This window comes from Grus americana, chromosome 4, assembly GCF_028858705.1.
Source record: "Grus americana isolate bGruAme1 chromosome 4, bGruAme1.mat, whole genome shotgun sequence".
Classification (NCBI taxonomy): domain Eukaryota; kingdom Metazoa; phylum Chordata; class Aves; order Gruiformes; family Gruidae; genus Grus; species Grus americana.
The window spans coordinates 12978650-13196256 of record NC_072855.1 but is presented as its reverse complement, the minus strand read 5'-3'; the positions used below and the strand labels follow the sequence as shown (position 1 = coordinate 13196256).

Genomic DNA, 217607 nt, shown 5'->3' with positions numbered 1-217607 from the left:
TGTGGCAGAGAGGGCAGGCGGTGTCTGCTCTTGGATCAGCACAGGCAGCTCCTTGCAGAGCTCCTAACTATGGCAGCGAAGGAGATGCGAGATGCTCCTCTTCCTCCTGAGCAGGCTGAAGCTGGGCTATCAACCCTCTGCTCAGATAGGCATATCTGAAGGAACAAATCTGATTCTTGAGCAAATAGCCAGTATCAAAATCTGATTTTCATTTATTAGTCACACTGTGTATCTTGAAGGAGAGGCTGGTTTCTACTGGTGAGCAACTGGCTATACCAGCCACACCAGGGTGATAAAGCTAGAGTTTGAATAGCTGTCCTCACAGAGGCATGTACTCCAGGCAGTGCTCAGATACGGATGTTTGCTAAGGGATAACTGCCCCTCTGGCGTGCCACCATTGATTGGATGGGACAGTTGCATAAAGAACCCCAGAGTAAGACCAGTCTCCATCCTCCGAGAGAGCCCTGAGGCTGCTCCTGTTCAGAAGAAAGCCAGACGCCAGCAGCAACATGTCTCAGCTGGAAACTGCGATGGGAATGATCATTGCTGTCTTTGACAAGTACGCAAAGGCTGACGGCAACAGCCAAACCCTCAGCAAAGCAGAACTAAAGACCCTCCTGGAAAACGAGCTCCCAAACTTCCTCTCGGTAAGAAGAGCGCGGCATCATTTCTCTTTAGCAGTTGCAAGGGCTGCCTGCAGACACAGAGTTTAGTACATTATAGGGGGAATTACATCCGGAAATATGCAATGATTTGTAGAAAAATTTAAAATAAAAAAGTCTCTGCACATACTGTATAAAACTGATTCTAATATTCAGGGGTGTTCCCTGTTTATTAAATTCATCACTTGAGTTATCAGGATGATGGCTTTGAAATAAATTGGGTTTCATCTTCAGAATTCACCTACTTATTCTGTTTATCCCTGGATTTATAAGCTCATGTAATGTCACAACTGCTGTGAGCGTGCTTATGTTGTCAGCAACTGAAGATCTTGATTGCAGATGGGGAATCTCTCTAAATATTTATACACTTACTTTCTCTAGGTATTTATACTACATACTCAGTATGCACATCAAAATGATGCATAAACCACAGGTGAACTCAGAGCGAACTGTTTCGCATTTGTCTTTAATAGTAAAAGAAAGACCTGAAAAGTATTTTACAACATAGATTTGTATTTAATCATCATGTGCATTTAAGTAGGTTTATCTATAATTCTCTTAGTAGGTATTCAAGATGTTTAATATATTATAGTAAAAGCTTTAGCTGCCTGGGAGTCAAAATGCTTTTCATTTTCAATTGTTTTTTAACTGCTTCCCTTCACTAAAAAGCCAGAAAACACTTTTAAATGTCTCTCTCTTTCCACACAGAAGTACTGTTTATCTACCTGTACAGCTATTATTCTTAATTGCAAAAGCCTACAACCAAGTGTTCCAAATGTGGCTACCACTTTTTGTATTCAGCATAATTCAATTTTTTAACAAGTATTTTAGGGCACTGCAGCCAGGGTACTTGATACAATTTAGTATCTTGCCATGCAAGCTATATGGAATCACCATATGAAATCCATGCCTGCTGGATTTATGACTCACAAATGAAACACAGATGCAACAGCCAGACTAAGAACCTGGATGGCTCTGGGGGAGATAGATGAAAATGTCCCTGAAAATACTCTATAAAACAGATCAGCAGTTGTGATCCAGCAGCACCATGGGAAGTATCTTGTTCCTGGTCATGGAGCTGTATGTTACCTATAGAACTTCCACAGAAAGAAAAACAAAACCAGCATCAAAACTGCAATTCTAAGGGTGCATGGAAATCCCCCAGAATCTTGACATTGGGTGCTCAAAGGCCATTCCTGACTACGGTTACTGGCCAGGCACCACCTTTTCCAGTTCCCCACACCTGCTCTTACTGGTTCTACTTATTTCCTGAAACTGATGTAAAAACTGGGATTTTCCAGGGAGATAGTTAGCTGAATGTCCTCTTATGTTCTCTTCCCATTTTACCTATTCTAGAAAACAAACAAACAAACAAAAAACCCAACACACACACAAACAAAAAACCCCCTACCAAAATAACATTTTATGCCAGTACTTAGATTTAAATCAACAATGTCTTGTCTTGCAGACTAATAACTGCAAGAAAAAAAAGAAGAAAAAAAAACCCACAAGAAAATAAGTCTGACTTCAGAAAAAAAAAGTTTTACCTGCATTTTACTGACATTTATACCAATTTTTTTTTTTATTTGCAATAATGTTCTGGGAAACAGAGTCTTTTAAATATTCACATATGTTGTGGTTTAACCCAGCAGGCAGCTAAAACAACCACACAACTGTTCGCCCACTCCCTCCTCCAATGGGATGGGGGAGAGAATTGAAAAGAAAAAGGGAAAACTCGTGGGTTCAGGTAATGACAGTTTAATAGGACAGAAAAGGAAGATCATCATCATCAAATCATAGAATGGTTTGGGTTGGAAGGGACCTCAAAGATCATCGAGTTCCAACCCCTCTGCCCTGGGCAGGGACACCCTCCACTAGACCGGGTTGCCCAAAGCCCCATCCAACCTGGCCTTGAGAATAAAAGAATATATATAAAAAAGAATATACAAAACAAGTGACGCCCAGCACAATTGCTCACCACCCACTGACTGATGCCCAGCTAGTTCCTGAGTTGCAGCACCACCACCCCCAGCCAACTGCCCCCAGTTTATATACTGAGCATGACATCATATGGTATGGCATATCCCTTTGGCCAGTTTGGGTCAGCTGTCCTGGCTGTGCCCCCTCCCAGCTTCTTGTGCGCCCCCCCCCTCGTTGGCAGGGCAGTATGAGAAGCTGGAAAGTCCCTGACTGCTTGGCAACAACTAAAACATCAATGTGTTATCAGCGTTAGTCTCATCCTAAATCCAAAACACAGCACAGTACCAGCTGCTAGGTAAAAAATTAACTCTATCCTGGCCAAAACCAGGACACCATATCTTTCTGGTCTTAGAATTGGTTAGACCTGCAACAGCTCATAACTACCTGGAAAGGTCTTGAATCAATCAGAAGCAGAAATAAATCGATACCACAGGACTGAAGGATTGGACTCAGTTATAAAGAATTCACAAAAAAATAATTCCTATATGTGCATTTCAGAAGTAATTCAGAGGCTAAGACTAGTTGATATATTTCATTAAATAATTTAAAATGTTAGCTTATAAAATTAAAACTGAGTGTAATTTGCAAAGTGAAAAGGAAGCAAAACCTTCCAGACACATTCATCAGTCAAATCTAGGGAACCGGTTCAATTTTTAGTGATCTTAGAAAGTCCATCTATTTCAAGTGAAACATGAAATCACAGAATGAGAAATTTAGTTAATTAGACCATGATCAAGAAGTGCCATGAGATTTCAGTTAAGGTAGTCGTTATTTTAAATTACTGGAAATTTTCCAAAAGTTTATTTAATTCCTTTGTAGTATAATATCAGATTTGCTTTTTGTCTAGCTTCAACAAAGTCCACACGGTTATTTCCTGCATTAGATAGGTCTCTACTGCCATCCCTTGCTTATTTTTAAAACTGCGCTTTTTGAAATCACGATTTAGTGCTGGGACTCAAGCCAAAAAATCCTCCTGTAAGCTACTTTAGGAATTTTATTATTTTTTTTTCATTTTGGCAAAATTTAAAACAAAAAGACCTCTTTTTACTTGGATGGTGCCTTGCGTAACATCATCCTCAAGATGGACTGGTTCAGTCAGTCCATCAGAAGTATGGCAACTTAGAAAGAAAAAGATTTTTCTGATATTTTTCCCTACCATAACTCAAGCTCAGCGTCACGCTTGCTGCAGGAGGTGCCTTTCCAGACAACAGCTCCTGTGACCAGGTTGCACTGGGCACCAAGGCCAGAGGGAGCACTCGAAGAACTTTGGAGGCTGATTGCGTCTTTGCTGCGGTAGCCGTGCTTACTGAAGCCTAGCTCTGACATTTGCCCCGGGAACGCACCATTTTGCAGAACTGCAAGCTGCCCGAGCTCCGGCCGCGCCTGTCCACGGGAGCGGATGGGGAACACATGGCATTTAGTTCAGCTGGGGAACGTCCTCGGGGCTTTGCATTACACGGCTCAGCCACGCTAAATGTTGTTTTAAACGTAGAAAACATGTCTCTCCGTGCTGGTGCATGACCACAGCTCTCAGGTGTAACAGACCTGGGAGCGTACACTTTCGGGGGGGGAGAGTGATGTGCTCGCTGCTGCTGTGCAGAGGGAGGGAAGACGCAGGCCTGTGCCCGTGCCATGAGGATGCTGGGACTCATGCTTGTCCCCACCATCACCCCGAGCCCCCTGACCTCTGCCTGTTCCCCACATGCCTGGGCCTGACCCCAGTGAGTTCCCACGGGAAGGATGTGCCTTTCAGGCAGCTGGAGGAGGAGACACGTGGCTCCTGTCGAGCCGGGTCCATGTGGACCATGTCCCGTGTTGGGCGTTGAGCAATTTCCTCAGCCAAACACGGTGCAAAGGAACTCATGGTTTTATACCCAGAGATATAATGCACAAAGCAAGCAAAAAGGTCTCACTAGCAGAAAATGCGCTAACCTGACACTCCAGGCAGGCGTATGGCAAGGCTGCGTGCAGGAGCTGTTACACCTCCATCACCCCCCACCCCCCCTCCCGAAAGGTACAATGTGCCCCAGCTGGCATCAGCCTCACGCTCCCTGGGTGCCCCCCCACACCTCAGCCCCACCAGGGCCCTTGTTTGGGGTACAGGGAGTTACAATGCTGCATTAGGGTTTGTGCTGCCTCGCACCTCAACCTGCTCCTTTTCTTTTGCAGTCGGGGAAAGACAAGCACGCCATTGATAACGTCTTCAAGAACCTGGATGAAAACAGCGATTCCGAAGTGGACTTCAAAGAATTTGTCATCTTTGTGGCAGCTCTGACTTCCTGCTGTCACAATTATTTTGAGCGGAAAGCAGCCAAATAATTGTCAAACTGCTTGCAAGAAGCCATCTTTGCCTGTGCTCCATATGCTAGTGGTATGGATGCCTTCACTTCTTCCATGTACCACTACGCAGTTTATAAACATGCTGGGCTGTAAAAATAAATCCTACTGTGCTTACTTCCCTGTCTTGAATGTTAATTTCTGCTCCTTTGTGGAAGAGCCTGTGTTTCACAGCTCCCACTAATTCATATTGAGTAGTTTCTCTCTTTCTCTGGTTTTTAAAATTCTGTTCTTAGCCAAAGGCTCAATCTTCATCCCAGCGCAGAGGCTGCACAAGAGTAAATGCTGCTGGAGCCAGGAATCAGCTGGAGGTTGCTTTTATACAGCTGCATCTCCAGGGCGCAGCCTGGCGAGCTTCAGCTGATGGAGGCTGCAGCCGAAATCCATGCGTGTGCCACCACGGCTGTACAGGACGGGTCTCACCAGGGCTGCCTTTGAGCCTCCCTGGTACCCTCAGCTGTGCCGTTGTTGCAGGGACGTCATGTAGGCTCCTTCCTGATTAAAAAAAACCAAAACCAAACGAATAAACAAAACCTAACCCCTGCCCCCCCAAAACCCAATCACCTCTTTTTTGCAGCATGGAGGATTCTGTGCAATTTTATGTGCTGGTGAACCAAGTCACCCAGCTCAGATGGATTTACTCCCTATAACGTAATGAGGCTTTTGTACCAATATAATGTTACTATACCATTGGCAATGTAGGGAGGGTTGCACACTATAACCATTTTATTTTAAATAAATTTAAATACCCCCCAGATAGCATGCCATAATATTTTTGCATGAAGCAAGACTAATGACAGCAGTTCTTGCTTTTTTACCTGAAAACCATCTGTGCAGGGAAGTGGAAGAATTTGTTTTCAGCAGAGCAGACAAATACAGTTTGTTTTGTTCATCAGCTGTGACTCTGCAGCTGGAACAAGACTGAACCAATTGGTATTCTGGAGCACCGTGCAGGTGAGCATCCCCGTGCAAACTGCAAAAAATCAGTTTTAGTTCCTTTATCTTCAGAATGGTCCTGGTGGGTGCTATTTCCATCTTCTGACAAGAGTCAAGTCCTACTGCATGTGCAAACGTGCTGTGCAGGTAGAGGTGCTGCAACTCCCTGCGCAGTCACACAACGTTTTTGCGCAGGGCTTCAGCTCCAGCTGGAGGCCATGGGAGATCACCCTGCACAGCAAATGTAGGAACAAGGGCTCTGTAGCTGCAGAGCATTGCTTTAACGGCAGGAACATGTCTCTCTTCCTGCTGAAGCCTGGTACAATGAGCTAACTGGCCACAGTCACGTACCCAGAGAGGACAAAGAACTTACTTGGTTTTGCTGTGTTTAGTGAGTCTGAAGTTAAGCCACAGGTTCAACCCATTCATAATCATGTATAAGTACACAAATGTTTAACTGTATTCATCTTTTCCAAGCAGAATTTTCATCTTTTGGGGCCTATTAGGATATTTCAGCTTGTTTTAAGTATTACAGCTGTCCTTTCATCTAGCCTCCTTTTGTTCCTCAGTTTGGCTGTACCAACTAAATGGACTAAACACCACTTAAAACTTTAATCCTAATACCAAGGGTGCAGTATCCCCAGTGCACTTGAATGCACGTGACTGCCGGCTGCTTCAGGAAAGGCTCTGCTCTTCTCTGCCCCAGCAGAGAGGTTGAGTTGGATCCAGGGGCCGGGCTTCCCTTGGTGATGGTCACTTTGTCCCCACCGGAGGTGCCCGACCCCAGGTTAAACCTCTGAGTCCCACACCCGTCTCATGCTGTGCGTGGCTAGTGTACACACCGGCACCATGTCTGGCATCATGGCCAGCATGGTCCCTCATCCAAAAAGCATTAGAGCCACCACTGCTTTGAGGGGAAGCTGCCACTGGTGCATCTGCAATATCAGCACTGCGAGGGATGCTGTTAGCCTGTGGGCACAGTTAAATCAGAGAGAGACCATACTTAAAATGCAGCCAAAAACTAGTGAGCATTGCCCACATCCGTGCCTTCTCCCTGGCTTCTTGCTGAGAACAGATTCCCAGCTTAGCATGGACATACAACAAAAAACTGATGATCAGTTATTCCTCATTCTCTAACAGCCTTCATAAACTAGTATCTGTGCGTGCAAGAGATCACTCGAGAAAGAGGAAGTATGCATACATGTGTCTGCCTGCGTGTGTGAGCACGTCTGTCCCCTGCCGAAAGGGACAGCGGGGGTTTGTCCCCATTCCAGCGCTGCTACAGACTGAGCTCTTGCAACCGACCATTTTGAGCAGGGCTCTGCCTTCTGTCCTCAAATCCTTGTGGCATGACAGCGTGGCACAAAATCATGCTGAACAACACGCAGAGGGTTGCTGAGTTCCTGGATGCCCAGAGATAAATTGCATCACATCTTACACTTGCAGAAGTAACATTACTTGCTTTATTGGCAACAGCAATATATCTCAGCACTACCTGAGCAAGAAAACTACTAATTATGAAAATATGCAATCCCAATCCAGGGATCCCAAATTAGCCTTTTTCTCCTAGACAACTCCATAATATTTCAGTTGTTTGAGACACCTTTACAGCTCTAATCCCATATGTCCTTGCCCAATGACTGCTGTGCAGCTCTTCACCTGCAAGGGCTGGCAGAATCCAGTATCACACACCTCATTATTTTGTCAAGGCTATGAGCTAAGCACTCTCCTTATTGCAAAGGAAGTTGATTATAAATTACTGAGGTAAATTTCATATATTGCATATCTAGCTAACTAGAGGTACAATCCATCCTCAGGTGAGGAAATTTAGGTGATACCTGTCACTAATTGATTGGTGTATCCTAATTTTTTTGGAATGTATTTTTCCTTTTCCAAGTTTATCATTAGCATCTAAAAGATCTCTGCGTTGCTTCATAATGTCCATCCTCACTGAAATTATTTTTTTTACCACTGTGTGGCACTAAAGGCAGCCTTTTTATTACCCACTGAGCCCAAAATTCCATCTATCATTATTGAGACAGAATGTAAAGAATTTATGCTAAGATTAAAAAATATTCAGAATTGTTCTTAACATCATGGCAGCTTTATTTCTAAACAAACACTGTATGTCCCATCAAGAGCATTTCACTGACGGTGGTGGAAGCAGCGGGAGCCGAGAGCCACCCAGAGGCTCCATCTCTTGGGCTTTCAGTAGGGTTTAGCTGCACCATCCCAGTCTCACCCTTGTGAAAGTTTCCCCTTGTTTGTAAATTGCAAATCCCCTGTGCAATTTGTTGTAGTATCCTTCTACATCCCATTGAGATGGCTTTTAAAACACATCTCTTAAAAAGAATGTTGGTGAAAAGCTCCTGTCTTGTCAGCCAAGAGATTCACTTTATTACTCCATTTTATCTATCGGATTTTTAGAACCACGCTGTTCAGCAGTGAGCACTGCAATGTACCCCACATTTCACTCTTATTTCCTAACCTTCCTGCCCCTGGTGTCCGATATCCACATAATTTCATTCACTCTCTAGTGCCATTTTGCCCATTTTCCTGATTTTGTGCAGGTTTTACCTGTGCTTGTAGGGCATTTGAAGACTTGATTTACTTATTTGCAGCATGGAGCTACTTTTTAACCAATCCACCTCCTAAAATGTGAAGAAAAAAAAAAAAGCGATGAGTTACCCCGGAGCTACCCCTCTCACTACCAGCTCAAGCATGCTACGAAATGAGTGGGATATTATTTTTCTCCTTGTTCCTGCAGGCCCTGATCCTGCAAACTCTTGCACTTGTGTTTAACCCTCGTCAGGCCCCCTGGTCCCACCGGTACCTGCGGTACCTCTGAGCTGGAGCGCTCAGAGACCACACTCACGCTGCTTCGCTAATGAGGGAGCTGTGCATGTGCAGAGCTGCAGAAAGAGGGGGAAGAAAAGGGGTTTGGGTTTTTTTTTTTTCTTTTTCCCTGCAGAGCTTTCAAAAGCTGTAAGTCAGTGATGAATATTCATTTCAGTGTAGTACTGAAAACTCAACCGATGACACCTCAGAGAGAAAATGATCCAGGAATAAAAGAAATTAACATATAGCTCCCACCTTACCACAGAACAAAAGTGACTTTTCAGAATATATTCTTTAACCTAAAAGCATTTGAGCAGAATCACTTTAATATATTTCAATCCATTAATTTTCTTCCCCAGTATTATTAATGTGGGACAACACTATGAACCTGTAGTTTACCCAGAATATACTGTGTATTTCCTTCCCCGGGTAAACTTTTGTCATTCAAGGTTCAAGCTACAGAGATGCTAGACCTGGTTTTGTACCTATCATTTAATCTCAGCTTTTAGGCCTAGGTGTATTACGTACTATGAGATAGTATAGGCAGCTGTAAGAGAAAGGAAAAGACAACATAAAGAGCAGCTCAGCAAATAAGAGCTAACAGTTGTAGACAGCACGTGTTTGACTTAGTTCAGTTAACAGAAAATAAAAGACATGGGAAAAGATATTACCAGCAAATGATCATATGGGAAATCACCATCTGTGTTGAGTTTCAAAATAGGCAAGGCTTAAAAACAGAGGTCAGAAAGTCAGCTAAGCAGCAAACCAGACAATAGATATTTTTGTTATCTCATACAGAAGAAATAAAAATTTATATTAAGAGTAGATACCTTCCATAGATTAAGATACTCCAGTATCTATAGTTGCCATTTCAAAATTTGGTGGGGTACTGTCAAGCTCTTCAGTTTTTAAAATGACATATTGAAATCTTATTTCTGAATGTATATACAGGAGAAAATAGGCATAATATTACCTAACCGTGAAGTCACTTGTTATCACTTACATTGTGGTTTTACCTGGGAAGGTTCCTCATTATTTTATTTTCAAGTTCACTGGGGCTCACAGAAGAAAATAATTCACCCAGTCAAGGATAGTGTTTATCTCCTCAGTAAACCCATTTTAGGGCTGGAAACCGGACATTTCTCTCCCCAAGCACCCCATGCTAGCAACGTGCACCTTCAACGCTTGACCCGCAGTGCCAAGATCAAGTTCTTTACAAAACACATTTTAGCCGCTGGTTTTCCTTATAAAAGGTGGGTAGAGGAGGAGGAGGAGGAAATGCTACCTATCTTTTATGCAACAGTCTCACTGTGGAACGCTCCTGTAGGAGCTTGGAAACTGTGTTCAAACCTGCCCTTGGCTGAAACCCACACGCGCCAGCTGAGTGCACTAAACGGCAGGAGCCAGGGTAGCAGGAGGCCCAGGGAACCTGCCGCCTGCGGCCTCCATCACGTCAGAGACCCGTGAGGCTGAGGAGGCCTGAAAAAGGGTGCGTCAGAAGTAGCACATCTCTGTAGCCTGGTAGATGGTGTATACAGCCGGCAGCGCAGGTGTCTGTGTCCCAGATATGCCCACGTAAGGGCAGATTTTGTATTTTAGTCAATAACTATTTAATACAAAATACACACCTGGCATAACTGAAAAGATACTCTTTGCCAGGCGAGTTCCCAAGCCATCGAATGGTAGAGCTATGGGCACTGCTCCGGTCCTCTCTCTTGGACCATGTTCTCTGCAACAGGCTGAAAAGGTCTCAGCAGAGGAGGAGGAGAGGGAGCATCTCCTCCTCCTCCTCACCCTCATCCTCTTCCCTGAGGGAGCATCTCCTCCTCCTGCCCTGTAAAACGGTGTAAAACAGCGGGTGATGCTCAGCCCACCACCCGAGTGAAAGCCCTGCTGGCATGTCTCCCCCAGCCTAACCACTCAGCAGTGCTCAGCGAAGCTCTTAAATGAAAAAAAAAAAAAAAAAGCTGACTCCTGCTCAGATATGTAGAAGGAAGGATCAAGATCTGTATTTTGCTAAAGAGAGCTCACGGCTGCAGCACAGGTGAGGTTCGGAGCTGGCCCGGTGTCCTCTGGACACCACCTGCACCCTGTGTGTGTGCAGCTCCCCAACAGATGGGCTTGTGCTTTTGGGTCCCTGTCTGAGATACCTTTCCCACGAGCCGGGAGCAGAGCTTTGGGGCTGAACACAGGTTTCTGCAGTCTGCTCAGATCCACCCACCTGGAAATTAGTCATTCCAGCAGCTAATTGACTACGCTTTTGTACAGCTTTTTCAGGCCATTTTCTTCCCCAGACTCATTCCTTTCTTTTTCCTTCCTAGTCAATAATTTTTTTTACTCCCATACCAACCTGCAAACCTCTGGGTCACAGCTCCATTTTGGAAGCTGCTCATTGTCTGAAGGGAGAGAAAACTTCATTTTTTAAGGGCACAGCTCTGCTACTCTCCAGCAGGTGATCAATAGGTGCATACACCATATTTTGCCGCAGGACTAGGCACCAGAATATTCTATAAATAGGTTTGATTTTGCCTAGTAAACCTTTCCATTATATCCAAATAAATGTACTGATTTTTTTTTTCCTTGTGACTTTATAGCTTTCTATTTAGATGCATTTGCCAATAACATTTTCTTTTGTTTTATGACAGGCAGAAGTAGGTCTCTAAAGTATTAGGTAGCTATTGACTGTTGCATTCAGAAAGGACAAAAGGGTTTCTGAAAAAGAATGGATGAGAAAGCTGAGCAGAGACGTGCCACGAAAGCCAGGATCTTCCTCTCCAGGATGTAAGTACAAGTACAGAGAGACTGAAGCAACCTGCAGGTCACTGCCACAGTTTTAGCCTTGCTACATAAAAGGGTTTAAATCTGATGAATGCTTGAAATCCCAAGATTGTGGGTTTGCTTTGGAAGCAATTTGATGTTCAAATATTTATTTTCCCTTAGCGCCATAAAATTCTTGTTATAGTGATTATAGCTCCCTTCTTTCTCCCCATTTCCAAGCCCTACTCTGTAATTTAAGTCTGTGACACTTTGACCAAGTAGTTTCAGATGAAGATGTTCCAGAAGCCACCAATACATCACAAAAGTCAATTTTGTGTTTCTGAATTAATTTCCTCACCTGTGCTGACCTCAGCTAGTTCAGTCTCCCCAAACTCTCTGTGAGATTTCCTATCTCTCAGTGTCAAGTTAATAGGTTTAAAAGGCTGAGCAGTAAAACCTGCAGAACAGGTAAAAGGTCAAAGACCCCATACCCTCTGCTGCTCTTTTTGCAGGTACTAAGAGGGCTGTCTGAAATTAATATTTCATCTCCAATGACAAAAACAACTTCTTCCTCCCCACCACTGACTTCCCAAATTAAACAGGTGAGAGAAAGAGAAAGCCCAGAGCTGCAGCTGTAGGGGAGCTAGAAAGGCTCTAAAGTAAATAAATCCCCAGTAATTCAGGAATAATGCTAGGTTTGTCTCTGAGGGCTCTGTAGTTGGAGTCAAAGACGTGTGCCTTGCCCGGGGCTCAGCCTGGGGCTGGGAGAAAGGGAAAGCCCAGAGCTGCAGTTTTAGGGTGCTGGAAAGCATCTTCCAGAGCTAACTCGGGGCTGCTGCTTGATTTTGCTACTGCAGAATACGTGGTCTGAACATGGAGCTGGGTGCCCGGCCACGTGCCACCTTACACTCCAAAAAGCCACGCACTCCTTAGGCTGGTATTGTTGCCAGCCATCATCTCGGAGGCAGGAGGATTTTTGTCTGGTTTTGGCAGGGATAAGTGCAATTCCTGCAAACCCAGCCACTGCCCTACCGGTCTTTCGATAGGAAGACTCCGTCTGCTTTCTCGTATCACGAGGCAGCAGCAGATCCTCGCTGACATCTCGCCCTTGCTAACAGGCTCTGCAGGCACATCGCCTCATCTCCGCGAGCTGGACAGGCAGGGAAGATTACAAAGGGCAGGCTAAAGCCACAGCAGCGCAGCGGGGTGAGGCGGACCTGCAGGAAAGGACGCTTTCCCCCCCAGCTGAATTTGAACCGTATCCTTGCTTTTCCCTGCTTTCCACGTTTTCCCCATTCTTTTCCTTCCCGTTTTCTTCCTGCCCAAATATGAAGGAGCCTTTCAGCGGAAAGCCGCTCTGTGGTTTATTTTGTAAATAACAAACCGAAGCATTTCTCTCCTGCTAAGTCCCCCAAAAATCAAGCAAAAGAACTGTCCTCTTCTTGACAGAGCAGGCTGCTATTTTGGCTCGCAGCTCAGCCAGCACAACACACTCCTTTCTAGCGAGTCTCACGCTGCTGCATGGCAGCTCAGTCTTTCAGCCCGCAGAGAATGAGCACATTAGGAGCTGAATATAAGCAATGTTTGCTTCCAATTTGCTCAGGCTATGCCCAATTACTTTATTAATGGGCTGGTTTGCAGCAGGGTTCAGATAAAACAAAGCTGTGCTTTAGGTTTGGTTTTGCAGTCCTCCCAGTTTTACAGCAATAAAAACGAAGCAATGTTAACTTTCTTTCTGTGGGATATTGTCTACAGAAGCACGAGCTAAAGACCTCTCTATGGGCAGCCTGTCCTCTGCAGAGCTCAGTGCTAATGAAAGCAGAAGCACGAATAATTTTATTTTCCTGATACCTTTGATTAGGAAAGGATGGTTCTTCAAGAGACAGTTCAAGAGCTTTAAATATCAGTTTAATAATTCTTTTGGGATAACGAATGTAGTGCTTCCCTCCACCAAGAAAGTCCAGGGTCCATTTGGGTCTCCTCTTGCAATCCTGCTTTTGGATTAAGTTCTCCTCCAGGGGAGTGTTTTTAGGAAGGCTTTTTAGAGAGATCCAGGGGACCTCTGGGCCAGTTGCCTGGGGTATGAAGAACGCGGTTGCCGACAGCAGCGTACTGATAACTGTGCAAGGCTGCTATCCCCTGAACGGGAAGGGGAGACAAGTATCACACCCACCACCCACCTCACAGACGAGGCCTTGAGAGTCTGGACAAGATGATAGGAAGAAGAGGTAGCTTTACATAGGTTCCTACTATTGTAAAGCGTAATTTTGGCCACTTTAATGCTTTGCCTCTCAGAGATGAAAACATCCACACGTGTGCTTGGAAACGCTTTCTGTAGAAGGAGTCAGTGCAGGCAGAGCCATCTCATACAGAGCAGTACAAGGCATGCTGGAAGGCTGCTGTCTTGCAAGATGATGTCCGGACCCTGCTATGAACTGGCCCCATGCCTGGACTGAGACTCAGCAGTGCTGCACGCTGTCCCATCCACAGACTTCTCTGTAACTCGAGGAGGTCATCTTTAAACCAAAGGTTTTAGCGGTGGCTACCAGCTGCTGGGCTCTGTAACTGGTGGTGTGACCTCTGCCTTTTTTTAAATCTATCTGTTCTTTGAAAGAATCATCTTCAAATAAATATAAATTGATTATTAGTATATTTACTGTTCTGTGGAGCCTATTACTTTATTTCTTTTACCTTTTTTTTAAAAGACTTGGGCTTCATATAGCATTGTAAAAATAAACCAGAAAATTGTTTTTTGTACTCTCTAGGGAGAGCTAGTAAGTCTAGGTGCTTTGCAATAAATACCTACCTCCCCTTGAATTTTTTTTTTAATCTTTGAAAATGTACATAATACTGGAACACAGCTAGAAAAGAATATAAGAAGAACGTACAGACCTGGTAAGTGTCACACTTTATAACCACAGAATCTCTTCAAATGGCATGAAATGTTAGCTATACTTGGGGGCCAGAAGCGGTGGCCCTCCTCCTGCCCCGCTACAGGAATGTTGATAGATGTTCTTCAAACAAGACATGGACCTTGGCAGAAAGATGGGGGGATTAAGATTCTTGCTTGGAAAAGCCCTCAAAGGGATTTGAAAAAAGTACTGGGTCCCCAATTCCAGTTGATAGCAAAGAGTACTAAGTTTCACAATTGGTCAACAATATGGGGTGATAGAAGACAATTCATGATAATACACAATAGAGCAGCCTTAGGTGCTTTGTTATAGGATATCACTTGTTCTCTATTTACATCGTGCCTTTGTTTCAAAGTACAAGTGAAGGATAACAGCAGTGAAACGGAAAGCAATACTTGATAATGAAAGCAAACAAGCCATCAGCTCTGGATCTCAAGTGAGAACAATAGATTGGGCTTACAGAGGAAATAAAAGATCAAGAGAGTGGGAGAAGCAGCTTAAAAGAAAGAAAATAGATTCCTATGGATATATTTAGAGCAGAAATTTCGAATGATAAGGAAGTACTTTTTTGCTGCATCAGCTTGGGGTAAGATGCAGAGACAATGTCTACTTCTCTTTTAGACCCTTTCTCATGTCCTCCTTTGCTGGTGATGGCGCCTCAGTCTGCAACAGCCCATTGCAACGGATGCTGCAAGTTTTAAATCATCTGCAGGGTATGTCTACTTTGCACTGATGTGCCTGACCTTCTGAGAAGCATTGCAGTACCTAGCAAAATCATTTTAGCTTTGGTTTTGTCCCTCAAATATCTGAATCGCCCATGCCCTTTGCCTCCCTCCTTCCCCAAAGAGATTCTGCCTCCCTCGATCTGTTCTTTTCCTCTGTAAGCCTTGTCATCATCTACCCTCTGCCAGGAGAACTGGTGCCTCTTTTCTCGCCTCCATGCTCTCCAATGTGCCATCTAGGGCTTATCTGGCTCTGCCCCAGGAATAACCTGCAGGGCTAAGAATCACTGCAGCACCCAGGAAGACAGCAGAAGATTATGGGGAAAAAAAAAAAAAAAAAAAAAAAAAAAAGGACTCTTCCAGAGAGCACGGGGAATGAGATGGGGGTGGGGAGGATCGCCTTTCAGGGCATTAAACCGAGCAGTTACACTTTCTGCGCAGGAAGGGTCAAACCCCTTCATTGTTATCCAAATAAAACCAAATGTATTGATTTCCATAGGCCATAGGTGAAGAATTGCTACGCACAACCAGCAGCTGAAGGACTGAAGGTGGTGGCCTCGCTGTCCTGCACAGTTCTAGCCTGACGCGCTGCACAGGAGCAGACTCTGTCTTCCCAGTCCACCCTGGAAAATCCTGAAAGCAAACTCTTTGGGACATACGGAGTAAGATGGAGCCTTGAAATAAGTGAGAGATTCTGCAAAAGACAGGCAATGCTAGCGGCACATCTCTGGCTTTGGCCTTCTAAAAGCCCAGGAATTAAAATTATATAATAGCTGTGCCAACAGGTTTTGACTCCACTTAAAAACCAAAACCCTCCAACAAAGTCTTGAGCCTTCGTTTTCTCTCCGGACTGGCTTCTGCAAGATCAAGGACTATCTACTCCAACAGGCTGGCCACTGACCTACATAGAGCAGCAAAGCTCAGTGCAGTAAAGGGCAAAGCTGAACTTCCTTTTCAGAAATAATCTAAGTTTAGAAACAATTCAAATGCTGGTGTAGGCGTGTGACTCCAGAAGCTGCAGAGCCTAAAGCCAGTGGTTTAATCTGTACCTGGCTCTTGGCAGACCATGTGCTGCTGCTGATTTTGCATCTAAAAAATCTCTGTTTAAGATGTTACTAGTTCTGAATGGCAGAGGCATAGATGGAGGCACAAAGAAACCACATTTCTTAATATATAACAGTTTCTAAACACAGTATTTTGTATTAATTTAAAGAGGTCTGCTCTAATTTATGCATACTGCCCACTCCAAAGGAGGTTCAAATTCCTGACCTAGGCCTCCAGGCAGTATGGCAAGATAAGTAAAAAACATTAATAATACCTCTCATTATATGTCGCTACTTGCTTACACGTCTTTTAACAGTTTTCAGGGCTGAGATTTTCCAAACTGCTCAGTGTTGGTCTAACTCCGACCTTGTTGCTTCCAGTGATTGAGGCATTCATTCAAAATAGATTCCAATATGAATATATAATTTGTGACATAGAAGTAACTTTTTTTCTACTCTTACGGAGTAAATCGCATTAACTCAGTCTTCTGCCAGCCCTGAAATAATTTATCCTGGTAGATCCTATATTTATATTGCTGTTGTTCAAAGTGGTTGATGTTTGATGACCCAAGCACATAGTCAATCTTATAATTTTTAATTTGTATCAGGAGATTTTACAAGTGCAACTTATGTCATATCTAAGCAAAAAAACCCTCACATGTGAGAAATTACTGGCCATCCATTTTGTGATCGAACGCATACAGCAAGATTAGTGATCATCTGTAGCTCAGCTGTTATTTTTACTGGGTTATCAAAGCCCGGGGGAGGATTTTGTAAAGCTATTTAGCCTGAAGGAAGGGATTAAAGAGGTTTCTCCCCATGAAACATCTGTTGCAAATGTACTTTCTAATATTTGGAGCAGAATGTTAAAATTAATCAGAAAGGGGAAGCAGCCGTACGCTCTGCTCAGCCATCCCACAGGCCAACCCACTGTTTCTTTCCCAGCCCAAACCAGAAGGTCCCCCACCACTATAGAACAGAGGAGCTCTTTGGGTGCTGTGCCCTCAACACCTTGATGGGATACTTCAACTTCTTCCTCAAGCTCTCTTCCCTTTTGTCAATTAATGAGAAACTAGGAGCTGAAGTGACTGTTAGAGCCAGCAAGGCCGAGCATCCATGATCTCCTTCTCTTCTTGCCCTAATTCCCAGACTCTACGCTCATGCTTTTGTGGGACAGGCACTTGTGCAGGCTTTTTTTTTTTTTTTTCCCCAAACAGGTACCTGCTGGAATAGCGCATAATCATGCCTACTTTGAGCAATAGCTGATTATTTTCCCAGTTGGAGCCCATTATCTACAATCTTCCTAGTTGTGTGATTAAAAAAAATCTTTGCTCGCTAAAAAAAAAATTAAAAAAAATTAAACAAACTTGGGTACTAGCAGTTCTGATACTGATATGGCCCAAGAGCTGGTTTCTGTACCTTTCTTCTCCTCACAGGGCTCTCTCAAGCCTGTTTATCCCAGCCCCAGGATAAAGCTTGTCCTCTAGGAGCAAGGATAACTTTTCTTCTCCAGTAGCAGACAGGACTAGGTTGTTCTATGCTTTTACTGCTTATAGTATTGCTTTCTATAATATGTGGGGGGAAGGGAGATACCCAGTAATAAGCAAGCACATTCACTGCAGAGCAATATATACTGTGAAAACTTAAATGCTAAAAGAAGTTGGATAAAACTAAATTTTCAGTTTATTCTCCTGGTTCATGCATAGGAGATTTTCAGAGAAATTGAAGAGACCAGACTTGAAGTTCCTCATTCTTAGTGGGGTTTTTTTATTATTGAGTTTAAGAAAACAGTCTGATTTTTTTTTTTCAAAGCAAAAGGAGAAGTAATTTAATTCTTCCCCTCTATATAAGAGGGGGAAGAATTATATACTCATACTTATAGATGCTGGTCTTAATAAACTGAACCTTCAGGATGGTGGGGGAACGGCTTACCGGTAGCATCACAGCAGTATCCTAATCAGAGCCAAAAGTGACACTGATCACACTGCATTTCTGTCCTCAGTTCATCCAGACAAGTGACAGACCCCTTAAAAACACATCATCGTTGTTGCTGCTGATGATATTCTGTCAAACACAAGACGAGCAGTAGCACGACTGTGGTGGCTGCTGCATCTTAGCAGGACATACCTGTCCTTGTCACTCCACACTCCCAGCTCAGAGGAAAGGGACTGAAGTGTCTCATTCCCCTGGGCCAAGTTCACCTGCTCCAGGTGAGCTGCTGCCAGCAGACATGAGTGCAGAAGCAGTGGTGAGGCGATGATGCACCTACTATGCATGCGCTAAGAAACAACGAAGCAAGGATACTAAGGTGAAGAACTCCTGAAGCTGGATCCTCGCGCAGCTCCCAGGAGGGCCCAGGACCTACACCCTGTAGTCATCCAGGAATGGAAGAGGTTTCTTCTTGCAGAGCCAGGTTGTGGTAACAGAAAGTAGAACAGAAATTTTTAAAAGATTGTTTCAGGCTGATATATAGAAGAGTTAGAGATAGAATTTCTAGTTCTGAGTACGAGGACAAGGTCATAAATAAGAAGGCAGACAGTAAAACTACAGCAAATGCCTGCGCATACCGCAATAAATCACAACTCAAAGATTAACTGGTACGGGTGTACCAGCCAAGCTTTTCTACTATGGCACGGGCTTTAAAAAGTCCTTAAGCATTTCACCTGGTTGAGGTTGTACCAGAAATCCTGGTGAATACATCCTGAGACCTGAGAGCAGATACGGTGACCAAATGGCCAGGATTTCTTTCCAAGGCAATGAGGAAGGGGCGACCAGACTTTCCCCAGCACTGCTATGCACAGGCTGTGCCGTGGCAATTTGGGAGTCCACCTTCAGTGTCTTTTCAGACTTTTTGGTTAACAAAATAGTGAAACGTGAGCTCTTGTCTACTAAAAATTGGAGTAAATCCAGAGTAATGTCATGGGGGTCATAAAACAGTCTGTAAATAACCACTGAAAACCCAGGCTATATTAAAACTGGTGATCTGTGATTAAAAAAAGCTATCACTCCCCTCAGTGTCTGTGCCCACATCCAGGTGACATGCTGTCCCCTCCACGGGGATGGCTGGGATGCAGCAGTTGCCAAGTCAACTGCTGCTGTAATAAAATATTTTCCCTCGGAATCAGAAAGTATTAAAAACATACTGACAAAATGCACCCTGCATTTTTCTCATGTAATAAATCTGCGTTTATATTTAAAGACCATACTTCTTCCCCTGGCAGGACATAACTGTGGGATATTTCTTCCCTCAGAAGACACTGTACCAGCCCGATTTCTGGAGGGCCTGTGAAGGGGCAACGCAGAAGTGCAAAAGAGGAGCTTTGTGCAGGTTGCTGCTGGTGGAGGCACAGGAGATGTTCAAGGGACACCCACGGGCTTTGCTGAAGACACTACAAGAAGCCAGCCATTACACAGCTGGCAGACTCAGCTGGCTAATGCAGGACAGAGGTCTGCCAAAGCCCTCCCTGCCCTGGGAAAGGACTGTCCCTCGGTCACATTAAACATTTCCTGCATTCCCCATAGTGCACGGGCTCCCGCTCCAACACGTTTCTGAGCACGGCCCAAGGCAGGTGAAAGCATTTACTCACGCTCTAAGATCCCTACCGAATCTGTACAGGCTGTTGTGACCTGTCCTTAAAACCCTTTTGACTCAAGCTATTCAGATAATATCTTCTGTTGAGGGGTGGGAGTATGAGAAGGAAGCGAAGGCAATTTCCAGGTGCACTCTGCCTTTGGGGCTGCTGCCTGGCTTTAGAGGACATGGAGCTGTTCCCTGAAAGGGGTAACCAGAAATAACTGCAGCCTTACATGACATCTGCAGCCAAGTCTCAAACACCGATGACAAATATCTTGCCTTGAATATAATCTCGGCTATTCTATTTAATAAAGGCATCTATTAACTAATGCTCTGCCGGCGGTTATACAGCACTCCCAAACACAGCAGAATCAGAACTCGTGGTGCAAATGGTAGCTGCCTCTTTTTCCTGTATTTTTTGCAAAATAACTCTGGGTAGGCATACAGAGAAGCAAAGCCTCTGAAACACATTTAATTAGATAAGCTGAATCTGCAACGTAGAATTTGGAAACTGTTCAGGTTCGGGATGGATAATTCAGTAATCTGGCTGGGTGATAGTGGACTCTGCTGATTTACGTGTGAATCAACTGCTGCTCTTCTGGGTTTCCCTTTCCCTCCAGCCCAATAATTCATTTGAGCACCCATTCTCCCATCTAAAGTTCCTGGGGTTTTCCACATTGCCATCCCTCTCCCCCAAAACACACACGCACGCTTGCTTTTTCAGGACCGGTTTTGCAAGGGTTGAGAAACGGAGGTGCGCGGATTAGCGAGACCATCGCTCTCGATGGGTAATGGGGCCACGGAGGAGATGACTTCCCAGGTCCCCAGTCCTGTGTGATTTCTGCTGTATCTTCCTAACCAAGAAGCTCCCTCTTCAAGGGAGGGAAGAGGGCTCTGTATATCTCCTGCTGTGGCCCTTGCTGATATTTATTTCCCTGGAAGCAGGCTGTAGAAATAAAAAAAAAAATCAAAGGGACAAGACTACGACTTACACAAGAGCTGAGAAGCTTCTTAAAGCAGCCCCAGGGTCATCGCAGTCATTGAGATATTCTGAATTAGAAGCACTGTATGTGTGTCAAAGGGTACTCTGATGAAGAAACACACATTATCCTTCATACTGGCAAAGTAGTATCTCGGACAAGCTTGCACAATATTATAATTTAGAACTGAAGGTGTCTGTGGCCCTTGCCCAGGTAACTGCACCCACACTGTAGACTGCTCACAGGTTGAGGCTAATTCACTAGAATCCCGGTCACCATCTTTTAATATTGTCTGAAAAGTGCAGGAAGCGTGTCGCATCCCCTGCACGCTCCTATCTGGGGGCCAGAGACAAAACCCAAGCCGGTCCATTGGGCTGAGGGCAGCAGGGACGGGGCAGGGCTCCCAGCCAGCACAGTGCTGGCTTCTGCTGCTGGAGGGACGGGGAGATCGGGAGCTGGGGGGCAATGTCTTCGGTGGAGGACAGAAAGCAAAGAGTCTTCAGTTCTTGAAGGCGCACAGCAGATTGAAAAGAGGAGTCACTGCCTGGCATTTTCTCTTGCAACAGCAAACAGCTGGCCAGCTGCTGTGGAAGGAAACTCATCAGTTTGCTTACAGTGTCACCTGGAGCTCTAAAATAATTTTTATGTAGCTAGAAAATATTTGGGCTTAACTGACACTGGTAGTGCTGCAACGCCAGGGAAAAAGATGATGAGGGAGGGGGAGACAGGGCTGAAAATGCTGGAGACGTGCTGTGTTTGCACAGCAGGCTGCCGGTCCCCGAGCTGCTGTCATCACTCCCGCCTGCCTCGCGGAGCAGGTACTCGATGTATGCGTGCAGAATACGGCTGAGTAACACATCTGTGCTCCAGAGGACGCTTCAGCTTCATCAGCCTGTGAGCAAGAATCAAGGCATGTCTTACAAATAAATAATTTTTGAATGACAGAACATGTGAAGGGTGATTTCAGAGGGCTTTGTGTGCTGGGTTGGGCTATTACGCGTGTAATAAGGTGCAGGCAGTGACTGAAGCTTTTCCTGCAGCTCTCTCCTCCCTCGTGTGAGTTCCCTGATACTCACTCACACGTCTGCTTTCACAGTGTAATCTGGCTTTCTGCAAGGAGTGCTCATTTCTCTCTGTCCTCCCATCTAAGTTTTGCAAAGCTGCGAAAGCAGACTGTCTCTGAGACATCTAACACTCAATTCCTTTTGGTTGAAAAGTTTGAGTTTCCATTTTGGGAAAGCAGTTGTGGTGTAGCTCCATTGCAGAAGGACTATTTAAAAGCCTGATGTCTGATGTCTCTTGAATTAATCATACTTAAAAAAAGTTTACTTAGTATGTCAGAGAAAAACAAAGTGCAAGTAAGTCATGCATATGCAATATAAATTACCCATTCAATTCTAAAACCATTCAACTCTCATGAAATTCCTTTGGTGGTACCTGCACCTATTAGCTGAGAAAGTTCTGCCTAAATCTAGTCTCTTCAAATCAGAACTGAGCCCATTTTTTTGGGACAGAGCAGGGAAGAGAACCTGTGCTTTATTGTTTTTAATAACAGAACGAGAGTTTTCTTTTTCCAGGATTCTCCAGTGAGTATTTTTCACAACCAATATCTTTTCTTCTTTCAAGGTAAATATATTGCTCTCTTGCTGCTTGAAATATGAAGCCAAGGAATCTATATTAATCTCATCATTTTAAGCTGAAAAAACCACCTGTACTCCAAGAAGCTAACAAGAATAGATAGCTGACCAGCATCAAGGTTTCCACTGTGGTTTAACTCTTGCTGTGTGCCTGCTGTCCAGACAATTCTTTTAATACAAAGGCCAGAGTGAAAGTGTTGGGTTTATACTGTTTACGTGCACTTCAGCTGAAGCGAATTGAGCCGTGGACACATACTGCCTCCATTCCTTCTAGCAAACCTCTCACTATTGTCTTACCAACACTCACCAGCATCTTTTCTGCAGAATAGTCACTACCATTGCTCCTTCTGCACGCAATGTGCACGTGCATGCAACCCAAAAGAAGAAACACCCCAAAGCAAGAACCTGATGAAGCAGTAAGCAAACCCAAATGGCATAAAACCAGGTACTGTAGGAATATGGTGAGATTGGAATACTTAATTTACAGTTAACAACCCAATTTTCCATGAGAGCAAGAGGTCATGCTAGAGCCACACTAACAACTTTTATTGTTTCTAACAAGTCTATTGTCACCTGAATTGTACGTCAGAGGATCATCTGGGTCATGGATGCAACCTAGATTTAAAGGTCAGCCTACAAGCAACCCAACAACCATCCCAGTGAAATTCGAGATACACGGACTTCAGAGGAGTGAACAACTTAATATCCCAAAATAACACAAATTCTATCCTGTGCCATGAATAAAAGGATATTAAGAAGTTCAAAAGTTCTCTATTAAGAAGTACAAAGTTGCCTTAGTCCAAGGATCCCCAAATTAATATGTGTTAATAATCGCTGGATGGTTACTGTGTGCTTCCACAACAGGATAAAACGATGTTGCAAAGTTTCCAACACTGTTTACTGATGCATTAGGATGTGGTTTAGAAGGAATAATTTATTTTTAAAAGTATGCAATGGAGAGGCAGAGCTGCAGGGCAAGGTCACAGTCAGCCCCCCGCTGTGTGACACTTTCTTTGGGTACCCTACCAGGATAGCCTTAAGATTACCACCTTTTCTCCCAGCTTAAAGATGGACTGACGGACTGTCAGATTAGTCCTACCCCGAGCAGATTTGCCTTTCCCTTTTATCATCTCCCAGCTTTCGCTGCCTTCTGCCCTTCTCCATCTGATTAGATGAATTATCAAAGCATATTTTTGTGTTGAGCAGAATACCCCATCCCAGTGCAGCATGGATGGATGTTCAAAAGAACCTAATCTTGGTTTTGATTAGGCTTTTGATGAACAGAGAAGACGAAGCCTCCTACTCCCTGCAATGAATCCACCAGACATTCCTGGTGGTTTACTGACGAGCATTCACTGCTCTGAAAGGCCTCCAAAATTTTGCTTTTTAAACCCAGGCTCCATCGCTATCACCTCTCTGTCTTCAGTCCCTCCCCTGCACCTCCCTGCTGCCTCCTCGCCCTGAGCCTCTCCCTGACGTCTGCCACCGCTGCCTTGCCCCACATCTCTCATGCTCCTGCCTGGATCTCCTGCAGTCAGGGCTGGAGCCAAGCCAAGCAGCCTTGGTGGAGTTTATCAGCTCAGGATCTGCCAGCAATAGATCTTGGCCCTCGCCGGGACCGGCGTACCTTGCCACCGAGGCGTGCCTCTGCTGTTAGAGGCAACGTGGGCATCGAGGAGCCCCAACGTCACCCAAAGCCCACAGGAACCTGCGGTGCCATTCCTTCCAGCCATGCCATGCCGCCTCAGGAGCCTCTGCGCAAATTACTACGTCTACATATCACAGTGATCTGCCCGTCAAAAATAGTAGCTTCGGTCTTGAAGTCGGTATGAGGATGATGCTGCACCCAGACTAATGAGCACACTCACTCTCAGCAGGACCAATTAGCCAGGGTAGGCTGGTGGGTTAATTCAGTTCCAGAGTCGGCTTGTTTTCTAGTTGTGACCTTGTTTGCCTCTACTTTAGGTATCTTTGCGTGCTGTCACACTGCACCTCAAGACCTGGCAGCATCCACGCCACTTCTGAAACGCCGCTTAGTCTTTTAGTTCATACAAGCCTTGTCACACTGAGCGGAGCTGTACATAAATATGTTTGAAATATCTACGCACCAGCACACTTCTATACATAAATATGTTTGAAATATCTAGGCACCAGCACACTTCTATACATAAATATGTTTGAAATATCTAGGCACCAGCACACTTCTCAGGTGGTTTCAGGAATCCAGCCCACACAGCCATTTAATGCCAACCTGAGAGTGGCTGATTGCTGCTTCATGCAAAACCTGGACTGACGCATTGATTGATGTATCATCTATCACAAAAGTAAATCAAATTGAAGCATAAAATACAAGAATCAAATCAAAATATTAGTGATCACCATACCACTAGTTCACATGATGAGGGCACAGCTAGAATGGGCACCTAGAAGACTGCAAATCCACCAGAAAATACAAGTTCAGTGACAAGCCCTAAGAACTGCTTACATTTATTTGAAGAATAAAATCCTGTCAGTCTCCCTCGTTTGCTCTTGAGGGAGGAAACAAAAGATGTACATAAAGTCTTCAAGAAAACAGTTTAAATGAGGTGACCATCTTCAGATTTACTTTCAAAATAAATTCCCTTACACTGGGTTCACAGTCACAAGGCACAAGGCAGTGGTAGCAAAAAATTTAGTAGGCTTTTACCATAAAGACACAATCTTAGCCAAAAAAGAGTTAAAATTTTAAAAAGTCAGGAGAAAATTGCTCATTATACCTGCAATAATCTGAATTACTGTACCATATCTGTATTTTAGTATTGCCTAGTCATCAAGGTTGAAGTATCTTATTATTGCCATACTTCTCCAAGAAGCAACTGTATTACTAAAGACATTATGAAAAAAATGGAATTTTCCTTATTAGTAGGAGCAATGTAGCAAGACCAAAAAAAAAAAAAAAAAAAAAAAGGGGGTTTATTCAGTGTCTTTGAGGGACAGATAGAACCAGATTTCTGAAAAATTGTCTCTTTCATCTCTCAGAAAATTGAGCCTGTAATTATATTCTAGATCTTGGTAGAGACTTAGTATTCATCTCATTGTTATGCACTTCTTCTTTATATGTATGTTAATGTGCAATTTTTTTGTTTTCATAATTTTTATTAATAGATTATTCATTTTGAGCAGCAGTAAAGGAATCTTGAAAATTTTTCATCTTTTTTCCCACACAGTTTTGCAAATCCGGTCACAGCTTCGCATAGATGTGAGTTTGTAACCCAGTATTTTCAGTCCCCCTATTTACAGAAACAATTCTGGGTTAGTGCGAAGTAACCACAGAAAGCTGCGACAGCCTTCGTACTCGAGCAAAACTGTAAGGAGAGATTGAAAACGAGCCGCTGTTAAGAATAACTCCGTCAAATAGCAAATACAGATGTCATGGTTGCGTGGGGCGGGTTTTGTGGGAGGCTTTGGGAAGGCGGGGGGAAGGCAGGGTGGGGAGGTGCGATTAGCCGGGGCCCCCGGCACGGACGGGGTTATCGCCGGCGGGGACTCCTGCCAGGTCACGGGGTAATATTTCTCTGAAGCGGACAATCTGCAGGAGTTTAGTCATAATAAAACGGGATAAAGCGTGTTTTTGTAAACACGGAAAGGAGGCAGGCTCACGCTGCGAAAACAGCTGCGAAAACTGTCGGCGTTTCGGAGTCTTTCTCAGCTTCAACTTTTAAGATATTTAATTCTTCATAGAATATTTAAACCATTTAAACCATGACCATGAGTAGAAATTTAAGGTCGGGGCAGGGGGGGGAAGTATTTTCAAGGGAATGTAGTGTTTGGGATTTTGCTTTTGCAAAATCCGGTAAAAATTGAGAGAATTGAGGGAAAAAAAGGAAGTAAACTTTTTTATCAGACATATTTTCCCACAGAACAATCAGTGAAGCAGAGACGCTTGTTTCAATTTGTGCAAATCTCCAGTTTAGGGAAGTACGTGAATATCACAGGGGGAGTTTCAAAATTAAATGTCCTGACCTCTCAGACCCAGATTCCGCACAGAGAAACCAAAAGGAAAACCTCGGGCACGGCTGGCACTTCCAAGATTACATCAACAACTGCGTTGCTTCACTCACCGTATACTCACTGTAGGGTGGCTATTTTTACCTGCAGCTGTAACGCCGCAGCATCATGATAACTCCCTACGAAAGTGCGCGGGGCTTCGCCGCATAGTTTCACCTGTGCTTGGGCTGATGGTTCAGCCTGCGCCCCACCAGCTGCCTCGGCCGGGCTCTGGGTAGCAATGTGGCACAGTCACTTGCAAAGCTCTGTTTCATACTATGTCAATGCCTTCTTTTTTTTACTTCTAAAAGGGTTTCCATTTTTAATGCCTTAATTCCTGCTCAAATTTTAGAGATTTGTCAAAATTAAAAAAATGCACAAGGGCACCTAAATGTTTAATCCAGCTCCGTGTCTACTACTAGATGACTTAGACGTCACTCATAGACTCTTGCACAGACCAGAAAGCTCGTGCTCGCAGATCCCTTGCAGGACTAGGACCATCCTTCATGAGTTAAGAACAGCTCTCCGTGCTCAGCCGTGTTTGGCTTTGGCATGTTGCATATGATGGGGCCGGCTGTACTAGTAGGGGTCTGGACGCCTAATCAGCTATCTCTGGTGTCCTCCCCCGTCCCCCAGCAGAACACATTTTTCCAGAGCCACTGATATTCCTGCAGCACAGACCTGATATATGGCTAGCGCCTTCAGGAGCTACTGCAATGCACCTACTGAATTTCATAGTAATAGTTACAGTAGCTCAAACTGGTAACATTTACAGAGGCTCTTTCTGTAAATGACTTGTATTTACAGAAATAAATTCCATTAATACTTCCTATTTTCAAACATTCAAATCTGTGAATATGAATGCTCCTGCATTTGTATAAAAATATCCTCAAGATGCTCATACTAAAACATTATTGAAACATCCACAAATATATATATATAGACATGAGGCAAACACAGTATGAGAATTAAAGAAATGAAATACACTAAATATACTCTATCAGAGAAATATACGAAATAAATAGCTGCTTTTAAATTGCCTATTCAGCCCATATAACAGCCCAACAACTATATTGCTCAGGCGGATGGTCCCCTCAGCTACTTTCAGTTGAAGTACACAAAGTTGAACTCAGCAATTAGATAAAAAAGTTGAGCTACTTTCTAATTTCCACATGTTCCAGAACATTAAGCAATTAGCAGGAGCACTTTGTGGATTAGCTTTTGCAAGCCCTGCTGGAAGGGCCTCGTGTCCCGAGCCTTGCTGGAACTGCACGCCGATGAGCTAATACACAGGTTAAACCTGCACAGCCCCGCGCCACGCGCTGCAAAACGCTTTGCGTGTGGTAGTAGGGTCTCTTCTATTAACTCCAAACGGTTTTAACATCTATAAGTTATTTGTCTGATAGAGGGCAATAAAGAAAGGCGAAAAGGGCTTTCCCTCTGAGCCGCAGCGTGGAGCTCTGCAGCAGCGCGCAGTAGCCCCGGGTGGTTTTTATGCCCAGGATTAACAGGGATTGGGAGCGATGCAGAAGCAGCATGCTGAATCAAGGGTCGGAAATCGCTTTGCGGGGCAATTTCTCTGGTAAGATTCAAAAACAATGATGATTTCCAAGTACGAACAAACACCCTAATGCCCTATATTCAGAATTTGTTTATTTAATCTCAATTTTTGTACAGTAAACGGTGCAGCTCAGAGCTTGTTTGGATGAGCTGACAACGTTGCGTTTCATGGCACAGAGGTTTGGCTGCAAGTGACAAAACTATCACAACATTCAGGAGAAGTGAATGCAAATAAGTTTGCTAAACTTTGACAGCAAATGAGAGAAAAAAGAGAACTTGTTTTCAATCACAGACATTGTGTCATGCTCTTTTTCCCTTATTAGGGAAGGCGATGAAGCATTTCTGTTTATGCTGAACTTATTCCTGGTAGTTGTGGATACAATTAGTTTCAAATATGTATTCTTTTTAAAAACCTTTATCTCCCAACTACGTCTTGAACTTTGATGAAAAAAAAGATTTTCTGGGATCCGTTCTCGGTCAGATGGATTTCTACCTCTGGGTTTATTTTTTCCCTCATGTTCATTTTGGCCTTATGAAGGATTCAGTATTAAGGAAAGCAAAACATTTGTTTTGTTGCAAAGTCCTCTCCTTGTAAAAGCAGCATGCCTCTTTTTTTCCTCATCCTTGATTCTCTGTCCCTTTGGTCCATTTCCTCTCTGCAGTCTTCAAACATCATAAAAGCGGCAATTCTGTTTTCCCTAGGTTTCTGATAATTATCTCTTATTTGTTTCTACAGTCTTTCTCCTATTCCCTTTAATAAACTTGCCAACAGTCCACAAGCTGCATAATGAATAATAATGAAATATTTTATTGCACACTTAGCTGTAAGCACACTTGTGAATTATCTACATTTGATTGTGAATGAAGATTTACACTTAACCTTGCCTCAGATATATACATGCACTAAGAATATCAGTAATACCTGACAGACAGAAATGTCTCCAAGTTTTCTGTAACGAGGAAGAAAATCCTGTCTTGATTTGCTCTTTTCCCTTAGCTGAAGGACAGAGCTGCATAGTTCATCACGCCAAGCTAATGTATTTATGGTCCAAAGAGTTCTTCTCACCCCCAGACTTCAGGCTTACAGTGGAATCCAAGGTATGTAATGATGATAGGAACATGATATACTTTACTGTAACCTGTGCTTCAGGCAGCTGTTAATGCCAGTCTAGCTTTCTGTAGTCTGCAGCCAAAGGAAAGTTGTCTGCAACATATGTATAGCTTCAGTCCGCAGCATACTTACTGTGAAGTCAATGGCATGCTGAAGTAGATGCCACAGAACCAAAGAGCCATTTGTTAAATTCGAGTCTCAGATGTTAATGTATATTTGGGATCGTTACTCTGCCTAAGAAAGAAATTAATTTCCTCCCTGCTCAATTACTATTGCTGTAGCGTCTAAAGTCTCGCACAAAGATCCAGAGACACATCGTACTAAACTTTATGGAAACACTGGGAAAGATGGTCCGGCTCCAATGAGATAAAAGTCAAAGGTAACAAAAAGGTCAAAACACATAAAGGAGAAACCAAGAACTACAGTGGGAAGGGAAACGGAGAGATACGCCAGCCTCCCCACAACTGCTGAGCAGATCAAGAACAGAAGGATTTGAACTCTGTCTGTTGGCTTCTAGTCTAATATTCTATTGCATGCCGCTGCTTCTGACAGTCTTGGTTAGGAGAGAGATACCTTACTGTTTCAATATTGCCCTAAATAATCTCTTTTTAAGTTGCTTTTGTTATGCAGACCCTTAAATTTTCAGCCTCAGTTTATGCAAGTCATAAGCTGCTTCGTTAACCGGGAGATGATTATATTCTTCACCAGGTGTAAATGCTTTCAGTGGCATGCAGGTCAATAATGTCCTACTCCCTGCTTAGTTTATGAACATGCAACACTTATGCACATGATGTAGATCTCTGCAGCACCTCGGTGGTTCTGGTCCTGAACTGTCACGGAAGGGAATCAATCAATCTTATTGCTTTTCCTTGGACTCTTGTATCATTGATCTGCAAAAAAACCCAAGTAATTTTTAAGTTCAGACCTTCAAAAAGCTAAGTAGTGTGGAAGGATTGTTTGGTTTTATTCACATGCAACACTCCTCCTAAGAAATCCTCATAGGATGTTTACTTTTGTGCAGCAGTATGACATTGTTGACTCATAGGTGGTTTTTTTTTCTTCTGTAATCTTCAAATATTTTGCTACTGAACTGCTGCTCGTAATCAGTTCCCATTTTTTAACTATTAATTTTAATTTATTAACATTAAATGATGTTTATCAGTACCTAAACGTACCTCAACTATGAAAATACCAAGTGAAGTGTTATCAAAGGCTTCATTAACCTCATCACATATACTTACAGCTTCTCCCTATACACTTATTTATGTGCATACATTAGTGAAAGCAATGGCCACATGTATTGATTGTACCGTGGATTAGATTTTAATTATTACAGTTCGTAGAACAAAGACATAATTAAGTTCATGCGATATACAACTGCTGTAGGATAACTTTACCCTCTTTGCAACATTTTCTAGAAAACCGGTTCTCTATGAAGTGACTCTTTTTAATCACACTGCCAAAATATAAAACTTCATAATTCAGGTGTTGTACACCAAGTACATCTTCAGGGTGGAGGTCTCAAGACCTTTCTGGAGCGCAGGGGCTTGCAAAGAGGTGGAGCTCAGGTATGGACGCAGTTATCACCTCCATCTGAATTTCTTATCTACAGAGCCAGCTATCAGGTGCCAGGCTGAATTTGCAAGTGCACAGTGACAGGCAGGCTTTGTGGATGAGCAAAGATAAGACTTAGGTGCAAAATTTGCAGCAGATCAACGTGGACAGCACAGACATGCTATTTATCTTCCTGGAGCTCCTCGGAAAGGGCTCAAGACAACTTCAAGGGCACTTCCTCTTACAAGAGAGAAAGTGAGAACCTCCATGGCTAAATGCCTTAGTGATCTATAAAGGATGAAGCGTTAGAGGGAAACAAGAAGAGCCAAAGTTCTGTAATTGATTTTTGGCAGAGAGGAGCACTCAAAAAACCACACAGCTTTGGTAGTAGCAGGCAAAACCGATTTCTTCTATCTAGTGCTGCACAGAAGTATGAAAAGGGTGTAGACAGGAAAAGATGACAGCAAGACCGCAGGGTAAACACAGAAAGTAGGAGCTGCCTGCATGTTAAGAGAAGGAAAGGGAAAAGAAGGCAATGTCAATTTTCTTTCCATAGAAGCCCTATTTTCTACTTGATTTTTTTTCCATTTTACCTTAGCCTTTGATGTCTGTGAACGGCGTCTGTTCATTCTAGCAATAAATCTAACCTACAGTTTCTAGATCCCACTATTTAACAAGATTTTGGATCTTTGTCATTTGATTATTTGCACATTTCTATCTGATTATTTGCACATTTCTACTAAAGTATTTGTCTGTGTGACATTCTGACCACTACATCCATCACAAAACACACCTTGGAGTAAGCGTAACAGTAGGGTTTGCTTGCCTGAGCTTTTGTAAAATTGAAATACAGTTCCAAAAGAGGAGCTAACTTGCACATATAGACTCATGAGGCTACTTTAGCATCCTGCAAACAAATTTGAAGAGAGCAAAATCAAACATTTAATCATGCTGATTAAGGCATTGATTCTGCAAATACATACTACCAGGCATAATCCCTTTGAAATCAGGGGGACTATTCACGGTCAGGAAAGCTGTGGCTATGAGTAAACATTTGCCTCCCTCAGCCCTTGACAGTGATTGCAGGCAATATTTTTCTTCTAGATGGACAGTGCTCACTCGTCGGCAGTCCACAGCTATGAAATTACATATATTGTAATCGTGAAAATTACATAGGACTGCCCCTAATAACAGCCTGTAGTCAGTAATTGGCTCGGTGGTGAGACGAGAAGCACTTAGTCATTCCGTGAGAGGCACGTAGGAAATGCCAAGATGAACTGTTGTAATTAGACATATATTATTAGTATTTATTAAAACACAACTAGTTACACTGGTTGTGCATATTCTGTAGGCAGACCTTTTGAAAAACTGAGTAATCTAGCCTTAGCCCTGCAATATAGGCCTTGTTTACAATAGAAAGTTGTGCTGACCTAAGTGTATCACATCAGTTAAAGCTGTACATCTCCCATTTAGGAGGAGTTGTATCAGAATAGCTTGGTTTTTCTTAGCAGAAAGAAAACCAGTGGCAGCATAAAACACCTTTGTGCCAGAAAAAGCATGCAACATTTTAAATAGTACAATTGAACAGGTTGTAAAAAATTCACACAGCTCAGAGAACATAGTTAAATTGGTACATGATGTATGAAGAGACCACACTATTTCACAAATAAATGTGAATCAGTGAACCTTACCCTTCTTGCATGGAAGAAGGAGGAGAAGAGAGAAGTGAAAATGCCCAGTGTTTGGGATGATAGAGCCTTTTGCGCCGGAGCATCTTGTGACCTAACCAGCATTTGCAGCTCAGTGAAAGGCAATGTATTCATTTGGCGGCTGCCTGTAACAGTACTTGAATCAGTCTGAACTGATTCTTTGAATAGGAATGAAGAGGGAATCACTATGGCTGGAAGGAGAGATGCTGCTCATTTAAGAAAACAGTAAAAGGTCACAGAGGGATAAATGTTTCCGCCAGCATTAATTTTACCGTAATGTTCCAGTTTCTCATCTTGAAAATTGAAGGGATTTTTAACTTGTTCTTCCAGTCAAAGAAGTAAGGGAATATGCACGTATATGAATAAGAAATGCACAGCGTTATGGTGGAAGCTAGTTAATACTCTCTGAAGAAGATTTTTATTTTCCAGTGATCACCGGTAGCACCATGGAGCTGGTGGACAGACCGCAGGACCAGGTGGCAGAGACTGGGCTTCTGCATGGGACCCTGCCTGGCCTGCTGTAAAACCTCTGGTAAATCACCTTCTCTCTCTGTGTCTCAGTGTCTTCCTTTACAAAATGAGAGAAGGTCAATTTGCAAAGCACTCAGAGAAATAACAACGACAAACAAGCTATACATTAGTTGGGTGCAATTGTTATTAGCTTCTATACCTTCTTTTCTTGTGCAATAGCCACCATTAAAGACAGAAATTTCAGCTTTGATTGCTTATTAGATAATTTATTAATTTGCATCCAAATCTGAGTTCAGATTTCAAATGAAGTTCAAACCTTCAAATTATTGAATGTGATTTTTCAGTTTGAGGTATTAATTTCTTAAAAATCCATGTTGTAGAAAATGCAAATTTTCATATGGAATACTTCAATAAAACACATTTTGCTCGTATTTATTATCTTGAATATCCAAATGGACACAATTGATCTGCTCAGCAACGTTACCTCTTTGTGAAGATTCCCCTTATTATGTATTTATAGGGAAATTGCTACAAGTAATTCCATTACCAATTGCTACCAGTAATTCCATTAGGCTGAATCACCGAGTAACCTTGTTTCTGACACTATAAGCAGATATATCACATGAAGTAGTGAACTGAATGCATCATGCACTGGGTGGCTGCTGAGGAGGATATACTGAAAGTTAGTAGAAGAGAAAATAGTACGCAGACATGGGATCTAACAAACCGAGCCAGGATTTGGAGCACATTGTTCCTTGCTGTACCTTGCTAGTAAACTTACTTCAATGAAGAAACAAACAAACAGTTTTGATTTGCATAATTATCTGGTATATGGCACATCTTTTATGTAAAGTCTCGACTATGAAAATAAAACTATTCACATGTGAAAATATTTTCAGTATCAGAACCGATATTGTAGAATCATAGAATGGTTTGGGTTGGAAGGGATCTTTAAAGGTCATCTAGTTCAACCCCCCTGCAATGAGCAGGGACATCTTCAACTAGATCAGGTTGCTCAGAGCCCTGTCCAGCCTGACCTTGAATGTTTCCAGCGATGGGGCTCCTACCACCTCCCTGGGCAACCTGTTCCAGTGCCTCACCACCCTCACAGTAAAAAATTTCTTCCTTATACCTAGTCTGAACCCACGCTCCTTTAGTTTAAAACCATTACGCCTTGTCCTATTGCTACAGGCCCTACTAAAAAGTTTGTCCCCATCTTTCTTATAAGCCCCTTTTAAGTATTGAAAGGCCACAATAAGGTCTCCTCAGAGCCTTCTCTTCTCCAGGCTAAACAAGCCCAACTCTCTCAGCCTTTCCTAATAGTAGAGATGCTGCAGCCCTCTGAGCATTTTTGTGGCCCTCCTCTGGACTCACTCCAACAGGTCCATGCCTGTCTTGTGCTGAGGGCCCCAGAGCTGGATGCAGTACTCCAGGTGGGGTCTCACCAGAACGGAGTAGAGAGGCAGAATCACCTCCCTTGACCTGCTGGTCATGCTTCTTTTGATGCAGCCCAGCTTGTACCCCTGAGGGACACCACTTGTCACTGATCTCCATCCAAACATTACGCCGTTGACCACTACTCTCTGGATGTGACCATCCAACCAATTCCTCATCCACCAAACAGTCCATCCATCAAACCCATCTGTCTCCAATTTAGAGAGAAGAATGTTGTGGGGGACCGTATCAAAGGTCTTACAGAAATCCAGACAGATGACATCTGTAGGTCTTCCCTTGTCAACTGATGTAGTCACCCCATCATAGACGGCCACTAGGTTGATCAGGCAAGACGTGCCCTTCAATATTGTCAGGTGTTTCGATATGAAAATTCCAGGCAGCGTGTTCTGTCACCGCAAGATCGTGTCTCAGTTTTACTGCTTTAGTTCTGTAAAGGATCAAATACAAATAAAGTTAAACTGGAATAAAGGAAACAGAAGCTACTTCCAGCTGCTTGTACACTAGGTGTGGGAGAACAGCTACTCTTGCTTAACTCAAATTGTCTCTATTACTGTGTTACAGTTGTCTCTATTTTGCATATACTAGCTAAATTTATGCATATTAATTAAGTGGTTTATATTTGAAATGTTTATACAATGCTACTTTTGTTGATATAGCACAGAAAATAATCTAAAAGATATATTTCAATAATATTATTTGTCAAATTATTTAATCTATTGCATAACGGACTACTCTTTTCCTTTTTTTTGTATTGTCTGTATTCTTGGCATATGTGAGAGATACTCTTTACACGGCACTGAATCTTTGAATTGCAATAATACATTATTTTCTGTGAGGCAGAACCTTCCTAGGTATGGAAATGGTTTGTTCCTCAAGTCCTGGTAAATCTTTCCAATATTTAAAGGTATAGTCTTGAATACTGGTGACTCAGGCCCCAGGGACTTTATCAGTATCAATTTTACTGAGCTGTTTGCCAGGATGCATGTCATGAAATACATGAATAGCTTTTGTTTTATTAATTGTCTTTTGGATATCATCCCAGTATCTTCTGGCCATTCCAAATTATGTTTGCTGTAGAGACGGGTTTGAATTAATTCTCCAAATTCAATGACTTCTGAGTTCATGGCAGTTCAGATGCAGGCTCCCATGTACTCCCTTCTCTTACAAATTTCCTGCCTGTGGCCCTTAGTCTTCTCCCATGCTGTTATCTGAAAACCCTATGGAAATTATGAATGCTTTTTAAAAAGCTCTAATTTTGCCCAGATTTGTATGAAAATGATATTGCAAACATGTATCTATGGATGAGGAGAACAGTCTAGAATCTTAACAGACTGTGTTCTGCCTTTTCAATTAGTTGTAAATGGTGTATCTTTCTGGCCCTAACTTAGGAAACCACTTTAACCTGTGATTAAATCCCAGTGAAATCAAGATCTCAGCACACATTTAAGGCTTAGCCTACACTTCAGTGTTTAAAAGAGCAGCTTAACAACATGCATTCCTGAAGGAATATTTATATTTCCCTGTGACTGGGACACAGTCTCCAGGCAATCCACCAAAAGAGATCTAAGAGATCATGAGACACTGACAAATTTATTAAATAACACTGAGACAACTTAAATGTTCAACTTTTGTGAGGTCTGACATAGTAAGTTTGGTAGCTCCACCCTTTCCATACCCTGCAGGTGACACTTGGCATTATCTCAATGCTCCACAACCCACACTCTCTTATCATTCACCTTCAAGAAGTCAGTCAATCTCTTGAAACACGCATGGAAATGATGTACGCTTATACTGAGAAATGCAGAGACATTCCATTCAGCACTCCTATCTGAAAAAACAGTATAATTTATAGACATGAATATATATTAGCATATACATGCACATTTATGGATTTCTGCTTTTACTTTTACGAACCTGTGCAACAAACTTTGCAACACCAGTATTTTCTTCTTCCCAGGGGAGTAAGGGATTTGTATACATTAACCAGGTAAACATAGATTCATCTCCATATAGTGTCTTCTCTGACATTTTGCTAAATTGAAAAATTGGCTGCATCATTGTTATTCTGTGCTTTCTAGAAGTCCACAACTAAAATGTCATCATGCTGGAGGTGGAAAACTATTAGAAACTTACATACATATATATATATATATATATATGCGCTATACCCTGTCAAAGTGTGGCAGAGCTCATATGGTCCTTCCCCAGAGCCCTTCCGGGCATTGGGGCTTACAGGGTATGTTCCCTTCTGGAAAACTATTTTTTAACTAATGCTTTATCTTCAGAAGCAGGTTTTCCAATAGAATATAAATATAAATATAAATATAAATATAAATATAAATATATTCTGCTCTGACTTCTTGTCGACTCCCTTATATCGTAGTGTACAAATGGCTTTTTTGATTATCTGATGTCACATAGAAAAGGGACCAAAAGTGAAAGAAACAACCCTTATGCAAGATGAAAGGAGTATTCATAGTTGTATGTGGTAAAGTTTTACTTAAGACATATCTTAAGAGATAACTTAAATTATGAAGCTTATTTTTTTCATTGGTGTTACGTTAATCTCTTACCGAGACATTTAGCCACTGCAAATAGTAACTGATATTGTCTGCAAATATGATACACTACCGTGGGTGTTGTGCAAGTCAAATACAGCCCACAAGACAATTCCTCTCGTAGCATCATTACCATCTTGTACAATCCTGGAGTGGAGATGAAAGGAAATGACTAATTCAGGAGGTGCGTGAATCTCAGTAGAAGCTGTTGCTTCCACATGAAGGAGTGGTTTGCCATTGCTTCGCAAGCAGACACTGGCATATTTGTCCAGCAGCAGCTCCAGGGTTAAAAAAGTGGCGAATGCAGGTGCATGAACCTCTGATAAACCTTCTCAGCTCCTTGTGGGAACGGCTTGCTGCTGCAATAATATTATCACAAGAGCCCGTCTGTAGAGAGTTCTGCCGCTGTTATATGTGAGTGCAGAAACACGTTGGTGCAACCTGTGGGAAGGCTGAGAGTCTTGTGAGACCAGTGGAAAGACTGAGCTTTTACTCAACGGAGCAGCGCCATACTGTCCACTATGCCCATGATGATGTACTCTTGACAGGTGATAAATCATGTCAACCTCTGTAGCTGCCATAATGTTTCCATTGCAATTATATCTATGTACCTATTTATTGTGATGTTTTATCTTGCAGGTTTTAAATAGGATGTATTAAAATGTGGTGCAGTGTAATCCAAATGCAATGAGGCAAGTAACTGTAAAAGCCAAAATTAGGATACAGAGAACAATGTATTTCAAATTAAGTGGGAACAAGATTAGTTGTTAGCTGAAAATAATGAGCACCTTCAGTGCCTTATGTGCATGCAAATGATAGGTGTGCCAAAGGAATATAATATCAGCTGACATTACAAAACCTACCACCACGGAAAATAAGAGAAGTGCACTGGAGAACCTAATCATTACAGAATTAAAAGAAAATCCCCCCCAAATCAACATCACAAGCAAAGAAGTATGTTGATTGAACCTGCCACTGCATAAACTCACAACCTGGCTGCCTCTGATGAGATGTGCCTCAGGTGAACCCCTGAAATGGGATGGTGAGCCAGAAAAAGGTGTTCAGTTAATATGTTCTCTGCATCTATGGGTAAAAAAAAAAAAAACCAACAAATCATGGAAGCTTGTTATCTCATGTAACTATAGAAAGCAGAATAGTTGACACAAACAATCACACCTCAAAATTTGAGACCAGTCACAGAAAAATGTAAGTGCTTGTCATTGACTTTGGATGAGACCACTACTAGCAGTGAAATCAGGCAGTGAAATCAGGCAGTTACTACATTTCAGCTGAGCTATTGCTAAGGTTTTCTTTGTAAAACAAATAGGGCAGTACTTTTAACATATATTGGAAGTACTTCTTTTTACCACTAGCTCATGTAGCAGTTTTCAAAAGTCCCTTGTCACAAATAATGACAAGCAGTGACTGTCTAGAAAAGTCAGTTAATGAGTTTGCTGAAAAGAAACTGCAGCTGAATGCCTAACTTTCACTGCACAACGCATTACCAGATAGTTGGTGGTAAATCTATAGAATAAGGAACGTGAAGACTAGTATCATATATATGGTGACCTGGTTTTGGCAGGGATAGAGTTAATTTTCTTCCTAGCAGCTGGTACTGTGCTGTGTTTTGGATTTAGGATGAGACTAACGCTGATAACACACTGATATTTCAGTTGTTGCCAAGCAGTCAGGGTCTTTTCAGCTTCTCATACTGCCCTGCCAACGAGGAGGAGGGGGGGCGCACAAGAAGCTGGGAGGGGGCACAGCCAGGACAGCTGACCCAAACTGGCCAAAGGGATATGCCATACCATATGATGTCATGCTCAGTACATAGCTAGGAGTTGACTGGGAGGTGGGGCAGCTCGGGAACTAGCTGAGCATCAGCTTCAGGTGGTGAGAAATTGTGCTGTGCATCACTTGTTTTATATATTCCACTATTATTATTATTACTAATTTTCAGTCCTATTAAACTGTCTTTATCTCAACCCACGAGTCTTACTTTGGGGTTGTTTTTACATTTTTGATTCTCTCCCCCATCCCACTGTGGGAGGAGGGAGCGAGCAAGCTGTGTGGTTGTTTTAGCTGCCGGTTGGGTTAAACCACGACATACAGTTAACCTCATTCACAGAAGAAATACTGCACAGATGCACAGAAAATGTCTTAAGGAGTCGAATACAAACTATGGGAATTTACCCCCTCATTCAAAAGTTAGGCGACTGTAAGCAGGGAAGCTGCCTTCTTTACTTTTCCAAATGTGCATGTCTTGAAGATGAGAGAGTAACTAAAACATTTCAGTTATAAGAGCCTATCTCTGCTCATTGGCCTTCCTACCAGCTTTGTAATAACTCCAGTCTGCATGGTGCCTAAAATCTGAGAGAACTATTTGGGTCGCCTATTATCCATGGAAGAGCTTAAAATTTACTCGAGTTTCCACATTGGACTGCAAAATTTTCTACAAAGACCCCCACACTTACTTAAAAGTATCCCAAACTGAACTCTTAAAGCTGTAATTGAGAAAGAAGTGCCTAAACTCATCCCCAAAGAGCTCATTCCCACACCTAGCACCCATGAATAGCACTGAATTTAGCTCAAAATCCATTTACTACTCCAAGCTGACATTAGCACTCTTATCCCGCCTGTGGAGCAAGCTCTTCCAGAAGACTGCTGTAACCAGCAGTCTAGAGAATAGCTTAGGATAAGGTCCATATCCTCCCTCCTTTTAACCCTCAGTAACTCATTCATGAGATAGAGACAGGATTTACATTTTGCATTACAGAGTTGGGTAAACTGCATACATATAAATGGAAACAGAGTTTCAGTTCCAAGACTTTTAGACTTTTCATTTCAAAGGAGCATCTTCGGCAACAAGATATAGGGAGTTTGGATCTGTTTTTATATTCTTCTTTGTTCTGCCTTTCCTTTCCAAACAATAACCTAGTTGCAACAAGAGGGATGGAGAGTGGCCTGTATCCTAGGGCATTCTGCCATTTGCTCATTCCTTTGGAAAATCAGAATCAGTGGGTTCAGCTTACTCTAGACTGAAAAGGTCCTAGACAAAACATCTCCATCTTCCAAGACAAATGGATGAATCAGTAGATTACGGTGCACAGGGCTGCCACTGCTATGTCCTCCATGGGAAGCTGCCTTGCTCTGAAGACACAAAACATAATTTTGAACTCTGAAGTCATGTCTACAGTGTCATATAACACAAGACCAAAGTATGGACTTGACCACAGAACTACATAGTATTTGACTATTAGCACAGACTTGGCCAATAACAACTGCCTAGCATCACGTGGAGATAGCATGTGCCAAGAACCATCCCTAATAGGAAACCAAGGTGCAGCCAGACTGGTTTTGGGAAGAGAGAAGAAAATGTAGTCATGCAGATGTGAAGCGGGGGACTCTTATGGCCCCTACTTACTCTTAGAAATGTCTTGGTAGCCAGAGATATTAGTGGCAAAGGCAAATCTGCTAAATTTTCAGATGGTTTTCAATGGTGTTTTCTCCTGAGGAGCTCTAGGTATTCTCCATTTCAGCATACACGAGCCCTGGACCAGTTGGCAGCCCATGGCAGTTGGGGCAGAGAAGCCAGTGCCTCATACAGGTGCCCTGAATCCCTTTTTATAATGGCTTATAGTTTTTCACTGACTGCAGAAGAAACGTTGCTATAATATTTTTTGGCACAGCAATGCTTCAGTTCCAGACATGGAAATTACTTTTATGCACAACAGTGAAGCATGGAGTTTTCAAGCTTGTTTCTTAAGCATATAATTTCCTACCTGAAAAACTTTGCAGTGAAGTACTGTTCAATGTACAGAAGCACATGCGTCTGCAAAAGTATGCTCCCAGGAATAAAAATCTGTAAAATCAAAATATTGCAACAAGTCAGAAAGCAATGCCCTTGGCTGCCAATTCTTATTTATCGCTGTCAATATTAACATTAACATTTAGGAAGAAAATATTTGTTCTGAGAAATAAACTATTCTCTTATTTAATGATAAGACAAATAAAGTCCAAGCGATCCATCTCGTAGGATTATACTCCCATCTGTGATCTGCAGTTGTGGCCCAAACCTGGCATATAAGATTCTTGTCTGATACACCGCCACTGCATTAGCTTGGTCTTTAGTGCCTCCTCCTCGCGTTATCTGACCACAGTAGGTTCCTGATTTAGCTCTATCTGCGCCTACAATCAGCCTCAGAGAAAAAAAAAATGTTGCTTTCTTAGGAGAAATGACCTCTGTCTTCCCTATAGCTGGAAAAGCTGGCTGGGTCTAGCATTTAACCATTCCTTTATTTCATGACCTCTTCAACTGCCGAAATGTGTGGGGTTTTTAACATGAAGACAGCAATTTTCATTCAGCCAGTTAAAGCTATGCCTTCTTTTCTTTGTCTCTTGGGAGTTGATATTGAAATAGCATCCAACTCAAAAGACACACCAATTTGAACACAAAATCCTAATGAAACCAGAAAACAAGCAGTTTTCATCTCAAAAGAAATAGCTTTCTGGAGAGAAAATACAATATATATACAAGATCTAAACTGCCGTTGCAAAATCAGATAGTTTTAGTCCTTTCAACCAGTTCCAATGAGTAACTCTTCAAATGATTGTCTAAATATCATTCAGTTAGAATTACAAGCCAAAATATCATGAAATATACTTCAGAGAGCGTATCAGTGTAGTTGCAAAGTATTGAAATACTAGCTGCTACTTGACAGAAAAATATCCTTTCCTTCTCCTGTGCTGCTCAGTTTTTTCTCTTTCAGGCTGACAGCCCTGTAGTCAATCACACCAGCTAGAAATCTCCCCTCAATGCAGTTACAGGTTTGGAAATGCAGGTACTAGATCTCAGCATGCATTTTGAAACATTTTTTTTCTAAGATGAAAATGGTAATATTTTTGTTGGGATTCAATACTCTTTTTTCAAATGCTGCTTTTGTCCAACTTGACTTTTTTTCCTATTCTATATGAACTCTTTATAATGGCTGCTGGTATTAATCAGCCACTCTTAATGGTTCTTCTGTTTCTATGGAATTACTTATTTTTAACGGCAGCACTTCCTAGGTTATCAGTTCTATCAGAAAACAGCAATGGTCATTCCCCCTTATGCTCCCACACAGATAAAACGGTTCACACACTAAAATATATACAGAATAAACAGAAGTTTATTACTGCCTGTAAGTCATGCATACAGATTCCCTTACCTGCCACAGTTTTCAAAACATGTATTTCTTTTTTCTTTTTTTTAAGCATCTGAAAACATGCACTATTTTTGCTTTGTAGTTTTTTACCATGGGATCAGATAAGAAAGCTTTTTTTGATCAGTCAAAACATAAAGTCAAAGTACCAGGACAATAAGCCATTAATACACAAAGGATCTTTTCTTTTACTAGGGTCTGCAACAGAATAGCATGTTAAGAAAATGCTGATGCATTGGATGAAGAGAGTAATAGCTTTGATGCAATTACTTTAAGAACTTAATACATTTTCATGTGTTTCTTTCACTTTTCATTTCATATAGATCATTAATAAAGATGGAAAGACTCTTTTAGTATATTAATTTCAAAATCTGTGGCTGGATTGTCAGCTAGTATAATGTGATCCACTCTGTTTTCAGCATTTTCACTGACTGAGAATATGGCCAATATCTGCAAAAAAATGTTTGGTGGAACTAGTGTGGAACAATTGTATTTCTGACGAGCAAGGAAAGGATTGGATGCTGATGCTGCAGGCTACTCAAGGATGGTTAATTGTATTCATGAACTATTTGTAAGACAGCAAGCTGCCAAAACCTCAGACATTTCCAACATGGTAATTCTGGAATGCTGTAGTAAATCGGAAAAAAACAGATGTCATAATGTGTTTCATCTAGTTTAAAACTTAACATGTAATTAACTTAATGGCTTGACAATAGCTGATGTAGCAACAAATATAATGCAATTAAATTAGTACCTCATTATAGCATCAAATTCTTCTACATACACATTACCAAAAAAAAGATCAGATTTTGAGACATTGGTATATTTTACGGTGCCTAACTGTCCTTAAAATGCAATCACATGTAACACTTGCTTTCAATTTGATCACTTGTGGAAATTATTTACCTCTTATAACACTGTACTTTCTGTAGTCTTTTCCTTATACCACTAGTGAAAGCTGTTCGTTGGTTTATTGTTTCAAATGCTGTATGTAGGTACTTGGACTTTCACATTCATTGTATAGTACAAAGCTTTCATTTTCTTTATCTTTTGTATGGCTTGGCTGTTTGTCCAAAGCGGTGTAGGCAATTATCACGGGTTTTTCATATCTTCTCTGAGTCTTTCTTGCGATAGACTTCAGGTGGTCTGTTTTATGCATGCAGCAGCATGGTGAGACAGAGTCCTGTTCATTTATTATTTTGGACTTCCCAAAGGTTTCTCAAGGTATTATTAGGGTTTCCCAATTGTTAGCGCTGCAGGATGAGAAAGGACAAGAGTACACTGAAGCACAATAATTTTTTTTTTTTAAAAAAGTAGAGTCCCAAAGAAATATCAACACCAAACCCAGACATTCTTATCACAGAACAGCACTGCCTGACCTGCAAATTCTGTGACAGTTTCCTACGTGCAGTTTGCGTTCAAAGAAAGCAAAAACACATTTTGAGGTTATAGTGATAAAGTTGTATTAAATAGAAAATTATTTTTTATTAGGTAATTGATTTTTCAAGTGACTCAGATCTCCCAAACTCACCATGCTAGCGCATTCCTAGTAAGGACATTGAAACCTGTTAGAGAAGTCCGAAAGGAAAAAGGTTGAACTGTGGCCTAAAGCAGATCCTACCAAAATTTAACACTACTTTCCACTCACTGCGGTGGATGAGGTCCTTGATGCTGACAACAAAGTGGCCCTCTGATGCTGTGGGTATCTACAGCTTGCTTTTTCACTGGGCAGGGATATTATTAGGAAAGAGGGATCAGTAAAAAGGAATCTGAAACCTGATCTAGTGCTGAGGAATGCCTTTTGAATGTGTCATTTGAACCTAGTTATTACTTCTGGGAGGTGTGAACATTTTGCATGACTCTTTGCTCAAAACCTGAAATGGACCGTGAAAAGTAGTAAAAAAGTTATGCAAGCCTTTGTGCAATTAAGCAAAGTAGTTTCAAAGAGATAATTATATACTTCTGAAGCTGTAAATCACGATATCCAATAAAAGGCATCCTGTACCTGTTGGATGTTCCTTGTTTCACCTTATATTAAGGTCCATCCATTTTCTGGATTTTAAAAATATCTATGAATTTATGTATATATTTAGATTCTGCACATTTAGATGATCTTTTTTGTTCTTAAACTACATTTATTCTCTCATGAATGTTGCTCTATCTCAATTTCTAAAATGTTGAATGGGCAGATTGTTTCTATCGAGCATTTCATATGAACAGTTTATGAAGTGTGAACAATAGAGGACTGTCTAATGATTGGTTATCATGACTTTCAAAGTTAAGTGATATGGAACCCCTGCTCAGGGAAAATCAGGGGGTTTTTTATTGCACAGGAAATTTTAGGGAATATTATAAACTGACCAATTTTAAGGAAGTAAGATGGATGGCTGACAGTAAAACAAGCCATGGCTATGTAATACTGAACTGCTGTGCAATTCCTTCTTCAGTATGTTCCTTAATAGGAAAAAATATTATATGGTGAAATTGATACATTTTTTAGAAATTTATTGGGGACCCTTTCCAGCAGGGGTCAGAATGAAAAAGGGAAACAGTGGTACTTGCTGAGGCTCACAGCTAAAAGCACAAATCCATCCGTCACTCCAATGTGGTTTAGCATTCTTTTCAACACAGATCGTTTAGCCTTGATTTTCCAAACAAGTGCTGTTGCCTACAATGCACACCCACCTAGTTGTTCTTGCTGTGTGTAGGCTGTCACACAGGGGCAACAAACAGGGTTCCCATAGAGAACTTCCATCTTTGATAGCGGTTCAGAAAGGAAAAGCCTCTGACTGGAGTTAGCTATGGCTTTTTGGAGGAAAAGTTCATTAGCTGCTTTGCATGCCAAGGGACCAGCTGTCCTTCAGCACATGGAGCAGCTCTGATTGACCAGGAGGACAAGTGGGAAATAAGCTCACAGCAGTGCCAGCACAGCATATGGTCATGTACCAGCTGTTTCTGAAATGCTTGCCAAACGGAGACCAGATTCAAGTTGGCTGTTAGGAAAATAAAACCCAACAAAAACCAACAAGCAAATAAAAAATTCCACTGTCAGGATTCCTGAGATCTGACCACAAAACCAGAACTGTCAATTTGAAATGTCACACAGCAGCTAGGTGAATATTCAGAATAATCTGTCATTGTCTTGCTCTGACTTGCTCCATTTGGAGAACACTGATGTTCTGAGCATCTGTCCCTTCTACAGAGCTTTCAGAGAAAAAAAAATATAGAAAGAGTGAAATAAGGTAAGTAGATTCATATTAGTGATATACATTGCTAATACATTGAGAATACATTCAAAGATTGACTGGAGATTGATTTAAATTGGTGCCAATTGTTATTACAGACAAATCCCAGGTATCCCACATTTTACTATATTTTATTCCTACCTTGAAAAGGGGAATTCAGATTCTGAGCTCATGAACAAAAGGAGATTGATTGCGATTGGCGCAAGTCGTATTACAATGTTGGTGAAATGCTTCTGATAAACCAGTGGAATGACTCAGCAGAAAACAGCCAGCAGGATTTTTCCCCCAAAGCTTTTCAGTTTCAGCTTTTCATATCAAGAAAATAATTTAAACAGTAATTAAATAGTTCAGAGAACGACACGGTCCTTCTATCACGGGGTTTAAAGCACTACTTTCTCTTTAGAGCTTTCCCATCGTAACACTCCAACAAGGTTTGGAGGAAGCTGAACTGATTAACTCCACGTTCATATGACATCAATTACTGCCTCGGCAGCGTTTATGAGAACGTCGATAGCTCGTGTAGCTACACAATCCTGCATATTCGACTTTCAAAACTGTAGTCTAAAGCAAATTGATGACTAAATTAGGTGCTAAGGATGTTCAAAAAAGGTGAAGCCTAGCTAAAACAAAAATAAGAGTAATGCTGCTCCTGTATCAGGAAATGAGTATATAGGCTGGGAGGCACTGGTTACTCTCTTGGCTTGCATTCATGTTTCTTATGAGATGTATTTTTATGCACAGGCTTAACTCGTTGAAAGGTCTAAACTGGACTACATCCGGGGTGGGGGATCACCTTGTCAAAGAGGAGCTTGGTTCCAGTGACTGAAAATGTTGTTAGCACAAAAGCAAGCGTGTTAGCCAGCATAGGTGACACACCACGTTTTGGAACTCTAGGAGCCACACACATTTAGCAGGGAATAAAAGGAAGAAACCCCTTAGGATTATGCACAGACAGAAGGCTTACTTTGACATCTTACATAATATTGACTTTCCTTAGACCCGTCTGTGTTCATGAATTTGAGAAATGTGAGGTGCTACTGTACACCTGAAAAGGGCATTATTATTTTCCCAATTAAGAAGCTTAATTAGTACTTTGGTGTGTCTGCTTTGTCATATTTTCAGTCTTACAGTGGCCCATTTTCACCCATCTACTATGCTAAAAATGTTGCTCTTTCATTACTCTACGGTTGTGTAAACAGTTCTGATTAAGCTGGCATTTAATCAATTGGAATAAAATTCTTCCGGCTCCTGAGGAGCTCACCTACTAAAACCGACTTTAAACAGCATCAATCTTCTAAAAGACGACTTTCTTTCCAGACGGCCCTTCATTTAGCAGCAAAATAAACTTTATTTGCTAACCTTGCCCTCAGAGTCGTTAAGGATTTCAAAAGGACCTCACATTACAAACACCGCCACACTCCATCATTATCCCCCATTTCCTCCTTCGCATTCCTGCCCCGGCCCTGGGTGTCTCCCTCTCCGTCGTTACCACGCAGCCAGCGCTCCCGAGGGGGCGAGGGTGGCTCCCGCCGGCAGCCGGCTGAGGGAGGCGAGGCGATGCCAGAGGCCGCCGCCCGCCTGCCTCCCCGCCCGGGTGACGGCTGGCACAGACAACAGCGCCGCCCCCCTCGCCCGCCGCCGAGGCGGCCCCGGGAAGCGCTCTGCCTGCTGGCCGGCCGGTGACTTTCAAATGCCTCGCCCGCCCCTTTTCTCCTCAGGCGCCCGGCGGACAGCGCGGCGCTACCACGACAGGCGGGGCCGGGCCGAGGCTGTACAACCAGGGCAAAGCGATACTTCCCCTCCTCCCCCCACCCCGCCCTTCCTGCTCGGCGCCCCGCCATGGAGCCGGCTCGCTGGCGCCCAGGCACTCCCGGACGGGGACGGAGGGGCCCGGAGAGCCCGGCACGACCCTCGCTACCCCGCTGCGCGCGCGCGCGCAGGCACCCCGGCGTGGCTCCGCAGCCCGGCCCGCGCTGCTGGGCGGCAGGATCCAAGCCGCCCTCTGGGCGGAAGGATACGGGGAGGAGCCTGCGGCGCGGTCCGCCGGGGCGCTGAGTCCTGTTGCCGGGTGACGGAGCGGCCGGCCCCCCTCCCTCCCCGTGGCGCTGGGAGCCGCCGCTGCCGCCGCCGGTTTACGTAACGCCTCCCAGGGCAGGTCCCGGCTCCGTCCCGCCCGCCTCACTCGGGGACGGCAGCAGCGGGACGGAGTCCGCCGCCTCCTCTGGCTGCCAGAGGCCCCAGGGCCCCGCTCTGCGCCGCCACGGCAGGTAAATACCGGCCGCGGGCCCGGGGAGCAGAGGGAGGGCGGCTGTCGCCCTCCCCGTGGCAACGGGAGGACGGAGCCGGGAGGCGGCGGGCGCCCTCCCCCCGCCCTTCCTTCCCGCCGCTGCGCTGAGGGACGGGTGGGCTCGGCCCCCGGGGAGCGCCGGGCCGGCGGCTTGAGGCCCGGCCGAGGAGGCCCGCGCCGCCCCGCTCTCCCCTCCCCTCCCCTGCCCTCTCCGCTAACAGCCCGGGAAGAGGAGGAGTTGCGGGGCCGGGCCTGGCAGGCGCTGGGAGGACGGTTTCCCGGGATGGCGCGTCCCGCTTCTCGGCTGCGCCTGCCGCAGCGCGGCGGGAGCGTGCCGGGGAGGCCGGGGGGTAGGGCTGGGGGGAGAGGGGAGGAAGCGCGGCGACGGGAGGAGAGGGGCCGGGGAGGGGGTGACAGGGAGCGCGAGGGGCCGGGCGGGGGGGCTGGCTGCGGGCCGGCGGCGAGGCAGGGCTCGGGGGCGGGGCCGGGGGCCCGGCCGGGGTGCCCCGGTCCGAGCGCCTTGCCTGGGAGCTGAGCCCTCCCCGGCCCCCACCCCCCCGCGCTTCTCCATCCCGGCCCGGCCCCTGGGGTCCCAGCGCCAGGTGAGCGGCTTGCGCTGGAGGGAGGGAGGGAGGCGCCGGCCTGGAGCGGGAGCTGGGGCTCCTGTGCCTTCGGGCCGGGTCACGCCCGGGAGGAGAGGAGGAGGGAGAGTAAGGCGGCACCCAGCACCCACCCGTCGTCGGTGCCGGTCTGCGCCGATGTCACCCGGCGCGGTGGACGGGGCAACCGGAGGATGCGGTGCTTCGGGCCAGTGTAGCGAGAGCCTGAGTCGGGCAGCACCTTCCCGGCCCGGCCTGACCGTGAGGTTGAAGTGACAGGGCTTCCAGCACCCCCCGCCCCGGGCTACTGCCAGGCCTGGCCGGTGTGCGGGTACGGCTCACGCCGTGACCTTTCATCCTGGGCGTAATTGTACAAAGCGCAGGCAGCGGCTGCTGACCGGTGAAGGAGGAGCCGGGTCTGAATGCCTCGGGTTGGGGCAGATGGAAACCAGCATTGGCTTCGCTCCGGCGTTATGGGGTTACCCTGGAGCCGATCTGGTGGGACTCGCTCCCCTCTTCCCCCCCCCCCCCCCTTTCCAGCAGCATTGTCCTTTAGGGGCCTATTGAAGGCAAAAGGCGGATAGAAAGGCTAGGGCTGCTGCTGTTTCAGGAGGAGGAGCTGGGCTGATAGGAGACTGATGGGAGCCGCATCCTATGGCCGCTCGGAGTTGCGCGCCGCCTGGGCGGGCCCGGCAGGGCCGCAGCCTCTCGTAGGCAGTGGGCGGGGGGGGGGGGGGGGCGACGACACGACAAGGTTTGGCGAAGGTTACAGCTGAATGCAGAAGTGACACAAACTGACACTTCATTCCAGCAAACTCATTTCCATCTTCTCTTCGTGTCTTCTCTATTAAAAGTATACATTTATTAAGTCGTGTTATGAAACTTTGAGAAAAGCGAAAGTGCGGTGCTTTTTTTCTGTTTTGTCTTTGTTTTAATTACTCATTGCAGTACCTGATACTGATCTGAAGGGTGAAAATAGTATGATTTGCTTGTCCTTTCAAAGAAAAGACATTCCTATATTCCAGTGGTTTCTGTATATACATAATTTGGGTTGTAGTTTATAGGCCTGGGATCAGAGGACACTGTGGTATGGCTGGTTGATTTTCCTCATGCAAACCCTTTTAAATGTTTAGGTTTTTACCCTTCTGTTGCAACCCATATATTACTTATGTGCTCCTGGGATGAGGTGGGAATTGCAGATCAAATTTGGTTTCTTACCTGTGAAAAGTGAGCTTGTGATGTCAGATAATTGTGTAAAACAAACTACTTCACTGCAGTGCTGAAACCCCAAGTATTGCAGGCTTCTCACAATCCATGGGAGGCTGAAATTGACATTTTTCTTTATTGTTTAAGACAAAAATATGCCTTATAAAAGTAAATGACATGGAACTTGATTGTTACTTGACATGTAACTGTACAGATTTTATTTTGTACTAATCCTCCATCTGCTGTTTCTTGTCAGTATGGGTATGCTAAAATGGTAGGGTACCTCCCTTCCAATCAATAAAGCATGTTGTATAGGTATCAAAATCTTCTATTTTGATCATTGAGGTATTAAAGGGGATGTAGGTAACTTGAACAAAAGGAGTAGTACACTATATATTTATAGTGTTCTTCATTTTCAAACACTAAGAATTATAGGGGAAATCCTGATTTGTAGACTCCGTTGAAAGCATCAGCAGTTTAGATCCCCACCATATTCTGCTTAGCAGATATTCCCACACATACGGTCACAGAACTTCATCAGTTCATTTGTTTTGTGCACCGTGGGGGTGATGATTTTTGAGACCACAGAGTCTGCAAATTTGGTTTGGATATGTGACTGTCTAGCTTTTCTGCTCATCAGCAGGGGAATCAGAAGGAAAGGAAGGGCCAAACAGATTTATATGTGACGCAAGAGGAAACATTGGAGGCCTTGAACTTCTCTTGTTACCTTAATATGCTGATTTCACAGCCTGCATTCCCCACTGCTTTTGTTGGTGTTGCTATTCGTTATTCTTCCAAATAAGAGAAATTCCATATGGGGTAAAATGATGTCAGCATTTTCCTTTGCTCATTTGCTGTGCATTCTAGCAGGGATAGGGATAGATGAAGATCTAGATACTGCTCATAACTTCATTATTTGTCCTTCTTGAGAATCTTGTTTCTGAGTGAATAGGGGGACTAAAGGAAGCCGAGACATTGGTTTTATACTCAGCACAGGTGGATTTTCTGAGGAATTTCATTGGTTTTTAGTTGTAGTGCTATAGAGTCGTAATAGACTAGCTACTTAGCTAGAATCCTAGCAAAATCATCTATCAGTTTGCTGCTTCTTTAAGCTTTGTATAAAGAAGCATACAGAATTTTAATGATGGATGTTGAAAGTAGTATGTGTTAAATATTTTCTTTAAAGCCATCTAAATGTTAATGTGTTCAAAATAAGAAATTTGAGCTTCTGTGAGTGTAAGAGACCCTTATTTCTTGTTATTCCATTGCAGCTTGTTTTTCTTCTTTCTTTTCTTAAGACATGCATTTATAGCATAGGATTCATACCTGTCTGATGGACTGATAATGTGAAGCACCTAAAATTGTATAATGGTAATAACAACCAATAGCTAATAAGTAAAAATAGTAACTTATTACTATAAAAAGATGAGTAACAATGTCTGGTAAAGCAGAATGTCATGAAGACAGCAAGACTTAGAATCCCTGCAGGCTAAGCGAGGTAGCAGGAACTATTGTAGTTATCTGCACTGCTAGTGGAGCTTGGAATACAAATGATCTTCTAGAAGCTATTTAGTACGTTCTGTTTATTGGGATAGTTTCTTCTGTACTGTGGAACAGAGATTGGAATCCTTCATTTTAGTCCAAGAACAGTGACAGACTGGTTAGGTAATTTGTAAATGTAATTATAGAAACGAGTTGTTGTATTGTGTCCGTTCTCCCCAACCCCGCCCCAATAATTTTTTCCGAATAAAGTTAATCTCATGATACAAAATAAAAATGTTCAAATGAATATTTGAGTGCTAAGTTGCATTTTAATATACAGAAAAAAAAGAAAATGGGCTGATAGGAGGGAAAAGTATGTTTTTTTCATAATTTGGGAATAATTTACTGGATTTTTCTAGGCAGAAATACCAGGTAACTGCAGGACTGTCAGAGTGTTTTAGTAGAAAAAGATCTAGATGATCTAGTTATAATATTTTTACTAAAAAGCATCTTGTTCTACTTTCCTGAAAGTTAGTTGGGTGCATTTATAATGGATGCTGAGGGATTGAATGTGTATTTTATTGGGCCGCGGTGGTGGTTGAGGGGGTGGGGGGAAGGGTTGAGTAGTTTGAACATTCAGTACAAAGATTATTCTTTCACAGTCTTCTTACTAGAAGTTATTTCTCTAGCTTTCTTGGAAGCTACTGAGTAATTTTAATTTTTAATCTGCTATTTCCTTTATAATTTCACATGTAAGTGTTTGGATTTACCTGCATAAAACTACTCATTGATTATTTCTGCATCACCTACATTCTTTTCATAACTTAATTTCTATATGTTCACTTTGGTATCTGTCTTTCCAAGAGATTTATTTCTAAGGCAGTAGTGTGGAAACTTCAATTATAAAGGCTTTAAATTAATTTTTCACTGTTGTGATATTATATGTAATAAATTAATTATATCCTGCTAAGTTTGTGCATAGTCTGTGCTCAGACTTGCTATAACAATCTTCATTTTTAATATAATTTGAGGAGTGTTTAAATTTCTCTTTTTTACTCTGTTGAGGAGGAAGTTTCAAATATGTGGTCCATGCTGAATTCACTTACGTCTATAACTTTCTAGGCCTTATTCTACAAAGGATTGCATGTGAAAATTTATACTCTGTGCAAAAAACTTGTTACTAAATAAATATGAATTGTAGCAGGTATGAAATATGGCTAGTTTTGTGTTCTTTTTGTAACTTTAAAAAATCTTCCCCTAGTTACTATTAAACGTATATACGGAACAAGGTCTGCTGCATAGAACGCTCGACTGTGATTGAAGAGGCCTGCCGTTTTCTATCAGCTCTGTCACTGATTGAATTCAAGCAAATTGTTTCATCTTAATGTGCCTGTGTTTAAGATACTGTATGGAAAGGAGGAGCTGTTATGCCTTTTGTATGTTATTAAATTGTGTGAGTGTGGGGGTTTTGTTGGTTTTATGGATTGGTTAGATGGAAGAATTGGTTATGGAAGAATTCTGAAGGAAGTCATAGTTGCATTGCAGAAGAGGTTTGGCATATATGAACTACGGAAGAAAGTACAGAGGAAGATAAGAGAGTAAGAGACTAGGGGTAGCTGAACGCCAGAAAAAATAAAGCAAATTTTCATAAGATGGCATAGTTTTAACATCAGAACAGCAGAGTTGAATTGCAAGATATACTCTGCAAGGTTATTCCAGGTACTGTTAGCTTAGTCAGGACTTAGATTGAGAGAATCTTCAACAGTAAAGTGGGAAAATGTGCTAAAACATACACAGAGTGATTAAGGAAATTATTTTGGTCATTTAGCATGTGTTGTATGTGCTTTTTAAGAAAATAAAGCCTAAAGAAAAAAAGACTGCTTGAAGCCTCGCTAATGAAGAAATCAGTAATGTGTATTGCTGCCATTGGATGAGTAATTAATTCTCACTAAATCCTTGTGACACTGTAATCTGTTATTACAAACTTGAAACAAATTTGAAGACTCTGTGGTGGAGTGGGAGTGCAACACTAAAACACTGCATTGAATTTAAGATGCTGGAGTATCTTGAAAGAAACGGAGCCAGCTTCCAGTGATTTGTCTGATTGATAACTTCACTTATGAACTTAAGGAAAAACTTTTACTATTTCATGATACTTTAATTCTGCTGGCTGAAGATTTTGAGCTAATGACTGTTACTAATTAGCTAAAGGTTGCTGTTGAGTGACTTCCTATTCTTCTGGTTCGGTCTTCTGGGGTAGAAGTTCACTGCTGCTTAACTGACGATTGCACTTAACAGTGAAACTGAATTACCTATAGTAATTTTTGTTTTATTGAAGTTTTTATAGCTGCTTTGCTGGAAGTAACGTTGAATTGTGTGGCGTGACACAAGAATTTTAAAATATTTCTGGAAGTCTAGATATTAGTGTAATTTTCATATTTATATAGATCATTTTTTCACCAGCTTCTCTGAACAGGATATCTTATCAGCTTGAGAAGAAACCTCAGAGTTCCAGTTTTTAGTAACTTTGTTCTTGAGTTGTGAAAGAAATGCCTTGGTTAACAGTAGAGTAACTTCCTTGAAGAGAAGTAATATAATGCTGACCTATTGTTTTTGTAAGAGGTTTTCTGGTGGTGGTAGTTAAATATTTTACATTTTAGTAAAATAAGATTTCTGACTGTTATTTGAAGTAGCAAACAGCAAATTTATTATTTGAAGAGCAATATTAACCTGTCCTACCTGTTTCAGTTTGTAAACTGTTTTTTTTAAATAAGCAATAGCATTTTTAAACCATGTACTTAATCATAAAAGTGGAGATATGATATGGCAACAAAGAAAAAGAAGAAAAAGTAGTTTTCCTGACGGTCTTACAACAAGCTGAACAAACAACGCCTGTGCAAATACACTCAAATGCTAAAATACATGTTATTTCATGTGAACTGTTACCTGCTCAAAATTGCAGTCTGCTACTTCTGATCTCAATTTCATAAATATATAGAATAGCATTTACTAACATTTTGGATGAAAAATTAGAGGTGGTAGAAGTGCAGGAGGAAAACATTTGAAGCAATTTCCTTTGTAGATCTGCCATATTTTCTTTCCTGCAAAGTTGCTATCTTCTCTGCTGGTTAAGTCGTAGGGCTTGCAAATTCAACTTGTCAGAACTCTTTGCAATTACCGAGCCTCTTGTGGCCGACACATATTGTACATTTTTACATAGTTGTTAATGAAAATGTTGTCTGTACGTGACTTCAGCTGAATTTATGATAACATCCTTTTTTATGAAAAGAGCTGTTGAAAAGACTGTATAGTTAGGCAATAGTTACATTTTTAAACCTTTCATGAGGCTGTTTTAAGCTCTTTCAAAAGTAGTAATTAACTCCTTGAATTGCAGACCAAGTATAGAAAACTTCAGTAGTAAGCATTCAGAGAAGACATTAATACAAATTAAAGAAGTTAATAAAGTAAAATGTATCATGTGATCATTAACTAGTTAGAAGTTTATATACATCTGGAATATTAATTTTGGAAGTATAAATAGCTGGAGAAATACCATAGCCTTTAAATGAGCGGTGGTTATTGGAACTTTGGAATTCATAATTCATTTTCCTTTCCCTCCCCAACTGAAAGATGCAATGTAAGCCTAAGAATAAATTGTATGTTAATTGAAATAAATCCTATATGGTTGCACTAAAAGAGTGGCCACTGGGTTACTTGGTGCTATGGTAGCGTTCCAGTGATCCAACTGAATATTTTATCAGGTGGCCCCACTGGTGGCCTGGGGGATGATTCCTTCTGGTGGCTGCCTGTGCCTCGGAGGAGGCTGGTAATGCCTGCTGGGGCACACTGGTCTCTGCGTCTACACACTGCGTCTACACACTGCGACCTTACAAAACTGGAAGAAAGTCTGTTTTAATGGACACACACATAACTTGGTGCTCAGGCCTCCAAGCTATTACCGTCCTGCTTGAGAAAGGAGTTCAAACACAGGCAATAGCTGTTATAACAGGTAGTTTGAACTGCTCTAAAAGTTGAGTAAATCAAAGCCATCAGGAGGGCAGGAAGAAGAGTGATCAAAATAGTCAAGTGCATGTATCTTATCTTTCTGTTACTTGACTTCATCCTCTGTTGGGTTGTTAAGCCCCGCGTATATTGTAGGTGGTAGAAAGGCTAGTAAATATAGTGAGATACAAGTACTAGAAGGCTTACAGAGTTTACATGCCGAAAGTCCTGAAGATAAACATCTCGGTGAGCTTAAAATCTGCGCATCCTTTGTGATCTTAGTTATATTTGGTTTTGGTTTTTATTAGCTCCATTTATGTTTCCTTAAACCTGAGAAAGAGTTACTGAAGTATGATGATGGTAATCAACGATGTGTGGTCCGTTGCTTGTGTACGTAGTAAAAGATACAGCTTTTGATAAATAGTGTCTCTGTGAAGATTCTCATGAGACTGAACAAAAAAGGAGTGTCTCCTCCTTGAAGTTACAGCTAGACGGGTATTTCTCTCCAGGATCTCCCAGGCCCTGTAGCAGTTCATTCAGGCAGTCCCTGTGTGTAATAGACTTGAGGTAAACAGGCGAGAGCAAGATGTTTGTCACTGGCTTTGCTCTGGTATGCTGATAAGATCTACAATTTTAGTAGATCTTTAGTAGATTGAAAAGATGAAATCATACCAATGTCTTCAATGGTAAAAAGAAACGTTACAGAACAGTCTGAAACCTGATGTTGGTAATAGTGAAATTACACTGATGGTGGGGAAGTACTGTAAAGTATGAGCTGAGGCAGCGTCAACTTTTTTGAGGTGTACATACGCTGCCTTCTGCATTAGCACTCACTGTTTCTCTTGGGTTCTCTACGCTTCAATGATCCATAATGTTCTAGGCTAGTTACAGTGCCTCACAACGCTTGCCTCTCTCTTACCCAACTGGAAGCAACCTGTAATTTCTTTGTCATCTTCAGGCTGCTGTTGTGCTAGCATTCTGTTTGTTTTGAGGCTGAATCTGCTGAATGATGTAAGTACGGGGTACAGTTTCATGGGTCAGTAGGGAATTTCTGTAAAAATGTTGGAAGTACGTATCATATCTGTTGAAGTACCTAGACTGGCTTCCACGTTTCATGTTCCAAAGAGTAATGACGGTCTGAAAGACCTGCATCTGAATTAGCTAAAATGAACTCTGAACTCTGCCTTCCTGAGTTCTTGTTAAACTTAAGTGGATCTAACAGTAGGCCGCTGCTGAAAGGGGCAACGCCACCTCCTTTCTTATGCCAGATGCAGACGTTTTGTGACAATGGAGTGAGTTGGTTGCTTATTTGTATTTTTTAAAGACTGGCCCATCAAAAATGATTTTTTTTCCATTTAAAACAAACTGATCCAGTTCGTCCTTGCAACCACCCAGCAGATGGGTTAAGTACGAGGACGAAAGGATGAGAATGCCAGGAAGGGACGGTGGGAGAAACAGTAGAGCATTCTCTCTTGGTGGCAGTGTGCAGTTGCAGTGCAGTTTGTGTTATGCTGGCTAGCCCTTGAGTTGTCAGCCACACAGGTTTCTCTTGTCAAGATGCTGCTGCTGGTGTCATTCTCTTGAAAGTTAATTACTGCTGGTATTAAAAAGCGTCACTTTGTGTTTTCACAAACTGGTACTTGTGCTGGCAATGGAAGAAATTGCTTCAAATTTTGTCAGTTAAATGCAGCATTGTTTTAGGTTCATTTTTAATGTGAAAAATATTTACTTAAATTCCTTGTCATTAGATGCCAATTTCTATTTTTAAACTTATAAAAAATGACTGTATTTCTAAGTTATATGTGTACATTTTTCTTTTTTTTTGGATAGATTTAAAAAAATGTAGTCTCATTTAAACAGAGGAGTAAAATATAGTTCAAGCACCAGTTTTGAGCAAGCTCGAAATTTAGTTCAAAATCCAGTTTAGACAGTAACAAACTAAACTGGAAAAATTTTTCTCATGGCAGTTTATGTTCATTGTTTTTTAAGAATAGAATAGAGTTATTAGGACTGGTATTAGTAGCTAGATAACCTTGTTTGGACAAATTTTTACAAATATAATGTAAATGTCATTGTTAATGACAGCTGAGCATTTGAAATTAGTGAAGCAGTATTTCACTCCTCTAGATTCAGACAGTCTATAAACATCTTTCAATTTATTAAATCTGATCAATGTTCAAAGTTAAAATTAACACTGAAATTTTTGGAGACATAATAGTTTGGGTTGGGGAAGCGCAGGTTACAGATATGCTGTACCACTTATCTGGTACAACTGCACAAGAAACTGTGGTACCAGAAACTGTTTTATTTGTCAGGTTTTATTTTGTCAGAAATGTTCTGAGCCCCCTTATGTTTATTGAAATGGAAGTGGTGGCTATGTGCTGCATAATGAAGTGCTTGCTCTTAATATTGAGCCTTGACCTCCTGAAACAGTTTCCTGAGTGATGCTATGAAATAATACTTCCACCCTGAAGGTAAAATTTGCTTAATAAATTATCAAGTCACCTATTAAACCATGATCTGCAAAACTTACCAACTATTAGGACTTACTAAATTTTTAAGTCATATTACATGTAGTGAAGAACTACTTCCTAGATGTCCACTATGTAGATATGCTTCTTACAAGTCTGCTATGTGTGATAGGAACCCTTTCAAAAGGGTCAGTTTTTAAAAACGCTTTTAGACCTTCTTACAGGTCTATAAAGTGATGAAGTTTTGGTACGTGGTGGGCATAGCATGCTGTGACTATTCGCAGTGTTTAGAGGTTTTGCTGCTAGGTTGTGTTTTTTCCTCTTCCCATCTTGCCTTTTTTTTCGAACTTACAAATTGTATGTTTTCCAGCTTATATGACATATGTTTTGACGAAATAGAGAATATTCAGATTACTGAGGTTGTGGGGTCTTGGATATGCAGCTAAACCCTGAGTGTAGGTACCTCACCTGCTAATTCTGCAGTCCATTAACAGTTGTTTCCTATAGCTGTTTTTGCTCAAACGCAGGATTGACATTCTGACATCTTGTAACAAAATTCATGTATTTTAATAATGTGCAGCTCTGTGAGTGGATCAGCTAATTGAACTCCTCCAGCTACTTTTTTTTGAAGTGTTGTTCTTGTATTATGGCGAACATGAATGTTTTATAAGAACAGCTGTACTGGTTCAGAAAAAGGCTTTGTCAAATCCCGTACTTGTCTGCAACAGCATCTGTATGTGAGCTGTTAGGGACAAAAAAGAACAGGAAGAGTATATGTGATACCTCTCCTGAATGCTCCCTCAGCCTCACACTATTTTCAGTCCAGGGGATTTCCTAAGCCTGATGTGGTTTGTCTAGATGGAAACTCTCAAGGGATCTCTCTTGTTCAATTTCCTTTGAAGCCCATGTAGTTTTTTGTTTGGTGGGTTGGTGGTTGTTTTTTTTTTTAGGAGTCCTCAGCATCTTTTGGCAGGTAATTCCTAGTACTTGTGTGAAGTTTTGCATATAGCTCTTGCTAATTCATTGGTACTTTCTATTAAAGAAATACATTGAACAGTCAATCTTTACCTATGGAGGGGCATGTTGTCTTTGATATTATAGGACCAGGGTTGTGTCTTATGTACAATATGCATGCAAAACCTTCATTCACTGACACAAAGATGACTTTAGTTTTGTTCTGTGATTTGCTCTTCCGACTACTGCTGGGTTTGAGCTTACAGTTTCATGAAATATCTAACATACTACTTAGGAAATAGATGCTGGGATTAATAGCTCACAACTCATTGCTCTATGTATTAATAACATGAGGTTATTATTCCTCCTCTGTCTCATTTCAAGTTTAGCATAGAATCATAGAATGGTTTGGGTTGGAAGGGACCTTAAGGATCATCTAGTTCCAACCCCCCTGCCATGGGCAGGGATACCTTCCACTAGACCACATTGCCCAAAGCCCCATCCAACCTGGCCTTAAACACTTCCAGGGCCTCCACGACCTCTCTGGGCAACCTGTTCCAGTGCCTCACCACTCTAACAGTAAAGAATTTCTTTCTAACATCTAATCTAAATCAACCCTCCTTCAGCTTAAACCCATTACCCCTTGTCCTGTCACTACACTCCCTGACAAACAGTCCCTCACCATCTTTCCTGTGGGCCCCTTTAGGTACTGGAAGGCCGCAATAAGATCTCCCCGGAGCCTTCTTTTCTCCAGGCTGAACAACCCCAACTCTCTCAGCCTGTCCTCATAGGAGAGGTGCTCCAGCCCTCTGATCAGCTTCGCGGCCCTCCTCTGGACTCGCTGCAACAGCTCCATGTCTCTCCTGTACTGGGGCCCCCAGAGCTGGACGCGGTACTCCAGGTGGGGTCTCACAAGAGCGGAGCAGAGGAGCAGGATCACCTCCCTTGACCTGCTGGTCACGCCTCTTTTGATGCAGCCCAGGACACGGTTGGCTTTCTGGGCTGCAAGCGCACACTGCCGGCACATGTTGAGCTTCTCATCAATCAACACCCCCAAGTCCTTCTCCTCGGGGACGCTTTCAATCCATTCCTCGCCCAGCCTATAGTTGTGCTTGGGATTGCGCCGACCCACGTGCAGGACCTTGCACTTGGCCTTGTTGAACTTCGTGCGGTTCGCACGAATCATGCTGAATTTTGTTGGCCCTTTTATTGCCCAGTCCAGTTTCATAAAGTCCTTCTGCATTTTTTTCAGTTATTTTGTATTCACTATCCCTGATAGCTTGCTGCTGTTTGGTAGCTTCTTAACTGTGTTGCCCATCCTATCTTCCAGGTCACGTACAAATTTGTTAAGCAATGCAGGTGCCAGTGCAGAATCCTACAGAATTGTGCTCATGACTCCCCTGGTGTCATCTTGGTTATATCACTGTTTTTCTTGTTTGCTAACCTAAGTAAATGAGGCTTATATGGTAGCTCTTGAATTCTCTGAGTAATTCGATTAAGCTTTTATCCAGGATTAGCAGCTTCAGATTTTCATTTGGATAAGTGTTATGAAAATAAGCTTGCAGATTTACAAGAAAAAAAAAATTGTGCAGTAACGCACACAGACTGGTTTCTGTCCCCTCTGTAGGTTCTCTGACTTGGCTGAGTTACACTAGAACCATAGCATTAGCCCAGCTTTGTTAGACATCAATGGTAAAACATATATCCGTTACAAATGAGATTGTATCACTTTTGCACTTCCCGATAATACTTCTTAAAAAAGGATGTATACGTATATCTAAAAGTTAATTCACAGAGCTGCTTTTATGCTTCCAACCACTTTTAGTGTTCCTTCCTTTGATTCCAGCCAAGTGTTTTAATCTGTATTTCTCATGGCACAGCAATGCTTCTGAAGCTTTGTGGCAGAAATTGTCTGAACTGAGACAGAGGGAGAGGTTTGTTTATAGCATAGGCATTATCAAGTTTTTTGTTTTATGATAGTGTTTCAGTGCCTTGGTCATGAATCAGGTCCCTGCTCTGCTGGTTGTTGTACAATAATGTCAAACATCACCAACACATAAAAAAACTGTCCTTGCTCTGAAGACTATACAGCCAAATTTCTTGATTATTGAGGAATGCAATTAAAAAAATAAATTCTGAATTCACATGTCTTTTAAATGCCATGTGAAATTTATTAAGGACACAGATTCCATTGTTCACTAGATTCTAAATAGGCTTTGTTTCTGGGCTTTGACAGTGCCCTTCTCAGTGTGTGGCCGTTTGGTTTGTATGTTAAGGATATGCTGAGATTTTTCACTGAAAGAAACAAAAGAAATAATGGTAAAATTGCTGATTCCTCCATAATATATAAGAACGGTTTTGGACTTCTATTACCATCATATGATGTGACCATGCTCTTGATTATCATTCTTCTAGAGGGGACTGAAATTTATTGAAATGGATATGTGATTTCAGTGTGTTATTGACCAAACTTGATAAAATTTTCACTTTGATTTATAGTAATTAGGATTTGCGTATTTTTGCTATATGTAGTTGTCAGGGAGAGGAAGGATTGTTTGCTTCCAATACAACCATTCTGGGAGAAAATACTACTTCTGAAAAACTTTGTCCTGGTTAAAAAATGTGGATGCTTGTATCTGCATTAAAAAAAAAAAAAAGAAAGTGAGAATTCTATAATCTTTTGGTTTTCTCCATGCATCGAAAAATTGTCATGCATTGTCAAAGACCATAGTGGGGAAAAAAAACTTTTGAAAATAAGTTGTTAATTGTAAGCTATGTAGTGTACTGGCATATTTCACAGAGTAATAGAGGAAACTTTGCATAAAACAGCAGTTATGACTTAACTATTGTGTGAGAATATGTTTGGTCTAATTGTTAACATCTAGCAGTAGGCAGAATGAAGCACTGGAAACACAAATGGGAATGGGAGGAAGGAAAAAGGTAGCATTTGTAGCTGTAAGTAAGAGATCAACTTCTCTGTAGTAGATGTATCAACGTGTGTAAAGAGTAACTTCGAGGCTTGAGAGACTTTATTTGCAGATTATATAAAAAAATAATATATTAGTTTTCAACTTCCTTTAATATGTAGATCCTGTAATTTTTTTTCCATTAACAGTATAGAGCCTAGTGTAGCAAATTTAAGCCTGCAGACAATTTGTGTCCTTTTTAAGTTACCTTTTTATGATCTCCAAGAAATAGTCTGTGAACCTTTAGTTTACCTGAAAGGACAGTAGTAAGTGGTATGGTTTTTACTCTCCTATTCCAATGCTTTCTGTTATTTTAAGACTTGATACTAGGTATATCTTTAAGAAAGCTTGAAAGCTTGTTAAAGCATTAAGTCTACTTATTTTATTTCATTTACAAAAAATGTTTGTTCAGAACCTTGCTGTATGGATACATAATTTTCAGAGACCTCTTGGTGCTGATAAAATATAGATAAGGTTACCTTAGATTAATTCATTGAGTTTTGTGATTTGGCTTTGGTCACTGTTTTTCAAGATTAGAAACAATTGGGGAAAAAGGCCTTACTTTTAAGGTCCTTAGAAGAACTTTTTTGTATGAAAGGGAATTAAGGAGAAAGAAAAAAAAACTGTTAAAGACATGGAAGTGTCTTGCCTGGCATGAGCTTTTAACCAGTCTACACTTTCTGTTTGTAATCTGATAAGAACAGTTACATATGCTAGCACATTCTTGATGGGCTTGTATCAAGTTTCACTGAAGAGTGATTTTGTTACACCTTTCTTTGACTGCACTCTTTGGTAATCTTAGTGTAATTTTACAGTATAATGCTGTACTGCTGTAGACACAACTATCACAAGAAGGTGTTTATGTGGCTATCATTACTGTATTACCAAGATACTCTTTATACATTTTTCCTATTTTTTAAAAAAATATTTTATGTATTTCTTACGACAATACTTATATTCAATTTCACTAGTATTAGTGAAGACTAATATTATTTGTCTTCAAGAAAGATTATTTACCATGCAAGAACAACCCTGTTGTAGGGAACGGACCTGAAGTATTCCAGCTTCAGTTTCTGCACCGTTGATCCTCCTCCCTGTTTCTTGCTGTAGGTTATTTAAAGTTGTTGCTTTTCCATAACTAGATTTCAGGAGACTAAAACTCAGTTATTGTCTTCTGCTGTCTGTTTTAGTTCAAAAGAATGTTTAGTGACCACCACGCTGAGTAGAATTTTGAGAGAGAGGTATCTATTCTAAGGTAGTCTAAGTTGTAAAAGCCAAGTGTTTACACAATATTGTACTCTCATTCCTTTACGAGACACTTCATAAATTCACTTTTGTGCCTATAGTTGTTAAGCTGTTGACAGCTTATCTAATGGTGACCTTGTTAAGGTCATTGATTAGTATTAGAAAAAATGAAGGTTACTTAAAAGGAAAAATTCAACTGGAAAATAGATTAAGTAGAAATTCTTTTAAAAGAATTGCATTATATATTTTTTGCTTTAGTATTTGTAAGTAATCAGTAGTTTTTCACAAACTGTCAATAGAGGTGTATAAATTTTTATTTGGTAATTCTCATTATAAGGCATGTCCCTCCATATTTTGTAGCTGGAAATTGAGAATTCTTTCCAACTTGGTAGTTAAAATAACTAGCCTTGCACTAATTACTTAGGCTGTATTGTAGTCTCCTTGTTCAGATTAGTTGTGGTCATTGTGAGGATGGAGAAAGTTATTTTGAACCAGACAGTGTGAAAAAAAAAAGGCATAACTTATTTGTCAGAAAATGTTAGCTCTAAAATCGAGCTTCACATCCATTAGCAGAAATGTTCATTATTTGAGTGATTTGTATTAATTTGATATGGAAAGCCTCTCTGTAGTATTGGGATGGGAAAATACTCGGTTTGCATGAGATTTTGTTAATTCTAAAACATAATGGAAATACGTTTAAGACTTTCTGTAAAACAAACTTGAGACAGTTATAAAATGAAAACTCTCAAATATTATTTCAGAATTTTATTCAAATTTCCAGTTTTTATATCATGTATATATTTTGAAATGTAAAATAATGTTAACATCTAATCTAAATCTACCGTCTTTCAGTTTTAAAAGCATTCCCCTTTGTCCTGTCACTACAGGCCCTCGTAAAGTCTGTCCCCATCTTTCTTATAAGCCCCCTTTAAGTATTGAAAGGCTGCAACAAACTCTTCCTGGAGCATTCTCTTGTCCAGGCTGAACAACCCCTTTCTTCATCGGAGAGGTATTCCATCCCTCTGACTTTCGTGGCCCTCCTCTGGATCTGCTCTAACAGGTCCATGTCTGTCTTGTACTGGGGACCCCAGAGCTGGATGCAGTACTCCAGGTGGGATCTCACAAGAGCAGAGTAGAGGAGGGAAAATCTCTTCCCTCAACGTGCTGGCCATGTTTGTTTTTATGCAGCACAGGATACAATTGGCTTTCTGGGCTGCAAGCTCTGCTCATGTTCAATTTTTCATCTACCGGTTTACCCAAGTACTGCTCTGCTGGGCTGCTCTCAATCCATTCATCCCCCAATCTGAATTGATACTGGGGATTGCCCCGACCCATGTGCAGGACCTTTCACTTGGCCTTGTTGAACTTCAGTTCACACGGGCCCATTCCTCAAGCCTGTCAAGGTCCCTCTGGACAGCATCCCTTCCCTCAAGTAAATCAATTGCACCACTCAACTCGGTGTCACCTGCAAACTTTCTGAGGGTGCACTCAATCCCACTGTCTTATGTCACTGATGAAAATATCAAATAGTATTGGTCTCAGTGTGGACTTTAGAGGGACCCCAGTCATGACGGGTTTCCACTTGGACGTTGAGCCATTGACTGTAACTCTTTGGACATGAGTATCCAGCCAATTCCTTATCCATCTAATAGTCCACCCATCAAATGGATGGATATCTCTCTAGTTTAGCAACAAGGATGTTGTGTGGGACTGTGTCAAAGGCCTTACAGAATTCTAGGTAGGTGATAACTGTCCTTGTCCACTGATGCAGTTGCTTTTGATTGAAATAACTCAGTTTCCAGAAGCCCATTGCTTTGCTATACTGGATACTCGAAACCTTCAATGAAAAATGTGATCACCTTAACCAAGCTCTCTCCATCCTGCCTCTTTTGACTGTTTTTGATGGTATCTTTGCAAACCAAAGACTACTCGGAATGTGTGTTTATTATCCCTCTCCATTCTCTGCACACTTTGTAAAAGTAAAGATTATGGGTAGATGGGAAACCTGCTGAATTAGAATGAACAAATTTCTCATTGAGAGAATTTTTTCCCTGATTTTCCTCCCCATCCACCCTTTCATAATTCCCCTTTCCAGTGGAACTTTCTGTCAAATCTGTCAAAAAGTAGTTGATTTCCTGAACATTCAGGTAGATCTGCTCCGTGGCTCAAAAAAGACAAATCAAGGCTTTCAGTTTTCCCAGATCTTTGAAACATGGGGTTTGGGAGTCTGACTGGGATTGTGGCATTGACTTAGGGAGGGTGTTCATTACATGCTGTGATGTTGAGCACCAAGAGGAGAAGGACAAAATACATGTTTGAGTGAAATGTTGTTCTTCAACAATTAAGAGAATATGGACTGCTTAACAGTTTGGACTTGTGGATTTGATTTGGAGTATCTTGGTCACAATATTAGACTTTTCTCATACTTTCTGTTCTCTAATTATGTGATGAAAGCAGTAACCTCCAGGCCCTTTGCAGGATGTTTCTACCTACTGTTATTTGTGCTTACTTATGAGATTCTGACTAATACAAACATGTTACTGACAAAGATTGAATACTTTTGCATTACCTACTTTCTCAAAATGAACATTGCCATCAGAGAAGTAAGGTGACTTTAGCTTAGGTGTAGAGTTTTGTCAACTCTGTAGCAACTGATTATAATGGGTTTCTTTTTGATGATGTCGCAATTGACTCACTAAAGATCTGGAATATACAGTTATACCTGGGTGGTGATGTAAAGAAAGCTCCTAAAGAAACTAGGAGCTTTGTGGATATAGGTGTCAGCTGTAAGGTCATCTTTCAATTTTATTTGGCCACAAAACATGCTGCCCACATGAAATGCTGCACACAGTATATAGTTTAGATAGTTATATTAGGTGATGTCTTTTGAGTGTGTTGATCATTTTGCGGTGGGGTTGAAACAAACCAGTAGATTTTGCTTAGATCCTTTAGTCTTTGTTTCCTTTCAGTGAAGGGATATTTTCTGCTAGGATTTGAGCATTGTTTTCTCCTCCTGAGAAGCTAGAGAGGAGAGAGAAGGCCTACACAAATGCCTGATTGGCATGTAGCTGATTTGCAGACCGGTCCAAAAATGCCTTTTTTTGGACTGACTTCTTCTAGGTTAGAGGGCAGAATGCCTACGTGTGTGGCGCTTGCACCTTACTTACTGAGATTGATTTGGGACTGTGGGTCACATAAATCTTAAAATGCTTTGTCTATTTTAGGATATGGTTTAGAGTTTAAGCTCTCAGGTAAGACTGGTATATGCTTTCTGTAAAGAGGGTTAAATGTTAATTCTGACACTGATAAATTATGTTCTGCTCAAATTTTTTAACTTATTCCAGAGATTTATATTTTTATGATGACAGATTTTTGGATGATAAAATGATTTGCTGTCCTGAGGCAAGCAAATATTGAAACTAAAAAAAAACCAAACCCAAAACCCAGGCCTGAAGATAGCAACTATTTAGTGGTAGGATTTATGAAACTCCTGGCGAGATGAATTTCATAAATTCAGTGTTTTATAAACATGATACTTTTTTTCTATTCCAGAAATAGAAATCGATGCAAAACAGTAAGATTATATTGTCTTCTAGTGATGCAAAATATACAGTCAGTCTTTATGCAAACTAACATAGATTGTGTTGGGTTTTTTAATGAGTGGGGTTTTTTCAGCTGATAGTGAAAGTAATAAAATCTCAACTTTCCCATAAAGCTAGGTCAAACATACATTTCAATCAATGGATTAGTTGTGAAGTCTTTGATGAAAGAGTCTCTCTTCCTGCATTAAAAAGTACCTTTTCTAAAAGTCACCTTTAAACTTGGAATAATTCCTGTTCAAAATGTCTTCAAAATGACTCTGAATAGGCGTACTGTATATGTGGATTAAGCAGTGTGTAAATGACTGCTTTCTACATTGGGTGTTTTTTTTCACTGTTTAATTTTATTCATGTATGGATACATATTATCACAACTTATCATTTTTTCCTCTTTATAGGTCCTGCTGGGGACTTGCATCTGGCCTCAATGTGAAATTAAGGTAGAAAAACACATCTACATATGTGTTTGCTATTAGGATTTAGTTTATTCACTGGTCATGCCTGAAGAGTGATGTTCGTCTCTAGACGGCTAACTGCCAGGAAATATAAATGATTGTCCTAGAAGTCAAGCCTCTCTCCTATTTACTGGAGTGAAAATCACCTCCAGATATCGACGGAATATCAACTACAGAAAATGCTTCACGTTATAAGGATGCCAACCACCTAGATTCATGCGCCCTATCTGTACAGTTGTTGTGGATGGTTTGCCATCTGAAAGCTCCTCAAGCTCTTATCCAGGCCCTGTATCTGTTTCTGAAATGTCTCTGCTACATGCTTTGGGTCCAGTGCAGACCTGGCTGGGACAAGAGCTAGAGAAGTGTGGCATTGATGCCATGATTTATACTCGGTATGTCCTCAGTCTTCTGCTGCATGATAGCTATGACTACGACCTGCAGGAACAGGTATTTACATATTTTAGATGTTGTCCAGTGAAAGTGAGTTTTTGTATCAGTTATGTTTTGTGTATTACACATGGGTATGGCTCAGATGGGAGGGCAGTTGTCTTTCAGTGTGTGGGTGGAAGGGGGTATAAACCACACGGGGATCAAATTTGGTGGGTGAACTGAGATTAATGTAGTTAGTTTGCTGTATGAGCAATTATATTAAACACAGTTTTCACATTGCTACAATTGGTATCAGAATTACTAACACTGGAATGTTCTGTATCATAAATGCAGACCTTCAGTATTCATGATTGTAAGGTTAATTTAATACTGGAACATTAGTAAACTAATATAATTATTGTAAACTGTGTGTCAAATTGGCTTGCTTCACAATAGTTTGTAGACTCCCCATCGCTTCTCCTCATGGATTTAATCTTGTGCTATTTTCAGTAAAGAATAAGAAAAGATGACTTTTTTTTTTTAGTATTCAAATATTTAAAATACATTATTGCACATACATTATTCATGTCTTCTAAAAGAATGTTAATGCTGAATCCTGGTAAAAGACATGCAAAAGAGTTGTGGAACAGTGAGTTGCTATGCATGGCTGTAGTTCAAAAAGGACAGGGGAAGAAAAGTGAAGCTGTGTATCAGATAGGCACAACTCAGTGTTTCCATGTGCATTTGTCGCTATGGATTTTATATGTCCCTAGAACATACTTTTCAGTCCTGATTTCACCTCTTTTTTCTTTTTCTTTTTTAATTTCTGTGCATCATCAACCTATATCAAAATACTTTTATTAGTGGAGTTTTCTGGATATAGGACTCAGGGAAGTTCTGGTGTTTTCAGGAAGGGATGAGGATGCTGTTAGTCATAGGCTTTGTCTTATAAGGTGGCTGTGATTACAGTGGGAAGGAAAGCAGATACTTCGTATTTGTTCCCTCTACTTCAAATAACTGTTTCCTAAGTTTTGAGACCTAATACCAGTTTAGTTTTGGGATGATATTCTGTGATAATGATTGGATGCATGTGTTGTGAAACCTACCTAATTCCTTTCTCGAATAGCTTAGTCTTTAAAGCCTGCAAATCCAAATTTCTTAGATGGAGAATTGAGGAAATCTTAACACACATGTGCTTCTTCTTTTCTTTATTTTATTACTTTTTATTAATTTATTTTTATTTTACTTATTGCCTACTGGTTATTTGTATGACCTGGCATTTTAAAATTAATTTTGATTTAGTTAAGTCATTCAGAAACAGGAAAGTCTGTCTTCTAAATCATACGTTTGTATATAAGCAGTTTCAGTCCAGTTTTGGTGATGGGTACAACAAAGGGGAAAACCAAATACTAGTGTTGTTTACAAATAGAAATTAGGGAAGGGTGCAGCAATTAAACATACAAATGAGAAATAATTTAGGAGTAAAATACTGAGAATTGCTGAGATTGATGACATCATGAGCACTGTTTCAGTTGCTTCAGGGAGCCTCCCTCCATGCTTTCTTTATAGTGTTCTGGTGTCATTGACTGTAGCAGGGAAATGGAACTCTGAAATTCTGCACTGAGGTTCTGTCAGGTCAGTACAGAAAGATTTAAAATAAAAAATTAATGAAAAACCATGCCCAACCTTACTAGGCCTACCCACCTATTTAAGATATCAGTGTTGTTGTGTTATCAGTCACCTCTGTTTATGTTTAAAATAAGTATTTCAATATAATGTGGCACTCTTGATTGACCAGGTCTTCAGGGTTATTTTTGAGAATAAGCAGGATGTTCCCTTCTGGTTTGTCAGTAATACATAGCATGTGGTTTCTGGTCTTGATTCTGCTGCAGACTACTGTGGCTTTGGTCACTTGACCTCTCTTCCTCCAGTATTATCTGTCTCTGTATGGTGAGGTAGTTTGATATGTGGATAGAAGATAAAATTTGTTTCAGGGTTTGGTGTGTGGTGTTGTTTTTTTCTTCTTTGATTTGTTTTTGTTTGTTTAGGTTTTTGTGTGTGTGAGTCTGGGTTTTGGGAGTCTGTTGGGTTTTTTGTTTGTTTTTATTATTACTGTTAATTCCATGCCGTGCCAAATTTTACTGGAATGTTTGCAGTTTTTATTCTGACTCATTGGCTTGAACTGAAATATCTATTCAAATATTGGGAAAATTGATAAGCAGGTATGTTTTGCCCAGCTGTATTTCAAAGTACTAAGAGCTTTCAAGAAAGGAATCTTGTTTATGGTAAATTGTACTGTGGTACCAAGATCTTCCAGAGCTGCAGTAGTTATACATATGTTATACATAGCTATCAAGAATTACTGTAACACCTCCTAAATATATATACTTCAAATATTTTTTTTAAAAAAATACTGAAGTACTGAAGTTAACTTAATTATCATTGGCATTTATAGCACAATTCTTATTCAAGCCATACTTGCTACTTTTGGAAATGAGTCTAAAAGCTTAACATGTAAAAATTCTTAAGCAGTCATGCATTCTTAGTGTGCACACTTTTTTATTTTTTTATTTCCCTCTCTGGCCCTTTTTTTTTTTTTTTGGCAATGATATTGCTGGTGGGAGAGTTTAAGAGGGCAGAAGGGAGGAGGTTCTTCGGGATTTTTTCCCAGTGTTGACTGATGAAGGAGAGAATGCAAAGACAATATGAATTGAGTTTGCATATCTTCCTGGATTACTGTGACATAGCAGGATGTTCATAGAAATAGTTTAGTTTTTTTGTGGCTAGTTAGTTTAGGTCTGTCCTATCAGAAGACAAGTAAAGACTTCGGTGGTAGATTTGCCTTTTTTTTCTTTTTTTTTTTTTCTCCCCCAGAAAAAAAGATGTTTCTTGCTTACAAACTTTCTAGAGAACATGATTCTCAAATTGATTTACAGATAAATTAGGTGTCTACATGGTCGAAAGTACTAAAGGAATCTGTTAAACCATGTTATATTATATTAATTATTTTGATCTGTTAGGAGGTTTTTTGATTCTTTTGTTTGGTGGTGGGTTTTGGGTTTTTGGGGGGTTTTTTGTTGGTTTTTTTTTTTTTTTTTAATTTGAGGCCTATCAATAGTCTCTGTCACAAATTTTTGGAAACCATTGGGTTTTTTTTCTGAGGTAGATGACCTTTTAGATGCTTCTGGTCTGTTAAGGAAACCCTACTAAAGTTGGTATGGATTTAGAGACTGTGTGATGGTAATGAAAGTGCAGAATGTTTCTCTTAAGTATATATGCTTTCATCATTTGCATTTTATTACTGTTTTTTCTTATCTTTGGAATAAAGGAGAAATTAAGGAGAAAACCCCATGAAATTACTGACAAATGGTTAACTTTTGGGGACCCACAGAATTGCCGTTGGGGGAGATCTGAACATTATGAGACAGCCTTTTGACTTCAGACTGGATTGATTTTTAATCAGAATGCCTTGCTCCTCATTTCCTAATGTTAAACCAACTAGGTGCTTTAAGATTTCTGGTTGTTATTTAAATGCTAATTAAAAGTATATTTGTAGATGCACATATTCTTAAACCAGTTTGCAATAGGAAGGTATTGCCTTAAAATATATTTTGTGTGAAACATTATTTCATTGATCTTTATTTGTACAGTATTAAAATCAGTGTTCTGTGTTGTATCTTTTATATACTATTTGTAAGCATAGCTATTTCCGAATATAACAAGTTCATATTTTTTTGTTTGCAGACTATTCTCCCTTTTGAAGGGATGGAGCCTTTAATAAAAAAAAAAAACCAAAACAGAAAAAACAACCCACAACAAAAAAAACACCCAACAGCTAGACAATCTGTGAGACAGAGGCTTTGTTTGTAAACCTTTGGTCATGCAACATGAAAGTCTAAATGCATTTGGTATGCATACTTTCCATATCAAGTGTGTTCTGTTGCTTTTGTTCTACTTATTTTAACTTGTTTTTGGAAATTGACCTTTTTTTTCCTCACCCTCAAAAGTAAAAATCCTAAAATAAATTTTGAAAAAATATTTTCCTAACTCTCAGAATTACGTAGATGTTGTACTGCAATCTGTCCTCTTCTGTGACTAGCATGAAATTTTTCCTTTTGATTTTTTTTCAATTTATAAGAGAAAGGGTTTTATTCGGGAAGCCTAATTATGTGTAGATTTATTTGAAATAGTTCCATTCAGGTAATCTTTTACATGGAGGAACAGAAAAAGTCTTCAGAATGATAGCTACACTTCTGCTGACACTCTGATGATAGTTTTTATTCTTGCTTTTTCATCATTACCACATACATATTTAAAGTCCAAAATGTAGTTTTCTTTTTTATATTAGGAGAAGAACAGAGTGGTGGAAAAGAGACCTCAGCCTACATATGGTAAATTTCAGGTCTTTACTCTGAGGCTTTGTCTCTGTAAATGCAGTTGGCCTGTCCCTCTGAACTGGGATGGGGTTATCATTGCCAACTTTTCTGCATTTGGGTAGTGTGTGCTGGTGACACGGGCTGCTTTTTGCTGGCAGCACTCATGATGCACCTGCTAGGTTCCAAGATCCACTGGAAGGTTTGTTCTCCCTGCCATCCCATGTGAACCCAGTAGAGGGACCTGATGTCTAGATTTATATTCTAATAATGGATATTTAGTTTTTCACGTGTATGTTTTAGGGGGGAGAGGATGTGTTCTGTTGTGTTTTTGTTTTGAAGTGAAAATCTCATCCATAACCTAAAGATAGGAGAAATGAGGATTTGGTCCTCTGTACTACACTAAACCTGTATTAAATGTTAATCTGGCTGGTATGCTTATTCAACAAAAGATGACAATGCAGGTTCTAGTATAATTGCAACTGCTCTTTTATCATACCTAAGAAGTAACTGTGGATCATTCAAACCCAATTTTATTTAATTAAAATATGCAGAGTGTAATTCAGTTATAGTAGGGTAATACTGTGTGACTGCTGCACGCAAGTGTCATTAAGTTTCAAAGTTCACCAGCAACATGTAGAAGTAAATTTCTTGAATGCCAGACACTTTAGTGTCTTTTAGTTTAGTGTGTATTTCTGTTACTGCAACATTCCTGTAGGAACAATTTTTAAAATTTTCCAACCTTATTTTTTTAATCATTACCCAAACTAAGTATGTAAAATTCAAGTTGTGGAAATTTGTGTATGAAGAAAATAATAGGAAAGGGAACCATCAGACCAATACTTCTGCCTATAATTTTTTACGTGATTAATTTGAAGTCCTTCGAGTATTCAAATGTGTACATGTTTGCAGGGTTGGGAATAAAACCCCTCTTTTTCTCATTATAAACATGTAAACTGAAGAAAGAGTAGATTTATCCTATTTAGGAAACAGCGCTATATCCTCAAGTTAATCTACCCATAAAACTTATTTACTAATAGAACAATGGTTTAACTTTTGTAAAAGCTGAGACAACTAAGTTAAAAAATTCTTGGAGGAAAACTTAGCTCTGCACCCTCCCCACCCCTTCAGGAGCGACTAGCTGAGGACTATATAACTCACACTGTCATATTTAAACTTTGGAAAAGAAATCTTTTGTATACAATGTTAACTTGGTCGGAAAAATTGGGAGAATGTGGATTCCTCTTCAGTTGGGCAGTGGAAGAAGACTGCAGTGGCTTTACTGTAAGGCACATGCCTTGGAAAACTCCTAGATAGCCTCTCTGAATGGCTGTGTGTGCAGCAGCGTTGGGCCTCTTCAGTCTCGGAGCAGACTTGTGATTCCCCCAGCACAATGGGCTTGGTCCTGTGGAAGTACGTGTGTGTAGTTCAGGTTGTGAAGAGCAGCTGCACCTATAGTCGTTTTGCAGGTGCTGAAGTTGTTTCAGTTGGGTTCCTTTGCGAGTGCTGTCAGTACAAGAGCTTCCAGCCAAAGCTCACGTAACAGTTCTGACCAATGCAGCTCAGGTTCATACTGCTGCAGTGTCTCTGTGGGACTTACTCTTTTTTTTCTTTTCTTTTTAAAAAAAATATTAATTTTTAGTTGGCATTTGATTTGTTAATTATGAGATAACTGTTCCGTTCTGTATTTCAGTCTTGGTGACTGTTAGGTGTGAAGTATCTAATACTCCAAATGTGTAATATAGTTAAAATGTTATCATTAGCTTCTGCTCTGTGTAATCAAAGCTATCTTTTAAAACAGTACTATATTACCTTTTTGTGACTTTCTAAATAGCATCTAATGCTTCGTTATGGTGTATCTCTCAGTCATGCAAAAAAGAGTAACAATCACTTTTTTATTGTGAAGTTAGGACTATTAATGTACTCTCACAAAGACGCAGATAATGCAAAGCAGAGATACGAGCTCAAGTGCTAGGCTGGTTAGTCCTCCTAAGAGTCAGAATCTATTTGCAGCCATCTCTGTGCTGGATAATTGTACTGTTTTGGATTTTGGGGCTAGCTGAGATACCTCCTTAGCGTGCTTTGTGCAGTAGACCATTGTGTGACGATAGCTTTCTTTTTTATATTAAAATTATATCACCACATGTCTCCAAGCATAGGTGTTCACTGCCTATATTCTCTGAAATCAGATGATTACAGTGGTCTGTGATGCTTGCCACACATCTTTATTCCTAAGTCCAAGAGGGCAACCATAAATGCTGTGAAATAACTTCTTGTCATAACGTGTCCCTTTCAGATATCTGGACTGTGTAGTGGCAGTTTCTGTTGAGTACTTGGCTTTCTGCCATGTAGGTAAGGCGTACAAGTAAAATCATGTCTTTATAGCTGTAGCTATATCCTTGCTACATTTTCTTCTTTTCTGCTTTTACTTTAATGGGAAAACTCTAAAAGCAGCCTGCTCAACAAACATAGGATTTCAACAGATGCGGCATTTGCATGTTCTCTCGCTCTTGGGAGTGGGTGTGATCAAATTTCTTCTGCTTGGTTTCAGCCTAGAGTAACTTCTAATTAGTGAACAACACATAGACTGCCCTTTCAAGTTGGTAGGATTTAAAAGCAAGAGTTTGTAGTTGACAGAAATTCAGATTGCAGGATTTTATACTCAGGTTGGTTGGTTTTGATAGGTAAAGTTCTTCCCTGCCTGTAAATGAATCATAGTCCTGAACACCTTGAGGACCTTGAAGTCATAGCAATGCGTGATGTGGTCTGATATATTATCAGCTGTTCTGTTAAAGTCCAACTGCATAGGATTGTAATGTTCCCGTTACAGCAACTGGGAAAGAGGTGCCTCCAGTGGCTAGATGGTTCTCCGGCTTTTCACAGAAAGTCTAAGATTAATTCCTTCTCTGGTACTACCTGGATTTGGAGTGATTATCTAACATTTAAAGAATGTTTTCCAGTCTTCTCCATTCTGTGGTAGCATGGCTCTTGACTTGGAGAAGACTTGTGCTGCTCTCTTACCTGCTGTTTGTCTGCTGAACCTCTTGTTCCATTTTTTTTGGAGAATATAAGCTGAGCTTGTACCATTGTTCCCGTGATTTCTTCTCAATTGTCTTGCATATGTATTATCTCATTATCTTTGTCTCGGTCTGAGGCAGCCCGTGAGGAATGTCTGAGCTGATCCTGGTCCATTAGACCTTTCTCATTAATTATAATGAGATGCAATGTCTCTTAAAATTTTCGCAAAAGCAATTATGAAAAGGTATATATCCCTGTGGCTCTAAGCAATCTATGAGAGTTTTTCCTGAATCTCAGTTTAAGGGAAATATTTTTTCAAGGAAGATCACTGAAGGTATTTATACAGTCTGCTGCTTAAAGGTGGAATGCACATGTAATCTGTTGCAGTTTTCCCCAAATTCTCCATTATGAGATCCTGCTAGAGGTAGTGAGGATGTGTTCCATTTTGGATATAATTTATGGCTATTTTCTTCCATTATCTGCCTATCCAAAGTATCAAGAGGTGATTTTTGGAGTTCTTTGAGTAAGTTTTTGGAAAAGCTTTCTTGCAGTGCTCGATGGTTAGTACCTGTCTGCGTGAACATTGGATCTAATTAAACATCAATGGTGTAAAAACTGTTGTTGGTAGAAGAGACCAGGACTGCTGGACTACCTGGGTTTTCATTATGTCAGATTATATAGTCTTTGTTTTCAGTTTTCATTATGTCAGATTATATAGTCTTTGTTTTCAGTTCATTCACTACAAACCTTGATAGCTGTCACTGACATAAGATGTACTGATGATAAACTGTAGCAAGGAAATTTTCTGGACTGTGTGTTAATATTTGGGAATTATTTTGGGTGTGTTTGTGGAGAGAGAGAATGTGCATGTCTTTGGAGAATGCTGCTGGCTTGAGTTGAGACTATCTCATAAGCAAAGATCTGCAAATTCTGTAGTTTAACAAAATATTTTGGAGTTTGTGGTGTCTTGTACTATGCATGACCTCAGTATAGCAGTTGCTTTGAGTGATCTGTCTTTTCCTGGTTTTGAGTTTCTTTCTAAGGAATGACAGCATATGCATTCACCATTCACTCTGTCGATATGAGCATTCATTCTGTTTTTTGTTTTGGCCTGTCCAGTAATTTGGTGATCTATTTTAATTGCATTCGAACATCTTTAAAAAAAGTTCTGTAAGAAAGGTTTCTCCTACAGCTTGGTAGAGGAGTTCGCAGAGTACTGCCCCAGTTTGGAACAAGCAGACAAAACTCAATCTTTATGTCCTACACTGGACGGGAACTGGCCAGCCATTCAGTAGACATACAACAAACTATATACTAAAATATACTAATCAACTGTTCTATTGAGTCTTTGGCAAATGTTTGCACCTCTTAAAAAAAACTGTGGGTAATTTTTTTTTCCCCGTTCTTGGAGATATCTCTTAATCTGTTAACTGAGAATTATAAGCAGGAAAAATTGTTCACGTACATTCGTCAATCTTGCAGGACTCTGCTTGCATACCTTAACAATTTTGGGAATTCTTTTTCACATTAGATGATCTTGTTTGGGTTACTTATTTTGATGGTATTCTTTGAGTTGGATTCTTAAAGGGAGAAATTATGACGTTGAGTGCTTCTTATTTTTTGTATAAACTTGTTACTGGAACTTGCTTGTTGAAGCAGCGTGTTTTTGGCTGGCCAGCAGTAACTTTTATGAGAGCAAGAAATGCCAGGCTGGTAATGTGCTTGAATAGCAACTGGTCTGTGCCAAAATGGAAATGTTCAAAAAAGGGGAATTCTTCAAAATTCTCTGATTCAGATTTTTTTAAGTCAATATTCTCTCCTCTAAGAGAATGGAAATTCTTGCTGTAAAGTCTCATAATATATAATTTGAAATAGAAATGTCAACCACATAGATAATTATGGCTGTTCAATACATTATCTGGAAACTTGTTATACTTTATGTTTGTTCATCATCTTGGTGTGTATTTAATTCAACCTGTAGTGCATTTATGTAGGGAGAGTCTTAGGGAATCAGTTTCCCTGAACTTACTTTCAGAAAAAAAAATCTTTTTTTTTTTTTTAAACAAAAACAAAAAAAAACCCAACATGTTTTTCTGCTGATTTCGTTTCCCCATTTGGGGAGTTTGTTGATCAGGTTATTAAATCTGATTACTTTTCCTGTATATTCTGCTGATAAGGCAGAATTTAAGCCTGTTTACTTACCTGAATAGCAGCTGGGACCTTGAGTCATCTAGTGTTTCTGCATCAGGGAACTTGACTCCAGCTTTTATGAAATATGGGTACTTCCTGCAAGATTGTTTAAGTATGTTTTAACATTGGTTTTCTGTTTATGTAGACTATGAGCTTCAAAACAATTTTCTTTCAGTCTTGTCACAAGGTGTCAACGTTTGTTCTGTTACTGATAGTAGATATTTCTCTATTATCTTTATAACAAATGAAAGTAAGAAGAATCAGTACTAAACTTGCTTTTCTTTTGCTTCTCCAATTTCTTGGTAGTGTGCAGAGAAGCAGTGGAATTGCTGCTTTTGTGTAGTTGAGCAGGAGAAACAATTCAGAAATCTCTTTCCAAAATTTGCACCTGTATATTAATTCAGGATTGAATTAAGCACTCCAAATACTGGACTTCTTGAGGCAACATTAGCATAAAGAATACAGGTACTTCACCAACATTTCTTTAGCCACATTTATGGTTCTTAAATTATTCTTGTCATGAAACTGCACTTTCAGTGTCTTTACAATTAAAAATCTCTAATATGAAAGTATCTAGTAACGTACTAGGTAGGTACAGGAGGACTCTGAAGAATAGATGTTTAAATAGCAGTTTAAATATTCAAACTTGAATTTTTCCAATATCCTGATGGCCTTGGCTTCCTGTCAATATTTATTTAATATTGGGTGGTCATCCCTTAAATTTTAAGTAATGGTAGTGTTTTAAAAACTAGAACTTTGTAAGCCAAATTTCCGTTTTTCTTCTGTGTGTATGCACGCTTTTTAAATCTGTAAGTTTGGGGTGATGTTGCTTTTAGGAAACGTTAAGTGACCACTGAACAGAATTGTGAAAATTCAAAGTTATGGTAGAGCTCTTGCATTAAAACAAGTATTATTATATGATCTCTAGTGCTGTTAGGAAGCAAAGGTAAATGAAGGCATCCAGCAGCTGAAGAGAACAGAAGTCCTTATTGCTTCTTTCCATGTGAAGTAACTCGTTTACTTGCCTTCATGCATACAGAATGTTTTGTTGAACTGCTTTTTTTCCTTTTTGTCATGGACTGAATATTTTCCAGTCCAAGGAGTAAACCTGCTAATGGGCTGCTGACCACTGGAGAAAAAAAAAAAAGCAGGGGAAAACAAGAGATGAATTTAAATAATTTGAAACTACTGGATCATCTTTTTTTTAATTCAATTTAGTCATCATAAAAGCAGAATTCTACTCAGTTTGTGTGTCACACCTCAAGTTCTACAAACTTACTCTCTAGGTTATATGACATTTTCTGGTTTCTTAGCTGTTTTACTGTAATGCCTTTTTCTTTTTTCTTTTTTTTTTTTTGTAATTGATTCAGAGTGGTTCTGATAGATTATAACACAAGAATTACATGTAAGGATTTTTTTTCTGCACTATTCTGTAGTGCTTTATGGGTGTGGAGTTTGATTTTCTGTGCAGAAAGTGCAAGATCCTCAATAAATTTAGACTATCAAATACATATATAGTGCTGATAAATATTGTAGTTTACACGAGGATTTTAAATGTCAAAATTTTATGTGGAATAGCTGTAATCCATGGTGTTTGCTAATCTTGTAAAATCTGAGATGAAAAAATTAGCAAGTTTGTTAATGAAAAAAAAATTCAAGTTTTCAGTGGGGTTTTTTCCCTATAAAATTTAAAATGGCAGTGTGAAGCACTGGCAGCCAGATGTGACTGAAAACCATACGTTCAGGAAGAAATTTTCTGTGTGTTTTATAAAGAGGTAGAAAGGAGGAAAGGATTGTACTGGAGCTCTGTCCTCAATTGCTGCATCCTACAAGATGAGCTGTGCTGTTCCCAGGGTGCACGAACAATGTGCTTACTCTGGAAGGAGGGATGAGACTGCGGTACACACAGCTCTGTGGTGGGTGCCTGAGAGAGAGAATTCCATATAGACCAGAATAGAATAGACTATTTCAGTTGGAAGGGACCGACGGTGATCACCTAGTCCAACTGCCTGACCAATGCAGGGCTGACCGAAAGTTAAAGCATGTTGTTAAGGGCATCGTCCAAATGCCTCTTAAACATGGACAGGCTTGGGGCATTGACCACCTCTCTAGGAAGCCTGTTCCAGTGCTTGACCACCCTCTCAGTAAAGAAATGCTTCCTGATGCCCAGTCTGAACCTCCCCGGTGCAGCTTTGAACCATTCCCACGTGTCCTGTCACCAGACACCAGGGAGAAGAGCTCAGCACCTCCCTCTCCACTTCTCTCCTCAGGAAGCTGCAGAGAGCCATGAGGTCACCCCTCAGCCTCCTCTTCTCCAAACTAGACAAACCCAAAGTCCTTAGCTGCTCCTCATTTAGCTTCCCTTCCCCCATTTTAAAAATCGGGCATTTGTTGCAAGGATTAAATTCTTCAAAATTGAAAAGTGTCAAAGTTTGTAGATAAGCGTCAGATAGCTTTCAAATTATGTGTGTAGAGTCCTGAATGCAATGCTTTATAAATTTCTGTAAGCATGAAGGTTCTTGTTAGCTCTGCTAGCAGACCGCTAGTGTATATGGTTAGTAAAGCTACTCTTGCAGAGGTTAGCTTTCATGTACCAGTACAGAGCAAAGCTTTGTTGGCATAGGTAAAACAGAGTACTTTACCAAAATGCTATATATTGTTTTCCTAGTGTAGATGTTGCTTTAATCAACTTTCCACCTAAAAGCTGAATAAATGAAGTTAAACCAGTGCACATTTGCTGGTGTGCCTGGATTTTAATTTTGAGTAATATATTGCAAGTGGGTGTGTATTTTTTCATTTGTAATTGTGCCCGTGTGTGGATGAGCAGGACAGGCTTTGGAGGCTGGTGGGGATAGGTGGGTGTCATCAGTTTGTATGCTTTCACGTGAATATTGGGAAGAGCGAGTGCTCTACAGCCTCCTCATTGTGTATGATGAAATATGTAAATTACAACTTTGGAAAAGAATTACCAATTTGTTTTAAAAAAATAATGGAGCGTTGATGTGCGTAATCTATTGAAACTATTTTCTGAAAAATTATACTATTTTGTAAGAATCTGTTAGTCTGTCTAATAACAAAACAGTAGCCTGTTCAAATTTCTTATTTTAAATGAATCGCTGGCATCTTGCACAAGTATAAAGGAAAACAGGGTGACTGGTAGCTTTTTGTTCTTTCAGAACTAAATCCATTTCTCCAGTTTTGGTGATCTAATAAGACTTTAAGAAATAAATTCAACAAATTGCTCTACTCTTTCCTGAAGGACTCGGCCATGTAAAATCATGAACGATAGCCATTTCAGTGGCTGCTTTTGAAGGTGATTGGTCCCTCTCCACCTTCTTTTTTTCCCCATCTTATTCTTTGATCGCACAGACAAAGCTAGTTTCACTGACAACTTGTTTTTACTTCATTTTGAAGCCACGGGGAATTGGGAGGGTAGGCCTTAGCCTGGATTTCATTAGGACCAGTAACAGATCTGTTGAAAAGGTTGAAACAGGTACGTTGAAAAGCATCAAGTGTTTGTGGATCTTTCTGAAGATGATGATTTAGACCAGCTTACATTAAAAGATGTTGAAGATGATTTTCCTGGTAGCCAAAATATTTCTTTGATGAGATTATCATGGGAAGTCATGTGTGTATATATGTGAAAGCACAGCGAAGAATAAGCAAGTCTGAAAAAATTTTGTAAATTTTGAAAAGTGATATAAAACTGATGCTACGTATCTTCAGATGATTACATATACAATAGCATTTTTATTTGATTTTGTTGTTCTTAATTAAATGTTCTTACATGTATGGGAATCCCCCTACCCAGTGTCTAATTTTCTTCTAAAATTAGTTGAGGTTCATTTTAAGATAAGCACTGCTATCTCTAAGTCATAACGATGTTCACTGTGAGACTGGGTTGAAGGCTTTGGGATCTACCATTGCATTTCTTCTTTTGGTTTGTTTAACTTTCTCTTAAGTTTGATCCTAACTCTGAACTGCGTGCTTTTTCATCCTTATTATTTCAGAGATCAGTGAAACTCTCTAACATATTTTGTGTAAATTACAGTAAGACATTCAACCATAAGTTGGCCATAAAATGATCTTTGTGGATATGCCTTGCAATGGGAAAATATTGCAGTGAAGTGTGAGTAGCCTCCATATCCTGTGAAAAATAGATGAGCTTTTCTGAATAGTAAGTGCAAGTTTTCTGGAATCAAACTAATCTTTAATTTGGCAAAAAGTAGTTTTTAGTAGATAGGATGAGGTGGGTTTTGTTTTGGACGGTATGTTATTTGTAGTCCTGTTCTGCTATAGTACTGAGATATTAATGTATTTTAAATAATGTAATTTCTTTATTTTGATTTTAGGAGAATGACATCTTCCTGGGCTGGGAAAAGGGAGCTTACAAGAAATGGGGAAAGAGTAAGAAAAAGTGTTCTGATCTAACACTAGAGGAAATGAAAAAACAGGCTGCTGTCCAGTGTCTTCGCTCTGCTTCTGATGAAGTAAGTTTGGACTATTTAATAGATTCTTAAGACTTTATGCCTTTCTTTGTGTTAGATATATTTAGCTTGTGATGCTTATCTTCTAATTTGTGGCTTCTTAAAATGCAAGTTCCCCAAGAGCTCCCTGAGAGGTCTTTATTTTTCTTTAGGAAATTATGAAATCTGCGTATGGCAGCAGGATTTCACAAAAAATTCTGTACTATATAGTGTCATGCTTTCCTTTCTGTAAGCCCTTGCCTATTCTTGTCAGGGACAGTTGCAATGCACCAGTTTGTGTTGAAATTACCACAAAGCTTTGCATAAAGATATTTCTTAAAATTCTAAATTTACTTTGTATTGTGTGTGAGCAGCAAGTAATGGAATATTTGGGCAGAAAGCCATCTTGCTTTGTGCATGCTGTATGTGTAATCCAGAATTGCTAAATAAAATGCAATGTATAGTAGCAAATATTCGCTTTCCAGATTACATCAAGTGGAAGTGGAGTTGAAGTGCACTGCCTGGAGAAGGTGAGGAGAGGTGAAGGCAACAGGTTGAAGGAAGATACCAGAGGTAGCAGATACCATGTAGCTCAATGGAAAAGTGGAGAAAGGGAGAGACCATTGAAGGAAACCTTTAAATTAAAGAAAAAATAATCTGTAGTACAGGTCAATGAAAGCTCTTCAATGAGATTTTTCAGACAGCAGAAATGAGAAAGTCTATATTTTAGTTTACAGAACTACAAATACTTTGATCTGTCACTACTGTAGGAAGAAACTCTACCCCGCCTATGCAGCCTGGTCGTGTTATTGCCCCATACAGCTTCCTAGTCACAGGTTGTGCTTATGCAAGCATTTGTGTGGTTGTGTGGAGAACTGGATTGGGAAAGTGAATCAGTTTCCTGAGACTTAACCTGGTTGGGGTGGAGGAAGAGTTAACCCAGAGAGATTTCCTGGTCAGATTTGTAGCACAGAGACTTGTGCCAGCAAGAGTGGGGAAGTTATGTGGCCAAGAATAATGCAGGAAGTCGAGTTGATTTGTGTGGTTATTCTCACCACCACCTTCAGCAGTGTCGCCATCATGTACTGGCTTACTGTGAAGCTACTTGAGCATTTGTTTAGTTACTAAAGTGCTAATTGACTAATTGAGAGTTTTCTGAACTCCCATTTTCCCATTACTTATTATCCTAATAAAGTGATGCAAAATATAATTTTGTTGGTAATTTGCTCTGCTCTCCTAGTTACAGAATATTGAGGTCAGCACTCCGATTACCATAAAAGTTAATTTAAATATGAAACAAATATGAAGAAATAATTGCAGGAAGTAATGTCTTTCTTGAGGATATGACTATCTTTGTGTACTAATTTTATGAACAACAAAAAGTAGTAGTCTCATACATAGACCACAGGAATACTGGTGATCGATTTTTAGCTTTAGAAATGACTCTCTTGATGCACCTTCACATAACTGAAAATCAAGGAGCATCACTTAGAGCTAAATTTGTATCATATAGAGAAATCCAGCTGAGAAGAAAAAGGAAGGAGGTAAATTTATTAATAATTCCTGGTCTGCTTCCATTTGAAAGTTCATATAATCGAAAACAGAAGAAGGGAAGCAACCCTTCAACTAGAGTTTTGAAAGAATAAAAAGATGTGTGATCTGAAAGGTTGAACAAGTAACTGCATCCAACAAGTAAGAAGTAGCTTCCTCCTTTTACTCCTGCCACCTTGTCAGATTTTTATTGCTCAACATTAATCTATAATCTACTATAATCTAATCTGTTATTTTAGGGCTATTTTGACTTCTTTTGCATGCTTAGATGATTACATTTGCGCATTTGTTGTCTTTAACAAAGTTGTAGGTCATAATTTTTTAATATATTTTCACAGAGTGGAACCTTTAAACTTTAAAAAAAAAAGTTCTTAAAGCTGTTCTGTAGGTAGTTTAACTCGTGTATTGCATAAGAGAAATACAGATTTTTTTTTTTTAAATTTTATTTTTTTTATCCTGGAGTTGGGGGAAAGGTCATCCTGCTTTGACGCTAGGGATATTTTAAAGTAACTTGTGAGGTATCTTTTCTTTCTGCTTTTCAAACACATTTCCTACGTTGGCTGGTTTCTGTACTTTACGTTTCTGTGCTAATCTGATGGGAATAATCAGTAGGTTTTGGACTGCCAAACATAATGTTACAATACTACTTCTGCTGAGGCATTCAAGCTGCTCCATGCAATTTTCATGATTTCATCTCTACAAAAAGATAAAAATACTTAGTTAAATGTAGCCAAAATTGATGATTAGTGATGCGGTTAGAATGCTTACCCTGTGTGTGTCTGTAGAGAGAGTATACGTACACACGCGTGTGTGTATGTACACACACAAACAATAAGAAACCCCCAAAATATAGAAATAATTAAATGAAGATTTTAAGATTCTGCAGCCAGATCTACTTTGGGGGGGAAAATGTGCAGAGGAGAAAAGTGCATTGAGAGTTAATAACTTTTCTAACTCTCATAGGAAATGACAGAGATCCAGGTACCATAATTTTGATGCATATATTTAATTACTTAAACCAGTAATGTGTTGAGAAATTGCAGTCAGTGTGCCTCCTTCCCCCTACCAGTAATCAAAGGCCCTAAAATTGGGTGATCACTTCAAAAAGATGCTTGATGGGGAGAGGAAGTCATCAAATAGATTAGATGAAAATTGACTTGATAACAGTAAACACTGTTTTGTCAGTCTTTCATTTAATGGTTGAAATAAATATTTTGAAATCTTGTCTCTTGTGGATTTTCATTTACATGGTATTCATTCTCAGGGAGTACTTTGGAGCTACTTTGGTAGCTTAGTTTTGTTTGAATTCTGGGTTTCGTCTCATTAAAAAGAGTAATGCTGTAAAACACTAGTCTGAGACAGAAATCCAATACTCGAGTTACAATTTTATGGTGCAGAAAACAAACATTTGACTTCAAAAAGCCTACAGTTCGGTGTTTACTTCTAAAACATTTCCTAAGTTAGGGAGCATGGCAAGTCAGGGAAGCTGCAATCTTTTGACTGCTCTGCATCACTGTGTCTTGTAGTGGCAAAGCATGTTATGGGCTAAGCACTTTTGTGATAGGAGCCCTGATTTTGACAGATACTATCTGGTATATGTATGAATGCAAATTATTAATGTGTGTATGTTCTGAGGACAGTGGGTTTTGTGTGCCAAGCATTTTGGTGTCTCAAGTTGTTTATATTCGTATTAATCTTTGGTTGCGGATGCTCTTGATGCAGTCAGAAGCAGAGAAAATCTTAAGTACGTTGCAACTTGCCAGAAAATGAAGACAGAATGGTGGCGAGAACTTTTAAGACAAGTACTTTAATGCAGTAATCAATTGCTATTCTTACTGCAGTTCTAAAGTTTATTTTTTCCAAAACACTCAAATGGACTATAAATAGCAGTTCAAAGACGTGCTGAAGAATTGTTCAAATTTTAAAAAGCTTGTTAATATTGACCTTGAATAGAGACTTTATCTTAATTCTTATCCTGCTGAATTGTAGAAGAAATTTTAAAATGTTGGTTTGCGATTAACTAGCAAAGTAAGGGTACCCATTCTAATGAAATGTTGGGTAAAAAACCCCAACTGTTTAGGACTGGGGAGTATTTATGTAAAAGTCCTTTGAGGAAAATAAGAAATTTTGTCCTGAAATTACTGCCTCAAATTTTAAGTAAAACCAGCTGTTTCTGTCAGCATTAAATGACTTTTTTTTGTTAGTGGTTTTATTGTTGTTTTTTTAATTCTGGTCTGGTACACCTAAAACTAAGATGGTCAGTTTGTTCATGTGTAGTTTCTGAGATGCCTTTTTTTTTCCCCTAATTCTGAAAGTTTGTAAATTATTTCGGATTTAAATAATGAAACTTGTCAGTAACAAGACAGAAAGCAGTATTTTTGAGACTCAAGTTTAGTAAAAAAAAAAATTAAGAGTTTAGAAATTTCACCTGTGTTGTATTTTTGCAAGGTGGATACTGTCTGAGCAAGACTGGAATTAGAGGTTACTTGTTGAGACTGATACATGTAAGACTCTTCAGTAGGTATGTTTTCTACTAATAATATTGCAGTTACTCATGTTGCCTGTCCATTGGTCATAAATCCAAGCTTAATTACCTTTCAATGACTAGTTTTCTGTTAAAGGTTGCATTGCTCAATAGAGCAAGCAGGTTTTCAGCTGTGTTACTGCAGTTCCTGTATAATATAGTTCATTCACTGAACACTTGTAGTATTACATGGAAATTCCACCCCAAGATGGTGCTAGAGTTTCAGTTAAAGCTACTGCTGTGTCTGTCTTCTGCTGAACTGTATGAGGACGTGTTAAGAATGAGTAAAGGAGACTATTTCATACGTATCTTACTTTCTGCACTGACGAAACCAAATCTCCCAATTTCCCTCTCTGCCTGTGGTGACCACTTCATGTAAGCTGTTCCACAGCATGTACACAGACATTGCTGGTGTCTAATGCTGCTGATCTCTCAAGGCATGTCCTAATGGGCTGCAGGCAGTGCGGTCCACTTCTGAACTAACCAGGCTCTCAAAATCTGCTAACTGCCACACGAAACGGTGTACGTCATGTTCAAGTAAGAACGTTCTTGGTTGATAGATTCCATAATGAATTTTGAAAGAGCACTTCTCTAATACGTTTGACAAAAGCAAACAGTGCCTTCCATCCTGCTGTTCTGAGGTTACTGCTTGGAGGTAAAACTGAAACGTAACTGGTGAAACATCCTAACAGTAATTTCTTTGAGATGTAGTCAGGTGTGGGCATGCCATTATTTGGAGTATTGGCTTCACTTGCTTTGAATTGTGAGAGGGAAATATGACCTTTCTGATATCTGTATTATCATATAGGGGCCCTTACAGGAACAAGTGTGGCTCTAGTGAACAGTGGTATTAAAAATTTGAAATGGTAATCTTTTATTCTTGAATGTACCTTGCTTTCAGCACAAATTTAAGACGTGTCTAAAATAAGATTCTATTGACAGTTTCTTTGCATTTGCCATCTTTCTCGCTTTAAGTGCAGAACTGTCAAACTTTCCATGCAGATACTACAGTTCTGCGCATACACTTTATTTGAAGAAATAAGCTCCTAATCAGGCCAAATTAATCAATTGGCTATGATTCCATGTCTGAGCATATCTATATTGATGGGTTACTCTGGCCAGCTACTGTAGTCTCCAAAGGTGACGATACCTGTGTGCCAGTTAGACCGAGGCACTGTTGTGTAATCTGTCTTGCACTTGGCAATAGTGACGTGTGAGAACTGTGACAAAAGGACTCGTGGAGCCTGTAGCACAGAGACGAAGTTTCTTTTCTTCTTAAGTAGGGTGTAAGATTACCTAAATTATTTAGAATTCATTTTAATCATTGATTTATTTCTGCTGTTCTCTGCTGCTTTGATGTGTGCCAGTATTAGGTAATACACTCTGGCCACTATGCTGGCGTACCAGTGAATCAGCTGGTAAGCATTAGATGGCTTGTTAAGTGATTTAACTTATGCGTCTTCATATAACTAGTAGTGACATGAACAAGAGATGTGTAAAGAAAGTGCCCAATATTATTCTGACTTTTTTTAAAAAGAAGTGAAAAACATTTGTCAAAAAGCCCTGTAAGGAGAGTAACAAAGTGCTAGGATGAACACTGTTAATGTAAAGATAAAGGACAGCACAAGAATGAAGCAAGTTGTGTAAAAGCCATCTTAACAAATCAGAAAGATGAAACGCTGAAGTTGCTGTTGAAAAGTCTAAATCTATTAAACAAAAAAAAGAAATTAAGGTTCCAAAACAACCGTAATGCTTCTTGAAGCATATATCCTGACTAGCTCAGCAGTAAGCATTTCTGTGTGCCTGAGGATGATAGTTCAGAATTTTTTTCCAGGAAATGCCAAAACACTTCACAAAAACAGTGAATATTCTCTTTCTTCTGGGTTGTATCCAGTTGGCCTTCTGGAAAGGATTTACTAGCTGTTTCTAGAACACACAGCATTATTTAGGAAAGGATTTTTAACATTATCGGGAGCTAAGAATTTTAGGCAAGATGTATGTTTTGGAAAATAAAATCAAGCTAGGACTGATGTCACTCAGATGCTTCTGCGAGAAGGCACCAAAGGCGTTTATTATTTCCAACCAATCGTTGTTTTTCTATGATAATTTAATTTGTATTAGCTCTGTATTATCAAATCCATTGGCTTCAAAAGTTTTCCTTCTTTCTCCATTCATATATTAAGCAAGCTATGTGGTATTGAATTTGGCAAACTATATTAGCCTGTGTTTTATAACTTCAGATACCATATAGAAAATTGAACTGAATTTGTCTTGCCAAGGTAGCCATCACAGAATAAAATAATTACAATAAATTGATTCCTTTTTCTTTATAACTTTGGCATTTAAAAAGATATTCATAGTACCCATATCTGATTTTTCAGGTTACTGAAGCAGCTATCCGGAATATAATACTAACTTTAATGGAAGTTGACAAAAATTTTAATTATTATTTATTTTGTATTAGTTTTCTTGATATAGAAAAAACATGTCTTGAACTGGAGAAGTTCTTTGTGGGAGCTTATACACAGAAGTTGCTTCATAACTTTTTTGGGGGCATTTGTTTCTCAGTTTACATTAAGCCAGCGAAAGTAAAGTAAATGCTTATCTTGTATTTCTTGTATTTAAGCATCTCCCATAGTATAGATCATTTTGTCTTGGAGGCTGAAAGTAGGTGTTTGGTATGACTGAGAGTTATTTTGTCTTATGTGTGCTTCCAATGATAATGGGAGCAAAATGAGGCAAGGCAAGTCTCTTGCCAGCAGCTTTTCTGGTAAGGCTGGGACAGAAAGTAAGTTTGTGCGTGCATGTCTTGGAGGGAGAGGGTGGCACAATCTTTCAGATACACAACCATGGCCATGAAAATGCCAGAGAGGTCAGTTACAGAGCTCTCCTGAATAATGCCTTGTGGTTCGCATGTTTGTTTATAAGTGATGAATAATAATCAAGAAGAATAGTTTCCAGAGAGGAATTACCCTTTCTTGGGGGGATAACTTTTATCTCAATGTAGCCTGCTATGGGAGGGAGCTACAAGAATTAAGTTTTAAATAACAGAAGTCTGATTAACTGCTCTAGTAGCCTACATTTAGAGATAGCGTGTTCATTTTAAGTTAGTGTGAGCTGGTAGTATTTATCTAGAATTAGTAAATAACATGTGCTATTATCTTCTCTCTTAGAATGTGTGATGTGAAGTAGTGAATTACAGGTCTGGAATCTGAGCCTGATCCTAGATATGTTATTTACATTTCCTAATGCTGTTTTAGTACAGCAGTCATGACTAAGAGAGTTGCAAGACAGTATTTTTATCTCCTTGTTGGAGAGCTATTGCTCTTGTATTGCTTGAGATTGGATTTTTGTGATACTGTCAGTTTGTCTGCTTGGAAATTGTTATTCTAAGGTCACACATCTATTGAAGATTACCTGAATCAAGTACTGATGAGCACCAAAAGAGAAGTTAATAAATAGAATTTGTTTTTCTGACTGGTCCAATGTCTTTGTTGTAAATCATTATGTATTCAAGTGAAAAGATGAAGATTTAATTGTGTTCTCACTACTGAAGGGTCAAAAGGTGTTGTACAAATGCATACCCTAAATGTTTCTGAGTGTGATCCACCTGGATCACAGTGATACTGGAGGAAAATCCCATAATGCAAACTGGAACCTTGTTTTAGTCCTTTGAACTCTACTTGGATTAAACACCCCAGGGAGGCTGCTGTTTTGGTGGATGGATTTGTTTATTTATTTACTTATTGATTGAATGATTGATTGACGATCTTGAGGTTAGGGATTTTTTTTTTTTGTCCTTCTTTTTGTCTCTCTCTCGAGCACCTCTTTTGAGAGTGCTTGTAACCAGATGAATTATACTGTATGACAATGTTAGGAAATGACAACCTAGACTTTTTCTATATTTTGTAGGTTGATGAGAGCTAGATAATGGATGTGTGGTCACAATGAATCACATTTTGTGCCTTATTCAGTTCATGTGGCTTAACAGCTGATTCATATAGAACAGCTCCCTAGTCCTGCTCCTGGTGACAGTCTATGTGTCAAGAAAACAGAGTACCATCTGTGTCTGGAGAGTCCTACAACCTGTTAAAAGAATGATTTGAAACTATTCATATATTGATTTACTTTAATTTCTAGATTGTTTGAACTTGTATTTGGTGAAAGGAGCATCTGTATTCTGTTTGGACTAGATTTAGACTATCTCCAGAGGTCCCTTCCAACCTAAACAATTCTGTCATTCTGAGACAGTGAAATGAAGATTTGTTTTAAAAGTATAGGCTAGAAAGCTCTCAAAAACCTAAAAGCAAATGAGTGATTATTTGAATTGTTATGCTTTTGTCTTTTCAAAAAGCTTGAAGAGGAACAAGGAACTTTCCTCATACTTTACAGGCCTGAAGTAACAAGCCATATTTAGTCACTATTTACAGCACACAGTTCAAAGCTTCTGGAGGAAGCTATTAACTTATGTTAGGCTAGAAGCAGAAAAAAGAAACCCCCAAACCACTCTTCCCTTCGAGTTTTGTAATTTCACGGAATTTTTCCATTTCTATGTATATATTTATGGCACATCAGCTGTGGAAAGCTCATTCTAAATAGTGGCTGTCAGAACTTTCCTTTCCTTTTTTTGTCCAGAAATTTTGGCTATTGGATACGTGCTGATCTGCAGAACAAAGTATACATTTGCATGGCATTTTTTGGATGGAAGTATGGGAGCCGTAACTAGCGTTCATTACAGGGTGACGGCAAGGGGTGCAAGCTCAGCAAAACTGAAACCTATGCTATCCTCAGTTCCATAGAATAACAACGTGAAAAAATAGTGGTGCGTGAACACTCATGATCAAATTCAGGAAAAACTTGTTACGTCTCCTGGATAGTGGTTGCACAGTGCTTGTTTGCAACATTCAGAAGTGACCTACTAGCAGAGACGAATGTCAACAAGAATTCAAGTGATTCGTCAAGAGTCTGAGAGGAGCTAATGGTTCACAGCTTCTTCCTCAAAACTCTGAGGGCGTAGGAGCCAGTGCCCACTGTTAACATAGCAACAGGTTTTAGTGGGTTTGAATTTGCTGTATGTAATATTGTTTTGTTTCCATGGTTCACAATTAATTAAAGTGGTTATTTTAAATTTATAAAAATATTTCAGAAGTAACTAAATTTATAGATTTAAATCTTCTGGTGACATTTTCTGCAGCTGTACAGGGCTGTGAATGTTACATACAAAAGCAATTGGGTTGCTTTAAGCTAATGAGTTACCACTTGTCATCTCTGACTGCTCTACTTCCACAGTAGAGCATGTTAAAAAGATCTTTGATTTAAGATTTGACATTACATATTTATAACCACCAACAGAAATTTTTACATAGATACAAAAACATGTGTGTGAGTGTGGTGGGTTGACCCTGGCTGGGGGCCAGGTGCTCACCAGAGCCGCTCTATCACTCCCCTCATTCACTAGACAGGGGGAGAAAAGGTATAACAAAAAGCTTATTGGTCGAGATAAGGATAGGGAGAGATCACTCACTAATTATCGTCACGAGCAAACCAGACTGAACTGAGAGAGGAAATTCATCTAATTTATTACCAAGCAAAACAGAGTAGAGGAATGAGAAATAAAACCAAATCTTAAAACACCTCCCCCCACCCCTCCCATCTTCCCGCGCTCAACTTCACTCCCGGCTTCAACATCCTCCCCCCTCAGCGGCACAGGGGGACGGGGAATGGGGGTTACGGTCAGTTCAGCACACAGTGTTTCTGCTGCTCCTTCATCCTCAGGGGGAGGACTCCTCTCATCATTCCCCTGCTCCAGCATGGAGTCCCTCTCACAGGGTGCAGTCCTTCACGAACTGCTCCAGCGTGAGTGTCTCCCATGGGCTACAGTCCTTCACAAACTGCTCCAATGTGGTCTCTTCCATGGGGTGCAGACCTTCAGGAGCAGACTGCTCCAGCGTGGGTCCCCCACGGGGTCACAAGTCCTGCCAGCAAACCTGCCCTGGTGTGGGCTCCTCTCTCCATGGGGCCACAGGTCCTGCCAGGAGCTTGCTCCAGCGTGGGCTTCCCATGGGCCACAGCCTCCTTCAGGTGCCTCCACCTGCTCCAGCATGGGGTCCTCCACGGGCTGCAGGTGGAATCTCTACACCCCCTCATCCTTCCTCCATGGGCTGCAGGGGGACAGCCTGCTTCACCATGGCCTTCACCAGGGGCTGCAGGGGGATCTCTGCTCCGGCGCCTGGAGCTCCTCCTCCCCCTCCTTCTGCACTGACCTTGGTGTCTGCAGAGTTTCTTACATCTTCTCACTCCTCTCTCTGGCTGCAAAAGCTCTCTATAACTTTTTTTTTTCCTTCTTAAATATGTTATCGCAGAGGCGCTGATTGGCTTGGCCTTGGCCAGCGGCGGGTCCATCTTGGAGCCGGCTGGCATTGGCTCTGTCAGACACAGGGGAAGCTTCTGGCAGCTTCTCACAGAAGCCACCCCTGTAGACGCCCCCGCTACCAAAACCTTCCCATGCAAACCAAATACAGTGAGCTTTGCTGTTTTTTTTCTAATTGCTCTCATTCCTTGTTACATAGAACTCCATTAGTTTGGCTCTGAATAGTCATGTTGGTCAGTAAGGAAGACACTGGCTATTAGAGTCCTGTAACTCCAGCAGTCCTTGTTCATGCTGGGTGAGTTCAGAAGCTTAATTTATCTGTTAGCACGCTCACTCCTATGCCAGTAACATAACACCTGTCCTTTATGTCATCCTGCCCTTGCTTCAGCCAGCTGATGAAAAGCCAAAAAGAACAACTTTTGATGAATTGTATGTAAGTTAAAGCAGGGGAAGGAAATAGAAATAGATTGGAAACGGTAGAAGAGAATAAAATGTGTTTGGTGTGGAGGAAGTTTTGTTGTGCAAAATGAAAAATAGGAATTAAAAACATGATGTGCTGCCCTTTGTAGTTTGAATGAGAGAAAAGGGTTAGTAGAAATCTGGGTCAGTAGTTTAAATAATCTTACAGATAAATCATGAGATTTACGCCTTTCATGTTGGAATTACAACAGTAATCATAATTAGGCACTTCCAGGTTGCAAAATGTTTTTAAGGTACTCCAGTATTTGTACTGTTTGGGGACTGTCTTTAGCAAAGCAGTTCATGCAGATCACCACATATTGTTAACTGATTGGGTCCTGTTGAACCAAGTCGGTGCTGGGGAATATCTTCCTTTCTGGCAGTGGGGTTACTGCAACTACAATGCATTAACTTAAAGAATGAAAAAATACAGTAACTAAATCTCATCTTCGGAGAACAACTCTGCCATATATGAATTAATTGCTGAGGTATTGGTTACATTACATTAAGTCTGCAGCTTGTTTTTATATACTGCAGTAAGAGGCTGAGCAAGTGGTCTCTAGAGACTTGGCATTCTGCACAGTGGTTTCCCCCCCCTTTTTTTTCTCTCTCTTTTTTTTTTTTTTTTTTTTTTTAAGCTTGCGCTAGCTACATCAGTGAGCTATGCAGGACAGCGTGCAGCCTGTCAGCTGACTCAAGTATTAGTTTCATGGTACAGGAGGAAATGAAGCATTTGATTCCAAAAGTTTTCACTTCTTCGGTGTAATGGTGAGCATATTGTTGCTGGTTTGGGGGATTTTTTTTGACATGATGTTCTAATTATGTTAAAGAAGCGAATCTATATTCCTTAGATTTTTGAGTATTTGCTACAGGTGTCTGTTGGATTAGACAGTTCAGAGAGCTGAGCAAAAACAAGGCCAGCTCCTCCTCTGTTGCCCTTTTGGGGGGAGGAAGGGGGAGTCAGGAGGGGTATAAGCATAAAGTGACGATTATTACAACTACATAGGCTTGTCCATATTACTGTGCTGCTTGGTTCTTTCTGAACAATTTATGTCGGTAAATTTACTGATACAGAAGATGCCTTCTAAAGTTTAATATTGCTAAGTCATCCTCAGTTAAGTATGTGGCATAAAGGTTTATATTTAGCACTTCAGTGCAGCAATGCAGTTAGGAATAGAAAATTGCTTTCTCACTTGACTGCAAATAATTAAAATTTAGAAGTCAGCTTATAAGTCATTGCTTCACTATATGGTTTTTCCAGTGTGTGTTTCTAACAGAGAATTAAACAAGCTAGTTTCACTGTATAAATTAGTATTCCCTTTTCCATGATATTTTCTTGTGCTTTAGCAACATATATTCACATTTCTCAGCAATTTCTAGCCAGTAATCAGGAGAGAGGAGAAACTCTTAGATCTTGGAAAGTGAAATCTTTATACCACCACAGTGACACAGCAAATCCAACTCTTTTTTATGCATTTCCGTAACTCGATATTTCATCTGCATTACCTTTGGAGAGAATGTGTGTTCCATGACTATATGCACACCAGAGCATGTCAAATTCAGAAGGTGACATCATTTTGTAGGAGGTTTGTGGAAGTCCCAAAATCTCTAAGTATGATGGGGACAAGATGCTGGAGTTGTTATTGAGGAAATATATATATCTAATATATAGGATACAAGAAGCTGCACAGTTCTTCCTCGTCACCATTCCCAGCTGTATGGAAATGTGCAGCGGACTTTCTGCATCCTCCTCACTTGTTTTGAGTTGCTGTATTTAGCGGTGATTCCAGCCTTCTGCTTGTGGTTATGGAAAGGGCAAAGTATAATCTCCAAACATGAGCCCTGAGCATCAAAATACTAAGAACAGGAATACCTACGCAGTACCCACCTCACCTCGTTTTCCTTCCAACATGAATGGTCATATCAGGCTGTAAGTTGGTATTTAGTATTTTGGTGACTAGAATTCAACTTTTATTCTGTTAGAATAGCACAGGGGTTTCTCCTGTGGGACAGTTGGTAGTAGTTTGTACCGGCTTGTGTGTGTGTTTATTTTTCAGTATTTTGCAGTTCTGGTGCTGTTGCTTTATCTAGAATTGCTTGCAATTCTAGGCAGACTGTAAAAGCAGAAGCATGTGAGAATAATACTGAAATGGGATTTAAAAGGAAGCTTGAGTGTATGGAAGGTTTATGTGGAGGAATAAAGGAGGAAAATAGAAGCTTATAGGGAAGATGAATAAGGTGTTTATTTTTCCCTCTGCTTTCCTGAGCAAGTAACACAATGTCTAAAAAGAAGAAAACTGGGCATTTTACACTGGCAAAACTATGGGATAAGTTGTGCATGAAGATACTGTGGAAGCCTTTCCTCTCCCTCTCTGCCACCTATACATATACGTCTTCATACTCTTCTCCTTTTCCCCTTCATTTCTGATCTTCTGTATCTTTTTACCAGTCCCTTTCTCACAGGTATAAACTGTGCAACCAACAGGGTCGGGCTTAGCTTTTTAAAATGCATCTTGGAGATCCGTTGATTCTTGAACTTTTATCCTGAGACTCTTGGCTAAATCCAAAGTGATACCATGCAGTAAATGTAACAGTGTGCAGTTTGCAAAACCTTGGATGTACAATAATGCTTGTGACTTGGAGTTTGAAACCTCGGTGTGAATGTATCTATGTTTGTGGAATCATTTTGATCTCTAATTAATGTATTTATAGGAATGGATTTATACCTAGTAATCATTTTTGTTGTTTTTTAATGTGTAGTTATCACGCAAAAAGAATAATACATGTCTGCTAAGATATGTTTACTGCATTGATGTCTGTCTATAAAATGAATATTATTTTTAGTAAGTTTATTTTCTTTTTTTCTTCTTTTCTTCCCCCCCCTACTCCTCCCATGGTTTCGTTGTTATGCAGAGCTCTGGGATTGAAACGTTAGTGGAGGAGCTTTGCTCCAGACTGAAAGACCTGCAGAGTAAGCAAGGTGAGGAATAATTCTTCAAACTTTTGAGGCCATATATTGTATTTTATCAAGTGTGTGACATTCTGAGACGTGGGGGTGGGGGAGCAGGCTGTTAATTCAGTACTATTTAATACAGGCCATGCAATTTTAAAATATATTTGAATAATTTCATTCAAATAGTGTGAGCAATTGTGTACTGATATGCTTTGTTTACCTAGGAAATAGCCATTCACAAATGGAAGTTTTCCTCAAGAAAATATGTAACTGGTTATATCCAGCTATGCATGCTTTTTTAGTAAATATTTCATATTCAGCATCCCCCCCTCCAAAGGAAGTCACAATAAAGTAGGCTGGTTTCTATTCCTTTTGTATATTGATATTTGCAAAGAATAGATAGGCCTTCAAAATTGTTGTACACAGGCTATTCCTGTGAGAAGCATCCAAGTAGCCATGGCAGAGAGGTGTGCCTAAAATTTCTAGGCTTTAGGGGAATGATAATGGGGACTTCATGTTGTCAAGCTTAGGGCCTGGAGCATAATGTAAAATTGTGGTGTCTCCACTGAAAGTTCATTGCATGTAAATGTTTGTCCAGGCACATAGCAACGGCCTTTGGCACTTATAGTAAAATTAATATGTTTATGGTGTGGTATAAAGAGCAATAAATAAAGGATAAATATTTACCTGCTGAAAACATGATATTAGCTGTTTCGATTCCCATTTTCTGTTTTTTGAGCAGCAATTACTAGTCAGCTCTTAGTATTTCATAGTGCTATGCTGTGACCCTTTCTTACTGAGCCAAGATGATGCTGACCATTTATTTTAAAAAAAAAAAGTAAAATTAGTGTGTATTTCAACTTTTTTTTGTATTTTATGGATTTTAATACAAAGGATTAGAAATATTTAGAACTACCTTTCACACAGGAAATCTGCCTTTACATCCACCTAAAGCACAGCAGCTACTGCAGGGGTACTTCCTTTCAGTGAAACACATGAGAAATTTGATGCAATCATTTGTAAAAATATTTAGTTAAATAGTTGATTCTTTTAAAAATCTTTTTTTATATCTAGCAATGTAAGAAGGAGATAAAGATTTGAATATGAAAAACCTAAAAATTCAATAGGAAGTCTCCTAGTAGGGGCATTGCTAACCATGAAGGTGCATGCAGCTGCTAGCCAGTCATCTTTGGAGAAATTTGTAGGGCTTAACAAAACAGCTGTGCAAAACTTGAATCTTAGGTGATAATTTGTAATTTCTTTGTGTGATAACCGGACTATAAATTGTTCTGTTATTTACAGTGTTTTATGGAAATGTACTACTATTACAGGTATACATCCTGGTGCTTTTTGTTAAGTACTGTTATGAAATACACTGGCTCTTTGAATTTTTCTGTTAAGCATTTGGAATTTTCTTCCAAAACAGAGGAGAAGATTCACAAAAAGTTAGAAGGCTCTTTGTCTCCCGAGACTGATTTATCTCCCACAGCAAAGGATCAAGTAGAAATGTATGCATTTTTTATTATTATTATCATTATCTGAGATGCTTTTCTCTTTTCTCCTTTTGCTCCCATATTTTAAAACAGTGATGTTAACTTAGTGGGGATTGTGGATATTAAGAAATAATATTTTTTTCCTGCCATCTTCTTATGTTCATCTTACATATTTAAATATGAGCGTTTGATACCATGGGCTAGTTTAATTTCTGTCAAAGTCCTGACTACTTTCTTCTGACTATATGCGGAACTCAGGTTTCCTTAAGACCAAGTCAGCTAGACAAATTAAAAGTCTTTTAAAACAGCATTCCTTGACACATTAGACTTGAAGGGAAAGAACCAGTTTCCTGTCTCCAGAACTCTTTGTCTTCTCTTGCAGAAGTGGGAAAGTGAAACTATTTATAACCTTTAAACTCTTTATAACCAGAGTATTCTACTAGTTATCAAGTACCTGAGTCCGGTGTTACTGATGTACCCAGGAGTTTTATCATTGGCTTCTCTTGGAGATGTGACTGCTTCTGCATCTCTTAGCAATAACCATTGCTAGCAACAGTCTAGTGTAAGTGTTGCTAAATGGATGATACTTCTTCAAGGATCCGATTGTGCTAATGTGCACTTAAGTGGCTTCTTGAGATTTTTTAATAGGTTTTCATTGCAATTTCATGTGCAGTTCTGTATAAATCTTTACTGTCAAACATTGCAGAAAACCATATTTTCATCTTATCCCTGTTGGACAAAATTGTTAAGCATTTTAAACTACTGTAGAACTACACTTTTTTGCAATAACTAAGATGTTTTGTTAGAAGTCAGGGTTTGTTGACTGTCTTTGCAAAACCGTGTTAGTGATGTTTGATTTCTGCAATTGCTATAGCTTTTCCTTAATAGATGAACGGTCAAACTATGTAGAACTTAAAAGATAGAAAAGATAGTATCTCATTTCACAAAGGAGAATAAAAAACCCATGAAATTCAGGACCGAACTGATTGAAATTCAGGACTTGCTGATTTATGGTCAAAATCAAACATGTTTAAAAAGACTGTAGTGAATTGCTACGTTATCCAGTAAATCTGGAGTCAGGCCTTCACTGTTTTAAGCATCCACAATTTCTGTCTACAGTGAAGTTTAGTACTTGCTAAAAATGGGATTGTTTTACTTGGTGGTATATTTTTAAATATATATTAATATGAGCACTTTAAAAACTTATCTTAATCTCCCCTTTGTTATCATTCAAATAAACAATGAGTGGCAACGAGTGGCGTGTGCAGATGTAGAACAAACCAGATTTTGTGGCAATTAGATTGGTAGCATTTTGCTGTGTTTTTAGTAATACTTTCTAATCTTAATGCCTGCCTGAAGTTCTGCGATCTGAATGTCAGCTTTTTGCTTTGCTTTCAGGTACTATGAAGCATTTCCTCCTCTTTCTGAAAAGCCAGTCTGCCTGCAGGAAATCATGACTGTATGGAATAAATCTAAAGTATGCTCTTACTCTAGCTCCTCATCTTCATCCACTGCTCCACCAACTAGCACGGATACATCTTCTCCAAAGGACTGCAATAGTGAAAGTGAAGTAACTAAAGACAGAAGTAGTAAAGTATCTGCCACTGTACAGGAAAGAACCCAGCAGAAGAAAAGTAAAAATGAGAAAGAAAACAAGTTTAGTAACAACACAGTTGAAGAGAAGCCTGTTTTGTACAAAAAGCAAGTCCGACATAAGTCTGAGGGAAAGATGCGTCCTCGCTCCTGGTCATCTGGATCCAGCGAGGCTGGCTCAAGTTCTAGTGGTAATCAAGGTGAATACAAGGCATCAATGAAATGTATTAAAGTAAGACACAAAACAAGAGAGGTTCGAAATAAAAAAGGGCGTAATGGGCAAAGCAGGCTTTCAGTGAAATCTGGTGAAAAGGCTGATAGAAAAGTCCACAGCGGAAGCAGTAGCAGCAGTAGCAGCGGGTCTGTCAAACAGCTGTGCAAAAGAGGTAAAAGGCCATTAAAAGAAATTGGAAGAAAAGAAGCTGGCGGTAGCGATGGAAAAGATTTGTATTTAGACAGCAGGAATGAAAAGGAATATAAAGAAGAACCCTTGTGGTATACTGAGCCGATTACAGAGTACTTCGTTCCTCTTAGCAGAAAAAGCAAGCTGGAGACTACATACCGCAACAGAGAAGATATATGTGGCGTAACATCAGAGGCTGTAGAAGAGTTGTCTGAATCAGTGCATGGTCTTTGTATTAGCAACAATAATATTCATAAAACATACCTCGCAGCAGGTACTTTCATTGATGGTCACTTTGTAGAAATGCCTGCAGTTCTAAATGAGGATATTGACCTCGCTGGGACCTCAATATGTTCTCAACCAGAGGACGACAAATACTTAGATGATGTTCATCTGTCAGAACTAACACACTTCTATGAAGTGGATATTGATCAATCCATGTTGGATCCTGGTGCCTCAGATGCGATGCAAGGGGAGAGTCGGATTTTAAATATGATTCGACAAAAGAGTAAAGAAAAAACTGATTTTGAGGCAGAATGTTGCATAGTGTTAGATGGAATGGAGTTGCAAGGGGAAAGTGCAATATGGACAGATTCGACCAGCTCTGTTGGTGCTGAAGGGTGGTTCTTGCAAGACCTTAGTAATTTAGCTCAATTTTGGGAGTGCTGTTCATCTTCTAGTTCTGGTGATGCGGATGGGGAAAGTTTTGGAGGAGATTCTCCGATCAGATTCTCCCCCATCTTAGACAGCACAATGCTTAATTCACACATGCTTGCTGGCAATCAAGAGCTCTTTTCAGATATTAATGAAGGGTCTGGTATAAACTCTTGTTTTTCAGTGTTTGAAGTGCAATGCAGTAACTCTGTTTTACCATTTTCTTTTGAAACACTCAACTTGGGAAATGAAAATGCAGATTCTAGTAGCACTGCTAATATTCTTGGGAAAACACAGTCTAGATTGCTAATATGGACCAAAAATAGTGCCTTTGATGAAAATGAACACTGTTCCAATCTTTCAACAAGAACCTGTAGTCCATGGTCACACTCGGAAGAAACACGTTCAGACAATGAGACTTTAAATATTCCATATGAAGAATCCACGCAATTTAATGCAGAGGATATTAATTATGTAGTTCCTAGGGTGTCTTCAAGTTATGTAGATGAAGAAATTCTAGATTTTTTGCCAGAAGAAACCTGCCAGCAACAAGCTAGAACTTTAGGAGAAATGCCCACTTTGATTTTCAAAAAAAAATCTAAGCTAGAATCTGTCTGTGGTATTCAGCTAGAACAAAAAGCAGAAAGTAAAGACTATGAAACTACACAAGGATGTAGTGAAAGCAGTCCGCATGGAGATGGCTACAGCTCAGGGGTTATTAAAGATATTTGGACAAATATGACAGACAGAAATTCTGCAGCGATGGTAGAAATAGAAGGAATAGAAGATGAATTGTTTTCAACTGATGTAAATAATTATTGCTGCTGTTTGGATACAGAAGCAAAAGTTGAAACCCTCCAGGAGCCCAATAAAGCAGTGCAGAGATCAGAGTACCATCTTTGGGAAGGTCAAAAGGAGAATTTAGAGAAGAGAGCCTTTGTCTCAAATGATTTATCAAAAGTAGATGGTGGTGACTATACTACACCATCAAAACCTTGGGATGTTAACCAGGATAAAGAAAACTCATTCATACTTGGTGGTGTGTATGGGGAGCTCAAAACATTTAACAGTGATGGAGAATGGGCAGTGGTGCCACCTAGTCACTCAAAGGGGAGCTTATTGCAATGTGCAGCTTCCGATGTGGTGACCATAGCTGGTACAGATGTTTTTATGACTCCAGGTAATAGCTTTGCCCCTGGTCATAGGCAATTATGGAGGCCATTTGTATCATTTGAACAGAATGAGCAATCAAAGAGTGGAGATAATGGATTAAATAAGGGTTTTTCTTTTATCTTCCATGAAGACTTACTGGGAGCTTGTGGTAACTTTCAAGTTGAAGAACCGGGGCTTGAATACTCATTCTCTTCCTTTGACCTGAACAATCCATTTTCACAAGTTCTTCATGTAGAGTGTTCGTTTGAGCCAGAAGGAATTGCATCTTTCAGCCCTAGTTTTAAACCTAAGTCAATTCTTTGCTCTGATTCAGACAGTGAGGTTTTACACCCCAGGATATGTGGTGTTGATCGAACGCAGTACAGGGCTATACGGATTTCTCCAAGGACTCACTTTCGCCCAATTTCTGCATCTGAACTTTCTCCAGGTGGTGGAAGTGAGTCAGAATTTGAGTCAGAAAAAGATGAGGGAGGTATTGCTGTCCCTTCTCAAGTAGATGTATTTGAGGATCCACAAGCAGATCTCAAACCTCTGGAAGAAGATGCAGAAAAAGAAGGGCATTATTATGGAAAATCAGAGCTTGAATCTGGAAAATTCCTTCCCAGATTAAAAAAGTCTGGAATGGAGAAGAGTGCACAAACATCATTGGATTCCCAAGAAGAGTCGGCTGGGATGTTGCCAGTAGGAAACCAAGATCCCTGTTTAGAATGCAGTATGAAAGAATCTCTAGATGGGAGGGTGATGGAGAGCTCTAAAGTAAACTGCAGAATAGTGGAGCCACGTGAGGAGACTAGCAGGTTTTGCAGTTGTAAAGCAGGGTGCCATTTCCCCATGTATGAGGATAATCCTGTTTCTTCAGGAGAGCTTGAAGAGGTATGTGGATATATAAAATTATGGAATTTGTAGCTGGCAGCTGATAACCAGCAATTTGTCATGTGACAGTTCAATTTAAATGTTTTGTGTAGTTCTCTAGAAAAAACACAGTTTTGTAGAAACACTGGAGGTTCCATCTGAACATAAAGAAAAACTTTGTAAGGGTGCACAGGTTGCCCAGGAAGGTTGTAGAGTCTCCATCCTTGGAGATCTTCAAAAGACATCTGGACACGGTCCTGGGCAACCTGCTGTAGGCGGCCCAGCTTGAGCGGGGTGAGTTGGACGTAATGACCTCCAGAGTTCCCTTTGAACCTCAATTGTTCTGTGATTCTGTGAAAAATTAACCATCTTCAGGCATTACGGTGTCATCTTGCATACCTTTAGAAATATATGCATGTGTACAGTCATGTGACTTCAAAATCTGTTTACTTAGGTTTTTAGCTTATCTGATTTACATAAAATATGTTAAAATGTGCATAAAGCTTGAGTAATGAGATATTACTGATTTTGATTCAAACCTATTTTAAAATTTTGAAGAGGAAGATCTGAAATCAGTCTTTGCAATATGAATTATTGTTACTTCCAAGTGGAAGAATTTGGAGTTGAATTATCGGATATAAACTTCCGGAAAGAAGGGTTTGTAGAAAGGCTTAATTGTCTGGAAATTAAAATGTTCCGTTGTCAATGTAGACACAAAACGAAATAAAACATGGATGCAAAATATCCATCACTACCACAGTACTGTAAGGAGGCCTGACTATAACTACAGGTTAAGCTCAGAGTTTTCTTTCACGTCATAGTAGCCATAGGTTAAGTAATGATCAAGAGCAAAAATCCCTTCCAGCCAAAAATATCCACGTTCTTGCTGTGAGCTCCCTCTGCTTTAGAGAAGAAACATGTGACCAGCAAAATTAGGCCCTTGAATGCATCCAGGGGAGAGCAACAAAGCTGGTGAAAGAGCTGGAAGGAACGTCCTGTGAGGAGTGGCTAAGGACTTTGGGTTTGTCTAGTTTGGAGAAGAGGAGGCTGAGGGGTGACCTCATGGCTCTCTGCAGCTTCCTGAGGAGGGAAGTGGAGAGGGAGGTGCTGAGCTCTTCTCCCTGGTGTCTGGTGACAGGACACGTGGGAATGGTTCAAAGCTGCACCGGGGAGGTTCAGACTGGACATCAGGAAGCATTTCTTTACTGAGAGGGTGGTCAAGCACTGGAACAGGCTTCCTAGAGAGGTGGTCGATGCCCCAAGCCTGTCCATGTTTAAGAGGCATTTGGACGATGCCCTTAACAACATGCTTTAACTTTCGGTCAGCCCTGCATTGGTCAGGCAGTTGGACTAGGTGATCTTTGGAGGTGCCTTCCAACTGAAAATAGTCCATCCTATTCTAGTCTAAAATAATTTAGTTGTGCAGCCAGCCCAGAGGTGTTGTCTGGATAGTTGTAAGTTGCATCTTAAATTTTCTTTTCCTCTTCCACATACTCAGCTGTTGTAGTAACTACATTAGGAGGGAATTTTTTTCGTTTTCAGCTAAAGAGTTGCACCCAGCTTGTGCTGTGCGATTGTATACTCCTCAATTACAAGTTTGAAACACTAATTCATGTATGGGAAAGTTAACCTTTTTCTTGCTAAAACTAAAGCTAACCATTTTGTTGAACAAAATCAGAGTTCCTTACTTTACTTCTTCCCCACTTGTTTCTCTTCTCATCCTCCTTTAAATTAATTGCTATTGCAGCTTCTTTTCCCGGTGTCAATAAGTCGATGTCTGCTGCTTGCACAAGAGAATCAAATTTGTGATTTTTCCAGGTGCTTTCTAGACATCTTGGTTCCTGCTCTTTCTGTTAACAGCACTGAAGTGGCTCAAAATCTTTTCTGGAGTCTGGGAAGTTTCTGAGTTTGTGCCAGCCCTTGCAAAGAGAGTCATCAAAAAGATTAATAAACTTAGACTATAAGTCAGGACAGATTCTGGCATTACGTTATACTAGGAGTAAGCAGAATCTAACTTCATCATGCAGTAGGACATAGTGAATGAACAAACAGTATAATGCAGTTATTTGTGGCAGCAAGAGTCTAAAGGTCCTTCCAGCCTTTTTCAGATCTCCTTTCTGCATGCTTAGTGCTCCATGAGGATGTTTATTCTCATCTTTGCTTCAACCACTTATCCATTTAAGAAAGTCGTGTCTGGTATAAGACAAGTTTACAGTGGTTCCATAGTTTATGGCAGCTGTGAGGCTTGGAAAAAACCTTTGGTACTGAGTAGTGCTCAAATAGCACTGGTATTTTATTTTCTTTAAGTTCCTTAGCACAAGAGGAAAACTAACTGCTTCCCTTGCTCAGGTCACATGATTTTGGTGGCATTTTCATAGCTTCAAAATTATAAGCTGCTAAGAAGTACAGAGGGCCAACAACTGTCTCGGTGGTCTAGACTCCAATTAGGTTTGCAATTAAGCTCTTCCTAGGGGGCTTGAGGAGCCTAATTACAACCTAAACTCAGAAAGGCTGAGTTAACTAGCCCTCCTGTATCTAGGGTGTCTGAAGAGGATGTGTGCACACTCTGGGCTTTTCTAAGACCTGTTAGTGTGCATCTGAAGGTAATTGGCTTTTTGTCTTGAGAACTTTTATCTAAATTTATTATTGTAATTAAGTCTATCCGTAAATGAGGTTTTTTAAAGCATTAAAATGATTTTAATATGTTGATTATGAAGTAAACCTTCATCAGTAAAGATGACTATATCATGTGCAGGAAGGGTGCAAATGTCACACAAGTACATCTTCTGTGTGCAAACTTTTTTAAGAGTGGATATTATTTATTTTCATGAGCATTAAACAAAATCAATATAAAATACCTAGAATTAGAATGGTTTAGGAGAAACATTCTTCCTGGACACCCCACACATACATGCATGGAAGAGTTTTAACTTGAACAGAGGCTATGGAATTGACTGATTAGTACTGATCAATATTTGTAAGGGATTTTTTTTTAAATGAAACTTCTGTGCTTCCTTTTATTGAGTTATGATAAAAATTAAAGTTACTGTTTAACTCACTGTTATCTAATATAAAGTTTGAGTTGTGTTCTGAGGTACCTCCAATATTTTTGCCTAAATAAAGGATGTGAAAATACAAATGTCAACCACAGGTAATAGTAAAACATTCTGGTTTACATCACACAATCTTGAATAATATATGTGCTGTGCAGACACACATCTTTGAATACCTCGTATTTATAAGACTGTAGGAGAATCTGGTTCAGTTTCCTCCCTATTACCTTCTATATTACAGTACTTTTTAGCCTTGTAGCATATTTTGCAGAAGGAATATCCTGATAGCTCCTGCAGAGCTTCTTCAAGAGTGAGTGATAATTATACACCTAGCCCTAAGATTAAAAAAAAAATCCCCCCAAAACCCCAAACAACAACAAACCCCCAAAATACACACTGAACAGTCCTTTTTTTTTTCCAATAAATGCTCCTACCATTTAGCTGTGGAGTCATGGGTAAGACATAATCGGGCCCAGTTAATGGTCTCTGAATATAACAACGCTGAATCTCTCATCAACAAATTTTATACGGGCTCTAAGCTAGTCAGTGTGTCCTAAGAATGCTTATACTATTGAGTCCTTGTCATAGATAAAGGGACTTGTGGGTTTTGTTGGGATCAGTACCAAACTTTTGAGTTCTGAACAGGTCTAGGACCATGCAATTTGGGATGAGGAAATTTTACTGGCCAAAACTGTGTTTATGGAACTCATGACTTAGTTGGCCTATTAGATTTGGTGAGGTACTTTGCTTGACTGGAGTAACACAATGTGTGTAACTATCCTTTAGGAAGGGCTGTCAAGAGAGGAAGGGAACAGGGAGGGGTGCCTTACATACATTGGTTCTGAGGTCAATAACCTGCCATAAACCTAGGTAGTGATAAGAGGGAGACAAAATTCAGAGGGGTCTGCTTTATGCCTTAAAATCAGGAGAATCAAGTGCGAAAAACATTCACGAGCATGTAGAGTCATCCACCTACAAAGCAAAGGACTTCATTGTAAAAGAGGAGAGTAACTTTGGGGCTATCAGCGAAAGAATTGGTCCAGATGGTTCTTGATATGTGCTGACTGTGGCAGGTGAAGAAAACGCCTACAACAACTCTGAGCTCTAACTTTCTAATTAATAAGACATTAATTTGCTGAGATTTTAAAGGATGAAAGTATCTTGTATGAGAGGGACCTTAAAAAGATGGAGTTCACAATGACACTATAAAAATCATGAGGAAAAAGACCCAAGGTATAAAGTAAGCCAATAAAATAAAGATTTGGTACAGCTAGCTTCGGAAGCTGGAGAGGGGCTGTTTACAAGGGCGTGTAGTGACAGGACAAGGGTAATGGCCTTAAGCTGAAGGAGGGTCGATTTAGATTAGATGTTAGGAAGAAATTCATTACTGTGAGGATGGTGAGGCACTGGAACAGGTTGCCCAGAGAGGTTGTGGATGCCCCATCCCTGGAAGTGTTCAAGGCCAGGTTGGATGGGGCTTTGGGTAATGTGGTCTAGTGGAGGGTGTCCCTGCCCATGGCAGGGGGGTTAGAACCAGATGATCTTGAAGATCCTTTCCAACCCAAACCATTCTATGATAAATCAGAAACAGAAGAAATGACTGAGGGTATTTCTGGGAGACAGAACTAACAAGCTTGGAAAACTCTGAAAACAATGTTAAAAAGGTGCTGTTTAGTGCAGGGGGGCTTTTTGTCATCTGAATTGTTGGTGAAAAGACAATGAAGCAAAGGAGTATTGCAGATAAGTTACACTGTTTCAGCTAGTTGTAGGAATATTCAGCTAAATATCATGAGAAGCAGCAACTAATTTGAAAAAAGCCTAGCAGAATACTCGATTGAGAACACCCAGAAGATTAAAAGGCAAACACATTTCCATCTTTTTAAAGAGGAAGATGGACACTGGGATATTACCAATGACTCTCATAAATTTCCTAAATGAATGTTTTAACCAGTAAACGGCATGGATGCACAAGAAGGTTTCTAAGTATTGGTTTGGCAAAAACATTGCAAATTCTAAGTAACAGGCTTACTAGAGGACAAGGGAGATGATTAGTTTTTCTGGTCTGGGGAGTGAAATACATGTTTATGAAAATCCCTGATGTTTCGAACTGGGAAGGTCTGCAGTTACACTGGAAGACAGGATTAGAATCAAGAGGTTGTTAAATTGGAGAAATAGTCTGAAAAATAGAATACAATCCAGCAGGGACAAACACAAACTTCTGAAGAAAATAATAATCCTCTTCACAAACACAGTGTGAGGAGCAACAGGCAAGGAAATGATGTGAAACAGAAAAGTATCTTCAAGTAGATCATAAGCTGAGCATAAATCAGCAACGATGCAGTGCAAAAGACAGCATTGTGATATATAAATAGGAAGGCCCTTCTGTAAGAGGGGAAGTAATTGCTCCTCTGGAGCTGGAAAGCCTTCTGGAGTACCGGGCTGAGCTCCCATAACCTTGTATCAAGAAAGGTGTCCTGAGGAGAGCAGCACAAAGATCACTACTTTAGGAAACAGAGTGAAGGAACTGGGGTTCTTTTATCTCCAAAAAAGAGCCCAGCAGTTTTGCAGAAGCCATGCTCATAGTTACAGGGATAAGGGAAAAGCTGTGCTTGTCCTGTAGGCTCTGGTAAACACAAAGGAAGCGGATGTGATGACCTTAAATCCCAGCAAGAGAAATTGAAGAAAAAGAATTCTAACCAGAATTACAGCTTGCTGTAAGGCTTAATTATTTTTAGGAAAGCAGTGGAAATTGTGTCTTGAAGAGATTAAGAGTGTAGGAATAAAGCATTGTAGTTGATTCCGGCTTTGTGCAAGAGTAGAGATCAGATGATCTCACAGGGTCCCTTACACACATTTTCAGTGAAATTCGAGAATTAGGTGACTGCCAAATAGGGTGTAAGAATATAAAGTCTAGACTTGGCTCCCGTTGTTCGTTTGTGACTAGCTTGAGCCAGGATCTGATCTTTTGGAATGGGACTCAGTGGGTTCATTGCTGATTTCACTTCTAAATTACTCATGTGTTTCTTGTATTGTTTCTGACAGTAAGGGGTTGCAGAGCAGGCTCAAGGAAATTTGTACTTGGAGATTAATATGACTTTTACTTTTTCTGTTGTTGGTTATGAAACTGTCAGTCGTAATGCTTCAGGTAATATTCAGATCATAATGAGGCTTTAGTGCTTATTCTGTTCAGATTCTGCAAAACTCTTGTCACTGCCTCAATCCTTGTCAGGATGCATTCTGAGAGAGTAGAAATACTCCATGCTGGTGTTTTCAAATTAGTATCTAAAGCCCAAAGAGTCTCTCCTGAAAGGCATATCAATTTATATGAAAAATAATAGCTATTTAGATGGGTAGATGGAAAATTTAATAAAACTTTTCATAAAATACTGGCAGTCCCCTTTTTTCAATATCTTCAGGCAGATGGTCCTTAAAACTGTAGATCCCAGCTCTGAGAAGAAGCTTTGCATAAATTTTGCTTGAAGAGTAAAGTTCTGACCAATGGAACTTCTCTAACTAGCAAATGACTCATCTGTCATATGAACTTGCTGTGGACTTTTGTCTGTAACTAGGAAAAAACTTGTAATGGAAGCAAGGAAATCAACAAAATGATTGCTACCTCATACAAAATTGTTAGTTAAGGAACAGCAGAAAAAAATTGTATTAATATTTCCCCCTATGCAGATTGTTGATAAAATAAGATTTAAGTTGTTAAGCACATCCTATATGTGTTCTTGGTGGAGAAAAAAATGCGTTGCATGTTCATGAATGCTAAGAAATTTATTTAAAGTTGCAAAATAAAACTGCTATTTTCTACCAAGAAGAAAGAATAAAATAATTTCTTAATGAACTACTTCTATGAGCAATCAAGCTTTTACCTGAGGAGAAATATTTATATATATATATTTAAAAAACCATTTTTTTTAATCAACATGAATTTCCCTCTTAATACATCTATATACATCAGGAGAGGGGGAATGAACCCCACCTCCTATCCCCTCCAGATTTCTCCTACCTTTTGTTCCTTGGCTTTTCCATCTGTGCATTTATCATTTGGGTAATAAAACCTCATATTGCAGATGTGACAGTACCAGGTTTATCATTTTATCATATGAATAGGTCTTTTTTTCTTGAATTCTGCTTTTATACTTCTAGACCTGGTCTATTCCCAGCTTAGGTAGTTGTGTCCTTGTGTAGGACAGTAATTTTCTTTGGCTGCTTTATTTCAAATATATCTGTGAGTGGAAGAGGTGAGGAAAAAAATCTCATCAGCTATAGGAAATGGCATTCATGGTGCAGGAAACAATCTTTCATTTCTCTGCTTGTTTTCCCTTTTATTCAGTTGTATCCTTATAACACTGAATTGCTTTTACATTGTGATGCTGAAGATCAAATATACTGTTTAAAAAGGTCATTAACCACCTAAGCTCACAAAATCTCTCTTTCCTGTTAACTACTTTACTCCAGGTAGATTACAGAGTCATTTTCACTGTAATTTGATCTTTGAAGCAGCACTAGATCTTTCTAGTTTAAAAAACCCCTAATACTTGCTTTTATTCCTTTAGAACATTTTTGTACTGATGTTTGCAAAGAATGGTTGTTCTTTTGTATAGCAGAGGTTTCATTTGAAATTTTGGATGAAAGACCTAAGTGGACAGCCCTGCTGTTGTATCAAAGTTCTTAGGAAGGTTCATTTGAGAAAACAGATATAAAATGATGTTGGAAGGAACAAATGTAAGCTAGATGCCAATGACAGACATACAAATGCTATTCAAAGTTTTGAAACTGTTTTACTCTTTCAAACTCATATATAAACAATAGCAAACATTAAAATTATTTTTTTCTGCTGTTAGCTTAACTCTCAGTATGGGAGAGGTAACGGGGCCAGAAGCAGAATTGGGAGTTTTAGTTTCTGCACGTAACTGCACAATTCTGACCCAGATCTACTGAAAATTCACACAGTTGTGGTTGAAATCAGCCAGAACTTGGGGCAGGAGCATCTTTCATAACTCTAACATTACAGTAGCATTTGCGCTTGTGAATGCTGAAGTCCTCAAGTGATTTTCCATATTGTCAGCCAGAAGCTCTAAGAGAAGTCTCAGTTACCATATGTCTAGCTGTAGAACAAGGATGGAAACGCGTCAGTCTTCTCCCAGACCTGCAGCAAGACTGGGAGCAAACCAGCATTGCAGTTGGGTTTGCCTTGTTGTCTTTGAGCTCTATTTAAGGATAAAATAAATATGAATAATTTCAGAGAGGAAAGACTTCCACATGGCAATTTTTAATACCAGTACCATTGAGAGTAATAGCTATTTAGATGAGTAACTGGAAAATCTAATAAAACTTTTCATAGAATGCTGGAAGTGTATGTGAGTATGTGTGAGAGAGGAGGCGGCATAAATTGAAAATGATGTTTCAAAAGGGAAAGAATGCCAACATTCCATGTCACGCTATGACAAGGTAGAGTCGTGGTACTGTTCCGGAGTTGGTATTTTGTATTTACTAATTGGGAGTATTTCTTTAATCCACAGAAATTTTCATGATGGCAGATTGTGCAATTATAGTAAACATGTAAGCAACTGTAGGAAAAAATTGTTTTCTTCAGTGAATGTATACAATGGCCATTGGCTTATGCCCCCCATGTCCTCCCAAACAAAACCCCAAATGGCATTAGTGTGGATAGCAGGTCTATCTGCATCTGTCCTTTTGCTTTATGCATCTGACCCAAAGGCTGGTTTAGAAATGAACACAAGTCATTCCACGAGGGTCAGCATGGGGCAAGAGGGCCAGGGCTGAGCTGAGACTGAAGTCTTGCTGGGCTGCCTCTGCATTCAGCCAGGAGATGTGTCTCTGGCTTGCTTTAACTCTTCTGCTCTCCGGGCAGTGATGGAAGGACATGGGAGCTGAACCAGACTCCAGCTGGCTTTGCTTGTGACCTGCTGTGCTTCATCCAGCTTATCACGTGTGCAGATAGGAGTGCAGGTGTGACACCAGCAGCGTGGGAAACTTTGAAGTTAAGAAAACATTGTGTCTGTGGAGTTTAGATGCCTTTATCTGTAGTCAGCAGCAGAATGAGGCTTCCATGATGAAATTTATTTCACGTATTTGTTATGAAGTCCTGCTTCAAACACCCTTGAGCTTTCTTTCTGTTTTTGTTTCTTCTTTCTTTTTTTTAAACTATGTTTTTAACTTTCCAAGAACTCCCTTTTCTGGAGTTGGGGTCTGAGCTTTTGGAGGGTGGTTCCAAAAAAAAAACAAACCTGTTCCTAGGTGTTACAAGAGGAAATCAGCATGGATAATTTCAATATTCATTACAGCAGAATTTGGTGGGAAAAAAAATTTAATCTGGCAGATGCTTCTGAATACAGCACTCTTGAGCTGCTTACTTGGTTTGAGAGGGACTTCTCTTTATTAAGTAATAAGCATTTGCAAGTTTAGGTTCTATATATAGGTTTGTATTTCTACAAAAGGGGAACAAAAGGAGGCTTATTAATTTTCCATGCTTAAATGTTCTCAGGTTTACAGTGGAGGAAGCTGGATAGAAGAAACTCAGTGTTCACACTCATTTGTTAATGAGTTTTAGTAGCTAGTTGCACTATAGTTTGTTTTTGAATCGTTCTATCTAATATCTATAGGGGATATGTAGCAGGGGGGTTGGAACTAGATGGTCTTTTTAAGGTCCCTTCCAACCCAAACCATTCTATGGTTCTGTGATACTGTATTACAAGCTGGCATCAGCTGAGGTTACCACAGATGCAGTCATAAAACTAGGGACATGTCTGTTGTGACAAGCCTTTGGTATTGGAAAGGGCTCTGGTAAATTTAGTGTTAAAATGTGTGTGTGTGTATTTAGGCATTTTTAGTGAGCAGATTGAGATTATTTTTAGCATAAAGACAAATAATTATCCTTATAACCAATTTTTACTCATGTTGACACATTAATTCTATGTTATCCCATTGATGGTAATTCACCCTTCAAGACTTTAAATTTTGATACTTTTTGTTTGCTTTCTTTTCTGCTTTGTTTTACACCAAACTGTTTGTCATGTTGACTAATGCTGTTTCGTTTTATTTTCATCTCTTGGGTAGCTATCTGTTCTCTCTTGTTTTGTACTTAGATTATACAGTGTAGGGCTGGAATTAATCTTTTTGTTCTGGATTTGTAACTCTATGTCAGCAAAGTATGAGCCCCTGCGTGGAGTTTGTACTGAGTATAAGAGTTCACACAATAGATGTCCTCTTGTAGTTTGACAGTCCTTGCCCTTTACTGATAGAAATTGAACAGTGTGACCTATAAGACCTAGCAAATTGGTTGTAATACCAGAGTTTCCTCCTTTACATGTAAGTATATTATTTATGGCATAATGAAGTGTGATTATTGTCTAAACGCTTTCCCATATTGAATACTAATCTGCAGAGAATGAGTGGCAGCCAGGAAAAGCAGTGCTGGTGGGAAAAGGCGCTCTATTCTCCCCTTTTTCCTGCATCACAGTGTGAAGGTAAGAAGCTACGTCTGTTTGAACTAACTTGCTCTTGCACCTGTGTTAGAATGAAATGCTCTTTCTTATGGATTGGAATTGTTGCAGGTTAATTGGAACTACCATCTGTATTTAAAAAAACCCAAACAGTAAACTTGCATAATAAATTCTCGTATCTGAGAGAGAACTGGGATGCGTCAGTTGCATTTGTAATAAATCTCTAGCATGCTTCAAAATAGTTTTAAAATTAAAGTACTTTTAAAATAGTCTTAATATTTATACAAATTCACTTAATTCCAGAACATGGAATTAAGTAAATAGAATGGTAATCTCTGAAAATACTTTCTTACATTTTTGAATATGTTTCAACCTGAATCATACTTATTAGGTAGCTAATTTTATAAGAATGTGAAAACATGAGAATTACCTTTTATGGGTTTGCATAAATAACATGCCAGTTATTTGGTGAATGTGTGGAATTCCTCTCAAGCCGAGAAGGAGAGGGATTTGCCTCTTGGCCACTCCTTTCACAGTGACAATCTGGGAATTTTTCTGTCCCACACAGAGTAAGTCCAGTGTTGGTAGGCAGGCTGCTCGCAGGTGGGAGCAGGTGTGCTTCCAGCGCTCTCTGATGCCTCCCAAGAATTCGTAGCATCTGACAGCTGCCCCAAGCTCAGGTTTTCAGTGGACAGGCAAGAACCCAGACACCTTTTTTTTTTTACCTGTATATTGATTTAACTTTTCTAGGGAGAAGGCAAGAAGCTAAATAAGAACATTCTGTATAGAGAATTGACAGGCTGTATGATGTTTTCTGTTGGGAGAGGTTCAGTGCAAGAAGCTTTTGATCAGAGACCTGGTTCCTTAATAATCTGGAAGTAGATTAGTCGGTAATTATTACTGAACTATTTTTGGAGTGCACCTTAAAGTGCAACCAATTAAACAGTGTTCTCGGTGCCTAAATGCCCTTCCTTTGGTGTTCAGGACAATTTGGGTTACTTTGAAGAACGTCTTAACTGCCTTCACGCCCAACTATAGGAATGTGTTTGCACAGTGAGAGAGAATAGATTGATGCCTACAGGACTTTGATTTGCCTCCTGGACTGGTCACAGAACCTCCTATATTAGAAAAAACCTCAGTATTTACAACATAGAGACAAATTTAGTGTCCTTTTTGCGATGATTGCGGAGGTATTATTGGTGCACTAGTAAATGTAGTGTACTTGCCCTCTTGAGTACACGTTTTACAGAGTAATCCTTGAATTCCTGTGAGGGAGTTCTGCCATCTTTTTGCTGACACCCGCTGGTGAACCTGCATAACTGTCTCGGTGTTTCACCACCTCATTTCATCAGAGGAAGACAGAATATACAGTATCAAATACTACGGAGTCCAGAACCTGCTTGATACAGTGGCAGAATTTTTGTGAAGTGGAACAGTTCCAGGATTTCCTCTTTTAGACTAAGTTTAACAAAACCAGAGCTTTATCCTCAGAGCTAATGTTATTCTTTCACAAATCTTTAGCTGTATCCAGTTTTCTGTATGGGTATCTTTTATATATGGATATTGATGCATGTTATCCACATGTATTGATATGATGTATGTTGATAGTATATATATAAGTTTACGCTGGTAAGTAGAAACCACAGCCATTCAGGTCAACTTTCTTTTTTTGAGCTTCAGTCAGGATCAGGCTGCTGTTGCAGTATATTTTGTATGAGTATAGAAATAGGAAAGATCTAAACCACCATGAAGTATCAGAATTTAAATGTTGTGAGCCGTTTGTAATAAAAAAGTAATTCTTGCTCTTTGTATGTTACTATTTTAGATGTTTTCATTAACTAAGTAGCTTCTTTTTTTATTATTTGGTTATCCAGGTAAGATTTGATAAAGCTTCCATAAGGTATTATGCTTCTCTCTTTTTAAGGATGTCAAACTATAAAATCCCCCACAAGCACAGAGTTTACATGGCTTAGAGTGTGAATTTCAAGAATACTTCTCTAGATTCTTTCATTTTGGCTAAATGTAAATAACAGTGTTCCTCAATTCTGTTTTTTTCTTCCTTTTTCCTCTGAAATACCCCCACAAACACAATGTAAGAGTGTTATACAAATGCCAAGGGAGAGAATGGTGTAGGAGAATTTGCAGATGTAAAGGAAATATCCAATGATGATGAACATCTTTTAGATTTTAATATGGTAAGTGTGTAATTGGTTTGGGGGAGGAGGTTTTTTGTTTATTTTATAAGGGTGTGCTGCCACGTCTTTCCTTTCATCACAGTTTTCAGTGTGGCTTCAGATGAAATTCCTACGAAAACCTTCAAAAGCTTTTCTTTTCCTTACTTTGTTTTTAAATCTCCTCTGTGTCTTGAACGTTCTTCTGAAAACTGCTCAATGTTGTACTCAGGGGAGTACGCCCTTGTACTTTCAGTAGTTAAGCAAACTCAGTTTCCTTTGGGAACACTTGGCTTTTTGCTTGTTGTGTGTTTTAAATGTGAGTCTTCTTTTCCTCAGCTTCTAATTTCAGCAAGCGTAGAGTGGGCTGATGTGCACTATGAAGGCAGGAAGGACCAGTAACTAAAGGCGTAAACATAACATATGCTGAATTCTGTCCTGCTTACGAACAAAAATCTGATTTTTTTTGCTGGAGTGAAAATACTTGTGTACACGTGCACTTACTGATATATTTTTAGACTTTATAGTGATGACAGCACTTAAGTTTATGCTGTGACATGCTTGCTATAGCTTTACTGATTCAACTGAAAATATAGTGGTTTTGCTTGATGCTTACTCAGATCTGTGCTGTGTTTTCTTGATATTTCTTACTACCAAATTTTGGAAATAACTTTCACAGTAATTTTCTAATATGACCTGTGATAAGGATGCATTCTAACTGAGTTCATTTTTGATTCTCTTGCCATTTTGTGCAAATCCTAAAATGAAGGAATAGGAAAAAAATAGTAAAGGCCCCACCTTTTTTTCCTGCTGTTCTGCAGTCCTTTCTACATGGTGGACTAAGGAAAGTGGAGGACTTGCCCTGTAATCATGACATCTCTCTTGAGACCACAAAAGTATATAACCTCCCAGGTCAGACAAAAGCAAGCGTGTTCTTTATTGTTCCCCATCAACACTGTCAGTTTAAATCCTTAGGTTTCTTCTGTTTATGAAGCAAGATGTGCAGATGATATAAATGCTGAGGCAAAACCAAATGGCTTCAGGAAGAAGATCTACTCCAGTGATAGCTCCAGCTCTGAAGAGACAGCTTCAGAAGGTGGAAGTGAATGGGCTGATCCGTGTGAGGAGGAGCTTTTTTCTCGAACTCAACTATAAAAATTGCAGAGTAGAACAGATGCTTTAAAAGTAACATGAGATGGAAAACTATCCTTCTTGAGGGTCTGTAGCTCTAAAACAACAACTTGAGTTTCCTCTTCAGTTAATGGATTCAGATGTGTATTTATCTTTCTCTTCTTGCTTATTTTATAGATGAGGACACAGCTGTCCTGTTGAAGATTTTTTTTTTTCCCCCAAAAAACCCCTATTAAATTCTTGGCTATTTGAACTAGACTAGATTGTGTTGTCAAATCAAGAATGGATGTGCATGTGCTTGTCTTAGTAGTACCACTGCTTTTTTGCATCTTAATTGCAGTTATTTTCATTTGTAACTGTAGCCCTACCACTATTACTATCTTCTTAGCATCGCAGTGTCTACAACTACTTCTGCTATTCAGAGACTTCAGCTTTCTGCACATTAGGCTTTGTTCTTTAAGAACTGGGAGATAAATACTTAACACTGTAATCTATCAGTGCCTTTCTGAATGCAGGAGAAAAGCATGAATGACTTGTCCAGTCTTCATTCAGTAAATCTCATAACTTTGAAGTAGGAACAACAGGGTTGTGCTTTAGAGACTTACAGAAACTGTGTTTTCTATCCTATGATTCCCCCTCCCACAAACCAACACCGAGGATACCATGGTTTGTATTTTTGCTAACTGGAGAAGCCAAGGATTTTTTGTAGGTATGGAGGCAATGTGGGGTTTTTTTCTTTTTTTTTCTTTTTTTTTTTTTTTTGTCCTTTTTAGCAACTTGCCAATGTGGGGCAGAAGTTTAAAAAGTTACACCAAAAATCATAAACCACTGGGGTGATGTGTGGATTGTTGTGAATTTTGTAACGAGTAATGAGAATGTTGTCTTGTTGCAGATGATGGCATTCATGTAACCTGCAAAAGCATCCTGTACTGAACTTGAGCCTGAATGACTGAAACTATCTAAAATGCTCAGAGTGTTCAATGTTTTAAATGCAAAGGGTCAGTGCTTCACTTGAAAGAAATCCTGTGGCTGCTGCAGTTAGCTGCTGTTGTGGCTGTAATTTAGTAAATCTCGTAGTTCATTTTGTGTTTCCGAGAGAATGTGTGGGGCAAGTTATGTGTGTGGTGGGTGGGGGTAGGGAAAGCGATGACTTACAACATACATGTGTGATTGCAGTAGTGATTGTTGCTTTATGTGACTTGCTTTTAAATTTTCTTTTGTTAACTTAGAAAGTCAACACATTGTCAAGTTGCATCTGTACAAGACTATCAACTCCTTGTGCTTTTAACACATTATGCAAAATGTATAAGCCAGGAGGAGCAATATTTGCAAAACTAAACATTCTAAGTTTTTACCAACTCATAGTTTAAAAAACAACAACAACTAACTAGTCTATACAATAGCAGCATGTCTATAACATCAGGAAGTGCAGAAAGTCCAATACTGACTTGAAAAGCTTAACCATTAATTTTGACAGGCAGTAAACCTCATGAGAACTATAGCTGTTTGAAATGTGAGCTGAACTGCCTTTGAAATATGTTCTGTGCTAGAAAGGTTTTCTGAATAACTGGGTTTTGTTGCCTTTATTCAATTGATAATGTAAGAATTGGAATACGTGGTTGGAAAACCATGCTGTTCTTTGTGCAATGCTTTTGTGGAGATCCTTACTTAAAATTGGCTTGATTTGTCCTTACCCAGGGACTTTCTTTCAGTCCTCCTCTTAGACTATGATTTAGGGTTTGTATTCATACAACAAATCTTTTGACACTTTACAGTTTCTTTTCTTAATTTATTTGCAGACTTTGGATAGATTTTTATATATTTTACTTTCTTCTGGAGCTTCCTTGAGAGGTTGTTTAGCACCTGCACTGAGAACTAGTTAACTGTAACATGAAAATAAAAAAAAAAGAACTTTAAACACAAATTCTTCAAATCACTACAGTGAAGAATGGAATAGAACTTCATTCGAGAACAAGAAATGACCAAATGGACATATTTCAAACACAAACTTCAGCTCAGTTAATTTTGGCTAGAGCTGCTTCTTCGGTAAGAAAGGGCTCAAAAATAACAAAGGTGTTGCTTATAGTTACATTGTGGCATGTAATAATTCCAGCACCTTTGGGGAAAATAAAATCGTATATTGAGCTTGGGCAATAACAAATTGTCTTTACTTGTTTTCATAGTTTAATGGCTAAAGCTCTAAAGCTTTCAGTGAGAGTTGAAGTGTGGTTTTTAGTTTTTCTGTATGGATAGAAACACACACAACAACAACAAATCAACAACAACAAAAGCATTAAAGGTTGGCATACGCTGAACCGCACTGTGGTATGAAGCGCATTGCATATCCATAGCACTGAAGTATCAGTTTTCCATTCCTGGGCTGAAATTTGTTTCTACTTTTTGCTTCAAGTGGTTGTATTGTTCTGATTTCACGTACACCAGAGTAACTGATTTTGTTTTCTTGTGGAGTTACTTAACACCGAATAAAAATATAAAAGGACAATTGGATGGCGTGTGTGTGTGTTCATTTTCTTTGGCTAGCATATGTAACTTATATACAACACAGCAGCTAAGCATTAAACATTCTGGACAGAGAGCATAAGGTATCTAATTTGGGAGTCCTTTTCATTGCTGGAATTTTCATTGCATAATTTGGTTTTTTATTCTTTTTCAATACAATGCAGGAAAATTAAATACACTGCATATGTTCTTTAAAAAAAAAGACAAGCAAACTTAATAAGCTTAGTCCTCACTTCAGTTATTGCTGTGGAAAATGTCGTAATCTCATAAATATCATAAACTTCACATTTAGAGAACACAAGACCTCTTTCAAAAAAACAACAAAAAAATTAAACCCCAAAAAAACCCAGACCCTCCCTCACAGATCAGTCAAAGAACTTTTATATAGTATGGGATCTAAACTAGCAGACTTTATTTCTGCTTTCAACTTGTGCTCAGCCATCAAATAATGACTATCTCACTTCCGCTGTTAGAAAAACTGCATCTGTGACAAGAAAATGCATACTCCTCACTCCATGGCCAGCCCTCTTTGTGTAAAAAGAAAAGCCCCAGTTTTGAACAGCTGACAGTCAGCTTGTGGAGACACGTGCATCATGTTGCTGGAACCTCACAGCCACACTGACGTGGGATTCCACGTAGAATGATTGCCGCTTCCCTGAATTAGAAGTGCAATGAAAACAACACATAAACACGCACTTGGGAAATAATGGAAAATGGTTGGTCTCTAAGGTCTTGGGTCAATGCTTTTGTTCATTAGTATTTAGCATGCTTTAAACTTCATAGTTAAAACTTTAATTATTTCTTAAATACAGCAGGAGTGTATTTTCATTGTCCAGGCCTTTCAGTTGCTGTATCTGAATTATGAACTCCACATATCCAATGCAAACAATGCTTCTATCACGCAAACCCCACTGCATAGTCCTTGGCAGCAATTGCATCTGTTAGTGGTAGGGCAGGCTTTAAATGCACGTCAAATAATGAATGACTTCATGGGAGTGCTGTCCGCAGTGAAAATACGTGGAAAGGTACTGCAGCTCCTGGAGAGCCGATCTTCTCAGGATTCCGTGACAGTAACTCATTCTTTTCTGCCAGGACAGCGTGTTTAAGTATTATCCCCGATGAATTTGTCATCTACCTTTCACGTACAGCATCTTGCATAATTTTCTTTTATGACTTGTGAAACTAGTAGCAACAAGGCTCCAGAGGTCTGGGACAAAAGAAACTTGACTGATACATTTTTAGCTTTCTACAGTAAGATCCCTTTTCCAGTGTTCAAGTTGCTCTTAAAATGCATTATAATATGCAAGTGCTTATAAATTTTATGAGCTACTGCTGTGCTCCAATATGCTGATAATGGGATTAAAAGAAAAAACTGACAAGAGCTGGCAGTGGGTCAGCATGTTGCTGAGAAAAAGTGACTGTGGCAAAACGTTGGTTTCCCTGCCCTACTTCATTGTTGGGTATAGCTTCACCTATAGAGAATGCACCGAGGTCAGAGACTGAGATGAGAGACGTCCCTGTACACTCCCTTCTACCTGACAGCCTTCCTGTAGGGCAAAGTGCTTCTGGAAGAACTGTATGTGTTACTGTAGAACCCAGTTAATCCAAGAACAAGAGGAGGTGCAAAAGCAGTAGGCTCTCCCTGTCACTACAAGGCAGGGTCACTTTTATTAACAACAGTAACAGCTATATGATGTTGCTACAGTTGCTTTACACATTAAGATTTTAGAAATTGTTAATGAAGAAGGCTTAACTGACCATCATTTCTGTATAGACCATATTTTACTCACTGCAAGAAACAGAGATGTAGCAACTCTCCTTGTATCACAGAACTGAACAGTCTCAAAATCTTGAATTTCTTCTAAAATCAGTCTAAACAATCAAGCCTGTTAAAAACTGTGAGTACATTTTCATATTCATTTCAATGTTTTTCTTGTTCGTAGCAGGGAAACTCCCAAGCAAATGGCACTACATTACAGTAGCGGTACTGAACGCAAATAGACGAGCACTGGAATCCCTACAAAAGGGATGCCACTGCCACCGTTACAGATTTGTAGGATCAGATTAGACAAATGCCTGAGAAATGATGTAGATATGTATACATACATCCTGCCTCAGAGAACTAACTGATCTCCAGATTTCTCTGAATCCTGTTTTCCATACAGTGAGAACTTACATCCAGAAGGGCTATTAAACTGATTCATAGTTTACAGAGAAAAAAACCCCAAACAGTAGATTGTCTATGGAACATTAAACGTGCACTTTCGCCTTTATTGATCCCAAACTTGTGTTTGAAAAAAGTACAACTTGTGTGTGCTTTAAGCCTATCATCCAGAGAGTAATTTGCCTCATTAATCCCTACCTGCTATGGTGGGCCACCCTCATCCCTTCCAGATACAGGACAGAAATCGGTATTAAGTTTTTCTTTTTTGCACAGTTACTTTATTCATTATGCAATAATGAATCTTAAGGAGAGTTAGCATGCTTTTTGTTCCTAATACCTTTTTGGTAGGATTTTCCTTTTTTTTTTTTTTAACATTTCATAACTTCTAGTTTTTGTATTTATGTTTGGCTTTTAATTGTCTTCACTTTGAGATGGGGTTTTAGCCCATAGTCTTTTGACTCTGGAACCCTTATCTATTTGACAACAAAGTCTTCATGAAGTCTCAACTGTCATGCATGCTTTTTAAATATTTTTCCTCCATCTTCCCTGTAATTTTACTCAACACAAAAATACTAAATTCCTTGAAGCACTGCAGATCCATAGAGCCATTAATTTGATCTGTTATCTGCCCAAATTGGATGCTACTTGGTTTCATTCATCATTACTAGTTCAAGACAACAAGCTATTTTAGTACAGTACTACTTTTTTTTTTTCCTAGCAAGTTCCAATAGAACATTGCACGTGTTGGGTGCAATGCCTTTCATGTAGTGTTGCAGAATTAATCTATTTGCTTTTGGAAATGTAATTTAAATTGTGCTTGCTTAAGAGAATAAATCTGGTATAGCATCCCAACTTTTCGTTACGCAGCTGTGCATAATAAAAACCTTGTTCCCTTCTCTGGTATGATTTAGTGATGAGTGAGGGTCTGTATTGGAAGTACTACGGAGGCTTTGTTAACAGTTATTTATGGGCATTTAAGATTCTGCAATTCTGAGATACTAATACAAGCAGCAGTATTTTTAGTTTGTACAGTCTTACTCCTTCACACCTTATTACTCATCTTGTCTTTCCTAAACAGCTTGTAGACAGTGATAGAAACACTCCAGTCACGCATCATGTTTCAGTAATGTCAATTCAAATGTGCTGGAAAGTCTCGCACTACCTTCCCGTCTTTCCAGCTCTTCATTTTCTTGCTGTCTTCGTGGAGGGAAACTTTAAACCATGTAAGTCTATTCTTACCCAGTGGTAACAGAAAGGTTAACAGTAATGGTAGTTCTAGACCTGGCTTTATTTTCCTCGTCCTTTATCACCTCATTCTTTATCAGGTTTAAGTTCCTACAGGAGGAGGTGGCCTTTTGGGAGAACGAAATGGCACGTTCTCCAGCTGTTCCTGATTCATCCCAAACCTATGAAAAAGGTTTGGTGCACAGACATTCCACTGCTAGTAAGAACGCCTGTGCAGACGGTGGCTGTGCTGGAAATGGGCTATCAAACACAGATGTGCAAAAGGCAAATAGTAGTTTTGTGAGAATAAAATTAATTTGTGATGAATTTGAAATAGAAGAGCATAGTATTCTCCATTTGCCAAAAACATTACCATTTTCTTGTGAGGTACTGATATTTTTTTATCAAATCATCCTGCTCATTGCTGCAAGTCAGTAGAAACCTGAATTAATTCATTGTTCCCTTTTTCTGTGCCATAAAACACGCATTAGTTACTTTACCATACACACAAATAATTCTTTAAAGCATGGAGAAAAAGTATCAATGCCTCATCTCTGTTCTAACACTTGCCTTCAAGAGAGAACTTTTCTGCCTCTTAGCATGATGGATGGTAACAGATTATCCATCACTTGCTACACTTAGCATGCTTGCACGCTCACACACTTCTGTAAGCTAACACTACCTTAAATGACAGCGATGGGAAATAGAGGCAGGAACTGTTTGGCAGCTGGTATTCAATGATGTGCAACTGTTGTATTTTCACAATATGCAAATATTTGGTTAACTAGGGGAAAAAAATATATTTAAATGTCTTCTGGTTTATGACAGAGAATTACTGACCTCAAGACGGAGGTGCCCAGCTGATTCAAATGAAGCTCAGTTTGACTGTCTCTGAGAGCTGCTTGCATCATACTTGGTTTCTGATGAATGAAAATTCAATCTAGATGTTCCCATCTAGTTCTTAAAAAAAACCCAAACCCTTAAAATTGTATCAATTGCAAAATTGCTGAAGCTTAAAAACAGAAGTGAAAGCCCAAGCAGAGAATGATTTCTCACATCTACAGGCATAAGAAGCATGAGGGAAGCTTGTGTTTCTGTTCTTTAATGCTACCATGTTCTAAAGGAACAAAGGAAGGACAATTACTTTCCATACTTTTTTTCATATGTAGTATATTTTTGGGAGACCAGTGAGACAGCACAGAGCACAAACCCTTCAAGCTTTTTTGCAGAGTAACTATAAAACTGGTGTATTGAATTCTGGTGGCAGAATCTGAGTTTGATTGAAGGCTTTTGAACTGAATGTTTTCAAATAATTAAATTCTCTAACACTGACCAATGATTAGACTACTTAGATGGTTTTTTGGCCACTAGGTGAACATCAGTTGCCAGTTTGAGGCTGCTCTATGTAGTGCTTCATCTCTACATAACAGCCACAAGCCAGGCACTCTTGAACGAAAGATCAGAATTTTGTCCCAAGAATTTTTACAAAATTAAGTAGTTTACAGGCTTACCCAACTCTGAATCAATGGCAGAGCACTGATGATAACCACGCTGAGTAAGCGCCGCAACTAACTTATTGTGCTTTTGAGGATTTACTTACATCCCATCTATTAAAACAGGAAGACTTGATTTCTTGGCGTGCCCTTATGGATGAACTTTAAATTTTGCACAGCTGAAAAACAAAGGCGCTAAAGGTCCCCTTTGCACTTAGTTATACATTTATACTTCCTGTACCTGGTAGTACCTGTTCTATTTCCTTTTAATAATTAGGACATGCCATGCTTCCATGAGAGCTAATGCTGTGATGATGTATTTAGTCCCATAATGTCAGCCCTGACAGCTGACCCTGCCTAGCACATTGGGACCCTGGTTGTTCTGTGTTTCTTCAGTGCAAAGAACAGTAAGAATTTTGTTGTGAGTGGGTATCAAAAAAACCTACTAACTGAATAGGAGTCGTCATCATCTGTGGGTTGAAAATGGAAAATATCCACTAAATCACTTAGAATGGGATCTCAAAGGTATTAGGATTGTTAGGCAAAATTCTATCCTTAAGTAAGTGCTGACTCAGTAAGCGCCTAACTCCTTGTGTGATTTGAAACTTTTAGCTATACTCTATGCTCTACTACTGCTGAGATATCCTGCGGCAGGTTTTTCTAATAGTTTCTTCAGCCTAAATAATAGTACGAAGATGAGAGTACGACTATTTTCTTTGGAGACAGTCTGCAGACTTAGAGAATTCATGACTGCATACTTCCATCCTAGGAACATAAGAACTCTGACCCAAGTTTGATGATGCCACAATGACAATACACTCTTCTGATTGCTCCAACATAATTGATTCCTACTCTCAAAAGCAGAAGGAAGATGTTAATACTGAAAAAGGAGTTAGTGGCAGCATATGACATATAAACATATGACTATAAACAAGTCATACAAACAAGTTTATAGTGCTTCAAAACTGTTTTGCTTTTATTTACCTTCTTTTAATAGTAATATGCAAGCCGTCTTGCAGAGGTAGCAGTGATTTTCAAAGAAAGATACAGAGAAATTAGTGCCAATCTTAATTATGTTGATATGGGTATCTTAATTATTTTGATACCCATCTTAGAAATCCAGCAGAATAAGCACTGCCATTAATCGTTCTCTGACCCAGTCAGAGTATCTGCAGAGGTATAATTTTTGGTTGATGGTAGGTTTTCAGTGCCTACTTCTCATTTTGATAATGACCTAATTCTGATCTTGATAGTACGGAACTGGTGTCAACGGGGTCACAGTGGCAAGTACTTCCGTACAAGTTTACCTCAGCCTCTCGCAATTTATTCAGGTGAAACTTGCCCACACCAAAGCTTGAACAATCATGGCTTTGCTCTTCTTGATATTGAAGCAATTACATTAACACAAGTTCAGATACTTCTACATTTGCTGCGCTCACACTTCCAGCTTCAGGGTAGATGTAAGAGGTGTGAGGTGATGAGAGGCCGGTACTTACATCCTCAGTTAAGATGGGGGACAACTTCATCTTACTACCATTCTAGAGACACGATCACTGAGCCTAGGTGCAAAAGAGAGAAGAAGGGGTGTGCAGGATAGATTAAGTATGCAAACGCAAAAGGGATCACTTTTGAGATGGATGGTAAAGAGAACTGAAAATCAAACATGCTAGAATAGCAACTACCATCCTAGACCCTCCACTTTTGGCATTACAGGCCAGTTCCACAGACCTATGGATACACCTTCACTTGATGCCCCAGGCCTTCCACAGTCCAAACTTGTAAAACCCACCAAATTTTGTTTTCCTCTTAAACGCAGCCAGGAACATGAGAGCAGTCTTGCCGCAGACCTCGTTCCCCCAGAGGCCGCCAGCGCGGAGGCCCGACCGCCCCGCCACAGCCCGGCCCCCCGCGCTGGCGGTAACACAGGACGGGCTGCAACCGCCCGGTGACGAGCCAGCGGCTCCCCTCCAGCGCGGGGCTTCTCTGAACGAACGCCCTCAGTTAAAGCCCGCCGTTCTTCAACCCCCTCCGTTCTCCACGGCTACCCACCGACTCCGCCGCGGCTGAGCGGGGCGCTCACAACCCGCCCACGCCACTGTCCCCGGCCTCGGGCGCGCTGAGGCGATTCAAAATGGCGACCAGTGCGCAGACCCGGCGCCCAGCGGCCGCCTCCCCGCTGCGCAGGCGTTTCCTTCCCCGGCGGGCGGTGCTTCTCAACGCCACGCTGGGGAGGGGGAGCAGCGGCGGGGCGGGAGAAGGCCGAGCGGCGGGGACCAGCGCGTCCCGGGAGGAGCCCGGCACCTGTCCCGCCGACAGAGCTCCTCCGCTGCGCCCGCAGCCAGGTGTGCGCCGCGCCGTGACCGCCGTGGGGGCGGGCGCCATGGGAGGCCCTGCGCTGTGCGAAGAGGGTTCCCGGCGGGCGGGGGCTGCGCCGCCTCATCTCCGCTGAACCCGCTGCTCCTCCGCGGGGACCGGAGAGGGATATGGACTGCCCGCCGCAGCCGCCAGCCGCCTGCTAGTCCCGCCGCAGCCGCGGCTGTGGGGCGGGTTGGGCATGGCCCAGTATGAAGAGAGCGACGGAGGGCAGCGCTACCCCGGTGAGGCGTCAAAGTTTCTGCGTGGCTCTTCCTCCTCGGGCGGCAGACCCAGCCGGGTGGCGGCTTGCGGTCCTGCCGGGGCTCGGCCCGCGCTTGGGGCCGAGGGGCGTTTGGTGGCACCTGTTGGGGTGAGGGGCAGAGCCCGGGATAGGGCGAACGGGGCGGGCCGGGCCGCTGCCGCCGCCACCTGCGCGCCGGGCAGGCGGGAGCAGCCTCGCGGGGGTGAGGGGCTCGGCCGGGCTGCGGGTCGGTGAGCGGCTGCTTGCTTTGCCCCTCCGTGGCCACCTTAAAAAAAGTTAGAGGAGCGGCTCGGCGCTGCTGGAGTCTTCACCGAGTAGTTTAAAGACCACAGAGGACGGTGAGCGTTGCTTCCTCAAGGTTTTGAGGAAAGGCATTGGCTGTGGTTTTCCGTTTTTTGGTTTTGCTTTTGCTTGGGTGGGGGTTTTCTTGTTGTTTTGTTTTTTTTTAATGAAGGCCACCAGCTAGGAAACCTTCGCAGTGTAGCGTCAGCCTCAAAGCCTGTGAAAAAGAAGCGACTTTCATCTCTCTCGGTGCCTCTCTAGTCGAAGTCTCCTAGGCAATTCCCAAAGACCAAACAAAACTACAGCTAACATTAGCTGAAGTTCTCGTGACGCTGCTGCTAATTTAATGTGGCCTCAGATTTTTCAGTAATATTGGTGTAGGGAGGAAAAAAGCCCTGTAAACTGCTTCTGGAGCAGAGGCTTTAAAAGAACACTGTGACTTATTTATATTGCCTGCCTGACGTAGCAAAAAAACGGAAAAGCAGTGAATGGTTTACTTACGATCGCTCTCGAAGTGCTCTGCTCAGATTTGTAAAGCACGCGCTTCGTGAAGGGTGCCAGCTGGGAGTTAGATAAAAGAATTCTTAATTAAAAACAAAACCCCAACTTGTTTCTTTTCTTTTTGCCATTAAAGTTTTGGCAGTGCTTACGTACGTATCCTTAATTGCTATATCTCACACTTTGTTGAAAGTTAGACTTTTGTAGCCTCAGGAATTCTTCACTGTCAGCAATGCAGTGGCTGCTAGAACGTGAACATAAACAATCTGAACCAAGAAATGTTTCATAAACAAAGCTAGGTTTGATGCTTATGTGCACTGAGGTCACCCGCAGTTGCACTTGATAGCAGCAATGTGTTTCCTTGGTACATGCCACAAAAATATTGTCAAAATTATGGAGAGTATAAACCCTTAATTTTTTAAAAAATATTTTTCCTTGAAGAGGAAAAAAAAACAGTTGCAACTTTGCAGTTGGGAAAATTCCTTGCTTTTCAAAACTTAAAAAGAATTGCTGACAGAGATAAGTGAAGAGAGATGTGTGATAAAAATTGAGGTGTTTACTGCTCATTTCTCAAGGAGTTTATGTAAACCATTCCTCTTCTCATTCCTGTGAGGCAAGAAGATATGATTCCTGTTTTGTAGATAGTTGCCTTACCCTTTCTTCTAAATAAGTTTGTTCTCTAAATTGCATTGCAAATCACAGCAAACTTGGAAGAATGTGGCTTCAGTTGGCATCTTTCTGATCTTTGTTTTTCTCTAATGGTCTGGCATGGCTGTTAACTGTCTTAAATTTATACATTAAAATGGGTTAAAAAGCCATTTTACTCTAGATCTTGGAAATTATAATCAATTATGACTTGTTCCCTCTGTGTGGTTGAGTGATATGTAAAGTCAAAATCTGTTTTAAAGCCTCTGGTTATTGTCAGAACATGCAGCCTTGCATGCCATGATCAGAATCTGGGGAATGTAAGGCCATATGGACAGCCAGACCGGGACAGACCAAAACTCCACCTGTCAGAAGAATTTACCTGGAAAAGGGCCTAAAAGCAGGACTCATGTACATTGATATTTCCACGAAGTTCTGACACTTGTAGTTCAGGGACTTCCTGAGTTTCTTTTTGTTTAGAAATCCTTAGTGACTTTTTTTTTTGTTTTCTTCCCTGAGCTTACATGTAAACTTCTAGCATCCACAGTGTACTGTGGCAAGGAGTTATGCACTTAAACTACCCTTTGCATGTGTAGTTATGTCCTCATGTTAATTTTGAACCTGGCCACAAAACTATCTGGTGTCCCTTAGTGCTTATGTTGGAAGAGTTAATGAGTAAATAATACGTACCTACCCTCTCATTGCCACTTGTGACCTCTGCTGTATTTTCCTAGTTCCCTTTCCTTTGTTCTCTCTCTTCTGGGATATTCAGAGATCGTAGTTCCTGTAAGACATAGGATATTAAGACTTTACAAATATCAATTTTATTTAGATTATAATATATTTAAGTAAACCATGAGGATTATGAATGTTGTGCAGACAAAATTGCTTATTCTTTCTCAATAGTTTATACTACTAATACTTTAATAATACTATGTTTATTATGATGATAAAGTTATAATAACATTATGTTAATAAATGATTTATGGAAAGAAGTTAGTATTGGAGCACATGACACTTAGAATGTTTGACATCGGTTGTCAGATTTTGCACTTACCAATGAGGCAGCTAAAATGAGGAGTATAAATATCACTTCACTACATCCTTAACAACAATCCTACAGCCACCTAATGCAAACTGAATCAAGGAGTTCTCATGTATGTTTTGGACAGCTGATTACATCTCAAGTTTCCATTTAAAGCCCTTGATGGGTATACTTCAAAGCTTCCCACAGTTTCACTGAACTGTCTAAAACGTTTGTAGCTTGTTATTGCATAATTTGCTCCAGCAAGCTATAGCTGTTATATACTTCTGCATTTGCTGGTTGCCAATTTAAAGGGTCTCTTCCCGTTAAATTTCTTGCTTAAAAAAATACCAAGCCAAGTTAAAATAGCGTCACTACCCTTCTGAAATGCAAAAATAAGGTATTTTAATTTTCACTTCTTTTTGAACTCTCTCGTTTACAGAATTGTTTGGCCTCTTGAGCTGCTGTTTTTACTGGCTCTTCCAAGGTGACTTGAACACTTACGGTTTGTAAGCTTAGTGAAGAAGAGCCGTCCAATTAAACTAAGCACTGGCTGTTACTTGGGAAAATCATTGAGCAGAAGTGAAGGCAGTCATTGGAGGAATTCATTATGGGAACGTGCTAGTGGTTTTTTTACCCACACATTGTCAAAGTTGTTCCTGGCTGATTACATTTCTGTACTTTGTTTTCTGGAATGCATTTTCTGGGTGCATTAATAACTATGACTTGTGATAAAGCAAACACCTGCACCCTTGCTTAAACAGTTCCATAGTGTGTGTTCCATAGTTCCATTGCTGTAAAGTAACGTTGGGGCTGGGTGGGCTGTTGATTTAAAGAGCAATATAACGTGTATGAAGAGGTGGGTGAGCATGGGGAAGAGAAAACAGTCAGTCTTAAGTTAGAAAAATACATGAATCCAAGCAAGAAGGTCTGAGAGCAGGAGATCCAAGTATATGCAACAGTAATTATATCTAATGCTCCATGTTATGTCATATTTTTACACTTTGACTATCGCAGTTGACTTCATGAAGTAGAATAGTTTGTTGCCTGTATTCAAGGATTGTTGTTTAGGGTTTTTTGTTTGTTTTTTGCTGGCCTTTGCAAATTTAATTTAGTGAACAGAGAGCGTTCATAATGTACGCAGTTGGTATGCTAGCTATCTCAAGACATCACTTCTTTAAATTGCAAGGGATGTAAACTTTTCAAACCATGGTAATGTGAAAAAAGTTGCTATAGCAACTCTATAAGAAAAGTGTATATCTTCACAAGCTTTTTAGTCGAAACAATACATTTGAAACCTTGCCTAGCCAAAGGATTAGGCAATTGATGCATTGATTGATTTGGATGCATAGTACAAAGTTGGCTGTTAGTTCTGAAAAGGTCTAAAAGATGAACTATCTAGGGTCGTTTCTACTTGACTTTTTCTCACACTTAAGAGTGAACTGGAGTGTCAGATCAGCTAGTGAATAGCATTTGTATAGTAAGCTAAAGAATTGGTATAGCACACAAAGTATGTTTGAATTCGTGAACTTTTCATGTGACTGAAAGCTTGTGGCAAAAAAATGTTATGATTTGGACCAGTGGAATGTGTTTGAAATGTGTTTTCTGTCTCACGATGCCAAAGTGTATTGATGGGCTCAGATCTAAGAACAGACGGTGTGTCAAACTCTGGTGTTTGGCAGGGCTTAAGTGCCATTAACCAGTGGTTTGGAACTACTAAGAGGAACCAGTTTTTTCTCAAATGAGATATTTGGGGTTTGTCTTTTTTTGGGGGTGTTTGTTTTTTCAAAGTAGAATATGGGGAGGACCTTCTAGGGGACAAGTGGCGCCTTTAATTAAATGCTACACTTGAGAGAGAATAGGAGACCAGAAGCAGGAGATCAGGCTTCAGGAACTGGAGAAAAATCTGTCTAGAATGCAAGCTGCTTGCAAGATGGGAGGAGTATTCTTCACTCCTTCACACTTAGCCCAGAGCGTTTCAGAGTGAAGAAACCAAAGCAATATGTGCATATTTGTTCTGCCAACTTCTGCAGAGTAATTACATAGCAAACTTCAGCAGAGCTGTAGATAGTTTAACTATTCATATAGAAAGAGAAGATGTATGTATGTAATGTCACAATAATAATCATGTAGTGTTTTAAAGGGTCGGTAGCAGTTCTGGGAGCCAGGGCAGTAGTCCTGATGGTGTTCCAAGCTTATGAAAAGCTGCAGTTGCCCACAAGGACAGTGCCTCTAACCTGCAGCTCATACTTGACTGCCCTCTCTTTGAGGGTCACTCAGATTTAGACCTGGAAGTAGGGTACTGACTGGATTAACTAATCTGCTGGCAGCCCATGGGGAGACAGTGTGAATGTATATTGCAAATATGAAGGACAGTGATCCCTGAGTGCAGTAAATACAATATATTTGGAAGTGTCAGTTTTACTGTACGTGCACTGATGAAGTGCATCATGCATGTTGTCAAAATGTTGCCTACATCGATAGCTTTATAGCTATACAAATTTTGCATCTCTTGCTTAATGCAAAACTGATGTATTATGTATTCTATTTCAGTGACAAATTCATTATCAGTTTTATGGTTTCCAGAAGAATGCTAAGAAATTCTGTTTAAATGAACACTTCAGAATTTTGGTCTAAGTGTATGGAAACAAGTTTTGTAGCCCCCCAATATCAGTAAATATGCATTTTATTTATAGAAATAAATTTCAAATATTTTTCTTAATATTGACATAGAACATGACTGCAGTTTTTATAGTATATAATTTTACTCTTGGGAGATGTATACGAAGTAAACACTGCCACACAAACTGCTTGTGAACAGCTTTTCATGCTTGACATTTTCTGGAAGCCTAATTTAAGTTGCCATTGTCCTGCTTGTGCAAGGGAAGATGCATGACTTTTAATTAAAAGCTGAAATTATGACAGGACTGAGTGTATTTAAAAAAAAAAAAACAACCCAACTTTCCTGCAAATTCATAATCTTGTCTTTTCTTTCTTTCAAACCAGTTACCAGTTGGGCCAAGACCACGGATGTAAATTTATCCAACTCCTTAAATGGTTTGAGCTTCATGGGAATTTTGGACGCAAGAGTGGGCAGCAGTATCCAGGGCCTTCAAAACTTGAACTCCGGGACCCCGAGATCTCTCTCATTGCCTGAGTATGGGCCTGGCCAGCTGTCCAGTGCTTTAGAAGATTGTCATAGCCTTAAATCAGTGGATTCTGGTATTCCAACTCTAGAAATAGGAAATCCAGAGCCTGTTCACTGTAGTGTGTTAAATGTGAAGAGAAAGCAGTCAGAACCTGAAATTGTGCCTGACAGGGCTTTTCAGAGCGCGTGCACACTGCCGTCTTATGTGCCTCCACATTCTCTGACTTCTGAACATGACCATGCTGTGCGAAAATCCTCTACTTTCCCAAGAACTGGGTATGACACTGTCAAACTTTATAGTCCAACTTCAAAAACTCTGAATCGAAGTGATGATATCTCTGTCTGTAGTGTTTCTAGTCTTAGCACAGAACTGTCAACAACTTTATCAGTTAGCAATGAAGACATTTTGGACTTTGTGGTCACAAGCAGTTCAAGTGCAATTGTGAATCTTGAGACTGATGAGGCGCACTTCTCAGATGTTACCCTGAATTCCACTAAAGAGACCGATGATCACAGCCAGCAGGAGTGTTGTCTAGAGACAGATGTGGACAGTAAACGAAAAATATTGGGACCTTTTACAAACTTCTTTGCCAGGTAATGTTTCTGTAAAATATATTTGTATTTTAACAGTGAGATTAAGTAGGATCATAGGAGAAAGGTATTGTGTTATGCTTTACTTTGAAAGAAGTAATAGCTCGCTATTTTAATTTGAATTGGTGTTAACATTTTTTTTTTTCTGTACTAAGTTGGCAAATATTGCTAGGGACTAAGGCTTGGAATCCTCTCCTCTGTTATGTTTATGATGTATGGAAGCATCTTAAATCTTCTTAAAAGATTCCCCTATGTTACAATAAAAGGAGTTCCGAACAAGGTTTTTTTCCTCTGAACAAGGGTTTTCTTCTTGGCTTCTCCAGTGATGCCTTTTGTGATTTTGGACAAGGTCCTTAATCTCATGTCCCATGAAGAGGTAAGTATAGTTAGGATCCATACCTGTATTGAAGAGCTTTGACATCTAAAGATTCATAAGTGATGGAGTATTTTATTGATCAATGTAAGTATATGAAGCTTAAAATACAAGTACTTGCCAAACACTTGCATGACTACTATGTTTTTTCCAAATCTCAGTTGTAGTTTTGTTAATACCTTTTTTCCTCCATTTTTGTATGGAATGAGAGCATCTGATGTTTTGTTACTCAGTTGTTGAAATGAAAGCATTGGCCACTCAAAGCAGTTACATAACCTCTTCTAAATGCGGTCCTTGTATGAATGATAAGGTGTTCTAAATGCAGCTATCCAGTGAAAGTGGTGAATGAGGAAAAGGACTAGACTACTTTTTGGGGTTTGGGTTGTTGGTGTTTTATTTAAGGCCTTCATAATGTCTCTTATTTTTAGGATATGTCATCTGAAATATGATATATTTTTAAGAAACGGTTCTAGAAATAAACTTTAGACATCAAGCAAAGTTGGCTATCTAGCCAGTTTTGGACATGTGAGTGCTTCAGCTAATCTCTTTTTCCTCATGTAAACTTTTTTTTTTTTGCATGAGACGAATAGGCTGATATGAATAGGGTGATAAAATACTTAGAGAATTGGCAAACATCATTCTTTGAAAGACTGCCTTCTTTGCAAAGCTTAAGAGAAGTGGTTTCATTAGATCTACTAAACTTGCTGAAGCCTTCATTGATTTTTATTCTTAGATTAGAGCGCTGTGCAGCAGAACTCCAGTCATCAGTCATGTTTGAGGTGCTGAAGCTTTTGTGGACCTCTCTCTATTTGTTGCCATGGAACCAGGCTCAATTCTGAAGCAGGAGGCTTCTCAGCACTTCAAAGCATGAACTTTTGTTACCCGTTCTGGTAGCGCAACTGCTACCTCAAACAAATGTTGTCCTTCAGCCTGGAGGGAGCACAGTGGAACATTTAGACCCTGCTCAAAGTAGGATGTTTAACCGCTTCTCAACTTTTCTCATCCAACAAAATAAAGCCATCTGTCCAAATTCTGTTCTAGTGTAGTCTCTAGTGGTTTCCCAGAGTTTACGGAAAAAGTGGTACTCATTAGACTGAGCTTTTGTAACCTGATTTTTTTCAGGTACATTGAATTCCAGAGAATAAAGCCTGTCGTTACTACCTTTTAGATGGGGAACAGATAATCTTGGTCGCCATGTGATGTCATCATGAGAATGTGAGAATTAAGTTCAAACTAGGTGATGGGCTTTGAAATTCCAGGTGCTCTGTCTGTAACCTGGTCTTTAATATCATTCTCTTTAACATCCATTTTCTGCTCTGTTTTGAAAACAAGAGTTGCTCGCTTTTTGTCTGTACTTGCATACCACACATGTGTATATTATGCATCTGTTCTCTTATGTCATGTGACCTGGTGGTGAGGTTCACAGGTATTGAACAAGCAGGGAGCTTCTGTGCCACAGGGAATATTATCTATATTTATGCTGTCAACATTGTTAAGGGTCAAAACAAGCTGTTGCTAGTTTTTGTTGATATTTACAGTCTACTGTACATGGGGTTATAATTGCTTCCTGTAATGATCCCATACACTCTCTGTTCCCTGAAGTTCCTGTGGCCTTTATTATGCTCCTTGGATTCACAGACCCTAACCGAGTACTTCAGTAAATGAACCTGAAGACATGGCCCTGCCATGTCTTGTTTGAAAGTAACTGACTTGTAGGGGCCTTCCTGCCCAGCTCACCCTGTGCCGTGTGCCAGGATTTGTGTATAGTTTTAGATGAGGAGGAGGATTTTGGAACAGTACCTTTGAAGACCAGCTTGCTGAGAAGGGAGCTTCTTAAAGTAGTTTGTAAAAAGTGCTGCCGTGGTAGGTATAAACAAAGTCGCAGGGAGGAGCATGTTCTTAGCACTTCATTCTGTGCCGAAAGGAGTTTCACTTGACATTCACAGTCTTGCAGCTTAAGTGTGTAAACCTTCCCTTCTGAAAATCAAGGATGAATTGTGGCAGGAGAAAGTCAAATTGCTTTGGCTTTGGTCAGTGGCTGGCATGCTTGCGTACAATGTGGAAGAACAAGCACCTGAGTGGTTTGTACACAGCCTTTCTACCTTCCAGCAGCCTGATGGTTGTGTGGTAAGGCTGCATTGCAGGGGCTCTCAGCCTTCATCTGCAGGTTTAGCTCTTCCAGGGCTCCTCTGGGTGATGGGATGCAAGTTTGAACCACTGAGAGTGAAGATGATTCAGCTGAGTTTTTGCTCAAGTTGTTGACATTTTGTAAAAGGAGAAACCTTGCTTCTTGAAATGGCAGCTGTGCTTCTATTGAACCCTGTCTGCCATCTGAGAATGTGCTAGTTTCTCTAAACTTGTCAAGACTGAGGTTTGCTCTGGATATGCCAGTTATGTGTCCAGGCAGCCACAAATCTTAATACTGACAAAAATTAGATGCCTACGGTGCTTGGTCACATGCACCTAAGCTGCTTACGTATCAATTAAGGGTAAATCTTCTATTGTATCAAGAAAATGCTTAGAGAAGCACCTACTTTGGAATGCAGAATTATTTCTTCGCACTCTGTAGATTTATTTTGCCTTGCGAGACTGTGGCGTGTGTGCACGTGCACCATGCATGAGGTTGTGTGTTCCATACCACTTGTGGCAATATTTGTGATGTGTCATGAAGTGTTGGTGTTGGCTTGGGGCTGCAGTTGAAAATTGAGTTATAGAGGAGATGGAAGAAAGGAGAACCCCGTTGGCTCCTCACCTGTCAATCCCAGCACCTTCAAGGACACTTGGGAATGGATTACTCCTGCCCTGCCTTCTTGAGCACTGTGGCGAACACAGTTTCCTGGACTGCTCCTCTGGCTCAGTTGCTGTCTCTTCAGCAGTTTGAAACTCTGAAAGGTCTGGTTGTTTCCTCAGGTTGTTACATGCCTCTTTGGGTGTGGCAGGAAGATCCAAAGTCAGAAAAAGAGACTGCTTTCCTGCTTATTTAGACATAGCTTTCCTCTTGAAAGAGCTTCAGGCATCACAAGTTCAGTGCTAGGTGGAGTACTAGCGCTCTTATTAGGCTCCAGGTTAGCACATGAAAATGGATTATTGCTTCTGAAAGCAGCTGTAATGCTGATGACTTACAAAGAAACCTGACATGTTTTCAAGTGTCATGTGTTTTTGTATCAGCTCTAAAAGGCTGGAGGTCTTTCGCATAAAGCGTGAGTTTGAATTCATTTCCTTAATTTGAATATATGCAGGAACTTGGTTTGAGATATAGTGTGAGCAAATAATTGGCTGGGAGACTAAAGAGCCGGTGGCTCGTCTTTCCCTTTGTCCTGGTGACCCAGAGTAGCATAGGTTAATGAGTTTTACCTTTGGACTTTACTTCTGTGTGGTACTGCTGAAACACAGACTCTAAGTGCTCAGGTTTTTAAACAGCTTTGCTGCAGAAGTTATACTTTTCATTTATTATTTTCATTTATTGTTTTGGAGAGTGAGGATGAGGTTTTTCATGGTTATACCCAGCGACTATAAGAAGGACTAGGAGTATGTTCAGTGAAATGATATAAGCCATGCAGTTCCCTTCCTTTTGAGTGGACTACAAGAATCCTAAGTCTTTACTTAGTCCACAGCAGTGGATATTGTCTATTTTTCTGGGAATCTGGATCCTCTCTTTTCAGGCTGCCTTTAGAAGTTTTTAATCTGAATGTTCTAAGTAGCAGGATCTCAGGAAACCTGTACAGACAATAGGGGCTACACATCAAATAAAGGGCTTTAAGATACTGTTTTCAAAGAATATCTATTTTTGAGAGAAAGCTTCTGAAGCAGGATTGGCATCCAATAGTATACATGGGAGCACAAACCTAATCCAGACTGTGGCCTTACTTGTAGTCTGAGAAGAAAAAGGGCTTAAGTTTCACAATAATATCTACCATTTTCAGCATTCAGTCTGAAATGATGTACTCATTTATATCACTTACACACACATATACATGTTTTGAGGTGACTGGTCACACTTAATTGGGAGTTCTGAACCTAAGGAATTGGGTCTGTTGATACCATAGATAATTCACTTGTGTTAATGAATAGGACCCTTTCATGATGCCATTTGTCGCTTTTAATGCGAGAACAGCTTATTGTACTTCTCTAATTTTGGTGTTAAGAGGAAGATGGAATAACAAGGAGCATTATGCTGTTGATTTCCCACTTTCATCTCTCCAAAAAGGGAGTTCACTGACCACAGAAGGGAAGGGAAAGGATTAAAATGATAGCTCAGATTACTCAATCATTATTAAACTTTATATATGATGTCTCTTCTTCTGTGCATGTTTTATGTTAAATGAAGCCTAATAGAGTATAGGCTGTTCAGGAGGAAACAGGCTGAGAACAGGACTAGAGTGTGTAGGAGGAGGGACAGAAAGAGCTGTATGTGCTGTGGGGGAGGATAGAAGTACACTGCTTTTAACCACAAATGAACAAAACCTAGCTGAGCTGCAGGTGGAGTTGTCCAGAAGCTGGGAGGAAGGACTCCAGAAACCCAGCCTCTGGCAGACGGAACCCACATGGACACCCAGCCCAGGCTGCTTCACTGCCCAGCGGGCGGCCTGGGCTCCCCAGGGCTGCACTTGCCTCACCCCTGGGATTCACTCCCTTGTGGGAGGGAAAAGAGGAATTTGGTGGCAGTTTTGTCCCGCCCCGCTACTGTATCTGGGTGCATTTTGAGATAATTGTTGTCAGTAACAGGCATTTAAAAGGGTTGGGGAGCGAGGAAGGCAAACAAGCTTATGTTCCAGTGGTGTGGGAAGCAGCATAAGCACTGAGGATCTGTATTGACAGGTGATGCTGGAAGCAGCCCATGAGGCATTCAGGTATACTCATCTGATGGATGTTTTAGTCTTCACAATATGGTTTTGAATGCTAATTTGAAAGCCACTTTCTGTCTACTTAAAACAAAAGACTAGTGGTCCTCCCTTCATCTGTACTTACTATCATGTGTCTGTTTAGAACAGAAGAAAAGTTGCAGAATTTTTCAGAAATAAACATTCTCTCTCAAAGCACCATAGGTGCAAAGTTGGAGTTCTACAAAGCAACAGCCTTTTCTTCTGATAAAGGTGGAAAACGGAATGATGCAGTTTTCAGAATTCCTATCCTCTAATTCACTGCATTGTTTTGAACTTTGTTGTGTGACCTGTTCTGCACTAGGTGTTGAACTGAAACTGTCCACGTTAATTTTAATCCCTATTTTCACTTTATGCGTGAAATAATCTTTTGTTTACAATTTCTGTTCTGTTAGTTCTTCCTTAAATTTTACACTAAATCTTATTTGAGATGCAGCTCTTTAGAATAAAGAGAAGTTGCTTTTCCAGATAAAACCTGCTTTATTTAAACTCCTGCATGTGCAAAACTGTTTTCAGTTTCTCAACAGCAAAACTAAGAGTCTTAATGAAGTTATTTGTTCATTATGGAAGCTAAATGAAAATCTGCTCAGCAGTACTTTGAGTTTTGGGATTTTTTTTCAGTAATGGTACAAAACTATGCAGTAAGTGAGGAGCCTTGCTCTGGATATTCAAAGTGCTGTTAAATAAATGTTGAGTTTGCTGGCAGGAAAAAAATATAATCTGTGAATTCTTCTTTATGAACTGTTAATCTCAATTTGGGCATTAGTTACATTGCTGTTTTAAGGAGCTATCAATATTAAGCCTCTCTTCCCTGTCATTAAGTGCCTCAAAAGATTTTGAGCCATACATAAGAATAATAAGGGAAAAAACCCTACAGTAAATAGAGTCATTCACTACTTACATTGACAACTGACAGAATAAACGCAGGAACTTGGTAGCAATCATGAGGTAAGACAAGGTATTTACTTAGTGCTTGGATTCCCCTTTGTGAGCTGCACCCTTTCGCAAGTGCAGAATCACTGAAGAGTTTAGGTTGAATGGGATTTCTGGAGCCATCTGATGTAACCTGCTCAATGCACTCGACTTCAGCATTGGATCATGTACCTCAGGACCTTGTCCAGTCAGTTTTAAGTATATCCAAGGATAGAGTTACCACAACTTCTCTAGGTTACGTGGTCCAGGATTTAGCCACTACTGCTGTGATTTTTTTCTCCCCTTTTATCCAGTTGGAATTTACCTTGCAGCAGCTTTCTGCTTTGCCTCTTGTTTTTTCTGTTTGCATCTCTGAGAATGGTCCCCTAGGCTAAATGAAACCACCTCTCTCAGCATCCCTGCTTGTATATTGTGGGCATCACCGTGCAGCCATCGTAGTGGTCATCCATTGGACTTCCTCCTGGTTTTGATCTCTCTCTATTTCAGTCCAAGGGCCCCAAATTGGATATAGATACAGTCTCATGGATACCACGTAGAGCTTTTAATCATTTTTTCCTCTTGATCTTGTTAATACAACCCCGTCCATGTTTAATCTTTATTACTACAAGGTCCTACTGCTAACTGGGGTCCAGCTTTTTGCTTAGTATGATATTTCATGTATTGATTCCGTGTCTGTTTTGTGTGGTAATAGTACTTCAGATTAATGAAGAAATCTGCTTTAAGACTCTGAGAATAGAATTTTAGGTTATTCTGATAACATTGGAATAACTGGGAATTTTGCCAGCTAGAAAAGAACCATTATGTATAGCTGGTTGACTCTAATAGTTTGAACGTGGACCTAAATGTTGCTTTTGTATGAGAGTCCTAACTTGCTGAAACTCCTGTTTCTGAGAATTCTGCAGCGTTAGCGTGGTAGGCTAGTACTGCGCATCATCCACATGCAAAATAGTTCTTGGTTTGCTGCAAGCACTCCTAACTGCTAAACGTGCTGGATTACTGTCTGATTTATCTTGTCATGTCTTTGATACTTCAGTGCAAGCAGCTCTGCTTTGTTCTTTCCTGAAATGCGGGCTACCCTCTAAGAAAAAAAAAGGTAAATACAGAACATTGTAGTCTTGAGAAGTAGTTTATCAAACCCTACTTTTTTCCCCCAGAAATCTAGAGAGGGATTTCAAAGTTACCCTGTTGAAAGCTTTCAGGTATCTTGTACTGCTAACTTGTATTGTAATACTGTCTCCCTCAACTGTGGAAATCTCTTTTCAGACCTGCAGGTCTCTGTTACATTGTAAAGTGTCATTATTCGTTGCTCTTACTGAACATACTGGAATGTCAGTGATTGGAAAACTTTGTTTATAAAATGTGATAGGGATTTATAAAACATGATTTGTCATTAGTTACCTCTTTCATAAGTAGGTCAACTTTTAGGCTCTACTTCTGTTGGATTTGTTTATCCATAAACCAAGTGTTGTTCTTCCTTTACCTTGACCTTTGGCAATCTCTGAGATAAAGTTCTGCAAACCCTGCTTTTGTATGTGGTTTTTGGAATCTTATTCAAAGCATAACTTTTGACTTTTTGATAAAGGTTCTTCACCATAGCTAAAATACTTGGGCTTTTTTGATGATACTTCGTACTGTGTCTTTTTTTTGTGGTGGTGGTGTTTTGTTTTGGTTGGTTTTTTGTTTGGTTTGTGTGTGGTTTTTTGGGGGTTTTTTTGTAAAATTGTAGGTTGACTGAGAGGTGATCTGGAGTTGGGAAGGGAAGAATGCAAGAACTGGCAATCACGGCATCTAGTGAATTATTTCTAGAAAGTAATGTTATCTGGTCATGGGTACCAACTGTCGTCTTTCACCTGTGGAGAATGTAGATTTAGAGCTCTTCAGGAGATTTTGAGAGGTCTTCTGACAAGAATTTCTTAAGTCCATCACTTTCCTAGTCAGCGTTATTCATATCTTGTTCCTCCGCTAATCAAGTAACCAAAATTGCTGTGACAGAATACATTGCTGATTTTTCAGGGTTTATTTTCAGTGCCTTTGGAAATTAAGTGGCCAGAGTGCAAATTTGGAACATCTAGACGTGAGAATCTTTTTTTCTGTTTGTGGAGATTAAGTTGTGATGGTTATCATTAGTACAGAATACAAAAGGTCATCAAAGGATGAGAAGAAAACAATGTTGTTCTACCACTGTGAGAATGTTTCCTAGATAGTGTTAATTGAATTTGTACCATGCCTGGTAAGGTCACTGGACACTTTTGCTCATAATGCAGCAAATATTTAATAACATTTCTCTTAATATATTTTTTCATAATAGGTGCCACATGTTACTTGAAGTGTCCTGTTTCAATGTAAGTTTCTGGATGCCTTGAGGAATAATGTCTGTGGAAACATCTCTTATACTGTATTGATGTAGTTGACATGGGTTTACCTAGTTCTTAAGATTAATATTTGCATATTGTCAAACTCTTTAGGTAAGGTCTGTTATACACTCCACTATGACTGCCTTTGCATAGGCTGAGGGGCTCAAGATGGTGCACTCTCCTCATGTAGCTTAGAGTTATCAGGAAATTTCAGGATCTTCCTCCAGAAGCAGCTGAAACGAGCTTTGACTTGCCTCTGTTTCTTTCCTGCCTCTTAAGAATGTATATGAGTCTGATACTCATTTGAAATTGTTTTTCAAGATAACTTTTTTTTTTACCAAATCTGAACCTCTTGAACATTGGCCTTGTTTTTCTTTTGCTCTGTTCATGAGACTGGTAAATCCTTCCAGTTGTTAATTCACGTGACTATTCTAATTGTTTTGTCTTCTGAAAATAACCTTAATTGAAAGATGAATTAACATTTGACTGTGAGCATGCATCTTGAGAGCAGGAAATGTGGCATGTGTTTTTACTTGGAATTGCAAATTAGTTTGGGGTAAATGCAGGTAAAGAACTGTGTCAGTCTGTGCATGAGTTGGATCCTTTTCTAGTTAATTCTCATGCATGTTTCTTCACAGCAACTGTCTTTTTAAGGATAAGGAATCCATTTATTTGCAAATACAATCTTTATGCTAAGTCAGTGTTAAAGCAGCCTACCACAGAGCAGCATATGCCATCGCACTTTTGTTTTGCTCACAAATATCGTTCCATGCTGCACGCCAGTAGTTCACATGCTGTGGCCTTTGGAACTTCGTCTAAGGAGCCACGTCAAATCAAAATAATTAAGAATCATCAATTCCAGGTTTTCCGGAGAACCCAAATACTCTAATCATGACAACTCCAAAGTCCTAAGCTACTGTACCTGTTTATTTCAGGCAACTGGTATATCTTGGAAGTTCTGGGGGAGACAAAAAAAAAAATAGTGCATTGCCTGGAAGTCCAGGTGTAGAGTGTGTGTGCACCAACAGGCATCAGAGGGTGTATGTGTGTCCGCATCGCTCGATTCCACCCTCTGCCAGCTCCTTTGTTGGAGCGAGCCCATCCTTTTTTCCTGTTGTTTGAGTGACAGGTGCCAGAGAAACAGTTCCTTGACTCTGGTGGTACTGAACTTCAGAGGTATCTCAAAGGGCACAGTATTGAGCCTGCCTGGCTAGAGAAGGCTTTGAGACTTTTCCGGGAGGAGGTTTACAGCTGACTTGAAGATCTGGAGTAAATTGGCAACAGAAACCATGACAGCACTGTCTCTGCTCCTTATAGTGGATGGGTTTGTATACTGAACTGGAGGGGGAGGTGGGGAGGGATGACCTTTTGACAGATGACTTCACATAAGCAACTAACCTTGCTTGGGACAAACCACTGCTGAAATGTGGAAGAATTGAATAGTTGAATGCTTGTGGAGCAGCACTATGAACTTGTCGTGCAGCAATAGTTGCTGGCAATTGTTTTAAAGACTTGTCTTTTTAGAAAGAGAATCGGACTGAACTAGATAAACTTTCTGCATTGATGGTAATGCAGGACTTTGTTTAAAAGCATAAGCTGGAAAAAGCTGTAATAGATGCTCTGTGTATAGGTTTGGCTTGACTGCTTGTTGTTGATGTCGTTCTATTTTTTTGATTGAGACTTCAGCCTGACTGTGGGAAGCACGCTGGGCTACGTAAATACTGGCAATATGTGAATGTGTAGTATGTATACATGGCAACTATTCAGTAAGTTTATATTAGCAGTGCTTATAGAACTGAAATAAAGTGGTTCTTAAGTTTTATTAAAAAATAAGGTTTTCCTGACGCTGCTGAACTTACCTATTGATATTAACTTCCTCCCTTCCTGCAAAAAAAGACAGTGGGCAGATCAGTAAACAGTAATAGAATAAAATCATTTTGGTTGGAAAAGACCTTTGAGATCCTTAAATCAAGTCCAACCACTAAAATAGTGCAGTATGTGCATGTTCAAGCAAAAGATTGTTTGGTCTCTCTCCTATATCACAGGATGCTATTTGTATGTATGTATTAACTGTGGAGTTAGAATTAAGTTCTCTTCAGGTAGGTAATTCCTGTCTGCAGCTCAATTAAAATAACAAGGTTAAACAGCTGTTTGGTGCAAAATACTGTTTTTAGAGGGCTGTGCAAAAGTGATTTTCTATTTGAAATGTGATTTCAATTTAACTTCTGTGCTTGGTTTCCTAAAATAAGCAGCTGCAGACACTTAGTGTAAAATAGTTAACATGTTTAATAGGAATGTAAATGTAACCCATGAGACTTGAATGGTACCACACTAATGATAATGCAGACATGATGTATCATGTCAGATATTCCTGTTAATATCCCTGTTGTAAATCAGCATGATGTGCTGTAATGGTTGAGAAGAGGACAATGAGACAGAGGTAATGATCAGCATGTGATCTTTTCTTTCCAGGCATGTCAACCCTTTTTACATTCAAGATCTCTAATTTTTATATCTTAAAACACTTGTAATTAAACTTTGAGATCTTTTACCCTAGGATTTATGAGCTTGTCTTAGTAGTGAAAATCTGTTTGTTTTTTTCAAATAGAGAATTTTTGCTCCTTGTTAACTTGTATTTTCCATTAGGTAGAATCTGCTTAACTTACCTTTAGAGTGCAGGTTTTTTGGTGATTTTTATTTGCTCAAAAATGAGACTGCTTAGTACTTTTTTGAAAATCCTAGGGAGCTGTGTAATCATGGGAGGAAAGGAATTCCTTTTTGTGCTGTGGCAGCAGAAAAATGAAAGCTTTTGCTAGGAATTACTTGCTCTGATATATATATCATTTCATATATATATATATATATGGTAGAAATCATTACTGCTTTCTAAGGGAGCTGCATATTTTAAGGGTCTGCTTTCAGTCCAGAAGTCTCAAGTAGTGGCTTTATCAGGACCCTGTGGTCCTGATTTATTACAAAGTTCTGCAGAAATCGGACTGGAGTACCTTGCATAGTGTTTTTTTTTCCTTAAGTTTTCTAACATCAGGTGCAAAGGGAGCAGCACCTCTTCTGCCTCTCTCATGTCAGCCCACTGGTCGTGCTATTTGCCTTTAGCTTGTTCCAGTCTGGGGCAGATCAGGGTTTAACAATGTTGTGTGTCCTCAGTCAAAGCAGGAACACGTTGTAGTTTGCAGTTCTACATCTGATTGTGCCAGTTTGTAGCTTCTGATAACATTATACCTCTTGGGAGTTTTGAGACTTTTTGGAGTGCACGAAGAGTGTGGACACCAGCAAAAACCCAGGACTTTGGGCATAGACAGAGAGCAGGGAAAAGGAGAGTAAGTTGCTCTGTACAGAATGGGAATTGTATGTTGACCATGCCTGGTGCTTTCAGTTCAATGTATATTTTAAATTTAAAAAAAAAAAAACAACACAACAAAAAATAAAAACACACAAGTGAACTGGAAATCCCTGCCATACTACAAAGAGAGGAAGAGATGTTTGGTGCCCGGGAACGTACAGTGGAAATCATGCAGACAGAGTAGAGTGAGCTGAGAAAGTGCTGTGCCATCTGCTAGATAAGCTGTAGAACAGATGACTTACTACGATGCTCCCTTTAAAGGCAAAACAGATAGATAGAATTGTGGAATTGAATTGAAAGCAAGTATGTGGGATTGACTTCTGGCATTTAGTTCATCTAGTACAGGCACTTGCAGCAGAGAGCAATTATACTTTATCATTCCAATTCATCTTTATTTTTCTCTGAGGATGAAGAGCTACTGCCGCTTTTAAAATCCCTCAGAGGAGATTGGGGAAGATTGTTGCGTGTATATACCTGTGCTAGCAACTTCTGATGTGGGTAGATTGGGAGAGAATATTGCCTGTTTGTCCTTCAGTTTTCATGTTATCACAGTGTTAATAACCTGTGGTGAAATCCTTTCACTTGCAAGAGAGAATTTCAACGTGCACAGAACTGTCACACAGGTGTGCCTCCTTGTGGGGCTCTTTCAGGTGTCCCTGAAGGTAGATGTTCTTGTTTTCTCTGAAGACAATATGTAGTCTGGAATTCAGTTTGCTGGCTTCTGAAGTAGTAACAACCTGAAAGAAAACCTTTTGCAAGAGCAGCCAGCCTGTCTTGCATTGTGTATCCTATTTACCTGTGATGGTTTTGATGTTATTCCTGTCATGCTTTTTTACTCTTAGATATATTCTAGAACTTGCTTGATATTTCTGCATTTTAAATTAACTAAGCATATATATATATAAAAAATAATCTCATGTCTGTCATTTTATTTCCCTGGTAGCTGTCTCAAATGATCCTATCCATCCATCATCTCAGGCTGTCTTACATACATGTTATGAACTTGGGCAGGGGTAAGAAGATAATTACATGCAGAAGCCCTTCAGGGTATTAAACACCCCGAATGGATTCTTTATATTGCCAAGGTGAAGAAATTGCTGGTGAAAAGAAGGCAAATTCAACTGAGATACCTTTATTGGAAGTTGTTTTTGTGATGGTCCCTTCTCCAGCACTAGCAGTTGTAGTGGTAGCAGTGTTGTCAAACTTGTTGATTAATGTTCTAGTTAGCTTATAAATCCGTAAGTAGCATTACAGCTGTAATGATGAACTATAGGAGAGCTTCATAAACACTGGAGTATGCTAGATAAGACAAAGCAAATCTTTGGTTTTGATCCAGTAGCTTACCTGTAGAATTACAATTTCATGCTTTAAAAAAGTGGTAAGAGGGAAAACATGACAGTGTGTTTCTATGTTTTCCATGCTGTTCTTTAGTGTTTTCCTTACAGTTGTTTCCCCTAAATCTTTATGCTGTTTTTTGTGTAAGGTAGGGTACGGGAAAGCTGAAAAGGGTTTGTAGAAGTATGGTTACTGCTTAGCTTTGACATCAGTTGTTATTCACTTGTGTGATTTCTGTACCTAAACGCTTCGTTCTTATCTTTTAATATGATAATCTGTTCCTAGTTTGGGTTTCAAGGTAACTGTACCCTTGTGATATAGAAGCATGTGATCATTCGTGTAAATATATGCATATTTAAGGATGGCAGTGCACCCTATTGACCTTATAATACACTCCGACACACTCTGACGTTTGTGCCTCAATTGTTTTCCTTGTATTAAACATTTCTCCTGTATTCCAAGCAGTATTACCTCTGTTGGTGTATTTATGATATTGTTCATGCTAGCTGATCCAAAGTGGCCAGGAAAATCAACCTTTTTAGTGTCCAGGTCATTCCTATTGCAGATGTATATTCAGCCCTTTTAGAATATGACGCTCAATATCATTTTATTTCCCAAACTACCATGCTTTATGAATAAGAAAAAATCTGTACTTTCTGGGTCAACCCACTGGGCATTATGGTAGTAACTGTAAGTAAGGAAAAGCAGCAATGCCAGACTGGAAGCATCCGTGGTATGAAGGTGCTATAGCTGCCTGCTGATTGAAGTAGCAAAAATGCTTTTGTCTCAGTGGAATTGTTTTGTTGTTTTTTGGTTTTTTTTTTTTTTTTTTTTTCTTTTAACTAAGGTAGCAAAAGCCTATAGTCAAGTTCTCAGAAAGACCTACCGGAAGATGTGTAAATAATCAAGCTAACCTGGACATGTTTGAATGTTTGCTGAACTAGGCAGCAGGACAAAAAAGAAAGGTTTTTTGATAATCCAAACATGCCATGGTTGTAGAATATCTGATGTGCTCTTGGAGGAGCTGAGTGCTACCAAAAGCATGAAGACTGGTCTGTACTGTATGTCCAGGTTTGGAAAAACATAGTTGTGATGAGAAGATGCCAAGTCTGGCATATCGCTTTATGATTAAAAACTAGCAATAAAAATAATTTAATTTTCAGTGGCTTTATGTCTAGCTTTATGACTGTCACTACAGTGTTTAAGCTGGTTAATTTGAGATGTTTCAGAGAGACTTCAGAATTAATGTGTTTTAATAGCTGCTTTTAAGGTTATTCAGGAAAAATAATCTTTTATGAAAGCAGATCAAATACAGTAAAAGGCTACTATGCAACTTTTTTGTGATTTTTGGTAGCAGTATGTTGTAATAGGCAGGTGGAGAATGTTTGTGCAGCAAGAGATTTAGTATCTTAGTCTTACTTTAAAAGAGTGAGGCTGAATGATCTAGAGGGAGGCTAAAAACAAAGGCTACTTCTAGAAAGTTACAAATGAACTTTATCTACTAAAAGTTCTTATTTAACCAAGTCCACTGCCTAGTATGGTGGTAATACTGCATAACCTATCTCTTGTGGATGGGAAACTGCCTGCCAGCACAACCACAAGAGCAGTTGGAATGTGTGATTGGGATACGTAAACTTAGCAAATTGTCTATCGTTGTTTATTACAATTAATCAACCTTTTTTCTTAAACTTTTTTTTTCTAGGAATTTGTTTACCAGAAAGCAAGGTTTTTCAAGATTCGAAAAACAAAATGATGTGGGATGGAAGTTGTTTGGAAAAGTACCTCTCAGAGAAAACTTACAGAAAGATCCAAAGAAAATACAAAAGGTATTTGTTTAATTCTGTGTTAAGATTAGCGGTGAATGTAGAAGCCAGTTAAGTTTATGATTTGTGTATATGACATTGAAGCCTGTTTGTTTGTCGAGTTGTGTACAATGTCTTGGACAGTATCAAAGAAGGTTCTTCACTGAAATTTGTCTTTTTGCTTCTAACAGTGCCATTCACAAGAATGTGTTCTACATGGTTATTACATTGAGTACTCCATGAAAACACATACCACTGTGGTATAAGGCATTTCATGTGAAGATTCAAAGTATATGAATGTGTGTGTGTTTTTTATAATCAAGCTTAGGTATTTTGAAAATCTTTCAATTTTCTTTATCTTGTTCTAGCTTTCACTGGTTTGTAGCCTTTGTGTCATAGACCCTTCTATAACATGCTGTTTGAAGGGAAATTGTGTTCTGTTGGGCCTTGGCTTATTTGTGCTTAAATAGTAATTAAAAATACATATATCAAGATAGAGTGAATGTGGTAGAGTGCCAGAAATTTATGTTGGAATGCTGATTTGAGCCATTCCTTGTTTGCTGTATTTGCTGATTGGAGTTGAAATTTTCCATGTGTGGGCCTTGATGAAATTTTGGTTACTGACTTAAAATGTTGGAACAATATAATACAGTTCAGAATAAGTGAATGGAATAAAATTAATTTATTTTTTCCTTGTACAGTATAGTTCAAAAGGGAGTGTGTATTGAAATTGTTTATCGAAGTGTTTCCTTGAATAGAGGAAAAACTTTAAAAGCGCCAGAAGCACTGTCCTGGTTTCAGCTGAGATAGTTAATTTTCTTCGTAGTAGCTAGTATGGGGCTGTGTTTTGGATTTGTGCTGAAAACAGTGTTGATGAGAGATGTTTTTGTAAGCAGTGCTTACACAGAGCCAAGGCCTTTTCTGCTTCTCACCCCACCCCACCAGTGGGATGGCTGGGGGTGCACAAGGAGTTGGGAGGGGACACAGCCAGGACAGCTGACCCCAACTGACCACAGGGATGTTCCATACCGTGTGACGTCATGATCAGCATATAAGGGGCTGGGGGAAAAGGAAGGATGAGGGCAGTGGGATTTGGAGTGACGGTGTTTGTCTTCCCGAGTAACCATTACGCATCATGGAGCCCTGCTTTCCTGGAGCTGGCAGAACACCTGCCTGCCCGTGGGAAGTGGGGAATGAATTCCTTGTCTTGCTTTGCTTGTGTGTGTGGCTTTTGCTTTACCTATGAAACTGTCTTTATCTCAGCCCATGAGTATTCTCACTTCCACTCTTCCAATTCTCTCCCCCCATCCCACTGGAGTGGAGTGAGTGAGCAGCTGCGTGGGGGTGAGCTGCTGGCTGGGGCTAAACCACAACAGACACTGAAGAATTTAGATTTCTCCCTGTCTTCATTGCTGCTTAACTAGTTTTGACGTTGGTTTTTATGTGAGTGTCTGTTGCTTGTATTTGCCTGTAGTTAGATCACGATTTGTCAGATTCTAGCAGCTGGTTTTGGAGCAGGGGAGGGTGGTGAAGAAGTTACACAAAAATCTTTTCATGCCTTCCTTAGTGTGTTGTAAGAGAATAAAAAACACAGTGAAAACCCCTTTTCTCTTTCTTTGCCTATCACTTCTCAAGCTATAGCATTATAACATTGTTGAAAACATAACATTTCAGAGGACTGGTTCTACTACAGATAAACCCAAGCACATTGCTAGTGAATCAAATAACCTGCCTTCCCAAGGGGCGATAATCTTGTGAAATCCAACTATGTGGTCAGTAGTTTATGATCTGTTCTTTCAGTGAGAAGAAAACATCCTCTTTCAATCTGTCTCACTTGATCTGGGATTTTTGGATTGCATATAGGCATTTCATGTGTTTGGGGCTGTTGTGTTTCATTTGGTTCTTACTTCCTTGTTCAAACCACTGTGGGACTGGAAGGTTTGTGGGGGGGAGACCATGTAGTTAGAACTTGAAAACCAGCTGCTGTGTGTGAAATGAGAATGCTGATTTGGAGGACTGTGCTGCTTAATTTAGGGTAAAGTGCTCTGGAAATCCAGGTGTGTCATGTGACTGTTCTTAGCTGTAGCTGGGCTGTTAATTAAGAGAAGTTCAAGCAGCTTTTTGAAATTGTTGCTTATGATCAACCATTCAGACTTTATGTACAGCTTGTCTTGATACAATTAACAGTTCCAAAGTGTTCACCAAAGATTTTTGATGACAATTGAAGAGGCTATTGTAGTAATTGCAGTATTCTGACACTTAGCAGTACATTTTATTGTAATCATCTGTTCTTTGGTAAGTGGGTAAGTAATTTATTAACATTTTGTGGTTGTTGCTGGTACTGTGAATATTTTTCCTTTAGATCCAAACTGTCTTACATCGTGAGCATTCAGTGTTCCTAGAACATTACAACTTTGAATGGTGGTATTAAATTTGTTAGAAAAAAGTAGCTATTAAAGAATTATGTGGTATAGCATGCAACCACTAGTGAGTTTCTGGCAAGATGCAAGTCTGAAACAATTGTCTCCAATGTCTCTTGGATAACAATAACCAATCATTCCTAATTTATTTGGTGCTTTCCTGAAGTTATTTTTGATATGTAGAATTTCTGAGATATGGGTAATACTAGAAATAATTAATCCAGCCTCACCAGCACCCAAAAGCACATAGCAATTTAGATTACTCCTCACAGGTTGCTTTCACAATGACAAAGTAGCGCTTGTGTTGCAGGGTTCTTTTGTCCATTTAGAGGCATGCCTTTAGCTTTTTGACTGGTGCCTGAAGAACTTCCAGATGTGTAAGTGGAGAAGCCTGTTGCCCAACACCAGTTGCTTCTCCTTTCTGGGAGAAAAGAGTACTAGGCCAGAAGAACAAGTACTCTGGCTCTATTTCTACCTTGAGGTGTGTATTTTATTTCTAAGGCTAGAAGAGAAGACTTTGATCAAGGTAAATGGTTAGTGTCCTAGTAGATTATTTCAGTGTCTGCACTTTTTCCTGTAGGGCATGAAACAAGGTACCTAAACTATTTTTTTTTATAGATGGCTGTTAATTATCTGTTCTTTATGTATGCTTTACATACTATTGGGCTTCAGTTGGTTTGGGTTTTTTATATTTATTTTTCTTTCCAGAAGTGCTGAGGCCTTCCTTAAAGCTCAGTGCAATGGGAGTTACACTTGCATTATATGAAATCCACTATTAAATGCAAGGTGTCCTGAGAAGCTGATCATTTGGGGATGCAAAGTTGATAACTGTTTTGAAGCTTGAGATTCCATATCTCAATCACCAGTGTTTTGTGACTTGACTACCACACTGTCTTATACAAAGAGATGTGGAAAACATTGTGGCCTCTCTTACATGAACTTGCCAGTATGGGAGCTGGATCTTGAGGACTGTGCGGGGACCTACGAGGCCCTGAACAATGATGGCAACATCATAATTGTTAATTGAATGCTGTCAGCTTTACATATTGAGTGAAGCATGTAGAGCACACAGTCTGAGTGGAAAATACCACCTAGACAGAAGGGACTAATTAAAAGTCTGAGTATTCTTTTAACATACTGTGGTGGGTTTGCGTGGCAAGGTTTTGGTAGCGGGGGAGGGGCTACAGGGGTGACTTCTGTGAGAAGCTGCTAGAAGCTCCCCCTGTGTCTGATAGAGCCAATGCCAGCCAGCTTCCAAGACGGACCCGCCGCTGGCCAAGGCCAAGCCAATCAGTGTCTCTGTGATAACATATTTAGGAAGGAAGAAAAACAGTTAGAGCTTTTTGCAGCCGGTGAGAGGAGTGAGAAGATGTAAGAAACTCTGCAGACACCAAGGTCAGTGCAGAAGGAGGGGGAGGAGGAGCTCCAGGCGCTGGAGCGGAGATCCCCCTGCAGCCCCTGGTGAAGGCCATGGTGAAGCAGGCTGTCCCCCTGCAGCCCATGGAGGAAGGATGAGGGGGTGTAGGGATTCCACCTGCAGCCCATGGAGGACCCCATGCTGGAGCAGGTGGAGGCACCTGAAGGAGGCTGTGGCCCATGGGAAGCCCACGCTGGAGCAAGCTCCTGGCAGGACCTGTGGCCCCGTGGAGAGAGGAGCCCACACCAGGGCAGGTTTGCTGGCAGGACTTGTGACCCCGTGGGGGACCCACGCTGGAGCAGTCTGCTCCTGAAGGTCTGCACCCCATGGGAGAGACCACATTGGAGCAGTTTGTGAAGGACTGTAGCCCGTGGGAGACACTCACGTTGGAGCAGTTCGTGAAGGACTGCACCCTGTGAGAGGGACTCCATGCTGGAGCAGGGGAATGATGAGAGTCCTCCTCCCCCTGAGGACGAAGGAGCAGCAGAAACACTGTGTGATGAACTGACCGTAACCCCCATTCCCCGTCCCCTTGTGCCGCTGAGGGGGGAGGATGTTGAAGCCGGGAGTGAAGTTGAGCCCGGGAAGATGGGAGGGGTGGGGGGAGGTGTTTTAAGATTTGGTTTTATTTCTCATTCCTCTACTCTGTTTTGCTTGGTAATAAATTAGATGAATTCCCTCTCTCAGTTCAGTCTGGTTTGCTCGTGACGATAATTAGGGAGTGATCTCTCCCTGTCCTTATCTCGACCCACAAGCTTTTTGTTATACCTTTTCTCCCCCTGTCTAGTGAATGAGGGGAGTGATAGAGCGGCTCTGGTGGGCACCTGGCCCCCAGCCAGGGTCAACCCACCACACATACCATTGTGTGTAACTTCCTGTATGCTTCAAGAAAACCAAACTGGAGGGAGAGAAGGGAGAGTCAGTTGTTCTGACATCATGGGAGATACGGTTTTGAACCCTGCTGTCTGTTGATCTCTTGAGCTACCATAGTGATTTGTAGCAGCAGTCACCTGTCACTCCACGCTACACATTTCTGATTATATTACACAACTGGGCTTGTGCAAACTTGATGAGAAATAGTTAGACATTGCTCATGTGTTGTTGGTCACAGTTGTCATGGGTATTGCTTCCTTCCCATAGTACACTTTATTCCTTCTGTCTTCTGTATGTGCAGGATTATCTGACTTCATTCATAGGATTCAGCGCTCTGACAGACTTCTTTCTCGTGTTTTGTGCTGATGACATGATGAGCAAAAGAATTGTGTGTTGGCATGCCCTTGTAACTAACTTTTAATCGCTCTGCCTCTTGGGTATTTGGATTTGTACTGAAGAGATACTCACTGCCCTGTTACAGGGTTTCATGCCTATTTGCTGGTGGCAGAAAACTGACAGGCTTCTGAGAGTCTGTTACTTGAGGTGCCTCAAGTTTGGGAAAGGGTGGAGGTGTAGGCTGTGCCTTCCTCTTGAGCTTGACCCTGTCCCTCCTGTTCCACTTCCTGCCTCTGTTGGTGCTGGACATTTCTGGAGTACTTGAAACAGGGGTTGTTCATTGAGCAAGAGCCTTTCTGTTCTCTGGCTGCTCAGGCTCTACTTGCTGATCCTTTTCAAGAAAAAAAGAAAATAACCACCAAATATATTCATACCATGAAGTCCAGATCTTCCTGCAAATTGTCTGTTCACAGTGATGTTAGTGTCTCTGGTAAAATACTTATTAGCCCATAGATTGTAGGAGGCTCAGTCTGCCTGACTACAGAAGCTTTTGAGTAGTGTTTCTATTAGAAAAATCTTGGTCTGTTAATTCTGAAAGGCACCTTAGAGGAAAGGTGATAAATTCTTCATCATGTTTTTTACTTGATTATGATTTCCCATATTGAAAAAAAAATAAAATTCAAGTTGCATGTAACTTGTTTAGACTATCAAAAGTCTTTTGGATTATCTAAGATGCCACAAAATAGCCTGATCATAGTAGTAGCTATGGTTATCAATTTCTGTTTGCATCTGTCGTCAAGTTTCGCATACTTAGGGAAATCTACCTGATTGTACCTGCTGGGTATGAAGCTCTTTGTGCACAGGAAGTAAGGTGACTGAGCCACCCAAGTAATCCTTTCTGAAGTCAGCTTCTTTCACTTCTGGACAGACATCAAAGAAATCCTTTGTGCCACGTCACTAATTAGAGCCCTGTGACTATCCCATTAATTTGGCTGTAGACTCCTGTAGTGAGTTCATTGGTATGTTCATGGTCCCAACTTTATTTTTTTTTCCGGAATGAGATGAACGAAGTTAACTGCAAACTTAGTTTTCTGAAAGATAAGGATGTTTGTGTACACATTTTTTAAAAACTTATATAAATGGAACAATTTTTAAATACATTCATATTGTACATTGTTCTGATACTTTCCTGGTAATAATCTTGCCTGGGATTGAAAGAAATTTGCAAGAAAGAATGCAATTAAGGTATGTGTTTACATAAAGCATGAAGGGGGGGGGAGTAATTTAATTGTGAAGTAGCTAAAGATTGTTCTTAGAAATAGCAGTTCTTATTTCCTTCTGGCCTGCTACTTAATAAATAAACAATGAAAACTCCAGACCCTCAAACTTCAGTTGCCATTCACAAGTTGAATGTTATTATACCACAGCTGTACATACGCAGCTGAGGCCAGACACAATTTGTAAGGAGCAGTAGCATTTTTTCTGACTGACCTCTGACCAAAAGAATGGTCAGACAGGTTTTTTGAGCACATAAGCCTTTTCTCAAGTCCTATAAAAACTCTGAACAGCACTCACTTGTTCAACTAGTACATGTAAGACATAGCATCATAGTCTATTTTAACAACGTGGGGATTAAAGTCACTCCAGCTAAGTTGGTATTTGGCCTACTTTTACTGCTGACAGTATACATGAATGTTTCTCTTTCGATAAAGAATCAGTTTTGGCATAGGCTAAGGTTGGATTGCTTTGCATTGTCACCAAGAGGTTTTATACAGTTTTTATCCAGTTAAATGTTTTAAAGCTTAAAAGCTGTCAGAACAAGTAATCTTGTCTGAGAAGCTGGAAGTGCATTTACAATGGAAGTTTGCATGATTAATTTTTTGTATCAATTATCTTCAGGAATCCTGCTTGAGCAGAACTGGTTACGCCAGTTGCTTTTGTAATTGATGTGTGAAAATGCACTAAAAGTCAGATGACAGTACTTCACTGAGAGTAATAACTGAAGTTAAATTCTCTTCCCTTCCAATAGATGGTAGAGCTGAGGTAGGCTTTGAGGGCGCTGTTTCTTCTAGGAGCTCCTTTCAGGATTGGGAAGAACAGCGGATGAAATACCATATGTTCGCAGCTTCTCTTTTTTTTTTTTTTAGTGGTTTTGTTTGTGAATGCTCTTGAAAAAGAAATGCCTTTAAAAATTCAAGAAGAGGTAACATTGTTCTCAGCATATCATTTGGTTGTTAGCCTTCACAGAACTTGTTTGCAACTGGCCAGTCAAGATCTTGTGTATTAAGAGACTAATGTGTACAGAGGAAAGTCAGATTTTAGCTATATCCTAGAGACACATTACAGCTATTTTCCACAAAGTACCAGATTAAATGAAATTACTTTTTTCTGTAGTGTATGTATCTTCCTTTTTTCTCCAATATGAAAATCTTTTTTTTAATCAGTACATAATTTTTTCACTTCCAAATGTGCTGTGACCCTATGAAGACTGTTCTTTTTAACTTCAACTATATGAATTCCAGTAAGAGCTCAATGGAATGTCTTCATTCTTTTGAGTTTCAATACCACTAAAATTCAGCACATACAACACTTGAGGTCTTTCAAACCATCTTTACTCATAAATTCAGGTTTAAATATTTTATGATCTCATTTGCTGACATTCCATATCAGAATATTTAGAATTTCCAATGGCAGTTCCTTAATAATAAAAAGTAGTTATGATTTTTAACCTAAGGATTGTCATCTTTCCAGACTTACAAGGATTTCTGTTCTGGAAGCCGTAGTGCACTCCTGAAGGGGTGTGGGGGAGACTTTTTTCCTTTTTTTTTTTTTTTTTTTTTTTTTTCATAATGATTCAAATAAATAATGTGCTGGGAGTTGGATGACTGCCATGAAGCCACCAATGATGAGAACACCTCAGACGCAGTGGAAAACACCAGGGGTTTATGTGCAGCTGTGAGTAACAGTTTGTCTGTGCAAGGCCCCAGGAGCAGATTTCAGGCACGCAGTAAGTGGAGTGGCAGTGTAAGAGCTTATAGCCAGGCTTTCAGTGCACCTTGCGTGTTCTGCCCTTACCACTACAACAAAGTCAGTTGAGTCAGATTGTTCAGCCTTGATGATCACAATACAATATTGCTTCTACCATACAAGCTGCCAGCAGCATGTTCCCAACCCCTCCTACCAAACTGTTTTGATTTGTCTTTTTTTTTTTTTTCCCCCAATTATTCCTGTATTTGTTTCTTTTGAGGAGAGGGGGAGATAGGAAAATCTGATTCTCTTTTAGTACCAATGATAAAATGTCCCAACTGGGCTGTCTTCAGTGGGAGACACAACAGGCTTTCTTTTAGGAGTGATGCACTAACAGGAAATAAATCAACATGATTTTCCAATTATGTTTTTCTGTAATAATTAGGTCATGACTATATGTGGGATCAATATTCCAGTCAATTAAAATCAGTTGTACTTAAGAGGCTTACTCTGTAGCGTATGCTGAAGTGAACATGAGCTCTTGAAACAGCTAAATATACTCCTTGGCTCATAGGTGATGCTTTTTTATGGGACGAATAGTTAAGCTTATAACAGTACTGTAGGAAAAACCTTTGTAAGTTGATTTGGGGCAGTTATTCAAGTCAATCTGCACTGGATTTTCCTTTTTTTTTTTTTAAAGCTATAATTCTAGTTGATTAATAAAATCACTTTACTCAAAGTCTGTGTTTTGTCTTGAACCTATTAGGTGGAAAAGAGTTGCAGAGCAGCAGCCCCCAGAAAAAAATACTGAAAGAAATTACTACAACCCATGCTTTACGCAGACAATAATAAAAGCCCCTGTTGAGAAGAGTGTGTTTTATCGGGGGGGCGGGGGGGGGGAACAAAAACCAACCAAACAAAAAACAGAGAAAAGTGCATTGACTGCTGATGTGTGGAGGTTCTTGTGTAGTTGCATGTGCAAGAGCACTCCAGATGGAAGCTCTGCAGTGTGGCTAGCTGCCGCCACATGTTTTGCTTCCTCTTGCCCTCTGCTGATGAGTGGCAGTTGTCTAAAAATACTGAGTTTTTCTAAGCGTTTGTCTTAACCATGCTTTATAGTGCATTCAGATGGTCCATTCAGGGCCTTTTGAAGAGGAAGTGGTTGGTTCAAGCTGGCTGCTGATTGTGGCAGGTGCTAGATTTTGGATAAAACACTGTCTTCTGCTGATATTAGGTTTGTCTTTGGATAGATCACTGGATAAATTATTGTGACTAATGGCTATGGCTGTTAATGGTGGAGTGAGTGTTCACATGTAGCCTTCATTGACACTTTAAAGCATTCTAGGCTATAAACTGTCTAGTGCATTTTTTTTTCCACAGCGGAAGTCCAAGGGTGTAAATGAGTCAGTTCCTGTGTTCTCCTCCTCTGGGTTCATTTCTACTTGTCAGCCTTCAAAAAGGCAGGATTTAGATCTGTTGTGGTGTGCCTGAGTTCCTTTTTTTAAGAACAAAGAAACAAAAGCGCTGTTGCAGTGCAAGAAGGCATAGTTATTACGGTTAGTCTGAAACTAACCTATGCTTATTCTTGTTGCAATCTCTAGAAATAAAGGTGTAACTCTAATTTTCTCAATTCAGAATTATAACCCAAAACTTGCAAGTTGCCTTAATGCACTTCTATTTCATGTCTCTCCTTCTGATCCAATTAAAAGTATTTTTATTTTATTGTAATCATATGTAAAGGGCATTAATTTTTGTGAGAGTAAATAAAATATAAGTAAAGAAAGGAAACCTGTTTTGTCACTGATGAAGTCCTAAATATTTTTTTCCCAACAAGAATGGTACTAAATAGATTATGCACCAATTCCAGTAGGCTGTATTACTCTAAAAAGTGTGTTGCCCTTGTCCTAACTTGAAATTTACCTGCCTCAAACAAATCTACTATCATATTTCAGCAGATAAAGCAAGAGTAATAGCTGCCATCCACAGTAAATGAAAGAGTAATTTAATACCACGGCAGAAGGATTGTTCCTGAGTATTTTAATAATAAAAGGATGAAATATGACCCACCCAGGTACCATAATCTAGCAAACAGTCTAGCTGCCAAAGTGCTGCTTTTGATGCTATTGGAACTTATTCCCTTGTATTATGAACATGTGAAAAGACAGAATATGTTACAAATGCTAGGCTAGTAGAAATAACAGGCTTTGAGTATCAGTTTAACAGTACGACAAGCTATAAAATATTTTTTAAAGAAAATGAGAGGGGTTTTTTCCTCTTTTCCAGTTTTAAAGCTTTTATTTTAGTTTATTGCTCTCTAAAACTCCTCATAAATTGTCTTGGTCAAAAGCCCTGGAAGCTGGAAGGATTTTAAATAGGTGTAACAGGTGTTGTTAAGGTGTCTGGAATAAAGATACTAAATATATAGAACTATAAGCTTTGTTAGGTGTTACTGCAGTTAAAATGTCAGCTGCTAGTCTCTACTAAAAAGGTCTGTTTCAATGCTAGTGGTAAGTTTTAGGGGAAATGCAATAGATTTAGAGTTGTCCAGTGAGGTCATAAAGTTTGTTTGTCTTAACTGAAAGTTACTTTTTAGCCCAAGTTGATGCTTAGCATTAGATAGAATGTAAATTAACGTGGCACAAGATTATTTTTAAATGCAGGAAGCCACAAATTCATGGAAAAATGCTTGACTTTTGAGGATGAAGTACACAACTCTTCCTACCCCCAAAATTTGAAGGCCAGGGAAGACAACTTTTCAGAAGACCTGGTACATCTGTGAAGCTTGTTCTCTGTTGTTGTTAAATGACAGTCCAACATGCAGCTGGCCTTCATGTGTCTGATAGTGCTTATAGATGTAGAAACACCTACATCTTTGTGTAGCCAGTAAGTTTTTTTTCAGTGTGGTAACCTTCCACCATGCATGCTGATAAGCAACATACAGGAGGCTTTTGGGTTCTGCCCCCCCCCCGCCATGAGTTTTGGAATGAAAACAGAAGTCTGTAGAGAGCAAGCCTGGAAATACCGGCACATACTTTTGAATGTGGCATCGCACAAACGCTTGGCAAAACATTACTGTGAAGCAAAGCTGGAGATAAATCCTTAAAGGCAGATGTGGTGTTGTGGAACTGCCTGTCCTAACAGGAGACTAGAACTTGCATTGCTAAAATGTAAAATTGAGACAGCTTTGCTAGACTTCAATGTTAATTTTCTTTTAAACAGAAGCAAGCTCCCAAGAAACCCAACCCAAAGGTTTTCTTTGTCTGTCTTCCAGTTTATACATCTCAAACTTCATCTAAAATTAAAGAATGGGGGGGGAGGTGAAGGTTTTGAAAGGCTCTTACCATGCTCACTAGCAACAACAAAGCAAGCTGATGTTCTTAGGCTCTGCAAAATGAATGGAGTTACTGTATGTGTGTTAGTGGAAACCCTGAGGATCTGGATGCAAGGAATTTAAAAAGCTAGACTGGTACTTTTTCCTTAAGTGTCTTTCTGAAGAAAAACTAGGGAAGTATTTCTTCAAATTTTATGTTCTCATTCTCCCTCTCTCAGAGGACACTTGATCTAATTTTTCAACATGATTTTATTACATATTTTTTGGGCCTGTTAGTAATTTCCACATAAAAAATTTCTTTTGCTCTATTGAGAAGTTGTGTCTTTAGCATAACAAAGTTCAGTGGAAACAGTTTCATGAATATCAAAACCTGGAAGTATTCATCGCTTTAAGCTAGACTGTGAAGGTATGTTGCCTTCCTTCATACATTTTATCTGTATTTGTGTGTAGCTTAATAAAGCTACAATCTCTTCTCCTCAAGACTGGACCTTCAGTTGTAAAGACTATATTCAGGAAAATTTACATGTTGATACAGTTGTTTGTAAAATTAAACACAGAATGCAGAAGAGTCTGCCAGTCCGAATGATGGTGAGAGATAATATGAAAGACACTATCAGTATGAGTACAAAAGAAGCTTTTATTAGACATGTAAGAAATTGGCACCAATAACTGCTTCAAGGGTAACTTCAGGGATCACAGAAACAAACATGGAGGTAGAAAACCACTCACAGAGGCTTTAAGGCAAGGCAATAAACTTACTGCCTTGCTTTTCTATCATTTCTAAGGGCAGACAACTATCAAACTTGAAAAGGTCAGAGATCCTTAGAGATGCATGAATTTTGATGAAGAATAGAAATTAGAGGGATTTGAAGGGAGGGGGGAAGTGGAACATGGTTAAAAGTGTCAATTAAGTGAAGTACCTTTTCTCACACTAGTTTGGTGTGTGTACTGAAGTCACGTAGCTAATTACAAGCCTGCACGTAATTACCTACATGGACAGCTGTTTGCAAACAAAAATAGTAACTGTGTGTTGTGGTGGGTATTTGAACAGCATAATAATAATGTGAGTTGTTGTGCATTGCAAGGTAGATGGCATTCTTGGGTGACTTTTATGCTGTCTTGAAGATTGCAAGTATTTGAGGTCATATTTGCAGCTGATTTGAAAGCTTGCAAGATAAAATGCCATATTCCTGTGACTCCTTTCCTATATTCCAGAGTTAACTTGGAGCTTTGGCCCTTTCAGAATGGTGTCAGCGTGAAGTTGATGCGGCACAGAGTCCTTTTATTTCTGTGTCTCGCTCAGAATGAGGAGGACAGTTCATAAGTAGCCAGACTAAAGAGCATGTTATTTGAGACTAGATAGGAAAGATAAGTTTTCTTCTGCAGCATCAGCACTATTGTGAAATGTCAGAAGAAAAAGTTGCTGAGAGAGTATTTGGAAGGGTACGGTCCTGAGGCTATACAGAAAATTGAGGTGGAGAGATCAGTGAGTGGACATACATGTAAAAAGTTCATGTAAAATTATGTTTTTACATAAAGTCCATTTCTAATGTAATCCTAGTCCCTGGAAGTGGCATTTAAGGGATACACTGCAGGTGTTGGTAATATTTTATTCTGGCAGATGTTAATAAAAAAAAAAGTAAAATAATTCTTTAGCAGATCATTTACCAGATGCTTGGCCTGCCAGAAGCCTTTCTCGTAGATGTTTCCACTTGTTTGATACTGCAGTGTGTCAGTATCAGTATACAGGGAAACTGTGCACATGTTTGCATACGCAGATTAAATTACATCCTTTTCAGTGTTCTAAGTAGTAGGGTTGTGGTTTTTTGTTACTGTGACTCTCACTGGGGTCACTTGTAAGAGTTTGCTGCACAATATGATTGCAGTTCCCACACTTGACAATAAAGAGCTGTTGTTAAGCCACATGGTTCATAGGTATGCTTTGTCCCTCAGAGTACTCCAAATATAGGGAACTATTCTAGATTCCTTCCTTTTTTTTTTAATAAATTGTGTTACTCTATATGAACCAAAAAGCACTTAAGTTATTTACATATAGCACAAATGAAAGATGAACCCTGAGGGTGAGAACCATCTGATAGGTAGCATGTTGCATGATTAGAGGTAACAGACTCCAAAACAGCAAACTGTTATTCTTTCCTGGAAGACCTAACTTCGCCTTATCTAGGCGTAGGTTTTAAATGTTCCTTAATTTGATGGCTCCATTGCTCAAAATATGATGCTATACAAATACATATATGTAAAAATTGTTAAAATAGACTTTTAACAATAGTCTGTTAACAGTGGCTGGAGCACAGGAGTGCAAAGCAAAGGATGTGGCTTCTAGTTCTCTCTTTACTGTTAACTTTTTGGAAGATGTGTGTATTATTTTATTCATTTAACTTCTGTGTGGTTGTATGGGACCACAGTTGCAAGCCCAATTTCTGTTTCACCTGTAATCAGAAGAGAGAAGCAGATGATTCCCAGGGGAAAAGGGAGACATTTCAGAATACTTGAAATGATACCTAAAAATAGGTGGTGTGAGGTTTTACTCATGTGAACTGGCCGTAATCTCTTACCCTTACATTGCTTAAGCATTCCTAATTTAATTATGGAACAAGATAATACTGTGATACTAAAGAGAAGAAGGATATCCTGCTGGAAGATAAAACTTCACGCACGTAATGTTATTTCTAACAAGTTCTGTCATCACATAGCTATCTTACGCTGTGGCATGCTTTCTATAGCATAAGAGGATTAAATATACATATAGATGGGTAAAGCAAGTAGGGCTGACAGGTTTTGAATCATTAATTAACTGTAGAACTTGCCAGATCACTTTGGTGAAGTGTGCGGGTTGAGTGTGCAACTCAGATTACTTAGGTTGTTAGATCAGTAACTAATAAACTAATTGCATTGCAGAATAGTTCTGTACTGGTTTTGGAGTTATATGAAAAGCCCTAAGACTCCCTTAAGGAGTTGTTTGAAAGTTTAATATCTGAGCTCAGCAGTTTGTATTCTCTTTCTGTTAAGTTTTGAAGGATATTCTCATAATCTGATTTTTGCCTGAGGTGTCAGTCTCCTTAAGGTCTCTTTGATTACTGTATATGTAAGAGCCTCCATGAAAATTACTTTTTTTATGGCCTGGTGCCATGTCAAGAAATAGATCCTAGTTTCCCAACCCAAAGATCATCACAAGTTTCATGATCTGCTGGTTTCAATTAAGCTTCTGAAAGAAACAGTCCTGCTGCTTGCTCCTTTTCCTTCCACATTTACATTGCCCCACAGCAGACATTACCAGGGTAACCAAACCACACCAACAAAAGAGAAGGTTAGTTTTTAGCGGTATCATTTCCCCAATCTAGTGTATTGTGGCACAAAAAAAATGGTGTGAGGGGCCAGAAGGGCAAGGGAGGGCAGTGAAGTGCTGGGTGTGTAACCAGTTTAAATTTATCTGGTAAACCACTTCATAAATAAAAGGCAAGAGGTTGCAGATGGACAGATGGACATGCGGTAGAAAGCTATGAAGCAACGGAAGGGAATGTTGAAGCAATATTTAGGTAGCAGTCAGACTCAAAAACCAGTGAAAAAAACAATTTTCTGTTTGGTTGTGCAATTCTGGTCCAGTTCCTATCTTGTATGCTGAATGAGGTGGGGATTCCAGTGGAAAAAATATCATGTAATTAAAACTTGTATGTAACTTGTCTGAGTAGCCCCAGGTACTCTTGTAATTGTGGCAGCCTAAAAATACTGACTGCTACCAAATGTCTGTGTAATGCGTGGCTAGCTATGGTTTGAGTTAGAGTGTACTTAGCTTTTCACCCACAGAAGTGTCTTCCCATGTCACCAGGCATCACTCTCTCCCAGTGTTTTGCAGAATGCATAGTTGATTGAGCTCCTTTTTGCTGACTGACAAATGGCTGTTTCTTACGTCCAGCAGAGCTGCAGTATGATTCTATTTTCAGCCTCCAAAACCACCGAGATTAACCACAGGAATACTATTGTCCGCCTACGGTTGCTCTTCCTCATGATCTAAGGGGGTTTTTTTGTGTTAATAGCTGTAATTTTACATAAATGTCTTTTGATATGTGCAATAATTCACTCCTTCAGATAGCTTATGAGACAAAGCATTAGCTGCGGAGGCTGTAGTGCTCTTCATGAGCTATGTTGACATGCTGTTGTGGTAATTATTAGTGCTCTGACACTAGATGCTTGGATGGCAGATGTCTGTCACTAATTGGTGGTGGTGGGAATGAAGCTGAGATACTTTTAAACAGTGACCTGTTCGTCATTTGGTATAATATTGCTGCATCTGTGAATTAGATGAGAAGTCACAGGTTGAAAACAATAGCTGATACTTAACAGCTAGCAATTTTGGGAAAATAAGTTATCTCAGTTTATGCAAAGCCACCTCTTGAAAGCAGAATATTTCAGTGAATTCAGTTATATTTGAGTTGGTCCTTGCTGCTCATTTTATTCAGAATCAGGCTATAAGCAATGCATCGTGGCAGCTGCAAACCGTAGTCGATGAGATTAAGGAATATGAAATCCTTAGTACAGTGCTGAGAAAAGCATGAGTAATGGTTGCAGATGAGTAGATAATAGGATAAAACGTGGGTCTACCACAGATGGTGCCACAGCAACATGGCTATCTCCCCTGGGTTAGCTAACAGAGCTTTTGGACAAAGAAAAAATGGCAAACAATTCGGATTGAGGTAAAACGTTGAACAAGATGCGATGTGGAAGTTGTCTGAGCTGTGGAACAGATACATACATCTATTTTTTTAGAACCGTCTGAAGAGAACAGACCAGGAGTGGTACTGGAAAGATGCTTATGCCGTAGGAAGTATTTCAGCATAAAACTGCTGGTGGTTGGAGCACCGGCGCGTTTGGCCGCTCCGGCCCCGGGCAGTCGGAGAGCCCGCCTCAGCCAGGCGAAGGACCGGCACCGCTACCAACAACCGCCCGACTTGGGGCCTGGGGGGCGCGAGTGTGGGAAACCGAGAGCGAGAGAGGCCAGAAACGCGGCTGCGTCCTAAACCAACAGACCCAGTTCTGGGCTGGTTTAGGCAAAGATCAAGGTGGTCGCAGCTAACGCACACGAGCTTGTGCGAGGTTTCGGTTACCCATCTTGGACGTAGATCTGAAACGGGAGAGGAGGAGCTGGTCGGGCGGCACAAGAGGTGGAGCACGGCGCCTGGCAGGGCAGGCCCTTGCCTCCCCGGGCCGTCCGGGCGCGGCAGAGCCGTGCGTCCCGCCGGCCGGGGCCGCTTCCCCTGCGCAGCGAGGGCGCGGGGCCGCCGCTCCCCGCGGGGCCGCTGTGGGGCGCGCCGTGCGTGCTCAGGCAGCGCTGGACGAGACGGAGAGAACCGATCGGGTGCGCCGGCTCCGCGGGTGATTAGCGGGTCTGGCGGGGCGGGTCTGGCGGAGGCGCTGCGCCCGCGGAGGGCGGCCCGGGCAGGGCAGGGTCGGGGCGGGCGGGCGGCCCGCGAGGCCGTGCGGGCCCGGGCGGCGCCGCGGCGGGGAGCCAGGCCCGCGGTGCGGGGCGGGCATGGGGTTCCGGCGCCGCTGCCTGTGAAGGACCGCAGCTTTCATGGTGAGCGAGGCCGCCGTGCCGCCGGCGGGCAGGGCAGGGCGGCTGGTGGGCGCTTGGGTCGGGGGGGGAGGCGGGATGGACGGGCGCGGACTTTAACACGTGTCGGTTAAACCAGCCTTTGTCCGCTTTTAAATCGCCTTGATGGGTCTGGTAGAGAACCAACTTCCTGGGAAGGGGATCCCCTTTGTGTGAGGCGAGGCAGGGCGGTGAGACCCCGCCGGGGGTGGAGGGCGGCGGCACAGACCGGCCGGCGGCACAGGCCCACCTGGGGCTTGGGCTCGCTGAACGTGGAGGCTGCTAGCCGAGAACCGGCGGGTGTGCTTGCGGCCGGCCACCTCCCATCCCGCGCAAAGCTGCTAGCCTTGGAGCAAGAGTCTAGCGGTGTGGTGTTTGCCACTGTCACCTGGCAAGAATATTTCATACTCGGCTTCCTCGGATGAGCGGTTGTCTTTAAACAAACAGGGCCAAAAGAAGATGACCTTGATAAAGCAGTTATTGTATTGTAGGTTCACTGATGCCATGCTGCTGGTCCCCGGGGAGGCTCGGTGCAAATGAGAAGCCACACAGCCCTCTCCCGGTTAGCGCAGTTGATCTTTTAGCACTTGCTCTGTATTCTGGTGGGTTATTTGTGTTTCTCTGTAGAGATGGTTTAGGATCCCTTTGCAGGTTAGCTTCGCTAATTGTGTAGGATCACCACAACTTGACCTTCTTGTATCTTAAATGTAAAGCTGTCTGGTTCCACCCAGAATTGGTTTCGGGGAGTGCGTTTCTGTAGGGTTTTTTGTTCGTTTGGTTTGGGGTTTTTTTTAAATCAGTGCTTTAATCTACAGCACAGTGTCTTAGAACATCTTCAAACCCTAGTTCAGCTTTTGTGGCTGAATGCTGAATAGGTTAAGACAAAACCTGGAAGAAAGCCTAAGCGATCTCAGTGTTAAGGATGTATTCTAAATAGTAAATGAGGGGCTTATCCTAAATTGATCCTAAAATTAACTTGCAACCATATCAGGTTAATAACCCCTAATTACAGTACAGGAGTTAAATAGATGCTGAATTATTTGTACCTGTGAGAGATTTGAGTCTGATTTTTTTTAAAAAAGAAAGGCTTAAAATGAGCTATTGTGTGGTTCAGCCTATTGCAGTATGCCTGTATGTGCAAATACTTCTACTTGCTCAGTCAGCAGATACTCTTAACATGACTTTGTGGAGGCTTCAGTCAGCTTCACTGCTGTATCATACATTGTGCTCTGTTCAGAATTGTATTCTCTTACTGGAGTAAAAGATCATTTTCATAAGCTTTTGTTTTCTGTGAATTTTGGGCTCTTTTTTTGTTCGGTTTGTTTTGCTGTTGGTTTTTTTCTTTCGTTCGTTCTTTCTTTCTTTCTTTCTTTCTTTCTTTAATTTCCTCTAATTAAAAACCAGTCTTGTAGATAATGACTGTCACTAACATTTTTATTCTTTTTTGGCTACTACTGAAAAGGATGAAATTACTACAAAGGACTCATACTTGCAGTCTGATAAAATGTGCCACTCCCATTTTTTGCTGGTCTGGCTTCTTTACTGTAGGGTAGTGCCGAGTGGAAGATGTCAGTGAATACTTGCTGAAATGCATGGTGGGCTTTTGGTCTTTAATGGGTTTGAATAACTGTACTAACATGCCAATACTGTAACTAGCCACCCGTATTCCAAAATAAACCCTTAACCAAGAAATTCTTGGAAGAATGATACGCGTAGTGCTGGTCTGGAAAACTTTGTGCTTAGCTGAATGAGTTTTCCAAATTAATTCTAGTGTATGGAATAAAATCCCCATTACAGCCCAGTGCGTACAGTTTGTCTCACCTTCCAAAAGCAATTTTGCTCTGCAGTTGGCTTTCAATGAAAGAAGACCCTGAAAATAATTTTTGTAAGCCAAAATTAAGCAGCTTTTCTGAAACTTCTACTGTAATAAGAATTGGGTGCATGCATTTTAATGTCAAGTTCTGTGATGCTTTAGGGAGATCAATATATGACGATTTCTGCATATTAGCAGTTTCTTGTGGATGCCGAATGTTTTTTTTTTCACTAGTAGTGTCTCAAAGGAGGAAAAACATTAGATTTAGGGACAAGGTTCACCTTGTCTCTAGAAGCAGTAATAGAGGTTAATATTTGACTATGTTAATTTGTGAAAAATAGCTAATAAAAAAAAATCAGTCTTCTAATAGAAATTGGGAGAAAGAATAGCCATTTGCTTCATTCCTGTCAGTACAGTGGCTATGCTCCGCAGTTGATGGTGCAGCTGGAGCATGTTATGATGGTACACTCATACACTGGTCACTATCAGCTGCTTATGCTCTCAACCACAATACCTTTTTTGCTATATTTCTTTGCTTGTTTTCTCACTGGAAATTTTTTTTTTTTAGTTAACAGCTTTGTCAGCATGAGTACTATCCCTTTACTAAACAAAGCTATGTACTATTCAGTATTTAAAATATGTTTTTCTTGGTTCTTTTCCTCGTTTCCAAACTGATGTCATGTGTAGCAGTAGTAACGGGTATTAATGAGCCAGACATTCCAAATTCATGACAATGTTTCCCGTCACAGCAATGCAGGCATCATAGGATTGATTGTTGGGACAGTACCCAGTTAACAAACATGGAAAAAGAGGGGTTTTCTGTGTCCTGAGAGCTTCACAGACCTGCACCCGTGAGTCCTGCAGAACTAGCTTGAACTAGGATTGAGTTGTACAACACAGAGTAGAAAACCACAGCCATGTTGCTCTGCATTCATGTCTGGTTTTCATCCATCCTTTTTTTTTAAGGCGAGGGTAAAGGAGAAGGCTTTCCTGGAAGTGGTGGGGATCCTGGTTTAGTTTCTGAATGATCCAGGCTGTTCTGATTGTGTTGGAAAGGTTGGATCTGTTGGCCAAGGAAGTTTTAACATAATTGACAGGTTAGGTTAAGAGAAAGAAATCAGTACCATTTGAGGAGCTGTTTGTGCTAATAGGAAAACGTCCATGGCTGGAACAATGTTTGTAGTGCTCATTTAAAATTAATTTCCACAGTGTAGTTTTTTTTTTATTTTAATAGAAATGGTATAAACGAGCTACACATGAAAGCAGGTGGTTTTTGAAAGTGGCAAAATTAATTATAAAGTTGAATTTAAAAGTATGTATAATATGGATTTGTTTTTTTCCATCGGACTGTTTGACCATATTTGTTGTTTGTATATCACTGATACTTTGAATACTTAATGTTTGCTATAGTACTTCAAGCTTTGGAGTAGATGAGAGTTGTGTAAAGGTTGTTATATCCCATTAGGTCATGTTTTTGGTACATTTTCTTCCAAATCAGTGTTTGTAGGAAAAATAAAAACAGCATGGTACATGTAATGCCCAGTCCTCTACTGTAGATCATAGTGAGAGTAATTAAGGGTGGAAGGACCTCTGAGGGGCTAACTCCCCTCTCAGAGCAGAGTCTGTGTAGACCAGGTTTCCAGTGCTCATCGACCTGAGCTTTGAATGCCTTCAAGGTCGGGGGTTCTATCGCATTTCAGGAAACTTGTCCTAGTGTTTGACTGCCCTTCTAGTGACTTTTTTTTTTCCCCAAGACCAGAATTCCCCTTGTAGCAGTTTGTGCCTGTTGTCTTCACATTCTTTATACAAGCACCCCAGACACTTGTACTCACCCTTCGCCATCCTGTTACTGCTGTCTCCTGAAGATCGCTATGAAGCCTTCTCCTCTGAAGGGTGAAGAAGCCCAGTTTTCTCAGCTTCTCTTCCTATGTCACTTGCTCCAGACCCCCATCATCTTGATGCCTCTTTGCTAGTCTTGCTCCAGTGTGTCCGTGTCTATATTACAAACATAAGTTAATACCTTATGCTCTGTCATGGTTTAGGATTGTTGTACTTCAAGGCATCATAACAAGTGTGGGGTTTCTGTCTAACTGTGTTTTTAAGCTTTTTTTTTTTTTGCCATCCTTGAACTGTTGCATCTGAAAATAACTTCTTGGGTAGGAAAAATCTTACGATGAGATTTTAAGACAAGGAGCTTGTGGTTGTTTTTGGCTTCAAATTCAAAACCATGTAAATCAAAACAAAAATACTTTAAATAGGTCTCATTTTATACCTCAGATAGTATCTGTTGTTTGTAAGCTTGTACTTAGCAGTACTTTGTAAAAGCAGACTACCACTCAGAGGAACTTAAGATCTTTCTGCAGATAGGAGTGGAAAAAAACGTCAAAACTCACTCCTGAACATAAATTTTAACATTGTTTTCAGTTCTGAGATTGTTCTAGTTGAAAAGCTTTAAAGGACTGCAGCCAGGCAGAGATGTGAAAGCATTATCTTGAAGACTTTTGTAGACCTTGTTTAATTTCTCATGTGCATAATCTTGATGTTCTCCACTCTTGTAACTTGCCCTGTCTTTTGCTTCTCTAGGAATATGAAGAAAAAACTGGACGAGCTCACAGACCACTCTCTCCTAAACAGAATGTGAGGAAGAACCTTGATTTTGAACCACTCTCCACTACAGCACTTATTTTAGAGGACAGACCAGCGTAAGTTTTTGGAAGTACCACAGTGAGGGTCCCTTTAAAATTAGGCTAGCAAAACTTTTCTTAGTGTGTGTATTTGATTACTCTAATTTCAACAGATGATTTAAAGTTTAAAGTAGATTTTTTTTCAGGCTAGTGAATATGAAAGTGGGATAATTGTGAGGAAAAAATATTCAAAAGTAACCTTATTTTATAATAAAAGCAAGGGCTTTGTAGAACAGGAGGCAATTAGGAGAGCAGAGCTCTAGTTTTGAGTAATTCCAGCTTCTAAACATGAGTAAGAGATTTTTATTTTCCTTGAGAGAATGTAAGCATAAAAATGAAGCTGGTATATGCTAACAAAATTGAGAAGGAAGGATACAGTGTCCTGTTTACACAGAGAAGGACCACACCTCCATAAATAATGAAACAATATAATGATTGTTCTGCAGTGGGTTCAGCATCACATTTTAAAGATTGTCCAGTAGTTGATAAGTTGTTTCATGCTGCTGTTACTGCAAGGAGATTCTTGCATGTGCAGACTAACTCCATACCAATTTACTGGCAGCTGCTTTACCATGGTTTGCTCCCAAATTAAACAAATTCAGTCATGTTTAGTCAATTTATGAATTGTACCCAGCTTTACAGGCACGGCGTCTGTATTTTTAGTATAGCTGTGCATTGGTGTAAAGAACTGACATAACATAAGTCTGTATTTTCATCGACAAATCTGTATGAAGAATGCTCATGTCAAACAAGCCTAGTTGTAGGGTCATTTAAGACAGTTTCTGGCTTGACTGGTAGACTATGTGACAAGACTTCTTGGGAGATCTAGAACAACATAAGAGCGATTATTTGTTATAGCAGGTTTTATTGTGTACAGCTGGAAACAATACATACTAGCTTATTTGTTGTATTTAAAACCTATCTGTTAAAAATTGTTCTTTATGTGAGATAATCTGAGAAGCACAGTGTTTGGATAGATTGAATTAGTGATACATTCCAGAATAACACTCAGATTTTGCTTTCTGTCCTTCTGTTGATAGACTGAGGAAATCCTAGCACAGAATTTCCTGTTCTAATGTTTTGGTGATCCTGTAGTTGTATGAGATACATAGTGATTATGTTAATTACAAATATGATTAGCTTAAAGTTAATGTGGTCTGACATATGAGCACATGTATTTGTATGGTAGAGATGTTACCGGTCCAGGCTTTAATCACAAATCAAAATGGATGTGTTGGTATTGATAAGTGGAGAATATAGAGTATGACTGCAGTGCCACTTGTGGCTGTCAAAGCGAAGTGGAGAAATTAAGCATTTAAAATAGAAATGGGGTCTCAGAGAACAGAGGGGAAAAGGAAGCTGGTGTGGGGAGCCGTTACTGTATGGGTAAAGAAGGTTGTGGATGTAACTCTTAAATGATGTGCACAGTAAGCAAGAGTATGGTCTTATATCTTACCTGTAAAGATCAGTTTAAAACAAAACTACCAGTTTGGTATATACCAGTACATTCCCTTTATTTATGAAAATCAGCCTGTGGGTTCGGTTGGTTTATTAATAAAAAAGCTGAAATTACTAAACATAAGGAAATTACTCAGCATATTTTGTGTATAAAAGTAGTCATAGCCAGTCAGTGTTATTTCCTTCTCTTCTGCTGACTCTGGCAAAAAAAAATAAAATTCCTTCCAAGGATCTGTTGCTCTATTTTGACAAGAAGCAGTATATGCTTTTCTTTTAGAAGTGTCTAGAATTTTCTTTAGATGGGTTTGCCAACTTTAAATACTGATGATTATTATTTTTTAAATTTAAGGAACCTCCCTGCGAAACCAGCAGAAGAAGCTCAGAAACACAGACAACAGTACGAAGAAATGGTGGTTCAAGCAAAAAAAAGAGGTGATGGAATTTCTTGTCTTCAGAGGAGAAAAGTAAAATTAAGGGGTATTTCTAAAACTGAAATGCACTTGTGTCAGTCTGTAGCATGAGGGATCTGTACCTCCACTCAAAGAAGAACCAATCCAGAGAAGAGAGAGGGATGACAGTAGTTTCGTTAAAAAGCCCCACACCAAGCTGAAAAAGAAAACAATCCTAGAATCCAGCAGGAAAGAAATTTTTGATTTGTAACTCTTAAATAATTGAGTGGCATGTGTTCGTGGGTTTAAAAACTTACTAATATATTGAAGTAGATCATCAATCAAATTAGTGAAGACTAAACTTATTTAGATAACTACAGGATATTTGATAGTTTCGTGGCGGGAACAACCTGTTGAGGCTGTAGTATATAAATACATAATTTTCCACATAGATTATCAAGTGAACATATCAAGGTACATTTTCCTATCTCCCACTTAAAATTTACAGCTTTCTGAAGGTTTTGCTCATACTTTCTTGTCTGACATTGTTCACAGAAGTGTTTCAGCAGCACTGTACCATGCACAGCAGGTAGAGCTGACTGTTGTGGTTTCCTTCTGCTGATATTTTTGACCATCTGGGTTTTCTAATAAAAAGCATTGCAATAATAGGAAATTGGGATTCAGAAGTTTTGTGTCCAGCGAGAGCTACTGGAAATATTTTTTTTCCAGCTGTCCAGACCTCTGAGCCATATGAAACAGTGGAAGGGTGATATGAACACGACTTGCTTACTTTCTGCAGTTGACATATTAATAAAAGTATCCTCTTGCGGTTTTGAACATCATACACCTACCAGGGAAGTTGTAACTTCATGTGACTCCTATGTTAGTATATCCACTTAATGGGTAGTAGTCCAAAGGAGTTTCTTTGTCCTTTCTTTGCACGTAGGGTAGATGGTTTGGGAGAAATGGGATGGTGCTCAGGTTAGGCAATGGGCCAGGTCCTTGTGCTGCCTTTGCTGGACTGGAGTATGTCATTCTGCCCAGATGAATACCCTGACAAACCTATTTTCCCAAAAGCCACTCCAGATGAACAACTTTGCAGAGTGATGTATTGTGCAGAGGTCAGGAAATTAGAGTGTGTAAACACCCTCTTTTTGTTTAGAGAAAAATTCAAAGCCTGCATTTAGGCAGTCTCACAAAGAGCTCTTACCAAAGCCAAAAATATTAGGAGGCAGTTGGTATGGTTCTGCTCAGGCATAGCTTCTGTTGGGCTTTAAAGTGGACCCATCAGGTTGCGTGTGTTCATTCCGAAGACCTTGTTCATGGTACGGCTGTTCTTCAGGTGGTTTTCCTCACCAGGTCAGTACCTTCCTAGATTGTAGACAGTCTGTGCGTGCACGCATATGTCCTGTGTTTCCACTGTGCTGCTGTAAAGAGTGTCTGCCTGCACTTCTTAAATTGCATGTCTAACAAATTTACCTGTGGAAAAAATAGTAGGTGATGATGCAAGAAGTAGTACTGAGTGATAATGCAAAAATGTTTAAATTAAATTAAATTAAATATGATTAAATTAAACATTAAAAATGTTTCACTTTTAATGAACTGAAGGTTTCCAGTATATAGTTGTGATATATAATATTTAGATTATACACTAAAATTTGGATTATTTACTATTTGGATTATTATACTAAATAGCATAAAAAATGTGGCTATTGTGATTTCCTGACAGCATATCTAAATCATAATTTACAGAGACCAACACATAAGAGTGAAAGCCAAATACAAAATTTGTATTATTTTAGCCTGTATTTTTGAGTCTGCCATTAAAAAAGGGGTGAGGCTTTATTAGGAAATATTCTGAGCTGTCCTACTAGGTATGTAGGGCTGTTGGCTGTCAGAGATGCTAATTTAAAGTTACTTATATGGTTAGATTTGAGGGGTCAAAGGAACCATATATTATCCAACACTTTTTGTTCCATCCATCGAAAATAAGCCTTATGCATAGTTCCACTTTTTTCTTTATTTGGCATCACTGCTTAACTTGCTGGATGTCTGGGAAATTTTTAGAACTCAAACAATGCACTGTACATGTAGGTGAATGTAGTGTGCTTTTGCATGGGTATATAGCCATGAATAGCTAACTCTGAACTTTTAGTTTCTGGTTTTATTAACTTAAAAAGGAAATTGGTTTTCTGCAGAGCTTAAAGAAGCCCAGAAGAGAAAGAAACAACTGGAAGAACGCTGTAAACTGGAAGACAGCATCGGCAATGCTGTTTTAACGTGGAACAATGAAATCTTGCCCAACTGGGAAACTATGTAAGACAGTATGTTGTACTGAGTTTTAATTAACATTGCTGAGTCTGTATCCTGAAGAGGAGTTACAAAGTTAGCAAGTGTAATTTTAAATGGTTTTGGAAGCTTTTGTTCAAAAGTCATTTTTGGACAGCTACAAAAAAAATGAGCAACGTATGTTTCATTATTTCTACAAGGTGGCCGGAAGTGATGCAGTTCTTATTATTTGTCTTTAATGGAGGTTCAGGATACTCAGAAACTGTGAAACACTGAGAAGTGCCCTGCGGTAGAGAACGTAAAAGCAGAAAGCTTAATGCTTGAACAGTGTGCATTTATCAGCAATGAGCTTTCCTTGACTACTTGAGCTGTTGATTTTATAACATCAGATGTAGATTGAAGTACGTGTATGGTATTATGAAGCCTCTTTAAATACCGAGTGGTATACCTGCTGGGATAATCAAGTGATGGAAAAGAGAAGTAGGGCAACAGTTATTTTAAAAAAATATTAAGTGCTAAAAGATTTCCTACAAAGACACAGAATAGATGATTGGTAAGCTACCTTCACTGTCTAGTTTTTCATGGACTTTGCTAGTCATCTTAAAAAAAACAAACCACAACCCCTGCCATGAATATAACCACCACCACCACAACACCAAAACCCAATCTCCACGGCAGCACTCACAATTGCAGTTTGATTAATCATGGTATTCAGTTGTCCTGAGAATATATGTTAAAAATGTGGACAGAATTTGTTGGAAAATGCATTTCTGGAGAACTGAAATAATAAAAGTATAAGCAAATTGCAGATTTACATGTCTGTCTGTAGGATTTGAAGATGCACCTGTTATGGCTGCTGTTAAAATAAGAGCACCTTTTGCCGTATTGGTTTATAAATCCAGAAGTTCCCCGATCTATTGACTGTTTTACATTTTAGTTCAGAATCTGCTTTTAGATAAATGGATTATTGTGGGGTTTGTCACTACCACAAACTTTCATTGGTGCTTAGTTGCTGTTGTGTTCCTCCATATGGGCTCTTAGAATGACGAACATCAGCTGCAGCCATTTCAAAGCGTGTGTTCTGATAAAATGTCTTTCATGCTCCCACTTAAAAGTTGTCACTTGTTAGATCGTCATGCATTTTTCTGGAGGGCTAGAGCTGCGAAGGTGGGTGGGAGCCTGCATGTCTCATTTGCACAGCAGGGTAAAGGGTAGATTTCCATAACTTGTTTCTGTATTTAATTTTACATGGAGATTTAAGCCTGTCCAGTCTTTAGCATAGGCAGTGGCATAGATACTGATTTCATTTTTGTTTGTGTATTTCTGTCCCCTGTGATCCTTGCTGGTCAAGTGTGGTTGCAGATTACGGATATTGTGATTGCAGTGCTTCTGCCAAAATAAGCCATTACCTTGAAGGAAGTAAGCTTTCCTTTACAGTTTAAAGCAAACTAGTGCTAAAGAATGGGTATATGCAAACCACATTTGACTTCTTGGCCTGTTGATGCTCATTTTGGTTTGGATCCCTTCAGCAGTGGTAGGAGGACACATTCACAATTCACCTGGCAATGAAATATTTCTTAGAATAATCAGTTTTATTTTAAACAGGTGTTGTTCCCGTAAAGTTCGAGAGCTATGGTGGCAGGGCATTCCACCAAGCGTGAGAGGCAAAGTCTGGAGCTTGGCAATTGGCAACGAGTTAAACATCACCCATGGTGAGACTTTTTTTGGCTATGTCATCTTACAAAGAGAAGTAGTTAAGGGGACAGTCTTGTATTTATTATGGTGTATCAGAACCTGAGATGTGGGTGCAAGGAGATGTTATCTAGTTACGCTTTTTTTGTGGTGCATTGACGTGTTTTGTTCAAAAATAGTGTCTTAATCTTGTAACTGCTGTAGTACTGCTGCTGTGAATTGTTTCTGATTATTGCTGTCTCTGTGTCTTGATTTGATGTTAGATGAAGATGGTCAGAATTAGTGACTCAAGATTTTTTTTCTTTTTGAAACTTAGAATTGTTAATTTTGTAATGACTATTGGTATGCATATAGCTGCTTCCTTTGATTTAGAGCAAGACATCAGGTTTGTGAGAGATTAAAAGACCTTTTGTTTATGTGTGTGTTTGTGAAAATAGAAATAGCGTGCTACTTTAAAGTACAGAAAAACGTAACTCTGAAAGAATATGTAATTAATTCCAGTGTGGAAATGTGGTAGACTGCCTGTACTCCAGCTGTATTGTGCTGCTTTTCTGCGCCTGACTTGGTTACCTTGGGTGTAGTTCTTAATGGAGTTTTCTAGACTTACCCAATTATCCATTCAGACCATAATTTTGAACACCAGTGCTCTGCAAGAAAAGTAAATGCTTGAACATAAAATGCAACTTGTGCCTGGATTGCCTTTCCTTTTCACTTAATCTTAGGTTATAGGTCAGTGGAACAAGTCTTTCAGAACCATAACCTACTTAGAAATTCAACTGCTATGTTAGAGATACTGTTACTTGCAATGACTGGGGCAGCATTGCTCATTTGGTAGGTAGTTGGTACCTGCCAGTGGACACGAGTGTATACAAATAGCGGACTTGGTTTTCTCTGTTTTTCTTTTTCTAGAACTGTACGATATTTGCCTGGCTCGTGCCAAAGAGAAATGGCGATCACTTAGCATAGGAGGGACTGAAGTAGAATGTGAAGGTAGGCTTTTCATGAAGGATTTATGCTGTGTTACAAAATATGAGATTTTGTAAAATTGTTCCTTAAAATGAAATCACAGATCTTTAAACAAACAAAAAAAAAATCAGCTATAAAGGTGCCTCTGGTGAAAAGCAAGCTGCTTTTTGTGGGACTGAGAAACAGCTGTATTCTTTCTTCTCAGTGAAACTGTAGTCTCTTCTAAAACACACTTGCTCATTTTTCTTTATAAACCATCTCTAGGTGCAGTTCTTATTTGATGCTATTTTGTAGGAAAACTAGGAAAGTTTAGAGATTATAATTTGAATTGCAACACTAAAATACTTTTCTGCCTCTGTAGTTTTGGAATTGAAATTCAAAGTATAGCAGAAAATTGCATTTTAGTCCCTTATTGCAGCTTTGAGCCCATCTCTTGGGTGTGTTTCAGAGAGCAGCAATTTATTTTTGCAGATAAAGTGGTTTGAGATTTACTAATTGATTGGAAGAGTTGTCTGTTTTTGAGAGAGTATAAAACTACGTGCAGATGCTTGAAATTGCCTTTGGTAAGTAATTATGTTGAGCAGGAAAAGGAGGACATAGGTACTGGCATTTATCAACAGAAAAATATTTTTGATTGGAAATCCCCTACTTTGTTTTGTTAAGATTGCACCTTAAATAAGATATCTAGTACGTTTCCAGCTTCCTCTTGCACTTTGTTTTCTGGAGTGTTTATGCTCAGGTGGTTGGTATAAGCATTGGCTAGTGACAACTCTTTTTTTTTTTTTTGATTGTTCAATAAGTAGCAGTAGGTAATTCCCGACTGTACTTACCAGAACAGACAAAATACAAATAGAACTTTTTGATATCAGAAGGAAAACTAATACTTTAGAAATTTACTGTGTATGAGATCTGTTTCAGTTATGGAGAGTGTATTGCAGTGTCCATGATCTTTATCAACACATACAAAGAGTAAATAAACATGATTTTGGAAGGAGAGCTGACAGTAGTAGAGATAAGTGGCATCCATCAAATGCTTCTGCTTTAGGACTTCTCCCTCCCACCACAACCTTTCCACAGAGACAGCTATTTCAGGAGCCACTGGGAAGTGTTGTTGAGGCCGAGGGGTCACAGGTTAACAGGCTGGTGTCTGTCTAGTGTTTTGTCAGCGGATACCAGTAGAGTGCCTGGCCTGCCTTGCCCTGCGTCTTTCCCCACATCACTTTGAAATATATTGATGGTCAGTGTGCACTGTAGGGTTGCTTTGAGTCAGGACATACTTGCTTCTTAGCCTGTGTGCTGAATTCAGGGAATTGTCCTGTCTATACCCTTATTCCCTAGCATTCGTATCGAAATAAATGAACTGTGCAAATGTTAACCCTTACCAGAAGAAAAAAAGAAAGGGGGGAAAAAAGCGTACACCAATCCACGTAATAAATGCAGTAACTTTGGCTTTTGTAGATGCTGGATTTTCTGCAGCTGACAGAGAAGCAAGCTTGGAGTTAATAAAACTGGATATCTCAAGAACGTTTCCTAATCTCTGTATATTCCAGCAAGTAAGCAATATTAACTTGTGTCTTGACTTCTCAGAGAAATTAAGTTTACATAATCTTGCCTGTCCCTTGGTTGAAACAGCCCGTTGAGTTCAAATCTGAAGGAGTAGACGTATTGAGAGGAAAAAGTTCCTAAGGATTTTGGAAAACTACAAATACTAGAAAAGAGTCACCTCAAGGTACTCTACATTTGGAAGAGGCAAAAGCCAATCTGTTGGCTAATCATTGTGATTCATCTAGCCCAGTTCATGCTGGTTTCTGTCTGACGAAGTGATGCAGGTGGGTGTTTCCGAGTCAGTGAATCAACACTGCTGGGTTGCAAATACACGATAAGTGAGAGAGAGCACAGCTCAAGCTAACAAGATTTGGGGGCCTTTTTTTGGTTCCATGCAAGACCAGTTTAACTTGTATGTTTTTGGTGTGCTTTAACAACTCATTTTAACCAGATATTTTGTCCTTCTATACACAAATTTCAGCAGCCCTGTGAAAAGTTTAGATTGCAGTAAATCAACATTTTGGGGTGAAAAACTTTTCCCTTTGGAAACTCTCAACCAGTTACTTAGTCTAAGATACGGCAGCTGTTAATAGTCGACAATGTGAAATTCTTTTTAGCTGTGTATGTCATTCTTGATGTGCTCTGTGTGTGTTATGGTATGTTGTTGTTTTAACTATTTTCTTCATTGTTGAATTCTGCCTCTAGTCTAATAGACAATTAAGTAGTTCTCATTAGTGTTCTGCTTTCTTGGCATTGTTGTCAAAGTGCTGCTAAGCTATAAGGAATCTCTTAGGCTTACGTTCCTCTTGCATAAGGATTTAATATGTAATTGATGTATTGGATGAACTGTATGCATTTGTAATAAATATGGTAGGGAGGGCTGTTTCATGCTTCTGAAGCCAAAATTATGTTGAAAGGCTTGGGGCTGTTCAAAGCTGCATAGAGAAATAATGTGTCCTTCATCAGAATTTATAGGTGCTGTCTATAGAACTGAAGGATTTTCTAACATGTTTGTTATATACTCAGATGTATTGTCTTCTTTTTGTTTTGTTATAGGGTGGTCCTTACCATGACACGTTGCACAGTATTTTAGGAGCCTATACTTGTTACAGACCTGATGTGGGCTATGTAAGTGAAGAATTTTTTTTCAGGGGTGGGGAGGGGTAACTAGGAGAAGGGAGGATTGTGTTAGCCCTTTGTAGACCAGTATTAAATGATTTAGTGAATACTTTTTTTTTTTTATTCCATTACATGCTTGAGAAGTGTATATCATGATTCTGTTGCTAGATTTAAGCTTTTTAATATGTTAAGTAATTGGAAAACTCAAAAGTACATATTTGTAGTGCTTGAAAATTGGAGTCAGAAGATGTCATTAAATTGGTCCTTTGAAGTACCTACTGTTCTTAATGCCAGTCTTACTGAGACTCTTCTGTAGAGTATCTTCCTCCTCTTGATATGCATTTCTGTGCTTTAGCACTGTGAGCTTCTGGAACAGTCTTTAAAGCAATGCCCATTGAGGCTATGTGAGCTCCCTCAAAGTATTTGAAGTAGTGATTATTAGAGGACTGAATGGATTTCAGATACTTCACTTAGTCTTTTTTTTCCCAGAGCAGGGCTGTATATAGGAGCTTATTCTTTATTCAGGAACAGTTGTTTTAGAGAAGGCAAATGTAGAAAGATAACGTTCCTTTCTGCGAGTAGCATGCAATGCTTGGCAAAAACTGCTGAACATGACTGCTGGGAAACTAGAAAAAGGGCAGATCAGGTGGTGAGCTTGTTTTGGTGCGGAACCTGTTATTGTGTTGGGAAGGAGCTTGTTCCTCAGGTTTGCAGGAAGGACTGTCACACCTTGGTCCATGTGACTGCAGTGGTAGCGCTACACCCTCTGAGTGAGGGAGCTGTGCCTAAAGTCAGGATTGATTCCATGGCATGCTTTGTAGAAAAACGCAGTAACATCATGATCTTATGGTAAACGAAACGTGAGCTTAATCTTATAATGGTACTGCTTGTCAAATGAGTCATTGCAGTTGTCTATAACTGCTGGTAATTGAAAAGGAAAGAACAGTCTTTGTCTCTAGTGTCCTAGTCCAACTTTGCACAAATAAGGGTATATATGACCTATCCTTAGGAGAAGAGGGATTGCTTAGAAACAGTTTATTCTTCAAAAAAATCTTTATTCTGCATATTTGAAAGTGCCGTCATCCTAGCCTGTCTTAGGAGTTTTACTTAGTCTTTGAAAGGATCATTAGGAATGGGGATCATTAGCTTCCATGCTCTGAATGTGCCATACTAAAGTGTTTTACCTGGGGTAAAAAATCCTGCCTTTCTGAATGTTTTGTAAAATTCAGCAGCTCAGTGAGTGCATTAAACACTAGTGATTGTGAGGACAAAATGAGGCAGTATTCTTGGAAGAATACAGTTATTGTTGAATGGTAATGCTTCTCCTTTCTTCAGGTACAGGGCATGTCATTCATAGCAGCAGTATTGATCTTGAACTTGGATACTGCAGATGCCTTCATTGCTTTTTCTAACCTTTTAAATAAACCCTGTCAGATGGCGTTTTTCCGTGTGGACCATGGCCTTGTAAGTATGCAAGAAAACTATGTTCTACAAGTTACAGAGATGTGTAGGGAAAGTTTAAAAAAAATTATGGGCTCAGTAGCTTGGAAAATAAGTCAAAATTTATTTGAGAGCAACACACTTGATAAATAAAAAACCCCAACACACACACACACGCACCCCGTCAAAAAAACCAAACCAACCCAAAAACTACCCCACGAACCTTTTTGAACAGGCAAGTGAATTAAATTGTTCAGCTATTTTATGATGCTCAGAAAATAGTTATGAGAATATTATTGTAGGTGTTTTTCAAATTGAGCACTGCAGTTGAAAGCTGAAAACACCTTAATATTAGAAGAAGTGTCTTGAAGGTGCTTTTTATCCTAAACTAACAGGTTGCTAAAAATAGACCGGTGCAGGAGAACCAGGTTTCCCATCTCTTATTGTAGCAGCTGTGTTTGAAAAGGAGCCTGGGGGAATCAGATGAGCAGACCCTGCCAATTTGCAATGGGAGCTGGTTGCCTGGTTCTTTCTGGAGGCTCTAAAATTCCTTGTTAGCATGTACACTGGGCTGCTTGTGTACCATAGCAAAATAACACATCTCCCTAAATGTGTTCTTAATTTACTTTAAAAGTTGGGGGGGGTTTTTGGTGAAATATATGGCATTCTGCCTCCCTTTCTCACTTATTTACCTTTTTTAACACTATGAAGATAGGATCTGCTTCTCAAGAGTTCAAATGGGAGAAATAAAGCAAGGGAATGGATGACATCAACAACAATTTTGTTGCTTAAACAGTAGGACACTGGGGATCCTACCAGTATTTCCTGCTGGAAAAGCAGTTTGTAATTCCTTGTTGCGGCCCCTGAATCTCATCACCTGTAAATGCCCATGGAGAGATGTACAACAGCGCAGACAGCATTGCTAAAAGCAGTATCAGTCATCTCTGTTAATGTACTTAGAAAAAGAGGACATGTTCATGCATTCAGTGTGTAAATATGATGCTTGTGAAGATGGTTCTGGAATTAAATTTGCTAGAATAAGGTTTTTTTTGGGGGGGTGAAATAGTGGGTTTTGGTACGCTCTTGGATAGTGCCATTTAGTTCTGTTAGCCTGGCTAAATAGAGGCTACATGATATGAATGCTTACAGAGGAGTAGAGGTGGTGATACATGAAAGAATATTAACATATTGTGACATTACAAAGCCATGGAAAACTTTATACCTAGTATTTCAAACAGAGTAGCGAGACATAAAGCGAGATAGTTCCTGTGGTTAACATACTGATCTGCTGTCTACCGTCATGTTTTTGTGTCAGTTTTACAGCTTAATAAACAAACGCTCATTTGTCTTAGCATATAATAAATAAAAAAACCCCAGCATAAGTTAGTTGTGGAAATGATAGTAATTTATACTGATTTATCTTGATTTCTTTTGTTGGTTACAGTTTTATTAAATTAGAATTTTTTTAATTACTACTAAGTAAAATGTCTTGTTGAATGTTGATTTGATTAAGATAAAAGCCTAAATTGCATTTCTAATAGAGCTGCCTGCATCACTGTCAATAGACGTGATCATAGCAGTTGTGCGTAAGATCCCTTCTCTAAAGTACTTCTGAAATACTTTAGTAGAACTCTCTGACTGTTGTGTTAGTGTGTAAATAGATAATTTTGGAAGTATGACTGTCTGTTGCATTACCTGCTTCCTTCTTTATACTTGCAGATCTCACCTGATGCTTGGATTTCATGCATTTAAAAATCCATACTGGGAAGCTGTTTCAGTTGTACAGTTCTCTAAAGTGGATTTCTGGTTTCATGTTTGCCATGAAGCTGTTTCTCAGTAACTGATGGTTCAGAGATTTTACGTAACTTTGGCTGTTTCAGTAGTGTACACCCATCTCTGATTGGCTTTTAAGCCTTATACTCTTACTGACTACTAATGAAGGTAGTCCGCCATCTGTCACTTCATTCAGATGAAATGGGAAAAATTTCCGTAAGGACATTAAAAAACCTGGGAAACAGATCTGTCATCCTGTGAAAGGATTTCAGACAAAAGGCTCTTTTCCTTTTATTGTCATGGTGCTTTGGGGAGAAGCATGCTGATACAACTCATACTTTGAAGAAATCACAGACATTCTTTATTGCTTTTATTGGGATATTGTAATTAAAATTACCGAAGCATTCAAGGATGTTGCTTAACTTTTCTCCCTATATTATTAAGAGGACGGGGGGGGGGGGGGCGGGCGGGCTAGAAAGCCTTTTGTTTTTAACTCATAGTTGGATTGGAAGACTTTCTTTCTCCATGCCCTCTGTTATGAAATTTGACCTAAATATTCAAATTTTAAAATAACATGAAAGTCTTCGTGTTAAAAGCAGTACAGTTCAGGGGTTATAGTATCAGATAAGGGTTACAGTCTGTTTCTCTTGCCAAGGTGTTTTGTCTTGATCTTTGCCTTTTTCTGTGTGAACTTTGTCTCTCCCTCTTTGCAATAGAAATGCTATTATCTCATTTTAAAACGTATGGTATAAAAGAAGCTTTGATATTATAATATGATTTATGATTGGAGCCAACTGGATGCTTCAGTCTTGCTGTGGACTATTAAATTATTTTAGTTTTGTATTTCATTTTATAATCCATTGGCCCTTGGATTTTATTCAGCGTAATATTGAATTACTGCCACAAGCATAAAGCACCATTCTGTTATCATAATTATTTTGAAGAATCAGCGAATAACTTCTCTCCTGATGGTCTTTTTCTTTGCAAAGGAACCTGTCCAAGACCCAGAACAATAATTATATTGTTTAGTATGAGAACAGTATATAGGGTGGATCTTAAACTCTGTGTGCTTGCAGATACTGTCCTTTATGTAGATGTTTAGCTCTTTATTGTATCATGTAATTCATGCGATCCTGTTTTTGAAGAGCATTAATCCAACAACAGATAATACATTTAAACCTATTAATACAGCTAACTGTTTTTTTCTCCCCATTGTATTTTCCCAGATGTTGACTTATTTTGCGGCATTTGAGGTATTCTTTGAAGAAAATCTGCCAAAGTTATTTGCTCACTTCAAAAAAAATAACTTAACTCCAGACATCTATCTTATTGATTGGTAAGACACCAAAAGCATAATTAATGTGCATACTTGCATAGAGCTCCATGTCAGTGTTCATTACAGAAGCAGGAACGCTCTTACCTGGTTTAGTATTCTTGTAAGATAAAGGCTTTATCTTTTGTTCAGTACTTGAGTTGTCAATCCAAATCATTCCCACATACTTCTGTGATGTTAAATGTTTGCCTAACCTTTATTACTGTACTTCTGTTGAGTTTGAGGCTTATTTTGAAATAGAGCTGTATAGCACTGTTTAACTGTATTTAGTGCATATTTGGATTGATCTTCTGAGAAAATCTGTTGTTTTTTCTACTTTAAGTGCAGGTGTGTACTGGGATGTATATCCTGAGAGTATTGCTAGTCTTGCATTTGAAAGTTATAGTTTGTCCTTTTGCACAGAACAGGAGAAGGGTAGTTAAAACATCTTGTTTCTGTCCACACAGCAAAAAGCTAGAAGCTACAGAAAAGCAAATGCGTAGGCTTTTGGCAGGATGAACTATGACTTTGGGGCAGTATCTCACTCATATGTTAGGTGGTCCCAGATGCTGTTTAGAGGATCCCAGTGTGGAATGTTTAAAAACTGATCTCAACACAGTCCAGTTGAGTAGCTAAAGGGCATTGGCATGATTTTAATTACTGCAGCTATTCCACTTAGCAGACAGGCAATTACAATCTTTTTATTTGGTGAAACTGCCTTCCTTTTTAGTTCTACTGTAATTAGAACCTTTTTCCTTAGAGAGGAAAAAAGACAAGGATCTTATTTGCACTCCTGCCAAATTTCAGTGTGGTATAAGGCACTCCAAATTGAGTATTTGTATTTGTGCCTGTCATGCTTGGGTTTGGGGCAGCTAAAACATCTCTTCTCAGCAAGACTTTGTTTCAGGTTGATATGAAATCTTTTTTGTGAAAAATTGATTTGCACTTAAATTGTTGACGGCTTCTCCTGTTCTTGAGTATCTGAGTAAATACCTTCTGTAAAAGGTGGAATTCCCAGTAGTAACAGCATTTTTTTTCTGAGATTCATAAGTGTCGTGGTTTAACCCAGCAGGCAGTTAAAACAACCACGCAGCTGTTTGCTCATAACATAAGCAGGGGAATGAGGAGCTGTGTAACGGATGGGCTCACTTCTCCCAACGTTTGGGGGAACCAGTCAGATGGATTTTTATGACTGAAGGCTGAGAGTATTAAACTGAACTAGATCTATGCACACAGCAGGAAGATGCTAGAAAAAATACTGGACTAGGATAGAAGGGAAGAAAGAGGGCAGAGGCTGGTATGTTCAATGATAAGAGGAAAGGTGTTGAAATTATATTACCTCAGACAATGTTGTGAAAAGCCTGTGCGTGGAGGAAGCAATGGAATAAAAGGGATATCAGAATAGGAAGACTGTAAACATGCTGGATAATAACTGGATAGACAACATTGAAATCACCAGGTTATCATCTTTTTAATGGATTGCTAGTTTAATATGATGCTGTCATAAATAAGGTTATTTTTTTTTATGTAGGAGAGACTAAAAACAAGTGTCTTCATGATGCAGCCATGTTAATATCACTCTGTTGTCTTAACTTTGAGCTTTACATTGTAAAGAAGAAATCCTGAGGAACAACACCAGAAATTGGAGAACTAGAAAAAGACTGTTTTGATGAAAGGTTGAAGGTTTACATTCCCCTCAGCAATGTTGCTTGGATAGACTAATCTTTATTGTATTTTCTTTAGTAAACATTTATGTGATCAGTTGTTGTTTATGAGCACATTCAGAGGTTTAAAAAAAAAAAGAAAAAAAATGACTTAAGAGGAAAGAACTGAAGTGTTGAAGTCTGAGTGTGGGGAACATCAGACCTCCCTTTCGTTACTTCTGTGGGTGTTGTTAAGAGCACTTGAAAGCAACTTCTGTCAGGAGTGCTTGTGGATGGTGCTTCTCAAGGTCTTTGTACAAATGGACTGACAACCCTTAGCTTTTTTTGCTGACTACCTGCATCCATATTAAAGCTGTTTATTTTAATCCCAAGGACAGTTTACTGCGTTCCTCCCCATCCCCAGGGAGTCACAACATTATGATCTTGCACAGGCATGTAGACTATTGAGGCAGCCCTGTATTAAACTTTTTTCACACCTGTCTTCAGCTAGACAGCTTGTCCCATTCTGTCTTGAATTTTGTTAGACAGTGGAGTGGATATTTAACTGTATAAGATTGAGGTATAATATTTAAATATGTCTGTGTGTGTATATAAGTGTATGTATAATGTGTGTGTGCATACACATATATACTTTCTACTTTAAAATACTTCGATCTTGTAGGAAGCAGATTTAGATTTTTTTTTTTTAATTTTTTTTCAAATGGCCACTGGAAACTTAGCAAATTGGACTTTATATGTGCTGTCCTTCCATTACTTCCATTAAGTCATATAGAAAAGATGTAAGGAAAAATCAGGTGGGTTTGTGTTCTCACAAGTGAGTAATTATGAAGGCTGAGGACTTTGGAAAATGTTGTTTATAAGGTTGCCTGTGGCTCACGGCTGACAGTGAATTTGCTGTAGTACAGGTACCACTCCGTTAAAAACAGAACTGTTTCCAGAAAGATAAGAATGTGGTTTCAGTGTGTTTAAAGTCAGGGAAGAATACGGTACAGTGTCGCTCTGAATAGACAGACCTTTTGGTTGTAGGTAAAAATCTCTATGAAACAACCTTGCTCTAACAACATTACTTTTATTTAAATGTGTGTTTGTTCTGAGCTCCGAAGGGATGCCTGCTGCTGTTCCGGTGGCTGGCATGGTTACTGTGCAGGCATGTGTGCAGTAAATCACAGTTAGTGCCAGCTCTGGGAGGGCTCCCATGGCCAGTGCTGCACAGACCAGTTGCTGGGAAACCCTCCTGCTCCTGCTGCAATTACGGTGGAATCAACTAGTCTCCTTTGTGCTGCTTCCTGTAACCAGTGCTGCAGGGAACGGCAGTAAAATTGGTATGCTTAAATCATTTGTTGAAGGGATGCGTTCCAAGAAAAAGAAATGCTGTGCATGTAGATGGGCCCAGCTATGCAGGTGATGCAATGCTGCTTTCTTGGGGTTGGTAGAGGATTTAGCGAGGGGAGCCCCCCTGCAAGTTCAGTTCCACCACTGCTTTTTGTGATGGGAAAATGCCGAGGACTTAAGAATTTAATTAAAAGTTACAGTGGCACAATTATCAGTGGATACCTGCCAGAAGTAAGGCATGTATTTTAAAGAGGACCTGTGTACTTCAAGCCCAAACTCCAACTGATAAATCTCATGGTAAGAATTCAAAAGCTAGACAAGTTTTTACTTTTTTTGAAGAATATAAAGGGAATCAAGTGTGAGAGGGGTGTAAAGAGCAACGTACAGTCAGGTTCACAGAGAATAGAGAGGAAATAGTGTGTCTGAAGAGCCCAGTTTTGGCCTCTCGGCTCTGTCAGCTGATGTACTGCAGGCTCTTGTGAGCAGAGCAGAATGTGGATTTGCAAAGGACACATGCTGTCTATTTATGGCCTGCTGCTGCTGTACAAACACCTCTTTATCCCTACTTAGCAAAATGATTTTTGGCAATAATTATAGCCAAGGGCTTTGTACTCATGGATCGATCAGTGGTTCTTTAGTATTGCAGTGACTGTGATTGTGCTCTGCGAACACTGACTTTCTGTTGACACCATTTGCTTGTTATGATAAAGATCCAATCCAGTTTGTGTGTACGTTTGTAGTGGGCACTTCCAGTGAAGTATTTATAAGCTTGCTATCCATTACATTAAGAAAAACATAGTCCATGTCATGCCAGTAACTCTCCACCACCCCAAAAAATGAAGCTCACGGTGATGCTTTAAATGCATGCCTCCATTTCAAAGAAAAAATGGACTGTAATTCTGTCCAAAGGTTTCTGGTGACATCCTGCTTGTTTTAATTGGAGTTACAGACTCCAAAAGATGAGACTCTTCAGCCCAATTTAGAGTGTGCTCATCCTTATGTCACTGCAGGTTGGGGTGGAATCAAGTGAGCTACTGCATTGCCTTGTACTCTTTGGTGAGAGAGCAGGGCTTTTTGCGTGCTTCCGACTGGTTGGAAATTGCCCAGAAACTCACATATATTTGTATTATATTGATACATTTTAGAATGCAGTCAGATTTGCTGAGTGCTAAGAAAGTGCTCTGTTAGAGTCAGTACTGTATAATACATAATACTTTTTCTTTCCCTTATAAGGAACAAAGTAAATGCTTCCACTTTTTTTTTAACTGTAATAATTTTAAAATTGTACTAAATAAACTGTTACCAACAAGCTTATTGCAATAACACTAAAAGGTGCTAATGAGAACAGAGATGCCACTATAAAGTAATGCATGAACACTTAGAAAGATGCGATCTTTGTCTGAAAGCAGATGTAGTTGAAATCGATATAAAATGTAACAGCTAAAAATTAATACCAGGACAAAGGAGGGAGGATCCAAGAATAAATTTACAAGGTGAATTAGTTATCCATTTCCACAGCTGAAATCAGAAGTTGCAGAAATGTTTTTGTGCTGTTACAAACATGGGAAGAGAATGTGTAGTGCAGGAATATATGAGATCTGATTTGCATCGGCATTGTTGTGCGTGAGTTGTCAATCCAAAATCTGGCATACCTGTCTTCAGTGCTGTTGCTAACAATAGCTTATGAAGACTCTTTAATTAAAAAACAAAGAAAAGAGAGAAAAAAGAAAAGAAAAAAAAGAAGGAACAAAGGAAAGAAAACACGGAGCCTGTGATTATCATGGTAACAGTGCTTTCTTGGTAATATTATGGTGATATGTTTTCCCTGTGAGTAGCAAACTAGCCAGGATTTCATGCATTTACCTGAAAATGCACTTTCGTCATGAGCAGGGCTGGGAGGAGCAGGAGCATCTGGTACTTTGTTGGTTTTTTTTCCCCTTACTCAAACAGCAGCCAGTTGCTTGCGTTTATGTTACTCTGACACTGGACATCTCTGTGCTAGTTAACTGTGTCATCTGAACCTGGGACTTGTAGTGAGTTGGAAGAGCACCGCAGACAGAAAATCATCCTGCAGCAACAGCACGAGCAGATCATGTGCAAGTAGTGTGCTAGTGCTGCTGAGAGCCACTGCTGTAACTGTTTTAGTCTAGCAGCTGCTTTATTACTAGAATAAATTTCAGCTGGGTTTCAGACCAGTAGCTCAGATGTCTAATAAAAAATGTCTTTCAGTAGGAAATGTTTGAAGGGAACAAATGCTGTATCCATTCTTAGTAGTAATGTTTCCTACTGTTGTTTCATTGCTTATTCTAGAGGGCCCACTCTCCGTTCTTGGGGCTTGATGCATTGAATTCCATGCTAGTATTAATGAAAGTTAATTGCCTTGTGAATTTCTTGCAAATTGCACTTCCTTCCAAATTATGAAGAGATCAATGTCAAGTACCTTATTTGATGTGACAGCTTTTTTGATGCGAGTAAATCTTTTCCTTCAAAAAGTCATGTTCTAATAAATAGTTCTGAATTATTTCTTCTGACAGTTAATTTTCTGCATAGTTGCAGATTTAATACACATGGGTTATTCAGGTTAGGTCTGAATCATGACAGAGTAATAGCTTTTGTGAATAAAACCAGATAAAAAAAAATAGGCATTGTTACTTATCTTTAACCAGGACTAGTTTCTGGCCGAGTGTGTGCCTGCTACTTGGTGACCAGGAAAGGACTCAGTGGAATTGCTTCCTATTACACTGTTCATTTTAAATGGAAAAGCTGTTGCTGTTTCCTGTGCGTGTGTAGACAAAAAGTCTTAATTCTGCTGTGTGTTTTGTAGCGAGACGTTTTTCTATGGCATGTGACTATACAAAAATGTTGAAAGAGTATATTAAGTCTGCAACACATGATCAGCCAGTAAGCCAAAGAAGGGGCTTGTATCGTGCTAGTCTCATACATTCATGTATGTATGTAAAATATGTAGATGAACAATAGCGGGTTTTTTTCATCCCAGGCTCTACCTCTTACTGGCTTATTTTTGTAGTTGTAATTTAGCTTTTTGGAGAGCAGAATTTAAACGATGTCCACTTGTTATAAAAACATTGCAATGAGGTGTGAAAATAGAAAAAAGTAAAGTCCTTATGATCCTAAACCTGCAGTTTGTTTGTTCACCTGAATTTGAGCAAATGGTTTAGTTTCATCTTGCAGCTTGTAAAATGAATGTATTTTCCCATTTTCCTAAAGTGCGCTGATTCATAGAGAAGCCAGATACTTGATGATGAATCATTCAGTCTTATATAGTAAAAAGCAGATACTGCAGAAAACCTTTATTAGAATTTGCTGTGAAAATATATTAATTCATAATCAATACCTATATATGTGTGTGTATGTATCTGTTCCATTGTATTTTTTTAATGTAAACCCAAATTTCCTAGATAAAAAATTGGATTGAGGGAGTCTTAAACACAAAAGAATTACTGTTCGATTCAGCATACTTGAAAATTTGTGTTAAAAGATGTGGAAAGGATTTGTTTAAATTTGAGGCTTTGCTGACCTCTGCTGGAGAAAGAGTTCTTTGCACTTTTACAGAGATCTTTTCTGCAGTGCGTCTGTGGAGAAATGTTCTCTGAATTCTGAAGGGAAAAAAAAAAATCACTGTAACTCTTTTCCATTTTATACTATAACGTGGTTCCAGGAAGCTTAATTCTCTTCGCATGCTGTTACAACGTTGTTAGTGGCAATGAAAACCGCTCTGCCTTGTAGCAAAGTGTTGGATAGAGAAGGGAGCATCTTCATGTTCCTGGCTGCAAGACTGTTGGTGTTTTGATGAAGGAAGAAATATGCTCTTGGCAGTTAATGAAAATGCAGTTTTAGTAACTGGGAGGAGGTTCTTGCTTCTGCTGTTACCTTTACTCTTTTGGGGATCACATCCATTCAAGCACACTGAGCCACCATCTTACACAGCTATCGCTGCATTCTCTCTGGATATCTTGCCTGTTTCTCTCAACTCAGTAGAGTTTAAACTGATCTTTCCTCCTAAACTCATGCTATTATTACTTTGCCAGCCCATCAAGCCTGGAACACAGTGTTAATATTACACATCTCCTTCATCTGATCCATGATATTCCCTTTGCTGTATGTCTGAAGATTCTGCTTTTTGTGTTCTCGCAGCTAAAACTGTATCAGTCCTCAGTTCTGAAGTGATGATTAAATATGCCTTTGATTATACTAGTGGCCAGTGCATGTCCATCATAAAACCATGTGTATTGTTTCTTCTGGTGTGATCTCAGAAAATTGACCCAGATTGATAGCAAGATGCCTTAACTGTTGTACAATTTTATGTTGTTTCATGTATTGCTATGCAGCAACTACTAGAAGTACTTTTGAAATGCAAAAAAAGTATTCAGATACAAATATTTGAGAAGCCTCAAACTTAACTACTAATCAGTCTGTGTACTTCTGCGAGTATGCTGGACATTTTTCTTGTGCAGTAACTCTGAAAATTTTACTCTGTTTTTCAGGATATTCACATTGTACAGCAAATCTTTGCCACTAGACTTGGCATGTCGTGTCTGGGATGTGTTCTGCCGTGATGGAGAAGAGTTCTTATTCCGTACAGCCCTGGGAATATTAAAACTTTTTGAAGATATTTTGACCAAAATGGACTTCATTCATATAGCCCAGTTTTTAACTAAGCTGCCAGAGGACTTGCCTTCTGAAGAATTCTTCGCGTCTATTGCTGCCATTCAGATGCAAAGTAGAAACAAAAAGTGGGCTCAGGTAAAGAGGATGTTGATTTTTGGTAACAGATGATTGCACTGTACTCATGAAAATGGGGTTTGCCAACATCTGGAAGAATGTTTTAGCAGAGCTAGTGTTTGATTTTACAGGTAGTAGGACTATGTAGCTCACTCCATGCTTTTAGTATACATTCAGATGAGTGGGTTCCCTGAGCTTGTTCTCCTCTGGAAGGGGAGAGCTCAGTCAACATTCAAAATTGCAATGTTAGGTGGAGTCAATGAAGTAAAATATCATATGACTTTAACTTACTAACTACAAAGGCTGCTAGCAGCATTACAACTTGAGATTTAAAAGCAAAAATTCACTCTTTGGGAGAAGATGACAATTTTTCAGGACCCATCATCATCATACAATCATTGTCTTAATATCCTTGAGGATCTAGTTTGCCTAATTTTGGGCTGTAAAGAAATGACTACATCTCTGACTTCTTTACTGGAATTGAGCACTGAAGCCTTTACTTCAAAAATTGTAGTCTCATCACTGTAGTTCTAACAAAATTCCAGCTTAAAACAAAAAGGTGGAAGTGTGTCATCTGAATGTGGAGATTTTTAAGTGGCTTAACAGCCATCATGCTGGAGACTTAGGTCAAGTGTACTCCATAACATTTGGAGTATAAACTCCAAATTTTTTTTCCCTTCAAAACAGTAATCCAGCCTGCTGCGTGAAGCATGCTGTAATAGAGCTCTGCCCAGTTAGTTTATCCATTCTATTTTGCAGTGAAACTGAAAGATGTTGTTAAACATAGTGGTTATGGGAGTTTATGTTTCTTTCCTGGAGTAATAGTCTGCCTGTGGATGTGGGGGGCTGCCAGCTTGCTGTTTGAGATAAGAATTTCTAACCTTTGCATAAGATTAGATTGTAGCCTTCTGAGCCTTATCTTGTGTATAAAGGGGAGCACAACCTGCGCAGCCCAGCTAAGAGCAGCATGCTGCCAGCGGTTCCTCCATCACATGGTTTTCCTCACAGCTTATTTTGCATATACGTTCTGGGCTTGGTCATAAATTGCTAGTAGAGATCCAACTTTGTTTCTATCCTTAAGACGATTTTTCAGCCAGCAATGTGTCTAAAAGTAACCTCCCAGTCTTGTTCCTTGTTCAGATGGTTCACTTTCTTTGAGCACGTCTTGTGTGGATGAGGATCACATACCAAATCAATTCTCAGCCTACTGCTGCTTCCTTTGCAGGGAAGAGGAGATAGTGGTCCTATTCTGCTGGGTAACCCCAGTAATAGGCTTGCTGAGCCAGTGGTTTTCAGTCTTTGACACCTGTGAAGGTTTAGTGGTGATTATCACAACAGGAGGAAGACTTCAAAGTAAGCTAGCCCAAGCAGTCTTCCTCAGTCTCTTCATCAGCTTCATTTGGACTGCGCTGGAATTTCCAGTTGTTTTTGCTTGTTGTGGAAAACTGAAGACAAAATGCTGCTGAACTGTGGTGCAGATAGATCTCAAAACAGTTTGCATGCTGTAGGGTTGGTATTGGTTGACCTCTTACCTATCTTGACTTCTGCACCAGCTGGCTTTCTTTACCAGACAGTTACATTGCTGAGTAAGTTTCCCTCAGGAAAGCCTCTTCACTCCCTAGCCTGCCATCCTTTTCCAAGCCAGAAGTGAGTAGGGCCTGTGAGTTTGCTCATATCATGTACTTACTGGGACTCCTCAGTCGCTGAGGTACTGCTGTTGGAACCAACCTAGAAACATTAACAAGACAAAGATTGTATGGGATTATGTTTTCTATTACTAAGATGCTACCTGTGATGACCTCTTACCTCTCTTCACGTTCTTAAAGTTCACCAGGATGAGTTTGGACTCGGAAACTTGAACTTTGCTGTTCTAGGACAGACAGGCTTTTCGTAGCGTGGGACTTGGTTGCACAGGTGGGACTTGTAGCAGTGCTGGGGCTGTGGTAGCACGCACCCACACAGCATGCTTGAGAAGTCTGGCTGCAGTTAGGATGCTCCCTATCTGGATAATTATTTCTCACTGTTGTTGTAAGAGTCAGATGCTTTGCTGTAGTATCTGTGTGTTTTCTGTGGGGAAATAACCTTTTCAAAGTAGCAAAATAAATGTGCATTGTGATGGATGCACTACCTTTAAGATAAACTCTAGGTGGAGTGACTGACATGGGGCACTAGTTCCCAGAGGATGCAGACTGCTCTTGAGCTTAGAAAAGTGGGGTTTGTGTTCCCACCTCTAGCATCATCTCATTTGGTTACAGTAACTGTACTGTATAAGCGAGCAGCAGAGCTTGAGGTGATACTACTCTGTAGGAGTATAATTGGTCAAATTAAGCTGCACATCTGAATAGTGCGTGTATTTGGCACTCAAAAACACCTGCCGATGGAACCTTTCATCTTGCTGAACCATGATAATTAAGCTCCTGGTTTGCAGTGGGTCACGTTCTGGAGTGCTGATGTGTGTAGGGCCTCATCTAAAATGTTACAGGCTGCCTCTGAATCTGGATTGCACAGTCCTGGTTCCCCTATCAGACAGATTGGTTTATGTTTCCATCTCGCTTCATTTTCCTTTGGTCACTGACAATGTGATCTAGAATCAAGACTGAAGGGAGTCCTGATAAATCACAGGCATGACACTTCTGATAACAAGGACTCTGGTTATCAATAGGAAACCTGCAAGCTCCGTTTTTCTTCTGAAATTACCTACAAAGAACCCAAGGGCCCTTGTGCCAATACAGCCTTAGCCCGAAATGTGAGTGGCTGTTCTTAGGTGTTTTCATCAACAGCAGAGAAATAGAGACTGTTGGCTTAGAATTTCTGTAATCCGTATATTTCAAATCTTAGCTCCATAAAGTTTTCCAAATAACTAAAGAATCTGAGCTCTGTTAGTTGGCTTAATGTCTGTTCTTTTCTTGATCAATATTTTGGTGTCATTCTCTGGTTCCTTAAAAAGGTTAACTATTTTCCACCAAAGACTTTGTTACTATGGTCTTGAAAGTCTTACAAGCCCATTTGATTGAGTAGCAAATCTCTGCAAAGAGGACCTCACTGAAATCTCTCTCCAGTTCTAGAAATTGCTGAGCAGCCAGCCAGCTGGGGCTCTCTTCAGACCCCTGTTGAACCTTTGCATTGAAGCATAGGCAGCGAGTGTTATGAGTCATTTAGCCCCACCTCCTGGTAATTCTGATGGTGCAGAGGTCTGAAGTCGGTCAGAGAGAGAAAAGAAGGTTGCTTACTCATAAGTGCAATTCTTTGAGATGAAATGTCCCTTGGTACATTCAATTCTGGGGTGATTTTTGGGGATGCTGCTGGACTTCTTCAGCAGAGACTAACTGTAGGGCAGGGAGTGCGGTAAGCAGCGTGAGAAACTGGCCACCATTGTGCCCTCTGCACAAAGGCTAACAAAACAAAATTGGCATCGGATATTAGGAAGGAAAGATTTTCAGTGTGGAACCAAATGCAGACTTCTTGCTTCAGAAAAAAATGTAAGCAGATCTGGAGACAGTGATGTGCTTTAGATGAGTGCCAGTCAGCACTAAGGTAATTCTGTCCTGAACTCATAGGTAATGTCATACTGCTCAGGCTGCTCACTTGCTGTGTTTTCAGACAGTCCATTTATCTTGAGAATTATAACTTCCTTTCTGACAGGGTCCTTTACCCAGATTACACAAGTCTAGCACTATTAAAGATCTCCTCTCTGGGCTTCAAAAGCATGTGTTGGGGGGAGATTGAGTTTAAACCTTTGTTAAATCCATTTGTATCCATGCCACAAGGACTTAGGGGAGAGGTCTCCATCAGTGGAGAGGTTCTCTAAATTTGATTACATATAATAGTTAAAATAGTATTGCTCAGAGATAATTAAATTGGAAATTCTTCAGACAATGATTTATTGAATGACTTTTTAAATCTAATACTTTTTCTCTCTCATTCCTTGCAATGTCTAGATACTGGCTGCTCTGCAGAAAGATAACCGGGAAATGGAAAAAGGAAGTCCTTCACTCAAACGTTAAGATTATGGTTGCCTCCAGTGACTCAAGGGAAAAGAGCTAAAGCGGCAAAAGTATTGAGTACTGTTTGACATGTATGAGCCTGCAAATTAAAGTGTTATTTCAGAGTTTTGTTTAGTAGTAGGATAGCCTTAAAAGGGGGAGAGGAAAAAAAGAGGAGGGGAGGAAAAAAAAAAGGAAGGAAAGAAATTGGGGGATAAAACCCTTATAAGTGAAACCTAGGCTTCGCCTTAAACCTTTAGTGGAATGAGCATTTGCTGTGGACAGCGTTACACATTCTGTACTTCTGATGAGGGCAGTGAAACTAAACAATGCTAAGGGTTTTTTTTTAAGGTGTTTTTTCTCTGATGTTTTAAAATACTGGGTATTCAGCATTGTCAGTTAATTTGAAAACTATTCCCCAGTTTCGTTCTTAGGCAGGATGTATTTCCCATACCCATAACAGTAGCTGGATCTGGATTTTAAATAACTGGTGCTGGAATTTTTAGTTAAATGATGTAAGGACCATTTCTTTAGAAATGCTTCTTGTTTTATAGGCTGTGGGTCCCATTTACCAAAAAAATCATGTAGTCCTAGAATCACATTCCATTCTTTAATAAGGAAAAGTTAAGTAGAAAGTAAACTTCGAAGAGAAAAGGCACACTAGCAGTGAAAAACCAATTATTCTTTAAGATGCCATTGGATGTTTCCAATCTGGATGCATATGGAAGAAGTTCCATTAATCAGTCTAGATTCCAAACTCACTGGGAGGTTTCTAGTATTAAACTGGCATCATTTCCCAATTGTACTCTCCTGTGTTTAAAGCCAGGATCACCTACTACTAAATGTATGTTTCCATGTCTCCCTCTTCTGGGGCAGCGCCATTTCAGAGTGTCCTTGCCTGCCAGCTACTTATTCCTGTGCTGTCTCTCCAGCCATGCCGATCAAACCATTGGGCTGAGCAGATAAATTGAGAAATGGTTAAAAGCAACTTTATAGTTACTTTAAACCCAGCTTTGCTTACTGGCAGATCTGAGGAGGAGTAGTGTAGGGGAGAAATTACATAAGCCAACATTGCTGCTGAAAAGAAAAGGTTCTGTGGGGTCTCCTGAAGCTGCTGCTGCCACAGTGAGAAAATGTTACGTGGAGCTGATCTGTGTGTAGTGACAAGTGAAAGAAGTTTATTGGGGAATGTGCCAGACAAATACTATGAGGATAAGTACAAGCTGTCATTTCCTAGCATTTCATCCAGATTCTAATACATGGGAGCAAGTTACAAAGACGGCAAACTGTGGTTGCCTAATTCTGTTACACAGCTTAGATCCTCTCTGCGTTCAGATGAACGTTGAACTGTAAATCATGAGTGCCTCTGATTTACAAGAATGTTTATTGCATAGTGTATAGTGTAAAATCTATTTTATAAGTAATGACGATCATCGAAAAGGGAAAATAACTGAAGCAATACTTATGTTAACTGTAAACAGGCATTACTAAATCCTCTAGCTATATGGTCAGCGGTTTCCCAGTGCTCTTCAGTCTGTTTTATGCTGATTATTTTGGCATTGTCTGAATAAAAAAATGAGAATAATAGTTGCACACTGCTTAACTCAACATGTAATGTAAAGGACTGCAGAACATAATCAAAATACTGTCCTTTAGAACAAACATTGTTTCTGCAAGGGATAGGTTGCAATATTAAAAAGAGTGAGACCAAGATTCCCTGGTAAGTGTGCGCTCATCATCACTTTGGAAGATGTGTAATGCGAATGCAGCTTGCAAGTCTGATACCTCATTGGCCTCTTTTCCTGTCCTCTTTGTGTACCTGGCGTAACGGATGTGTTTTTTTGTTGGCCACCTTAATTCCTTCATAAGACTTCTAGGTCATCACTTACTGAAAACAGACATCAAGATGTTGATAGGAAACACGCTTTAGTTCTCCCAGAAGTTGTATAGCTTTAGTCCTTCAATGACCGGTACTTGTATGCTACATTGTTTTGAAGTGCAATAGAAAGCTGGAAGATCAGTAAGTGGTTTTTAATATTACTTTTTCTATTACTACAACAAATATGCCTTTCTGTGAAGGATTTGAGAGGCCTACCATCTGAAACATTTGCACTATGCTTTTAAATGGATTATTAAACACATAGACGACTTTTCCTCAGTATACAGGTGGTACTGTAACTGGCTTTGTGGTTTAAGTCTTCATTGCAACTAGGTTTGTATCTCCTTTTGAACCAAGTCTACAGGTGTGGCTCATTTGTCTGGTTAAAATGTATTCTTTAGCTACTAGGTACCTTTGCAGCCATTGACAGCCTGTTCTCCCTTTTCTCTTCGCAATGAGATGCTGAATGTAACAGTGAAAACAGGCATAGTTGTGGGAAAAAGGCCTGCTGCAACACTTGTGCACTGTTTGTTACTTGCAAATGTAATTATTTTGTTCTTTGATTTGATCTTTCTGTTCTTAGAAGATGTATATATTTTCTAAATGATTTCGTTGTGTATATAAGGTATGTTCTTTAATGAAGAAAAGCAATGCAATAAGGAGCTTTGCACAGTTTGTTTTCAAACAAAATACATTTGAAAAAAAAAAAAATCACCTGCCTAAAGATGCAATTGTTTCAACTTGTCAGTAACTTGATTTGAAGATAATGCTTGAATTTTGATAAAAACAAAGATGAGTAGTAAGGCCATAGAATTATTTTCCACTGAGCTTTTTAAGTTTCTTGCAGCATACCAAATCTCTTAATTAGCTATTAAGGAAGATTTCTGTAATAAATTCAGGGATTGCATTAAAAGACGTTGACAATTTTATTGTTCAGGTGCTTGACAGTATCTGTAACGATGCATGAGATTTTCTTTCATTGAGCAAGTGTCCCCATCAAGTAAACTTTCTTTTCTTCATGGGTTTAAGGAAAAATGCAACTGCTGCAATACATCTGAAATCTGCAACTACCACTGAACATGCAGCAGATTAGAGAAACCAGAAAACTTCAACCAGGTTTGGAATTCTGTACAACCTGCACTTTATAATAAAGCCGTTTTGCAGCTTCAATCAGCAATTAATCATTAACGTTATTTAATTTAGTAAAGAATTTTCATTTGGGAAAAAAGGTACCTTGTAACAGCTTATTTTTGAATGTTTTAAAAACTAGAATGACATGTAGATAACTGTTGATACAACCCCTGTGCATCATGTTTAAATCGGTTTTGTGTAGTTATCAAGCTTTTGTTTAGGTATGTGTATCAAACTGGAACTTTTTTCAACTGTAAATACATGGTTTTGTTAAATAAAGTCATGTAAAGTTATCTTAATCACCTTTTGTCAGTGTAATTCAGAAATTAAAAATTCAAGTACCTGTTTCTTCACAGGCTTCTTTAGCAGTTTTTGTCTGTCCAAAATCAGGACTTTGGGACATTTAAGTATTGCAGGTGGAGGATTTTTTGGTGATGCTTTCCAAGTTCTTATGTTAAAATACCTGTTATATTACCTTTGACACTTAGAAGATTTGCTACTTAATTGTGCCCATGGTTTAATCCATTTCATATGCCCTTCTCTGGATTAGGTCTGAGATCTGATAAATTTATTATGGAAAACAGATGTAAATACATCTTCGTGAGATGTGCGGAACTCAGAAATGCTTGAAGATCTTATCCTTTCTCTGTCTTCAAAGAAGAAGTCTTGGTTTATTGCAAGTTTCATAATCACAAGGCATTTCTGTGCTCAAGGCAGTATTGTTTTAATTCTTACATAGGCATAACTTCAGAGGTTAAAGTGGAGAAGCTTCCTGTTGCTTACTTAGCTGAAAAGAGTTTAAAGCACCAAATAAAAGATAAATAAAAGCAGGGGAGAGAAGACAGTACCTGTGCAACAAGACAGCGTGGGGAATGCGGTCAAAGACTCGGCTGCCATGGTTCTAGTTCTCTGGTAAACACATCTCTCGCTTCCTTGTACTGAAGTATCTTACTGTTTGATTTGCTGGATTAGAACATAAAATCAGAATTGCTTTATATATGCCTGTACCAATTTGATACTGACAGAGCTTTATATTGTATCTATTACAGGAGTTGCATAAAATTGCTCAAAACCAGATTTACTTTTCCTTACCAGTTTCCCCAGTATAAATTCTGATCTATTTGAAGAGAAGTGAAATACTTTTCCTGCATGCCAGCACATGAGGTTAGGAAATAAAAAGACATTTGTCTTTATTGCTTCCTGATGGAATGTTTTCCTGTATTTATAGGAGGAAAACAGGAATCTGTGATCTTCGTCCTTGAGGTGCTTTGGAAGGCCGAGGTAGCAGTGGGTTGTGTCAACAGCTCAGCACTAAGAAAAAAAGTCCTGGAGACAGTGTGTGAAGTATAAGCAAATGACTTAGTAGTATTTGTTTCAGCAGAAATAATTCAGTTCAGGAAATATACTGTCAACCTCGTTTGCACCCTGAATTCTTGCCTTTTCCAGATGTCAAATATGCAGCAATGAAAAGCATCTAAGATTTACTTTCCCTCCTCTTCCCTGCATCTGTCTACATTTGTTGCTCAAAGGTGTTTAAGAAGTTAAAGGAAGGGGTATATGTCTTAAGCCAAAAGCAGCAAGAAGTTTAAAAATTTTCCTGGCAGGAATTTTTAAGTCGTCAAAACAGGTAAAAGTAACCTCTTAGGGAGATGACTGCTGATCATCCTTAATTATTTATTGAAAACAGCTTTGTGGAATACCAGGTGGCTACTTGACATGTGCGATAGCCACTCTTTCAGCAGGAGAAGAGCTTGCTTTTGGTAATGAGACCTAAGATGAAAGGTACTGATTTTGGTGTCTTTGTTCGTTTGGGTTTTTTTGTTTTGTTATGGCAATAAGTGGTTGGCAGTTACACTTCTCTCCTTTTACTGTCCAGCAACAAGACATAGGTAGATCTACTGGTATTTTGTGAAAAGTTTTTGAATATTAGTTGTGTAATGTCTCTTCGTGAATAGAGTGAGCTGCTGAAGATAGAGTACTTCAGTAGTTGTAGAACAAGAGCCTGCACTGTTGCACTGTGTTTATGCAATAGTTGTGCAGAACTGTAAGGATATAGAAGAATATAACCAACTTGCTACTGTGTGATTGCAGTAAGAGTAAGAAATTGGTCTTCTCTCATTGCCCTATGACAAAAGATTTAAACCTTCAATAGTATAATAACCGCTTTAATTATGTTTTGTCTGAGGCAACTCAGAAAACAGAGTTCAGAGATGATTTAAAAGAGAAAGGTATAAACCATTCCTAGAAATGTCTTTTTGTAAGTTTATCTACTTCTTATCCCTATATAAGCATAGGCAATGACTTGTGTACTTTGTTTAAATGCATATGCAACTTATTTTGGAACTAGAGCCAGCAGTTCAAACACAGCTCAGCAATACCAGTCCCACAGGGTGTAATTCCAACCTGTGGTGGAAAACCAAAAGACTGCTCCTACTCTTTCCCACTGGGATGTGGCTTCTTCCCTGCAAAATTCACAGCCTTTGAACACTTAAGTCTAGGCCTTTAATACTCAACTCTGACCACCAAAAATGGGACTAAAGATTGCTGATCTGTCTAGGTGAAGTAGTGGAATCACTCACAGAAGTTAACAATTAATTTAGTGTCCTCTCGACGAGGATAGAGCTATTTTCTTTTTCCTAGCAGCTGGTGTAGTGCTGTGTTTTGGATTTAGGATGAGACTAACGCTGATAACACATTGATGTTTTAGTTGTTGCCAAGCAGTCAGGGACTTTTCATCTTCTGATACTGCTCTGCCAATGAGAAGGCAGGGGGTGTCCAAGAAGCGGGGAGGGGGCACAGCCAGGACAGTTGACCTAAACTGGCCAAAGGGATATTCCATACTGTATGACATCATGCTCCATATATAAACTGAGGGGTTGGCCAGGAGGTGGCATGGCTTTGGAACTAGCTGAGCACTGGTTCTGGGTGGTGAGAAATTGTGCTGTGCATCATTTGTTTTGTATAGTCTTTTATCATCATCACCATCATCTTTCTTTTCTGTCTTGTTAAAGTGTCTTTATCTCAATCCACAAGTTTTTTTTTTCCTTTTACTGGTCTAAGATGTTTCTGTATTATCAACATCCATCCTATGCCTTAAATCAAAAATAATGCTACAATAGCAGCAGCAAGAGGTGCGGGATATAGATCAGTCTCATAGTCACCGTTTGCCATGGGGGAATTGGAGTTTAAAGAACATAATATTTTGAAAGAGGAAGCTCCTTCCTGTAACTAAAGCCCTCTGAGCTGTACATTTGTACATGTGTAAACGTTTTGTCAGTTGCTCCCTTTTTTCATCAGCCTTTTTATCTGGACTTCTCATACACTACAGTTGAGCAATGCAGAGGGGACTGAAACAGTGATGGGCTTACACTACTCTCTACCTCTTCACACACCATGAATGAGGAGGACAAAGCTGAGTACCCTCTAAAACTGTAAAAGCTGAAAGACCAAAAAAATTAAAACCTCTAGTTTTGAGTGATGAGATTTATGTATTTATATATTATTATTTACTGGATGCTAAGATGGTTTTCCAGAAGCATAGGCTTTTGACTGTGGCTTTTTTGTTTAAGATAGGTACATGTATTTGGTTCCATTCAAAATAAGTGTAATCTCTCCATTGAATGCATAATACTGTCACATCATGTAGAAAAAGCTTTTTCAGGAGTGTGGTGTAATGTATTCCCCAGGACTTACTAAAAAGAATCATGTTAAAAATCAGAGTTATGGAAAACTCCTTTATTTCTTTTCTGTGCCTTCTTTTCTTCAGCTGTCCTCAGCAAGGAAAAGGGAATTGGCTTCCTTGATTTTTTTCTGAATTCCCCTACAAGTAAGGATCAGACTCGCATGGTGACGTTTCAGTGTTTCCAATCGCTGGCTTAGCAGCTCTACAGCATCCACTGTTTCCTCAAAGTCCCGAAGCAGTATCTCATTTCCAAGCAACCCACGTTTCTGCTGCAATTTCAAATTGTTTCTCCTCAGTCTGTCTCTGGCCTGTTTGGTTTTGGTCAGAATGTCTCTCTTCTGTGACAAGGCAGTCTTAATGTCCATCAGTTCAGCCCTTCTGCCTTGATTCTCAGCTTCCACAAACTGTAGTTTTTTCCTGAACTGGCTGAGAACGCATACTGTGTTTGATACCTTCTTTTTGAGCTTCAAGATTTCATCACTGAGGTTATCAATCTTTTCATTGTGCTTCTGATTCTCTTTCTTCATGTGCTCAAAGTCCATAAAATGTTGCCCCACTGCCAGTTCCCCCTGAGCTTTCAAGATGGTCTCAAGGTTTTGGATTTCATGCTTCAGCTTGATGTTTTCCACCCGGGCCTAGAGGAGTAGAAAGAAGCATTACTCTATTTCTTTAATCCTTGCCTTACTAGGTAAGAAGTGCCTCCGTGTAAAGTACATCATGATAATAATAAAGGTCGATGTTCAGGGAAGGAGGTACCCTAGCTGTCAGAAGAGGAAAAGGTTGGCCTTTTCAAAGATCTGACGAGAAGACAGAGACGAGACAGACTACAGCCGCAGCTCCAACAGGGGCCTGAGCCTCACCTCACGCACTTGCTGTTCTTTGTCCCACTCCCTGGCCTGGGCGCGGTCCGCCGCCTTCACCGCTGCTTCCCTGCCGCCCAGCCGCCGGCCTAGGCTGAAGACGGCCACCGCCTTCTTGCGGGCCTGGAAAGCGGCCCACTCGGCCTGGGCCCGGGCCTGCCGCTCCTCGCCGCTCCGCCGCCGGGCCTCCACCTGCTCCCGGCAGGCCGCGGCCGCCCGTTCCCGCTGCTCCCGCAGCTCCCGCAGCAGCCGGAGGCGTTGGCCGTACAGCTGCGGCCCGTCCGCGCCCAGCTCCGCCCGCGGCCGCCTCTCGCCCTGCCGCAGCCGCAGCAGCTCGCCTAGCCGCAGCTGCAGGCGGGCGCTGGCTTGCCGCAGCCGCTCCCGCTCGCCCGCCAGCCCCCGGTGCTGCTCCAGCAGCTCCGCCCGCTCCCGACGCTCGGCCTCACCCTCCTCCCCCACGTCCCGCTCCTCGGCCGCCTCGCCGCTCCTCCCCTCGGCTCCGCCGGGGGCGGCCGGGGCCTCGCCCGCGGCACCGTCCCTGCCGCTGGCCGCCTCCTCCCCGGCCCCGCCGGCTGCTGGCGCGGCCACCGGGGGCCCCGGGTCCTCTGGCTCCGAGGGTCCCGGCTCCTGCGGTCCCGCCGCGACCGACGGCTCTTCGGGACCCGGCGGCTCCATCTCCTCCAGCGCCGGCTCCTCAGGCTTCGGCCTCGCCGGGACCTCCGGCCTCGGTTCCACGGGCTCCCCGGGCCCGGCCAGCACCTCAGGCCCCGGCCCTCCCGCGGCCTCCTCCGTGGCCGGGCTGCTCCCCGCTTCCTTCGTTGCCCAGGCAACGGGACTCGGCTCCGCCGGCCGGCCCCGCCCCTCTCCCCGTGGCGCCGGCTCGGCCGCACCCCCTCGCCTCAGACTACCACTCAGCGACGGGGTCGCTCGGGGTCGCCTCTTCGATTGGCCGCTGGAAAGGAAGACGGATCCCGCTCGGCCAATCCGAGCTGTTCATTTATTTTAATACCACCCGCGCCCAGGCGCGTCGGTCCCATTGGCCGATGGTCCCAGAGGAGGGCCCAGCCTTCCGCGTCCATTGGCCGTCCGCCGCGGGGCTCCGCCCGTCGGGCGCGCTGCCATTGGCGATACCGGTGTGGGGGCGTGTTGGCGCGTGCGCGCGGCCTGTCGGCGGGCGGGGTAAGATGGCGGAACTGGGGAAGAAGTACTGCGTGTACTGCCTGGCCGAGGTGAGCTCTCTGCGCTTCCGCTGCACCGAGTGCGCCGACATCGAGCTCTGCCCCGACTGCTTCTCGGCGGGCGCCGAGATCGGCCCGCACCGCCGATGGCACGGCTACCAGCTTGTCGACGGCGGCCGCTTCACCCTCTGGGGCGCCGAGGCCGAGGGCGGCTGGAGCAGCCGGGAGGAGCAGCTGCTGCTGGACGCCATCGAGCAGTTCGGCTTCGGCAACTGGGTAAGGGCCGCGGGCTGGGCTGCCGGCGGCGGGGGCGCGTCCCGCCTGACAGCGAGGGAGCAGCGGGGCAGCGCCGCCCCTCAGGCCGCGGGCGGGCCTGGCCTCCTGCGGCGGGCGCTGCCCTGTGCCGAGGGCGGCATCGCCCCTGCGCGGGGTGGCGGTGGGGCAGCGGGTGCGTGGGGCCGCGGGCCGCCGCTGAGGGGGGAAGCCACCGGCCGGAGGAGAACCCGCAGGCCTGGGAGCAGCGGGGGCTGTGTGCGGCCCTGACGGGGCCCCGGTGTCACGTCCCGCTCCGCAGACCCTCAGCGCGCTGCCGAGACGGCGGCCTCCCTGGCTGGCAGGTGCAGGCGGCTCCGTGCCGGGATGGTGGCCGTACCTGGGCTACTTGCGGGAGAACCGGTGGCCAAAGGACGCTTCAGGCGTCCCAGACCTGTCCTGCGTCAAGTTCTGGCGTGTATCTCCTCCCCAGCCTGTCTGTGTCACAGATCTTACCCTGTACCCTCTTCTTCTCAGTGTTTGGTCTCATCCTTCTGTATGTTGTAGCCGTAAACTTGCCCCTTGCTTTCTAAGTCAGTGTACAGGTAGGCTCGTTTTTTAAAAAAGGAGTAAAAAGCATCATCGTTTGGTTTGCCAATTGTTACTTGATTCTCAGTGGGGTTTTTTTCATTAGTTGTAAAGAATTTTATCTTTCAACATCTTAAAGTTTATGATTGTTGTAGCTTGTTTTCGTTCTTAAATAACTGGAAAAGAGTAAATGTGATCTTTCTTACTGTAAACACTATCTTTCCTCATTTCTATATTGCTCTAAAAGTACTCTAGCAGCACAACATAAATAAGCAAAATCCAAACAACGTAGTGATCTCGGCACTGGCTTGGAACTTGGAAAACCTGGTGATGGCAAGCTGACATCTTGAGAGAGCGGTGTATGCTTGGGAATCACCACGTGGCTCCAGTGGCTCCATGGTGTTCCTGTATCTGGAGGGTCTGATGCAGCTTGCCTTAGTGATGGTCCTGGTGCTCTTTTCATGGCTTACGCGCCCCCGTGTGCTTATAAATAACTTATCTGGACCTAAAAATGCAGATCTGATGGAAGTGTGGCTAATTTCAGTCTTGCTAGAAAAGTTTAGGTGTTGTGAGTTGGCTTTTGAGGAGCAGGGAAGGAGTCACGCTCTTACCTAAGCATACGTTATGCTGGAGATGTAATGGGAATCATTTTATTACTCCTCCTTATTTTCCATTTAGGAGGACATGGCTGCTCACGTGGGAGCATCCCGAACCCCTCAGGAGGTGATGGAACACTATGTGAGCATGTATATCCATGGCAACCTGGGAAAAGCCTGCATCCCTGACACGATTCCCAACAGAGTAACGGATCACACGTGTCCCAGTGGCGGCCCACTTTCTCCCAGCTTGACCACGCCGCTCCCACCGTTGGATATATCGGTGGCTGAGCAGCAGCAGCTGGGATATATGCCACTTCGGGATGACTACGAGATCGAATACGATCAAGACGCGGAGACTCTGATCAGCGGCCTTTCGGTGAACTACGATGACGACGATGTGGAAATAGAGTTAAAAAGAGCTCACGTAGACATGTACGTAAGGAAACTCAAGGAACGGCAACGGCGGAAGAACATTGCGCGAGACTATAACTTGGTACCGGCCTTTCTGGGGAAGGATAAAAAGGACAAGGAGAAAGCTCCCAAACGAAAGATCACAAAAGAAGAGAAGGAGTTGAGGCTGAAACTGCGGCCTCTGTACCAATTCATGTCTTGTAAGGAGTTTGAAGACTTCTTTGAGAACATGCACAAGGAGAGGATACTTCGAGCAAAGATTCGGGAGCTGCAGCGGTATCGTCGAAATGGAATCACCAAAATGGAAGAGTCAGCAGAATACGAGGCAGCTAGACATAAACGGGAAAAGAGGAAGGAGAACAAAAACATAGCTAGTTCCAAGAGAGGGAAGGAAGATGGTAAAGAAGGTGAATTTGCTGCCATTGAAAACCTGCCTGGCTTTGAACTGTTGTCAGATAGGGAAAAGGTGCTCTGCAGCTCTCTAAATTTGAGTCCTGCCCGTTATGTGACTGTAAAAACTATAATCATTAAAGACCATCTCCAAAAAAGACAGGGAATTCCTTCAAAGAGTCGCCTTCCCAGTTACTTAGATAAGGTACTGAAGAAAAGGATTTTAAACTTTCTAACAGAGAGCGGTTGGATATCCAGGGATGCTTCATGAAACTCAGCTGATCTGAAAAAACACAGCAGAGGCCCATTATAGCCTCAAGGACTCGGTTATTTTTTCCTTCCCTCCCCAAAGATATAGAAATTATGTCACTTCAAACAAAAAAAAAGCAAATACATAAATCCCCACAGTATTCATGATCCATGGTTTAAATAGACTTTTGCTTTGGATCATGGAAAATACATAATTGTGAAACTCTACATTGGATTTCACTGCTTTTGGTAATTGGAACAGATTTCTTTCATGTGAAGTTACTTGAGTCCAGTAGTCCCAGAGTAGTTACTTTACTCCTCACTATTGGACAAATGAGTATCGGTGTAATCCTTGCTTTTCTTTGAAGGTGGGAGAGTTTCTTGCGCTGGAAACTTTCTTCTCCCTTTGTTTTGTTTTGGTTTTTTTGCATAACGCTGGCAGCAAAGTGAAGCTTATGAAAGTCCTGAGCTCAGGAGCATGGTGAGCGGGGATTTTTGTGACCATTGCTAAGCTTTTACTCCTTAGTAACTACAGCCAAGGTGCTGGGACAGCCAGGTGAGAGTTTCTGTCAAGGGACAAGCCATGGCAGGGAGGGGAAGGAAAGAAATGTGGTAGGTAGGTGAGGTATCTTCAGGTACTTGTGCTGTGAGAAGGGTTCTTGAAGAGCTGCCTTCACACCCAGCTGGTCCAGACACAGCTTTGACTTGAGTTTTTGCTGACACAGACCCCGCTGAAGCTTTGATGTTAACTTGTTAGTATCAAAGTTGCAGGAGTACAGGGCAGCTGTGCTGCTGTGTTCTGGAAGAGCTGTCAGTGCTTACTGTGAAGGAGCTGATTTGGGCCAGGAATGGGATTTGGGGAAAACTGACAGTGAGTTGTCTTGCAGCAGTTGGGAGCCTCAGGCAGCGAAATCACTGTTTCCTCTTGCGGGGGGGAGCCTACTCCTGCTTTGGTGTCTGTAACTTCTGAGTGTGTATGGGCTGAGGAGGAGTAGCTGCCTCCCGAGTTTGGTTGGGAGGGACAGAGAAAGGGAGCGAGATTCTCAAATGGATAGTGATCACTGAGATTGCATTTTTGTTTTTAAAAAGCAAAGTGATAGAGGTGAGGTCAAAATACACAGCTAACGCACTCCTGAAGAACAGAGCTGTAAATCAGCCGTTGCAGGGTTCTAACTGCATGTACCTTGACACGGACTGGATTAAATGTGTGGAAGTTGAAGTTACTGACATGGTAGGACTGTGAATGCAGCCCACTGCAGTGAGAACAGCGCACCTCAAGTGGTAACTCATCACAACTCATAGCAACTATAGTCTGAAGTGGGTGCTCATGACAGGCACCAGCTGGTGATGTAACACAGCATGTAACAGCAATACCTGATCCACAGTACTGTCCTAGTAAGATCCACCAATGAAGGGAAAGGAGGGCTAAAAAAGGATTTATATACCCAGTTCATCCTTAAATTCCTGTGCTGTTATTTAACAAAATGAGTAAAAAATGGTGGTTGCCACGTGGAAGACGGCACAGTGTTACTTGTGCCTGAGCCTCTCTGCTGGTCATGTTCAGAGCAAGAAGCAGTGACCGGAGGCCAGCTGGGCAGGTCTTCTGGAATGCAGGTGTGCCAAAACATGGACCTTGACTGGCTGCAGAACAAGTGCAAGCACTGGAAATGTAATCTTGGTTTGATGCTTTGGGCTGTAGTAAGTGAGGATACCACAAAATCTTAAAATAGTATTAATTCTGCAACTTGGCAGAGGTATACTGATCAGAACTGGGTTTCAGTTAATATATCCAGCATTACCAAAATAGTGTTACCAGTGAATTTAGAATAAAAGGGGTACAATTATAAAGCCAGCATTTGTAAGGAAGAAAAAAACCCAAAACTCTAGTGCCTTTTTCTTTTGAGCTTGTGATGTTATGTCCCTTCAAAAAAGGGAAGGGTTGTGTCCTCTCAGATGTAATACTTTGTTTGGCTTACCTGTAAGTGGTTTGTTGTGGAATACCTGAGACAAAGCTGCCTCTCCCTGGCAGCAGTGGCACTAACTGCAATGTGCTGAGTAGCTTTAAGGACCGCTCCCACCCTATGTGCGTGTACAAACGGCACACAAGTTCATAAGGTATAAACCCTTGGTTATTTTCTCTGTCCTACTCCTGTGGAAAGCAAGCTCAGCTCAGCCTTTCTTTCTAGTATTTTAGTTACACAATTTGGTTCTTCTCTAACTTGTTGCCCACCTGCCATAACACACCATTACTGATAGCGTTCTGGAGCCTCAACTCTGCATGTAGCTGGGAGTTTAAAGGAATTGTTTTGCATTTTTTTTAATTATTATTTTTCTCAAATCTGTGACTTATATTTTTACAGTGTTTTGGCACATCTAGGTCTAACTGAAGCAATAGTCTAAAGCCTATCTGAACAATAATTTAAAAAAAAAATCTAGGCACCAACGAGTCATTTAAATGTTGAAGTGAATTCTGCATTTACACTTTGTAGTTTCTTAATTCCTCAGCCCCTCCAAAATGTTTCTTTGGTGCTAGATGTAACTTATTGAACATCAAAGTGAATGTAAAATAAAGTATTTTTAATGTATGAAATATGGATATCAATATTTATTTTATACTTGCAAGCAAATTCAAGGTGGTAAATGTTTGCTTGAGCAAATTCTAGTCCCTTGGGAAGGGCTTCCCTAGAAGCAATGTGTCATTGTCAGCTATGCTTTTGATTTTAAAGGTGACTTGCACTAGAGGATGCTGCTGTTCCATATTTTCATGTGGAACTGATTTAGTCTAAGCATTCCTTTGTTATGAGCTGCTGTTTTTGTTTGTTTGTTTTTTAAGTTGAGATGCAGTTATCTTAACCCAGCAACTTACTAGAGCTATGCTGCTTCTCTTCTGTGGTGAGGGGGCTGAGAAAAAACATGGCAAAGAGCTCTTCAACTTGTATCTTGTGTTGATCTGGAAGTGCTTCCTGTACTGTACGAATAACCTAGCCTTCATGTTGCTTATGAAAAGGTGTTTTAAATGCTTAATGCTCTTGACTTTCCTAATTAAAGATATTACTAATGATAGTATCTGTCTTAACAGCATTGATGTAAGCCTATGAAAATGTGACACTCCATAAGCTGTTCAGAATACTGATCTTCTGCTACTGATAGAGGCAGCAACAAGTCTGTTTTAATGCTGTACACTTACTTCAATCAGTCCAGTCCCAGTGATGTTTTACAGTAATATTTGCTCACTAGGTAGCAAGGGAGCATTAGTCTCCATTCTGTGTGTACTACCCAGCGCAGAAGGGCTTGTTACGGAGTGTTCTGGATACAGACCCTCCTGCCCTATGTTCTGCTGCAGTCCCAACAAGCATTAAGAACAGCATTAGTAGGTTTGCACAAGTCTTTTGACCATAAACTGCCTTGTAAATCGCACAGACTAAGCACTCCGCCATTCTTCTCTTGTGCGGTGACTGCATCTAATTTCTTTGCAATTGTAACGGGCTTCATTAGCCTTTTGGTTTACTGTCTCTTCTTGCAAAATGTTTTTTGCATGTGCTCCAGTTGCTCTTAAGTGATGATGCATTAAATACTGTGAAGGAAGGTACCTGGTGAGCGTGTTCAGCTCATCAGCTTCTTCCTTAAAGGGAATGTTGCACTCATTTGCGTAGTGTACTGGTGGAGCTGTGCCAGACACACAAATGCCTGTGCTGGAATCATGTAAAACCTAACTGATGTTGTGCACACTCAGCATTTTACTAGGTTTTTGCATTGTATATTGGTAAATAAACTTGTATTAAAGTTTCTTTCCATTATTGATTAATGGTAATGTAGCTTGCCTAATGAGGAAAATGGCTAAAGCCTTTGCAGTACCAAATGGCAATGTGTTTTAGCCAAATGACAACAGGTGGAGAAGTGGTCTTATGAAATAGCTAAACCAGAGGTACTACTGGTAGCTTTGTTGGCTGCTCTTATGCTTAAATTTCCCAACCACCTCCCTCTGATCTTTGATGTCTTTGGTGCTTCTTACTGTTGTATGGCAGAGCACACAGGTAGTTTGAGCTCTCAGTAAAGACAGAACTTCTTGCTGAAAGCCATTCTGAAAGGGCAGGCCAAGGACCAGGAACCACTTAAAGGAGACAGTTATCAGCTTTAAAGATACTAGTATGAGTCTTGTGCTGAACACTTAACAATAATTTGTGTTTAAGGACATCTTGAGTGAAGTAATGTAGTCCAAAAAAGACAGTGTGTGTGAGGCAGTGGGAAGCTCATTAACAAAATTTTAGTCTGCTAGGGAAGCTGTCCCTCTGTTTTAATTGTCCTACTGGAGAAACCTCTGTATTAATGAAGTTACTATATTTAATTTAGATCCAGAGGGGTTAGGAGTGGGCTGAATGACACCTGACAGTTCTTAAAAGGTATGTAAATTGACCCTGGTCCCTTTATGGCCTATCACTTGAGCACAAGTTCCAATCAAAGTGCAACAAAACCATTTCTTCAATCCTGCTTCACACAGCTACAGCATCCTCTAACCCAGATGGGAGTAAGTTACTTCCCAATTCAACTTAAGTAGATGGAATCCCCTTTTTTTCCTCCTCTGTAGATTTGCATTCAATCTTTGTATTTTGATCCCTGTATTTGATTAGTTTAAAAAAATTAACACTGTAGTTGTCTTCTCACACACATCAAAAATTATTCTCCCTCCCCTGCCCAGTCGAAGCATTGGTTTTCTTTCTTACACATGAGAAAAAATGAATGGATCCTTAAATATGACTAACTCTCGATCAGTAGTATGCACTTAGGTTTTTCCTAGTTAACTGTCCGTTTCCCATGAGGAAAACCAGGACTGGGGAAAAAAAGCCTTAAAGACCAAGTAATCACTTCTCACCATGAGTAGGTCTAGTGTTCAGTAAGCTGTTGGAAACTCTGAACAAAAAAAAAAAAGTAATCAATACTTGACCTTTAGGTAAGAAGCTCCTTAATCGAAGACAACCAGAAACAAGGGTGAAAAATTCAGAAGTACTTACTGTTTACCAGGTCCTAATAACATGTGTAAGTTTGAAGTATCATCTGTCCTGTGTGTTAAATGTGCAGGCTTTGAGGATATAAGAGGACAGATGCTTTGTCAGTTGTGTAATTTGCCAAGTTCCATCCACTCCTATTCAGGTGACCAGACAAATGTAGGACAAAGCAGTCAGTCAATCGTGTCGTATTTAACCTGATTCTGCAAGACTGGGAGCAGTAGGTGGAGTTAGACATGGCAAGAGCTGCGTATGGGAAAAGTCCTGTTGCAACTTAAGATCCAAGCTGAGTTAATGCAAGAAATGGAGTTGAAACTAAGTTCATGGTTTTTGAGCCACTTACCTACTTACATGCAATTATTTATGTAATTCTAAAAGACAGTATATATCAAACTCTTAGCTACTCACTTCTTTGGCTATTCTGGCTTTCAGCAGGGTTGTAACTACAGTTTGCATAACAAACTGATTGTAGAGCTTGGAACTTACAAGACTACCAAAATTGTTTAAACCAATTTATACAATATTAAATTAAAAATCCAGAGATAGGATAAATTCTGTTGGTTCTTCAATGCCATACAAGTATTTGATGGTTTTCTTGAGTCAACGTTACTATAGAACAAAAAGGGTTGAACAATTACAAAAGATGTCTACTCTCCATTGCCTTTTATTTACAGGTCAGAATTCATACAGGTTTAAATTTCACTTGTTGTGATGATTTCTGAATAAACAGTCAATATCACATCAGTGTGTAACAGCTGATGGATGCTTGCAGAAAATGGGTTATTTGCACTACTTCACCCACTTCTGCAACATCAGATTCTACAAAACAAAAGGAAGTGTCTGAACCACTATTTGGATTTTCAATCTACGCACAGTGATAAATGTGAGATTGCAAAATTCTTGTGTTTTGTTCCTTTCAACTTAACACACCTTCAGTAGCAATAGTTGTAAAAAAATGTAATCTAATCTAAAGCATTAGAGGGCTTAATGGGTCTTGTATGTCACACTTAGGAAGAGAGCTTCCAGAACAGTGATGTTGAAGGCCACTAAACAGAAGAATTTCATCTGTTGCTTCATTTTCACTGGGAGAGCCCAACCAGTTCATTTACACCTCTCGGGGCAGAGGAATGAGGAAAGCATGATGTAAGAGAAAAACCATCCAGCTGTTTAATAGTTGTATGGCATTTTAAATTCTCAGATTAAGCAGTTAAGCATCTTTCACAACACCCACCAAGGCAGGCCGCAGTGTACGCCCATGCAGCTTATAGCCGATCTTGGATACTAACGCAATAGTGCCAGGCTCCTTCCCTTCCATGGGAGCATGGAACAATGCTTCATGTTCATATGGATCAAACTTGGCTCCGACAGGATTCAGTCTGAGCAGGCCATGTTTTTTAAACACTTTTTGAATCTGTACTTCTGTCATAACAAGACCTTCATATAAGCTCTTCAAGTGAGGATTTTCATCCTTAATTTCTTCTTTTGGAACACTTTCTGTTGCTTTCTCCAAAATGTCTGCAACTTCTAGTAAGTCCTTACAGAAGCTCTGAATCCCTAAAAAGAAACAGAAGGGAATGGGATAATACCAACAAAAAAACCCCCACCACACAATCCCAAAACCTGCAGCAATAATCTGTGCTTTTAGATTTTTAACAAGATATGTGATACTGTAAACATTCTGGGTAAAACATCCTTGCCAGCTTTACTCAGTGATACAGAACCATTACAGATACCTTGAAATCCATACCACCTCCTCTAGTTCTATGGAAAAAATGTGTTTCAACTTAATACTTAAAAGAGCTGACATTAACAGTTAAAATTCTAACCAAAGTTACCAAAACCTTCAGATGGCTTAATGCAATTTCCTCATGTCTCTCTTATCCCGGGATTCATCTCAAGTTTGAAGTACTATGTTGCCCTATTCCTACCCTTTAATCTGATGTGCTAAAAATATTTGCAGAAGAAAAAGCATGTAGTCAGACTGATGAGGAGTCCAAGAGAAGAACAGGGATTCTTCCTTGAATGAAAAGAACTCACACCTCTCCCTCCCACTACAAACCGCTTTTACAGAGTCTAAAGCGGTTCCTAAGCTAACGACAGCCCGTGTCCTGAAGCTGTTCTCTGGCTCACAGTACAAAAATCTGTAGAAATCATGAAAAATCAAAACAATTCAGTAGAATAAACACATTTCTATGTAGAGGTAAGCCAATGAAAAACAGCACTGCATTTTGGTAGCCTTATTCTGGTTTTTTTTGAGCCACACACAGTCTTTGTAATTCTAGCTCACATTTTAGATTTTTTTTCCTTACCAAGACACGATAAGAGCATTACTAGAGGACAAGTATTCAGTTTAAACAAAAAACCCACAAACAACCCTACAGAAGCACCTTGCAAGATCTATAGGGATCAGGTAGTTCTCAGGAAAGGAGTTTAACAACTCTGTAGAGACTCGAACTCTTTACAGAACAGTAACTAACAGTGTCCAAGTAGTTCCAAAAATAAACAAATTAATCAAGATTTTAAATTAAAATTAAAACTGGTTAGGGCTGAAGTGTTTCAAACATAGATTAACCAGTTGTCTAGTGAGGTGGATCAAACCAAATAACAAAACTCTTCAGAAGGTGGTTTGGTTTGTTTTTTGCCTAAGTTGTTTCTGCAGATACCTGTGACTGCATTTCTGTGAATTTATGCACATCTCAGAAATGAGTTTCTCTTCAACAGAAAAAGCAGTCATATATGAATGATAAAACTTACAATCGTGCAGATTACCTGTAATTTAGTTTTCATGAGGTATTTTACTTGAATATTTATTTCTGTTGTAGTACCTCTGAGCTCAGATTAGACTCAAAGTCCTTCTGCACTAAGCAGCATATTAGTGAAACAATGCTTAATGAAAATCAACTCCAGGATGAAGCATTCAAACACCCATGAAAACAGTACAAGAATACTATGTAACTGAGAAATGCTTTTGCTTACAGTACACATTAACTGAAGACCCTATACTCAGAAATTAAAACTTCTATTTTCAGAATTAAACTATACAGCTGTGTATAGTGTGTGGCAAAAAAGGCCAACTCATTTTTCAAGCCAGAGTGACAGTCAAACACTAAGATGACATAGCACTCTGCTGCTGCAATATTTGCATACAATTTCTGTTTTACAGAATTGTCAAAAAGCTAAAATTAGACATGAGTAGCCTGGCTCTTGAAGAAAGATGTGTTTCTAGCACTCATAGCTAGTGATTGTACATTCCTACCACTGAAAAGAATCCACCCATCTAAATGTATTACTTCTGTTTGAAAACTATGCCCATCAAAAGAACAGAAAAATTACTTAAATATAAAAGGCTAAACCCCCCCCAAACACATAAAACAAACACCAAGAACATAAAAACCCAAAGCAGAAGGAAAGCTAGTACTCCATGCTCTTGGTTCAGTTTTTTGCAGCCAGTTCTGAGACCAAAGCACATGAAAAAGGCAAACTTCAGGCTGCAAACCTTACTAAAAAAAAAAATTTAAAAAAATCTACTAGTGCAGTACATATTGTAAGAAATCAGGTAGCAAATTTACAGAAAGTTTCAAGTTATTGACTTCAGCAGTTTCAGTCTTGCCCTCGTCCATCAAGATGATTACAATTCTGATGCAAAGTGAGGAACTGTTCAAACCTCTCTGCCTCAAATACATTTTTTAACCAAGGAGTCAGAATTGCTGGGAAGTACAACTTGTCAAGACTGTGGGACAGTCAGCTCAATTTTTCCAGGCTTTGCATTTCCTGGGTCTTAGAGTATACACAAAAGGAGCTTCCACTGACCATATAACTTTGCCTCTTCTACCAGTTTCTGGCTTCTTTGCCTCACGTTTTCAGCATCTGCCAAGGCACGCTTGTACTTGTCCTAAAGAAGGTAAACCAGTAACAGAAGAGATTTCATTCCTGGTGGTTGGGTAGTTGACAATAATTCAAAACAGCATATTCAGTGTAAAACAGCATTTTAAACAGTTACATAACCTAAACCCACCATACAAAGAGTAATCTGCAGACAATATGCCAATTACCACAGCATCCTTCCTACCAAGGCAGATGTTTGCTTCACTTCAGTGCAAACAGAAGTGAGGGAAAGGAAGTAAGATGGGTTTCCAGACTCCCAGTATCTATCAACGGATTAGCTGGAAAAAAATTTTAACTCTACAGATACATCAAGTTTTATGAATCAAAGATTTCTGCTTTTTCTGATATGTGTTCACAGAAAGCCTTTATCAGTCATAAGGTATGTTGACACTATGGCAAACAAGATTCAACCCAGTCACAACTTTCAAACTGTCTCTTCCCTCTCCATACACACCACAGAGTGTCCTCCAGTCTTTTTTGAAACTTTACAAAGTATGAAGTCTAACTCCTCTGTTGTTCAGGACAAGTTTTGGTCTATTCCTAGCAACATGGCCACCTAGCAGCAGATGTACTAAGAATGAAATTCAATAAACTTAGGCATTTCAGGTTGAGTGCTGCACCATCTAACCCAGAACTCCATGCTGAGCTTCCACTCTGAATATGCTTGACCTTCACATGCTAGTGAAAAATCTCAAAACAGAATAAAAACAGTCAACGAGGTGACTGACGAGCCACATCAGGCAGCCAACAGCAAATGCTATTGACTGAGACATAGCTTTGTCCTTCAGTGCTTTGGGAAGGGCAACAGAAACAAAACTCAATCCACTTATGATCCATAGGTCCTGCTTCTATAGAAGGTTCTGGGCAACCTCTCAAAGTCTCAAATGCTCTAGAAAGACATTTTACATAAAGCACTCATCCAGCAAAGCAACACTTTTGTTTAATCCATGTCTTCCACCTCTCAGAGCATCCTTCACCCTCTGCTGAAGTCACATACAGGAAAGAATGCGAGATACATTAGGTCAGACAGAGGGAATGTGATGCTTTGGCCTTGTGTTTGAAGGGATCTCCAACAGACAAGGTTTGAAACTCCCACTTTTATGTAATAAGTACACTATTATTTAAAAGCTAAGCATCATTAACCCCGACCTTTGAAAAGTCAGCAGCTGTTTTCAGAAAGCCTATACACACCACGCACATCAACACAAGCCTACAAATACACACATAGAAGACACACTCAAACACTTACATAGGTTTCCAAAAATTATTTTTCCACTGAGCAAAAACCTAAGTGAACTGAAGTCAGCACAACTCAGTAACAAATTTTCAGGCTGAAGAAGGTCCAATTCCATCCAGAAATCAGAAAGAAACTATCCAAAATCTTAATTTTGGACCAGGGATACATCTCAGGTCTTGTAGCATATCTAGTCTCAAGTTTAAAGAAATAATTGAATTGCAGGATTTTATTCAACAACTAAACAGCAGCCACAGAACTGTATCCAGATTGTGCACTGAAAACCTGTAATGAACACTCTTAGGTACGCAGCTTGTAAAATATGCAACCTGACAAGCAAAAAACACTTACAGTAACTTCTTTTAGTTGTTCTTCCAGTTTGGCCTTTTCTTCAGTTAGCATTTTTTCAGCAGAGCTGGGTTCAACCTTCTGCTCATTTTGGCTCTGACTCTGGTCCTCTTCCAAGTTCTGGCCAGTATTTTTCTGTTGCGTTGCTACACAAAGCAGTCGTGGAGAAGTCCTAAGGCAAAAACATGTGGATGATATTAATCAGTTGCTTACTTTGTAAGATACTAGCATCTTATGGAAATACTGGACACTTTATTTGACACATCAATGTCTACAAAATCCTCACATTAAAGCACAAATTAATACAACAATCCTAGGTCTGTAAAAACTGTTTGCAAAACCTTTCATCACAAATAACTGAACTTAGCCCATCTAAACTCTTGCAAAAAAATAACTTTGCTGCAAGGTAACAACCACTAGTCAGCAGCTTCTAAGTGTCTGTTATGCTCAGTTTTAAAAGTCGCAGCACTTTTATGGGGAACATGAGCTTATTTTCAAGACAGTACTTACTCTATCAGGAAGCAGACCCAGTCTGCGTGATGCAATCGCCCGCAACAGTATCCTAGAAGACGCACCAGCGAGAAGAGTGTTTGCCACTGATTGCTAGAGAGCAACGGAAAAGCGCCTCCTGTGTCACTGCTATACCTCATTGCTCTATGGCAAATATCAAGAACGGGCTAGTCCCCCTGAACATCACTGTTTATCCCTTCCTGACGTTTCTTAGGCTGAATTAGCCGAGCTACCTGAGCAAACCGGCTCACGGACGAGGCGGGTGGATCAGAGCTGCAATGGCCAAACGCCTGGGATCCCTACAGGCCACATTAAGACTGCAGGCCTGGGGGCCTGCAGACTCAAGACCGGGCCCGGAGGATCCTGCAGCGCCTGGCCGGGCCACTCTCCCGGGGGAGGGTACGGGAAACCAGCAACGGGCAGAGGGGATGGTGGGGAGGTCGGCACCAGTCCGTCCCGGCTGCAGGAAGGGGCTCCCCGGCGCAGAGCCGGAGGGACGAGGGTCGAGGCTGAGGCACCCCAGCGCGGCGGGGCTGGGCCCCGCTCTCCTCCTAGCCCGGCGGGGAGTGCAGCCCCGGACGCAGACCCGTCCCGACGCGCCCGATCCAGGCCAGGCGGCACGGCGCGACCCTCACCTCAGGGAGAAGCTCAGCAGCGGGTACCGCGGGCGCAGCGCGCCCCGCACGCACTGGGCCACCGCCGCCATAGCGCCTTCCTGCCCACCGACCACCTCAGCCCGCCCCTCCGGCCTCCGCGAGACCGCCGCCAATCAGCGAGCGGGTGTGCTAAGAGTGACGCGGCCAAGGACCAATCCGAAAGGCGGATGCGTGCCCCAGGCCGACCAGGCGAGGTGGGGGGGTGGAGCCTGCAGCTCTTCCGGAGCGCTACGGAGAGCTCACGTGAGGAGCGCTCCCCTCGCCCCGCCTTGTGGCGGAAGGTGACGTAAGTGGGCATGGCCGTGGGCCAGGCGAGGGGGCGGGGCTCGCGCCCTGAGGGCCATTTTGTTTTATGAGGGAGGTGGGCGCGTGGGTTGTGTTCGTTCTGAGTGTGGGGCTCGTGTGGGCCCTGCTCCCCATCTGCGGGGTGTTAAAGAGAAATGTCGGCAGCGGGAGCCTGTGGGAGGTAGCTGGGCACGGGCTAAGGTCAGGTGTCGGTCTTTTACTGTCAAAACCGGTCAGTGCAAGCTGGAGGCAGTTTGGTGGCTGCAGGTGGTCCAGTCTAACAATCTGCATCTTTCCTGTGCGAGTTGTGCTTGAAAAAGTCTGAAGTTGAAGATTGCACTCTTTTTTTTTTTTAATTACTGAGTAACTCTGTTGTCAATAGTTTGTCTGCGAACATCCTCATAGAGGTTTTCATCTTGTGTGATTATGGATGCTTGCTATAACTGCTGTATATACTCTTGCTGGCAAATCATGATCTAAAATCTTGAGTTTTCATTAAAACTGATAGCATTGCTAATCCCCTGCTTCCAAATGTGGCCACCTGCTTGCATGACCTGTTTGTGCAAGTGTCCTGGGGAGGCTACGGAAACCCTGCTCCGTGATACTTGGATGACTTCTTCACTTCAGCAGTGTTGTCAATTAGTTTGTCATTATCCTATTAAAAGGCAAAAAAAATCATCAAGGTCATGTACTTATTGTACAGTCCCAAAGCGAGTGCTAGATTATTCACAGATGCCTGGACAGCAGCTGTTAACCTGATTTTTGCATGTATTTGTGCCCTTTCCAAATGAAATCTGAAGGATAGAGAAGGTGCAGATTCCATAATGCAAAATCAGTAAATGTTATATTCAAGTGTATAATTAAAGTATTACTGAAAAAGCAGCTGCAGAAGACATTTCTGGCTTGCCCCATGAGAATCCTGCAGAAGTTAGGAACTTGCTAAGTTCAGTCAAGCTTTGGCAGAGTGCACTAAGTTTTCATCATGGGCTCTGTTTGACAGGTTTGCTTGTCTGTGATGTGTTGCTTTACAGGCTCTGCAGAACACAGGGTAAATGGTGTAATGAGTCCAGTGGCCTCATAATGTGACAACTGTTAGATACCAAGGTGCCTTGCTGTCTCGTACAGTTACATGGAAGTGGATTTCTCCTCTTGTGAGAAGATTTGGAAGAGCTAGAAGCATACCAATAAACACTCTTGGGTGACAAAAGGCAACATCTTTAACATAAGAAGCAAATGTTTTTGCAGTCCATGTTTTTTATATTTTGGT

At 40.4% G+C, this 217607-nt stretch overlaps 6 protein-coding genes and 1 long non-coding RNA gene across 22 annotated transcripts; 4 read left to right on the top strand and 3 right to left on the bottom strand.

Annotated features, from left to right (window-relative positions):
- The first annotated feature begins 352 nt into the window (after positions 1-352).
- S100P (S100 calcium binding protein P) lies at positions 353-5077 on the top strand. Its single transcript, XM_054824990.1, has 2 exons — positions 353-647; positions 4812-5077. Exons 1-2 carry the CDS (start codon positions 510-512, stop codon positions 4959-4961), a joined length of 288 nt encoding a protein of 95 aa, XP_054680965.1. The 5' UTR covers positions 353-509; the 3' UTR covers positions 4962-5077.
- A 25249-nt stretch (positions 5078-30326) lies between these two features.
- LOC129205572 (uncharacterized) lies at positions 30327-46905 on the bottom strand. Of its 6 annotated transcripts, none has more exons than XR_008576779.1 (8): positions 45410-46905; positions 44709-45227; positions 42930-43276; positions 40605-40684; positions 39855-39972; positions 36179-37905; positions 36001-36092; positions 30327-34691 (listed from the first exon to the last, which is right to left on the bottom strand). It is a non-coding gene; the product is annotated as an uncharacterized LOC129205572 (long non-coding RNA). The 6 variants fall into 6 exon arrangements; XR_008576781.1 differs by lacking the exon at positions 44709-45227 and having other exon boundaries at positions 36179-37263; positions 37815-37905; XR_008576780.1 differs by lacking the exon at positions 44709-45227 and having other exon boundaries at positions 35940-36092.
- A 310-nt stretch (positions 46906-47215) lies between these two features.
- Positions 47216-117305, top strand: KIAA0232 (KIAA0232 ortholog). 5 transcript variants are annotated; one of them, XM_054823222.1, is made up of 10 exons: positions 47216-47535; positions 66478-66519; positions 80837-80974; positions 94768-94834; positions 96234-96315; positions 97699-100996; positions 111443-111524; positions 113598-113695; positions 114647-114791; positions 115695-117305. In XM_054823222.1, exons 3-10 carry the CDS (start codon positions 80927-80929, stop codon positions 115733-115735), a joined length of 3861 nt encoding a protein of 1286 aa, XP_054679197.1. In that variant the 5' UTR covers positions 47216-47535; positions 66478-66519; positions 80837-80926; the 3' UTR covers positions 115736-117305. The 5 variants fall into 5 exon arrangements, with proteins under 5 accessions (XP_054679197.1, XP_054679191.1, XP_054679192.1 ...); XM_054823216.1 differs by having other exon boundaries at positions 66478-66981; XM_054823217.1 differs by lacking the exon at positions 114647-114791 and having other exon boundaries at positions 66478-66981.
- A 6700-nt stretch (positions 117306-124005) lies between these two features.
- Positions 124006-196005, top strand: TBC1D14 (TBC1 domain family member 14). Of its 7 annotated transcripts, none has more exons than XM_054823230.1 (14): positions 124006-124545; positions 130276-131011; positions 145947-146070; positions 167395-167513; positions 169303-169385; positions 171541-171658; positions 173237-173343; positions 174233-174313; positions 175748-175842; positions 176891-176962; positions 178289-178417; positions 181393-181502; positions 188980-189238; positions 193156-196005. In XM_054823230.1, the coding sequence occupies exons 1-14, from the start codon at positions 124335-124337 to the stop codon at positions 193219-193221; spliced, it is 2310 nt and encodes a 769-aa protein (XP_054679205.1). In that variant the 5' UTR covers positions 124006-124334; the 3' UTR covers positions 193222-196005. The 7 variants fall into 7 exon arrangements, with proteins under 7 accessions (XP_054679205.1, XP_054679208.1, XP_054679206.1 ...); XM_054823231.1 differs by having other exon boundaries at positions 124327-124800; XM_054823232.1 differs by lacking the exon at positions 124006-124545 and adding an exon at positions 125033-125158.
- A 3572-nt stretch (positions 196006-199577) lies between these two features.
- Positions 199578-201547, bottom strand: CCDC96 (coiled-coil domain containing 96). Its single transcript, XM_054823238.1, has 2 exons — positions 200753-201547; positions 199578-200527 (listed from the first exon to the last, which is right to left on the bottom strand). The coding sequence occupies exons 1-2, from the start codon at positions 201425-201427 to the stop codon at positions 199973-199975; spliced, it is 1230 nt and encodes a 409-aa protein (XP_054679213.1). The 5' UTR covers positions 201428-201547; the 3' UTR covers positions 199578-199972.
- A 366-nt stretch (positions 201548-201913) lies between these two features.
- On the top strand, positions 201914-205904 carry TADA2B (transcriptional adaptor 2B). Its single transcript, XM_054823237.1, has 2 exons — positions 201914-202206; positions 203449-205904. Exons 1-2 carry the CDS (start codon positions 201937-201939, stop codon positions 204439-204441), a joined length of 1263 nt encoding a protein of 420 aa, XP_054679212.1. The 5' UTR covers positions 201914-201936; the 3' UTR covers positions 204442-205904.
- Positions 205905-209726: 3822 nt separating this feature from the next.
- Positions 209727-216198, bottom strand: GRPEL1 (GrpE like 1, mitochondrial). Its single transcript, XM_054823240.1, has 4 exons — positions 216035-216198; positions 214893-215061; positions 213233-213314; positions 209727-210976 (listed from the first exon to the last, which is right to left on the bottom strand). Exons 1-4 carry the CDS (start codon positions 216103-216105, stop codon positions 210630-210632), a joined length of 669 nt encoding a protein of 222 aa, XP_054679215.1. The 5' UTR covers positions 216106-216198; the 3' UTR covers positions 209727-210629.
- Positions 216199-217607: the final 1409 nt, after the last annotated feature.

Coding starts and splice junctions, on each gene's coding strand:
- KIAA0232 (XM_054823216.1), top strand. CDS start 66,751: ATGCGCCCTATCTGTACAGTTGTTGTGGATGGTTTGCCATCTGAAAGC. Junction 80,975..94,767: donor TTCGCTCTGCTTCTGATGAA/GTAAGTTTGGAC, acceptor GTTGTTATGCAG/AGCTCTGGGATTGAAACGTT. Junction 96,316..97,698: donor GCAAAGGATCAAGTAGAAAT/GTATGCATTTTT, acceptor CTTTGCTTTCAG/GTACTATGAAGCATTTCCTC.
- TADA2B (XM_054823237.1), top strand. CDS start 201,937: ATGGCGGAACTGGGGAAGAAGTACTGCGTGTACTGCCTGGCCGAGGTG. Junction 202,207..203,448: donor AGTTCGGCTTCGGCAACTGG/GTAAGGGCCGCG, acceptor TTTTCCATTTAG/GAGGACATGGCTGCTCACGT.
- S100P (XM_054824990.1), top strand. CDS start 510: ATGTCTCAGCTGGAAACTGCGATGGGAATGATCATTGCTGTCTTTGAC. Junction 648..4,811: donor AGCTCCCAAACTTCCTCTCG/GTAAGAAGAGCG, acceptor TTTCTTTTGCAG/TCGGGGAAAGACAAGCACGC.
- GRPEL1 (XM_054823240.1), bottom strand. CDS start 216,105: ATGGCGGCGGTGGCCCAGTGCGTGCGGGGCGCGCTGCGCCCGCGGTAC. Junction 215,062..216,034: donor CTGCTGAGCTTCTCCCTGAG/GTGAGGGTCGCG, acceptor TTTTTGCCTTAG/GACTTCTCCACGACTGCTTT. Junction 210,977..213,232: donor AGAAGAGGCAAAGTTATATG/GTCAGTGGAAGC, acceptor GTTTCTTTTTAG/GGATTCAGAGCTTCTGTAAG.
- CCDC96 (XM_054823238.1), bottom strand. CDS start 201,427: ATGGAGCCGCCGGGTCCCGAAGAGCCGTCGGTCGCGGCGGGACCGCAG. Junction 200,528..200,752: donor AAGAACAGCAAGTGCGTGAG/GTGAGGCTCAGG, acceptor CTACTCCTCTAG/GCCCGGGTGGAAAACATCAA.
- TBC1D14 (XM_054823230.1), top strand. CDS start 124,335: ATGGCGACCAGTGCGCAGACCCGGCGCCCAGCGGCCGCCTCCCCGCTG. Junction 146,071..167,394: donor ATCCAAAGAAAATACAAAAG/GTATTTGTTTAA, acceptor TTGCTTCTCTAG/GAATATGAAGAAAAAACTGG. Junction 174,314..175,747: donor GACTGAAGTAGAATGTGAAG/GTAGGCTTTTCA, acceptor TGGCTTTTGTAG/ATGCTGGATTTTCTGCAGCT.